The sequence below is a fragment of the Notechis scutatus genome, chromosome 1 (genome assembly GCF_049901735.1).
Source record: "Notechis scutatus isolate UNSWTSFEM ecotype Mainland chromosome 1, rNotScu1.2, whole genome shotgun sequence".
Classification (NCBI taxonomy): domain Eukaryota; kingdom Metazoa; phylum Chordata; class Lepidosauria; order Squamata; family Elapidae; genus Notechis; species Notechis scutatus.
The window spans coordinates 65,589,619-65,877,976 of NC_142009.1; the positions used below are offsets into that span (position 1 = coordinate 65,589,619).

A 288,358-nucleotide genomic window follows, 5' to 3' on the forward strand; every position below is an offset into this window, starting at 1 on the left:
CGTCCCTTGCTTCCCCACTCCTTTATATCAGCTTCTGCCTTCTTGATATATTAGTCCAGTTGATATATATAGGCAGCCCTAAACAACTTTTCAGGGTATTCCGCTTGAGGTATTTGCATCCCCTTTAAAAGGAATACATTGGAACTGCATTGAGGGGCCAGCCTCTATTGTTCGTTGAGACACGGTGGTGGTTCTAAAAATATAACTAAAAGCAGCAGCAGTAGTAACGCAATTCTGTGTATATCTGCCCCAAGGGCTCTGCTCTGTTTTTCTAACAGGATGTGTGATGTCCAAAATCAGCGACTGATAACTCAGTAGCATGTCTGAATGCGTAAAATTATGGGAAATGTCTTCAGTTGTGGGAGAAGGGCTCCAGCAGATTTATTTAATAAATTTATATGCCACCCATCATACTGTCCAGTGACTCTTGTTAATGTCAGTGGGAAAGTCCTCACACACACAAAATCTGAAGCAACTGAGTTATAATTATGCTTAAGGGAATGAAATGTGTTCACCTATTCTGGATTATTTTTTTCAAGCCTCTCAATAAGAGCCAGTTTGGTCTTGTGGTTAAGGCACCAGACTAGATAGCTAGAGACCATAAATTCCCATTTACCCATGAAAGCCAATTGGGTGACCTTGAGCCAGTTATTCTCTCAGCCCAACCCCCCTCACAGGGTTGTTGTGAGGTGAATAGAAGGAGAAAGGAGTATAGAATTTATAACAATAGTAAAAATGGGTTAAAAATAAACAATGGAATTGTAACATGTAATATTTGAAATGGATCATTAGTTCCAATTCCTGCTCAGTGAGAAATCATGCTACAATATCTGACAGATGAGTATCCAACCTCTGTTTAAGCACCAAAGAAGAAAAGTCCATCCCTTCCCTTCTTTTTCATTGTTGAACAGCTCTTACCATTAACTTTTTTTTAGAAGTCCAGCCAAAACATATTTTCTTGTTCTTTAAACTCATTACGTCTTGTCTTCTGGAACAATTCTGGAGGCTCAGCCAATGTCATTGTACACATGTTGTGCTCTGACAATATAAGGTAATAATAATAATAAATAATAATAAATAATAAATAAATAATAATAATAATAATAATAATAATAATAATAATAATAATAATAATAATAATAATAACTGAATAATTCTACCTCATCTCTGTGTGTCAGCCTTTTAGACTCATCAGAAGTGATCATGTCTTCCCAGACATCAGACTAAACATACCCCATTCAACCATTCCTGAATTTTTGTTTGTTTATTTCAGGACTCTTATCATATTGACTGCTCTGCTTTGGATATATTGTCATTTGTCAATGTCATTCCTAAACAGAACTGGACACAATATCCTGGGTAAAATCAAACATTTAATAGAGGGGAATTATAATTTCTGAACTTGATGTACTTTTGTTGATGCCATCAAAGATTTGAATTTGCATTGTCAGTAGCTGCACTACATTACTGGCTTATGATCTACTAAGGCACCAGATAGTTTTTACATGTACTGCTGCCCAATGTGATTCCTCTGACCCCAATCTTTTGGTTTTAATTTTCTTAACAAAATATAAATATTCTCCTGAACCTTGATAATGTTCTGTGTGGTTATTTGTTAGCATATTGTTCTATTTATCTGATCTGCAAAGTTGATAATATTTTCTAACCCTCATCCAAACAATTTATGAATGTTGAACAGCAGTCATAGAAAGAAGATTTATTTAATACTACTCTTCATCTTGACATGAAGCTGTATGTACACTCTTTGGGCACAATGCCCTTAATGGTAGCATAGTGCAGCCCACTTTTTATTGGTTTTTTTTTTTTTACTATGATCTCATGAGATACTTTGTTGAATATTTTGCTAAAAACAGGAAATGCTGTGTCACTCTACTGCATTCTGATGGTCAGTTAAATAGTTCATTCTGTTATAAGTGTTGGTTTGGCATAATTTATTCTCGATACTGGCTTTTGGCAGTATTACATTCTTTTTTTTAATGCTCAGAAATTGACTAATAATTTGCTTAACAGATGAGCAATATTAATATTAAGCTAACCAGCTTGAATTACCTGGATTTGGGGATTCTTTTCCTCCCATTTTTGAAAATAGACATATTTGCTTTTTTTCAGTCACCTGGCAATATATTTATGATTTCTCAGAGATTGCAGATGAAAGAAGTAACTTTGAAGAAAAAAATCATATTAGGCTGATTAAATTACATTTCTTATGATGTATTGTTATTTTCTATCTTGGATATATAATTTGAAATCAATTATAATGAGAAATGTAATCTGTCTGCTTGGCTGCTAGGTATTCATGAACCAGTTTACTAATATAGATAGCAGATCTACCCTTGGAAGCTGAGGGAAAATGGGGAGGGGGTCTTGTAGATGCTGAAAAGCAGCTACTGGTGATGAGAAATGAGGAAAACAGAACTGTCTATATGCACCATGGGGCCTGTTCTGTAATTCCAAACCTTGTCCATTGTTTTCAGTATTGAGCCTTATTCAAATGCCTTTCTGATCTGTTTCTGCAGTTGTATGTACATCTTGGGGGTTTTTTGGCCTCAGGCATGAAAATTTAGCCAGCCCTCAACAAGAGTTGATATTTGGAAAGGCTATAACATTCCATCTCCTGTCTTTGGAGACAGCATGAAAGAGCATGATTATTCCCTAATCCCACTTCCTCTCCATTACCAAAAGAATGTCTCACAAGGAAAAGCAATCAGACCATGTGGCCAGAGGAAACATTATTGTGGCAAGAACTATGGCACTGGAGATTAGAAACCACCTTAAAGCTCTATAGCTTGAGCCAAATGAAATCAGTTAATTTAAATCAGATGAACTCAGCATTGAATTGTGGCTTTTATCTATAGCAATTTTAACACACATAACAGAACTTTCTGATACAGAAGCATCTGCAGCATCCAATGTTTTCATCAAAGTGACAAAAGCAATGTTGGGCCATCATGACACAGGCTCCTGCTGTTTTGGTACATACATCATGGCTGTGGCCGAGTGTAGTCCAGATTCCAGGATGGAGGAAGTGCATTCCAGAGGGGCAAAAGACAGTGAAATTGTATGTGAGTCAAGACAGCTCCTCCGTAGAAGTTCTCGGAGTATATATTTAATGGTGTAAGTAATCTGTTTTACTTTGGCAAGATTTCTGTCTATAGGTGAGGGACAATAAATAAAAAAGTGTTTCTTGGTTTGTTTGTTTTTAAGAGCCTGGCGATGACATGCATAACAAAAAGAATGAAGATCGCATTGTGACCATGCAATGCAGCTTTGATCATTTGATCCCACCTCTCCAAATATCTCTGCTTCCAGAGTCTTACTTTCAGAAAAACATGAAAGAGCCTTAATGTCATCTCATCAGATGCCAGTCTCACAAAAATGGAGCTTGGAAGGATTTGACACTCTTCAGTCTAGCAGATGAATATAGGAGAAGATGATCTCTTAGATCAGGGGTCCCCAACCGCCCGGTCCGCGGACCGTACCGATCAGCGGAACAAGTCTTACCGGGAGCGCTGGTTGCTGGCGCTGCCATCTTTTTGATAAAAAGTGCTTTCGGTGAGCTTTTCGGGTAGAAAGCTCACGGGCTTCGTCAAAGATGGCGGCGCCAGATGACTGCGTGCCGGCGCGGCGCCCAGCTGATGCCGGTACCGGGCCGCGGCGTCAAAAAGGTTGGGGATCACTGTCTTAGATAACCAGATCCAGACCTATGCAGGACCTTAAAATTTAATCAGCATCTTGAATTATACATAGAAACCAACTGGCAACCAGTGCAGTCCTGAAGCAGCCAGATTATTCTGTTATCCTGGGATACTCCCATCGTTGTCAGGCCACTGAATTCTGTACCAGCTATAGCTTCCACATGTTCCTCAAGGCAGCAACATATAGTACAATAATCCAATTGGGAGTAATGTGTGAGTAATTGTTAGCCGTTACCAAAAGACATAACTGTGCAAAAGCCACCTCATCATTTTTATATTTACTCATCAAGCAGGAGCCCCTGAATTGTTAACCATTCATGCATGAGGGAATAGACCTCCATTCAGAATCCAAAATGGTATTTCTCTGGAGTTGTTTGGCCCACAGACACAAAGCTACTCTGTCTTGGAAGGTTTGTTTGAGTCTGTTCTTCCCCATCCAGACCTTGACGGTTTCCTGGCACTGGACCAGCACTTCTACCACATCACAAGTTTGGCCTGGGATCAATAGTAATGGTACTGAACCCTGTATTGATGAATGACGTTGCAGTTTCATGTATTTATTAAGAGAAGTGGAGATAAGATGGATATCTGAAGCATCTCACAAAGTAAAAATCTCCAGGTGGTTCCTCATTCCCATATCCAACTGAAGCTGACCCTTCAGGAAACAGGAGAACCTGCAAAACAATACCTATCCCCACCACCTAGATGCTTAGAACAGGGCTGTCAAACTCCTGGCACACGGGCTGGATGTGTCACACACTGGCCAATGCCACACCTGGTTTAGCGAAGGGGGAAAAAGTCGCGATACATCACGTGACACTGCCATGATAATGTGCGTTTGACACCCCTGCCTTAGAAGCAGACCATGGTTGATGATATTGCAAGCCACTGAAAAGCCAAGGAGAATAGGAAGAATTGCAATCTCCCAATCCCGGTCTCTCTATTGATCATATGCAAATGCAACTAATGCCATTTCTATGCTATACCCTGTCCTGAAACCTGACAGCCATGAGTTCAAATAATCTACTTCCTCCCTGGAGTTGGAGAACCACTGCCCTCTCTGCAACCTTTCTTAGAAAAGAAAGTTGGATACAGATTTAAAGGTATCCAAAAATCAAGGAAAGCTTCTTGAATGGGAAGCATGACGCCACCTTTTTTACAGGAGAGAAAAACACACTCTCATTCAAAAAGCATTCATTATTGATCAAGTCTAACCTACTCTCGCCTTACAGGACAGGCAGAGATCCAAATAGAACGTTGTGGAGCTGACACCTCAGCAGCTTCATTGATACCGTCTAGCTGGAATCAAAAACCTTTTGCATCTGATCATTTTATACACCACATTGCTGTGAAAATTCATTCCAACAGCTTTCAGATGGTCTCAGCAGTCATGTTTCTCTTGAACAGAAGACCTGCTGGGCAACATTCAGCAGATGAAATAACAGCATCAAACATCTCTTTTTTGCTACTTGAATTGCCCTATATAAGCTTGAACATGTCGTCTTACCAGTCTGCCCAAATTCTCCATTAGTTTTCCTCCAGCAATGCTTCTGCTGCTTCATCGCTATAGGTTCCTCGGTAAACAAAGGAGCTGCAATGGATCTGTGCAAGGGTAAGGCTGCTCTTGTGCAATCAAGTCAGTGCTCCAGAGTCCAGACACCCCCTTATTTCAGAGTCTCAGCCAAATTGCAGATCTAGATTATATTAAAAGGGCCAAGCAAACAGAATCATGCTCTTGAAAGCTAGTCTCCAGAGTGATTTCAATGGCACAGAGAGCCTCTACCATAAAGTCTGATTATGGAGCTTGTAATCCTCAGCTGGCCCTGTACTAGCAGCTGCCAACCTAAACCTTCCACAATCAGTCCAATACCTTTTTGGGAATCCCATCAGCTTTCATTGCTGGTAAATTCAGGTATCCCAGGCAAAGAAACTTCCAGAATGGTGACCATCAATCCACCCAAAACTAGAGACTGGCTGCTATGCCCCTCACTTTCTGCACTGCCACTGTTACATTCTCACTAGTAAATGGACCAATGCTCCATTCCAAATGCTGTCCAGGGATCCAGCCATTCTTCAGACTCTCCATCAGATCTTTGCACTTAATTAAAAAAAAAAAGCTCAAAATAACCAAGAATAAAGTAAAAATCAGCTAAATAATATGTCTAATTCGTTCATTTAAAAACCAAGAACAGAATTAACAGATGAGGTTAACATCATCATCATCATCAAATAAAAATAATGCAGACCATTATTTGATTATTCAAAAGACTACACTACAAATAATAACAAGTGAAATTCAATAACAAATTAAATACATTCAATATAACCATATCAAGTCTAAAGGACTGGAAAAAATAAAAAAGCTTCACTTGGCAGCAAAGAAAGAACAGAAAGATCTTATAACATACTGTGAAAGAGGATGTACCACCTGCAGAGGTCTATTTGTATGAGAATACTAGAAAATCCAATGCAGAAAATCTCTAAGAAAAAGCATTTGGTGACAATCCAATGAAATGATAGGCAAATTTGACAGAAAGCAACTTATAGTCATTAGTCCTACTCTGAACCATATTAGCTGAACATAAAAGTTAGGGAGAATTATAAAACCAGATGAACTTTAGATAATGTAGATAGATCTTCTGACAGAAGAGTTATTCAGATAGTTCACAGTGACTGGTTTTCATACAATATGGTAAACAATAAATCACAATGACAGAGCTTATCTGCATCGTCAGGCTCTTCTATTGCACAAGTAAGTCATTATTGTTATTATTGTTATACTTATAGAGTTTGGTCTGCTAGATGTGTACATTCAATACATATCTTCCTCCTATCTTGTGGTCTTTAAATATACTGTACTCAGATTTCTTGTTAGACCGGGCAAGTTTATTAGCTATTTACTGTACTTGACTATGGTGCAGTGGTTAGAATGCAGTACTGATCACCGGCTGCCAGCAGTTTGATAGTTCAGATCTCAAGGTTGACTCAGCCTTCCATCCTTCCGGGATGGGTAAAATGAAGATCCAGATTGTTGAGGGCAATATGCTGACTCTGTAAACCACTTAGAGAGGGCAGTAAAGCACTGTGAAACAGTATATGAGTCTAAGTGCTATTGCTATGAATCTAATGGGTTATATATGAGGAGATTTTGACTAGGAAAGCTGTCAAAGCTTGGAAGGTGTCACATCAAATCCTTCCCAACTTAAAGAATGGAAACTGATGTCAAGTAAATCCAAAGGAATATATAATAATCCAATAGTTTAATATAATAAAAATTGTGGCAGATAAAATTGCAAAGGAATAACAATAGTAAAAAAATTGTGACAGATAAAGGAGAAAGATGGGAATTAGAAGAGGAAATAAACTCTTGCAATGCTTAATCTCTTTGTAAAGAAACCCATCTGCTCTCATTCAAAAGGACACGTGTGCTTACTGTTTGCTTGGTTTATGCTTTGTTTGTGCACAGTACTTGTAAATAAAGCAAATATTACAGAGTAGCTAAAATTTCTTGTTTGAATACTAGTCAAGAGTAGCTATACAAGTTAATTAAGTGAAATTAGAGAAAATAAAGATCTATCACTGGTAAGACTATGGAATGAAGAGGTTTTGTAGGATCAAATTAGCCAGACTCCCCTCTCAATAACTGTTTCTAAGCAAACACATCATTAAAATTCTGTTGATATTTTAGATGAACCAGGAAAATGAATAAAACAAAACAATGATTACAGGGATCAAAAATCCATCAATCAATCATCAGTGAGTCACCTTGCAGCTCAGATAATCTTATAATCTTAGTTTCATTAAAAAAAAGAAATCAGTGATCAGGATGACTTCTGAAACATTTCATGATAAAAATGTCCAATAAATTTATCATAAAAAGCTGAGCCTCTGCCAAAAAATACAGTACTAGTGTTTGAAGATTTAGTTCTAAGGCAGTTTCATTGATCAATTAAAATGCAGCTTTTGTTCATGTTAAAAATAAAATTTCCAGAAGACACACAGATAAAATCCTCTAATGGGTTACCTGGTAATCTTGAAATAAGAACATTGCATCTTAGGGAGGAAATGATGACAATGAAGTGAAAAAGTCCACAATCCTGGGCTCAAACAAAGTTAAGTATTGACCTTTAAAAAAATCCATTCACCAGTATTTTTTTTAAAAAAATAATAGTACATAATTTATCCATGAAAGCAATATACTCTTGCCTTCCGTACAAAACTTCAAAAACAATTTAGGTGTGTGTGTGGGAAATAAAGTTCTATAGCTCGGTAATAAAATAGCAACAAATTTGACTAAGCTCCAAATGTCTCTTTTGATTCAGCTTTTCTCATTTCCCAAGGACCCAGTTTTCACAAAGGGCTGTCTTAGAAGAGTCTGTGACCTCTGTTGTGTTCCATCCCTCCCCCTCCCCATATTGAATATATGGCTCATTAGTCAATGATACCAGACAGCCAACCTTGAGATGCTCTCATTTAATACAGAGTCATCTCCCTATCAACAGGAGGAGGCCCTAGACGTCTTCCTGTCCTTCTTTAGTCTATCAAAAAGGACAAATAAAGATTGATTGATGTGTAAGTTGGCTGAATGTCAACAAAGCTGGCTTTTTGCCAGGGACAGTAATTTCTGACCTTCATTCCCATCTAGAGTTTTTGACAGAACATTTGCAGACGCACAACAATAGGGCAATTCTGACTAAGGCAGAGGAATTCACCGAGACCTGGATATGTGGACAAAATAAGTCAGTGTTCAGAAGACCCCTTTCACGCTGCCCAAGCACAATTTCAGCCCCAGTTACTAATGTCTTGTTTTGAGAGATAGAATGTGTGCTTGGTGTCATTGAGGCAGGGACAGAGGAAAGAGAAAAGGAAATTCTGGTCTTTGTTTCTGATCCTAATATAACAATAGAGCTAATTCAACAGCCATGCTTAATGTATTTGCATTGGCCTTTCTTTTCTAGTCTTACTGAGTCAATGTGGCTAAGACTTACTGTACTGCGCTTTTCTGAAAGTGATTAAAACGGATCAGCAAATTTGAATACATAAACATCTCTTTTTCCTACACTGAAGTGTATTCCTCTTTGTATCTTTCACTCATACTGCATGGCAGATTAAAAAAAAAACCTAACTAGGCAAGGCCTTAAATATTCTTGATAGCCAGATGCTCCTTCATTGTGCATGCAGAGAGCTTCCAAGTCATGTCAACTTGACAAATGAACTTAGTACTAAATGTGTCCTTCGCTTACTTTAACAACAGTTTGTTCCTGTACTCCAAATTGTATGCTCCTTTGATGCACTGAATCTAAGAGATCTGCTATCAAAAAAGATTGTACATTTATTCATTGAGTATATGCTATATTGTGGGGGTTTTTTCATTTTTTGTTTTGCTATCGGAAATTGTTAAAACAATAGCCATAAATCAAGACATAGCACTTGTAGCTTTTCTTTCTCTGCTGCTTGCACTCATAGTTTCAAGAACTGGTTTTAGATTACAAATTGATTCAAAGCTGGGAATATTGTTTAAAATCTCTTTTCAAGCTTCTCTTTCTCACACCTAGCAATTTATTACAAAATAGTTGCCAGCTTCATAGGTCCCAATTCTTTTTGAAGTAGCATGGCCAAAATTAGTGGAAGATCCAAAATTCAGTGTTCCAGATTTCATAGAATAGGCATTGTATCATCGCCTACAATAAGGAACAGATGGTATTTGCTGTGCTAGGACTAAGCAAGAAAATATGTGCAGCTGTATGTATGTAACTTGCAAGGCACATTTTTACAGAAATAATATAGGATCTTTCTCCAAATATGTGAAAGGGTGCACATGTTTATTAAAGTATAAGCTGTAATTTGTGATTGTTGGTTTTGATCCAGGCTTTGTGACACATAGACATGTAGTTTAGGGGAATGAGACAAAGGAAGAGTCATATATTAATGTATGAATCCAGACACTCTGTAATACTGTCTTCAAACAAATTAATCTCTTGTTTCACAATAAATAATAAAAAGAGGCAAAATATGTAACTGCACTCCTAAACATATTTAATAGGGAATATATTTACTGAATCCCACTTAATCAATTATGGCTGATTCCCAAAAGATAAGTAGAACCTGATCTGGTTAGAATTTAAATGAGAAATCACAAGGTTGTAGAATAGTTGAAGAATAAATCAGAAAAGCAATAGCAATCCAATTTTCTATTATTCCTCCCCCCACCCCAAAAAACCCAACTAAGACCAGCGTGTCCATATTGAGTTGAGCTAATCTCAGTGATACAATATTCTAGGCAAATTGCAAATATGAACAATGCACTATACAACACTGAATTTTCCTTACAGCAAACTGCATTTGCTTATAAAGACAAGTTAACAGATAACAGATCATCAGAGTTGGAAGGGACCTTGTAGGTCATCTAGTCCAACCTCCCGCCCAAGCGGGAAACCCCACACCATTTCTGACAAATGGCAGTCCAATCTCTTCTTGAAAGTCTCAAATGATGGCGCTCCCACAACTTCCAAGGGCAAGCTGTTCCATTGGTTGATTGTTCTCATTGTCAGAAAGTTTCTCTTTATTTCCAGGTTAAATCTCTCCTTGTTCAGTTTCCATCCATCTATTAAACCAGAATAGACAGTTTGAACCAATCCACACACCTTAAAGTTGCCAAAAAATGGATTAAACAATTTTTGTAGTTGAACAAGTAATTCATTGTTTTGTTTTAATTATATGTACTTATTAATGGACCCTGGGTTGCTTTCTTCTAACTGAATACACTTAATTTCCAATTGTTTGAATACTACAGAATGTGCATAGATTGCTAGCTAAGTGTATATGAACAATTGTTACTCATTCCTAAAATATAACTCAGACAATGCATGGCCTTTATATTATTTAGAAAATTCACTGTTAGGAAATATAATCAGAATATTATTTAAAACATTAAATAAATGATTTTGTTACAAGAAGATTTACTTTTTAAGGAAATGGTTAGGGAGAAATCCGATAGGACCAAATATGAATTACAGTATATCCCTGCCAAGGGACAAACTGGAAGGATGCCATTTTATCTCCAAGAAACAAGTTTCTTGACAGATAGTAAAAGTTATCTGCACAATCAATGTTGCTAACACAAATATATACTACTGTATTGCTTCATATTCCAGAGTCCATTTCTCTGTTACTCATCACTGTTAGATAAAGTCAGCAAAAGCAAAATGTTTTCTAAAAAAATCAGAGCAGAATATGTAAATGATTTTTGCAACTAGTGGAGGAAAAGGTTGTCAGTGAAAAATAATAACCACGCAATACGGTGTTTCCAATTTCAGAGGCCTATTCTGCCTTATCCTGCTTGTGGTCTTTGAACTGACCATAATTAGAACAGAATGTTATAATATATTGTATACACCTCTATCTTGATCCAGCAAACTCACAAGTGTTTTATGTTGGTGAATCTCCTTAAAATGGCTGTTTTCAAAACAGGAGTTTCAGAAAGCAGTTTTCATCTGAGGTGAGTTTCTTTTGGAGCAAAATCATTGATCTTCTCTGACACTTTCAGTTCTCCATCCTGATACTCTACCAGAAATGTCGGCCACAAAGGACAATCACTAATATTCACAGGGCGCCAGTGGGGAAGTCTGTTGTATTTTTAGACCTGCAGAGTTCTTTAAAGTCTTTTACAAAGGAATTTTCTTTGTAGAAAAGTAGGTAGGTCAGAAGGTGTGGGGGGAGAGAAGAAAGAGAACAGCTGCGTTGGATTACAAAAATTGATAACATATGAATCCATAAAACCAGGAAGATAAGATTCTTTCCATTTACATAAGATAAATGGATCTCTTCCTCTTTGCCAACCCCAAGCTTGATAAATTCCTTAACTTAGGAACATGGAATTTAACATCACATTTGCATCTTTAATTATTATATTTCTTTCCATAATTGTATTAACATATGCTATGTAAGATGAGCAACATGTTGGTCAATGATGGCAAAAAATTGGGAAGAATCTGATGGCACCTTTTTGGACCAATAAACTTTATTAAAATGCATAAGTTTTTGTGAGCTGCAGCTCATTTCTGACGATAGAAGCTACCATCATATTCCTTGTGATTAATGTATGCTGTAACTGAAACCAAGCTGACTTAAGGCTGGAAAAGACCAAATCACAGGAATTAAAAAGCCCTCTAATTTCTTACTATATCAACGCACACACAAATATCTCATATTTAACCGTTTTCATACATAAGAGACAAAACAATATTTTCTAACTCATTTATTTATCTGGTCTCTCGGTGTGCACTTTAGTCCCCAAACCTGTGTCTCTCATTCTTTCCATTCAAGGATGAACTGCTATAATTCCTCTAGTTCAGGGATGGCAAACTTTTTTGGCTAAGCGAATAAAAAATTCAGAAACGCCTAATTTGACTCTGCCAGTGTATCACCCAAACAAAAGAGAAATCTATCCTCAACGTTCATCTAGGCCACCCTGAACTGCAGCACTTGGGGCAGAATTGAGAGTGAGCCCTAGCATCAAGCTGCCACTTTAAAAGGAGATGTCCCCATGGCCAGCAACGGATTGCCCCTGTGCTCCCCAGGATCTGCTATTCACCACTTACCTTGAGGAAGTGTTCACTTTCTCTTGACAGGCCCCTGCGGCTTACCTGAGACTGGTCCAGGTCATACAGGGCCTTTGTTCTTGAAGTGGCTTTGGAGAATGCTCTCCTGCAACCTCTGCAACTTTTGACAATAAATGGGATGTGCTCTCGTGCTCTCCAAAAATCATGTGAGAACAGGGCAGGCTTTCAAGAATAGTTGTTGCTGCATGTTGATAAATGTTGGTGTGTTACCCAAAATGTTATGGTGTGTCACTATTGACATACATGTCATAGGTTCACCATCACTGATCTGGTTTATATCATTCATGCTACTTCTTTTGTGGCACAGAACAACTATCAGTAATAGAAAGCTTTTTCTTTCAGTTCCTAGTTCATCAGCAGTTAATCTAAAGTCAGAAAATGTGTTGAATATTATTAGCTATGGTTAGGATTTGAAAATTATTTGAACAGAAGTCCATCTCTATTTGCAGCTGAAATTAAAGTATAATTAAAAAGAGATTGGCTCTTTTGGATGTACTGGGAAAATGGCTTGACTCATGCAAAAAGGATCAAAGATTAATCCTTTGATACCTTCACAAATAGCCGATATAATTTCTATAACCATGGTGGAATTCTAAACATTTGTACCCTGCATGGACTTAAGAACAAAGAGAGAGTAGAATTAAACTAATTTTAAATAAAGCTGATGCTTTATTTGTTGTCAGCATACTTTGCAGCTATAATGAATCATATGTCCTTGACAAAACAAACTTTATGCTGGTAAGGCTTCATCTAAAAGTAATTATTGTTCAAAAAGCTCTTCCTGAAGAAGCTATTAGGAAGTTACTAAAATAGAGGTTACTCCTCTCTTTGGTTTTATGAGAGAAATGTCTAAACAATATAGGCTGTAGGATCCTATCGTTTTTATTTTCATATCATGAGCATGTACCCTCTAGCATGCTAGACATCCTTGGGAATATTTTTGCAGGGTGTGTGTGTGTGATATTTTCTTTGTCCTCCTTTCTCCAGGAAATTAGGACATCTTACATGGAGACCTTCAATTTATCTACACTTTCCCCATGTAATGAGGGATGAGCTGTCTAAAGGGACCTAATGCATTTCTTGATCGAATATGGATTTGAGGCTGGGTATTGCCTGTCCTTAAATCCTTTAAGTGTTTGTTGAGGTAATTCCCCATTAGGAGAATGAGCGCACACAGGGAGACGTAGTGAGAGTGGTGAGGAATAACACACAACCAGCACACAGATACACTGTATAGTAAAATGTAGGTTTTTACTTCCAGTAAACGGTTAAGCAAAGTCCAAACACAGTCCAAGTCATTCACAGTTAAAGCAGTCAGTTTTCAGTCCAGGGATAATTCCAATAACAAAGTCCAGTATCATAAACAGTTCAGTAACAGACTTACATCAAATCCAAGAATAACGATGATCATTAACAGTCAATAGGGAAAAATGGAGGAATACACTAATATACATAACAGAAGGAGAACAACCCGGGTTTCTGGCTCCATCTTATGGCCGTTTGAGGAACCACACCCAATTACAATTTTAGCATTCCCTTAAAGAGACAGTATTAAAATGTCTATCCTGGTTTATATATTTTCCAACCCAACTGTTAGGTGACTTACATTCCTAACAGTGTTTCACCAAACTGACTCTCTAGATACACCTGGAGATTAGCACTTATGCCGGCCTCCTGTGAAATCTATTTCCATCTTTATTATATCTATATTAGCTGTCTTCTTTTTTTCCCTCTTGATGTATTTTCTTTTCTTGTAATTTTTGTCTAAAAGCCACACAGACTTGTTATGGAGTCGGATGGCCTAAAATGGAAATAATATATATTATTAATATATAATATATATTAATATATATTATAGCGACCAAGGGAACTCCGTTGTAGATCAAGAGTTCAAGAAAGATTAAGTACCAGGACAGAATGGCTTTTAATTGGAACCAGTGCTGTTAAATTGTATCTTTGGAAGGTTTTCAGCATAGGGAAATCTGGAAGACTTTATATGAGAGGTGTGTGTGTCTGCTGAAGGGTCAAAACGAGTCTAGATGGCAGCTATGGTTACATGATTGGAACCACTTCCCTTTTTTATGTATGTTGTAAGAGAGCTTTGATTATGTAGTCATGCCTGCCATCTTTTTTTAAAAAAACATGTTCCCGAAATGGGAAAAAAATATTTGGGGCACACTGAAATAATAAAGTGTCATATTTAATCACCTTTATGGATATTTCTCTTATGCAGTTAATTTGTTGACTGGATTGATAGGGTGTCTTTTTCTTAACTTCTCACCTATGTTTCTTTCTCTAGAAAAATGTTTTATCCTATCTTCAATAACTGCTATTTGCACTTTTACCATTCCTTTCCCTGTTCAAGAACAACAAAGGAAAAAGTGAATATGTGGAAAAACTCTTGCACAATTCATCTTTGCTAAGATAAAAGGGCTAATTTCTTTCTGTTTGTCTTGGCGTCTCTCCCTTGGAGGTTTCTCTTCCCTTATAGCATCTCTCTGAATTCTTTCTAGCTTGCTTGCACATTTCTCTGAAGTAGCTGCTAATATACCATTTCTTTTCGTCCAGAGTGCCTTTGTCATTTGCTCTGACTGAGTTTCAGCACATATGACTAGAAAACATTGACGATTAGAGAGGGAAAAGAACCTTAATGCAAATATTAAAGAGGAACATGTTCAGTTTGTAATACATTGTAGATGCTGTGGGCTCTTTCAACAGTGGGCTGGCTGTTGGCTTTAGCATAATTTGGCACTTCGAGTGCTGGAGGAAATGGAAACGTGGCTTCGGGTAGATTTTCAAAGCCTGTCACTTTTTGTCACCATCAGGAGAAACAAAAAGGCAAGAATGGACTGGGATAGTACTGCTTCGTTTACAACTGTAGACTTGGTTTAAAATACATTACCTTGCTATCGCTGTCAGATTCCCTCTTCAAGCTTGGAAAATGATGGAAGGAACAATCCATCAGGGAGTTCCCCCGTGGCCTTTTATATTACATGATGGCAACTGTGAGAGCATTGCTGCCTCAGAGATGCTCCATGCATAGACAGAAAGCCACCACTTGAGGAAACAGGACACTCAAAACTAGAAAGTCTGTTAGTATTTTTTCCTCTGCTTCATTTCTTTGGTACAATTAAGAAAAAGAAAAGTAGAGTAGGCATGCTCTACTCTACTCCATGCCTGAAAATGTTTACATTGACTTCTTGCATATTTGGAGGACCTTTGGGAGATGACAGTCATCTGCTTTTAATAGTTTTTTTTTTTTCCTAAGCAGTGCTACATCTAGTTCAACCTTGTTTTTTGCTGTACTTTTTAAAAAAATCTGTTTTAAAAATTTGATCAATATGGTAAAGAATCCTGTAAAACGCTGGCTATTAGTGAAATGCTGAACTCAGAAATATCTCTTTATGATCTCCCATGTAACAAGTTCTTGAGTCAGTTCAGAATGTATACGGATTGGGCTCATTTATGTGCTAGTGTTCATTCAATTAATAGAATAGAATAGAATTCTTTATTGGCGAAGTGTAATTGGACACACAAGGAATATTGTGTGCCTTTGGTGCATAACATATGCTCTTAGTGTACATAAAAAGAAAAAAATACATCAAGAATCATAAGGTACAACACTTAAGCAGCAGGGTCTCCATTTTTAAAGCCCAATTTGACCTTATTTAAAATATTGTGGTGCAATTCACCAAGCAGCACTGATTCAGTTGTGAGTTTGTACAACAGAAGGCCTGAGCAAAGTAGTTTGTTAATTCTAGATCAAGATGTTTCAGACTCATTATAATCATATTCCAAGGGCATCTTGTTCTAGAATCTATGTTGTGGCTCTGCATTCAGATTTAGATTGTGTGTGTGTGTGTGTGTGTGTGTGAGAGAGAGAGAGAGGGGGGTCCATTTTGATATTTTGAAAGTATTATTTTGCAGAAATTAAATTCAACACACAACCCTTGCCAGCAATTGAAAGAGACCCCTCCCACCAACCTTCAAAACAAACTGTGCTCCCATGGGAAGTATTTATTAGCATGTCTATTTCAGTAAACTGACATCAGACAAGGCAATAAAGTGATTTACATAGAACAATCTATTACTACTGCTTTTAGACAAAATGAGTTTATGGTGATTAATGGCTTTGCTGTAAAGATGAAAGTTGCTTGAATATGGTTGGCAATTTAAAAAAATGTGATTTGCTTGCATTGTTTCCCTTTTTCCTTTTTAATTAACTGAAGGAATAAACAGGAAGAGGGTTTAAAAGAAAAACAACTTGGGAAGCTTCTTCTTTACTGATGAAATTCATTGGGTGACTTTGGACCAGACTCTGGTTCTTAGACTGATCATGTACAGTATCTCACGAAATTGATGTGAAATGAGAAGGAAATACGATGTGCTACTGGATCTGCTGAGAAGTTGAAAACAACTACAACCCCAAAACAATCTAATTAAAGAAGAAATGCTAAACTGAAGACGTATGGAAGAAGTATTTGTAATACAATGTGAATGCACTCTGCATTTCTCAAGTAGCAAGAATATTGTATGACAAACTTTTGAAATTGAGACATTCTTCGTGAGACTACTATATTGTATGCACAAAACTGGAAAGACTCCAATATACCCACAGCAGAGGAATGGTTGAAAATGATTGAACTAACAGAGATGGCAAGGTTAACTTGTTTGCATAGAGAAGGATGAATTATTATATTTATTAGTGACTAGGAAAAAAATTTATGGACTTTTTGGTGAAGAAAAAAGAAAAAATGAACTTGTGATTTATGAGTTTGAAAACTAGAAAGGGTAGCTTATGGGATTATGATGTAAACTTATAAAAGCATTTATAAGATCAGAAAAAGCTTCTTTATAATTTTTTTTAAAATTTTTCTTTCTGATATGGTCTAGACTTTGTCAAGTCTCTCAGAACACACATTTGGGAATATTAAAAGACAAATAGCGACAGAAAAATTGATTTTATTTGAAAAAAGTGTTTATATATCCCCCACACAACTCTTGCAAGAGGCAACAAGAAATCTCAGGTTTCTAGATGAACCTGGAAATAAAAAACAATATTCTAGAACACTGTTATGACAAAGTTCTACAGGTAATCTTTGACTTACGACCACAAGTGAGCCCAAAATTGGTGTTGTTAAGTGAGACCAATAAGTTTTGCCCAGTGGTGGGATTGGAATAACTTAACAACCGGTTCTCTGGTTGGGTAGGCATGGTCATGTGACTTTGTGGGTGACATCACTCATCATACCAAGCCCCACCTCACGGCCAGTCGTCTCAAAGAGGTAAGATTCAGCCGAATGGGGCTAATCCCAGCACTGGCTGGCCCCGCCCTTGCCTGTTTTTCAGCCTGGTTTTTTGGGCGCATTTTCAGGTCAGTTTTGGCCCGAAAAACGACCCAAACATGGCCCCAAAATGGCCAGAAAAACAGCCCCCCCCCAAACAGCTTGAAAATGGCTAAAAAACAAGCCGAAAAATGTGGGGGTGGGGCCAGCCAGTGCTGGGATTTGCTGGTTCACTGAACTGTGCAGAATTTTAATTACCGGTTCACCTGAACTGGTGTGAACTGGCAGCAGCCCACCTCTGGTTTTCCCCCATTTTACAACTGTTCTTGCCACATGGAATCACTGCAGTTGATAAGTTAGTGATCTGGTTGTTAAGTGAATCTGGCTTCCCCATTGATTTGTGACAAGGTCAGAAAAGGTGATCACATGACCTTGCGGCACAGTAACGGTCATAAATATGAACCTGGTGCCAAGCATATGAATTTTGATCACATGATCGTAGGAAGCTGCAAAGGTCATAACTGTGAAAAATAGTCGTAAGTCACATTTTTCACTGCCATCGTAACTTTGAATGGTCATGTTACAACAGTTAAATGAACTGTTGTAAGTCAAGGACTACCTGTACTGCATCGCCGCCAAAATACCTAGAACGATGAGTCTATCAGACATGACAAATTGGGCTTGAACAAGAGAAATTTTCTCCTGAGGTAGAGCAAATGTATCCTGTTGGTTTGAACGTCAATCCCCTAAAAAGCTCATAATTCATTAGGTTTGTGGATTAGTTTTAGAAGTATTTCCAGCAGCTTTCCTCAACCAGGCCAGCCACCCTCCTAATGTGTTGACGCCAAGCACTATTAGCCAGCATAAACAATCTCTTCATTCTGAACCAAACTGCAGGACTGAGTTAACCTTGAGTAACTGATGCTCTTCTCTCTGTATAAAACAATCCTTTATTTACTTCTAAAAGGAAGACTAACCTAATTCATGTCCCCTGGTTTTGGATTGTGATGTGCCGATCTCACACTGCTATGCAATAAGTACAGCAATATTGAATTTGTTAGATGTTGTAAACCAAGCCTTCTCTCAGCTAGCAGAGCAGTGAACTGGAATGATGGGAGGTACCCATATTGAGAAAGACTGTTTTAGACAAAGGATAATGATTGCAGAGATGGAGAACAAAAGAGCACTGCAGAACTATTTTAATTCCTGAAGATAAATAAGAAGAAAATTCAATTTATTTAGGTTTTGATGATTAAGAAGAAATCACAATATTTATGTCTTTGTCTGCTAACATAATATGACAATGATATGAAACCTTGGAAGATAAATCTAGTTAATATACTGTCTGTTAAAAGCATAAGCTATGAAGCAAAAGAATTTTCTCATTCAATCTATTGTTTTAAGATGTTCACGTTTTGTAAGGCAAAACTGCATCAAGGAGACTTGAAGAGGCAAATTTAAAATTTTTGCATTCATTTACACATTTAAAATATGTATAAAAGATTATACTCAAGATGTACTGTATAATCTGCTTTTGGATATGACTGTTAGTTGGTGTTCTTCATTAGCAAAAAAGGAAGTTTATAAATTCAATATGAGCCAGCTTAGTATAGGGATAAAAGCATCAGGCTAGAAACCAGGAGACTGTAAATTTTAATCCTGCCTTAGACACAAAACCAGCTAAATTACCTTTAACCAGTCAATCTCTCTCAGCCCTAAAAAGGAAGCAATGTCAAACCATTTCTGTAAAACCTTGCCAAGAAAACTGCAAGGACTTGTCCAGGCAGTCTCAAAAATTGGACATAATTGAATGAAATAATGAAAAAAAGTTCAATACATCCCTCTAAAACATTTTATTGTGAACATATTCTACTTAGATTATTCATTCCCAATCTGGTCCTCTGACGATGCCTAGGATGCCAGCTTCCATAAACTCCAGATATATAATAAGCAGTGTTCTAGAGGGCACCAAATACTGTGGAACTCTCCCCTAACTTACGGCTAAAATTTTACATCTCATTAGATGGATAATTGTGTTTTCCAGCAATCAACCCTGATTTCATAGAGCATAAAATACATGGAATATGATACAGAGGCATGTTAGTTAATGGCAATTAAACCGGCAATAGCTGTGCATTTTTAGAGCAAAGTGGTGCGTCAGAGTGGCATTCCAAATGCAAGGACAAAGTTAATAAATAAATATCAATATTATTTCATGCCTTTAATGGGAATGACATAGTCTCCTTCCAAGATATCTATGTCAAAATGACTTCATAAATCTTTAGTTTAATAAAACAGTTCACTTATCTTTCTAAGCAAAATTGCTAAAAAAGGTAATAGCAACAATTTGTCCCTCATAACAACACGTTTCACAAAGGGAGGGAGGAAGGAAAATTACAAGTTCAAATATAAGCAGAGAACCAAGAGAGTAAGCCGCAATTCTGAAAAAAATGTTTCTGAAGTTATGAGCTTGTTTCTCAGACAGAACACATCTTGCGGTGCAATGTAACTCCATCAGATATTATGAAGCTAAATGAATCCGTAAATCTACGAAGAGGAAAATTCATGGGAGGAAGGAAAGGGATAGCAAATGGAAACTTTGGGGCAAAAACAGTTCAAGGGATAACAGCCAGAAGTAGCAATTTGGAATAAAGCAAGATTGCTGTGTATAAGAATCAATTCATGATGTCAACCAGATCCTTTTCTCTATATTGAACACAATTGTTTTCTAGTAGGCATTTCCAGTATAACGGTATTCAATGACAGTGCGTTAAGAGAAGGGTTGGCACTGTGACATTTATGGGAGCTTCTCTTCACACTGCCAAGCTTCTATCCCACCTACAAAGCATCTTGCCAAAGTTTGCAGACCATTCTTTAAAAATAGAAACAACAGTTGCAGGCTTGTCCACCAACTCAGGAAAAAAGACAAAACTGTGGAGGTTGTAAGAAAGCATTCTAAACTTTCCTTCCTTCCTTCCCTCCCTCCTTCCCTTCCCTTCTTCTTTCTTCTCTATTTGCTAAAGATGCTTTTTAGCTAATTCCCTTCATTGTGTCCCTTTTGTAAACAGAGAGCCTTCCCATGAAAGCTCTTTTGTGAAAGTGCCCATGTAGTTTTAATCATTGAAATGTTTTACCAACCTAAAAAGATGGTCTATGAAAAGGAATTGTATAGTTGAGCAGCAATGTTTGCCCAGAGTTGAAGATGGCAGCAACACTTAAAATAACTCTGATGGATCAGGCCAAGGTTTGTCCAACTCAGCATTCTTTGTGGCTGAATGGCCAACTAGGGAAGCACAAATATTGGGCTTAGGCTCTGTAAGTGTATATTTGAATTTTTGAAACACATGCAACACTTGGTATTTAATTATCCTTAATGTAGCTTTTACTTTAAAGTTATTTCACTCACTTGGAGACGTGTTCTGGGATCATTTCATAATTTAATTTTCCCCCCACCCTGAATTATTTTGTGGCAATACAAACTGGGCCACTCCGGATTTCAGAATTATTATCAATCAATTAAAGCAAACCAGTCCCAACAGAAATCATTGGAGGATTCCATTTCATACATCAAATAATCCATCTATTACTAATTCTGAAGTTTGATCTTTTTTATGGTACATTATGTTTTCTATTTATAAAGCCATACTAGCAATGTTATGGCTCTTCAGCGGGCCTTATTTAGGAGAGGATAAAAAAAATTGCAAGTTCTGGATTATATCATAATTTCTTCTTTTGTATCAAGAGCCACAGATACAAGGACAAGCAATGATAATAGTGAAGTGGCTTTTCCACAGGTCAGCCATATTTATATAACTTTATAGTCAAAAGAAAGAATTTGTGTAAGATTTTCCACTGTATTAAATGCTGGTTGAGCCAAGAGAAGATCCAGTACAATTGCATCAGTGGTCTAAAAGTTAAATCATGCATTGAATAAATTCTTCCCTCATAGATCTTGTTTAAAAACATTTATGGCTGTTTGTTCTATATATTGTTTCAACCAATTTTTTTCTTCTTTTCCAGTTGGTGATATTTTGAATACGAGACGTGTTACAATCATACTACCAGAATAAAGGTAGGAAATGTTGCCCTATGCTCAAATAATGTTATGTGGCTAACATGACATTAGAACAAAATTCATTCTGAGTAAGGGCAAACACCAAAGTTTTGTTGAATAATTGACTTTTCAGGAAATATAAAAAGTTTCACTATCCCTTTACTGATGAAAAGAAGATGTTAGTAGCCAATACTAGGAATGAATGAATACATTGTTAAATATATTGTTGTACCATATCTATGTAGCATTTATGATGGTGTAAAACCAACTTTGTTGCTATTATTACATTTCCTTTGCTGCAATCACAGCTTAGCTTTAAAGCTTTGAAAAATATGTCCATCCTTGCCATAAGACACATCAAGAAGTGGTGCTTAATCTGAAATACATCTTATTTTGAGAATATAATAGGGATAATATTAAATGATAAATAAAATATTGCCAACAAATATTTGTAAACCTGTTTCTACTTCCAAATATAACTCTCCTTCTGTGTTTCCAAATGTTACACATACTGAATCTAGTAATCTATTAGCTTTGAACCATCTGATTACAGAAAAAAATCTCACTATATCCAAATTAATATTTGGAAAATAGATGAGAGGACAGCTCAATCATCTGACTCAGGGCAATATGTAAACCTCTCAAATGAAATATTTGAGAAAATATTTCTAAATATCCAACTAGTATTTTTTGCTTAATTCAAAATCCCGTTTTTAAAAAATACATTTTAATAGTGGGCAAGAAATCTTCAAAATTCTTCAATTGTGCAAAATATTTTGTCTGCTTGAGTAAAAATCACTGAGTTATTAATAAAAAATTTAAAAAGATTAATTCAGTAGTCCACATTTTGGCTGAGGTAAAACCATGTGCATTTATTTCAACTGCATTTTAGAATTAATTAAGCATAAAATTAAATATGTTGACTGTAATAAATTCAGTCATACAAATGCAAGTCTCCAACTATAATGTATTCATGGCAAGATTATTTAAAAAAGGTACCAGTAAAGCATAAGACGGAGCATGTCCATTTGATCTTTATTGAAGAATACAGAAGGTTCTCTTTAGAAATCAAATATGAGAATGGAGATATGGCCAAACGTAAAATCTATCAAATTCAGTGAAAACTGTCTGACTTTAAATAGTAGCTGTAAGAATGACCAATATATATTCTGTTACAACTGCCCTCACTCTACAAGTAAAAAAAAATAATAAACATTCAGTAAACATTCTTTCCTAAGGTAGCTTCCCTTATATAACAGTGATTTATCCATTCTTGTATACATAACTTTTAAACATACCAATCAGTGGTTCTCACAATTGGAAAATAAAAGCACAAAAAAGTTTACACTCTTGTACAGGTAAATAAAAGATCATCTTGAATTAAACTGTATATCCTGAAGGGCATATTAGAGTTTCAATTTCTTTACCTATTACATAATTAGCTTCTTAGATACAAATATTGACATATTTGGCTTGTGCTTCAAAGCCTTGCCTGTCTATTAAGTCCATGTCAACATAGCTCATAATTTGAAGTCACTTGGGAGGTCTTTACTGCTGCTTGGTTGGACTTGCTCGTGCAAGAGAGTGTCCTCAATACTAGTCATGGCACTGCATCTCTCGTCAGGGTCATCCACATCTGGGTCCAAGCCTTCAGGGCAGGGGAGTTTCTGAAGCTCTTCCCGCAGCTGAGCTGTGTGACGCTGTGCACAGAAACATAGATAGGAAAGGTTCCCTTTCACAGCAGTTTGAGTTTGAGACCCCATTAGAGTAAAAACCATTATACATTTTATATGGTGATAAGAGCCAAGGCTGGTTTGTTATTTGCTTGCTAAATTATGGACTAGCAGAAATTGTACAGAAATTAAAAGAAACCAGTCCCATTGAACTGGGTGGGATTTATATCTCAGGACTGTATTAACTGAGAATAATACAGAGAGTGATTTATCTCACAAACCAAGAGCAAGATTTTAAAGAAATTTACAGTAGCCACCTTCAGCTAGTGGGAGAAGCTCTTTCTAATGCTATTGGTAGATGTCATTTGATACCATACTTTAAAGATTGCTTGGATATAGATATGCCATCTTTTATAATACCTTTCTAATTTTCTTAACTTTTAGCCTTCCTAGGAATGGAACAGCAGATTCAAGTGCAGGATCAAGAGAGAAAATGGTTGACTTACCTGTAACCGAAGTTATTCAAGCATTTATCAGTGAATTCACATATATGGGTTACATGATTATACAAAACCAAGTGGAATTTTCTAGCGCTTATGGGAAACACATCCCATGCATTGTACACATGACTAGGCACAGTTTTCAAGAACACCCTTCAGTTTCTGAGACTTGAAATGGGAGAAGAATTACAGCAGCACTTAAGTAACCATTCTTCTCCATCATACTTTTGGTAAGAAGCTAGGTTTATTACTTGGAAGGGGATCGACTTCTCCTAACTGAAAAAAAGACTACATTTCTAAAAACTCATCTCTGTGGAGCAGAGGTCCAGACAAGTTTACATTGTTGGATAAAAGAACATAAAAAAGCTGGGGAGAAGGAGCTGCCCTGCATATGTCAAGAAAGAAATTCCACGCAGAAAGGCCCAACATATGGATTAAATTTTTATAAGATGAGCATGGATCTGAAGAGAGCAGTGCTGCTCAGCTAACGCATAACAATCTACTTGGAAAACACTGATTAAAAAAAAAGACCTAACTCCAGAATGGTCCTTGAAAAGCTGGAAATGGATGTGTAACACTGGAATGAAAGTAGAAAGCAGGTTTTTTTTTTTTTAAAAAATGACTTGTTGGAAATGGGATACAGAAACAAAAGTTCAAGAACAAAGGAATATTTGGGCGAAGAATTACTTCGTTCTTGAAAAGTGAAGGCAGGTTCTCTTGTCCAAAATTATTCCTACTAAAAACACTGTTTTCCATAAAAGGAAGTGATAGTTATTTTAAAATGCTTCAACATTAGTGTGGGGAGAATATTTTCCAAACCAAAAAGAAGGAAAAAGACAATAAAAACAATTCAATCTGGCAACAGGTTTAGTATGCATAAGGTCTAATTTTTAAGGAACTTCCTACCTTAATATATGCATTCATTCATTCATTCATTCATTCATTCACCCACTCACTCACTCTTTCTTGCTGAAGATAGCCATGAATGCATATGATTTTTAGCTTCTTACCTTTAGAGCTGCAGCGTGATGAGACATAGTTCTGCCTACCCGTTTATCGCTGCTGTACTGCTGTATATCTGCTATCCACTCCTCACACTGAGCCATAATCTCTATCCTCTTCAAGTAGAAGTGTTTATGTATAACCTATAACAAATAATAGGAACAGAAATAAGAATTAGCTATGAATTTACAGTTTTAAATTATCTAAGTGTTTAATATATATTCAGGTCTAAAATATCCACATGTCCATCCTATGTATTAAGAGCAAGTATAGCTTCACAATGCTTCTGATGTTTATGAACACGAAATGAACTGCTTCATTTCCTAAGTTCATGGGGCAAATACAGTGGGAAAAGATATGGCTACTTTAAAGCACTGCTGATAGACTTTATGTTTATGATGAGAAACAATCTTGAGAATTGAATTAAATAATTAAATTGGTTTAACTAAGAGTACAATTTTTAATGGGTACAATACTGATTTTTTTAAAAAATAATTTCATTATTCAAAAAATTCTCACATAAACTTTCTTCCCTCTTACTAAACAAAACATCTACAAAACAGCATCTCCTTGCAACATATTTATTTCACAGACCAAAGTGATTAGAACAAATACAACTGTTTTCAGTTATGAAAATAACATTCGTACAATATTTACATTTAAATTTGTTTTGTTTAACAATCTTCCAAAAGGTGTGTGTTTACCATACATGAACCTGAGTATCTCAGAAAATTTTCTATTTACCAATTTGCCCTGTATGACTTTTAATATCTGACTATCTGTGAGATCAATGGATGCTGGTGCAAATTTATTCTCACAAGGGATGGAAGGAGAGCAACCGCGTGGCTTGATCTTTTACTTTTTTTGGTCAACAAAAACCAGTTTGGCCTAGTGGTTAAGGCACCAGCCTACAAAGCAAGAGACAGTGAATTCAAGTCCTGCCTTACTCATAAAAGCGGGGGAGTCAAAAAGCCGGGGGGCAAGATTACCATCTTGGGCCGGTCACTATTAGTGTGACTCACTTCACAGGGTTGTTGCAGTGGGGAAAATGGGAGGAGGAAGGTGTGTTCGATATGGTTGCCAACTTGAGTTACTTGTAAAAATAATAAAAGATGGGATATAAATAAATAATAAAAACTCCATAATGAGTAGACTTACTTGTGTTTGAGCTCACATTCTTAGCTAAATTTTCTTTATTGTATTTTAATTTGATGTTAAAGTTTTATTATAGATTAAACAATTCTTAAATGGATTTTAATATGTTGAATCATGAGTTACTTCCCTGTTTTTTATTCAGTTTACCAGCCATTCAACTGAGAAGATTTTAAAGAACTGAAAGGAAAGGGGTTCTTTATTGAATTTCATGCAGCTTAATGCTTATCAAATTTAAAAAAAAATCACGTTTAACTAGGAGTGTGAAATAAGCCTTAGACACTTGTTCTACCTTTAATATATAAAGTCTTGATAACAAATTACATGAAGAACCTTTTATTTATAAACCTTATCTTATGCAAAAGAGAGATGTTTCTGTTTTGATTTATCATGATAGTTCCTGGTGCCTCAAAATTGAGATAGAAATGCAATGATTGATATGAAAGTATCTATTATTGTTCTATTGTTTTTATTTTTGTTAGTGTTTGTATTTGGTTTTAATTCTATGTTATTCACCCAAAGTCCCAATCTGATAGTTGGATGATTATATATAATAATTAAATAAAGAAGTAAATAAAGAAACCCAAATATAACTCCTACTAGCTTTAAGTACAGTTGAAGTCATCCATTGTTTAAAAACAACCTCTTTGAATATTATTTATGATTAAGATTACAAAAAAAATTGCTAAGAAAATGGGAAGGTTTAGGAACATATAGTTTTGTGGTACAATACTCAAGCCTTAAATACAATTGAAGGAATGCTGGCACTCTATGCACTGATCTATTTATGCTTCTATTAGGTTAATTTAATGCTACTATTGGCCAAATTTAATTCCAAGGGACCATTAGGATTTTGCACTAAAAATGCCAATAGATATTTTATCTATTAACTGCACACAATGCTTTAGAAAATTTTGCAAAAAATACTTGGCAACAATACCTACTATATATACTGTGTCAGAAACAAAAAATCACAAGGAGTTAACTAAGCAGTAATGTATTACAATGGTGGGGGTTATACGACTGATGGATGATGAGAGAGAGACACATATATAATCTTAAACAAGGCCAGGGCTATGCATGATTTATTTTGGCTCCAAATGGAAGTTTGCAAGGTCACTTCCAAATTTGGCAGTAAGTAAAGAAATGTACAGATAATTAGAGGAGAACAGGAGCCAACTATGTATTTCATTAGAGCTGTCTTTAACATGTCATGGCCTTAAAAAGTGGAAGCTAGTGGTCCGGCTTGTTTTCATTGTACTTTAAGTATCAAAGCCCTTTTCTGTGCAATGTTCAGGCTCACCATTGTTTTAATTATAAATCGGTAATTCAGTTTCTACTGCCAACTTCTACAATTGCAAATGCTTTAGGAATGCTACTTCCAACAAAGTAAGTATAGTGCAGAGGAAACTTCAAGGAAGTGAACAGGGTTTAAATATTACTTTGTTTAGCAAAAACAAGATATTCCTATTGCTTTCTTTGAATGTATTCTTTCTTTAGGATGTCCTCTAAACTTGTATGCATAATTAGATATGGGACACTGAACAATCAAATAAAATGAAAAAAAGAATGTTCTTAATTTAAAAGATGTTTTTCCATAAGATGCTTTTATAAAATAATGTTAAATTTGCAGGAAGAAATATTATGTCATTGGTTCAATTTTTCAAATGTACATGTTTCTCAATTGTACAAATAAGGTCGTTGCAGAAATGATATACATTGCTGGCAACGATACACTTTATTTATTTATACAATGCTCAAAAAAATAAAGGGAACACAAAAATAAGACATCCTAGATCTGAATGAATGAAATATTCTTATTAAATACTTTGTTCATTACATAGTTGAATGTGCTGACAACAAAATCACACAAAAATTATCAATGGAAATCAAATTTAGCAACTCACGGAGGTCTGGATTTGGAGTTACACTCAAAATTAAAGTGAAAAAAAACACTACAGGCTGATCCAACTTTGATGTAATGTCCTTAAAACAAGTCAAAATGAGGCTCAGTAGTGTGTGTGGCCTCCACGTGTCTGTATGACTTCCCTACAATGCCTGGGCATGCTCCTGATGAGGTGGCGGATGGTCTCCTGAGGGATCTCCTCCCACACCTGGACTAAAGCATCCCCCAACTCCTGGACAGTCTGTGGTGCAACGTGGCATTGGTGGATGGAGCGAGACTTGATGTCCCAGATGTGCTCAATTGGATTCAGGTCTGGGGAACGAGCGGGCCAGTCCATAACATCAATGCCTTCGTCTTGCAGGAACTGCTGACACACTCCAGCCACATGAGGTCTAGCATAGTCTTGCATTAGGAGGAACCCAGGGCCAACTGCACCAGCATAGGGTCTCACAAGGGATCTGAGGATCTCATCTCGGTACCTAATGACAGTCAGGCTATCTCTGGCGAGCGCATGGAGGGTTGTGCAGCCCCCTAAAGAAATGCCACCCCACACCATTACTGACCCACTGCCAAACCGGTCATGCTGGAGGATGTTGCAGGCAGTAGAACGTTCTCCACGGCATCTCCAGACCCTGTCACGTCTGTCACATGTGCTCAGTGTGAACCTGCTTTCATCTGTGAAGAGCACAGGGCGCCAGTGGCGAATTTGCCAATCTTGGTGTTCTCTGGCAAATGCCAAACGTCCTGCACGGTGTTGGGCTGTAAGCACAACCCCCACCTGTAGACGTCGGGCCCTCATACCACCCTCATGGAGTCTGTTTCTGACTGTTTGAGCAGCCACATGCACATTTGTGGCCCGCTGGAGGTCATTTTGCAGGGCTCTGGCAGTGCTCCTCCTGTTCCTCCTTGCACAAAGGCGGAGGTAGCGGTCCTGATGCTGGGTTGTTGCCCTCCTACGGCCTCCTCCACGTCTCCTGATGTACTGGCCTGTCTCCTGGTAGCGCCTCCATGCTCTGGACACTATGCTGACAGACACAGCAAACCTTCTTGCCACAGCTCGCACTGATGTGCCATCCTGGATGAGCTGCACTACCTGAGCCACTTGTGTGGGTTGTAGACTCCGTCTCATGCTACCACTAGAGTGAAAGCACCGCCAGCATTCAAAAGTGACCAGACCATCAGCCAGAAACCATAGGAACTGAGAAGTGGTCTGTGGTCACCACCTGCAGAACCACTCCTTTATTGGGGATGTCTTGCTAACTGCCTATGCTTTTTACCTGTTGTCTATTCCATTTGCACAACAGCATGTGAAACTGATTGTCAATCAGTGTTGCTACCTAAGTGGACAGTTTGATTTCACAGAAGTGTGATTGACTTGGAGTTACATTGTGTTGTTTAAGTGTTCCCTTTATTTTTTTGAGCAGTGTATTTAGACATTGCCTGGCTGCAAAATGACTCTGGGTAGCTCACAATATAAAAACAAGCAACAATATAAAAAATAAAAATATGTAATACATATAAGTAAACAAAACTGAATCTATTCAAAGAATAACACACACACACACAAACACACACACACAAAACCCTAACCCTAACCCATTCATCCAAAGAATACACTATATATACAAATATCTACAAGCCAAGAATTCTACATCTACCCATCCCCGAGCCCTGGGAGAATAGCTAGTTCTTTTAAACAGATAATTTACAAACAATTGGCATCTCCACAATTACTATATTAAAATGAGATTTCACTTTATATAATAAAAATTTGCAGAACTATTTTTACTACTTGTCTTTGTGAACAATTACTCTTGTAGGCAAAATGGAAGAGGTCTGTATTACTTTGAGAAATAGAGTTTTAGTAAATTCACATATCAATATACAGGTAATTCTCAATGTAAAGACCATTCAAAATTATGACGGTGCTGAGCAAACCTGCCTGAAACATCCTGGAGACACTGCAGCAGCCCCTCCCCCACCATCCTGCCCCAATGGGTCCTTGCAGGTTTTGGGTCTGCTTCTTGTCCTCTTAGGTTCCCACACTCCTTGGGCCTATTCCCTACCCTGTTGAGTGAATGAATACTATGTGAGGAACAACAAGAAAAGTATGCCTGGTAGGCTTAGCAAAGGCGTTCTAGTTGAGAAACAGAACGATGGCTGCTTAATCTATATGCCTTATCTCCATGAGAAACATGTACTTTAGGTCATATCCTTGGCTTGGTTACATTATGGTTCCATTGAAGACCATTAGATTTACAAAGTTAGATCATCTAGAGAACCACAATTACAAACCTCTTTAAAACATGGGGAAGGATTTCTGATTTGTTCAAGCATTGCCCATTTAACGGTTGCTTGCCGTATATTTCCATCATATTCTCTGGAACTCTGTGTGCCACTTGGAGTTCCTCTAGATCTTTCGTAGCCTGGTTCATTGAAATAAGGCTCTGCAACTAAAATGAGCGATTGCACAGAGACCAGTACCTGTAGAAAGAAAAAGAAATGTTTTATATTATAATTTAACATTAGAATGAATGAAAACATAAAAATAACGGAAGCTTTCCATTAACATTGCCCCTTTGCAGAGATCGATTCATGTTAACAAATTGATACTCTGCTCAGTTTAAGTGCTTATATGCTATCATAACACCTTAAACGTACTAGTGTGCCTTTAACAATGTTTTAAAAAGGCTTACAAAACAGTTGATTCTGTTCATGGGAGGAGCACTTTGTGTTTTTACCACTTTTTTCTTGTCAACATAGATCCATTTCCGTTTTGTTTCTTAACATAAAACAATCAAACGATTAAATATTTTGTGCTACAATTCGATAAACATTTTCTTGCTTATCCACAGGCTCTTCCATATGCTGTTTGATAACCTATTGAAACCATGGCTAAATATGTTTATAGTGGACATGAGTAATATGCATTTTGTAAAGAATACTTATATTTAACCATCTCAACGCAAACACTCTACTTAACAGCTTGCTTTCAAGGCATCTGGGGCTAGATGCAATGATGGAAAAATGAAAATATTCATGCAGTGATGTACTTGATTTCTGACATTAGATGCAAATGTTGTAGGATTTATATATTGCAACATCATGACTTATACACACTAATGAAGAAAAAGTTACATACTTGTAAAAAGCTCGATGTCTGGGGATTCCACTTCTCTTCTGGTCTTCCATGCCAGGTATTGAGTATACTTAAACAAACCTGAAAATAAAGATTTTGAACCATTTAGGACTCCAATCCTTTAGGCTTCATAAATGCTATTACATGCTTCTCTCCTGTCCAAAGCTGATGAGCGCTGTATAATTTAAGAAACGGTAAAGTGTCTTCCTCTGTCTTCAAGGGGTGACTGGTATATTATAAAACATATCATCATGATCTTCTACTGAAAATAAACTCTGATGTTATACACTGAATTCAGAAATACAGTTAATATACAGAGACTGGTTTCTACTTACTGGTAGATCTGAATATATATATGTTTTCTGAGGTTTCGCGGGTATTTGTATGTGGATCTTTGGTTAATCGGGTTTTCTCCCGCGTAAAATTGGAAGTAACTTGGTGACGTTTTGACAAAGTCTCATTCGTCATCTTCAGGCTTGTGTCTTCGGCTTTGTGCTTCTCAGAGTGATGTGAGCTTGCAGCTGCTTCTTCCTTTTAACTGGCTGGAGGTGTGTTCTGTTCAGGTGGGGGCTTGGTTGTGCTCAGGTTGGTCTAGTTACTGGGGGATTTGAGCTGGTGAGCTGTGATCTTGCTGTTTGGCTTCGAGTTCGTGGTCGTGACCAACCTGAGCACAACCAAGCTCCCACCTGAACAGAACACACCTCCAGCCAATCAGAACATGGCCAACCCCCCAACCAATGAGAACACAGCCAAACCCCCAACCAATGAGAACACACCCCACCCAATCAGAACACAGCCAAGCCCCCACCCAATCAAGTCACACCCCACTAGCAGTTAAAAGGAAGAAGCAGCTGCAAGCTCACATCACTCTGAGAAGCACAGAGCTGAAGACAGAAGCCTGAAGATGATGAATGAGACTTCATCGAAATGTTGCCTAGATACTTCCAATCTTACGCGGGAGAAAACCCGAATAACCAAAGATCCACATACAAATACCCCGAGAACCTCAGAAAACAAATTTTATATATATATATATATATATATATATATATATATATATATATATATATATATATATATATATATATAAAAAATATACACACACACACACACACACACAATCTTAATAGTATTTTATGGGGCCTTTCCAGGCAACAGTATTTTATTTTATACAAAGCAAATTATGATCTTATATTTTCATTCTACTAAATTAAAACTGTAGATGCCAACTTCACCAAGGATGACCAGAAGATTTGTTTTCATCACACTGGTCTGCAATGAATCTGACCAACCATTTACCTTGCCATCATTGTATAGGTTTGGATTGAATCTCACGCTGTGTCCTCCAGTTGTTTCCAGGTTGACAAGTGGAGGTGAATTAGGATAGTCTTGTGGAAAATACACATCAAATTCAAAACAGCCATTTGCATAAGGTGTGTCTGCTGGGCCAGTTATCAAAACCTTTTGAAAAAGTTAAATTCAGTTATTCTTAAGAATCAAAAGAAACCAGATCAGAATACAATTTGCCATAGAAATTACAACTGGTTAATTAGCTACCGTATATACTCGAGTATAAGCCGAGTTTTTCAGCCCATTTTTTGTGCTGAAAAAATCCCCCTCGGCTTATACTCGAGTCAGATTCCCTCTGAAAAAAAATGGTGTGGAGCTCTGGAGCTGGGCAGGTGCTTCCCTGCTTCCGTGTTTCCTTTGCAACTTTTAAGCATGGGGTAATCGGAAGCAGAAAAGTTCTTGCATGAGGATATATTTTTTTTTTTAACTTTTTAGGGGGGAAAGACCCACCGTCATGCGAGAATGCTCAGACACGAAATCTATCCGCCCGAAAATAAGTGTATGTGTGTGTGTGGGGGGAATTTTAACAGAGGGAAGATGTAGGGAGAAGGCAAAAGCGACGGAAGATCCTTCAGGGGAAACTGAGGGGGAGACTCACCCTTGGTCCAGATGAGCCCCTTCCCGCCCCTAAGGAAGCAGAGGCAGCCAGCAAGGGCAGGCAAGCCCCGCTTCACAGACTCCGTCCGTCCTCACTCCCACCCACCCAAAGCCACGAAGTCCCCCAATCGCGCAGCCCAGAATCGCCCTCCCTCAGGGGCAGCAACGACGCCCGGTTTTTCCCGAGACAAGAAGCTCCGGCGTGCAATGAAAGCGCCCTGGCTCTAGGCTCAGAAAACAACGCGAGCCAAGGTCGCCTGCCCGCTCGGCTTCTCCAACATCCGGCATCGCCCTGTTCTATGTGCCGGGCCCGGCAAGTCCAAGCAGCCAGCGCGTGGAGCAGGACGGCGCCGGACATCGTTGGCTGCCTCTTTCGCAGCACGGGAGGCCTCCCGGCTGGCCAGCTGCTCTCCTCCTTCTCTGCCTGTTTGTTATGTGTGACCCAGGAGGAGGAGACTGGCTGGCTGGTTGGGGAGGCTTTCTGCGCCAAGGAGGCGGCTGCTGGTGTCCGGCTTTGCTCCGTTTCTCCGATGGTCCGGCGCGGCCCTGTTCTTTACTTTGCCTTTCCCTTCCCGAGGCGACGCGGGACTGGCGGCAGCAACTCCCAACAGCCCCAGCCGGGAAGGGAAAGGCAAAAGCGCTTGCCTTTCCTTCCCGAGGCGGCGCAGGACTGGGGCCGCACCGGCGGCAGCAACTCCCAACAGCCCCAGCCGGGAAGGGAAAGGCAAAAAGCGCTTTTTTTGTGTAAAATTAGGTGCCTCGGCTTATATTCGGGTCGACTTATACTCGAGTATATACGGTAATTTACTTTTTCAAGCAATAGTCTTTGGCTAAATTTACCTTTACTCTTACTTCTGAATGGCTGTTTGGCTTCTTTCTCCTAAACAGATGGGCACAGCCTCTTTTATCTGCAGCTAATGATAGTCCCTAGAGTTTTCACTTCTCTCTGTTTTTTTTATTTCAATGACTTGTCTCTCCTGTTTCCTTTTTGCTCTTCTGTCATCTTTCTGTTCATAAAACTAAAACAAATTTAGGAGACGGGTTCTGGCAAACTTGTTTCCATAAGAACTTGAACACTAGACTTGAAAAGCGAACTAACTGAACTATCAAATTCTATCAGGTGGGAAAGAGATGTATAGAAGCAGAGGCCTAAATTGCCCCTTGAATCTTCCCAGGTCCAATAAGTATATTACTTAACTAGCATAGTGGATATAAGTTTGGCTTTTTACCTTCATGATATCTAGTCTCTCCTCATCACAGCGGACAAAAACACTGGATGATGAAGAAAGTGGCAGTGACGTAGAAAGCGTTACAGCTTCTTGGGCAAGACGTCGGGCTCTAGCAGCACTGTTTGCATCAGTGGCATTTTTCACCTGAGACATGTAGTGGTAATTTACTTTAAACACAAGTTTCCCATCATCATCTTCAGAAACCATCTCAAAAGTATCTAAAAATAAAAAGCATTACATTCTTACTTAGGAGAGGAAAAATGTAATTTTAACTGGATAAAATAATTAAATTTAATAAAAACAAATCAGTAGATAAAAATATTTTCACAAAACAGTTCTAAAAGATTAAAATGTCAGTCCAAATTCCGCCCCAGTTCATATCTACACTATCTCTACATACTGTGTAATTTAAAACTGTGAAGTTATTCTGCCTATGTATTCTTCCAGAATACAACAGTAATGATACAATAACAATAATTATAGGAGAAGGTGAGTTATTAAGAATTAAGAACAAGGATAGCTCTCCTGGTTTAGGGCAAGACATTCCTTAGTCCAGCACTTTTCTCATAGTGGCCAATCTGATGCCTGTTGGTGCTCACAAAAAGGAAGTAAAGATATACTCCTCTCTTGTAAGTGTTAACTGCAAAAAACATAAGAGAATTCTTTATAGATTTGCTAAAATAGCAATAGTCTTCCTCAAACTATGATACTGTTTCTGCTTCACTAACATTTATTCTTCGAAATGCCTTCCAAAATATATTTGCATAATGTTACCTTTCTTGCTTATTTCAAATTTATTTGTCAAAGTTGCATTTCCCTTGAAAGTTTTGCTAGTGCTCCTGGTTTTCTCTTTCTTACTCCATTACAAATACTAAACTTGTACTAAACTTCAGGTAATTATATCCAGAATTTTGACAAACATTTTTGGCAAATTTTAATTTATATGTAGCTTTGAGGGTAGGAATTGTGGGTGGTTGTATCTTCTTGTATTGTCTAAATCATTAAACACATTCTGAAAGGACTACAAGGAGTAATACAAATATCTCTTTTGTCAATCTTTCATATAGATATTCCATTAAAAATGTGTTTGAAAATTAAACCTCAAAGCAACAAAAGCAACAAAGATGCCTTTGAGTTGTTTAATGCTATAATATAGATTATTTACTTACCAAACTGGAGCTTTTTCATTACAGCTACATATTTCTCTTCAAGAGATCTTAAAACTGACAATGGCTTGGGTTTCATTGCAGCTTTTTTAGAGGATTCAGCCAATTTTCTCTCTATTGTAATGGTTACAACAAAACATATAACATTTAATACAGGACTGTTAAATTACTGCAAAATTCAGAAGTACCATTTTGCATAATCAAAAAACAGTCTCATCCTAATTGTAGAGACACTATGCTTAAAATCAAACATAATGGCATTTTTTGGAACCAACGTTGTGCATTATTTTTCCCCTTGTGGAGCTGGGGTGGGCGTGGCCTGCGTGTGACATATCCGGCCTGTGGGCCTCCACTTTGATACCCCTGGCCTAGAGTCTCTACATTGCCACAAATGGACACCAAACAGACCTTTCTTAATTCCAACCTTTCTTGAATTTCCCTTAACGCTCATCTAGCACCAAAATAATGCTAACAGTTAGTTGACTAGAATCCTGGGCACAGGCAATACATCAGTTTAACTGGAACTTCATGTGTGGCCTTGATCTTCCACACCTGAGACACGTATGCAAAAGAACTTGGGGTAATGTTTCATTTTTCTATGTCTCAGGAAGAATGATGAAGTTCTTGCCCAGGTATATTAGTTACATCAGATACATTTGATGTATTTTTTAATTTTTTAAAATGATTGCATGTTACTTTTTATCTACTTGTCCATACTTTGTTTTAAAGTTTTTCATTTTTGAACTCATTGTTATCTCAGTCTTGTTGAGAACTAAAAGATGGAATGCAAAAATTCATGCTCATTTACCTTGATTAGCTTGACGCAAACTTGTTGTCGCAGCGTAAACAATTTCAGCCGTCCTTTGGATATCGGGCACCAAAAGAGTCAGCCCCTCTGGTTCTTGATCTGAAGACTCTGACTTTACTCCAGGTTTTGACTTGTCTTTTTTTGATCTACAGAATAGGTCAAAATTGGACAAGATTTAAAAAAGAAAAACTTTGATAGAAGTGAAAATGTTTACGAAATATGCTTTAAATATAACGCATTGAAAGATTAACCCGGCATGTGCCTTTAAAATGTGGAAACCATATAATAAAAATAAAATTTAATATATAGAATTTGAACCACATTCTTCTCGAAACGGATAAACAGGACATCTCTAACAAAACAACACTGAAGCAATAAATCTTTTGCAAGGTTTATGAGACTACCTGAAAATGGCCTCTAGTTTTCCATATGTGCATACATTGCACACTTCTGCTAGAACTGTTAACAAAATGGTTTGACTACCTATGCACATGCTGAGACAACTGGGAACAGATTTCAAAGCAATTTTTTGCAAAGCACCTCTATCTAAAGTTTTGCATATCCCCAACAAATGCAGGTTTCTTGTGTATGTGTGTGTACACGTGTATATATAAATTTTTTCTTTCCTTTTTTCTCTATCCAAATTTTATTTATTTTTCTCTATCAAGACAATGCTGATAAATGCTTCTTTAAATTCTAGCAAAGTAAGTGTATAAAATCTATTTCAGAAACTAGAATAATTAGTATGCTGAATAAGCTAAGTTGCGAAACATGTGCATGGAATATTTGCGTAAATATCAGCATTTAAATTTTATTCTAAGTTCCTTGTGTCTGATTAATTTGACTACTTTTCTTCATTTATTTTTCTTAAGTTTAACTTAATTTGTCATCTAACTCTTATTAAAGCTAATAGGCTAATACTTCTTGTTTTACTGCTTTTATTTATCAGATTTTAATGTGCCTTTCATCTACAGTATAACAAATAATATTTTTGTTCAACATAAAACCTTCTCCTAGTAAAAGCTTTTTATTATCTGGAGTCAGGAGAAATACGAATTATAATTTGTTCTGATTTTCTTAATCCAACTTCTAGATTCTGGATATTTTTGTTGTATTTTCTTTATTCTGAATGCTTGCTTTAACATATAAATTTATTTTGTTGTTCTTGTTCTGAAATATTTTGTTTGCCCCCTTTTCTGGTTATTTTATAATTCATGGGACAGGCAAACATGTTCCCTTTTAATATTATTATTTTCTATTTTTATTGTCTGATTATCAATTGCTTTCTTTTATTTATATTATATTCTGTCTGCTTTTCTTTACTAAACTTTTTAAAGATATTCTTTCTCTTGACCCAGATTTTTGCACATTTTTCATTCTAAAACTTAATACAAGCTGACTTTCTATGATAGCTTTTATACCTATTCGTCCTCTTGTGGGCAATAATATTTTTCTCCATTATCATCATTATTTTCAAATTCCGTGGAATCAATGCAATAACTTTTCTGTTATTAATATATTCTACTCAAATTATTGCTATAATACTTTTTCATTATATTTTGCCAATGTTTTCTGCTTGTATTATGTACTATTCTGAGTGAGAAAGAAGTTGACTACTTTTTCATTTTTTTCTACTGTGTATTTTGGGAATTCATTTATTTCTTTAGTTCTCTTATTAAGGATACTTTTTCATTTTTTTCTTTAATATTGGGGTTCCTCAAGGACTTATTTAAGATGCTCTTCGGAAATGTTTGACTCATTAATGACCTGTTTATTTCTGAAGAACAATGGCAACATATCACAAGTATCCTATGTCTACCTGAGTTCCATTATGAAAGAAAAAGAGGCTAGGAATGTACCAATATGAATCTTGGTTTTGGGTCTTATTCTTTTTGCCCAAATTTAATAATTTAGTTATAATTTTCAGCTGTCAAACATTAAGTACATTTCAGTTGAAATTTCTATATTCTATTTCTGTATTCAATATTCAATACACATATATTGGCATGGTAAGAAATTGTTGGGGCACATAAGGACCAACAATTTCATTATTTTTTCAGTATATCCATAAATATTTGAAAAAATAAGTTCATAATGCTGAAAACTTTGAACATAATTCAAATCCAGCCATTGGAGAAATATACTGTTCAAAACCCACCACAGTATTCCTATTTACACCGGGTTTTAATTGTTCTACAATCAGCTTAGCTTTTTAAAAAATCTAGATGGAGGGGTCTTTTTTCTCCAATTCCTTTATGCTTTAAAACGAACTAAAAATTAGGTGTGGCTTGATAAATATTGTAATACAGTGAAGTACCAACTATGAAGATAATAATTAATATTCAACATGATCCCAGGACACGAGCTCTAAGATTAGAGTAAGATGGAGTTGCTTAAGAAGGTATAGACGGTTAGTTATCATCCCTATGAAGTGCTGCATAGTCCTATTCTTTAAAAAACATTAAATTTGGTTTCATAATTTTTGTCTTGTCTTCTATTAATACACTTGTTTTGGAATTCAGATCAATTCTGAATTTTGGTGTGATCGTCTCAATTTATTAAATATTAATGTTTTAATGTATCCAAAATTTCTAGCATCTGTTGGTTCCAAAAAAAGATTTCCTAGAGTTATGTAGGGTTTTTAGACAAAGAGTTTATAGTGGACTACAGAAGGAATAGATCAGACACCCAGCCCTTGCTTCTCAATGGAGACCGAGTGGAGCAAGTGGTCAGTTTTAAGTTTCTGGGTGTTATCATAAAAGAGGACCCGACCTAGGGGACTCACATTGCAGCACTGGTCAAAAGGGATCAGCAGAAATTATACTACCTGAGACTTCTCAGGAAGCAACAACTGAATGAAAAACTGCTGGTGACCTTCTACCGCTGCACCAGAGAGAGTATTTTAACTTACTGCACCTGTATATGGTTTGCCAATTGCACAGTGGCAGATAGGACAGCACTCCAGAGGTTAGCATCACTGCCCAGAGGATCATTGGTTGCCTTCTCCCCTCTTTGGAAGAGCTTTATAGATCCCGCTGCCTTAAAAAAGTTCAAAACATTCTTAAAGATCCATCACATCCTGGGCACCCTTTTTTTGAACTATTACCACCTGGCAGGCGGTACAGGATAATAAAAACAAGGACAAATAGGCTGAAAAAACAGTTTCTATCCCAGGGCAGTAACTATATTGAATTCTATTGTATAGTGAAATAGTAATGCAATATTGGGTTTTCAATTCAATTGTATAGAATGTGAAGGATGTGTGTTTGTGTTTTATTTTTATAGTTATAATGTACATTGAAGATGGCATTTAATTTCATTGTACGAGGTGCAATGACAATAAACTAAACTAAACTAAACTAGTTATATTATGCTATTTCTCAAAATCAATCAATCTCAAGAAATACCTCAATCGATTAGTGTAAGTATCCACACATGTCTTCATCTTAGCTAACAGAGTTCCAACCGAAGCTTGGGATTCTAACTGTTCTTCTTCCTCTTCTCCATTTTCTCCAGTCAAGGGAAGCAACAATGGTACCATAGATGTGCACGAAGCAATAGCTCGGAGAAGTTCCAAAAGAGCTCTATAAAGGGGGACATGCCTTGCCATATCCAAAACTAGTGAAGAAAAGAAAGAAATATAATAATAAAAAATTCCAGCTACTTACATTTAAGTTAGATTCTATTTAGTTAATAAAAATAACTATTTAAAAATGTTTGTTGAAAATAAGAGGCAAAATTAGAATGCTTTGGGTTGTTTTGTAATTGTAAAATCAGAACTTTATTCATAAGACAGTATAGAGATTGTCAGTATAAAATAAACCATCTAAAAGTGCAAATTCAATATAAAAAATATATATTCAAGAAGAAGAATAAAAAAGGTTTTCTTTATACAACACACAGTTATGTTTCCTTCATCAGATATCATAACAGCCATTAATTTTAACAGATGTAAAGAGGAATTGGCCAAATTTGTGGAAGGCTGGCTATAAATGGTTATTGAAAGTTGCTCACTTTCATGAAACTAGAAAGTATAAGACATGATATGATAATTTTATGAATTATGACACTAATTCATGGAATGAATACAACTTCAAAATATATCTTAACATGTATGTTTCCTAATTCTCTCCTCAGATTATATTATTTTGAGAACAGTTATTTAGTTTCAAATATTGAATGCTGATACATTTCTGACTTTATTTGTGTTTTTCAGAGTAAAGTTGATAAAAAAAAGGCAGTCTAGAAGTACAGTTCATATTTTGCTATTTTACTACCTATAAGTCATCTTTGAAGTTAATCTACAATTTCTTCACCTTCTGTTTCACTTTACTATGTCCAACTCACTTATTATAAATTATTCTTAGGTGGATCTGCACTGGTGATTCTGAAAATTCAGAAATTCTTCCATTATATTTCAAGTTCAAGCTGAAACAGCTGTGAAATAAAGCTACTAGTTTCCAATCATATTTTTCCCATTGGCAAATCTTCTTGATTGGTCCTATTTAATGCAAATCTCCCGTGGCAAAAACTACAAACCATATTTTTTGTCACTTGCAAAAACCTGAACTTCAATACTCAAAGAACTTTATGTAGTCTAGGAGCCTCCTTGCTGACGGACCGTAGATCGTGACCCTCTGCGGCATCGTGTCCGTGCTCTTTCATTGGAGAGCCCCGATTATTACGATTAGGGGCTGAACCTGCCTTGGAGGGGCGGCGGAGTAAGAGGAAGCCGCAAGCCAGGTTGAGGGGAGCCACATCTTCCCCCCTGGGCTTGGTCTTTTTCCCCCTGAAGACGACTGCAGCGGTGGTTTAAAATGGCCACCCCAAAGAGGAGGACTCAGATGGATTAAGATTTGTGCAGGAGGGAAGAAAGAGGTGGATAACATTGGAACCGGGACAACTGGGCAATACAACTAAACAAAAGTACCCCGGGATTAAGGTAACATGGAATTTTTAAGAAAAGAAAAGTGAGTGGAGAAATTACAAAGGGACAGGGGGAAAAAAGGAAAATATTTTTGACAGCTAAGCGGGGCTTCGAATCGGGAAAGGAAGAAGTTGGAACTAAAGATTTAACTAAATTGGACTAAAATATTTTGGGAATAAACAGGCATAAAATAAAGCTGGACTTAAGATTGTCAAAAAATAATAATAATAAAGTTTACAAATTGGAGACTGGACTGTGCTGGAATATTGAGGTTCAAAAAACCCTAAATAAAAAAATAGGGAGAAAAGGTGAAGACTTTGTATAATGGAGAGTGCCACCTTTTGACAAAAACTTGAGCTCAAGCAAAAGGGAAAGCATCCTGTTTCTGAATGAACTTGTGTGGATATAACATTAAAGAAATATTGAAACAAAGTAAGAATCTTAGAAAGTGAAAGCAGAACCAGAATAAAGAAAAAAGCAAGGAAAGACTGACTGTGGGATTGACTGATGTTTTTGGTATAGACCCTCGGCTGGAATAACTGAGAACTTTAGAAAATTGAAAGAAGAAAGAAGGAAAGTAAAAGTGTTTTTTTTTTTTTTTTTGTGGAGTTTAATGATCATAAAATATAAGAGTGTGTAATGATGATACCTCTTCGGGAATTAAAAATGGAACTTAAAAATATGAGAGAATTACTACAGGAAAGAGGTGAATCACTTTGCTCTGTGTTAGAAAAATGGAAATGGCGATTGAAGAACAAGAAGAAAGAGCTTCAGAGGAGGAGGAGTCGATTCAAGGAGAAGACATTTTAAATAGACAATTAACACAAAGAACACTACAAAGAAGTGGGGAAAGAAGGAAGGTTAAAAAGTTGAGATTTAAGAAGGCAATCAAAAGGGAGAATACCTGTGAAGTCAGGAAAGGCAGAAAGGCCCAGCAGAAAAGGGGAAAGGAAGATATTAAGAAAGAGAGGGATATAAACTGGAATGAGAAAAGATATGGGGAAAAGAGGGCGAGGAGAAGCAGTAAGAAACAGGTGCATGAAATAAAGAAATACGGAAATAGTAAAATGTTGAAAAGAAATTGTTTTTTCAGAGATAATGGTTGATGAATTAAAAAGGGGATTCTGCAGGGTGACAAGGGGTAATAAGAATATTTCTGCAATTAAAAATATTTAGAAAATAGGGTAATATAGATACTGATAACTCTTATTAAAAATCAAGGGGGGAAAATATGCTGCGGAATCCAAATGAAAAGATGTAATGATTATTATTGTAACCTTAAAAATAATGGTTCATTCGGAATCAAAATGAGACAATAAAGGTATATTTTAATCATTGAGATGTCACACTCAAAACAGGAAAAGGGGGGAAACCTATACTTGCTTTTTTTTAGTGTTATAATTTGTATTAATCTAGAATTTATAAAAAAAATGTGTAATGGAAAGGGAATATGACAGACTAAAGAACCAACTAAATTAATAAGTTAATATAGACTATTAAAAGCAAGGAGAGACATTGGTAACTTTTTATATTATATTATTATTATTATTATTATTATTATTATTATTATTATTATTATTAGGCAAGCACATATTGTTTATCTTTATTTTTAAAATAAATATTAAAGGATTATATTTGAAATAATTGAAATGAAACAAAAAGATGTTTCGATTGAGATTAATGAAAGAGGCTAGAATTAATGTGTTTGTTTCTCTCCTTACTGAAAATTTGGAATGGAAAAGGTAATAATAGAATTAAGTATGCATATATGAATGTATAACTGCTGTTTTTAATGTTTCAAAATTGTTTTTAATGTGAAAAACTGAATAAAATTTGTTAAAAAAAAAGAAATTTATGTAGTCTTTAAAATGATGTGTATTAAATTACTATAATCTTATTATTTATAACTCATGTTGCTACATTCTACATTTCCATCTAGGGGTTGCCTGAAGGAGAATGCAATGCAGTAGTCCAAGCTTGTGAAAAGCAGCATATGCGTCACTGACATACCAACGTCTGTCTTTCAAGAACAGGAACAATTTTTTAATTAGCCAAAGCAGATAAAAGCCTCATCTCTGGTACCTATCTAGCATCAATGCCAGATCAGAATGCAGAGGAGAGGGGGACGAAACAGGACTGTCCTTGTGTGTGTATGCCTTTTCTGCAGCATTCTGGAAAAAAATTACAACTATCCTTTAGGTTGGTTTGAAAGAACATGACTTGGTAAGGGTGATCCAGAAAATACTACCATTTTATTAAACATCTGAAAGTATATCTTCTGGATACAATCTTAGCATTCCAATCATTTTATTTGATTGCCTTACTGAATTAAACTTATAAAGCAAAAAAGGTAGTCCTCACTCCTAAATGAACCTTTTTCATAGGTATCATTTTCTAAGTTTCAATGTTCTGTCTATTGCACTATTAAAGGAAAACTAAGCTGGACTGAATAGTTTCCTTTTACTGCTGACCATTCCAAGCAAAACTGCCTTTTTTCAATCAGTTTGACTACAAGACAGTCAAAATAAGAAAGGTGGAATTTTGTGATTTTGCCTTCCACTGATATATCTGTTTTTATACGCTCCGGTAAAATCAATTTCTAGTAGCAATGACAATTCCCTCCCAAATAATTCTGTATTGGAATAACCAAATATTGAGCAGGAGTATAATACAAAATTATTTGGGCTGGAATACAGAATAGAGAATATCAGAGTTGGAAGGGCCTTGGAGGTCTTTTAATCCAACATCTTGCTCAAGCAGGAGTCCTTACCCCATTTCAGACAAATGGTTGCCCAAACTCCTCTTAAAAAATCTCCAGTGACAGAGCACCCATAACTTCTGAAGGTCAGCCGTACCACTGATTAATTGTTCTCAACGACAGGAAATTTGTCTTTCGTTCTAGGTTTGATCTTTCTTTAATGATCTTTTACTTGTTACTTCTTGTCCTTCCCTCAGGTGCTTTGGACAATAAGTTGACCCCCTCCTCTCTGTGACAGCCTATCGAATATTGGAAGGGCTGCTATCATGCCACCCATAAACCTTATCTTCACTGGACTACACATCTGTTTTAACAGTTCAAGATTTGGAATTGTGATATTCTCAACCATTAGCCATATTTGAAAATGTCACTAAGTATATTCAAACTCAATGTATTTCAAAAAGAATACAGGAGAAGAACTACAGTTCAATATTTTGCGACATATTATAAAAGTTTTCACAGTAAACTGTTTTGCTAATGCTGTACAGAATTAAGAACTGTATGAAATGCCCAGATTTATACAAAAACACAATTGTATCGTAATTAAAATTGGTTATGTGGTGTTCTCTAAATCTTTTTATTGGGGGAAGACAAGAAGAAATTTGAATACATTACTTAGTACTAAACAGTAACATTTGTCAATGGCTTTATTATCTGGGAAACTCATATTCGATTTTGGTATTTGTGCAAAGATTTTTTTCTCTCACATATGACCCTGAGAATCTGAACTGACACTATGTTTATGATATACAACTCCAATCCTAAAACAGTTCTCTCCATAGTATTTTTAAATCAAAAGTTAATGGCATATTTCATTCAACAAAAAAGTTGGCTTAAGCTATAGATTATCTAACGCCATTAGTCAAAATATTTATTTTCTCATCCACTGCAAAATTCCCAATATACTTTATATTTGATATTTGTATTAATTCTAGCCAAAGTTTATGGAGAAATGTCTCTTGAAAAATAAACTTTTGCCGTAAGCTATACATTAATTGGAAGCATCCGTATTCCTAAATTCCTTTTTACTGTTTCAAGATACTCCCCAACTAAGAATAACCAAGCCCAATGAACCATTAAATGGATAATATTGAGCAGCTCTAAATTGTTTTCCAAACCATTTAACATTCCAAGTATAGCTTAACCAAATACAAATGACATAAAAAAGTCCTTTTTATATTATTGAAATGTACTCTCAAAGAACACAATGAATCGAGCATATACAAGCATAATGGAAAATGGATTATTATGCAATATTTCCCATGTGCCTCAAAACAAGCTAAGCAAAAGAACCAACTGGAACCACACAAAATATGTACAACAATTTTATAAACATCATTTAATAACTTATTCAAAGGATATGTTTCTGTTTCTTCCATCTTCATCCATTATTTGAGTTCAACTCTGAATGTTACACTATTAAATATTTATGCAGATGAAGATAAAAAAAGGTACACATACAACCCATTCAACTTGTAACATGTGGCACTTCATTTTGGTATTCTGAGATTAGGATATTCTCCTGTGACAATGTAAATTGAGGCTTAGAATAAAAGGTGGTGTTTTTAACTGTCAAGGATATATTTGTGATCATATCTGGTTTCAAATAAACATCTTTTCTATGTTAAGAGCTCCTTCTTCTCATCTTTATTAGCTGACTACAATCAGTTCTGTATTATTCATATCTTAAGAAATCATAGAGGCCATAACATTTATTCAGACAGTGGTGATTATATCCTGTTTTTTTTGTCAGTTAAGCTTCTGATGCTGCAAACTCGCATTGAAGACTGAACCAAAGTCTCTTTTTCCCCCAAAAAAAATCTACCTGCAGCTTTCATATGTAAATTCAGTAATAATTTCAGTAATCATTGAAAATACCATCCAAAGGTTATGAAAAAGTACTACTAACAACACTGAATCCTGAGAGTGTCTTAGTTAACAGGATGTGCAGGAATCTAATTAACTATCCAAAGATTTACAACAGAGGATAGATACTCCAGCTATTCAATTAAAATAGCTAGAATCCATTTTCTTGCTTTATAATTAGTCAGTTTAGATCTTTAAAGCATAAAATTATTGCCACAGGTCACATTTTTGTTCTCAAAATGTCTAAGCAATTTAAAATTTTAAACTTCCCTTGTTTCTGCTTTTGTAGTACATTTTCTTAAACATATGATGCTAACAAAATAACTAAAAGACATGGTCTCAGTTACAATATTTCAAGTGTTACTATGAGGTTTGAATCTAATAAGAGGAGGAAACAAAAAGCCACAGACTAGACTTGACCATTATGTAAATATGGCACAGTGACCTCTGTATTTCAGGTTGGGAAAGAGAGACACCCCAGAACTGACAAATACAATTCTACAACTCACAGAGAAAGATAGATAACTATATTTTGTAATTTGTAATTGTGATTTTTTTACATAGGCATTTCTCCTAGGTGCAATCAAGTTTTAACGTAGCAATACCGAGTCCTTGAAGGCTTTACTATTGGATAGTTACTGTAGTATATATATGCATGTTTGTGTATCTGAAAAGTACAGAATTAAAACACGCCTGCAACAAGTTTGACAGCAAATTCCCTACTCCTACACTATGGAAAGACATCTCAGACTCCAACCCCAGGATTTAAACAATGGCTCTGATTTGTTTGCAGCTCTTCTGATGTTGGATTAGAGTTCCCCTCAGGGAACTCTATTTTTTTAACAACCGGTTCTGTGGGCGTGGCTTAGTTGGTGGGCGTGGCTTGGTGGTCATGTTATTGGCTGGGCATGGCCAACTCAATATCACTCACATCGAGGCACACATCGCCTCGCCTGGCCTCTCATGGCTGTGGGGATGCTACATGTAAGTGTGAAAAATGGTCATAAGTCACTTTTTTCAGTGCCATTGTAACTTTGAATGGTCACTCCACACAAGCAAAGTAGCAGCAAAGGAGGGGGAAAAACTCCAGAGAAGTTCCTGAGACAGGAAGTCTAATCCTGCCAAGAATGTAATAAGGGCTAACAGAGAGGCAGTTTCTGTAAGCAATACCAGAATGTTTCCTTCCTGCCTTCCTTACAGGATTAGGCCAGTAATTTCTTCTAACAACCAGTTCTGCTTAGAATGTTAACAACCGGTTCTAGTGAATAGGTGCGAACCTGTAGAATCCCACCCCTGGCTCCTCCCTCCATGCCATCACTCTGCTAAACAACTAATTCCCACAACACTATCAAACTACCTAGTAGGGCTGTATTACAATTCTTCTTCTTATCTTTTCTATTAACCATTTCCTTATCTTCTTATGACTATAACTTTGTTGCCTGTATCTTACAATTTATATTGTTTTATTTAGTATCCTAGTATGGTTTATACTGATTGCTTATTTAGTATTCTATGACTATCACTCAGTTCTTGTATCTTATGATTTATGATGAATGTATTTTACGATGATTATGATGATGATTTATCACTTGTTGCTAGAATATACACTGATAGCATATGCACCGGAGACAAATTCCTTGTGTGTCCAATCACACTTGCCCAATAAAGAATTCTATCCCCATTCCCATTCCATTCCATTCATGCTTTTTTCCATCAGAAAAAGTGGTGACCCTGACAGTTAAGCCACACAATGAATCAGGTAGGCAGAATTTAACAAAACAGACAACTCCAATGCCTCTTTCCAACCCAGGATCCAACAACTTTCTTATGCTAAGGACTTTACTACCTTTGCATTTTTCATACCAGATGAGTTTCCCACTGATAGAGTTCATATACCATTTGCAACTGATAGAATAACTAAGAAAACTGAAATATAGACAACACCCCTCTCATTAAAAAAAAAGTTTGGTCTTGGATAACTGTACTACAGAAGGACTATTAGATGAACTGTCAGGTGACCTATTTCAGCAGAGCATCCCAGACATTATTCCAACTCTGCCCTGATAGAAAACTCAAAAGAATTACAAGAGAGTAACACATTACTATTTACAAGTCGAACCCACAGAGCTAAATGCTAACAAAACTCCAGTTTTTCTCTAAAGAAAATGTGGTGACAAACACATGGAAAGGAATAATGCCTTCCAGTTTCCCATATCAAGAAATCAAGAGAGGGAGATGCTCCTGGCTGCTTCAGGCTCAAAGAGAAGGAGGAGGAGGAGGAGGAGGAGGAGGAGATGATATGGTGGTAGTATAAGGGCTAATGTGGATAAGATGAGAAGCACAGGACTCAACATCAGATTGCTATGTAAACATATTGTTTCCTCTTTTTTTGACTTGTTCTATTTCATAAAATAAATACCACCCCCCACTTCACAATAATCACACAATTGATCTCCCTATTGTAGTCTGGGGAAAAAACAATACAAAATTTATTGCCATGAAAGGAATGGCAAGAAAGGATTACACTTGAGATTAACACATGTTCCAGCACACATGCATATAACTGGATTCTGCCTTCTGTAATAGTTGATTTTCTGCATAGATGTTTCTTTTTCAATTCTACAATAAAGCTTCAATCTAATCACGCTGGGTCTTCGAAGATATTGCTGTTAGCTAGTTACTAAGCACAGGGGTGGGGGAGAGTGAGTGTGTGTATAAATGTCTGAAGACTCATGAATCAAGCTATGCCTGCATGAAGTCTGACATCTAATGACTTTTGCTTTATCTATTTAAACAATAACTGGAGGCAGCTCTCTTATAAAATGTCTAATTAACACTCAATATTCAATTGCTTTGCAAAGAATTGATTGCCTGGATAGCTCTGTACAAGAGAGGGAAACATTGTTTTTAATAATTTCAGTCAGTTTGGTCAAAATGACAAAATGCAGGTTCTGACCTTGGAATGCAAGCTCTGGTCCAGCAATATGCTTGTTCAATGTCATCCCCACCCCCCCCACGCCCCACTATCCATGATTTTAGATGCTTCTGTTTTTCACAGATTGCTTGTCACATGAATAGTAATATAGTATCAAAACATTGAGTATGCATTTGGTAAAATTGATGTATTTTTAAAATTACAGGAATGAAGGCAAAGTTACTATCACTTCAGAGCCTTAAAAGCTTTTCATCTCATAATAGAATAGGAATACAGAATACCAGAGTTGGAAGGGACCTTGGATGTCTTCTAGTCCAACTCCCTGCTCAAGCTGGATTCAGGAAACCCTATATCATTTCAGACAAATGGTTATTCAATCTCTTTAAAAATGTCCAGAAAGCCATTTGTCTGAAATGGTATAGGGTCTCTTGCAGCTTTTCCTAGCCACTGCTCAAACTGGATTCCAACTTACTTATTAGTCATCAAATGCTCACACTTTATGAATTCTAGCTACCAAGTACTAGATTTACACATCAAGCTTAGTTATGGATTATTGAATAAATCATAATTCATCAAGTTTAAACAGAATACTAAATCAAAACTACATAAACCATTGTATGTCTTAATGTGATAGATGAATCCTAACTATATTTATCAACTTTTGATTCCTGCAGTTGACATGCATTATTCTACATGATTCTACTAAACTTTGCAGAATCTCCCAACAAAAGGAATCAATTATATTCAAAATCTCCTTTTCATTCTCTTTTGGGCATCAGGGACTGGCTCCGTGGAGAAGAGTTTTTTCACAGAATGGAGGGGACGTGGTTTTGCCTGCATCCTGCGGACGGGGGCTTTGCTTATTTGCACAGACTGGTTGCTGGCATGCCACGGACCGGTGCCAGTCCATGGACCGGGGGTTAGGACCCCCTGGTCCACTACATTAAAGTTGGTGAGAATAATATGAAAACAGACTTTTAACCGTAGATTAAAAAAAAGATTAAATAAGTTGCTTCTACTTTATTTTAATTACCTAATGGGAGAAATGATTTAATTTCACCCTTTGGGGAAAAAAGTCAACTATCTTAAGACAAAATCAAGGATGTCTAAGATGTTAATTGCTCTTCTTAGTAGTTCAATGTAGTTCTAATAAAAATGCAAATATATTTGCTCATATTTGGTTATAACAGTGGTCCCCAACCTTTTTTGTACCAGGGACCGGTTTCAAGCAGAAATTTTTTTCAAGGACCGGGGGCGGGGGGAGAAGAAAGGAGGCTTCGCTCTCTCGCTGCTCCACCATCCAAGGAAGAAACTGCTTCAAAGAAGCGGGGGCTTTTCCTGTCGCCGCAGCTATTCCGAAGCGCCCGTTTCCCCCACTCCCACCCCGCCTGCCCGCGCGATCTTTCAATCCACAGTGTCCCGTTCTGCCTGCCTGCCTTAGTTTCTGGTTGTTTGGGAGCAGCTTCGGCTGAGAATAATAACTATTCGCCTCTTTTACTCAGCCGAAGCTGTTCGATTCAACCATTAACGAAGGCAGGCAGGCAGGCAGAACGGAGCACTGGGTTGAACCCAGCGCACGCGGGCGGGCGGGCGAGTGAGCGGGCGGACGGGGTGGGGGTGGGGAGAACGGGCGCTCGGCGACAGGAAAGCCCCCTGCTTCTTTGAAGCAGTTTCTTCCTGTGCTGGTGGAGGAGCGAGAGAGAGACTGAGAGAGCTGAGCCAGAGAGCAGGACAGGCTTCGGTTGCTTCCTCCCTCCCCTTCTTTCATTTGTGTCCTTGATCCCCGATCCCAGCAGCATTCACCGAAGGTGAAGAAAGCCGCCATTTTTAAAAAAATTCTTTGCGGCCCGGTAGAGAGTGCTCCACGGCCCGGTACCGTCCGCGGCCCGGTGGTTGAGGACCCCTGGGTTATAACACGTCATTATAAAAATTAACAAAAAGGAAAAAAATGAAACTAAATTCTTAGAATATGAAATTCTGTCAAGAATTGGGCTCTTATGAACTGTTATTTCCATTCATAGTTCTGTCTATAATCATTTCTTTATTGATTCCTTTTTACTACCACTTTTTATTTAATATCGCTCTTCAAATTCATCTAAATCACTCTTTCTGGAAAATGGCCAACTAATTCTAATCTTATTTAAATTAAATGATTTGTGGCCGCTGAGATTTAAAGTGAGGGAAAAAGTGTAAGAATAATTATGCTTCATTAAAACTTTCACAATTTGTAGTATTTTTTCAAAGGGATTTTAATAAAATAGATGATTTAAAAAAAAAACCTCTTATAGATAGTATTTTAAGAAGACTTATTGAACCGTACTACCTAAATTTTGCAACTACATTTTGTGAGGTTGGTGCTTCAATTAATACAATTTATTTAAATCCAAATTCTGTTTCCTCTTTTCTTTGAAATAGATCTGTACAGGTTTTGGAATACTATTACCAACATAATGCTGAATTCCAATAGATTATTTTACATAGCCAATTTTAACCCTTTAAATAAAGCATTTGGATTAAAATAAAATTCAAATGCTTGTGAATTATTTTTATTTTTCTATTATAAATGTAGAACAAATTAATTAATATCCCTATGTTAAAGCACCCCGTGAAAAGAAAAGCTGGTGAACGTAAAAATCAAAATAATTTAGGACCAATAACATGTGAAATTTCTTCAGATAATGCCTTAAATGCTCCGATTAAAATACCTCAAAACCATTGGAAGGCAATATGCTTTTCATACTATAAATTACACTCTAATGACAATGAATGTTTCTTGCTTGGTGATATATGTTCTGTAAAACCCAAAACCATAATAACCACTTGTAGGATTGCTCCTCTTGAAACCGTAAGGATTCCTTTTGTAATATGGAAAAGAAATTATTTATATTTGATATAAGTAACATAGTGGAACACTGAGTTGATTGCCCTCAAGTTATGTCTTTAATGCAGAAAAGTTAAGACCACAACCGACACTACTTTAGCTTTTATATTGTAGCATCAAGAACTTTGTATAGTTCATATACTAAAAGCACCTGCTGATTTTAATATTTCCTGCATATATAAAAAAATTACAATGTTTCAAAATGCAAAACATTCAAACAAGAATAAGTAAAATCATAAAAAGTGGTAAGAAAAAGAGGAGACAGACATTTATACATAGGAAGAATAATGGACTGAAAACAGAAGTATTCAGATCTATCGTAGATACTCTAAGTTGCTAATAAATATCTACTTCTATTACAGCATATAATTTTATTGGATTACTGTAAAATATTTTCAAATGAGTAGCAAAATATTATTTCTAAAAAACACACCACACATATAACCAGTTATTGATGTTGTATCTTGACAGACAAGAATCAGTAAGAGATCAACAAGACTCAGTCAGAAATCAACTTGTGGAGTCAGTAGCAGAACTCAATATAAAAAAACACAACTTTTGTTGAAAATAAGTTTTTAAAATAATATAAAGTCATATAAATAAATAAATGTATTTGTCAACACACTCCCCCAGATGTCTTCAGATTGGAAAATATTTTACGCTAAGCTATGTAATAATCAAAGCAATTTGTTAATCAAATAACTTTTCCATAAAACAGCCCTACAATTAGTATATATTAATTCCAAAATTATTTCAAAATTATTTCCATGCTGATAGAGACCATCTTGCATCAGGCTTTGTGCTGTAATATGCTTTGCTTTTATGCTAAACACATATCTGAGGTTTTTAAAGTTTAAAGAAATACCATAAAAATACCACAATTTACCTGAAACAAATTACATTCACAGAAAGAAATTCTAATTATGGATAAAGGATGCAAACACACAAGCAAAAACTGTTTTCATCCAAAATAATTGTCTACCAATTTCTTAATAATGAAATATATGTCAGTTAAGAAAGTATGCATTTTATTACCCACAACTTAATACACTAAATTGCATTAGCACAGATCTGTAATTCCTGCTCAGAATATCAGATTACTTCCTATGACAAAAGGCTGGGAACATTTATTTTGTACATGATGTTATTTTCACACTGACCTGTATTCTTCAAAGAGAGAACAGGAGGGGAATGAATAGATTTCAAAACGACAGTTCCATTTTGAATCAACAGTCTACCAAAAGCTGTTGAAATGAAAAAAAAAAAAAACTCAAAAGCAAAAGAACCCAAAATCCTGTTGCGGCTTAAATGCCTTAAGGTTGTTATTTGTAGCATAGTACTTTGTCAATTTGGCTTCCTTATACACAGCACACTTTCACAAGTGTTGCTGGATTAAAATGTGCCTAGCCTGACAATGAAACAGCAGAACCATCATGCATTGTTATGCAACTCATTGTCTGCAAGGGGGACTTGTAGCTGTTCTTTATTCAGCAAGTGCCAACTGCATGTTTAATCAATGTCACCACTCACTACCGTATGCAACTGAAGCCACTGACATTCCACTCCTCAGATCTGACTGGCTGCTAAGTTATGCAATGCTCTGAAGAATGCCTTGGGATTATTTGTCAGATGCTCTGAATGCAGGTGTGTAATACTCCCATCCTCGTCGCAAAACAACTAACTTTGTTCCTTCTGGATAAAAATACAAACAGGGCAATATTACTGCATCTACTACATTTGGATTTACAACTCAGCAACACGAAGGAAACGTCTCAGAGAATTCACAAGATCGACAGCACGTTACCAAATGCCTCTGGAATGTCTTGGGTTAACAGCTACATGTATTTGACAAAGAGTGGGAGATTAAATTTTATCTGGAAGCCTCAGCTGTGTATCCACTGTTGGTACAGAATGTACTTCATCTGATCGAAGATTCAAAAAATTGAAAAGGGGAACAAACATACAGCCTGGATAAGAAGAGCAGGGTTTTCCTTCCAAATATAACATTGTTTTCATGGATAACCGACATAAGGCCTGCATTTCTTGGAAGATATTCTAACATTATTGCATCTGCAGCCTAATTTATCGAGAAATTGTTCATGCATGCATACAATTTCTGCTCTGACTGAAAGAAACAGCCCTCCATGAAGATAAGGCTGTTTTTCCACTGCAGTGAGGAGTAAGCAGCATGTCTGATGAGATTTTATTCCTGATGCAATGTAGGGTAAGAGAGGCTTTTACAAATCTTTAAGCGTAAATTAGTTTATTAATTTTTGATTACTGCAATCTCTTTAATTTTAAATGTAATTAAAATATTCAAAAACATGTAATTTCAACAGGCATTCAGTTATATGCCTTTCTGAATATTGTGTGTAAACTGTCTGGCACTCCATTCAGATTAGACTGGCAATATTTTTTCCCCAACAGAGTAATATTTAAATACAACAAATTGTAAATCCCAGCATGAATACATCTTCATTTTTGACACCAAAATATTATAAGATGAACCATGTAACAAAAGTCAATATTAAATCTATATTAATCACCACAAAACAAAAAGGAAACAAAAGACAATAGCTGGTATCTATCATAAATTGTATAGCACTTCTTCAAAACCTTCTTAACATCATTGTGCTATCTGTTGCCACACTTCATGGCAACATTTATACAATTTTCTCTTTTTTCCTTTCCAGTCAACATGCAGATTTTTAGATATAAAACCCACTAAACCACTCTACCTTTTATATAAAAGGCTAACCTAATTTGGGCTATGTGATCAAACTTGCTTATTGACATATCAACATATACTGTATACTAATTTAACTACCTGTCTATTTCCTGTTTATCTGTTTTTCAGTAAGCCATATATGTTTACTATGTAAAGTACAGGTGCAGACTCTGGGAAAAAACTGTTCAGTTCAGAAATTAAAATTAGATTGGAATGAACTATAAATTTCTCTTTTTTTACTAGAAAAAAACAAAACAGACTACATGTGCACTAATATGTGGGTTATGTACATATTGGATTTGTGTGTGTATGCATATGTGTGAAGTGGAGGGAGGATCCACAAAGTAAGTAATTTTTTTCCTTCTTTCTAGCCAGCAGTCCAAACACTGGTGAAGGTCTTTGCAGAAAAAATGAGGAGCGCTGCCATTACAACGCTAGAAGATGTAAAAAGGCAAGAAGAAAGTGAGGAAAAAGAGGAATCTGTTTTAGCTCTGTTGGGAATAATTGGAACAGTGCTTAATCTATTTGTAATAATTTTTGTGTATATCTACACAACACTTTGATGGTTTTCTAGAAATCTGGAAAAGCACATAGTGCAAAGGCCAGCTATGACAAATAGGATCAGTGAACTCTATCCAACAGGAAACAAAGCCTCAAAAGAAAATATACATTCCAAACAGAACTGCCCAATTAAAGGCCCAGCACCACTGACTATAAAATGTATCTTTGAATCTAATTAAGCTTATTACATGTAAATGAAAACAGTATTCAACTTCTAACTGCTGAGTGTCAATGTTCAATCTCTAAAATGCATACAGTGTTTTTCTGCCAGTGAACATGGGAGACATTGATAATATAAGCAGGTTACAAATAAAGATAATGGTGCCATGAAACCTACTTGTTTTATTTACCTGATCCCCATTAAGCTTCTGGATTCATTTAAATAACATCTGGGTTGGAATCCAGTGCACTTTTTACCATTACTAAGTGCTAAAATTTATACAAATATATATGAAATGTAGAAAGAAACATTGTTAAGCACCATATTATGACTAAATAAAATCTTCATTGATTAGCTTCCATAATACTTTTATTTCTTATACTGCTGACAATTCTGTCAGGTACTGCAATATAATGCTTGTAGGTATTAATTTATATCCATGCTTATAAGCTACACTCTATACAACCTGTAATTGTAAAACAATGTTTGTATTGCAAATTGTTATTTCAAGGGCAATTTTCATTAAAAAAAGAAATCATGGTTTGAGGAAAACACAGTATTTGCTATAGAAGCTTGACTTTAACAGAATACTGGAAAGAAATACATTGAGAAATTGAAATTTGAATCATGTATGATTTAAAAACAGATGGTTTCAAAGTGTTATGGTATTATATTGGTTCCAAACAATATATTCTCCATGGCCAATAGCCTGGGGAAATCTTTCATGCATTTACTTAAAATTCCACTTAATTGATCTAAATAAACATTTTTACAGTTTTAAAGTGTCTCTTGGACTGTAATATTTATGGGGGAGGGGAACCATAATGAAACCAATGGGATTTATTTATAATTTTTCTAAAGGAAGGACTGTGCTGTTAAATGTACATAAACCACACTGTTTTCCTATTCCATGTGCCAACTAAACCAATAATTTAAAGAATTATGGTCCATGCCGTTACCTTTCCTATTTTGCCTGTATTTTTAAAAACATTTTAATTATAAGAAACATCATTAATATTTGAGTAAATAATCTTTGAAAAAAATGTAATGTCTTTGAATACTAAATGTGGCAATATAACAAGGCAGTTGTCCTTTATTACTGTTTAATATCTGATGTAACTCTAATTTCTAAAACAGGAAATAGGATATTAAACAGATGAAAAAAACTAAGTCCAATGAATAGGTAGGCTGAACCTAACTTCTAAGCTGAAGCTAAAGTTTTTATCCACAAGGACCCATTTTTAATTGAAAATATGTACTGTATATTGCTAGAACTAAATTAATGCTTGAGAGACTGGCCAAATGCGCAGACTTATGAAAGGATATTAAGAAGGCAAAAGACTTTTATTTCTCTGCAATGCAAGGAGACCCAGATTTGGACATTGGATGCAAACAAAGGGATATGGAATAAGGATACATATAGTAATTGGACATAAAGAACTGATAAAAGCTAACAGGACTGAAGTAAATGAAAAGAAAAACAGAAGAGTATAAGAGCAGAAGTGAACAATGAACACGTGGTTCTTGGGCAAAGAAAGATGCATATAGAGAAAGGAGAAAGGACAGTATAGGGCCCATACATTTTTTACGAATATTTTTGAAAGGAAGTCCAAGATAAATAATGAAAAACAGAAATCAGTAAAGTATAGATCGTAACAAGTTATTTGTCAATCCTTGTCAAACTATCAGGTACAATTAATCGTCTCTTCAGATTAGCATTTGAACTTGACAATAGTTATGATCAATTTAGAATGTTTACATTTTTTCCAGGCAGTCTCAATAAGTCTTAAAGTGACTTAAAGTGGCATACCTGCACACACATGGGCACACACACACACACACACACACACACACACAGAGTTCTAGTGAAATAACTTTGAATCAAGGGATTTTTAAAATATATGTGTTTACGCATAATATTTACACTCACTAGAGCAGCCAGTAAGGCTATGGAAAGATATTCAAATGTCATGATGTGTCTATACCTACAAAGATCAGAACTGTTTAATCAATGGCTCTTCTCTCTACGAAAGTAAAAGCTGGACTTTAAAAAACTAGGAAAAAAAGAGCATTGATACGTTTGAACTTTGGCATTGGAAAGGACTACAGAAAATACCATGGGTTGGTAAGAAATCAAACAAATGATCATAGAACAAATCAGTTAAAGTTCTCACTGAAACAAATAACCAGGCTTAGATTATATTATGGACACATGTGAAAACCAGCTCTCTTGAGAAGTTCATGATGCTTGGTTAGTTGGAGAGAAATTGTGACAAGAGTTTGCTGGATCAGAAGCACTTGTTTAATTAATTTGGCCCATTGATCTCTATAATAATCTGACCATTGAATATTAAGAATCAAGTTCTTAAAATGATGTCTCAGCAGGTAGTAGCTCTATGAATCTGGGCCCATAAATTAACTGCGGTTAATTGAGAATAGTACACAGTTGGCAGGATAAAAATAGCACTGTTGTTTTTGAACATTATTGTTGAAAAAGACTCCTGAGAATACCGTGAATATCTAAGAAAACAAAAGAATAATTGAACAAATCAACCCCACGTTCCCATTCAAGGCAGATATGATTAGGTTCAAATTAACTTATTTCAGGCACAAACCTAGCTCTCTGAAGAATGCTGGGAAGAGAAAAAAGATTGGATGATCAGCAACAAGATGTATGGACTCAGTTACAGTGCCAATAAGTGCACTGTTGGAAAACTTGGGAAATCAGATTAGAGACAGATCAACATAGAGAAAATCTATGTATGCAGTCGTTAAGAATTGAGAACACCTTGATGGCATATAATCAATCACAAGTTTAATATCACATCTTTTATTCAGCAATCCAGGAAAACCACTTAGATGAAAATTCTAATTATCTATTACAAGAAAATCAAATTTTCTAAAGGACTATGATCTGTCGACTATTTAGAATACTTTTGAAAGTTAGAGCCATGGGTGAACTGGAATTAGGGAGGAGGTGGAATTTGTCACAGTAGAAACGTCCTTGGGATGTAATGATTAATTATTCACTGTGTTCCTGAAAGAGCCCCCATATCACAGCATTTGGCATAAAACACTTGGAAAGAGATACACTTTTATATGGCCCTAAATTAGTTTGAACTTTAATACCAAAACTAGACAACATGTAACCCCTTGGACCATCCCTTCAGAGATATTTCCTACCAGATTCCTCAATGCCTTCAACAGTGATAGAGCTTTTAACGTATTGCCTTTACTGGAAAAGCTGGGATACATTCAGAACTGTATGTCTATGGCTGTGATGGTGAACCTGTGGCACGCAGAGCCATTTGTGCTGGCATGTGAGCCGCAGGCAAACTTACCGCACTGTGCATACCTGCAGCTCACAGATGATTTTCAGCTGGTTTGAGGCCTTTTTCGGCCTCCCAAAGGCTTGAAAAAAGCCTCTGCAGATTTTGCAGGCCGAATGATAGCCCTGTTTCGTCACTTCATGTAAACACCGGAAGTGATGAAAAGGACCTATTATTTGGCCTGCAAAGGCTTTTTTTAAGCCTCTGGGAGGCCGAAAAAGGCCCCAAACCAGCCAAAAATCAGCTGTGAGGCGCAGTGCAGGTAAGGGGAGACTGCGCGTGCATGGGCAGGGGAGGGGGTGCACATTGCTTTCTGGGTGCTGGCACACGAGTGCGCAAGCACAAGCTCAATTTTTGCCACAGGAGCCCAAAAAGGTTAGCCATCACTGGTCTATGGAGATTCTCAGTCACCCAGGTCATGGTTAGCAACCTTGAACTTATTTCATTTCTCATCCGAGAAGCTTCTTCAGTTCTGAAGTTTCTTGGATGAGAAGTAAAATGTCTTCAAGGAAAAAAACAAAGAAAGTCCAGTTGCTTTTTGAAAAGCACCTTTGGGACGTTCAGAGATATGTATATCTGCCTTGAAACTAACCCATGTTGTACCGTATAGCACAGTCAAATAGCAGCAGAGAAAATGTTTTATGAACATTTCTGTTTTATGTCATAAATGTTTTATAAAATTCACCAAATTTAAATCTTATGGCAGGTGGGGGTCCTGGGTTTTGGATGCATTCTGTAAATTAGCTTATTTGAAACTGTTCAGTTGCCAAGTCTTCATGACCCCATGGACCATAGCATGCCAGGCAACCCAGTCCTCCATTGTGTCTCCAGTCTCCCTAAATTCATGCTCATTGCATCAACATTAAAAAAAAACTAAGTTCATGGCATCTGGTCCCATCACTTCCGGGCAGATAGAAGAAGAAATGGAAGCAGTCCAAGGTCCAGAAGAGATTACCAAGCCAGATTCTGCACTGCTCTCCATTGTAGTTTTGGAATTTACCATCTTGCAGTTCCTAGTAATGGGTACTTTGTGAGGGGACATTCAAAACAAGCTAATGATACAGTTATGGACTGGAGAACACATATATGTTATTCATCAGCAGAAGTAAGTACTTACAACCGGGAACTATAGCAATACAAAATATGCAGACTGACCATTTATTAGCTTTACAGATTTAACAACTTAAAACCAAATTCTCTCCTACCAACAAAAAATGGAATGGTCAACCATAGGATGAAATTCCAGCTATTGTCCACTTTTATTGTAAAAATATGAATGACAGAAATCTTAATGTCTGTAATGTAGTGACAATACTCAGGCCATCAATTTTACATTCCTATACCAACTCACTCCCAAACTATTAATATTTTGTCTCACCCTTTATAATTTGAAACTCTAAAGGAAAACTTTAATCTTGCTTTTTTCCACAACCAGGGCTCTCTTTCCATTTTTATTACTGTTGATCAGTCTGTTCTCTTTGTATGTCTACCTGTCTCAGGATTGAATACTTTGTTAATATATACTAGTGCAACTTACTCTATTCTGCAATCCCTTTTCTTCTGCTTTCTGCCTCAGGAAAATCTGAACATGGAAGCACAGAGCTTCTTATTCCACTTCTGAACTAGAATAACTTAGATCTAACATTACTTTTTATATTTTAGTACACTTATTAGGGCTAGGGATTCATTAGGTAAACTGGATGCTAGTATTTACTGTATTTACAAATGGGGTCTTCGTCTCTCTGGATGTACCAGAATAATATTTGCTGGATATTTTCTTTGATATAGAGGGAGATATAGAGCAGGGGTCCCCAACCACCGGTCCACGGACCGGTACCGGTCCGTGGAACAAATCCTACCGGGCCGCTGGTTTGCTGGGCGCCGCCATCTTGTTTTGATGAAAAAGTGCTTCCGGTGAGCTTTTCCGGGTAAAAAGCTCACCGGAAGCACTTTTTCATCAAAACAAGATGGCGGCGCCCAGCTGATGTCGGTACCGGGCCGCGGCATAAAAAAAAGGTTGGGGACCACTGATATAGAGGGAGAAACCAGAGGTCACTGAAGTGGTCAACTGGAAGATCTCTTTGATATCAACTCTTCTCTGTGAGCAATTTCTCATGCAGTGAGTCTTATTTCACAATAACAAATATATCTTGAGACAAAACCTTTGATCCCTATTTTTTACATTCCAAAATGGGGCAGAATGGACAAACGAGGAAAAAATTATGTCACTTTGTTTGGGGTTAATCACTATGCAATTCCTTTTCCTCCCATTGTTCCAAATACTATCCCTGTACTAATACTGTAGTATTTATTACTATCCTTGCCAAACCACTCATTTTACTGTCATAAATCTTTGTTCTGTCTCCTTCATTGTATCCTTTTATAAACAGATTCTTGATTCGGATAGGTTGCAATTAATGTGAATTCAAATATTATGGTATTTGATTTAGTACAAATTATCAATTGATACCAGACTGTGTTTTAGGCAGCCCAAAATTCAGTTAATGTCAGGCTAGCACATGAGCGGTTGTGGCTCGGGTTTTAGACACTGCTAATTATGGATGCTGACCCTAACCTCAATTGGAGCATGCAAATTCGCTCTGATGTGGCTAGAGCACTCTGCATCTACCAGCATATTATAAAGATTATAAACAAAGAGACAACAGTTCAGTCTATGCTGCTAAAATATTTTGAAAGGCAATTAAGATATTTTTGTCAGGGTAAGTTTACCTTTAGGAATATTTATATATTTTTTGTTTTTTTAAAAAATTCTGTGACTTTCTTAACCATAACATTTATATTTTTATCCTTTACTATAATATTTCATTAATATAGATATAAAAGTTATGCTTAAATTTTTTTATTATCTATTTAGTTTAGTTTACTTTACTTTATTGTCATTGCACCTTGTACAATGAAATCAAACACCATCTTCAGTGCACATCATGACCATGACCATGAAAATAAACACAAACACACATCCTTCACATTGCACACATCGAACCGAAAACCCCCAACACCGCACCAACACTGTACTATACAGTAGAATTCAAAAGAGCTACTGCCCTGGGATAGAAACTGTTTTTCAGCCTATTTGTACTTGTTTTTATTATTCTGTACCGTCTGCCAGATGGTAATAGTTCAAAAAAAGGGTTTCTATTGAGTTGGAACCAATTGCCACATTTTCTATAGAAACATCACTTCAAATACTGTGAATTCAAATAATGTAACCATTTTGAAGGCTTAATTAGCCACAAAACCCACCTGAACCTGTTATTTTTTTACCTCTCATAAAACAAGAACACTTGGGCATGTTTACTCCAGGGATTTGGATATTTGCAACATTACTTTGATTAGGAGCCGCTCAGTTTATTGAAAGAGGGGCAGCTATATAAATGTAACAAATAAACAAACAAACCGTTCACAAAAAAACACTAACCCTTCCTGAAGAAGCAAAACTAATACAGTATGTGGATAACTTTCCAGTGGTAGCTCTTGAAAACCACATTGGAAGGCATTTTTGTCACATATGACACTGAAGGGTATAAAATATACAGCAAAAAACTGCATTTTTACTTCTCAGAAGCTTTTTATTTGGGACACCAAATTTGGGAATCTAATTTAAAACCCAGTCATATTACTTGTACAGTAACATGTTCCATACTCTACTAAAAAAGTCTGAGAATTTTTCTAGGGACCATTAACTTTTATTATCAACAGATCCCTAAGTGTTCCACTTTGACTAAGCCGCTTTATGCTTCAATCTTTGTTTCTGTTCTGGATAATTTACTTCTCTTAAGCAATTGCTTTCTATCATTTCTGCTTTGGAGACACATGATTTCAAAAACCTATTTAAATTATATAGTGATAAAAAGAGTGGACTTCTTGGTATAATTGGATGGATGCCATACAAAAACCTATTATTCTATGGAAGTTATCCTGTGGCAAATGTCTTTCACCCTGCTTGCATATTGTTGCAACTGCTGCTTTACTAAGTGATAAATCACAAAGCCTGATAAATCACAAAACCCTCCCATAATAGCTGTTTTTGCCATATTAAAAAACCCAAATAGATTTTTCTCCCCAAAGACTTTTTGTTATGAAGTAATCTTGTAAGCTGGCAAAAGTGTTATTTTAGTTCTCTGCCCATTCTCGAAGTGTCCTTTCCTTTTCCTAATCCAACAGAAGGCACCCTGCCCAAATTATCGCCTGAATGTCATTTCTAGCAGAATTCTTTGATGTTCTCCTGCCAAATCATGACCTGATGGCTTCTGTCTCAAATGTAAAAGATTTTTTTAATATTTATATAGCTCTTCATATTACAAACATGTGATTCTGGGTGGCAAACAACACAACAACCGTTAAAAGCCTCAAAACAGTCTAAAAACAAAACAAAGCAAACAAATAAATAAAATATATAACATAAACAAACCCCCCAAAGCTGGAGAACAAACATCATTTAATGTGATGCATCCAACTTGAAGAATCTCTCTGGGATCCCCAAGGTTGCTAGGAAAAAAAAGTGCACATGTTTTAAGAGCATTCCAGAAGGCTAATAGAGATTGGGCTATCCTCAACTTGGCAGGAATGATTATCTTGAGGATGTGGGCCATAGCAGAAAAAAACAGACCACCTGAGTCCTGCCACATGGTGCTAATTTGGGGACAGGACCCACAGTATTCCCCTCTTGCCTGGCATATTGGAATGGGTAGATGTAATTAGGAAGACAAAGACCCTCAAATAACCCGATCTATGCCATGTAGGGCTTTAAAGGTCAAAACCAGCTCCTTTAATTATACCTGGAAGCAAACTGGCAACCAATGGAGATCACAGAATACAGATGGAATGTGAATCTTTCTTGGGACTACGCTTCGTTGTCCATTCAGCTGCATTCTGAAGCAGCTGAAGCTACCAGGTGATCTTCAACCTACAACTGCCAACTGTTCTTCGACAAACAGTCATGAGTCTAGAAGACCCTCAAATTGCACACTGGGTCTAGGGGCACTGACATCCCATCCAATATCAAAGATGGAACCAGAAGGCCCCAAAGCTCAGAACTATTTATTCTTGCCAGGGTTCAGCTGAAGCCTGTTGTTCCCCATCCAAATAACTATAGCCTCTCCATGCATTCAGGCTAGATGTCAACCACATCAGGGGTGGGATTCAAATTTTTAACAACCTGTTCTGTGGGCGTGGCTTAGGTGGTGGGCGTGGCTTGGTGGTCATGTGACTGGGTGGACATGGCTTGGTGGTCATGTTATTGGCTGGGCGTGGCCAACTCAATATCACTCACATCGAGGTACACATCTCCTCGCCTGGCCTCTCAAGACTGTGGAGATGCTGCAACAGTCGTAAGTGTGAAAAATGGTCATAAGTCACTTTTTTCAGTGCCATTGCAACTTTGAATGGTCACTCCACACAAGTAAAGTACCAACAAAGGAAGGGGAAAAAACTCCAGAGATGTTCCTGAGACAGGAAGTCTAGTCCTGCCAAGAATGTAATAAGGATTAACGGAGAGGCAGTTTCTATAAGCAACACCAGAATGTTTCCTTCCTGCCTTCCTTACAGGATTAGGCCAGTAATTTCTTCTAACAACTGGTTCTCCGAACTGCTTAGAATGTTAACAACCGGTTCTAGTGAATAGGTGCGAACTGGTAGAACACCCCCCCCCATGAACCACATCACTTAGTTCACCAAGGAAAGAGATAAAAACTGAGTTTGTATCAGCAAACGGATAGTTCACCTCATGGTGACAGATGATCCCACCCAGAAGCTTCATGCAGATTTTAAATAGGAGTACACATAATACCAAACCCTGCAGAATCTCTCACTCCCAATTAACGCTACCTGATTCATTCTTTTAATTCTACTAAATTAAATGATACTTTATGTCTCAGTGATAAAGGAATCTCGGGAATGCATACCTCTTTATAACATAAAAATGACTTCATTATATACAAATTTTAAACAAGCAACTCAATTTCATATTCCTTTCATTTACACAATAATTTATTTTCTTGCAAACTACAATAGTGTAAAACCTCTTACCTTCTATCTAAAAGCAATCATTAAAGCCTTATCATTCAATCAGATTATAACTCTACTAAGAGCTATCTGAAAAAATAATAAAAATAATTTTTAATCTCTTCAAGTAATGTCTCACAAATTAATGTATTATCATCTTTCCATCTCCTCTCAGAAATGTCTTCTCAACTTTAACACTTCCCTTCAATTTTAATACTATAGCTTGTCATTTTCTGTAAAAATACAAGAAAACATCTTTTCTTCCCATATCTTATCTATAAATGAATGTTAAAAGCCTCATTATTCAGTCCTGTGTTTAAAAAAAACATTAAAAGCTTTTAGAAAAAATAATATACATTTTAACCTTGATCAAATAAGCCAACTTTATAAACCTTCCTTTTACTTTTAAAAGTCATGATTATTCCTCCATTGATAAGCAAGGGCTGGATGTCTGATCTGTTCCTTCTACAATCCACTATAAGCTCCTTGGTCTTATTGGTGTTGAGGATCAAGTTATTGTCTCCACACGACAAAAGCAACCAGTCCACCTCATCTCAGTAGACAAACTCATCCCCCTGGAGATGAGTCCCACCACTGTTGTATCATCCACAAATTTAGTAATAGTATTACTCGTGTGAGTGGGAATGCAGTCATGCACATAAAGAGTATAGAGTAAGGGACTCAACATGCAACCCTGTGGTGTACCAGTGTTAAGAATAAAGGCTGAAGAGGTATGATTACCTAATCTGACCCTCTGTGAGCAGCCAGACAGGAAATCCATAATCCAAAGGCAGATTGAATAAGAAAGTCCAACGTCCAGAAGTTTAGACATTAGTCTATGTGGAAGAATTTTGTTAAATGCAGAGCTAAAATCTACAAAAAGCATCCTCACATAGCCCCCTTCCCCCGCTGTTCTAGATGAGTCAGAGTAGTGTGAAGAGTGATGGCTATAGCGTCCTTGATAGATCTATTTCTTCTGTATGCAAACTGGTGTTTATCAAATGTATGCGGAAGACCAGAAATGATGTGCCGGCAGACCAATTTTTCAAAGCACTTCATGATGATAGGAGTGAGTGCCACTGGTCTGTAATTATTGAGGTTATTGATAGGGAACTTCTTTGGCAGCGGAACAATGGTGGAAGCCTTCAAACAAGATGGAATAGTGGACTGGGATAAAGACCGATTGAAGATCCTGATAAAGATTCCAGCCAACTGATCAGCACAGTCTTTAAGCACTCGGCCAGAGATACCGTCAGTCTTTCTAGGGTCCACAGCCCTCAGAATGCTCCTCACCTCCTGTTCCTCAATGAGGTGGGGGCTACAATTGGCTGATGGTTGTATTTTATCTGTCTCTGATGTCTCCACTTCAAAGCGAGCAAAGAAATGATTCAGTTCCTCTGCCAATGAAGTATCCCCTTCAGCAGGGATGACATTGGTTGGTTGATGGTTGGTAATTTGTTGAATCCCTTGCCATACCTGCCTCCTGTTATTGTTATAAAAATTATCCTCAGTCTTCTTCTTATAATCAGTTTTGGCCTTCCGAATACCTTTCTTCAGATTAGCTCTGGCAACACTGTATCTTGCCCCATCATCGGACCAAAAGGCCTTGGTCCTGTAACGCAAGAGGCGCTGGACTTCCTCGGTCATCCAGGGTTTCTGATTGGGATAGATCCTAATACGTTTATCCACAGTGATAATATCTGTGCAGTGTTTGATATAGCACAGAACAGTTGCAATGTGCTCCTCTAGGTCAGGGTGGTAAAAGATTTGTGCTCTCAAAACAATCCTGAAGTTGTTGGGAAGTATCTTCTGGCCAAGATTTCACTGTCTTTATTAAAGGCAGAGCCTGACTCCTAAGAGGGATGCATGCCGGTGCTAAATGCAGTGACATATGGTCTGATTGTCCCAAATGTGGTAATTGTATAACCTTATAGCCATGTTTGATGTTGGTATATACTTTGTCCAATATGATTGCTCCTCTAGTAGCATGCTTAACATGCTGATAGAATTTAGGGAGCACTGCTTTTAAATCAACTTGATTAAAGTCCCCCGCTATAATATGCACAGCATCAGGATACTTATTCTGTGGATTACTAACAGTGTTATACAAGAATCCCAAAGCTATGGTAGTATTGGCACCAGGTGGGATATAGACTGCAGTAATCAAAATCACACTGAATTCCTGTGGAAGATATATGGGTCTACATTTAAGAGTCATATACTCCAGATCCATGGAGCAGTGGCTGTCTACAGTCTTTGTATTGATATACCAGTTTTTCTTCACATAAAGGCTTAAATCTCCCCCTTTGCTCTTGCCAGAAGTTCTACTCCTGTCCTGCCGGTGAGCTATGTAGACTTCCAGCTCAATAGCTGCATCTGGAATGAGTGAATGAAGCCAAGTTTCTGTGATTAGCAAAACACAGCAGTTCTTGATGAATTTAGTCTTTGCAATCTGTAGCCTTAATTCATCCATTTTGTTACTCAGCCTAAAGAAAACCCCAGCACGGCATCCTCTCTTCCTTTTCCTGTTCCTCTTTCTTTGCCTCTTCCTCCTTCCTAGTGATAGTGATCCATGGCTCCCCCAGGGTCCTAGCTGCCTCCTTCGGTATGTTATGAGAATGTATAAAATCATCCGTAATAGCCTTTTCACATTTCAGCCCAAATTGTAGCAAGGCTTGCCAACTATAGATGACCCTTGCCTCAGAGGATTCAATCAAGGAAAGAATCCAAAACACACATAGAATCATACACACCACACACTGAAAGAAGGAGCAGCCAGCTGCAGCATCCTTATGTGCAGCCATCTTGAAAACCGTTTAGAACTGTGGTCACTGTCTCTAGTAGCCAAATTCAAGTGGTCTCTTATTCTGTTTTCTCTAAGGCACAACATTTTCCCAGGGAAAGATCTCTTACACTTATTGTTCACGTATTTTTAAACAAACCACAGGAAGCATTCTTATAATTATTTCAAAAATCTTATCCAGAGTCAATCTGGCTTCTTAATCTGTTTAAAACATTCCAAAGTAATCTTTCTAATCACCCTTTGGTGCTTATTTCCCAATAATTTTTTTCCCCGTGAACTTACATGAAATTTCCTTCGTTGAGGTTTCAAGGAAAATTACCCAATATAATAAAATGCATCCTTCTGAAGGGTTTTAGTATGCAACTTACAAACAACAGCTAGATAAAATGATTAAGAGAGAAAGTTGGTGAATCCACTGTTCTTTTAAAGACTCTGAATTGAGGGTTGAGCAAAACTGATTTTCCTGGCTCCCAGACCAATAAAGCCTACTGTTTTATGGTTTCATTGCAGGAATCATCTCTATGGAGAAATAAGGGTGATCCCAGGCCCTTCTCTTAATCAGGAGATTTTGGGGAGCCAATTAATTCACTGGACTCTCTTTCTGCTACAATCATTTGCTCCTTCTTGCACAGCTGTCCACTGTCTGTCATTGCTTCCCCAGAAGTCAATAAATATTGAGGCTTCCAACTCAGAATTCTAACTCAATTTTTTGAACAAACAATATTTAGAATTACAGTAAAAACAGTAAGGCACTTGGAATTCTAAACCACAACAAACATAACAAGCTGCTAATAAGATCAGTGAATGTGAATTGCAGGAATGCAAGCACGGCCATAAAGAATTAACAAGTAGGACTGGGAATTCAACATTTTTAGATAGGAGCTAACTTAAAACAATAACTTAGACCCAATTTTTAGACCTCTTTGTTTAATCCGAAGGATCCATTGCACAAGGGAGGTAATATTTCATCCTCTCCACCTCCATGCATACAAATTAACCTAATCAGAAAGATTAACTCTATTAACATTACCTGCTCTCACACGACTAACAAATATCTTAACTTTTACTGTAACATATCAAATAAAAAAAGATGTAAATCTAAAAAGATCTGTTCTTGTAACAAGAACATGCTTGTAGTTGTACTATGCCTCAAAACATAGCAGAACTCAAAACATTTCTAGGGAATGCATGCTATGCATTCTGAATATTAATACCAGGCAAATATCACACCTGCTCCCTAATGCCTAGGTACTTTACTTATACTTTATAAAAAGTTAACTGAACAAAACAAAGTTTCCATGAAGAATATAATTTAGTCCAATGTGGCAGGAATCAGGCCTTTAGGCACTAGAGAATCTTTTGACAAAGTCAAAAGAGCATTCAGTTTCTCAGGGCAGTCAGTTAAACAAAATTAAGCTGCCTAAGAAAGACTAAAAAAAAATCAGTATGGAAAAGGTTACATTGCCTATTAGAACCATTACTTAACATTTCACCAAATCATAAAATCTTTTACAACTGATTCTTGCAAGTTGACTTGATTGGACTATTGTTGTCCGTTGCTTCTTTTGATATCCTTTATGAACTCTTGGCTATAGCTTATCACTTTAACTCATTCTCAACTGACATCTAGATTTTGGGGAACTCGCAACTGAGTAATTTTTGCCATCCCTATGAATCATAATAATGTACAAGTAAGATTTAGAAAGACTTTGTAGGATTTGTAGGAAGAAAAGGCAGAATTCTACTTTACAATTGAATAAATAAATTTTAGCCTTTTGACAAACTGTACTGAATTGGATTCAACTTTGTGCAGTTTCAGCTAAAATGGAATTGACGTAATGAAAAAATAATTTTTATCCTGAAACACCTCTGAGCCAGACTGCTGTAGACAGCATCATACTTTATAGAATATTCATCTTTCACATTCACAAATGTATATTATACACAATTTACAGAAAACCAAAAAAGTACAGATATTTTTGTTATATAAGAACATGTGATAAAGAAATGAATATGTATACTCTATCAACCTGCAAAGCACAGAAGATAAATTATACATCTCATTGTTTGAAGTCTAATTATGTTAATCTTCAAGCTGCTAGTTTCTCATATATTTGACAGAAACTTCAATGCATTTTAATTTCATGATATACTTTGATGCAACTTTTATATATTAAAAAAAAACCCTAGCATTTCTACACTGGATTGAAAAACAAGCCATTTTGAAAAACAAAGAAGAATATGCTACCTGAATCATTGCGAAGGTAAGAAGACATTGCTGGAATAAGGCATGATTGACTAAGTAGCTCTAGCAAAACTGATGGAAGGGCACTGCTGTTTTGTCCTCTACTTTCATGGCTGGACTGGATATCTCCATTTGATGTGCTGCCTGCAGGATTTATGTAGCTAGCTAGAACCTGAAATTTAAGGGGGGAAAATTAAGAATTTCACTGAGATATACACATAAAGAATATCAACTACAAAGTAGTAGTGCTTACTATATACAATATGTAGGAAAACTATTTAAAAATCTCTTTTTCATAACTGCATAAAAATAATATATTTAAATAAAATTAAGAAGCATTTTTCATCAACTTCAAACACCCATTTAGTGAACAACGTAGGCACTCCCGATATAATAATCACTATAGAAATGATCAGATTTAATTAAATCTCATACTTCTCTGCTTAAAACAGATTCCAGGTGCCACATGTTAATGTCAGAAATTTTTCAATAATGGAAGAGATGGTATTCAATATCAATAAAAGGGTAATTCAGTGTAATTCCCAAATGAAAGATTTACTTTTTGGAAAACTGAATGTGTATGAATAGTGTATTGTTTTAATACCTGTAAAAGACATGTGACATGCTCTTCTTCCAGTCTTTGTTTAGTTAGAGCTTGTTCCACATCCCATCCTGAAGCAGTAGAACCAGTTCCAAATCCAGTGCCTTTAGCCCAGTAAAGTTGCTGTTCTTCTGTTGATGCACTATTGTGTGTGCTTGACATCTGCGGCTAGTTAAAAAAAAATTAAACTGCCATTTGGAACTGCATAGATTCATATTCTAGAGCAAAGTAATCAGCAAAATCCTACTGAATAAGCCCTTCTTATTTTGGTATCTGGCTTATGGATAAGAAGGGATAGTTGAAAGCTTACTCAGCAAAGATTCTAACAGGTCTTTACAATCAATGCTTATCCATTGTACGTGAACTGTTGAATAACATTTATCTACTTTGCTGAATGTAAATGTTTTACACACTTTTTATCAGTAAGACAGATCTGATTCTAGTGCTTAACAGTGACAAACACACAGTAAACAAAAGTTAGATTAAAAAAAGATCTGCTTCCCTATCTGCTTAACAAAAATGAGGGTGCAGGTTTCTATAGAAATATCAACCAGGTATAATGGCTTGTGTTTCTGAGAAAATATAATTTTTTCATCTGATGACTCAGAACCTATCTATCTATCTACCTACCCCTCCCATCCATCCATCCATCCATCCATCCATCCATAAATTCAGATAATTCATTGTGTTACATTAAATAATTACTTAAATCATTTGTGGTATTAATTGGAAAAATACAAATTCCCTGGAAGGTTGATCTGAATGACTATTAAGTTCATGAATATTCTTTATCAACAGCTTACAGTTTTGAGAATAAATTGATAATTGCAACTAATTGACTAAGTAGCAAACATTCTGTTCTACATTACAAAGGACTTAGTATGTACAAAGTTATATTATCTTGTGAATTTGAAGCGATTATATTATTTAAAAGCAAGACTGGACAGTTGCCATAATGTTTTTATATTGACATCAATATACTAAAAAGGTCTCCACCTCACAAATAGGGAAAAGTCACATCATGAAAGCCTATGTGAAGCTAGGAAATTTTATCAGTCAGTTTTTAGAGGGGGAAAAAACCTTATATGAACTGGCAGTTTTTTCTGGAACTCAGACAAAATTGACATCTTTCCACCAAGTTCCAGGCCACTGAACTTCCAAAAAATCACACAATGCTTATGCAAGCCTCAATTATAAAAACTGGACATAATAATGCCTTTTTAATAAACAAAGAACTGCTATTAGAAAGACTGAAGGAATTTGGGATAGATACTTCAGGACATGGCAGATAAAAACACTGTATTCACTAACAATGAATTAATTAAGACTTGTTCTCAAAGAACCTGCTGAGAAAGCTTCATGTTGACAGCTTCATTTTGTAAAATAATCTTGAAAAACAGTCCTCTAGCAAGCATACTAGTGTGGAAATTGATTACTGTACCATCCTTTCAATATCATGCTACTCTTCTGGACCATTAAGCAAAACAAGCATTATTTTAAATAACTAGCAATGCTCTGAAATCCATACGGATAGGCTTATATGTTTAAATAGGTAAGAAAATTGAGGTCCTTGTGTTCCAAAAGGAGCTGGATAATTAAACTTGGTAAAAGAGTGTTTTAGCTATACAAAATGAAGACAGAAACATTAACATTCCAATTTCCCTGTTTATGAAAATTTAGAATAATCATTATCTGGAAGCAATTATTTGAGCAGTCAACTATTCAGAGAATACCAGTGCCAAAATCCTCATAGATATCGATAATAGAGGACATAAAGTTGGATTATTAAAAAAAAAAAACCTCCAACATCTTTATAATTCTGAGATAATTATTCTGGAGTCAGCCTCACCTCTGTTTGGTTGGAACCAGAATTGGGAACTCTTGGAGCATGGTGGCTAAGAGCAGACAAACAAGCAAGAATAAGGTGAACTGCACCAATTTCCAGGGCCATTCTCCTAAGAAGTACTCCATCATCAGTAGTGAGAGGCGTAGTGCTGAACAAGCTGCGTAGCACGTGAAATGGAAGAGTTGGAAGAACATTAGCTGAAGGAGACTGGAGAATGTGACCTAAAGAAAAGAAATAAATAAAATATTTCAATCACAATGGCTTAGCATAATGCAAATACATACCAAATATTTTATTAGGTGTCCAAAATACTGCTTTTGTTTTTATTATATGTTTAAGCGTCACTGACTGCAGGAAAGTAATGGAAAACAGATGCATTGCCCTTCCATTATGAAGTGTATCTAGAATATAGTGTTAATATGCTTGAAAGTGCCCCAGCAGGAAAGGATAGTGTATTCATTGAACTATTTGCTGTATGGTAAGTAACAAAGCATGGCTCTTAAGTTATTTAACGTTTTTCACATATCAGGCCATCATGAGGATTATATACTTTGCATGTGACTATTGTCTAGAACAGGGGTGTCAAACTCGATTTCCTTGAGGGCCACATCAGGGTGACCTCAGAGTGCCAAGCATTCTGACAGCAAAACAGGCTCCGGATCTGTTTTTGGCTAGGACTGCCTCCTGCAACCCTCTGTCAGAGAAAAGGAAGATTGGGAGGGCCGTGTGGCCTCCCAAGGCCCTCCTGAACTCCGTTTTCGCTGGCAGAGCGTTGCAGTCCCAGCTGAAAACCAAGATCTGGGGCCTGTTTTTGCTGGCAGAGGCACCACAAGCCAGTCCTTCATTGTTTCCAGAACAGCCCTTTGGGCCAGGTCTAAGCACCCCTTCAGGCCACATCTGGCCCGTGGGCCTTGAGTTTGACACGCCTGGTCTACAATATAGGCCAAATTTTTAGAATGTTTTTATATGAGAATATTTCTTACAAGAGGATAAAATAGATCTTCTTCAAAACCATTCACGGCATTACATTCAATAAGTGTTGCCTTGTTCCTTTGGGAACATATATTTTATACATGCAATTAATCTATAAGATTTATTTCCTGTATAGGAGTAACTTTATGAAATCAGTGAATATATGTTAAAAGATTTATATCATTATTAACATTTTGGTTACATCAGACCATCAAATCTCTTCTTAACAAGCTCAAGCTGAAAAATGCAAAAGCTTCAAGCAGTACATTTACTTTCCCTTTGCAGAAATGAGAAAACAACAGAAGATGTTAACTAGAGCTTCCCATTAGATTGGAACTATAAAATATGGCTAATAGCTTCCATACAAGCCAGAATCAAAGTGCCAATTAAAAAACAACACCACAGTATTTTGTATGAGAAACTACTGATTGAGAATGTCTTTCCCATCAAAGGGAGGTGTTCGGGTCAGTTGTGGGCTTTCTGGGATCAAACAAAGTCAAGTGCAAAGCAACAGTGCCTGACATCAAAATAGCAGTACAATAATTTTATACTTGGCTACAATTATTTATGGGTTTGAGAGATGAATAGTCTTAATCATAGCATGATGCTAGATCTCATTTATCTTCCAGAAGTTCAGGGGAGGGGAAAGTTTACTTCTCCCAAAGAAAGCATCTATCAGCGGTTGGGGATTGATGATCATTTTCACTGGGGTTTATAGTATTAAGAGTGTGTTCCTTGCCATTAAGGCTGCCTTGAGCCCAGGTGCATGGCACATTCCTACTTCTTTCCAATATGGAGCCTTGTTCTAACTATGCAGCCAACAGTAGTGAAGCTGAACAGTATTCATCAGAATTCCTAGGCAATAGCAGTAATAAGGAATGTGGTTCACTATTGTGTGGGGTGGTGATGATGGAGGAGTAGGTTATAGTATTAGGAGAATTGAAGTGAAGTTCTGTTTGGGGGGAAATCTTGATTTCTTTCTTTTAATAATGTGTGTCGGTGGGGGTGGGGGTAATTAAGTGTGTGACCTGGGGCAGATCAACAGATGTTTTCTTGCTGCTGGATATCGGAGCAATCAGCTGTATAAACCAGCTAAGATGTTCAAAACATGTAATGTTTTGTTTGATAAAAGCACCCTATTACAGAGCAGAAGTATATTTTGTTAATTTTGGACAGTGGATAAAGACACCCATAACCTGATCCTCAGAGGGCAAAAAGAAGGAAAATGTCACTGAAGAACGATTTACTGCTGTGTTTTGTATCTACGACACGGTAGAAAAGGCAACCTGACAATTTTGCCTATCTACAAATAGCTAACCTTTCTTCCTAGATAAAATGATTGAATAGAAAAGGAGCAGAAAATGTGAAAGAAAAGCAAAATGACTTTGAAAAAGAAAATCTCAGAACTAAATGGAGGATACTCCCAACCTGATTGTTGCAGCAATGGAAAAGCAACTGAGGAAAAAATAAGAACTCTGTTCATATAAAATGGGGTAGGTTTCTGACCAAAATATCTTAGCTATATAAGATATTGTTGGTTTCTACATAGATGCAAAATCTATATAGCTGATATACAAAAGATTTTAATAAAAAATTCTCAGATAAAATTAAGATGCTTACTAGGCATGACAAATCAATATTTTTTGCTCTTTAAATGAATAGCTAAAATAATTGTTTATAAAATTCAACTGTTTCTCCTGTATTTTTTACACATGGACCTCTCAAAACTCAAATTTCTAAGTCATAGAAATATTGATCTTTGCAGCACATGAAGTACTGTACCATAAGCACAGTCATACATCAGGTCATTCAAGGAAGAATATTATTACCTAATAATAAGCAAACTGGAGAAATCTTATATTGTTTTGAATTCTATCGAACAATAATTTGTGAAAGAAAGACATTAATAACAAGCAGAATGACAGTGGTCAAGAAGTGGGAAATGGTTTGGCTATAATCAAGTATGCTTCTGCATACCAACAGAGAGAATATCCACACAGTAACTTTCTGATAACTTTGGCTCATGCTGTCTCCCACTGTGTGCATAACATAAGAAAGCTGCAACACAAACCTAGGGAAGGGGAAGCAAAGGCAGATCAAGGTGCCAGTTAAGAGTAATTTGACTTATTAACTATGTGAAAGACTGTCTGAACATGGATAAGTTCAGATAAGAAAAAATAACCCAGATAAAAAAAAAACTAGGCCAATGTGTAGATATTTAATGTCTGCAAGGCTATCAACGTCCTTATCACAAAATGATAGGACAAAGCCAATGATGCTGAGGCTGTCAGTTACTGCTATTATTCAAAAATCCACAAGAAGCCCTGGAAACAATAATAATTCATTGTTTTCAAAAAGAAATTAATTGTATTAGCTTAGAACAATTTTTACCCTGTGCAATGAAGGAAGAATGAAGATATATGTCTTTAAGGACAAGTTTTCAATATCACATGCTTTGCTTCCAAAGCCAGAAAAAATCCGAAATTCCATTGAAAAGCCAGTTTTATCAGTTTCAAATACTTGTCTAATTGCACATTCAGAATAATTGTTTAGCGGTAGTCCCCAAATATACTTAGTAGTTACAGTACATACTTCCTTCACCGTCATCTGTAACTCCCAGCACCAATCTAAGCAGACACTGGGCATGTTTCCTTTCTTTAAGTAGCACCTCAGCATAGCCTGGGAGGCGAAGAAATAATCCAAATGCAGCCAAAGAATGAGCAGGTATGGGAGACATAGTTTGAACTGTTGATTTGATTGGTGGCGGTTCTGCTGCAATTGTTTCTGGGGCTTCATAAACCAGTTCTCCTGATTGTTCAATGGTAACCCATTCAAACTGATCACTGTCCTTCTGCTTCTCCTGGGTGGTGGATGTGATCACTGGAGCACTCACCTTCAGAAAGAAAAGAAGATGCTTAATACTATCCCCTAAGATTGATAATTAAAAATATGTTTTAGGTGGAAACTGTATCGTTAAACAATTCCTTGATTTATTTACAACATTCTTGACAACTGAATAACAATAACTGAAAATTGACAGTCAAGATTTACCTAATATGTAAGTATTTTTGAAAATTTCTATGAAATTGTCTGCCACATATTTTAAACAGTAATCCATATATTCAAAAAAACCATTTATATTTTCTGTCATATAAGGGGAAGTAAATATATGAGTAGGAAGTTTCTATTATTACTTCCAGTGTTGGGATTTTGAAACAACTCAACATGGTATTTTCTAAATACTTCTTTTTTACCACATGATGGGGACAGACAATGCAATATCCATAAAAACCACCTTTGACACTTACCAGATTCTGCTTTTTGTTTAATGTACTTAATGTGTTTATTTTAGAAGCTTAAGAAAACTTAATGAGAAGCTGGCATGCTGCAATGCTTTTCACATCACTTTTATTTACAACAGGAATGCCTCTTGGCCTCAAGACATACTTAGTTCCATAGATATATTTAGAAAATGGAGAAAAAAATGGAGAGCCAATTTGATGTAGTGGTAAAGGTGTTGCCTTCAAAATCAGGAGACTGAATTCTTGTCCTGCCTTAGGCATAAAAGTACGGCTAGGTAACTTACGGCTAGGTAACTTACGGCTAGGTAACTTTGGGCTAGTCACTCTCTTCAGCCCAACCCATCTCACAAGTTTGCTGTTCTGGAGGAAGGAGCATTATGTAAATTTCCTGCCTTAAGTTATTTATATTAAATAATAATAAAAATGGGATTTAAACATGTAAAAAAAATTAAGAAATGATTGGAACCTTTACCTGTTTAGAAATATAGAAAAAGATAGCTGGGGTGGTAGAGATTATCTTGAAAAATATAAATATAATGTAATGAATCTCATCAGGTAAACTCATATTTTATGACTAGCAACATACACTATGATAATTTTATGAATTACAAAAGCATTTTTATGTCAACTATTCACATAAAATACTCCTATCATCACCTCAGACATCCAAATATGTCCACTGCCTTCATTAAATTGTCTGGTCTGTTTAATGCAAGGGGTAAACAACATTTTTGCCAGAGCTATATTTTATTTATGTATGTTTTAAAATTATCTTTGTGGGCAATATCTGACGTGCCTTATACAAGTAGTCTTTGACTTACAACCAATTGTTTAAGAATTGTTTGAAATTACAACAAACTTTAAAAAATGGTATCTATGACCGTTCCTTGACATTATGACTGCTGTCCCCGCCACCCCCTGGTCACATGGTCACATTTTGGGCACTTGGGTTTGCATTTAAAACTAGTTGTGGCATCCCAGTCACATGACTGTGATTTGTGGCTTTTATTGATGTATCAAAAATGCTAATTTGAAAGAATAGATTTGCTTAATAATTATGTGTTTGTTTTATGACTGTAGTGGCTCGCTTTATGACTATTGTAAAAACAGTTGTAAAATTGAGTCTGGACATGTGGTGCCTCAGCTTATGACTACAATTTTGGGCTCCATTATGATCATATGTTGAGGACTACCTGTGTTCCTTTTTCAAATGGAAAACTGGTCTTATTTCTGTTAAACCTGCACCTTCAGTAGCAAAGTATCACTAGTGGAAAGCAATTCCTTTTGTAAGTTGAAATGTACAAATGTTATCAACTTTATTCAAAATAAAAAATATACAAGGCGTCAAGATATTGTTTTACTGAGTATATGGGGATGAATTGTTTTAGACAATGTTTTTCAACCAAATACAAATTTGACTCACGATTCTGAGGATACAAGTTTACTTAAGTGCATGACATTTGAATTTTTAAACTTTCTTCAAAACTCTGTTATGAAATTTCATCTAGGGAAGTTGATTGGAATCTTCTCATTATTGTTTTTGAGTAAAACCAGTTACTTTTGAAAAACAAACCCAATGTATGTATGATAAGTTATGTTCCAGGGTGAAGTTTCATTTTTCTGATTTTTAAATATATAAGTGAGAAAACAGGAGAATAAATATATCACAGTGGTGGAAGAAGTTATTTGGAAATCCAGATAAAATTTAGTAAGAGGATGCAAGAGTCTGTGCCCTTCCCTACAAAAAATAGACATTAAGAGAAATGGAAAGTTTTCAATATTGAATTTCTTATTTTACACTAGTTAAGACATTACAAAAGTTAAGAGACATTTTCCAATATACCAGGGATAAATATGAGTTTGAAATCATGGAGCGTATCAATTGCAAAATTTCTCATTTATACAATATGAACATATAAAACTAAGACAAATTGCTTTAGAACATTCTCAGATTCTGTACCGGCAAGCCCTGAATAATTCCAGTACTTTTAATCATTATATTAATCCATCTCCATACAAGTAACATCCACTAGATTTTTTTAAGCAGGGCACATACAAGTTTACAGTTATATGTAATAATTCTTAACTGGAATATAGATTGCATTAAATGTTTATTAAATGCCAAGATAGAAACAACAATGCACACATTTGAGTACCTTAGCCACCATTAAGCCCATCTGTTCCATTCTTCTCATAAATTTTAAACTTTTAATTAGGTCAATTATACACATATTTTTTGACTTACTTGTTGAATCACATCTGGATAAAGCATAGGAAGTCTTTCTGCAATGAGGGCCAACCCACCCATTCCAGCAAAAACTTGCAATGGGGACTGGAGAGGGCATGCATCAAGAAAAGATTCATCCAGCACTGTATCCATGCATTCTTCAACTGGAGTGACTGCTTCATCTTCAGGGCAAGGTCCCAATAAATCTGCATGTTCTATTTGTGCATAACATAATACATAAAAATAACAAACTTATAAAAATAGTATTAAATAACATTTATTTGAAGAGATTATAGACTTACACAGCCTAGTACACTACTGTTTAGTATACATGATCTACATTAAGTAGGAGAAATATATTTGGACAAACAGAACACTTGCATACCTCTGCAGAATTAGGCAAAATTAGAAAGTAGTTTGTCAAAAACAGTGAAAAAGCAATGATAAGATTCTGAAATTCTATATTTCTGAGGCAAGAGAAAAATACTGAAAGTAATAGATTATTCTAATTCTGTATACAGAAGTATCATTATCACCATCATTATTATCGATCATTGTGCAGTCAGCTAGATGTTCAGATTGGGTTTGGCATTTTTGAGTCCTTACCAAGGACATGGGATAGGCAAATTTGGATGTCTGATGGTGTTATAGATATCGTCTCAGGATAGCCTTCTGCAATTGACTGATGGCAAATTTGTCAATGCCTATGGTGGTTCAAGTGGTGCTCCAATTGTTTTGGGATTGCACCCAAGGCACCTATTACTATTGGTACTATTCTTGCTTGCCTTTGCCATAGTCACTGTATATTTGCAACAGGTAAACTATTATTATTATTATTATTATTATTATTATTATTATTATTATTATTATTATTATTATTATTATTATTATTATTATTATTATTTATAATACACAAAAATGACAGTATACAGAGCAAACGAGATAACCATGCTGGGTTTTGTATCACAAATCACTAGTTGAACACTTCCCAACTGTTTAGGATTGTGTGATGTATCGGCAGCAATGTATCCAGCAATGGTTTCTTAAGAGGGCAGACCACAGCCTTCTTAAAGTGCTGGGGCACCGTCCCCTATGAATAATGCATTGAATGTGCACTGTCTTGAACTTGAAATGCCCCAATTTAAGTTCAAAGTCATTGTTCCACATATGAAGCCAGCTGTTTTTATCATTATGACAAGTGCAGAACAAATTATTTGAAATTCTTAAAATTTAAAAAAGCAGGACACAAGACACTCAAGTTATTAATTCACAGGAATTTTCCTCCCATAGTAAAACATATTTAAACTTATAATAACTTATCTCCCTGGCAAGCATATATACAGTTGCCAGAAATCTTTTGTCTGCATCTTCTTCAGCTCTGACCATGTACTTAGCAACTGTTCCTTTAGCCCTTGGATTTTACCTCCGCCCCATGCCCCCTCAATATTACCCCATCCAGTCTAAAGTAACAGTGGCACAAAAATTTCTAATCACAAGACATAAACCATATGCAACATCTGAAACTTGAAAGGGCCAATTTTATTCTGAGTTTAGTTTGCTTTGCAGCAGTAAACAACAATATGAAATTGTTTTAGATAACTATCTTGATGTCTGCATTATGATTTAACAGGTTATACAAACAGAACAAAAGTTTTGTTTGTGTTTTATTTTCTTAATTCTGGTGTTTTAAACAATCCACTTGGCAAATCTTTCTCCCTCTTTCTATTTTCAATAGAAAGTCAATTATTTTTCCACATTTCGTATAAATCCCTCTCCATATCTATATTTACACACATACACACACACAAAATAATAATGCAATTGATACACACACACACACACACACACACACACACATATATATATATATAACCTCAGAAAATATATATATATATATATATATATATATATATATATATATAACACACACACACACACACACACACACACACACTACATACATACAGTATACATATACATATACATATACATACATACATACATACACACACACATATATATACATACATATATATATATATATATATATATATTTCTTAAGTTTTGCAGGTATTTATATGTATGGTATTCAGCTTTGTTCGGGTATTTTCCCCGTCATTATAGTTGTGCTTTTAAAGTTGTAGCAACGTTTCGGCAGAATCTCATCTGCCATCATCAGGCTTCTGTAGGCAAACACTATACAGAAGCCTGATGATGGCAGATGAGGTTCTGCCGAATCGATGCTACAACTTTAAAAGCACAACTATAATGACATGGGAAAATACCCGAACAAAGCTGAATACCATACATACATACATACATACATACATATATACATACATACATATAATTTTCAATAAGTTTATGTATGTTTCCACATCTATGTACCATTCAAAGAACCAGAGCAAAAAAACATTGCCTATAAAGCCAATTATAAGTATACCTTTTTCAGTGTGTTGGCGCTTGAATGAATCTGTTTTTGAAAGGCTAGGGTCTGAGATGACTTTCGAGCCAAGCTTAACTGCCAAGTCTATAGATCGGTATCCTTGAGGAAGTTTGCGGTCATACAACAGAGTCAAAAGCTGGGCAAGGGTCATCTCAGGTGGCAGTGGCTGACCTAAATCACATGAAGTTACAAGAAGCTCTAAATTGGTATTGAACTGATAAATTCAAACCATGACTTAAATAAGCAGTTATCATTAACATAATGAATAAGCAGCTTCTGTCTTTTTCATTTTCTAGGCAATCAGTTCCTATAATTAGAGCACTTCTTAAGCACGGTCTTTTCTTAAATCTTCTAGTAATATTGAAAAAAATCTCTGTTACAGGTAGTCCTTGACTTATAATGACAATTGGGACTCAAATTTCCCATGCTAATCCATGTGGTCATTAAATGAGTCATGCCCAATTTTTTGACCTTTTTTGCCAAGGACATCAAGTGAACCCGGCTTCTCCTCCTGACTTTGTCAGAAGTCCCCTATGAATGTTGCAAATGAAAGTCACATGACCCTGGGACACTGCAAATACATGTTAGTTGCCAAGGATGGGTTTTTGATCTTGTGACCACAAGGATACTGTGACAGTTGTAAGTGAGAGGACCGGTTGTACGTCACTTTTTTCAGTGCCATCATAACTGAACAATTACTAAAAGAATGGCTATAAGTCAAGGAGTTCCTTTATCAAACTACACATGCAATATTAGTCTGGATAAATACTTAAATGTTATTACAGTACTTGTTTAACAAAATCTGATCAACACATTTACCTAAACAGATTACATTATCGTATATCATCTATTAAATCAAATAACTGATTCAACTGTAAGTTTATCCATGAACATTAGATATATTTATAATGCTAAGGTTACAGGCCTATAGATACAATGTTCCATAGGACTATTTCATATAATTAGAAAACTTCTGATTTCAAATCAAGGTTTCTTTATAGTGAATCTGAGAAAATGTACAGATCCTTGTTCAACCTCATTTTATGTATCTTAGCATTCTTGAAAAACATGGTCTAATTTTAAAAAAAGTAGAAAAGTACCTGGTAGCAATTTATGATATAGGTGAAAAACAGGAACACTAATAGTTTTGCTGGAAGAATCATTTCCTGTGGAGGAACTGCCTACTTTATCTGTCACCACTCTCCCTCGTCTTGAAGGTGGACGAGGTGGTGTGGACGATACAGCCCTTTTTGACTGAGATTTCAAACCTATAATGAAAATGAAGTGTTACATTTTATACAGTTTGCAATGCAACTCAACAGTATTTACACTGATGCTTAAAAGTTACTAAAGGCTTTTAAAATTTTCAATATTTCTGCATAAATAAAATCAAAACAGGATCTGTTCTCCATATAACTAATAACACTAGATAAAGAGAGCTCAATTCAACAAAGCACATTATACTTATTCCTTTATTTATTCAGGGAAATGATCCAGCTATATACTGTATTTATGTTTGGCAAAATTATATAAACCTCTGTTTCCTAGTATGATTTGATTGTTGATTGTACCCTATGACTATCGTTAAGTGTTGTATGTTATGATTCTTGATTCCTAACGAAAGTGCCTTTTCTTTATGTATACTGAGAGTATTTACACCAAGACAAAGTCCTTGTGTGTCCAATCACACAATCATAAGTGTTGTATGTTATGATTCTTGATTCTTAACGAAAGTGCCTTTTCTTTATGTATACTGAGAGTATTTACACCAAGACAAATTCCTTGTGTGTCCAATCACACTTGGCTAATAAAGTATTCTATTCTATTCTATTCTATTCTATTCTATTCTATTCTATTCTACTCTATTCTAAGATAGCAAGGAAAAATTCAATCAATGAATGATAATCAAGTGTGAGTGTGGGAGAGCCTGCCTTATTTAAAGAACAGAAGTCTGGGTGTTCACTATTAAAGCCAACCTGCACAACACAGGTATTTGGGAGTATGTCATGGCCTGAACAAAGGAGATATCTGAGGATCTCTGAAAAACAGTTGTTGATGGAAAAGGCTGGGAAAGGTTATAAAACATTTGCCAAATAGTTTGGACTCCACCAGTCCAATATCAGGCAGATTGTGTATAATTGGAGACAATTTACCATCATTATCACTCTCCCCAGGAGTGGTCTGCCAAACGAGATCACACCAAAAGCAAGGTGTGTAATAATCAGAGTAATCTCAAAGAAGCCCAGGGAACTAGAGGCCTCTCTTGCACTGCTGAATGTCAGTGTTCATCAGGAGAACACCGAGCAACAATGGTATGCATGGCTGGGCTACAAAAAGAAAGCCAACACTCACTCTCTCAAAAATAAATGAACAAATAAACAAACAAGCAAAACAAAAACAAAATCCAGTGCTGCTCATCTACAGTTTGTGAAAGACCACATGGATAAGCCAGAAGGCTATTGAAAGAATGTCTATGGAGATTCTCAGTCATCCAGGTGATGGTTGTCCCAAAGGTGCTTTTTCAGAAGGCAACTGGACTTTCTGGTCCAGTTACCTCTTGAAAAAGCACCTTTGGGACAACCATCACTTGGATGACTGAGAATCTCCATAGATATTTAGCTGTGCACTTTGGGATGAACGCCCTTCGAATCATGCGGGAGTATGAACGGATTTCCAGAACAATTGCAGACTATAGGAACAATTTGCGCTTCAGTTTGAGATGCAGACAGCACAGACTCATCCCCAACAGCCTGTGCCTGTGCTCAATAATGAAGGGACACAGGGCAAAAAGCATCCTGCAGAAAGCACAGCTCCAACTTTCAAAAAAAAAAAAAAAAAGTCCAGTTGCCTCTTGAAAAAGCATCTTTGGGACTATTGAAAGAATGCTCTGTGGACAGATGAGACCAAAATAGAAGTTTTAGGCTAACATGCAAAGAGTTATGTTTGGTAAACGGTGAACAATAAGTATAAGAACCATATTTCACCTGGGAAACATGATAATGCAATGTTGTTCTTAATTGAGCTCTCTTCAGTTTTAGGACATGTGGAAAATAGATCACATTTTAAGTCGTATTTGAGCAGAAATATTTAAAAATTCAAAAGGGTTCCCAAACATGTAAGTGCCACTGTTATTTGTAAGAGAGACAATATCCTACATAAGTACTTTTGAATAGATGGAGGCATCATGTTATATCCTCATAACACAGCAGATGTTATTGCATGGGAGAAGCAACTTCTGCTTTGCTGCAAAGCATCTTCTATCCCAAGATTTTACATACATTTTTGTAGAGTCATCTCTCTCAGCTTTTCCTTATGTCTAACCTCATTGAATTCAGCCTATATAAGTAAAGGACAAACTGTATTTTTCTTCCTTATCCAATTATTAATATCCCATGCTCCATCTTCATTTAGTTTTGTTATCCCTCTTCTCAGCCTATCTCCATTCAGATTTTTTGGTTTTTTTTTGTCTTTTCCGTTATTTCTTCTGGAAGGCAAGAGAGAGTTGTAGACTCTAGTGATGATGAAAAATGTTTGGGATTCCCTTTGTCTAATGTTACACCTAATGCCTCATTCACCTTTGCTTGAACACATGGCATAACTTTAATTCAGTAAGTTGTAAATTACCATGCTCCAATCTTATGGTCAATGAATGCAAAGCATCAAGATAGCTGACATTATTTTTAAAAGATGCTTTAAATTTAATATTAAAGTTAGCTTAGTACTCCTCATACTATCCCATTCAGGTATGATAACTTGATATAAAATTAGACATACCAGATGCAACAACAACACTGTAATTGTCCTGAAACCCACTGTCTGCTTTAACTTTCTCTTTTTCTTCGTAATTCTTTTTTTCCTTGTCTTCTTTTTGTTCACTAATTAATTTTGCTGTTATACTAGGAGTATCTGGAAACAAAATATTGTATTAAGTAGAAAACATTACTATTTTATTGTTTATGTATCTAAAGGTGTACACACACACACATACTAGGGTTGTAGAAAGTATTTGAAAGAGATGCTTTGCAAAAAAATGAAGTGGCTGTATGTGGACATGCATGCAGAGAAGGCCAAGAACAGTTTCCAACATAGTCATGTAAGTCTGTAAAAGAGATATTACAATCAAAGAGAGGTGGTGTGTTTTTGTGCTGTGTGCATTGTGAAGTACTTCTTTTGCATGTCTTGCACAGCTCTAATATGTACACATTACAAGATTCATTCAGTATTGATGTCAGTGATAAACAGGAAGAAAATAAGGTGGATTTGGTGCAACTTGAATATATTCATTACATTATTGTATATTTCTAAAGCCAGTCAAATTTGATCTGTGCAAACCTCACCTCTGTCCTTTAACTATGAATAATGGGTGTTGTAATTCAAACCAACAGGTCCCATGTTTCTACACTGCCTTCTAAATTAGTAGTAATATATTGGTGAAATATTTTTCTCGATTTATAGCATCTTTCTAAATATGATAGTTTTAGGCAGTATCTGGTTCTTAAATGTTAAGTCACTTTAATGAAACTGCTGTAAGACTGCTAAAATAAAGAGTATTATAGAATGATACAGACATACTCTTCAGCTCTAATATAAATACACCCTTTTATTATACATTCCACCATGGAAAATTCTGTACTGAGCAATAAATTTATACATGAAGTTAAAAAAAACCATTTGTTTTATGTATAAATCCATCAATGAAAGCCCCCCCCCCTCTCCCTCTCCCTCCCTCCCTCCCATACACACACACTTTCCAAAGACTAGAACAAAAAAATACCTATTTAATAAAAGCAACTTACCTGATACACGATCAAGAACCTCTGCCAGTGTTGTTGAGACTGGCAAGAGAAGAGTACGGAACTTATGTCCTGCCCCAAACATTGGATGTTGAATTATGTGGCTGGTAGCATTAATTCTACCTTTATACAGCTAAAAGTTAAGAAACATAAAGTTGTTTTAAGAATTTCGAAATAAAAAGGCTGTAAACATTTCATAGTGTGTGTTTGTGTAGTATCTGAGATTCCCCTTAGACTCACAACTCCTACTCAATGAAATGGTGGCTGTGAGGACCTTTGTACAGCTTCATGTTCTGTACCAATTCAGTCCATTCCTGCATTGGCAGGCTCTGCTTATAGTCACTCATGCACTAATCACACCCATACTGGATTATTGCAGCATGGTCTACGTGAAGCTGCCCTTGAAGAGTACCCAGAAGCTTTATCAGCTACAGATGCCCATTCTCTTCCCGTTTCTGCCTCCTCTCCCATACGTTATGCACACTTAGTTGAGCTGGTTCCTATCATCTCTTTTCCAAACCTGCCCAAGCATCCAGCATGCTGAACTGCCTCCCCATCTCCCTCTTTTTGCACTATCTCTTCTCCTCTCCTCTTAGGAGCAGCACACCAGCAATGAGTGAGCAGCAGCATGTCCCAAAGGAACACATCAAACTCCAGCAAACTGAACATTCCAATACTTGAGAACGGATGGGTAGGAGCTTTTCTGGATATCTTCATTTTCCAAAGCTTGGCCAAAAATAATGAGGAGGGGAAAAAAGAAAAAGAAAGCGAGCAGGGAGGCAGCCTATGAAATGCTTGTGCCCCAAGTCAAGTTTGGAAGAAGCTGCACTCAATACCCTGGTTCACTTCCTTTTTCTTTAAAGATCTTTTGCTTTGAGGACAGGGTAAGCTTTCAGGAAAGGTAGCATTAAAGTTTGTTTTGAGGAGTGGCTGGCTGGGGAGGAAGAAATTGGTTCTTTTGGTCAGAAAACTTTTTCTCGTTTGGGGAAGCCTGTGACTGGAGATATTTGTCAATAGCAACAAAAAGTGTATCCTGTCCAGGTACCCCAAAAACAAATGATCTTGTAATGGATGCTAGTTATAGAATGCAATTTGATTCAGGGGATTTCAACAGCTTACAAATGAGATGAGAAACATCTAAATTAGGACATTCTCATAATATCATTTTGTACAGTATAACTGAATTCCATTCCCAGATTTTATCTTGAGACAGTAACTAAACAAAGAGTCCAGGACTTGAACATCAACCATCGCTTCTATCATCACCCTGTTTGCCATATTACCTAATTAATAATTCTAAAAAGGACAGAATCTTTGTGCACAGTTTTTGTGACCTTGAGTTATTAAAAGTAATAGGGTATACTGTTTCTATTAAAGCATTACAAAAAAGAAAAGATCAGAAACAGATTAATTACAGTGATTTACAGTGAACATCTACCAAGATGAAATCGATGTTCTAAACTTCTTTACTTGAAAAGGAAAATGGAAGGAACAGCACACACTACACAACAAAGAACATGAACAATAGGGATGATCTCATTATTCAGGAGCAATGTATTGGCAAGTGGATTAAGTAATTAACATGGAAATGTATTACACTTGTAATTGAGGCATAATTAATATCAACAGATGGTAAAACATAGGATTTATCAAGATGTGAGAAGCATACACTCTTCCCCTTTTGCACCTTATGATTTCAAGGTTATTATCAAAATTTTACTATAAGGAATTATGTAGAACAGGATTATGCATATGGACAGTTTACAGAATTTATGATTATGAATAAAATTGTAATAACTATGTATATTGTAAAAGAACTGTGTAATATGTAGTTATTGGCTGGGCAAGGCTAATCTATATCACCATGGCTGGAAAATATATTTTAATATTTCCTTTTTAGTAGGAATGGATAGGATGAACTTTTATTTTTGTAGTTACTGTGAGTTTTACCTAGCAATGAGGGTAGGTAGCAGTGGTACTAGTGAATGTGGAGAGACAACTTACTGGGCAAGGTGACTGAAGAAACATTGTCACTTTTTCATCCTCCAGCATCAGCTGCAAAAAAAGCCTTCTAATAAACCCTGAAATATTTCCAGATGTTGGGAGATTGCTTCTTTGAGGAGAGGAATGGAAGAGTTCACAAAGAACCTATAAAAGGAATTGAAAGAAAAAATTCAGAGAGAGTTATAAATATTCATGAGCTACAATTATGAATATTTATTTTGTTGTATCTACAATAGGGCATACATTTGTTGATCTATCGGTTTCACTACTTTTTTCCCTTTATAACTCTTACATCAGAGTATACCTGCAGGAACTTCACTAAACTCACTTTCCACTGTTAGAAGGGCTATTCCAACCCTACCTAGTGTCTAGACCTTGAAACAGACCATTGTCGATCTCTAACACAGCTAGAACCCATTATGATCTGTAGTAAAATTTGCAATTGCTATGTATGTTCTTGAAGTTGCATCCCATGTTATACACTAGCATAAGAATCTCAGCAGTTCCAAGATCTTTATTCTGTAAAGTTACTGTGTTGTTCTGCACCACATTTACTAAATTCTGATCTCATCATTGATGCCAGAATAGAAGAGTTAGCCATACCACAAGGAAAGCTCAGAAAAAGAAGCTCTCAATCAGTCCTTCAAATACAGCTAAAGTGATATTTTTATGCTACATCGACTATTCAGATTAATTTTTATGTTACCTGAGCCATCAATCTTTGATTATTAGGATGGCAAGAAATACACTGCAAGAAAAATGCAACGGTAGCATTTTCAATTGCTGTTCTCTGCTGAGTAGTCAGTCCTGTTCCTGAAGCTGAAGTAAGCAAAGTAGGTCTAGCACTATTCTGTTGTGGCACTGCAGCATGTCCTCCAGAAGTAGCACCAGAATGGCAAAGTAGAAATAAAAGTGCCGTCCATAATGGATTGACTTCAGAGCCACCTAACCAGTCCTTCATAAGGTTGCTGTTTCCAACATCTGTCAAGAATCTGAGTACAGGAGCAACTAAATCGGCTGTGATGGGCATTTTATGAAAGTGCTGTGGAATGTGGTGTCTTCTGATCCTGTCTTGGGAATTGTCTGTTGATGGCGCACTGAAATCAGAGGCAGAAGTATGGTTAAAGCAAAAGCTTGCAAGGCTTCTTACAAGGAGGGAGGGCAACCCTGAGTCCAATAGCTGTTTAATAGCTTCAGGAGACTGTGATGAGGCAGCAAGAGTGGCCAAGTGCGATTCAGTTAGTGCAAGGGGTGCTTGTGCATTTTTAGAGTCATCTGTTAAAGACGAAGTAAGGTCCTGTTTTTTGCTGTCATCTGTCATAGACAGTCTGTGTTGCAACTGGATAGGGGGAGGAGTAATACCCATCCACCCCATGAGTAAGGAAAAATAACTTGGATGAATATGGCACATTGAACAAAGGAGACTGTCAACAGCTTTCTTCAAAACCACATTGCACGGAAGAGACATGGACCAATTAAACAGAGACCTAAGGAGAAAGAAAAAACTAATTAGAAAAACAAATATATTAATGACATATAAGCTAGCCCTGAATTCAATTGTTATTGTCTCCAATTTACATTACTTTGAAGCTCTATAAATTTGATGAAGTTTTCCTGTGGCTTAGCTACAGATCTAGAATATTGCAAATTCCTTGTTCATTATCTGAAGAAACTCAAGATGCAGGCCAAACCGCCCTATTTCTGTTCAGAACTTGGGGTTTATTTGAATGCACATCCTACTGAAAATATTTGTACAGTTAATTTTCTTATACCTTTTTATGCCACAAAATAAATTACTGCCTTAAGAGGGACTAGACCTGCCAATTAAGAAATGTAAATTTTTAAACTGAAATTCTTAAATTAACACTTACTAAGAAAAGCTAATTTGTAGATAAATAGACCTGTACTTGAATTGCAGTTATTGCCCTGCTGCCATTGCCCTGTACTAGTACAGAATCTGCATTTTGAAAATGCCCACATTTTAAGTGAAAACAGAAAAGATTCCTCTACAAGAGATACAGAGTATACATTGCCCAAGCAAACAGGAAAATCCTATTAGATTATGAAAGTTTATGGAAAACTAGGTCCATATTTCTGAATGATAATCATTGTAACTTAGCTTTGTGTATATTTTTTTAAAATTTACAGTGGGGGTCCTTGATTTATGACCACAACTGAGTGCCAAGTTTCTGTTGCTAAGCAAAAGTTAAGTGAGTTTTGCCCCATGTTATGACCTTTCTTGCCACGGTTATTAAGTTAGTAAAATGGTTGCTAAATGAATTTGGCTTCCTCATTGATATTTTTGTCAAAAGGTCGCAAAAGGTGACCACATGACCATGGGACACTGCAACGGTCATAAATACATATCACTTGTCAAGGTCCGAATTGATCATGTGATCATGGGGATACTGCAATGGCAACAAGTGTGAAAAACAGTCATAAGTCACTTTTTTCAGTACTGTTGTAACTTTGAATGGTCACTAAATGAATGGTTGTAAGTCGAGGACTACTTATACTAGCTTTTTGTCAAAAACGTATGGGAAAAAAAATCAGTAAAACCTACGTATAAAGAGCAAAGGATCGGTGGTCTCATTGGGAAAGCCATTTTTTTTGTGGATGCAGTTTTATTACATCAGCAATTTATGTTTAAGCCCTTGAGTGTTTGTGGCACTCAAGCATTGCAGAGATTTTAAAAAAAACACATGAAGCTCTAATCCAGATCTCTAAACTAATGCATAGGCTACTTACTCAAAGAGTTCTCTGTTCAACAATGCTGGCAAGTCATATTCTACAAGCAATTCATAGCTATGCCATAAAATTGCTGCTACACAATGCAAATGTGAAGGAGATGGCATGAGAAGACCGTATTCTCTTGTTGAACTGTTTGGACAGACATAGTTGACTCGACCACTTTTTTTCATGGCTGCAACTCTTGCAGAATCACTGACCCATTTCAACAAAGCTTGAATTCTAGAAGATGGAAATACATTATGAACACATTTGGTAGGAATATTTATTTATTTGTAAAGCTTATATGGCCACCTGTCTTATATATAATAATCCTAAGCAGCTCATCAGAAAATCAATTCAAACAGTAATGTCACTCCCGACCATAGTGGCCTAATATCCATCAGTTCCTCCCCATTCTAGCCTAATATCTGGGATAAACAAGTTTTCACAGCTTTCTGGAAGGCTATGAAGGTAGGAACCTTTTGAGGTATATTTGTTGAATGTATTTCTATGTTGCCACTATCAAAATGACTCTTGGTGGCACACATAGAAAAAAACAAAAACACAAAAAACCACAACAGCACTTCAATAATACATAGCAACAATACTGTGAAACAGTTTTCAGAAAATATGAATATGAGTGTAGGAGACAAAACAAATTTTAAACCAGCACACAAACTAAAAAATAATCTCAAACCGAAAATTATTTCAAAACAATTCAATAAAAATATCTGCCTATTGTAGGTTCTTGAGAAAGACTTCATAGGTGGATAAACATGTCAAATCCAGTCTAAATATCTGGCTGACTGTGTGACCAACCACCATTTATTAAACTTGTAAGGTGCCTGACTTTCAATGATTCTGGATATCTTACAACAATCAAACAATATTGCAAGAATTAATTTTTCTGGCTTTTATATCTTGTTTTTATGTCCAGTGGTACACACATACAAGCTGCTCACACACAGTTTATCCACTCCTAACCTTTGGAATTTTAGTATACTTTATCTTATTGACAAGAAACTCAAAGTCAAAAAGGAGGATGCTAGCTATACTGCCAAGTAAAAGCAAATTTTGTTCTAATTCCCAAATGTCAAATTTATTAGTTTCCCTTGGCTGAATTTCAAATAAGCTATATTATGTATGTATGTATGTATGTATGTATGTATTGGATCTTTGTTTGGGTATTTTCCCACATCATTATAATTGTGCTTTTAAAGTTGCAGCGACGTGTCAGCAGAATCTCCTCTGCCATCTTCAGGCTTGTGTATTGTGTTCAAGTCATTACTCTGATTGATATATGCATAGAGCAGAATATATGATATATGATATATGATATATGATATATGATATATATATATATATATATATATATATATATATATATATATATATATATATATATATATATATATATATATGTTTTCTGGTGTGTGTGTGTGTGTGTGATTTTCTTAAGTTTTCACGGGTTCTTACATGTATGGTATTCAGCTTTATTCAGACAAACACAATACAGAAGCCTGATGATGGCAGATGAGATTCTGCCGAAACGTTGCTACAACTTTAAAAGCACAACTACAATGGCGTGGGAAAATACCCGAGCATAAGCTGAATACCATATATGTACACACACACACACACATAATACATATATACATAATATATATATATATATATATATGTTGCAGTACTGCAACTATGCATACAAAATGGCTGCATCCAAATTAAATTACAGAGATATGTTTGTGAAGACGGGAGGAAGGATACAATCTATAGATCTCAAATTTGTATATCTATTTAAAAAGAAAATATTTACCTTTCTTTTGTTCCAGGGTCCTGAGTCGTCCCAAGCTGATAGAGAATGTCAATTGTGGAGTCAGAAGACAGGCCATTTAATCTTCCAAAAAGTAAAGGGCTATTCAAATCTTCTCATATAAACAAAAAAAAAAAATTGTTTACTAAGGGTAATACAACATATAATTCATTGGTCTGCCAAGATATTTTAATAGTTTTAATTAAGAAAGACAACATTTTTCCAAGTTTTTACTGGTGATAATTAGTTTGAAAACATAGCTACCAAATTGGAAAAATCAAGACACATTTTCAAATCTCACTATATGTAAATGCATGATAATCTACTAATATGACTTCATTTTTGTGAGCAGAGGCCTCACCAAGCTTAAAACTAGAAAGAGATCAAACTATTCTCTTACCTGTAGGGTCACTCCCAGAGGCAGAACAATTTCTTAAAAGAATGTCAATTAGCTTGAGGCCTATTTTAGTGGACTGAAGCCCGATTTTTACAAGTACAGCCTCAATATTTGGAGAGTGCATGCCACAGTATGGTGACATCAGGAGAGCAGCACATGTCTGCAACAGGTTGGCAGTAGGTGCTGCAGCACTAGCCATCATTCCTTCTAAATCACTTATGTGAGTGAGGCAATGATGCAGCAGCCTTAACCATCCAATGCTGAAAAAGACAGAAGCATAATTAAAACAGATTCCATCTTGACTTCAACACAAAACATAATTATTATGTAAGTTGAAGTGCAAAACCAAAAGTACTGTTCCCCCACCCCTGCAGGTTTATCCAATTTATTAAAAATATATGAAAATAATTAGTATTAGTTTTGAAAGAAAAGCCCTCTGTTGAAATATGTAGACTTGAAGTTCAGAAGTTAGGGTTAGGGTTAACCCTCTTCAAATCAAAATTACAGGCTAGGATTGTTTATGTTACAGGCCCCCTTGGTACAAGTTACAATGAGAATGGTGTGAAACTTCAAAATCCAAATTTGAAAAGTACAGAGGGTAAAAAAAAAAACCCTCCTCTGGACTTGCTTGTCAGAAATTTGATTCTTCATGCCTTCCAAATTGTCTCTGAGGCCTAAATTTATAATCCAACGCTTCACGAACAGAAAATAATTATTTACGGTTATTTCCCAAATCTAATTAGATTTCTTAAACCGGACAAAGGTATAAAAGGAGGGACAATAACCATTAAAGGCTTACATATTAATCCAACAAACTTCAAAAACATTCAAATGTTTGTTGAAGTCTAGTCGCCACAGGGGACTGTCAGTCTTACTAGGTAGACCATACAGGAGATGCTTAGATAAGCTCTTTCTACTTTATTATAAAACTACATTGACAGAATCTTGCAAGCTTGAAAATACACTTCTCTCACCATCTTCATTACTGCCTGAGAAATTAGGGTCTCTTCTCAGCATCTTGCCCCACCCACTTATCCAGTTGTGGGCTATGCAGTCTCTTATATGTTCATTCCCTAGGTGGAGTCTCTTTGCTCTGTCTCCCAATGTCTTTCTCAAGTGCCATTACATGAACAGATGCAATCTGTATTAAAACTGCAACTGGAAGTCTATTTCCAAGCCTGATTGTCATACTTGGAATGATATTTAGAGAAATGTGGGTCGGCATAAGTCCACACAACTCCCCCTCCCCTGCTAAGCCTGAGGTTTGCTGGAGGGACAGCATGAATAATAATATCCAGTAAGTCTTATAACATAGCAAAATTGTTTCACATAGGAAAAATGAATTAATCTGATATCTCTACTGATAAAACATACCTTGTTTTAGATACCTGGTCTTCAGAAGGAAGGAATGGATTATTGACTGTTGCAGACGAAGTGTTACCAAAGGCAGTGAGTCCAAGTAGTTTAATCTGAGATAGTCCTAAAGTGCTAGCATCACGTGGGCGATGAAGGCGAAGACACACAGCTGAGGCAACTTCAGCTTTCACAAGCTGTATTTTTATGTAGGTAAGACCACTTGTGATAACAGGTGTTGACAAAGGTAACATGTTCACCCCATCTGCACTTATTTCAACAGATACCGAAGAAGGGCATGCTATAGAGATAGGAGTGTTCACATATATTTATATAGAGAGCAAAATTTACAGGCATCAATTTCATTATTTTAAAACATGAAATAAATACAAACATTCACATATAGAATAGCAATAGCCTTCCATCTTTCCAAGGTCAGTAAAATAAAGATCCAGATTGTTGGGGGCAATATATAAGTAATGCTTATACTGTGACCTGCTCAGAGAATGCTGTAAAGGACTATAGGGTGGTATATAAGCCTGTATGCTGTTGCATAAGTAAAACCATGAAACCTTGTGACATATGTCTGCACACATTCATAGCACCTGGAACAGTTGGTTATGGAACTAACAAAGGGAAGAGGGAATTATAACCCTAAAATACTAAGCTTTGTAAAAAAAACAAGTATTGAGATTATCAGAAACAAATGGCTGCTATTAATGTCTGTAACTGACTAGATATAGGAATCTTCTCAAAATGAGGAAGTAGGTAAAACTATAATGACAGGGAGGACCAAATATCTTAAGATAGTTTTTAGGTTACTCAAAACCAACAGAGAAGTAGCTGGTATGTATAGGTCAAATTAAAAAAGGTACATCAATGTTATTATAAATTATTAAATGTATAGAGTTTCTTTCTCCAAGAAAATTAACACTAAAGAAAAAAATCATAATTCTACATTTAGAATGGTATTGTGTATAAACATAACAGAAGCATGGATGAATTGGAGGACAGAAAGGTATGGACAAATAGTGTATTGTGAATAGTTTTGATGTAAACTATTTATAGCTATGTTTCTTTTTATCATATGACTTTTAATTTCTTATTTGTTTCCTGCACTCTACATAATGTTGATAATGAGTATAAGAATCTTGAAAGTTGTCTGCTTTAGTTTCTAGAACTTTGTCAGATCTTTTAAGATACGTCCTTTCTTCCAAGTATGAATTTTACAACAGATTTAAAACTGCACATTATTTGGCATAGGCCCAGCAAGTTGATTTATTATTTCAGTTTTTTTAAGATGGAACCTAGAATCAGATTGTGTTAACAGCACTCTTATTTTCACACAGTAATATCATTTCAAAGGACTTTCTTTACTGTTCAACTACAAAGCAGGTATTGTGAAGATACCTACTTGCAAGAGAGGCAAGATGTGGTTGAATATGTATTTCTTTTAGCAACACTGCAGCAGGGAGATGAATTGTAAGGTCACACCAGGCTTCCTCAGGTAGAAAGATGTAAGACCAAGCGGCAGATCGAGCCCTTCGATGTGGTGGAGTTGCCTGCAGCAATACTTCAGCAGGCTGGGCTGTAGGACTACTTGACGTAATTGAGCCTTCAATAAATAATTGCCATTAATGTAAAAATATGCCAGATAACTTGCAAATTATCAAAAAGCCAAAGGAGAAGAGAAAAAAATAATATCTGTGTTTCCCACAGGCAAGCAGTTAAACTCCATTTGTGGCTACATATATTTTACTCACTGTTCTTTATATGCAACTAGAACAAATAAATATTACAGTATATGTGTGATGTCAAGTAGTGAGTATTTTACTTCCATTAAAAATGATAATGCTACACAGTTCACGTGAAGGTTCCTTCTGACTTGGTGTGAAAAAGGCATCATAAGGCTTAACTTTATTGCGTAGTTAGGCAGACATAATGTAATTTAGATCTTTATTTTAGGCTTTGTGCATTTACATCATATCCTTCCAAGTACTGACTGAGTTTGAGTGTATGCATAGTAGAGAGATACAGGTTAATCAAATCAGGCAGCAAGATTTGAGAATGGATAATTCTCCATACTCTATTCTCCAGAATGAACGAAATGGCAACTGATGAATGCTTAGAGAAAGAGTGGCCCACCTCTACTGTAAAGAAGGAGATTTTAAAATTTAATTTTGAAAGGTGATCTTTATCCTAAACTGATATACTATATAGAGAAAGCCTGTAATCAATGACACTCTTCAAGTAAGCTCTCCTGGCACCTTTCACCAAAGTCTCTTAAGAAAAAGCCTCCCCATTACTTTATAAAGGAGGGCCGTCATAAGACCATCTATCAGATATCAGAAATTTAATTGTCTTTGGGCAAAATATATAAGCCCACAAAGTGTCTAACAACTTAAATTCATTTCTGCTGGAAGTAATTGTCTGTGGAACTGACTGCCTGAACAAATAAGAAAGTGTAAACTTGATTTTCTGGCCATTCTGGAGAAGGGAAGATATTATAGAGGATGGCTATTTAAAAAAAATGCTGTCTTGGATGAAAGGTAAGGAAAAGTTGGAGTTCCTTGGCATCAAGCCTAGGACAAAAATATATGTCACATGATCTTTGCCCTTACTAGTTGACAGAAATTACCGCAATAGTAAATGCATTCCTCACAACAACAGACAATTTCTATATATTTCCCACTGAGAGTAAGAAATGACAGAAACTTAATGCAAATGTTTATAAATTGCGATTACCCTAAATAGAAGTTCTTAATTTTCAATCATGCTTCATACTGTCAGAGAAATACTTGTGATCTCAGGGGAACACAGAGCACCTAATTACATGGTCTGCTCCCATCTTTAAAAATACCATTAAACAATCAAAAACACTACATATAAATTTGAAGCACAAGTCTCTGGAAATGTTTTTTTTCAGTGGTGTTGGAGAAACACTAAACAGCTTTTAAAAATATGTTACATTCCTAAAGTCTTTGCAAAGATAGATTTTTGCTAATGATTATCACATAAAGCAAATACACAAAAAATGAGAACGTTTCTGAACCAAAAAGCATAATGGGAATCTTGGTCACTGTGAGAACAGAATTTTTTTAAAAATGCTAATGTGTTTAAATATTTTTAGCTACAATGAAACGAGGAACATCGAGTGATTTTAATTCCAAAAAGCTATGCTTAAATGCGATGACTTTAAATCATGTTCTTATCTGAGCTGCCATACAACTGATGCTCTAAACACTTACTAGAACCTGACTAAAACATATGTAAATCAAATTTAATGGTGAAGCAGTTACAATGTAATCTCTCCATGTTTTTCTCTGTGTAAGAGATTGATATGGTATAGGGTTTCCTGCTTGAGCAAAGGGTTGGACTAGAAGATCTCCAAGGACCCTGCCAAATCTGTTTTTCTGTTATATCAAATCTTAGCCAAAGACTAGATAATTCTGTATAGTTCTTCCAAATTTTTGAATATATAATTTTGTATTGAAAATCCTGGTTCAGAATTTCAGACAACCTATTTCATGATACCTGAAATATTTAATATTATTTTAGAAAATCTGAGTTTTCCTCAAAACCTGGCAACATATTCTATTCTACGAAACCTGTATGTGTTTCAAAATCATACCAAGCTATAGGGGTACATAACTTACCCAATGGTGCAAAATTGTGGATTCCTTCTGCATTATCAGGCTCAGAAGCTAGTACTCTTGCTTTCAAAGTACCATCTGTTCCCTTGCTAGGGCCAGAGTCTAAGAACTTCATAATAGTTGAAACCATGCTTCTTGCTGTATTTACAATGGCTCTGGTACTGGTCACCATGTTATTGCAAATGAGCTGAACACCTCCTAAGAAAGAAAGTCAATAAATCCCGAGAATAACAATATGATCGGTTACAATTTAAACAGTTTTGACAAAAAGCTGAGTACAGTTTATTAAAAATCTGGAAAAATTATGCCTACACAAAAAGAGGATATTCAAAATTCTTTGGTCAGGATTTAAACCATATTTGAGACCAGCCTCTTTGCAACTATTTCCCCTCACATGTTCCCTTCCTTTCTCCTGTTCTCTTAATAGTCAAAAACTGTTAGAGCAAAAGTGCAGTCTGAAGTACACAAATTGGGAAGGCTGCATAGGGACAGAAGGAGCCATTTAGTTCATACGCAAATCTGTTTTGATTGTAATTTTGATTGCTTTGATTGTAATTTCAATATATTTATAGAATATGGAAAATAAGATCCTTACCCATATCATGAAAAACTTTCAGTGCCTCATTGGTATCCAGCACTCTTAAAATGAACCATAGCAAAGGTTCAGACAATTGGCAAGTGGCAAGAGAACCCTAGTGGAAATACAAAAAAAACAACAACACACACACATTTACCTAGATGTACATAATCAATTGATAAGTTAGCTAAATATGTTGGCGTCATATTACAGAGGAAAATGATCTATTCTTATGGCTATTTCTATGGCTGTTTAAACAATTAAAATAAATGAAAGAACACAATTCTCCCAATATCTGAACTGTTTTTTCCCCCTGAAACTAAAATTCAGTTTGAAGTTAACTGAAAAGCAGTGAAACAAATCTGTCAATGCCCATTATTTCTATTGCAAAGAATAATGTCTACAGTTTATATTAGTAAAGTGTCAGTTAATATTTTCATCTCAGTGTCATTTAAAGGACTCCTCCATGTTTAATAAAAAAGAACTCACTGGAAAGAACTAAAAGAGCAATGAAGTTACCTCAGCAGATTTAGATTAAGCATTCATTGCTTCTTTTCTTTCTCCCTATTTAATTCAGTTCAAGTTTATAACACAGAAAAGACTGTAATCAGCAGTCCAAACAACTTCCCCAAGCTTTCAGCAGAGACAGAAGATCAGAAATTAATTACAAGATAATACTTTGAACACTTACTTGTCTCCCCATATACCCACAGGCCATGTAGGTAAGAATTGGCTGAAGCATCACTTGCACCGTTGTAGCTTTTTTACTGAGTGTTGTTAATATAGTAAATAATCCATCTCCAACTGATATGGCATCCAATCCTCCATGAAAATTCTCATGTTTTGTAAGATGTAAACCACTGGCCCCTAGCATATAAGAAATTGCATAAATCTGAAGACACTGGGAAACAGTGAAATATTTAAGATAACATTATCCATTTAATTTAAGATAACCTTTCTACCTTTCCAAAAAAATAATAATATAAAATTATCAACTCATGTTTTTTTGTTGAAGGACAAAGAGCACACAGGACAGTAAGTTTAGCATACTCCTATTTCACTATCATGCGCGTTAATGACAAAACAAAAAGGCAAAAGTGGATTTATAATAACATTTCCAGTGCAGTTTTGTAGGTTTCAATGGGCAGAAAATAGCAATAAGTATATTATATTATTTTTCACATTGTTGTATAAGAGTGGGACCTTTCCCTCTCAAAATCTATTTTCTTGAACTTCTTTCTGAACATGCACAAGCTGACTAAGAGACCACTGAGACAAATATATCCATTCACATATTAAGACATCATATTCTGAGTCAATTACGTAGTAAGTACTTTGACTCAGTATGGGTGGAAACCGAATTCATTCTCCCTCTGCCTCTGCCTCTGCCTCTCTCTCTGATGTATTCTATGTATTTCATAGAAGTCAATAACATTTTATGTAGTAAAACAACTCTAGAATGTTTACAAGACCGTTTGACTGCTACAAACTCTGCACTCTTTCCAGTGCCAGATTAAGAGACAGTATGGTATTGTTATTAAACTGGTGGATTAGGAATAGGGAAAGACATTCAGATGGACCAGGAACCATGGAGGTTCCCTTGGTGACTTTGGGCTGGTCAGCTCAAGCCACTTCACAGGTAGCTGCAAAGTTGTTACTGAGGATATAAATTGAAGGATGAAATACTACATATGCCATTTTGAATTTCTGGAAGAAAAGTGGAATGTGTATCTAATGAATACATGTTTGCTAAAGCATTTTAAAAGAAATGTATTCAGTTTCTCTTTCTATTTCGTTTGGTTTTATTTTGCTTAATTGGCTATTGCATTTTATTCTATTATTTGTATTATATTTCTATATTTGATATGGATATTTTTCTAATTATTGCACATCATCCTTCATTTTTTAAAAATAAATTTTAAAGGAAAACTTGAGATTGATTGGTATGTGGGGAAGAACAGGGTTTAACACAGATTTTTATTTGTGTTGTTTTCAATTCTAACTGAGCTATTCCAGCTTGTCTGTCTGCGTAGTTGTTAGGAGTAAAAAATGTCTTGATCGCACATGATCAATCATTCATTCATTTAGGTTACATAAAAATATTTGAAATACAGAATATTCTTACAAACAAAAACTCTAGAGCCAACTTATTTAAATATGGGTGTAGCTGGGATGACAGCAGGCAGCATTATGCATTACCTAAGAATTGCACGCAAGCTGCTCTGCTCTTTTGAGATGGTTAAGCAGGATACAGAAATGATATACACGCATAATTAAAATACCTACCAATGATCATTGCCATAGCACTGCTGTTACATTGGCCCAGAGCAGACAGAATTTGGCTCATAATTTGTTGGTTTGCTAAGACTAGATCAGCTACATAGACAGTGGAGCCTTGAGTACTCCCACTGTTTCCACTGCTATCTTTTCCACCAGAAACCTTTTCTTCGTCGGAGACGCTGTCCATGGTGCTGCTGGCCACCTGAGCCCGAGCACTATATTCTCTGTTGCTTGAAAGAGGCAGCTGAACCAGGATATTGACCAACTTGAGCAAATCAAACATGAGCTGATCCCTTGTCATCTCTCCACAGACTGCTTTGGCATCTCCTGGCCGGATGATATTAGCAAAGAGGCCTCCAAAACATGCTCGGGCACCCACTGAACTGTCAGAACCACTACGAGACATTACTTTGTCGGTACATGTAATGTAATGGTGCACTAGAAATGTGATGGATTCAACGACAGCGGAAATGGTGCTCACTGAAACAACTTCAAAATTCTGCTCAAGGGTAAATTCCAAAAGCTTCACTTGTGCATCCAGAGGACCCTGGCCAGTCTGGAAAGCACCCCTGGAAATAAAGGGAAATGAAAATTAGAGTTATTTTGGCTGATGAAAATCAAAATACATGCCTGTATACATACTGCATATTTATATTTTATTATATAAGCTTAGCCAAAAACCTGCACAGAAATAAAAATACCAGAAGACACACACACAAAAACGCATGTGCATGCGCACACACACACAAAATAAGGAATGAAACATAAGAGAAAATTGTAAAAACAGTTTTCATTAGCACATTTCCCCCTTCTTTTCCATTTTTTTCAACCACTAACCATTACTTAAATATTTATGATTAAACATTAAACATTGGAGGTTGTTGCTTATATTTTAAGTCATTTCATCAATCATTTTTAATTGATCTTTAATTTTTTTCCCCTAGAAAACATATTCCAAGTGCATAATTTTGTCTTGCTGTGTAGCTTGTTATGTATAAATAAGCCATTCCTGCTGACATTCAGTTAAACTTTTTATGAATAATATATTTTCAGTTTTCTCATTGTTGCATATTCCCAATTTTGGTCTCCCAATCTTGTATCATCAGCCAAATTTCATTTTACCAACCTTTTGCCAATTTTAATACTGTGTTGTTACTACTTGAGTACATCATGATGCTTTTTATTTATATTTTAAAAATTGTTAATAAAAATACTTATGGTTTTAATTGAAAATTATTGTTTAAAATTCTGAATATTTCTAATACTTCTGAGGGCTTTTTTTTTTGGCATGACCATGACGTGATATAATGTTCCTTTTTGACTGTGGCATTTCTAGCACTTACTATATAATTTGTCCACCTAGGTAATCAATGATGGATACCTTCTATAATACATTTTATACAGTGTTGGGATTCTACCAGTTCGAACATGCTACTGTTCGGCCGAAGTAAAAAAACAGCTACCAGTTCGTCCGAACCAGTATTTTTTTTTCCTCCTGACGATCAGCTGTGTCAGAATCCCCCTCGCTGTCTTACTGCTTCGCCCAGGAGGCTTTCATGAGGCCCAGGAGGCAAAAAGGGGCATGGCTGCAAAGCGCCCCCCCCCCCCCATGCTCTGTGTTTTGCCTTCCTGGGCCTCAGGGAAGCCTCCTAGTAGCAAAACGCCCCCAGGAGGCTTCCCTGAGGCCCAGGAGGCAAAAATACCAGAGTGTGGGGTGGGTAGGTGCTGCACAAAAAAAGCCATGCCCACTGTCACATGGCCACCTCCCACCTAGCCACACCCACAGAAATGGTAGTAAAAAAATTTGGATCCCACCCCAGATTTTATACCGATTTCCCCCTAAATTATATAAGTTGGAATGAATTTTATTATTTTTTCCCATTTTGCTGCTGTAATTGCGTCTTTAACATTTTGCATTCACTTCAACGAGCAATGTTTAGTTTATTCTGTCTCTGTGTCATATTTCAATAACTATTTATAAATACATTCCAATAGTTTCTCTTGATTCTAAGTGTTTCAAATCCTGTAATCTTTCTCAGAGTCACGTCCTTCTTAAGATCACTTTGTACTATTCCATCAATTTGAAAATACATTAACTGTGGTAAATTCCTATCTTCCTTAACAAATTCATGCTGTGTCTTTAGTCTAATTCCTTAGTCTGAATGTGCTACATTAGCAAATGCAATTAAATCTTTCTTGTTGTAATTATCCTCAATCTAAAATATAAAATCATGCTGGTGATGGCTAGTGGTAAAAGCCTTGGATTTATCCTTATTCTCAGAAGACTCCAAATTTGTAAACACTTTGTCTTATAATATGCTCCTTCAAATTATTTTCTTCTTTTCTTTCTTTATACCATAAATACTTTTGAAGGCCTTTAGTTAAATTAGCTCCTTATGGGAGCTGGGAAGAGTTCTGTGGCAGCTTAATAGAACTCACTAAGCCCAAAATGTTGGCCATCATAACACTTGATGAAAAGCTTAACCCCTCCCCCCACCCCCCAAGTACTATTGCAACTAGGAATTGTTAGGGCAGTGGTGGCTAACCTTTTGGGCTCCTGTGCCAAAATTGCGCGCACTTGCATGCTCGCGTGCCAGCACCCAGAAGGCAATGCGCACCCCCCATGTCCCTACGCGTGTGCATGCAATCCCCCTCCCGCCCCCTTACCTGCACTGCGTCTCACAGCTGATTTTCGGCTGGTTTGAGGCCTTTTTCGGCCTCCCAAATGCTTGAGGAAGGCTTCTGCAGGCTTCTACAAGCTTTGTAGGCCGAAATCTAGCCCCGTTTCATCACTTCCTGCTTTTCTGAAAACTTTTCAGTGAAACGGAAGTGACGAAACGGGGTTAGATTTTGACCTACAAAGTTTGTAGAAGTCTGCAGAAGCCTTCCTCAAGCCTTTGGGAGGCTGAAAATCAGCTGTGAGGTGCACACATGCGCAGTGAGGTAAGTTTGCCTGCAGCTCGCGTGCTCACACAAATGGTTCTGCATGCCACCTGTGGCACACGTGCCATAGGTTCGCCATCACGGGGTTAGTGAAACAAGCCCGCCAAACTAAAGGGTGCCTGATCCAATATGGTTTGTAAAGTAGCCCTTCCTTTTGTATGCATACACCTAGTTTCTGATTTATTTCCTGAACCATTGCTGATTTTTATTGTAAACTTCCAAAGAACAATAATGCATCACTAAATAACTTCCATGATCTTAGATATTGTCTTTATTGTTTATATGTATTGCTCCTGTTGGATTTTTTTAAAAAAATGTAATCATTCTCTTAGCTTGCCAAAAGAATTTCATGCTGGTGGTTTTCAGTTTTACTTTGCAGGGTCCAAAATAATTATGATTAGGGTTTATTTTTTAATTATGAATTCAGATAAAAATGTTTTTTCCTCTTCAATTCTTGTTCCAAGGAATAGTTTTAATATGTTTAACAAGTCAGAAACATGGTAATTTAATATCCGTTTGCTGAAAATTGAAAAATTCTAAAAATAAACACATGCAATGTTTCTATAGTCCAAAACTATAAATTTTGGTATTTATAATAAACATTACCTCTCAATTGAAAGAATATGTATCAACTTTAATAAAAATTCACTGAACATCTGAGGGCATGCTGAAGAAAGATGCACTTGTAAACGAGTAAGGAATTCTTGCATAGCTTGGGTGGCTGTTGGGCCAACCTGAAAGAGATTTAAAGAAGTATTTGTATAATACTCTGAATAACTACATAGTCTGAAATAATTTATGACTAAATTAATGTGATTACAATTGCATTTCATTCTGATTTCAAGGGAACTGAGATCTACATATTCACATTTAAAATGGCAATGTTAATTGGTAGGTTTGAATACTCATATTATTTCTCTTAAAAGATTTAACATTTATCTATACATGCTTCAAACTGGCCATCTGAATAATACAAAAATAAGGATAATATATAAATCAAATCTGCAAAAAAATTAATATGAATGAAAAATATTACCTGTGGACTATGTTGATTTGTTCCATGGGGATTTGTTCCAGAAAGAAACTTCACTAAAATATGAATAAGATTAGGATCTGATACCAATAGCTGGGCAGTACTTTCCTGAGATGTAATGGCACTACTAGAACCAGCTGTAAGACAAATAAAAGGTTGGTTCTTCTTCAGCCTAAATTATAGTACCTATGACTCTGAAATGTTCATTCTATATATAGTATACAGTATTCTGAAATTCTGAATTTTAAAATACATTCCTTTCCAACTATCAAATAAGTACTAAGACATTCCTAAATGCCAGGAGGGTTAATAAAGTCAGGATTCCATTCTGTTACTTAAAAGAGACCCTGGCCTCTTGTTGCCACCCTGAATGTCTTAAATACTTAGCTATAAGGTACCAGATCTCTTTCATAGCTCCATCTGTCACTTTCAAAACAAAAGAAGGGCCACCAGTTTCAAGCAGCCAAGCTGTGTGGGAGAAATACATATAGGAGGAGCAACAGCTATGTTTATCAAGATTATTAATCAACATTATAAAAACTGGGAATAAACAATGCATCTTTGGAGCTAACAGAATTTGGAAACCACATTATGGATGCTTACAGATATTTTTGCAAAATGGCTACTATGAGAAAGTCTTTAACAAAGTATTGGGTTGGACATAGCCACAAAACACACATATACCAGAAGACACAGTAGCACCTAAGGATGTACTGGTATATTACTATTCCACTTTAACACTGTGTTCCTTTTCTATGTAGTAGCCATACTGCACAAGCAGAAATCTATATCCATCCAGTTTTTATTTGCTAAGAATGCTTATGCACCCTATGCTAATAAATGTAGGTGATCTGTAAAATGTATCAAATTAAAAATGTTTTGAATTCTCAGAAATACTTTGTTTCAATCCATAATCTGTATTTTGGGCTGGAAATAGCTGTTCTGATTCACTGGAAGTGCACCAACCCTTTCTTAAAGTGTTTGGACTCAATCTGAATTCAAAACAGAATTATTGCAAAGTCAATACATTTCAGACTAGAATCGTATGGGAACATTTTTTTGCTTAGGGCAGAACATTTTAAACTCAAAACAACTGTTTTGAATCCCAAACAGTCATACAGTCCTAATAAATGTTTCTTTCAGGTATGTCAATTTTTCAATTTGCTTTTTAAGAACAGATTTTTTAAAAATTAAAATTAGGTGCTGGATGCATGAAAGATATTTTCAGGCATACTGCTGCCAATGGAAAGATTACCCACCCAGTCATTGCTATCCACTATTCAGTATAAACTTATGGAGCTGATATGGTCTACACAAAGCATATTTAATGTAATGATCTAGCAAGTTGTGAACTGAAATCTAGATTCATTTGATCAGTAATTCTTATGTTCCATACACAGAATTAATATAAGAGGTTCTTATTTTATGCTATTTTAACAAATACACCGATTAAAAGGAGGCATCAACTTTTGGTGTCTACTACTTTTAGTCAAAACGATTTTTAAAAATTACTATTTTATAAAATGATAATTACATTTCTAGCTTAACTTGAACTTACAATTGAACTGCATGTTTGTCATGAGAGTTAGGCTGTGAAGTACAAGGCACCATGTTCGCAGCAAGGTATTAGGATACCATGCTAAGACAGTCAGGAAGCTAGTTACTGATGCTGAAAAAACAACAAAGAAATAAAAAATAGCATATCATACCCATAAGTCACAGTTTTTGGTATTATTATTGAATTATTTGAAAAGGGAACTGATCATTTTTTTTAGATACGGGGAAAAAAAAGCATTATGCCAGAGCCTTTAGTATTTGGATCTCCCAAGCGAGTAAATGAACTACATAAGTCACTTAGCAATAACATGCACGAAACTGGAAGAGCGGGGCAGGAAAAACTTATAATTTCATCATCATTCAAGATAAAAAATAATAATTATAAGACTCTGGTTTTGCTTTGGCTTGTTTCCCCTCTGTTGAAATGAAGACCAAGACTTTTACTTATTTATTGGTAATGGACTTATTCCTGTATCCACAGCAATTAACTGAGTTGCTATCATAGACAGCTATCATACAGTCACACTCCATGGGATCATTTCACATGTTGTCAGTGTGGTCAGAATATGTCAAGATCTGCATGCAGAAACCAAGCAATTTCCAACATAAAAACAAATTCAATGTGGGACATCTGTGTAAATATTTGATAATATATGAAGCAACATTTGTTGTCTTATTTAGGTAATCAGCATATGGCATATTAATGACCAAATTGGCCAACTGACACTAGGATAAGTATTATTGCTCTTTTTCTTTACAGACTAATAAAAAAAGGATAGTAATATAGCTTAACCCTCAAGCTTACGTACCAGTACATTGTGCAGCCCCCAGAGATAGAAAAAAGGAAGAAAGTAGGCACCAAATCTTTGGGGGAGATGAGCAGTTTAGATACGTGATAGATGTGTGTGTGCATACACATAAATACAAACACAGGTAGTCCTCAACTTACGACCACAATTGAGCCCAAAATTATGTTGCTAAGTGAGACAATTATTGACTTTTGCCCCATTTTATGACCTTTTTTTACTACATTTGTTAAGTGAATCACTCAAGCTGTTAAGTTAGTAACACAACTGTTAAGTGAATCTGGCTTTCCCATTGACTTTGCTTGTCAGAAGGTCGTAAAAGGGGGCCTCATGACCCCAGGACACTGAAACCATCATAGATATGAACCAGTTGCCAACCATGCAAATGATGATTATGTCACCATGTTGATGCTGCAATGGTCATAAGTATGAAAAATGGCCATGTCACTTTTTTCAATGCTGCTGTAACTTTGAACTGTCACTAAATGAATGGTTGTTAGTCAAGGACTACCTGTACATACCAACAGAGAGATTAAGAATGCTGAAATTTATTTTGAAGTCAAATTGATTGGAGATGCTACAGAGTGGTAAATACAAAATTTCTTTCAAATAAAAGAAATCCAGGAATTAATTTATTTATTAAATTGCTATACCGCCCACCTCACCTAAGTGACTCTGAATGGTTTGCAACAGCAGGCAACTCATACCACAGAATAAGAAGACATTCACTTATGCTAACTATTCTAAGGTATGAATGAGGGAAAGAAACCTAACTGATTCTGTAATCTGTACATTTTGTCATTTTAAATACTCCTGAATTGCTTAAGTGTATTAAGAATTAACCTAAAGGCCACTTATCTATCTATCGATTTTATGTATTGCCCATTTTACTGTCAGAGTGACTTTTGGCTGTCTACCTAATATGGAGATCACCTAAAACAGTGTTAGAATTAACTCCAGTTGAAAGCTTAATTTGTTTTTAACATACTTTAATGTGGGAAAAATGTATTCCAGAAAGTTTTCTGGTAGAAAGAAAAAGTGAATTCAGGAATTGGTTTTCAAATATAAAGGAGCTTGATGTATAAAGGACTCAAAGTGTCGATCTCCTATCTTTTTCTTTTTGATAGTTAATTTGAACTGGAGATAGTTCTTCAATTTACCATATAATGTAACAAAAAATCCAATCTGAATATATAGTCTATGACCACAATTGAACCCAAAATTTCTGTTCATAAGTGAGACATTAGTTAAATTAATTTTGCCCCATTTGTTAAGTGAATCACTGCAGCTAATAAGTCAAGTTGTTAAGTGAATCTCACTTGCCCATTGGCTTTGCTTATCAGAAGGTGGCAAAAGGTGATCTCATGACCCCGGGACACTGCAACCATCATAACTGTAAGTCAGTTGTCATATATCTGAATTTTGATCATATGACCATGGGGATGTTGCAGCGTTTGTGTGAAAAATGATCATAAGTCACTTTTTTCCAGTGCCACTGTAACTTCAAAAGGTCACCAAATGAACTGTTGTAAGTTAAGGGCTACCTGTAGTACAATATACTGAATACAGCAGAAGTCCAATATTTTTAAAACTACTGATTTAGGTCAATGTAGCAGTGCATAGTGATGCAGCTCACCTTGATTTAAAGGAATGACAGGTGTCCGGTTGGCATTGTATAAGAAAATGTCAGTACAGTTGTCTTTAGTTCCAGAAGTTCCAGAATTCAGGCTTAATGTGAGCCATAACTGTAGTAGGGACTCAAGCTAGAGAACAATTATTAGCAAATGTTATTTAAAAGGCATACTTAAAACATGATAACATGTAACTGATAACTTGAAATTAAGATTTCAAACATCAATTTTTTACTTTGGTTAACAAACTACTGTTGCAGACTGCATGCATTATGTTTGTCATATTGTAATTTGCATGGTTACTAAAAGCAGATTATAATCAGTTTGTCAAAGCATCATCGTAACATTCTGTTTGTTGTTGTTGTTGTTGTTGTTTTAAATATTTGTGTTTGTTTTATTGTAGCATTATAATTTGTTTTCCTCCCCCAAGGTTCCACTGCTTACTTGAATTTAGGAATATACTTACTTTAACAATGTAATTGTATAAACTAATGAAAACAATCTCAGAATCCAGAAGATGATATTATAAAAATGTAATACTGTAAATTCCAGTTTAAATATATTGTAACTGGATGTTAGATAAATGTTATGAGAAACTACAGTTTAAAGCACTAGTGCACCAGTGTATATCCTACATCAAAAATGTATTGTATTATGTTTTAGTATAACATGTGAGTCTTAATCCCCACATGCATACCTATATTTTTAAATGGTGATAAACTTTTTAATTAAAATTGTTATTAATATTTTGTTGTTAACAAGTGCTTTCCTATAAGGATTAGCATTAGAATATACTATTTAATTTGTAAAAGTACATCATTAATGATTATCTGTATGTCTGTCTATTCTAGAAATACAGACATCAATTTATTTTCAATTACATTTACATTACATTTATTAAAGTAATGTGGCACACTGTCAAGTACTTTTATTAGGAACATCAACCTGAAAACACAAACAACAGCAGGCTAGGCATCAACTCAATAAAATATAGTGCTGAGCAACTGTACATTTCTTGATTCTAAATGCCTACATAATATATGAATTTTCTACAAATTACAATAGGAACAATCATGTACCTGAACATGATGGACTTGTAGCATGGAAAATAGTTTATTGAAGCATGCACTTAACACTGGAATGGAGGACAACTGGATAATAAACTGATTGTTTTGATTTGAAGTGTGCAACCCACGCAGCAAAGAATCATCTGTTCCACCAGGAGACTGAGTTACTAGCAAAAAAAAAAAAAAAGCCAAGACATTTTTAATTACAAAAGAGAATCACACAGTGTTTATCACTGAATGTGTTATTCTTCCAAAATATCATGATGTTTCCTAGAATTCAAACTGAATTAAATAACTTGAAAAAACAGATTGATGATACAATAACTTAAGTTCAAACTGTAATTAATCTGGCAAACATATTGCTAGGAAATTGAATTAAATTCTTTGCATATCCTAAGTTCTAGAAATCACCTATATTAATCAATGCTTCATTGTTTATGTCTACATGCTTATTGATGTATACTGTAAATAACCACCAAGTTGATAAATATTAGCTAGACAAATTGACACTTGTTGAAATAACATCTTAAGAACATCCTAAAAAGAGAAATAGGTTTCCTTAATAGGGAGCTACAATACACTGCAAAAAGCCTTCTCATATATATTTATCATGAACTAAGAAATTAATAGGGTATGTAAAACTAAGTATACACTGGGAAGTTGATATGTTGCTGTTAGGTATAATTGACATAATACAACCACTATTCAGCTACAAGTTCCAGACTATCTACAATAGCAAGAGAAAGATTACCATAACATTCAGAGATGCTGAGGTTTAACTGTGCAAAATTACATGTAGGAGATGTATTGGTCAGGGCCTGCAAAATGGAATCTGCTTCCAGAGTAGACATCATTTTCAGCATCAGTTCTGCTTGATGTTCCAATCCAACCTCTAAACGTGCATCTAAAGCTTTGGAAAGAATCATAAAATGCATTTGTAAATTACATCAAACAGGTAAAATTCTACATATTTTAATAGTAAATATTGTATTAAGCCTTAGTACATTATTAAATATTTGTTTACTCTTATATAAATCAGTTTTGACTGATTCATACATTTGGAAATACTTTTAAAATGAATTAATATAGGAGCTAATTATAAATATGTGCAAACGTGAGCAAAGAGTTAAATACATCAAGCCAGAAAGATCTTTGCTCTAAGTAGCAAGACATGGTTCCAAGACAGAAAAATATCCAGTTCTTAACTTTAATAGACTTTTAAAAATGCAACATTGTTTTTATAATCTGTCTATGCTCACATGTACACCTCTTGTCTAACAGGATACTGGATCAGTACCTTAATTACTATCTGTATAATAGACTTTTAAGCATAGTTTGCATAACTGAAATATGCCAACAGAGAACATGTATTTTTTTTTACCACAAATGCAGAATTTTCTCAAATTGGATTGCAAAGTAAACTAGCAGATATGCTTACCTTGAGAGACTGATACACTCACAATCTGTGATCCATTCTTCTCAGTTGTAACTGGGGGTTTTGCCACAGAAATTCCAACACCCCCAATATAAGGATTGTAATTGTATGTTCCATAATCAGCACCCCAATAATCATACCAGGTGCTGCTTATAGGCTTTATAAAACAAAAAAAAGCATTCATTGGTCTGAAATTCCTGAAAATAAAAACTTTTTTTCCGCGACTGTCAACTAGATTGTCTTTTATTTTTACCATATAAACTGCCAACTATACTGGCAGCTTTCAGATCAATACGTTCTTTGACTGAACTATAATTTTGACAGAATAAAGGGAATTGCCCAGCTAATATTTACAGCATTTTTCCCCAGCTCATTATTTTGGACTATTATTTTGGACTATCACTCCAATCACATGTTAAATGGCCACATTGAAAGGAGCTGAAATCCAAATTATCTTCGAAGAAGATTGCTTTACATGATCCAGAATGGAAACAAATGAATTATAGAGTATCAAATAATTCAAATTCAAAAATTACAATGGTGTATAATAGATCTATTACTATTATGCTCAAAATCAAATCTAGCACAGACATGTTTCCTATTATGATCATTAAGCCCTCTGAAGGTCCCTCCTTCCAGTTTATTTTAATCATATGCTGTGACACATTAATGAAAAGAATCTAAAGAATCTATACTCACATATCCAACTGTAATTAAATGCTTAAGTGGCCTCTGTAGTGTGACATTTCTAGAATCGGATCTGTGGTTCAGATTTACAATCTCAGATCACTAATATGTACCTACTTTCTGGTTATGAATTGTTATAATACTGATCAGTATTATAATATTACTTCATGTGTTCAAGTTATAATGATGTGTTTAAAACACCTGATTTTTGTTATAAGTAATACAATATGTTTTTCTTCCTCCATCATTTTTTAATTTTTTTATATTTGTAGGTATTTCCCCTCTTCCATTTCTTCACATACAAAAATAATAAAAATGGTTAAAATGATGCATTTTAAAATTAGGACTTTACAGAATGTCTAGAAATACCACTTACACTTTAACTATGTTCTTCATATTCGTTACTTTTATGAATATTTGTTAGAATGAAAATATAACCTATATATACAAAATAATCACAAAATAAACCTAAGAGGTTTATATTGAAAATGGTATTGATACCTGTGTATTGTACAGGACTCTATCATGATAATATCAGAAACACACAATTGGAAAAGAGCTAAGGTGGTGTCACAGGTGTTTTGCAGCTATTTTAAAAATGCATTATGTTCCATACCTTGAAGACTTTTGCTGCCAGAGGATCTTTCTCCAAATCAATATCTAGTGGATCAATGTCAACTTCCATCAGGTCTTGTAATAACTCAAGATCAATGTCTTTGTCTTTTTCCAAAGATGACAAAGGTGGAGTACCTTTGGGTGATTAAAATAGTTTATTAATTTACTGAATTTACAGACCATGCCATTGTCAGGGTTCTGAGCAGCTTACAACAATAAAGACAGAAGCTTACAAACAAAATACAGGCAGTCCTTGTCTTCCACCCATAATTGAGCCCGGAATGATGTCAGCTGTGCCTGTTATTAAGAGGGCCATCATGTGACGACCCAATCTTACATTTTTTCCAGAAGCCATTAAGTGAATCCATGGTCAGTAAGCAAATGCTGAGGTCATTAACTGAATTCATTGTTTGCAATTGGCATTTTTGTTTGACGGAAACCAAACGCAAATGCAGATTTCCGGCAAAAACATTGTAAATCATGGTTATATGAATGTGGGATTCTGCAGAGAGAGGATCCAGGCCTCCTGGGCTTCGGTTTGGGGAGGGGGGGGAGTGAAATGGCATTTGCTAGTATATTTGCCAGATTTGACATCTATTTCTCTAGTGCAGGGGTCTCCAACCTTGGCAACTTTAAGCCTGGAGGACTTCAACTCCCAGAATTCCCCAGCCAGCAAAGCTGGCTGGGGAATTCTGGGAGTTGAAGTCCTCCAGGCTTAAAGTTGCCAAGGTTGGAGACCCCTGCTCTAGTGTGGAGAGGGATTGCTCTCCCCAGTGGGGATGGAGTGAGGGTCTAGGCCTCTCAGGTACAGTCAAGGAGCCTGGCCCTCTCTTTTCCATAACAGGCTCAGGAAGCCTGGACCATTTTCCTGGTGCTCCACTTAACAAGTGCAACTGGGAGAACTAGGATCATGAAACGTTGCTCAGCTACCAAAAATCTTGGGCCCGTTTGTGGTTATATTACCTAGTTTGGAACATTACCTAGGTTTGCAACAGTTTGCAACAGAAAATAGAAATTCTTTGTCTATCTACTCTTTTAAGTCTTGGAATGTGAGCTCTGAATTTCTATTACGCACAAAAATGTGGGGGAGAAAAGCAAAATGAGGCTACATTATACTCTAAAGCATGCTTGTCCAGCCTTTTTTGGCTTGCCTGGGCGGCACTGAATGAAGGGGAATTGTCTTGGACTGCACATAAAATATATAACATAGTTAATATCTACAAATAACAAGCTTTAGTTTTTTTAAAAAAATGTTATTATCTTGTGGGATTGCCCCCACCGCCGTAGCCGGTGGCTGTTTTTCCTCCCCCCCCCCCCCCCCCCCGACCAAACTCCTATTTTTTTATTTTTTTTTTTTATTGCTTAGCTAGACAGGGCAACATACAGCCTATGGATTGCAAGTTGGACACACCTTATCTAGAGACTTGCATCTGCTATGGACTGCATCAAGTTTTCATGAATGAAGGCAAATATCAATAAAGGAGAATATTTGTAGCTCAGGGTTGCAACGAGAAGCCCTTGGTGCTCTCTGAGCTTGCTTGTTTTCTTGCAAACATTCCATTACCTAACTAGGTAACTTCATCTGTGCTAGAAGGGACTGAAGTTTGCTGTCAGTTTATATTCTGGTGTCTTGCCTATCTCTGTGGGTGGGGATGGTCTTAAGAGATTATTTGGCTGGGCTGTTTACTGATGGCTCCTTGGCAGTTTCCTGATTGAAGTACTGCTTACTTGATGTTGGTCTGAAGATAACTTTGACACAGTTAATCTATGCTGATCTGAGTGATGATTACTGGTGGAGAGGTGCTGACGTTTTCTCTTTTGGGCTAGTTGATTATCTCTTTTGCATAGTCTATAGATGAAAACAAGAAGCTCGGAAGGCAAATATACATGTCCCAGAATAATGTTGCAGGACCTTATTTTTCCGAGCTTTCAGACTTGAGATGGAGCCCATCCTCAGGGAACTTCTCTCTAGCAGAATGTGTGCTTTGGCCTATTTTGTGTGTGGCTTTTTAGTTGTTGAGTACTAAAGTTGCTTAATATTACTTGACACCAGCAGAGCTGTATACTTTTCAACAATTACTGAAATCCAAGAATGTTTAGCAGAATTGCCAAAGCAAAAAAAGAACAGTTTTAACAATTCAAAGCCATTATGCAAGTTATATTGATTTACCTGTAATGTCATGCGCTAAAGGCTCATCAATAGTTTCCACTAACTGAGCTGCAGACTGCTGAAGAGCGTCATCTGAATCTACAGTTGAAGTTCCTGCCTCCTCTCCTACTGCAGCCTCCTCCATGGCTTCAGCAGCTATTGGAGCTAACAGTTCTCCTAAATGGTATAGGGAAGAGTTACTGGAACAGTCAAAGATGGCTATCAATTTTAAAAGAAGCTTGGTGGAGGCTGAGACATGTACCAAAAGATTATATAATCTAAATATAATTAGCCAGGTACCTTGCCTCCCCCCCTGAAAATATTTAGAGCAAAAAATAGTCCCAATGCTGAGGTATGGTGTGGAATTGTGGGGCCATACAAAAGCTTCCTCACTGGAATGAGTTCAGTTCCATTTTTTAAAGTAGCATAGTGGGAATTGACAAGAACATGTTAACTTCAGCAGTCGAGCAGAAGCAAGTTTTCACTCCATAAGTTTTCACTCAATAATTAGAGTTTTTAACCTATTGGCAGAGGATAGGCCCTGATAGACTACCCAAAATATGTTTAGTGGAACATATGGCTTAGCCTATCCCCTGCATAAGCTGAATTACCAAACTTGTTTCATAATATGGGTTTTCCACTCTCAACTGCCTCCCAGGCAAAGGAAATTTTCAGAGTCCCAGATATCAGTACCCAAGGAAACATGGAAATATTGGGAAAAAATACATCTTTAATTTGACTGGCTAAGAACAAAACCATTTTCCAATATAAAAAGTACCTGCCAATGAATTTGATGCAATTCTTATGAAGGGCCTATTATGAAGAGCAGCATTTGACATACTAGATTCCAAGACCAAACATGGGTGCTTCCATCACATATTATAAAATGATGTATAGAGAAGGCAGTTCAGCTAAGAACTTGTTATATACTAAACAAATTGGGATATCATAAACAGGTGAAATATTTTTCTATATTTACCACATGCATATTTTTGTTTCATGTTTTTATTTATTTTATCCTGGAATTAATTCCTGTATTTAACCTTTATTTTATTGTCTCTGATGTGGTTCAAGGCTAATTACTTCACTGTTCCCCACTGCAGGTAACCAAAGCATTTTCCATAGATAAAAAATAATTTTTAACAAACCTGCTAGAATATCTTGCAGCATACATGTCAGAGAATATTGAGCCCATGCTCCTCCCCAAGAGATATCACCTCTGTTAAAGTCTGTCCCAACCAGGAGCAGTAGTAGCCTTTCTAACTGAGCTTCATTCACAATCTCACATAAATGAATTGTAGGCCTTGTTGCATTTGCAATTCTAGCAAGAACCTGAAATAAAAACAGGTAGACAAAATTCTCTTTGCTGCAACTTGTTTCATATCTATGGAGAACACAACACTTCTACAAAATTTAGATTTGAATATTTAGTAATTGTAATTTACACATGTATTTATAACTAATGGTAAAGGAATTTAGAATAATATCAGAAGTATTGATATTGATCAAAAGAAGAAATAAGATAATCTTTCTGGTTTGAGAGTATATGTAACTTTAGTTTGATGCCTTCCATCTGCAACTTGGGGAAGGTCTTCTCATATAAAGAGTGCCCCTCCCCATTTCTAATGTCTTTATTTTTAATTTCATCTTGGAAATTGAAAGTTATTGTGCTTCAACCAACAGTGTTTCTATCTAACCGAACACCACTTTCAAAAATTCCCAACAAAATGTTGGTTTATTTCCCACCACTCCCTCTGCTATCATGGTTCAGATTTTGGCCAGTTATCAGGCACATTGGCAATATTTTTCACAGGCTACATCTTTAGTCAAGAGGGGAAAAGAAGCAAAATTTAGGTGCTCTGGTTAGCATAAATTAAAGGTTTGTGTAAAGCAAAACTGTTATTTGATACAATACATAGCTTTTGTTTCAGCACACATACATTGAGAAAAAATATAGATGATTTTATATAAACAACAGCTAGGAAAAGGTACATCGTATTGATGGAATTATATTTAAAGTTCAACAACTAGTTTTCTTCTCTTGTTGAAACATTTTTATTGAAATGTTATCCTACCAGAACGAAACTCCTTGGGATCAGAACAACAGTGGATCTTTTAAAATTATCATCTCAAATAATTTTATTTTATTATTTTCCCTCAAGGGGTTGAAGTCATCATAATTTTGGATGACAAATAATTATTGGGAAAAATTTTTGGGAGAACTACTGATCCAACCTAGTGTACTGAAATGCAAGTTTTCAAGTTTTGATCAGATTTATTTCTATTAACTGCATTGCATAATCCATACCTTGCATACAAATAACAGCAAATCTGCATGACAAGTAAAATCCATTGACAATAGGAAGAGGGCCAGTTTCTGCACTACTGAGATACAGCGCTCATGTGCCAATGTAAATGGAAGGGGCTCAATTTCTGGAGTTTCTTTTGCAGTTGATACTTCAGTGTCTAATGTAGAACGGGGCCACTCTGCAGTCCGTCGTAAGCGTATCAAATCCTTAAAATGCTACAGAAATCATAAACACAAACACATTTGCCATTATTCAACTATTCACTGAATCATAGTAGTAGATAATTTCACAAAGAAAGAAAGAAAAAACAACCACATAAATCACTAGTATCAATAACACAGTATTTCAATCAAAAAGAAATGAGAAAACATTGAGTTCTCTTATCTTATGTAAGCCTTAGATTACAATATTACACAATAAATCCAAATAAATAAATGTCTATTTAACATACATACATAAGATTCTTTCCTAAATCACAGCACGAATAACATTGTTTTCAAATTTATAATTCTTGTAAGAAACAAATTAACTGATTACATAAACTATTACTCAACTATTATCACACTGAACCCTTTGGATAAGACACTAGATAAACCTGATGTCTTAACATACAATGGTTTCTAGGTTAGATGATATGAAAATTGAATCATACGAATGATTATTGGTCTTCAAGTGAAGATTTCTCAATACTTTGTACAACTTGCCTCTAACTGTGAGATGGGTGTCATATAAATTTAATAAATAAACAAATATTCTTAAAAGAAATAACTGAAACTGATAGCCAAGACTATTTCAGACAATTCTGTGGACCAAAAAGTGCTTAATTAAAACACCCTTTTACTTGAAGAGCAACCTACATCACATAATAAGAGAATGGATAGTGAAAGGGGAGTTGTTTTAAAAAGACAAATCCAACTTCCTTTGGCCTTAGTTAATTAGTAGCATAATTATTTGGATATTGTCCATGCACCTTTTATGATGACTCAAAAAAGGGCACAGTTGGAGAATTGTTGAAATATTCTAATGTAATCTTAATTTTTATAACAAGGAACTATCTTGATGTGAATAACCCACAGCATTACTCAGAAAACAACTTACATAAAATATATGTACATATGAACAGGTACCTATGTTAGAATTGACTAGTTCTAAAACTAGAGATATAGCAGGTAACTGAATCAACAGGTTAGGCCTTAAGAGGCACAATGAAATCATTTGTGGAAACAATGAACCCAAAACATATTTGAATTTGCAGAAAAATATTTTTCTGCACAAGACAATAAATATAATTGCAGAACATCATACCTTTGACGTGGCCTGCTTTAGTTTTGCCTGTTCTACTAAAAGTTTATAGGATGATCCTTTGTTGCTTTGTATTTTTTCTTTTTCCATCTGTTCCACCAAAGCCTTCTGTTTTGCTTTTAATAAGTTAAGTTGCTAAAAGAAAATATTAACAGTGTATAAAAATGTATATAATAAGATGCAAAATAGATATGCATTTTCATAGGATGGTCAAGTTAAAGTTTTTTAAATTTTAGTTTTTATATTTATAAAACTTTAACAGGCTGCCAACAGACTTGAATTACAAAGCCAGTTTCAGTAACAGATTTAAGGTTGCAGAAACTGGTGAGGCTTCAAACACTATATATAGGAGCAGATATTTGCCAAGTGTTTGTCCTCACTGTCAAGTTTTTCAAATGTTGTATAATGAGCAAGTTAAATAGAACAGTGGTTTCTCACATTACTTCAAAGTTTCAAACTTATGTGAACTCTTCTTCTACCAAGATGGTGAAAATCTTTTATTCCACCCTGCAGGGCACGCATAGGATTTCCTTAGATCCCTTGTCTGCAATTATTATATTGTCAGTATCAGTCACACTTTCAGTTAGGTTCATGGTTGCTGTGGGAAAGTCAGGCAACTGGAATTTCCTTTAACTTGTTTCAGTGCATCCCAGCTATATGCTACCTAACTTATAAAATGTTGCTCTGAATATAAAACATGAATTGTATCTCAAAAGCATAAATCCTCCTGTAATTTAGAAAAAGAAAGAAAATCATTAATATGAGATAGAAGTTACCTGTTTGTGATGAACAAGCTGTTTCCTGATCTTTCTGGAATATAACCTATCTAAGCTACTGTTGCCTTTTGAAGATCTATTGAGGCTCTGTGTATGTAAATTATTGTTAATGAAACTCCACTGATTGCCTGAAAAGCAAAACAAAATGATATTTCAAATTTGGTAGTTAATGTTTTACACACAGACCACATATACACACAAAAATCAGTACACGTATTTTGGAAAAAAGAAAAAAAAAGTATTTTGTTAGTTTGTTAAAGGATATAAACATTGATTGAATTATTGTTATGGATGCTAGGAAAATAATTGATTTAGCTTTATTGAAAGGACCAGAGACGGTATTTAGAAACAGTTAGCTTGCATCCTTTAAAACAGGGCTTTTTTTTGAAATGAAATGTTAATTGAATGATCAAACAAACAAATAAGTATATTTTAAAAGGAAGGCAGAAAAGACATTAAATGCTGCACAAGAAAATCAGATGAGAAAGGAAGTCCTATGCAATAAATGTGTGTATATCAACCAGGGATGAGCTTTCAGGCTGAATGGCCTTGGCCTCATCTTATATTATCCTGACATTTCACCAGTATTTTCAGAGCCAGTGTGAACTGTTTTGTTGCGTACAGGTAGTCCTCAACTTCAATTAGTGAGCGTTCAAAGTGACGACGACTTTGAAAAAAGTGACTTATGACCTTTTTCGCACTTATGACCTCTGCAACATGTCCATGGTTATATGATTAAAACTCAAATGCTTGGCAACTAGTGCATATTTATGACTGTTGCAATGTCCCGGGATCAAGTGATCACCTTCTTGTGACCTTCTGACAAGCAAAGTCAATGGGAAAGCCAGATTCACTTAACAACTGTGGTGCTAAATTAACAACTGCAGTGATTCACTTAACAACTGTGGCAAGAAAGGTCGTAAAATGGGGGAAAATTCACTTAACAACAGATTCACTTAGCAACAGAAATGTTGGGCTCAATTCTGGTTGTTAAGTCGAGGACAACCTGTACTTCACGGCATCTCACAGACAACTGAACAGAACGGCTTGATTGGCACTGGCTGTAAAACCTTCAATCAGCCTGAAACTGAGTGGACCGTAGAACATTTTCTTTGTAACAATTAAGATCCCAATTTTTTTTTAACAAAGAAACTATTCAATTACTGTATATTTTGAAATTAAGTTGAACTAAAAGGTTGTATCTCTTAATCAAACCATTGGAAAACTATCCCGATATCTGAGGACTATAGATCTATTACTACAAAGCAGAAGATACAATTCCAGAATTTTTTGAAACGTGTATGGGAGAGGGAGAAAACAGTAGCTAGCATTTATGTCAACTAAAAGCCTACTAACCCAGACTTCAACTTAAACCTGGGCTGCTGTGTTATTTAATGTGTGGCTCACGCTGTTTTATGGTTGTTGCTTTTGTAACTCTGCATGATTACCACCAATTTTATCACACTCCACTCTTGAATTCATTTTAATGAAAAGCAGGCTAACAATTCCAATAGGTAGATAAATGTCATCAATTGTTTTCTATAATACAAAATTATAAGCAAACACAAGTGAGCAAAAAGCCCTTATGATGATACTTAATTATTCAAGTGGGAGGGATTTCTATCCTGAATAATGAAGTATTTTCCCATCAACTTTAGGCTAATCATCAGTGTAATGTGTTTAAGCAGTATTTTTAGGGATGTGAATTACTTCAGATCTGAAGCAAATAAATAAACAAACAAACAAATAAATAAATAAGAATAAAAGAAAAGGACTGGTCATGGGTATAATACATGGGTACTGGTAGATCCTTAACTCAAATGTGTATTTTACTTGGATTGCATAGTTACTGTTTTACCCCAGGAAAAGAAATACTGGTACTTTTCTTTAAACAAACATGTGTATACACTTATTGCTATTTTGTTATCACTTTTTCAGTTCTGGACATCAAGTACTGCCCATCCCTATGTTTTTCCTAATGGCTTAATCCAAAAATCCATCATCTTTATTATTATGCCATTGGGCATTAATATGCCTACAGATATGTCCCTTGGCACACAGATTTCCTGACATGTCTGAATTTTTAAAGCAACTTTTAAACAGATGAACAGTTGCTAAATTGATAGATGGACAGAAATGAAGCTGGACTATAATATTCTTATAGGCATAATTCAAAATATGACACAGATCTATAGATAATCTGAGAAAATGAAAGTAGGTGGTTGTTGCTCAGGGCTTTCTTTGTAAATGGGGAGATACTAGAAATGAGGTCAAGGAAAAAAATAGTAAAGATAAGCCACAATGGTAAAGAGCAACCTGTGTAGATAGCAGCTGGTGAAAATAATCCTCAGGCTGTGTTACAGTAACTCAGTGCTTTTTGACTGGCCATGTATCTTGTCAGTTATTCTGTGAACAGACAAGTCCCACCAAACTTTATGCCTACTTCTGTCTAGCTGTTAACACTGGGAATATTATGAAACAAGTTAACTTTATTTGCAAATACCAAAGAATTGATTAGAAGGGTGTGACTAAAAACTATTCTTTACAATGTTTACACTTGCAAGTGTTTGACATTCTGATTTTCACTTTGTAGCCTATTTAGAAACACCAGTCATGCTGCACCAGTTATGCTCATTCCTGGATTGATAGGCTTTTGTCACAGTCAAGCCTTGGTTACTTTGTGGTTGGAATATGATAATGCTTTCTACATGGGCTGTCCTTGAAAAGAAAAAAGATAGATTCAGAATGTGGCAGCCCAAGCAGTGACAGGCAAGCCTCACTATGTCCACATGAAGCCCTTGCTGTGTTAGCTGAACTGGTTACCAATTGGTTTCTGAGGGCAATGCAGTGTTGGTTATTATAGGTATTCATTTAATTGACATTTGTTCAACAATTGTTTAAAGTTACCATGGCGCTGAACAAATGGCACCCTGGAAAGCTGTTAAATAAATAAATAATTTTCCAACACAATGACAGTGCTCCTAAACTGGGGAGCGAGGATGCCCAGACCACATAAATCCCCCTATTTTTGGCAAGTACTGAACTAATAGACAGCTAATCAGTAGAAATGCTTAATTCAGTGTCTGAGATTGTGATACTGGTTCTCTCAAAATGTAAAATTAAGATTATTTTATTTTGGAATAAGAGTGCAGGATCTTCAATTCCAGTAATATTCTAAGCTTTCAATTAATGGTTAGTTTAGCAATTACAATGATTGGGTGGAGTAAGAACATTGTAAAAGGAGTGGCAGAACCTGGGGGTGCGGTGTAAAAAGAGGGATCAGCCTAAAATCCCTACATAGTTACAAGCAAAGTAAGTCCAACCCCCCTCCCTTGAATTCCATTATGTAACCCCAAGCAGGTGCTAATCGTTAGATGAGAAGATTCCTGTGCAAAGGCATGATTAACGATAAATCAGTTTAATTGGACCTTCACATGTGGGCCTGATCTTTCACACCTGACAAAGATGCACTCAAAAATTCATAGCTATTTACAATAAGATTGATCCAAAATTGCAGTGTACTATTCTATGCAAACAGGACTGCCCTTTTCAGAGACTGTATGCTCATTAATAGGTTTTATCATCTTAAGTAGTATATACTAACCTGTCAAGAATCTTTCTCTCTCTTTTCCACTCAAAGGCTTCTTAGATGTAGCTGCTTCATCTTCTACTGTTGCCACATAGTCTAAGAGTCTAGATACCAACATTACAACCCAGCTAATCATAGGAATGTCCAGAACGCCTTCAAAATAAGAGAATTTATTTAGGTAATTGTTAAGACAAAATATACTAACAGATTTTTTCCAGAATCTCAAAATATTTTACATATCTGTTTCTCTTCTCCTTACACAGAAAAACAGAAAAAAAGAGTGCTCAAATTTTGATAACCATGGGAAGAAATTATTTGTTCAACTACTTAGGAATAAATCTGAATACCTAAAATGAATGCTTTGAAATTAGATTCAGTCAAATTAATGTTCCATATGTATAACCAATAGATGGTAGCCAAGAGTTAAGGTTTTCTGTTAATTGTCTGTTTCCAGTTAATTGTGATTTGAATTGTAATTTACAATCCTGCAAAAAGCAGTTACACTAACAGTGTTGGGCTGACCTTTTATAAAAATCTAATATTATTTTAGAAATGTTTGGTACCTTCTGAGCATCTGTGGATCGGTATTTGAGGCTGAAGAGGAGACAAGAGATTATCCAAGAGATTCAACAAACTTTCTAAGACACCAGTGTTGCTGAGTGATCTTTGACCAATGCAAGAAAGCAACATGAAGACCCTAAATATAAAAAGTAAGTCATTTGAAAATATTCCTGGCTAATTAAATGAGTAGCAATACTTCACAAGAGAGAGGGAAAAAAAGCTGATCCTAGGAAATAAAACATTTATTTCCCTTTTGTTCTTTGGGCATAAAGAACTAAATCATACTGATAGCATTAAATATACAGATGAGAGATTTTTTTGCAGGTACATGACCGACTATGTACAGTATATCAATATGCAGATCCCTATTATAAAATGAATACATTTCAACAACTTACAGACAGACGTAATTATGATTGTCTTCATTTATTACAACTGCAAATTGTTACAATTATTATAAGGCTTTCCCCCTCTTGCTTATCTTTCTATATTTTAATAATAAATAGACTGGATGCTGCTTGATGATATATTAAAAGTAATGTGAAAAGTACCTGTCTTGTGGAAAAATAAGAAGCTGCTCTGAATTATACAATTCTTGCAGGACATTTGAGAGAAATTGTCCCCACCATCTTTCACCTCCACATAGCTGAACCAGTAAAAGACCTGTGTGCAAACGTATTTTGGGAGTCCCACTAATACACAAGTGCTTGAATAATTCTTCACAGGCTTGAGCATTAAATGTACTTTGTAAAACCACAGGAACAGAGTGCCCTTAGAAAAAGAAATGAAGTATATTAGATTGCAAACAAAAAAAAAAATTCTATGCTTAGTTGATCGTGATTCTAGAAGTGAATACAGATTACACAAGTTTGTTTAAGATGTTATCTCAACAGTGACTATATTGCTAGTAGTCTCACAGGTTCCTATTGAATTAATTAATTAATTGAATTTCTATGCTGCCCATCTCATAATACAGCAACTTTGAGTGATTTACAATATAATAAAAAATTTAAAATGCCATCAGTCATTTAATTTAGAAGATTTAGAAACCTTTCATCTTCTATTTGTATGAAAAGGAGAATCACTAAAAAAACAGAACACATGGATACTTCTCTAAAAAATACAGAAGCTGGTTTTACACATCAAGATATACGGTAAAGCTCCCCCTCATCACACACACAGACACACACACACAGCCTTTCTTATCCCTGTAGACTAGACCTCCCTCAACTCATTAAGACTCACTACCAGAGATAGTATTCAACCTGTTTGCACCAGTTCAGGCGAACTGGTAGCAGTGATTTGGTGTGGGTCGCCTGGCTGGCCATGCCCCTGACCCGGTCACCCAGTCGCTCACTTGCCCTGGTCACTTTCCTAGCTTTCCCTGCCATGCGGAGGCCACGGCGCAGTTTGGGCAGATGTCCCACAGCTGCTGCACATGCACACTGCTTGAGCAGCCGCTACACATGCAGTATGCATGTGCAGCAGCCCCAGGACATTCGCCCGCCTGCCCACCCTCCCAGAGCACTTTCTTCCTTTTCCTGGAGGACCCGCCTCTTCCAGTCCGGCCCGGCCCAGTTAGCCAGCAGGTGGGTGGGCAGATGTCCTGGGGCTTCTCACTCCCCTTATTGCAAGATGCCTGCTGCTGTTGCTGCGTGCTTTTTTTGGTGTGGCTGGAGTCCAGCCCCGGGGAGGCTTCTTGTGCCGGGCCCGGCAAGTCTGAGCAGCTGGCACATAGAACAGGGCAGCACTGGACCATTGGAGAAGCGGAGCGAAGCCGGAGATCAATAATTTTCGCTGCAAGACGCCTGCAACTGCTACGTGTTCTCCAGCCCCACTGAAAAAAGCACATGTGCCTGCCCATTGGAGAAGCGGAGCGGCAGCTAGAGGGTTCTCACGCCGAAAAAGGGGCAGCTGGAAGAGACTTCTTGCACTGAAAAAGGGGCGGTTGGAGGCTACTCTTTTTCAGTCTCCAGCCACCTCTTTCGTAGAGCAAGAAGTCTCCCCCAACTGGCCGGCTGCTTTCCTCCTCCTCGGCCATACAGAACAAACAGGCAGAGAAGGAGAACATCTGGCTGGTTGAGGGAGGCTTCTTGGGCCGAAAGAGGTGGCAGGAGACCGAAAAGGAGTCGCCTCCAGCTGCCTCTTTCGCAGCGCAAGAAGCTTTCCCCAACTGGCCGGCTGCTCTCCTCCTCCTCGGCCATACAGAAGAAACAGGCAGAGAAGGAGACTTGGCAGGCAATTGCGCTGTTTAGTTGGGCTTTTTTTTTTTTGTCAGCCCAAGGGCGGGGGGGAAGGTACGTAGGAAATCACCCTGTCTCTACAGCATCAGTCATGTGATTGAGTGGGCATGGACAACTCAACGTTACTCGCAGCAAAGTGCTGTGCCACCTTGCCAAGTTGGCCATGCCCACCCAGTCACATGACCACCAAGCCATGGCCACCAAACAAGCCACGCCCACAGAACCGGTAGTAAAAAATTTTGAATCCCACCACTGCTCACTACAGATTTCTTCACAGTTCCTAAATAAAGGCAGTTTAGGTATCACCAGAAAATATTTGGGCTGACGTGTGTTGGTAGAAATGAAACTGAATGACACATTCACATGAAATGAAATATGCTTATTGTTTTTTATTTTTATGTGGTCCTTTAAACTTAAATTTTATATTTTAATTAATTCTGCACTACTGCAAATTATCTGGAAGTCTCTTGACTGACATATCAAGAGAAAACAAGAACCCTGACTGTGAATATAATTTAGGACATTTCCCAGTTAAAAATGCTACACCATCAAATCCCACATATTTATATATCATAATCTGGAAGGTATTCTAAATATCAAGATGTTATTAAAAATGATGGCAGCTTGAAATAATTTCTTGCAATAGATAAGTTCTTAATACATATATTATTTTTGTTTCGAGTACTTTACAAACCTATCCTCTATGAAATGACCATTATCATAAATTTTCATGGCCTAACTTGACAGGTAGCCCTTGATTGACAACCATTTGTTCAGTGACTGAAATTGAAGGCACTGAAAAAAAGGACTTATGATCTTTTTTCAAATGACCAAGATTTGGAAATTGGCAACTGACATATATTTATGACAGCTGCAGTGTTCTAAGGTCATGGATCACTCTTTGCGACCTTCTCAAGCAAAGTTAATGGAGAAGCCATTTAACAACCGTAGGTATTAACTTAACAACTGCAGTGATTCACTTAGCAACTGTGACAAGAAAGATTGTAAAATGGGACAAAAAATTCACTTGACTGTCTTGCTTTGCAATGAGACTTTTGGTTTCAATTGCGGTCATAAGTCAAAGATTACCTGTATAAAGAATTACAGCTGTGGAATATTTGTTAACATATACAGTGTATGTTAGTTGCGAAGAAAGAAGTGACCCAACATTATCCTATCTTTGTAATCACTAGCTAAGCCTTACTGCAACCCAAAGAATGAATAATAATACTTAGTTATCTCCCTTGGATCTCTTCCATTTATTTCATTCTCATTTTAGTACAACTGTCTGTGATACCTATTTTATTTCTATATTTTGTGGTAGATCAAGGATTTAGGCAGGGAGGAGGGATCAAAACACTAAGAATAACTAGGCTGACCAGAGCAAGGGTACTCTTGAGATGTACATTTTGTGGATATTCAAGATAGTGGACAGGAAATCTGAATTCCTCAGGTAAAACAATTCTTCAGCTACTGTAAATTTATAAAATTAAGAGACACAGTTGCTGAAGTTTTCAGATTAACCTTAATTTGACACTTTTTATAGTCTTACTCTCTTAACCTTTGTCTCATTCATTTAATCTGAAACATTCTACAAGGCTTCAAAATCTCCACTGACACTAACACATATATTTTCAGTATTGATAATAAAATAGCAAGCTTGCTATTTTATTAATAAAAATAATTGAGTTACCAACCATTGGAAGAATGGAGTAAACTAAGTAAAGTATCCAACAGATATCGGATAATTGTGCGCAACTGTTCCGTGGAGGACATCTGAATTAGTTCTTTAGGATCACTCTGTTCTTTCAGAATCTTCCTGCTTGCTCCTAGAGCTACTCTGAGCCTTTGTACAGCATGATGAGCCAAATTCAATTGAAGCTGTAGCTGAATGCAATCCTGATAAGCAGAAAATACTCGGCTGTCTTCCTCCACTGCCTTATCTGGCTTGCGTAAAAAATACTGAGCATTGTTAGCACTGTTCAGTGGTGGGAGGTCAATGCTTTGTAAAAGTGTTTCAAGTCTATGGCAAGCTAAATTATACCTGTAAGTGGAATAAGGAAAAAATGTCTTAATTATACATAAATTATTGAAAAAGATCCCAGGACATAAGAATATTTATACTTATACAGTTAAATAACAGTATTTTAAACAGGGCTAACATTTTGCTAACATTCAACAACTTGCATTATCTCACTAACACATCAACATCAACAAAACAACACAACAGAAACAACAATGCATTTTACCTGCACTGTATATCTTCCTGCAGTGCAATCATCATAGCTAAATGTTGATCAATTTCTGGCTGGTTTGCAGATTCAACTTCACCTCGCAAAGGATCGTGCATAATCTTCAGCTCGCTCTCTAAAGGCAAGATGTAAGTATGTCCATAGTAAAATCCTAAAGGAATTTTGGCTCTAGCATTTGTACTTCCGTAGCGACCAATGACCGTAATCTGAAACAGAAGACATGCAGCCTTTCCATGTCACTTGATTCTTTGAAAATAGGAAATATATTGTAAAACTGAGCATTACCTATTATGAATAACATTTACCATATTGAAATATATATTCATTAGAATATCTTATTTTTATTGAAAGAATTTTTACCTTCATGAATCGGCAAACTGGTGGTGGTATTAAATCATGCAGAATAAGAGAATGGGTGCTAATATCTGTAGCAACAACTAGCCTTCTTCCATCAACTTCTTCACCGAGTGTCCAAATATCAATTGATAAGGAAGCCAAATCCCCACAAGTTGGAATCAACACATCTGTCAATAAGATGGGTCTGCCAAAGTCTAATGTCACAAATCTCCTTGCACCTTTGAACAGAAATAGTTTTGATGAAATGCCAATACAATGAACTCAGTCTGCCTTTGCTAGAAGGGCAGCCATAGCCCACAACTTAACAAACAGAACCCATGTTGTCAAAAATATTTAATTTTAACAAGGAAATATTTACAGTTTAGTTACTGCTGGCACAGTACAGATTATTCTGGAATTTATGGCTGAGACATCAATAGTTTTTTTCTACCCACATGCCTGTGTCTTTTGGTTTAGTTCAAACTGTAGCCAGAGAGATGTCAAAGTCATCTCTATGAACCTGAATCATGAATTATGTTTTTAAATGTAAGGTAAACATTAACTACACTCCCAATCCCTCTTCCTCTTATTTGAAGAATTACTAAGTTATTTAACAATTATTTCAAAATGGTGGGGGTTCACACAATACTCTTTTCACATTTTAACATAACATCTACATTTAATGTGCAAATCTTTTCAGCTAAAACAAAACAAAAAAATACTGACTTGCACCTATGGAAACATAGAGTTTCTGTATAATTCTAACCCATAGAGTTGTATAATAAATCATAGAAACATATGATTTATTATACAACTCTATGGATTTTTCAGCAGCTTCTAGGCTACATAGCAAGCTTCTGAAATTGAGGGAAATAGAAAAATCAATTCATTATAAAACACCAACTATAAGAATATCAAAATAATCTTTTGGGCTTTGGTCATACCTATACAGTGGTACCTCAGTACCTGTCCTTAATTGGTTCCGGGAGGATGAGTACTAAACAAACCATGTGACTTACCACATGACTCTTTGTTTTGGCTGAGAAGGACTTCCTATCTGTCCCTTGTCAGTGACCTTCCCAGCATGGCTGACTTCCTGTCAGCCCTCTACAGCTATCCCCACCCTTCCTTTTGCACCACATCCAGTACCAAACAAATGATGAGTATCAGGGATAAAGTTTTCATGTCAAAATGCGTCAGTTTTGGAGCAGTCGAGTACCAAGATACCACTGTACCGGCTTTGGAATCTAGTTATTATATTAGCTATTCAAAGCAAATTAACTTAGAAAGAATTAACCTACAAACTACTATTTTACCTGAATGCATTCGCTCTATAATGATAGATTGATGAGGAGGTGGCTGAAGAAAATGTGAAGCATGAGATATTGCAAGAGCAAGGCCAGTTCCAAGTGGATTCTGAAAGGAAAAAGAAAACCTGATCAATATATAAATACACTGTATTTGGCATAAGTCACTTGCTACTGCACATGCAAAAGTAAAAAAGAGCAGACTGAAAACTCAAGGTTGAAAAACTGATCACTCATATTGTATACGGATTAGTTTTTAAGCATACCAATGGAAAAGTCCAAAGCATTAACAAGCTATTTGCACTAGCTTCCTTATATGGAATGTAGGTTTAATAAATTTGGGACTATTGTATAAGAGGTTTTAACAAAACTCCCTGTCAAAATATACTCTCAACACTTAGATAAAAGGCAAACTACCAAGCAGTCAAAATAGTTCCTGTCATTAATGATCTTTAGATTGGAATTTTATGAAAGCTTTTTTTCTTTTTTCTTTTTCTTTAGTTACCGTTTTGGACTTGTGTGCATTTTTGTTGTGTACAGAAAGGTTAACTGGAGGAGGATCAATGACTGAACCCGGAAAAAGCTGTGCAAGCTCTGCATTGATAACAGCAGAAACTGCCTCATTAGGTGGTGTAAGAGGCGGAGTCATGAACAGGGGGGTTGTTTTAGGAGTGGGTGGGATGACATCCGACGGATGAATGAAGAACCCTGGGGCTGCTACTGAGTTGGAAGGCACAGAGTTGTGAACAGGACCAACTGCTGATGCTGCTGCAGCAGCTGCTGCTGTTGTCTGATGTAGTTTGGCTTCCAGCTTTGCTTTCTGCAGGGGAAATAAAAGCAGCATATGTACTGTCGGCTGGTGCTGCCCATGAAGGCAGTAGCAATTAAAAGCATTAGCAATAAGCAGCATGAACAAAACAAACAAAAAAGCAAATAGCTTCAGCTTTCATTTCACACACCAAAGGTTTTTTACCAAAGGAATGCAAAAAGGAGCACAAAAAAGTGAATAACAGTGCAAGAAATGAAAGTAGAACACTTCAAAACTCACCGAATTTTTTTTTCACTGAACTCGTCTCTTAGAGAGATAACCTGTTGCATAAACCATGCAAGCTAAAGTTGTCCAGTGCAGCCCAATTGACTTAAATATATTTGGTATTTAATAGAATATTATATCTAAGAATGCATGAGACTGAAAACTTAAATCTAAATTTAATCAAAGTCCTTAGTTCACACATTTGTAAACATCTAGGAACCCATTATGTTCAATGGGACAACAGATGTATATCCTTCCACTATGAATACAACCTGAAATTCTTATATTATGTGCCCCTGATTGTGATGGTTCTTTCATATTAAAAAAGGTTTTTAATTTTTTTTGCATATTCAGGGAAGTTCCATTTTAATGGACTACTCGGTGTAGGAATGTGCATTACTCATAAAAATCTGTTATATACAAAAGCATGTCATTGCACCATATGATCTAAGTCAAGACAGATATCATAAAATTAATGTAAATTTAAATGCTTCATCCAGGTTGCTTCAGATGCAAAGGATTTTCTAAAGATGTTAAGACTGAAATTTGCTAACGGAAGATCTCTTGAGTTTTGAGCTTGACAAGCACAGATTAGAATGGTTAAGATGGACTGCAGCTAATCACACACTTTAGAAGGAATAAAATGTAACTCTGTATCTTTTCCTGAGTGCAATGAAAAGAAGTTTCTGTTTTTAAGGCTCTTAATCAAACAGCAACATATTTATTTCTGTTGAAAGAAATCCAACTACATTTTCCGTATTTTCACATTTTTTTCATAATCCAAAATAAGTGTTGTTTTTTTTTAAATGGAACCATAACATATATAAGAAAGGTTTTTCTGCACCAATAAAAAACCCATGTGCATTTTCAAGATCAGAATGTTTGTTACATTCTAACCTATTTCTAAAGATGTACTTTTGATAGTTATGCCTGATTTCTTTTTCCCTTTCTCTCTCTCTCACAAATAAGAGAGATTTTCTGCAATTAAGGGAACCATTCTCTCAGCTTTTGAAGTTTAGAGACATCATGAAAGAGATGGCCTCCAACCTGTTGCTGAAGCTTCAAAAGCTGCTGCTGTTTCTCTTGAAGCACCTGGAGCTGCTGCTCGGCTGAGGCCATTGCATGAGAGAGAGACTGCAAAGCTACCTGGGCTGCTGAACTCAGGGCTGTCGAGGCTTCCCCTACTGTCCCAGATGAGAGGCCTCCAACTGCTGGGGTAACCCCAAAGGTACTCACTGGCATGAAACAAAGGAACAAAAGAAAAAGACACGTATGAAGAAAGGCAAGACACAAAGTGAACTTGAAAACAGTACAGTTTGGGCAATAAACAAGAAACCAATCTCAAAAGAAAGAAAAAAGTCACAAAACAACCTAATTTTTAATAGAACTTTGATTCAACATTCATGGTGCAAATAGGGAAATCAAAATATCGGTTTCCAAGGCAGGCAGATTTTTCTCATCGTTAAATTAAACCCTGAAATATGTGATTAATTACAATGTGTTAATACCCTTTGTTCAGAGGTGATATTCAGCAGGTTCTGACCAGTTCTGGAGAACTGATAGCAGAAATTTTGAGTAGTTCAGAGAACCGGCAAATACCACCTCTGATTGGCCCTGCCCCCATCTATTCTCTGCCTCCCGAGTCCCAGTTGATCTGCCGGGTCTTCTTTAGTTGCCCTGCACAGGAGAACGGAGCTGGAGAGCCGGTTACTAGGGTGGGGACGGAATGGGATTTTGCAGTAACCTTCCCCCTGGAGGGAGGTAGGAATGGAGATTTTGCAGTATCCTTCCCCTGCCACACCCACCAAGCCACACCCACCAAGCCATACCACGCCCACAGAACCAATAGTAAAAAAATTTTTTGAATCCCACCACTGCCTTTATTTAACAATTAATAGCTCAAATTCATTGTAAGTTTCTTATTGGAAAGATTATTTCAGACTACTAATACAGTTTGATTTACATAGAAAAAAGTAATAAAATATATATACCAGTAAACGTACTTGCATCGTCCCTTTCTATTCTTGTTCCATCACTAGTTGAAACACAAGTAAAGTGTAGAGGTTCAACTTCTAAAAGTCCAGTGAGGGAAGTAAAACTACCTTCGGCTGCTGTACAATTACTGATTTTTCCATTCCCTGAATTGGGAAAAAATAATATAATTCAGTTTACTCATATGGTAACTAGAAATAACTTGTGATTTTTATTGCTATCATGCATGTAAAATGAGGAGAGAAGAAAAGATAAATAACTAAGTACCCAATCCAAACCAAGAAACCCTATGTATGTAATTAACACATATAAGAGAAATATATAACTTGTAAATCTCAATCCTTGCTTCTTCCATATCTCAGTACAACTCATATGACATGAAAACACAAAGAAACCACAGGAGAAAGAAATGCCATAGAAAAATCAGCAACTCCTACTCTCCTTTTAAGTTAAAATGACTTCCACGCACAATTGGATCCTTTATTCAAAATTCTAAAACAATTTAATATATCCATTTGCATGATTGGTCAAAACCAAACCAAATCAGGGATTTTTTTTTTTGAAGAATGAACTGGGATTCAGCTCAAACTTCCTCTGAAAATGGAGGGGAAAGAATCGTCTCCAATTTTCCTATAGTCCTAACTTCTTTTATTCTGTTTCTAAGAATGCGGCAACCAGGGGTTTGCACAAAACAAGGAATAGATTTTGCTTCAAGATAACTCAACATTCTGTCAGAATGTTCCATTGGAATTAAACTCAAAGCAACTGGAATCTTTTGCTCTGATATAAAAAACAAAATTTGTTTTTCTTGGGAAATTCCAAATACCAATTTTAAAATTGTTTCCTCTGATCAGAATATTCAGAACAATGCCACTAAAACCAGTCCAACTATTTGTTCTGATCTCAGAATATTCAAAATTGTCATACTGATAAAAAAAATATATACATATTCCTAGAGACCTCAAGACGAATTCCTAAAGAAACTCAAAATTGCCCTGCCTTGGTTCTCTTGGGTATAAGATGAGAGACAAAGGAACTCTGCCAAGTTTTTAAGATTTGGTTATTATATTCTGCGCTAGCAGAGTTCCAGATGTCTATAGATTCTGTATTCCACCCTGATCTATCTCAAAGGCTAATATAATATGAAGAAATAACCATTTCCTTCTGGCAATGCAACTCTGCTGAAAACAAAATAAGTTCAGCCTATTTTGAGGTTGATTTTCTTCAATGACAAATCACAACATGAAGATTATATAACCATGTTGTTGCCAAAAGCAAACAATATTGACTATAAAAAAACCTTTCAACTCACAGTTACAAGTGGATACATAGGCTTACCTGAGAGAACATCAGATAAATCAATTTCATCTGACTGAACGCCAATGCTGCTATTATATATATTCTTACAAGAAGAACCACTCATTTCCAAATCAAAGAGCACCGGATCAAAAGGTGAACTATATAATCCATACCTGAAAAAACAATGTAATGCAAGATACTAGGCAATGTGAAGAATTTGGTTAATGAGATAAAATCAATCAAATATATAGTTTTAAGGATATGAATGAATAATTACTATTAAAACTATTAAATATTTTTCTCAAAGCTTTAGCATTTTAAGAAACAAGAAACTGATAATAATAATAATAATAATAATAATAATAATAATAATAAATAAATAAATAAATAAAAAAACAACTTTATTTGCAGTCACAGACCAAAACACAAGTACAACAAAAGAAGAACATGGGAAAATTAGTCATGAACAATTGGTCACCAAAAACTTGACTAAGGGGAATTACAGCGTTCTCCTCTGATGGTTACAGATCTTAAAAAAAATTGGAAACCTGAGAAGTGATGTATGAGGAGCCATCCCCTAGACAATATAAGAACAAATTACTAACAGTGGGTCTAGAAGGGTCTGTTTCAAGGAGAGACAGTAACTTGAATCTGCCTGCGTTATACATAGGGCAGTATAAAAGGACATGCTCCACAGTTTCAACCTCAGCTCTGTCACAGAGTAGGAAACTGATATTACCATCAAGTATATTCAGCAAATTGTTATTTAAAAACAATGCAAACATAAAACAACATGCCTAATATTACTTATTTCAAATACAAAGAATAAATGCTAAAAATATGAGTTTAAAAAGTTCACCACAAGGGGTTCAAAAGGAAGCAGTTATGGGTGTTGCTTGGTACATGTAATACATGTAATGCTTCATGTTAATACCTCTTCTTTGCAAGCTACAGTTCATTAGTTACCAGTGGGCTTTGGGGTATAAGCAAAGATGCTGGTTGTCATTAACAAAGCCTGTGGTACAAGATCTGAGTATTTGCAGGATTGTCTCTTCCAATTATCTCTGCCTGTCCTGTAAGGGACCTGACAGTGCACACATACTTCAGCTACTGTATATTAAACCATGTCATACTCATGACATAGGCCTTCCATGTCATTGCACTGCCTTTTGAAGCAGCAATTCCTCCCAAGAAAGCCTTAAATAGCTGGCTTGTAACATAGGCATTGAGCTAGGATATTATTATTTTTATTTTTATTTATCAAATTTAGAGACTGCCCAACTCTAATTATATGATGCCACTTCTGACAATTCTGCTTAATTGCTGTGTCTCTCCCCCTCCACCATAGCTGTTTTATTATTGTTCTTAACTAACTGATATTTCATTTTAATCCTTTATAAGCACCCATGGTTGATGTGTGGGTAACCTTAGTAATTGAATGAATAAAAAGTGATGCAGTTTTCCCCTTGTTACCTTGTTTGAAGGAGTGCTTCCATGGGTGTTAATCGGTCCTGTAATTGTCTAGAGACTGCAGTTAACAGGGAAGCACAAGTAGTACTGCAGCCAGCTAAATCTTCATCCTTTACGTAATTCAGCAAAACAAAATACCAATACACAGAACCTAAAAGGAACACATATAGATAGATGTTCAGCCTTAAGAAGATAGAAAAGCAATCTTTAACTATATGTTTACAGACACCTACAAAATCCATTCAATAAAATTCTATGGAGATTCTTAGTCATCCAGGTCATGGTTGTCTAAAAGGTGCGTTTTCAGGAGGCAATTGGACTTTCTTTTCTTTTTTCTTTTTTTCTTTGAAGACGTTTCGCTTTTCATCCAATAAGCTTTTTCAGCTCTGATTGGATGGTGGGGAATGGAAAGATTTATATTCCTTGCAGAAAACTGGTCATTTGCATTCTTTTAGAGAAACGTTTTCAAAGAAAAAAGAAAGAAAGAAAGTCGAGTTGTCTCCTGAAAAAAACACCTTTGGGAAAACCATGACCTGGATGACTGAGAATCTCCATAGACTTTTAGCTATGCACTTTGGGATGAAATGCTGTGGGAGAATGAACGGATTTCCAGAACAATTGCAGACTACAGGAACCTTTTGCACTTCAGTCTGAGATGCAGACAACACAGACTCGTCCCCAACAGCCTGCTCCTGTGTTCAACAGTGAAGGGATACAGGGCAGAAAACATCCTGCAGCCAAGAAGGCTCCACACCCATTTGCACTACTCAGGTGACCCAGAGGGCACAGATAAACCTTCAAGTGGCCTCAATTACTCTTTAAAAGAATGCAAATAACCAGCTGTCTTGCATGGAATATAAATCCTTCCATTCCCCACCCATCCAGTCAGAGCTGAAGAAGCTTCTTGGATGAGAAGCAAAACTTATTCAAAGAAAAAAAAAGGAAGAAAGTCCAGTTGCCTCCTGAGAAAAAGCACCTTTGGGACATTCAATAAAATATTCCTTTAATCAATGTTAACTGATTGTGGTAAGTTTGCACTGATACCTGCTCAGGCAGTATTCCTAGGTTATATTACTCTGGATGTATGTTTATAACATTAACATACATACAGCGTGGAATTGACTAATAAGTGAAATACAAGATTAGTATTAAGACAGAAAAGAACATCAAACAAAGAAAAACAGATAGAAAGTATCAGAAGAAATCAATTTTGATTCCAAAAACAAAAACCTTAATCTTACCTCCAGTCGCAGCTGCAGGTAAATAAGATATATTGCCAAGCAAAGCCTTCAGAAGGACCGAGCTAAATCCTTGATGACTTGGTTCAAATTTCCCATTACTACAAAAATATAATAATCAATTTTATTTTAATATTTTATTTTGTTTATCGGCAAATATTATTCAGAATTTTTTTTACATCCATAGGTCTCAGCAGATAAAGGGCTTAATCAATGTGCAATCCAATTTCCATCTATCTAGAAATACTAAATTTGATGGAAATGGCTCCCATAGACACAGGATTGAGCTACAAAATGTTAATTTTCTCTATAAAAGATCACCTATGTTAACATTTTACATCATGTTAGCTAGAATATTCAAGTAAAAGAAAACTTTAAGCTGAAAAAAACACCAAGTAACATAATTACCTTATGCAAAGAGCTAGAAATCGTGCACATTTATGTGCTATGCTTCGTCCGGCTTCAAAAAAGCATACTCGAATTATGTGGAAAAGACATGTCCTTGTTTTAGACAACAAGCTCTCATTGGTTTCTCTTGAACTGAAACATTAAAAACAAAAGCAGACTTTACAACCCAATCATTACTTTTGAGTACATTTCTAACAAAGGTAAGAAATTTGTTAAGGAGCTCCTTTATTTATTTATTTATTTACCTCCCTGGTCCATTGGATTGAACTCCTGCTAGCCAACACAGGATATCTAATACAAGACTTTGAGCATGTTCTGTCACAACTCCATCTTCTGCTTTTTTGCAAAGGCTGTTAAGAAGTCTTTCGTGAAATTCCGAAAACTGTAACATGGCACACCTTTGAACTCTAGAAAAGAAATAATATTCAATAAGAAAGAAAGAAGTAAATCAGTGAACTGGGGGTAAACTACTACTTCTTTTTTTATAGCAGTGCTAAGGTTTTTGAAGAAGGAAGAAAAGAAGCTTAGGGTTTCTCTCTAATGTGGTTTTAAAAAGTCCTGAAACTGTTTTTTACCTCTTAGATTTGAAATTCAAAACTTGTCTTATTATAGAAATCCATGTTATTTAAACAACCCGCTAAAACAACTCTTAATTACATAGGGGTAATGCTCAACTTACAACCATTTGTTCAGCAATCGTAATTATGATGGTGCTGGAAAAATGGACTTACGATCCACGCCCAAAGTTACAGCTTTTGCAACGTCCCTGGGTGTCACAGTATCAAAATTGGTAGCCCACCCGCATTTATGACTGCATGGGGACAGCAAATCTGCCCTGGATGGCTGCAAATCTGCCTTACGTGGGTGGGGGGAGTTGCTACAGTCCTGCAATCATAAACACTGCTAGGCTGGATGGGGAAGCTGAGGCTTCTAGGGGCACCTGTGGTTTTGCATCAAATTGCAGCACCCCAACTCACTACACCGAGCCTTCCCCACTTCCATGGTATCTCCGCACTTCCTCCACTTACCAACCCATGATTCTTGGGTGATGGTAGCCAGGAGCGCTGGGACTGCTAAGTAAAGTGAGTACACTGCTTAGTAACTGAAATTCTGATCCCGATTGTGACCATAAGTTGAAGACTACTTGTAACTTGAAGATGACTATGACCATTAAGTTTGTGTTCTAATTCAATGGGGAAAAGAAGCTAGGGTAGAAAATCTTAAGTGTGTTTTTCTGTTACTATTTTACAAACGCTTACTTTTCTAAAGGTTTTGTTTTCACCAAAACATTATATTACACAGCTAGTCCTCAACTTACAACCTTTCCTTTTGTAACTCTTTGAAATCATAATGGCATTGAAAAAAATGACTTATGACTTATAGTTTTTACACTTACAACCATTGCAGCATCCCCATGGTCATGTGATAAAAATTCAGGCTCTTGACAACTGGCATGTATTTAATGACAGCTGCCATGTCTCAGGGTCATATGTAATTTGTAACCTTTCCAGCTGGCTTCCAACAAGCAAAGGCAATGTGAGGGGAGCCAAATTCATTTAACAACTGCATGATTCAATTAACAACTGCAGTGATTTGCATAACTGGCACAAAGGTCCTAAAACAGGGCACAATTCACTAAACTGTCTTGCTTAGCAATGGAAATTTAGGCTCCATTTTGGTCATAAGTCAAAGACCACTATAGAATGAGCCAGTTTAGTAATTAAGGTGCTGGATTAGGAGCAGGACATTCTGATTTTTAGTCCTGTTTTAAGCATAAAAGCCAGCTGAGTCACTTTGAGTCAGTCACTCTGTCTCAGCTGCAGAAAAAAGATACCAGCAAACAACTATTAAAAATGTTGTCTATAAAACTGCATGGACTTGTAAGTATAGTTGTCAAATCTGACTTGAGGGGAAAAAAGTTTAAGATGTGCCATGTAATTTTTAATTATTTTAATTAAATCTAAATTAAACAGTTAAACATTAAAGCTTTATTTTTATATTCAATAACTATAGTTATAGTTCAATATAGTTAGCTATCTTATATATTATTGTTTTATATATTATTGTTTTAGATACAATGTAGCTCAATATAATAATATCAGTAATACATTAACCTACATTCTTTTTGAGTGCATGTTTAAAAATGTATTTATGAAATATACACACTGATAACCAACTAACCTTTCCTTTGAAATAGATGTTTTTTTAAATCTTCTAATTGTTACGGAGACTTCTTGTAGCAAATCACATCCTCGTAGGTTGTCAGATTTCCGTGAGGAAGTACTGGTTTCTGCTTTATTAGAAGACTTGTCCTGTTATTAAAAAACAACTCATGTATTTGAAAAGTCATACTCTGCATACATACAAGTATGTTTCACTTTGCCAGATTATGAAATTTACTTACATTATTATCCTCTAATACCAAAACAGATTTTCTCAGAATTTAAAAATCTTGCATTATACAGAAATTTGAAACATCAATATACATGTTTTACTATGTTTCTCAATATGTAAGCATATTATATATTACAATGTTCTTAATAATGCAAGCATGAAGATAGAACTATCAAAAATTAAAGAAAAGAGTGAGAGAGAGAAATTAGTATGTTGCTTATTTTATCAACTATATATGAGAAAATGACTAGAAAACAATAGTGATATTATCAAAAAAAATGTCCCAAATTCTACATGTTAGGTCTGCATATCATTTTAAACTAGGTTCAGCAGTTAAGCATATTGTAAGGAATATCAGATTCTGAAAAGTATAATCATAATATTTGTATGTCATGCTAAGCATGTCCGTGTATTGTGAACTGATTGCAATAGGCTCCTGCATTTGTCTCCTAACAAGATGGCTTTAGATGACTGATTAAAGGAAAATAATTTTGACCATTCTTTGTCTATATATCATTTAAATACCTTGCCTGCTGCAACTTTTGCTAAAAGTGATGCAAGTGAATGTCCCTTGTTATTTTGAGGTTTCAGAGATGGTATCCTTAAAACAGGCCAGATTCCTCCATTGCAGACTTCCTCTGTTACTCTGTCATTTACAGCCTTCACATGGATTAAAAATGAACGGTATTTGCCACCTGCCATGCCTAGAATAAAACAGACAGTCATAAGAAAAATAAATTAATTCTTGAAAACTTGTTATGCATGCTTACATTAGAAACAGTTATCAGCCAACTTTTTACCACAAAAACATTCACATTTTAAATGTCAGGAATCAATTCTAAATATCAGGCCTGTATTTGATCATTTAAAAAAAACCAAACAAACACATTTTAGATTTCGTCCCCCCAAATATTCTGTCAAGAGTATTACCTTTAACAAGCTTTGGACTTGTGAGTGTCAACATTCCAGCATGTCCGGATAAATCAAGTCCAGTAGCCAACCATATAGGTCCACACAAAATATCTTCTTTATGATCCTCTAAAAAGGGACATAGCCGAAAGCCTTTAAAAAATATAAAAAAGGAAAATTACACTGATCATAGCAAACGTTATACATATATACATATACATATGCATATATGCATACATACATACATATGTTGAGGTAATTCCCCGTTAGGCGAATGAGCGCATACAGGGAGACGTATTGAGAGAAGTGTTTGAATAATACACACACAGCACACAGATACACTATACGGTAAGTGTAGGTTTTTACTTCCAGAAACGTTTAAGCACAGTTCAAAATAAGCAGTCCAAAGTCATTCACAGGTTAAATCAGTCAGTTTTCAGTCCAGGGATAATCCAATAACAAAGTCCAGTGTCAAAAACAGTTCAGTATCAGACTTACATCAAATCCAAGAATATCAGTCAATTAGGAGGAACGGCAATACTCTCCAACAGAAGGATACAGAGACTCACTGAGACACACTCTCTTCTGAGACTAAGACAAAGACTAAACAACCCCGGTTTCTGGCTCCATCTTATGGCCGTTTGAGAAACCACACCCAATTACAATTTTTGCATTTTCTTAAAGATACAGTATTAAAATGTTTATCCTGGTTTATATATTTCCAACCCAAATAGCTGTTAGGTGACTTACATTCCTAACAACATACATACATACATACATACATACATACATACATACATACATACATCAAATAATTCTTTTAAAATAATAACATTGAAAGTAGGATATATTCTTGAAAAGACAACTCTTGTCTCATTTTGCTTTTCTATTTAATGAGATTTTTTAAAATCTATCAATTTAAAAGAAAAGCATTCATTTCTATTTTTCTTTTCATAATTCATTATAAACAGAACTGTCTTCAGTACTTCCAACATTGTAGTATAGAATGTTATGCTCTGTCAAATGTCTCTTTTAAATGTATCATTTATGAGTCTAATGATTTTAGAAAGTTACTTCTGTTACACTGACTACAAAATTAACACATTTGTTGTCGCCAATGTTAGCATACCAAGTGGCCTTTTATTCAAATTTTAATGCCTGCATGATTATTTTTAAAGATCTAGACATTCAGTTTTTTCAATGTTCATTAATTTAATGTAAAATTATATTAAACTAAGATCTCCCTGGAACATTAGCATTTAAAAGAAGTGGATGATTTCATCTATTCCCTCCTCTAACTACACATCCAAATTGCAATTATTAAAGTACTAATAAAAGAAATTATTCATGCATCAGTATAATAAAGAAATATAAAGCTAAAGGACAATATGTGCAAAAGTTTATTTCTAGAATTTCATTGTTGTTGCGCTGGTTTCTTGTGATTATGTAGCAATTCATCAGGACTTGCATTCTTTTCAATGGGGGGGACACAAAGAATTATAATAATATAAAAGGACAAGTCTGTCAGAGGAAATCATACTTCAAAGTTACCAACTTATCAAGCAAAAATAGGAAGTAAAACTTGGTGGCACTTGCAATCTGACTATTGAGATTCCTTCCTGGATTGTTTTCAAGGAACCAATAAGACCTTTCCATTCTTTTGATTTTCTGAGTTACAATAATTTCTGATGGTTCTTTCAGGAAAATAGCGGCACCTGAATGAATTGTTTATGGAAGGATTACTGAAACTCCAGTATTTGATTACCAACTCTAATTACCAGAATGAATGTACAGTATTAAGTTCATTCTAATAAATTCATTCATATTTGAATGAATGAGGTAAAGCAGATTTTAGTCAGTAAAACCAGTAGTAAGCAGGATCCCAGGATAAGAGAAACTGTTTATTTAGTTAGTTCATTATGATTTATATAATATATACAGCCACTGTTCTCACAATTGTAATTCTAAATGATAAATACAGGGTTAAAACCAGAACAATATAATACAATAAATAAATTAACTAAATGAATATCTTAGCAAAAAACATCTTAAATAATAATGGAACATACTTCCATTGTATGGGCCTAAAATCATTCCTTTTCAATCAGTAATGACAAGCACTAGGGGAAACTACTAATGAAACACAGAAGCAAAAGTTCACTAGACTTCCTTCTAAAACTTATCTAGCAAACTTCTATGTGGCAAATCTGTTTAAAAGAATATTATACTTCAGCAAAACTCACACTGTGACTCTTCTACATCCATGTTTTGCATTTCTTCATTCAAATCATCCAGCCCTGTTTTTCCATTTCTTTCCATTTCATGATGAGTTGGTGACAGAGGAAAAGTTATCTGTCTATCTACAGCTGCTTCTGGGGAACAAGCACATAGGAAAAAAACACTTTTACATTTTTTGAACAGCACAATCTCTTTTGGAACATAGTTTTATTATATAATATGTTGTGGATGTGTTATACAACTGTGTTTAAATATTTTAAAACTATCATGAACTTTGAAACAATTGGTGCTTGAAATTTCTTGGCTTTTGAGTGGTACATCAAACCTATGCTGTAAGAATGAAGAATAAAATAGATTTTATTACTATTAATATTATCACCAATGCTATTATGATATTGATAAGAGTGTGGGCGTGTGGGGCAATTATTACATTGTTAAATCTGAGAAATGGGAATTGCTACATTATCCTCAAATTTTCCTGCAACACAAAGAAAAAGTATCAAAATCAAAATTAACATTTATAGCATTTCCTCATTCTTAAAACAAGCAAAAGTATTTATTGAAGAAGATGCTATCTCATTTTGACATGTCGTGATACCTACTGTTCACCATGGAACACTGTTCAACCATTATATTTCATTTCATTTGACATTGCTTTAAACATGTTCAAGTTACTAATGATTTAATAATGCCATTTTGAAATATATAAATATTACTGAAAACAAATTGTTCAGTTATTTTCTTACCATTGACTTTTCCTAAGCCTGGAGCTTTATTTTTCAATAAAGTCACTTGAATCTGTGGAATGTTTGTGATACTTGAATTCAAAACAAATTTGAAATCCACATGTCCAACCATACAAGCCTTTGGCAAAACCAGTTCAAAAACATGTTCATCCCAGCTGTTACTACAAAGAAAATAGATGGAGGAAGAAAATGATGTTCAATGAGATAAAGAGCTCCAATTTATTTTTATCTATACAATAAGAAAATATGAATGTTTACAACTTTTCCATTTTTCTATTTTAGTATGATCCTAATTTGTAGATGTAAGATGCATTAACATTTTCAAGTTGAAATAACTTTAGGAATGTATAGAACATTTTGAATTTGCACTGATTTTGAATTAAAATGCCCCATTTCAAGTATTTTACACAGCATGCTTAACTGTAAAATGGTCTGATCATTTTGCAAATGTTAAAAAAGTATCTTAAACTCAGAACACTTTTAAAATGAAAAGCAATATGCTGGCATACATGACAGGACATTTTGTGTTGAGATGATTCAAATTTGAAATGTTTCTACACCTCTAGGACATTGTTCTTCTATATAGATGTAGACTACCTGAAATTTCTGGATTTAAAACCAATTTATAGAATGCATCAACTTCCAATCTTTACATGTAATATAATACAAATGAGAACCAGTTTATTCTATTGGCTAAGGCACCAGGCTAGAAACCAGGAAACTGTGAGTTCTAGTCCCACCTTAGGTATGAAATCTGGCTGGTGACTTTGGCCTACCCTAAGTCCAACTCATCTCACAGGATTGTTGTTGTGGGGAAAACTGAAGGAGGAAGCAGTATTAGATATATTTGCAAGTGTGAGTTACTTATAAAAATAATAAAGGAGGGATTAAAAAAATAATAAATATAAAAGGCTCCTACTAGGGAATTCTATTTATAACTCAAGATATCAGGAGATTCAATGTTTAAATAAAGTAGGGAGGTAAATGTTTTATCAAAAATTATTTACCTATCAGTTTGCAATTTCCAAGTCCGGGTATGTTGAGCTGCATCTCCATGATGCTGCTGGTGCAAGTGTTGTGGATGTCGCCTTTGTTGCTGTTCTTGTTGCACTTCAACCCAGCATGGTGGAACTGTAGCTGAGAATCGTGGCGTCAACGTTTCAAAACGAGTAAGCTCTACTAAAGACGTCAAAGTTTCAAGCGAGAATGGCTGGTCCACCAGAAGATCAACTCCTGTTTTTTAATTATAAAGTAAAAAGATTTTTAAAAATATTTAATCACAAAAAAATCAGTAGTTCCCACAAGAAGCTACAGCACTTTTTAAAATATTTAATTTGTCCTTTAGTTCAGCTACACTAAAACTAAATATACACACACATATTTCATGGCATCACGTTTCCATGCATGTTATGTTACAGAGCCTCTAGCTGGCATTTAGAAATAGAACTGATTAGCCATCTGTTGCTGGGGAAAAACAATATATGAACATTCTGGTTCAAGTTTCAATATTTACTTGAGTTTGGAAAGCATATTTCTGCAAAAGTAACAAACATAAAACGGATGAGAATTCTTGCAGCAGGCAGGCAAAATATAACCAAAAAAATTAAGCATACTGCTTATTTATGACTTTATAATGGTACTGTATTGTGTTTCTTCAATTCAATAGTATACCTTCTGAAAATATGAATGTAAGATTGAAGACTTACCTGTAATGCCTGGACTTGAAGGATTAGATAAAGGCTTGGTACCTTCCGTTAATTGCTCCGTCACTTTAGACAGAGATGCATCCACAAGAATATCAGCTTCATCAACATCATCACAAGTTCCTCCAATCTGGAGAAAATGAAGTTCTCCACCTAAAAGAAAGAGTTGAGAATTTAAATGGAAGTCCACAACAGTCCAAATTAAGCATATGCATGAACCAACTCATTTTGACAAAATGCTTCAATGGGGGGTATTTTCTTGAGTGAGACAAGTTTACTTCAAATCAGGTTTTGAGAATGTTGTATAGGGATGATCTTTCTTAAGAAAATGGAGGAATTGTGATTCTTCTGACTCCCCTGGGTCAAGTTTTGATGAGCTGTTCTTGGAATACCACTGGCAGCAATTCCATTGTCACTTGGATTGTCAGTTCTCATGGTGCTCAAGAACTTTTGTTCATTTCCTTGGACATTCATTCCTTCAGGTTACCAGATGATTGTTTTCCTCCTAATCTACTTAATATCTATATAAAACACTACGAGAGTTATGCAGAGGTACATTCTGAGATATCAACAAAAGATGATGCCTAGCTCCACCTCTATTTTCTAATAATTTCAGATGAGCCCCTGGGTATCCAGAAGAAACACATTAAAACAATGGTCTAAAAGATGAAAATAATACTTAATCCATATAGTGGAGGATTACTTGGCTGTCCAACTAAGTGGAATTCAACACAATCTTAAAAAGCCTCTTACTTAAGCGTGCTTTTAGATTCCTTGTTGCTAGGATGGTTTGTTCTAACTTTTGCTAGCTCTTAACAGTCCTTATATCCAGAGCTGACTTGGTAAAGGAACTAGAAACTTAAAACCAGTTCAAAATAGAACAGCATGATTGATAGCAAGAATATATAATCTATACTGATTATAATCTATATTTTATAATTTACTGTCTACTTCCGGTCCCAAATCAGCGTGTTGATAAAGTATCAAAAATATAATAAAAATCACAAACAATTTAGGAATAGGTTAATTGAGGAATCTTTCTGAATAGAGCATGCTCAGATTTTAAAATCATCTTCAGAAAACCTTTGCTAGGTTTTCATTCTAAATAAGGAAAGATGACAAATATGAGAAGAACAGTTTTTTCAGGATTGTTCATTTCCTGTCATTCACTTTCTTTTATTTTTTACAGTACAGTACTATCATTCTCTAAGTTGCTCTAGTTTCTATTTTAGTCTGTCTTCTTTTCTATATTTATTTTTAATCTATATATCAGGTAATTTTTCTTTTTATTAGAAATGTGGTGGCGCAGTGGTTAGATTGCAGTACTGCAGGCTACTACTGTTGCAGCCAGCTGCTTGCAATTTGGCAGATCGAACCTCACCAGGCTCAAGGTTGACTCAGCCTTCCATTCTTCCGAGTGGGTAAAATGAGGACCCAAATTGTTGGGGGCAATATGCTGACTCTGCAAACCGCTTAGAGATGGCTGTAAAGCACTATAAAGCAGTATATAAGTCTAAGTGCTATTGCTATTAGAAATCATCCTATAGAAGCATTAGTTTTTCTTTAATAGTTTAAAAAAATTTAAGCTTTCAACCACTATTAGCTAAATGGACACTAAACCACCGTTACGTGTGTGTGAGAGAGTGAGCAGGACAGCACAAAAACCCTATGATGGTGTATGAATAATGAGCTTGATATTGGAAAAATTCAAAATATATTACTGACATTAGATTGGATCTAGCTGATATACTGGATTGGAACAAAATAATTAATTTGAGATTTAAAGGTATCAGGAAAGGGAAAAATCAGAATATACTAATTTAATTGGAGATCTTATCTCAAACTTGAACAACAAACTACCAGATTTACAGCTTTCAAATAAATGAAGAAAGCGTCCTTATAGTCATCTGAGTCCAATGAAATGCAAAAAACTAAGAAATATACAGTAACAAAATTTGTAAACAGTAGATAAAAGAAAAAATATGCAAAAAGCCTATGAACTAAAAAAGATATATTGGGGTGCAGATAAAATGTTACTTTTTCATATTAAACTTGCCATGTTACAAAGAAGGTCTTCAAATCTCTAAGAGATTTATTAAAAAGACAAAAAAATTAATTGATGTTTTCTTTCAAGTTAACTGTATTTCAATCACAAGGAAAAGAGATTATTTCTCTGATCCCAGAGATACAGTATGCAATAAATCTAGATAATGCTTCATGAAGAATTAAGAAAGAACAAACTTTAAGGTTTGAAAAATTCATATAAGTAGAGTTATGAGCTGAAGACTTGACAATGGGATCCTTTAGCTTGGCAGACTCATATGTCTAACTACTTCCCTGTTGTAAAACTTGGAATTTGTGGAACAAACATTTCTTCCCTTAAATAAAGAGGTTGAGCTAACCTGTGGTGTATTCCAAGCATTTTTTTTCATAACAGATAACAATAGTAGACATTAATTACTATTACCATTTAAAACTAAAATAACATCAAAAGGCAGCAAAACAGTTTTACTAAAATTGAATTAGTTTAATTGGACAGAATATTTCTTAAAACAAGTAAAATAAATGTATTGGAAATACAGAGAAAAATCTGGAAAATCATTGCCTTCTCAAATGATATATTTACAATGAAGTAAAATGATAATTAATAAAAAATTTCTTGGGAACAATGCATGTACCAATTATAATGAAATTAATTTTCATTTTTTTGGACATAGCACGCAAGCAGACAATTTTTAAAAAATATCTTAAATTTTCCAATAATTTCAGGTGCGCACTTAGAGGAATTGGCCACACCCTTAATTTTTTAGGAAATCTAAGATATTATCCATAAAATGACGTTTGGAAAAGCTAAATCAAACCTCAGGGTGGTGAAGAGAGGATTAAAACTAATTGAATAATAATAATAAACAATAAATAATAACAGCAAACTACAACTAAAGTTTCTGAAACTCAAATGTTATACTGTAACCATAGACTTGTCAGAGAAAAACCACAAAAACAAGATTACCCAACTACTACAATATGGAATTTATAAAAGTTGTCCTTTATTACATTAAAATTTCAATGTGGTGTTGGAACCCTTGGAACGGCTTACAAAACAAACTTGTGAAATTAATGGAATATGCTAGCTGAATTTGAAGGGAAACTATTGTTATATGCAAATAACATTCAGGTTTTTTCAATGATCATCATTCCTCTCTATCTAAATTTGTAGAAGTTGCAAGATTTCATAAAATAAAATAAATTGGAAGTCAAATGTAGCTAATGGTTAAACTATTATTATTTGTTTATTGTCCAGTTATTTATTTCCCAGAGATTATTATTTCCAGGAAAATATACAGTTTAGATTGTAAGATTATTTTAAAAATGTAAAAATACCCAGATTAAAACAGATACTAAGACAAGAATGCCCTCTAAGTCTGTGGGGAAGAATTTGTGCCATAAAAATAAACACATTTTTATTTTAAACACATTGCTAAATTAATAGTTAATATTTTATGAATGAATTAAATAGCCAGAATTTTGTTACTCTTATAACAATAGTAGTTTTTATCTTCCTCATTTTAATCAATATCATAGAGTTTATCTGTTAATCTCTATTATGTATTGGAATGGATATACTGAATATGTGAGCATAGTTTGAATATGATTTTGTGTTCTTGCAATTTTGGCAAGTTCTGGGCACTAATTAAAATAGGAATTTGGTTATATTTCCAGCACTGAAAGCAGTTGTTAGACATATCTGGGCCAAACTGGGTGGAAAATTTAAATTTGATTTTGCTTATGAGAAACTGACTGAAAATGACTGGTAATGGATTTGTCAAAAAAAAATACACTCATAACAAAATCATTACCTTCAAACAGCAATTTAGTTTTAAAACTGTTGGAAATGGTACATGCAAACTAAAATAACAATGTATTATTAGTAAACATCGTAAAAAGATTTCAAAAATATTTTTTTACAAACTTGGTTAATTCAGGAAAAAAAATTATCTTCAATCTCACACACGTGTGTGTGTGTGTGTGTGGACATTTAGAAAAGCAGTTACATTAGATACTTGTATGTTTTGCATGATAATTTTGTTCTATAATATTAAGTGGAAACTTATTTTCACCATTTTTTTCATTGAAATTTTACCCATAAAATAAGTTAGGTTTTTATTCTGAAATAGATAATAGTACAAAATAATATTTTAAATTTAAATAAAAACATACAAAAAAGAATTAAGTAGGCGTCTATTAGTAGGCTCTTAAAGATCAGGACAACAGCTGTGACTGAGAGACTGAAGCCCTTCCGCTCATATATGTGTGGAAGTCATGGAGGAGAAACTAACAAGAAGGCAGAGTTTTGATAAGATGGTCACAGCTATCATTTTGACTTTTCTTTCCCCAGCTGACACCACAGGGTATAAACAGAGAAACCTGGAAAAATGAAGCATTTTTTAAAAAACAAACAAAAATCTTACCTCTAGTGCACGCACAGAGTCTATCGGTGCCTGAGCAGTATATTACTGAGACAAATTTGTCTGGTTCTTCAGTACCTTCCTTTTTAGGTGGCTCCACTTTGGCCAGGATTTCAAAGTTTGAAAGATCTAATATTTTAACATAGCCTCCCTGAGTGGTTATTACTAGATGCCCAAGAGTAGAGATTTCCGATCTTTTTTCTCTCTCGCTGCCATTCTTAGAAGTTAATTGTATTTCCTCTGTAGGTTCCTCACAGTCATCTTCTCTATTATCCAATATGTCTGGTGGGAGCAAAATCAATGAGGTAATGGTATCCTGGGGGTCTTTGATATGCTGAATTTTTATAGGTTCCTCTTCTAGAGTCACAATCCTAGTGGCATAGTTCATTTTATAAAGCACTAGATAACCACCACTAGCGCTTCGTTGTTCTGGCTGGATTATTAAGGGCATCTGTACGTCTGCTGGTGAGTCATGCTGGATCATACTGATATTTGCACCATTCACTACAGTAAGATTAGATTCTATTTCTCCTTTCCTTCTATTACATAGTGCCGAGTTTAATTTATTTAAATTATTCAAGGCCTCTACTTGATTTATTGCACTCAGGGATTCAACAGGACATGTCCGCAGCCCTATTAATAAATGAACTCCATCTGCACAAGGAGTGATTGAATCTACACAAAAATTCTCCTCCTCTGCAAACTTTGGCAGTCTTAGGCACTGAACCAAAGTTCCAGGTTTGGGAACCATTGAGTTCCACTTCTCAGAGTCCGGAGAAGTTAGGCTGGCTGTTGCGTCTGCAAACTGCTGAATGTATGTCACAGGAGGATCTTGCAACAGCAATTGCTCCTGGCTATCCAACTCCATCTCTATGATTTGTGGGACTGTAAAACCATCATCATGTAAACTTTTACTCATGATATTGTTCATCTGTGAAAAGATTTTTCCTGCTTTTTCATCAGATTCCTTAATGCTGTAAAGCAGTAATATAGGTGAAGTCCTCCTTACCAGAGGAGAATTCAGTTCTGAATTAGTACAGGATTCGTTGTCAGTTGATCCCAGGTCTGATATACTACCAGCTTGAGTCCTGCTTAAATCATCCAGTGATCTCTGAGAATTACTACTAACAGGAGAGGTAGCAGGCGATTTGTATGTTAATAAACCTCCAGCTAACAAACAAGGAAAGGGAATGTTGTGGTGTTCCACATGCTTTTCCTTCATCTTTTCACTTTTACAGTTAGTTAGGCAAGGGTTTGCCCCAAGTTCTTCTAAATCTTTCACTGTGTCTTCAAGTACGTTTGCAACTATTTCCCACTGAAGTTTCTCAGGCTGCTGAAGAATGCTGAGAGCAGTTACATCAAGGCTGACCTCCATGGTTTCCTTTTGTGATGTGTGTCCTTAAAAATAAAACATACAATGTAAAAAAAAACAGAATTTATACATAGTACAATTATGTTTTTGTAAACTTTTATATTTCATTTATTTTATTTACACACACACACACACATACGCAAACCAACATCTAATGATATCTTCAAATATTTCTATTTTATCCAAACCAGGTAATTGTAGCTTGCCTAAGCTTGAGGATGGGGAAAACATGCTTTGTCATGTGAACGTCTGACACCTAAAAATTTTACAGAATAAAAGTAAATTACATGGTAGAGAAATGCATTTAAAATATGGTATAAAACATTTGCATAATGTGTTAATATGAAATCATCACACAAACAGGTATAATTTCTATACTGGTAAAGTGAAATATAAAATATCCAATGCCTAAAACAGAAATAAGAGGAAACCTACGCATATTTTCAGCATCAGTGGTAGAGATCCTAACCTTGAAGGAAAATAAGGGCCGGTCAGAATGATCTATCTCACACCTTCAAAAAGATTTAAGGGTTTCAAATACATTTTCCTCAGAGAATAGCATGAAGACATTATTCTCAATCAGCCAGCCCTTAAAAAAAAACTTCATTTGGGGGCTGCCCTTTCTGTTGAAAAGATTGCAGGTAGGAACAGAAGAAAAAGGATCATGAGACACACTTTCCCTGAACTATTCTCCCTGCCGTTTCTTATGTTGAAAAAAAGTTTTCTTTATTTCTTAATTCTAAATCAAAATATTAAGACTAATAGCAAGATATGCAATTCTTATTCTTTATTGACAAAAGCATTGCAAATAATTGCAAGTAATGTTATTTCTATTTCATAATAAAATATTATGTGCCTACCAGTCACTGATTCTGATCTGGAATGCTCCTCACTGTCTGAATCTTCTAGCAAATCATCACTAAAGTCAAGAAAATAAGAGAAAATAAGTCAAGAAAACAATTTAATACAATATACCTACTTCTAAACATAAATTTTAGCATTAAAATCTGTTAATATACCAACATATTATAAAATTATTCAATTAAATTAGTTAGGCAAGCTACTGATGAGTCCAATTATGATTATACTTCTATTTTAAATCCATTCTGTGATTTAACCTATAGATACGATCTTCTAATTCAGATGCAAATAGCCTGTATTTTTGCTTTAGAAGGTATATGGGAAAGAATTTGTTGAGGACGTCAAGTTAACCATAAGGAGAGTCAATTGACCTTATACTCTCATACTAGTGAGATCATCAGGACATATATTCTGTTTTTTTATAAATCAAGGTAAATACATTTCTTGCTGAAAATAATAAAAGTATGAGTGCAAAAATGTCTTTTTAGAGCAACTATTTTGTGTAAAAAGAAACCCTTCATATTGGAGCAAATGTAAATTAATTACATTAAATTAAATTAATATTTTGGTCCACATTCCCAAAATTATTGTATTGTGAAAACAAAGCTATCTTCTCTTGGAAGGAACTGAATATTGATAGTTTACCTCAGTACACTATGACAATATCTTCTTCCAAAGAAATAAGCACACTCACATTCAATCAAATATTTACCTGTCTCCTTCTAATTTTGGTATATCTGAACAGCTAGACGAATCTTCTATCCATGTTATTGTTGGTCTTCTTGAATCAACCCCTGAGCTCTGTTCCCCAGACAATACAAGTTGCTGTACAATTACTGGATCATAAGCATTGATTTCAAACTTCAAGTGCACCTATGCAAATTTAAAAACATAATTAAACTTAGATGCAAATTCATATTCACATAATTAGCATTATAGCTCAAGACAACAAGATACCTTCATAAGTTTTGAAATATCCCATATACAGATCTTTCCTCGTTTTGTTGCAGCAGCTAAAAAATGAGGGCAGCTTCCAGATCCAAAGCAGACTATTCTGTCTGTGCCATCTGTACAAGGAAACTGCGCTGGACTTGTTGCCAGCGTGACCGAGAGGGGCACATTCTGCGTGTGTTCACCTTTCACAAATGGGCAGTTAGGGGAATGTCTTTCATGTTCAGACCTTAATGAATTAGAAAGATAAGTGTTAAAATGTAACAGCACTACTTTTGTCTCATTAGTAATTTTGCTGCGTATAAGCTAAGGTGTTTGGCTAATTAGCCTATAAGATAAAAGCACTAATCTAGCTAAGTTAAAGAGATAAAGTATAGATTCCAAAGTTCCTGTGAGCAAACCCCTATTCATAGCCATTTTTGCAGAAAAGGAGCAAAGGTGATTTTTGGTCATTACTCTTCTACTGCAACTCTCTGTACCTCCAACAATCTTATCTGGAGAGCTGAGATTACCCTCTAGGATTTTATAGTCGGTGACATATGTAGCTGTAGTTCCTCCATCTTATCTTTCACAGTATGGATCCAGAAAGCATTAAGGAACTCATTCACTTTTAATTTTTACCTGAATGCATGTGAAATTTGTGATTTTGAAGAAAAAGGTTTAAAGGTTCACATAACATGTATTCATACCGCAATGGATTTACTGTACATGTTAAAGTTCATAATTCAGCATCTTGAGATGTAATTCACAATTCAAAAATGCATAAAAGTGATTATTTTAAGGAAAGGAGAAAGAAACCAATATATTAGGAGAATCAGTTGTAAACATGCATGCTTCAGAAAGTGTACGAAGATGAGTGATTAGAAAAATAGATACTTTTTTTCAACATTTTTCTCTCAGATTTGTGAATTGGTATGTAAATAACTTAAAATCAATTGACAATTTGGAAAATAAGAAAGAGAATATTGAGAGTTATCCCTAAGTTCCAGAATAATAATGGGAAGTCATTGTTTCTGAAATTATTATGATTTGCTTGCAAGTATTATTTAAGAATGATGATTAGAAATAATGGTTGGTTCTTCATTCCATTCTCTAAAGACATCATTATTCAATCTAATTATTAAAATACTCTTTTTAAACAAGACAAAAACTCCTCAAATGGAAATTATGTCTATTACTGAACATTCAAAAATATTTTATTTAATATTTAAATATTAAATTCTAAAAGAATTCTATCAGAAAATCATATGCTACATTTTGACATTTTAATTACTTAAATGCTGTAATCAGACTTGAACCTAAGTATGTCACAAAAAGATCTAAATTTATAGATCTAACTCAGTTTCTAAGGTAAGCCTTAAATAAAGAATAGAAAGCAATGCAGATATGTCTCAAATATTACATTCTCACCAAGGTTCATCTGTTGGCTCCCAGCATACCAAACATACACTACACGTAAAACACATGGCTCTGTCATCTCCTGATGATGCAGGCTACAGGAGAAGTAAGAGCAACAAATGAAAGTTTAAATGTGACATACAGTATCCCATATATACAAACCCACACATAGCAGAGAACTTATTATTGCTACTATCTTAGCATACACATACAAAAAGAAGGAAAGAAAAAATGTCTTCTGGATAAATGCAAGTTCCTGAAGGGATAAGCTTCTTGCAAAATATATGTGTGTAACAATATTTGTCTCATGCTGTTACAAAATGAGAAAATCACACATTGAGGCAGGAATATCCAGAATGAATAAAACATATTTGGCCATAAGTAACTTTCAGAAAAGCTTTGCGGTAGTAATGGATAAGTATCTTGGTGGAATACTCATCTGCAATTATTTCTCTTTTGGAAATCACTGAACTGTCTTTAGAAAAAGGCTTAACAAGCAGCTACTATAGCTGGATGCTTTACTAGCCTTTCTTACTCTCCCAGGACATTTTATAGCAGATTTCAAAACAACTGTTTTGAAAAATGAGACTTTAACTCCACTATTGGGGAGTGATTGTTTTACTTGCAAATATCAAAAGGTTACAGACGATCTCAGAAATTTTCAACAAATCTAAGAAGTTTATAACATATTGCAATTGGTAATTGATAAAATTTGGAAATTTGCCTGACATAATTGATTTCTTCACTCACCTCATCCCGATTTAAATCCTACATCAGTCTACAGCAATGCCTTAGATCATGAGTAGCCAACTCTTTGGCCTGCTTGGGCCACACTGAGTGAAGACAATTTGTCTTGGGCCACATATGAAATATATAATATAGTTAATAGCAATAGCACTTAGGCTTATATACTGTTTCATAGTGCTTTCCAGTCCTTTCTAAGCAATTTACAGAGTCAGCATATTGAACCCAACAATCTGCATTCTCGTTTGACCAATCTCAGGATGGAAGGTTGAATCAACCTTGAGCCGGTGAGACTTGAATTCCTGGCAATGAGCAGTGAATTACCCTGCATTATTTTTTTATATTTTATATGATCTTCTGAGGCCACATTACTAGCTGAAGTGAGTTTCAGTTCACAAAAGCTTATGCATTTTAATAAAAACTGTTGGTTAGAAAAAATTCTACCAGATTCCTGACTTCTTTTGCCACACCTCTCCTCCTATAATCTTTCAAAATCAGTAATTAAGAATAGTATATAGTCCTACAACAAAGAATGACCTGATTTGAAACAAAGATAATTTACAAAAATGTTTGCTCTTTTTAATAATAAAATAATATAGCAAGATATCCTGCCCCTAATAATTTGTAAATGCCATTTGTATAATTTAAATAAAGTATTTATTATTTCTCTATTTAGAAATATTAGCATAATAAAATAAAAATATGGGAAAGATTGCATATTTCAACAATTATCTAACAAAGAAAAGTCACTTGCCCCTCTTTTAAAAATATTTTTAAGTAACAAAAAACCCAAGAAACGATTAGGATAACATATTAAGAACTGCTGACCTCAGGGCTCTTTTTACTTCTAGAAAGCTCTTATATATTAAGCCTCAAAGATTTTTGTGAATATAGTGAATAGATAGGAGGCTGCAGGATCATAAGTTGTTTTGAAACAAATCCAGTTACGCAGAAAATACACAAAAGTATCCTCATGAACATGTAAAGCTCATATGAGGAAAAAAAATTATTTGCTAAAAGTGATGGCAAAAAGCTATAATGGGAGAGTTGATTAGGGATAAGGGATGCTTTCCTCACCCATGTTTGTATGTATAGGTGGGTTTTTTTTAAAAAAAAAGTAGTATGATAAAACAGTCTTCAAAGAGTTTTCTTGCCACTGCCATCTTCTAGGATGTTTTCTGCTTTGCAGTCTAGTATTCTATAGTTCTGGGTATTCCTTGAAGTCCTTCCAATCAAGTATTGGTCAGGCCCATTCCTACTTAATTACTGAGGTTATACAGAGGATGCCATGTACTGAGACTAAACACATCATTAATATGCTGGTTGTGGCTTATTTCTAAGTAGTTGAGTTGTGCTTCAGGGTCGAATATGGCATACAGCATTTCAAATTCAAGGTCCACCTCATGCAAAGAAAATTATGTAGTTGTTCCCCATCTTATATCCTTCAAGTTGCCTTGCAAATGGATTTAAATATCTTTTATAAACATTTGACCAGAATTGTAGCATTTTTAAAATTTAACATTTGTAAATTTTATTTTGCCCCCCCAAGGCAAACTTTATTTTTGAAAAACTGAACATTTACAGCACTAAGAATAATACGTTTGTACGATTTCAGTTAGAAATCTATTTATTTACCTGATGGTAGAACCCAGCTTGAGCCATGGGATCTGGCTGTGCCCACCTATAACCTACATGAGGCCATGAGGTGAAGGTTTCCCGTCTGTTAGCCTCACTATACATTAAAGACCTTGGAAGAAGAAAAAAGGAATTACAAATTTCGAATAGTTCAAAGGTTCCCTAGTTTTCTTAATTCTCCAATCTTAAGTAGATCACTGCCCCTTCCAAAAGATACGAAATTATTTACTGTTTGCACCCTGCTCATAAAATCACAACTTAAATAATCACCTGTATTTCTCTTCCTCCATCTGCTGAATTTCTTACTCCTTCTATCACCCATAGTATAATTCTCCCTTATAGAATTTGTATTCCACCATAGATACATGCTCACAGTTAAGGGTTATCTCCCAGAACGGTGATTGCCTCACATAAAAAATTAACACGTGAATTTATAGGTATATTACAAGACACTGTTATAATGCAACATCCAGTTTGCAAAAGTTAAAAAATGCGGTAGCAACTTTTTTCTTTCTCCACATGCTTAAGAGGGAGAATTTGGGCTTTTCCCTTCAGGAATTATTATTCAGGAATTATTTCAAAAAACAGGAATGGATAAACCATAAGTCATGTGGTTCCCTACAATCTTTTTCCCCCCAGATAATACATTGCCAAAACTAGCAGCACACAGAAGTGTACCTATTCACTGAGCTCAACAAGAACACTCCCACCCCAATATCAATCTTCACATTGGTTTTATATATCTAAAGACATATTTAAAGTACCTGCAAACACTACTAATTATATTCCCTTGTATGGATGTAATTGCTTTCCACAAACTAAACAAACAAACAAAACAACATAGTACCTGATCTTTACAAGTTTTTCTGCATAAAGAAACCTGAGTATCTAAGGTGTGCTATGATTAGCTATACAAGATGACTCTGAAATAAGTCTGAAACCATTCTAACTTTACTCCTGAAAGTAAATCAGGAAGATTATCAATCATCAGATAAATTGCCAACTCTCAAATGTTAGACATGTTGGAAATTTTGAATACTGTATCCAGGATGCAAAATGGCTCGACAAGGAAGCATAACCATTTACAATATATCAATATTCTAAGAAGAATGTTCCCTACTACCCAAATTACTTCACCATTTTTCTTCCTGCACAGCTGGATGCTGTACATGCAGCATTCTACATGTTTATTTTCAAAGAAACCTGTGGAGTCCAAGTGAATTGAGGTACTTATAGAAATAAATATTATTCTATAGGTTAGGGCTTTACTAACAGGTATCAAGGAACATATATCCACAAGGATAATATCACAATTGACACCACAATATATGAACTATATATTGCCATATATAGGCTACTATAGTGACTCCTTTATAGAAACCATGTGATGCTGAGTATACATAGGAAACTTACAATTCCAAAAAGCAACCTACCATTTCTCTGACTTCTTCCTCAAGCAAGCGTTCTCTGAATTCATCTAGAGGAACTGTCACACATAGCATTGAAAACAGCCAATCTGTCACCCCAATAACTTTGTGCTATTGCTTCTGATCAGACTAAAAATACACATGCAAATGAAACAAACCGTAAAACAGCTTTTTAAAAATGTGAATTAACTTCTCCATACCTATCCACTGATCGGCCAGGCCCCACACCAAGTTCCGGTCGTGCACTGGGCAAGAGGTAAGATAATCTATCCATAACAGATGAAGCTACAGGTAAGGCAGCAATGTTTTGATTTATTTTCTTGAGTTCACTTACAATGGCACTGGCAACAGACTTCAATACATGATGAGGGAGATGGAACATAACAGTTGCCCACTACAAAAAATAATAATAAATTGAATTTCAGTTATTGAGTACAAGACCTCAGCTTCCAAAACACAATATGAATGTATTTTTTAGGATACAAACGCAATAAAACGACAAAAAGGCTAATGAGTATAAAAAGTCTTTAAAAATAAGAATGCTACACCAGCATCTTTGAGATATTTTGCTTTGAAACAAAGCAAACATAGTACAACTCTGGCCCTCCAGATGTTGGTGACTGTCAGCAGCCCTGCCCAACATAGCTACTGTAAGGAGATGCAGATACTCAAACCTACAAATATAAACATAAAAAACTAGATTTATGTTTGTTCTGAAAACACTTTATTCAAAAAGAATAACTGTATAAAATTTTTCGAAGACTTCCCTTTCATTCTTTTGCTTACCGTAAAGGAACTAATGTCTAACATTAAGACAGAAACAACAATGGCTAAAAAATGGACCCTCTCTGTATTATAAACACATGATGATAATTAAACAGAAAGTGTCCAACTTTCCTTTCCCAATCCTTATATGGCACAATCATGTTCAAGCTTGACTAACAGTTTCATTCCAAGGGAAAACAACTATTAAAAATAAAATATAGAATAGCAAGAGCAAAGAAGATAACCATGTGGCATTAAAAAGAGTGATAAGATTTCTTACCTTTGCAACTTTGTGGTTTGCTGCTGTTTCATGTGAGGTATTTTTTAATCCATCTTTCAATTGTGCAAGAAACAAATCATAACCTTCTGTGCTTGACACATCTATCTTCTCTATGCAAGCAGACAACAGTTGTTGAGCCTGAGATACAAAAAGCGAATTTTTCACTTCTGACTAGCACTGGAAATACCCATAGAAGTTGGTTAAAAAAGGGAAGAAACTGATTCATGTTCAGATCATAATAAACAATTGGATCCCTTATTTAAACTTACAACTTTCATAATAAAAATGATTATATATTCTTGGAAAGATGCATGTGTGGCACATTCTGAAGACTGATTTAAAGAACTCTTCCAGGTCTTCTTATTGGCAAGGAGGTAAGACAGCACAATTCTAAAGGTTTTTTTTTTCCCTTCTGCCTTTTTTTTTTAATTGTTAGTGTTTCATATTCTGTTAAATATAAAACTTTTCAGAGTGGAATTAAATCATCAAGTCTTGTTTTCAAGTGGTATCATTTGCACTATATATTAATAATTAATAAAAATATAATTTAAAATGAGATGCATGTATCATAATATATAATATAGTAAACACAACAATAATAGTAAGTAGCAAGGTCATCAGATTTGTATTTACCCATGCTTTTAAAATGTTGTTTCATAGTGAACCATTACATTTACTGTATTTTGTACCAATATGCATTCCAAAGTAACTTATCTGTGGTGCATTGAAAGCTTGAAAAACGTAAAACAAGGTTGCATGATCAACAACAAAAGAGTTCCTATTTGACTCTTTCATCCAATTCTTATCATCCAAGCACAACTGGCAAAATGCAAGTGTGCACATATAATAGTATTTTCTAGTTAAGTACTCTTATTCTAGTTAAATAGATCTCCATGATTGATTTTCTCAAAATTTACCAATAGCTAAAATTCAATTAAAGTACATACAAACAGGAAAAAGGGATATTAATTAGTGGTATATAGGTCTATGAATATATTCTCTAATCTCTCTATAGCTGATTTTAAATAGGGAAAAAATATGCCTCTTCTGTTCCATAAATCTTATCAAGGAAGGTAAACCAGGAAGATGCATTTCAAACTGTTAAAAGGCAATTATCATCAACTTGAAACCAGTCTGAAAACAAACTGGGAGCCAATGGATTATTTAGGTTACATGTTTCTGAAATTTACCACCAATCAGCATAATTATCAATTCTTTGACCAGATGAAAATCCCAGGCTACTTCATGAGTATGATTACTGAGAGGTCCTGTATATGATGAAAGTCAGATTCTGCATATGATACCATGAAAATGAGGAAGAGGCAAAGTCTTTTTTTGCCTAGCATAGTAACAGTATTATAATAAAAATACATATTCATTAGGAAAAAGTTAAAAGGCAATTAGATCTGGTATGTGAGGTACCTGCAGAAGTCTACTAATCACTTACCTCTGTCACTGGCAATTCAAGCTGAACTATATCATCTTGTTTAGAAACTGGAGTCTGCAGAGCTGTGTCCAACAACAAGATGCCATTCAGATCTTTCCTACATCCAACTGCATAATCATCCACAAAGATGACTTTATCCACTGCAGAAATGTACTGACATTTCACCCGTCCACCTGGCTTAGCTGTAAAATATAAAAAGCAAAACAATAAAATAAAGATATTTCAAGAAAACAGATTCATGGAATCCTGCTGAAATACAGTATATTGCAATCTCCTCTCACTGATCATAGAAGGGAAAGCCTATTATGGAAAGACACTATGCACGGCTTCTGAGAAGATTTTAACAAAGTTGCGGCATCTTTTACACTAACATCTGAAGATCAATGAATGGTATTCTAACTTCTAATACTGTAGCCACTTCTCCTAGTATAGAGGTACTTGTTTTCCTTATTTTCATACACTAAGTTGAGAAATATCTGAAACGAAGCTGAAAAACGCTTGGATTTTTTAAAAAACAATATTATTTTAATTTTTTATAGAAGAAATGTTTGTAGGTATAGACAAGTATGTTTCAAAATCCAAAATCTATTCAGTATAACTTTGATTAAAATATCTTCCAAACATCCATCTAATTCATAACTTACTAAATAAATGTATCAAATTGTTCAATCTTTGATGAAAAATAATCTGAACAAAAGATAGATTTTTTATGCATTCTGAAAAGGAAAAGCACACACACATGTATGCACATGTGACAAATAATGAACATTATCAAGAGTAATAAAAGAAAATACATTCTTGATATACAAGTCTAAAAACCAAAAGACTGTAAGTTCTAGTTCTGCCTTTGTTCAACAACCCTTTTAAGTGATACAGGAATTGAACAAGATTTATGTCCAATCCCCAAAATTATAGCCGTTGCAGCACCCCTGTGGTCATGTGATCAGAATTTGAGTGCTTGACAGCCTGCCCAAACTTGAGATTGCCCAGGCAACGCAAGTCCCCTATCTACCTCTTCCATGTATGCCTTTGCTCCTACACTCCCCAGCCCCTGCCATCGTAGCAATAGCAATAGCACTTAGACTTATATACCGCTTCACAGTGCTTTACAGCCCTCTCTAAGCGGTTTACAGATTCAGCATATTGTCCCAACTATCGTATACGTTATTGTAGCTGACTTTTGTTGTCCTCTTGCTCTCACTGGTGACCAAGTATGCCCAGTTTGACATGGGGAAGATGGCCTCATATGGTTCCTTGTGAAGGCCCAGGGCTGCTACATCACAGCAGAAGGAAGATGGTGAAAATCAGCTGAGGTTGCAGTATGCAGAGTACAGAGCAATGAAGGCGGCTGGGCTGGGCTTTCTAAGATAGAAGCTTCATGCTGCAGTGCTAGGTGGCAGCTTTGCTGGTTGGTGGTTTTATACTGTGTCTCTGGGACTTCATGTTGCAGTGCTAGGTGGCAGCTTTGCTGGTTGGTGGTTTTATACTGTGTCTCTGGGACTTCATGCTGCGATGCTAGGTGGCAGCTTTGCTGGTTGGTGGTTTTATACTGTGTCTCTGGGACTTCATGTTGCAGTGCTAGGTGGCAGCTTTGCTGGTTGGTGGTTTTATACTGTGTCTCTGGGACTTCATGCTGCGATGCTAGGTGGCAGCTTTGCTGGTTGGTGGTTTTATACTGTGTCTCTGGGACTTCATGTTGCGGTGCCAGGTGGCAGCTTTACGCAGCACCACTGGGGCTTCTAGAGGAGGTGACTATGCATTGTGGTGTTGGGCAGAGGCTTTGCATTGAATTGCTGAGGCTTCATGGAGCAGCTGCTTTGTGCTGTGTTTCTGGGCTAGATTGGACTGTTATCACACTACAAAAGATTTGCTGCTGCACTGTGGTCCAGGGCTTCTTGTAGCTCCAGAACTTCAGCGCACCCAGAAGCCAGTGATCAATGGCGCGGCAACCAGCCTCAGAGGCATGAGGTTCTGGGACTACTTATCACCTGCAAGACAGTGTGCAGGGTGTCCAAAAGGGCAGAGATGTGGTGGGAGATAGATAGGTTGGGTGAGTTAAAGAAAAGACAATAGCTTAGCTTACTAAGGGAAGGGAAGGAGGGACCAAGTAAGGGTTGGATTAGGGTGGGTACTCACTTAATGATCTGTGATTCTTCATTAACGATGGCAATGGGGATTGCCAGGATTACATAACGCTGTCATGTAAAGTTGTGCTTTATGACTGCATTACTTAATAATGGAAATTCCAGTCCCAATTGTGGTTCTAAGTCAAGCACTACCTATGGCAAACTTTAATTTCTATACTGTTCCTATATTTATGAAATTTATGGTTGTCGCAGACTCTACAACAGTAGAAAATTCCACCTTCTCCCTAAGTAACAGTAAGAGACTCAATTAAGTATGCTTGCCTATTGAGCTCTTTTCAAATGGTGGAGTATCCCGTTTGGAACTACTGGAAGGGGACGTATTGGCAAAGTTTTCTTGGTTGGCTGCTATGAAATGAGATAGTTACTTGATGGCTATCACCCTGTTGATTCACAATTTCTGCATCTTGTTGATGTTTAAGACACAAGCACTTTTAATAGACATGATCTGGCAGAGTCCTGGAGCCCCATAGTAAAAATACTGTACAATCCCTGATCCCTTCTTTTTTGCTTTTTTTCTGATGACACGGAAACCTTGGCTGATCTGATTTGTATGGCTTCTCCTCTGTTGGATTCCGAGGAGGCTATTGGAAGAGGGTGATATGGGGAAAAACAGACTGTAGATTCCCCTTACTATTTCTTCTCTTCCAGTCAATGTCTATTACTACACAATGCTGATGTAGCTCTTCCAGGATATCCTTATTCACTTCTGACACCGCTTCAGCTCCCAGATCTTCCATCTTGTATGGGATCACCAAAGCATCAAGTTTACACATGAGGTCCTGGTCCTGTCCAATATCAGATGGTTCCCTCAATGAATGAGCTGCTGCTTCCTTCAGCAAACTTAATCCAAAATTCATTTTGGTGTGATCAGCGGGAAAACTCCACTGGTCTGCCTGCCATAAACATATCAGATTGAGCAGTGAACATAGAATTGATCCTGGTTTTGGCAAGCTCCTATGGGAATGCAGAAGCATTGCCTGAGCTGCAATTTGTTGTGCTGCCATGACTTGAGGCAAATTCTGCTTCAGCTGTTGCATTAATTATATCATAGCATTCTACAAAGTGGTCATTTGCACATCTGCTAGCTTCTGGGGTTCCAACAATGCTGCTGCCAGATACTTGGTGGATAGCAGTTTCTTGACTGTCAGAGGACATTCCTGAAATTCCTCTCCTTGGAAGACAGTAGAAGACTTGCAAGATTGATGTCAGTCTTATCAGGTAGACCAGACGGGAGACACAACCAGATGAGCTAACTTTACTTTATCGTGAAGCTACAGTAACAGAATGTCAGGCCCAGCTCAAGAACGACATAGAGCAATCCAGTCAAAGTTCAGTTCCTTATTTGCTTGTACTCAACAGACAGAATTTTTCCCAGGCTTAACCTTTATTACTCTCACGCTAATAGGTATACCTGAGATGTTCTAGGAATTGGCTAGAGTAACTCTTTTCTCTGACTCCTATTCAGGCTGTATTCCCTCTTTATCTTGCCCCGCTTTCTTCTAACACATAAATATAGTCAGGGACAATTTCTTAATAAAGCTTTTTAAAGATTTATTACCATTCCCTCTTAGCGTTCTCTTTCTTTGATATCTGTCCTATAAATTCTAAATTAAGGGTCAAAGCACAGAATAGTACCAAAGCAGGTATAACCTGCTCTTATTTTCACCATTTCTGCCTGGAATAATCATGTCTTCGTCGTATTTAGAATGTTTCGTTCCATATTGCATAAACTACAGGTAGACCTGGACCATTCATTTAATAACTGTTGAAAGTTACAACAGCCCTTAAAAATGTGATTTATGACCATTTTTCACACAATTGTTACAGAATCCCAAGGCTTGTGGAATCAAAATTTAGACTCTTTTTCAGTGCAGTTCCACTATAACTTCAAATGGCCACTAAATGAATGGACTTTGTTTTTTTCCCCCTTGAAAACATTTTGCTTCTCATTAGAGAAGCTTCTTCAGTTCTGACAACTGAGAACCATTCATTCTTAATTTTATGGTTGTAAGTGTTTATAAGTCAAGGAGTACCTGTAACAGTACATAGAAATCATACTCCCTGCTGGATAGTTCTTTAAGATTGGATAACTGAATGTCTTTCCAGAGTCCTTATATAGGGAGCAATATAGTAGCATATGACTTAGAATTGCTATTGAGCCATCACTAAATGGATATAACCAGAAGGACATAGGAGTGTCCTTCAAATATCCAAAATAGACTGCTAGTCTCCAGCCTAGCTAAAGTGAAAATCTTACAAAATTCCAAAATTATAATAGATGATAAGAGGGAAGAGTGAACTTTTACAGGAGAATATGATAAAAAAGATGTGGTGTGACTCCTTTGCTTAAGTTTCTTTGGAGATCCATATCCCAAATTTATTGTTTGAATTTAGATCTAGAATCATAGACTGCAAGAGGTCAATTATTCTTTGATTATTTAAGTTGCAGATATGAGTCCTAGACAAGAATTTATTTCTCTATAGTTCTTTCTCTGCCTGATCTACTCCTCTCAATTCTTGTATTACTAATTGATTTATGACAAAGACAGTAAAATCACTGGAAATGTGCTAATTGAGAACTTGTGCAAGACAACATAGAATAAAAGGGGGAGGGGAAGGTACAAGAAGCAACAGTGAAAATAGAACTACCACACAGGAAAATAGAAGGCCTGAAGAAAAACTGTCAGATTAATATCCCAAGAGAATGAGTGAATGGATTTAACAAAAGAGGGTGTGGAAGATGTTAGAACAAAATAAGATATATGGAGATGTTAATGAGAAATGTGGAATAGGATTTCTGGTGGAATGATGAAGTGAAAGAGACTATGAATGCATAAAATGATTGGTGCAAATATTAATTAATGTATGTATATTAAATAACATACTGTCTATTGTATGTAGTAAAAACAGCATGGAATGGTTACAATTTAAAATCAATGAGAATACTGTTATTTTGATGGAAATTAAACAAAAATGTTCTTGAAGTAGTTGAAGATAGCTAAACAAGGAGGCTCCAGCAGAATAAACAGAATGCTATTGCTTTTCTTGATTTTGGATGAAACTAAATCCAGAAAACTCTCAGAATATTAGGTGGTGATAAGACACATATGATGTGTGTTACACATAATCCAGGGTTTCTCAATTTAGCAGTTCCCAATAAGCTACTTTTATGGGCCTGCCTGCTTCTATATCTCCCCAACCTCTTTTCTTCCCTCCCTCAGCCTCAACTGTCACCAATATCCTGCACTATTGATGGTCTCAGCAGTAATGAAAAATCTGCAAGCATTGCATCGCCCACTGGCCCAACCACTTCCTTCTGGTGACTTTGTTCAGTCATTACAACCAATACCCATACATTGTGTCACTAAGGAAATCCCTCAAGCCTCTTATTTTTTTTCTCCTATTTTCCCCAAACCATTTCTGCCTGGAATAATCATGTCTTGGTCATATTTAGAATCTGTTTCGTTCCATATATGAATCAACATAAACACATATTTTAGTTTAGACTTGGACTAATCAAAACTAATTGTTCTGTGTATGAAACAATGCATGCAACATTTTGCACAACTCTATTAGAAATATTTTTAATAAAATTATGAAAAACTATCATAAATGTCATAAGAATCTTCTTTCCTTATAAACCCTTCTTTCTTCTACCGCATGCATTCCCTGCTTCATATATTATATTCATGAACATTAAAATAGAAACTATTGAGAGTCACTTCTCCTGAGATGGGTGGTTATATATATTTGATAAAGAAATAAATAACTTCACTACAATTTCAGTACAGTAGATGTAAAAATAAAGTAACAACAGTAATCACAACATACACCAACAGTACTAGGTATAAACAGCTTTGCTTCCAATCCCCAAATATGAAACATTACAGAAGCTTCCCATAATGGTACTTTATGTATGTTATGGCAGGGGTCCCCAACCCCCGGGCTGCTACCAGGCTTTGAGCCATTCAGAATCAGGCCGCAGAAGCGGCAGGTGAGCGTGCACGTGCATCGCCACGTGCACAAGCAGCAGGCAAGTACCTGAGTGGAGTTGCGTGCAGACCCTTGCCCACCGCTTGTTCAAATGGAGCTGCACAACACAGGCTTGCCCACTACTCACGCAGAACTCTCCCCACCTCCAGCCAGTCCACAAAGCTGGAAAGGTTGGGGTACTCTGCCTTATGGTACTGCTGAAGGAAGAAAAAGTACTCTTATGCCTACGTTTAGTACCGCTAAAGAAATTATTCAGATGAAAGCTATTGGTTTAGGAGCCATAGTGGCAATGTTGTCTCCATGGGCACCAATAAGGCCACAGGCATTTCCCAATATCTAGCAGGGTCTAAAAGGCATTGAAAAAGAAGCTTTCCATCCAAAATTGTTTTCTGCATGTTCTATATGTATCACATAGCTCAGATTGGTCATATGTGCTTGAAAAGAGTCTCTGAGTCTCTAGTATTAATCCCATTGCCACGTTATTTCGTTCAACCATCAAATACTTTGCTAAAACTATACATACATTTTAAAAAGATGCACTTCAATTATTTCCATCTTTATCATGCATTCTAATCAAAGTGAAGGAGTACAGTGAACAAATAGAACTTTTCCATTGTTTTGCAGCCCTACCCTATGGACACCCTCCTCCATGAGAGCCAACAGGTCTTTACTTTTTTAACCTTCTTTTTAAAAGCTGGCTTTCCCCACACTTTGAGATAGGATGAAGATGAAATGTGAAAAATGAAGATGAAGTGTGAGAATGTTGCAGGCTGCATCAGGGAAGTTTGCTGTGATGCCAACACAACATCTTGGTTTTATTGTTCTCTTTTTTATTATTTGCATGTATCCTTTTATTCTTTGGTTGTGAGTTGTCCAGAGTTTGGTTTTAGGTTGAGTGGCTATACAAATGTTTTAAATAAATAAATGAAACCTCAAATAGCAACTTCATATGAGGGAGATGGGCAGCTTTTGAATATGATATGGTACATAATAAATAAATCAGACCTCATACATAACACTCCAATAAAGACTTATATATTTGATAAAAAAAAATGCAAAATCATGAAGGTGCATTTTTAGCCAAATTTCATTAATAAATAGGGAAAAAAGTATTAGAAAATACAGATACATCCAAATGCCATAAAAATACCTCAACCAACCTACCTACTAAGCATGTGTAGCCTAGCAAACCCTGAGCATCCCTATATGAGATCTGAGAATTAGGCTATGGTTAGATGGCAATTAACATGTTCTTTGCTTAGATCAGAGGCAGGAAACATACTTACACATATGTTTAGGTAAGCACAGAGGATGCTGAGAGAAGACATAAGATGCATTCCAGGAAAAAGGCGGTTTGGCATGAGTGACCTAACCGTTCACCTCAGCTTGACCTAGCAGATCCCCTTGCAACCAAAAAGTCTGATTGGCCTGATGCCTCTTTATGCTTAGAGCTTCTCTATGACAAGAATCAGTCTATGCAGGCCATGGCAACAGGAAAGAAGAAGAGCTGGGAGGTAGTGTTGTCTGAGGAAGAAAAGGTGCAGTGGTCAAGGAGGAAGACTGGATATGGCTATTCTGCCATATGGCTCTCTCTGTTAGACAAGGAGTAGGAAGGACTGTAAGCAATTGAACAAGGAATCTCTCTCTGCTAGGCAGAAAGAAGGAAGGACAGCCTCTGGTAAGCAAGAAGAGATTAGAGAAACTGAAAGTAAACAAGAAAAAAAAATGAAACATATTTCTCTCAGAAAGAAAGAAAAGGAAAAAGAAAGTAAGAATGGGCCTGCTCACATTGGAATGTATTTCCTAGATTATATTATAAAGCAAAAATATTGGAATTATATTAATGAAAAATTTTCTGTTCTAAATGGCCAAAGTGAAGTAGCTGTTTCACAGTAGATTTTTTTAAATAAACTTTTATAACATATTTTACATCAATGCATGTAAACACTTTGTGTTGCAGTCATTGCTCTTTTCAGCAAAATCCACCTCAATCAACTTTTCAGTTAGGAAAATGGAAAACCAACTCAGTTGATAAACTATATCAGATCTTCTGCTTCTACTCAAACACTGATAGCATTCAAATAATTGTTCAATGTATTCTAGATGCTCTCGTAAACCCGCACTTTGAAGGAAGTGATTTGCAGAGATTCTGGCCCCTCCTGTCAAGCCATATCCTGATGCAAGAGTCTTCAGCTCTGTACCTAAGTCACTAACCTATGCTGTTCCACAGGATTCCATCTTTTCCTGTATGCTGTTCATGTTTACATGAAACTACAAAGTGTAGGTCATTCACATTTGGTCTGAAATATTATTAGTATTCTGATAATATATGGCTCCAAAATTTTCCATTTCATTCCAAAGAAGCAATCATTATACTTGACCATTGCTTATATTGATAATGAGCTAAATTGAAAAAACAAACAAAATGAAATTCACTAAATTTAAAAGAGATTTCTTGATAAGGTAATGATGATGATGAACCACTAATCTAACTCAAATAATAAGCATAAAATATATATTTTTTTATTCTCAGCTTTTACCATTTTTCTTGATTGTGGCTGCAGCAAGAATCACATTTTTAAAATTATATCAATTGGACCAATTGATGCAATCTGACCATTTATTTTGTTATATCCCAGTTTGATTATAGGTAGTCCTCGACTTACAACCACAATTGTGCCCAAACTTTCTGTTAAGTGAGACATTTGTTAAGTGAGTTCTGCCCCATTTATGACCCTAGCCACAGTTAAGAGAATCACTGCAATTGTTAAGTTAGTAACAAGGTTAAATTAATCTGGCTTCCTCCATTGAATATGCTTGTCAAAGGGTGGCAAAAGACAATCACATGATCCCGGGTCACTGCAACCACCATAAATATGAGTCAGTTGTCAAGCTTCTGAATCACCTAACTATGGGGATGATTCAATGGTCATAAGTGTGAAAAACAATCATAAGTCACTTTTTTCAGTGATGGTATAAGTTTGAATAGTCACTAAATGAACTGTTGTAAGTCGAAGACTACTGTAATTGCAATACACTCCACTCTTCGAAAACTATTTGGAAATTGCAATTAAAACTATAATAGACTATTAACTGGTACAAAATTACAAAATAACATGATAGGAATAGTTGCAGGTTGACAGTGGGCAGCATATAAATAGTGGGCACAACTGGATAATCAAAACCCTGCCCCTTTTAACATGCAACATATGCACATAAACAAGGGAAAACTCTCATTATTTTGATGCTATTGATGACCTGCAGAATGCAGATGTTCCATAACTTGATAATATTGAAAAATCTGCATTGGTTCTCAAATAATTTTCAATTATAACTAAAGACATTAGTGCTAATTACCAACGTCCAAAAAAAGATCATGAGCTGACTAACAGATCTTCCTCTCAGATCTATGGGAGATGATAGCCTTGCTTTCAGAGGCCTACCTAGAGTAGAGAGCTTCTTTTGTCGCTTCACTGTCTTTGCCTTTAGAACACTCTCTTTACCAAGGCCTTTAACATTATTTTTGATTTAATTCTTATTTTTCTTTTGTACGTTTTATGCTGTTTTAACTTGTAAAGTTTCAATTACTTATTTTGAACAGAAAAGTAGCACTTAAAACAAGTATGTAAATAAAGCATAATTCATACCATCATAACACTTAGTGGTCTATAATCATCTTCTACCTTTTAAATTATTTTTACACAAAACCTTCCTTATCCCAGGTATTTTTGGTTCTCACTATAAATATCTTTAACGTTACCAATTATTCTTAAAAAAAACAAAAACACCCTACCACAACCTTCACAAAATACAATGCGTACTAAGAAATGATAAACTAGGATTACATTTCCTTGTCTTAAACATGTTTTTCAAATGTTGAAATATATTGCATTAAAAAAAATTGACCAATATAACAAAATTCTACAGAGGGTAATAACATACAACTACTTCAAAATGTTGCTATATTCCACTTTGAAGTAGCATTATAGGAAAAGCAGAAATCTGCTTAGTTGTAACATTTAATATACAAAAACACATTACCTAAATTAATAAAATCATTGAATCAATGGTTGTCAAATCTAGTTAAGGGGTATCTGAATTTTTAATATAGTAATAATTTCTGTGTTATTATCAATAGATAGATAGATAGATAGATAGATAGATAGATAGATAGATAGATAGATAGATAGATACACACACACAGAGAGAGATATACAAAATATATAACTATATATAGATACAGATACATATTATACATACTGTAGTCACACTTTGGTAAACTACAGCATATCGACACACATAATGCTTGTAATCACCAGGTACCACATGGATATACCCATTTCTAATAAAGAATTCCTTAGAAACTTGTTTTGGTCAACCTTCCCCCCCTATTCTCTCTTAACAATTGGTAAAATCATAGTTTTATAAAGGGGGGGGGGGAAATGAGTCAGAATTTGAAATAGTTTTCCAGAACTGGGATTCTGTCACTCTTGGACAACGTTGCCCTTCCTTTCAGCGCTGCCATGTGGAATGACAGCGGTGGGACCTGAGGACTTGCATTTCCGGAGTACATCGGGCTGAGGAACCTTGCTTAAAAATAAACCATTTGCGAAGTGGAAAAAGAAAGTAGTTCAAGGAAAGGGGGCCGGTACGGAAAGGCAACTTTGGACTTCCACTTCTGTCCTCGTCCTCCTCCTCAAAGCGAGCAACTCGGCCGGCCTTTCTTTATTTGGCTTCGGCTCTACGTCCTCCCGAGTCACAATTCGAAAGAATAAAAGCGACGGGTGCTCAAGAGAAAGAAAGAAACCGGCTCGCCTTCGCGCTCTTGTCAGCAAAGCAAACGGACTTCCAGGCCCCGAAGCCCAACCGTCACATTCACACACACACACACACACACACACGGGACAGATCGAAAAGCCACCGGCGAGCGGGAGAGAAGAGACGAGAGGACACGGCGGGCTTTTCTTCCCAAAACGCCGCCCGTTCTCTCCCTACACAAACCCCGCGGCGCCCGCTTGCCACTCTTTCCCCCACCCTCCCGCCACCCACGGGGGTCCCGTTTTGGACCGGCCTCTGACCCGACTCTTCCCCCCTCACCGTTAAGCGCCGACGCCTGCAGCGTAGCTCCTGAGGTGCCGTCGATGACTTTGATGGCGCCGCGGGCGGTCACGGCCAGGATGGCGTTGAGCGCCGGGTGGTAACACAGGCTGCAAAGCCCGTCGGCGTCGCAACGCAGGCAGCCGTCCCGCAGCAGCAACCACTCGCAGGGGCCTGGACCCGGCCCCGGCCCCGGACCAGGTCCTGGACCCGGCCCCGGCCCGGTCGACACCGGCCCCGAGGAACAAGACGCTCCCCCGGCCTCCTCCGCCGCCATCGCGCAGGACAAGAGGCCCGGCGGAGCCGCTCAGTGACAGTCCCGAGAGGAGCCGCCGCCACCAGTCAGCATCCGGGTCCGGAGAAAGGGGGAGGGAAAAAAGGGAGAGGGGAAGAGAGAGAGAGAGAGAGAGAGAGAGAAAAGGAGAGGGAGCTGAGCGTCGGCGTCCGCAGGAAGTGACGTAACTGCGCCGGAAACAGAGTGCCGCTAAGAAACCGCTTCTCAAGTGTTCAGTGCACGCTCGAAGTGAAAGGGCGGAAGGAGAATTGACATGCGCCTTTCCGCCTCCTGAGGCGGTTCCTAGGAAGAGCTCGCTTTAAGTCACCTGACCAGCAGGTGTTGCCTATTCCTGCCTCAGTAGTCAGATATGTCTCCGCCCTCCAGCCTGCTTTTAATGGCCGTTGAAGTGGTGGGTGTATTTATTTTCTGAACTGACGAAATAGAACTACTGGAAAGACAGAAAAACAAAACCCAGGTTCCCTTTCGGATTTGTAGAGAAAAGCGATTTGCAATTTTTGGCAGTCTTCAAAATTTGGAGACTCCGTCCGAATGTATTATTAAAACAATGTCTCGATTACTGGAGGTGACGAGGAAGGTACTTTTAGAGACCGGTCGGTCGAAGAAGGCTGACTGCAGTCCGTTTCTTGATTCCCATTGGTTTTGGGCCTCTGAAAAGCTTAATATCAATTTGTTATAGATCCGGCCAAACGGGTGAAGAATGTATAGCCTTTATTTTCACAGCCACAGCCTGACTGCCTATTAGGATAGTAAGATAATACCACTGCATTTCCACGTATTGGAAGTTAGTAGTAAATCCCACTTTGGTACGTTTAAAAAGACACTTGGACTTCTGTTTAAGTTCTGGAACGTCTCCATTCGAGTTGCTCTTCTATTTCCCCTACTTTTACTATTTCCAAGGAAATCATGAGGTCTTGAGCTGTTTGAGCCCTTTGATAGCAATATTTTGGACTGACACAAGAAATTAATTGCATTCTGTCTGTAATAATCGCATACCACAAGATGTCATTTTGCTACTATCTAGTGGTAACCTGAATTTTTGCAACCAAGATACGTTAGCCTTAACAATTGACTGTGAAAGCTAGACCATTTGGAGGGTTGAAGAAAAACTGATGCCTTTGAATTGTGCTGAAGAAAATAGCTGAACATACTACCAATTACAAAAAGAACAAATCATTTAATATTGGAGGAAATAAAAATCACATTGTTCATTGGAAGCACTAATAATGAAGCTATGGTTTTTGGATACATAACGCAAAAGCAATAAGTCAATGGGGAAAATGTTGATGCTTTCTAAAATCGAATTCAATTGAAAGAGGCCAACAGAAGACAAGATCCAAGACCCCATTGCTAATGATATAAGCAGAAGCTTACATGAAATCAGAAGCAGTAACCAAGAGACAGTCATAGTGGAATGATGTCCATCAGGCCACAGAATGCAGAAATGACTGAATGCAGAACTTTCATTATCTGAAATGATACAATCAGAGTATTGTACAGTAGTTGTCATAGTGGTGAACAGCACTAATTACCACTTCCAAGCCTAGTCTGGCCAGAAAGTTCAAAAACTCTGAAATGGAGTGTCTATAGTTCATCAGACAGCCTGAAAGATACTATGGTCTGTGTTAGCAAAAGCCATTGAGACACTGAAAAGAATCAACAGCAGGGCTGTCAAATTGTCATGGCGGCGCCACATGACGTATTGGGACTTTGTTCCCTTTCGCTAAACCAGGGGTGGGTGTGGCCAGCGCGTAACACATCCAGCCTGTGGGCAGGGAGTTTGACAGCCCTGATCAACAGACTTTCAACAGTCCTGTATTTCAGCTTTAAAAAGCCTAGCCTTTATGTATCAACATATTTTCAAGGTATGAGAATATTCAAATACATTTTTATTTGTGTATTGATACAAGCTCAGAAGCATTCAGTTTAATGCTGAGGAAAGAAGCTTATTTAAAAATAAAGAAACATTACTAGTTTCTTTCTTACGGGAACCATTATGTCTATTTAATGATAGGTTTACCATGCAAATGTCCCTCAATATTCAAGAGTTCTAGAGGGTTTCAGCTAAAATACAGAAAGCTTGAAAAACTGAAACAGGTATTAAAGTAGATAAAAACAATGGCCTACATCTATGCCATTGATATCCAAGACTTGAATTCAGTAAGCAGGGCAGATAAATTTATTTGCAGAACTTATAGGGCCTACTGTCTCACAAAGCGATCCAACTAATAACAGGACTAAAAGCAGACCAATCTTTCCCATCAGGTGCCAGATGAACCAAACTGCTAACTTCCTGACTCAACACTCTCAGCTTGGCCAGCACTTGGTCTTCACATCATTCTAGAAGGCTAAAAGGATGGGTCCCCACAAATCTCAGTTGGAAGGCTATTCCAAAAGGCTGGGATGGTTACAGAGAAGGTACATTTCTAAGGCCCCATCAGATGACAGCTTTAAGGGAAAGGACCTGGAGTGCACCTACCATACCTGACTTAGAAGAAGCAGAGATCCTTAGGTGCAGGTAGTCCCACAAATAACATGGCCCTGTGTAGGTGATAACAAGCCCCTCAAAATAGCACCCAGAAAGGAAATGGGAGCAATCCAGCTCAAACAGTGGTGTAAATCAAGCAAACTACAGGCACCAAGACCTATGCCTGTTATTGCATTTTGGACCAGCTGCAGTTTTTGGATGGTCTTCAAGGGCAGCCCCATTACAGCATTGTAATAATCCAAATGAAAAGTGACTACAGCACAAATGATAAAAAGTAAGCAAATTTGCAAAATAAGACAACAGAAAAGTGCCAACATATGCACTAGGAGTCAGGCAGCATTGTTCTTTTAAACACAGTACAAGTCCATTGTGTAATGCTACTTTCAAAATAGGTACTTTGGAGGGCGGGGGCAAAAGTAAGCTGCAGAAGGAAACTTTTTCTTTAAAATGAAATTGAAAGAAAAGTAGAATTAACCTCAAAATTTTAAAAAGAAACTTATGATTCCACTTAAAATAGTTATGAATGCCTACTGCAGAGAAAAGTATGTGTATAGCAGAATTAGTTTTCGCAGGTTACAACATTCAGTAGATGAAACATGACTGTAAATAGGCTGTGTGAAACTCACACATGGATATCCATGACTTTAGCTGATGGAAAGTTATAAAATGAAAACCTTGTAATTATTTTCACGTTTTCAGATGACAAAAGCTTGTATTTCAGTAATCCTAAAAATTTATTTACATTCTTATAAACACATCTTAAACATATGAAATATGGGTATTTATCTCTTGGATTAGATATTATACAGAAGATTTATATGTATTGTGCAAACAATTCCATTTGTATAAAATACATGTATTTACATATATGTTAGGCTAAAAGTAGGAGTTGATGCACTACTATAAATAAATAGTTTATCCAACTGGGAAACTGTTGACAAAGCTTCTTTTATACAGCATATTTAAATGATATTGAATTTTAGAAACATAATGGGTTCTGCTCAAGTTTACAGAAAACATTGTTACATCCTAATACATACTTTTAAATCCAAACCAGTTTCTAATCAAGAGAACTATTTTAATGACTTAGCATTTATACCAAACAACATTTTTCTATTTAAGTATGCTTCTGATGATTGGCTGATTATACTAGCCGATTTTGAGATCATGCTGGACAGAGTGGATAGAAGCTTCAGCCGAGCATATGTTCAGGGCATTGGGTATGGGAAGTCTGAGATTGCCCAGATTGCCATATAACTGGCTCTAGGCAGAGCTATCTGCTTTAAAGCTGAATTTGATTATTAAGATTTAAAAAGGGTAGATGAAACTAAAATATTATGTTTATATTTTAAGCAGAAATATTGTATCGTTTCATACCCAATATATTTTTATGCCATTTTAGTGTTTTTTTTTCTTGTAAATCAAAGTCTGCCATAGAATTGGACATTCTAGAGACCACTTAATAATACATAGTTCTGAAAATGATAATTAATGATTATTGAGCCAAAGTGGCGCAGTGGTTAGAATGCAATACTGTAGACTATTGCTGACTGCCAGCTAATTGCAATTTGGCAGTTCGAATCTCACCAGGCTCAAGGTTGACTCAGTCTTCCATCTTTCTGAGGTCGGTAAAATGAGGACCCAGATTATTGGGGGCAATATGCTGACTCTTGTAAACTGCTTAGGGCTGTAAAGCACTGTGAAGCAGTATATAAGTCTAAGTGCTACTTGGCACTTATTACACAGAAAAATGCAGGCTGTATTTAAGCAGAAAGTAGCACTTTCAGAGCTTTTATAAGTAGAGGCATCCCTTCATATGAAAAGTAGATATAACTTGTTATTCTTCAATTTTTATAATTCTGTAGAGGGGGAACTAATAGAAGGCACATTTTAAAGCCTTTTTGTTTTATTCCTGGCTTTGATTTCCAAGAATATATTCATTAAAAAATTGATCCAATGACATGAGGAGGGTGTAGAAGGAAAGACTGATGAAAGCAGCATTACAGCACAAGCCTCATCCCATTTCATGACACTCCTTACATCATGTATTGCACACATGCCCCAAAGTATTGGGGCTTGCAGTGTGATATTCCTTTTATCATTCTGAGAAAAGTAGCCAGATCCTGTGGATGCACTGGTTAATAAATTCTAACATTGGGAATGGATTTAAGTTATTTTCCTAAATGCTGGTAATTTGAAATTAAATTCCATCAAAATAAGAGAATGTTTAGGTCTAAACTTGATCTGCTTAATGATAAAAATCTGCTGCTCAATTTACAGAATTGGCAGAAATTGAGCATTTAATTTGTCAGTAAAATCAACAGGTAGCCACAGTAGTTCGTCACTACTTATTCTTCTATTAAATAATGCATAATTGTTTAACTTATTCAAATACAATCAAATTTAATCCATAAGAAAATGTTTATAATTGCTAAAAACAATATGGTAATATATTAACAATTTTGCAAAGTATATAGTTCCTTTTTTCCAAGTCTCCTGGCTGTATGTTATTTAAGTGCAGTGAGATGTCAATGCACATCCAAAAATTCAAATTCAAAAAATGCAAAAGTAATTGTTTCTCTATTTGGATGAGCAACTCAATGCAATTTATGCCTTTGACAAAAATATTTGTATGTCTATATCTGCTTATCTGAATAAGCAGACTAGATTAAATATGTGCCTTGCAAATGATAAAGCTATGAAAATCCTTACAATGCAGAATGTCTTTTTCATTTGTAATATACAATTATATTAAAGAACCATTTCAATAATGTCAATTCATATTAAACTTGATAATCAAATTGCAAATTCAACTTTGTGACTAACAATTTTACTAACCCCAAAACCAGTTTACATAAATAGCAAAACAAGGTGTTATAAAACAAGTTCAATTTTGAAGAAAACAATGTTTATTCTATTGAAGAAGTTTTTCAGAATCATACTATTTATTTAAACTTTTTTCCACTTACCACTTTCATAAAGCTGCAAATAAAAACTTTTTTCTGAAAGATTTCAAAATCAACTTTGTAAAGCAATATTTTGCTACGACATATTTACAGTGTGAATTTTTTTTAAAAAAAGGATTTCTTCAAATACTACTAAATATTACTTCAAATATTTCATGTGATGGTAATGACAACCATAAATTCCCTTTATGATGGAATTTCCTAAACCAATCTTTGATCAACATAAAACTTTAAATCAGAACTGATAACTCAATAGCCAAGTCAAGATTGGACAAGATTATACATTGAAATATAGGATGATGAGGATTGGCTGATGAATACATTTATGGGAACTATAGTTTCAAATAATCACTCATTTTTTTCAAGTTTCATGACAGTTTACCTATCATATGGACCGCGTGCTTTTGGCAAAAATAATAAGTTTCTTCAAATAACATATTTAAAAATGTTACCATCCGTATTCATTAAAAATCTAACAAACCTAAAACTCTGGTTTAAATCTGTAATATAATTAAAAATGCTTAATAATACACAGATGTACTTAAAGGATACTACTGAAACTTCTTCATCTGCCTGATAGGATACAGTCACTTGCCTTTTCTATCCACCAACAGTTCAGTCTTCATGGTGATCAAAATGTCCTTGTTCAAATCTAGCAATTTGGGTCACACCCCAGTATATAAAGACAGAAAATAAATGTACAATAAAAAGATGGGATAAATCAGAAGAGGCTTCTTGGTTTTAAATTCTTCACCAACTAATAAGGAAGCAGCACTGTATGCAGCCCAAAACACTCCAAAAAGCTGGCAGAAAGAAAAAAAGAAATGTTATCCAGGCAAGGAAAGTCCCAAACTGCACAGCAGAATTTTTTTTTTATAAAGAAACAAGAGAATAAACTCTGTTTATGCACAGTAATCCAACATTATTGCTGTGTGGACAATCTGGTACTATGTAGCAGGAAGCTGATCTCCAATTAATACCAAATCAGTACTATAATACCAAATGAATGTATTTACAAAACGAGAAAGTCCTAACAAGATGGTTTGGTTTTGTTTTCCTCCCCTTTTTAAAGTAGTCAATTTATTATTATTTGGAGAAAAAAGTAATTTTATCCAACTGTTTTTGAAAGCTTCCTTAACAAGCTGGTTTCCTTTTTCTTTTATATCTTTTTAATGTGAAAAATGTACAATATGTTGATGTTTTTCAGCATCAGTCAAAGTACTTATTTATAGGAATATAGCCATTAAAAGATGGAATAGTGTAAGTCAGGCTTTATTATATATCTCATACTGCATATATTGTATCATATTTTATATCCCAGCTGAGTTGGTCTGAGAGAGACTGGCCCAAGGTGACCCAGCTGATGTTCATGGCTAAGGACTTGAATTCATGGTTTCTTGTTTTCTAGCCATAATCACTATTAAGCAGGGGTATAAAACTCCTGTTGTCATAACAGCGTCACGTGACATATCAAGACTTTTTTTCCCCCTTTACTAAACTGGCCATGGGTGTGGCCAGCATGTGACGCATCTGGTCCGCAGGGTGAGAGTTTAACAGTTCTGCACTAGAGTAAATTGGCTCTCAATTTACAGGCATAAATTAGAAGCAAAGTAGAACATGAGTACTAGCTGCATAATACACTACTGCAGTGGTGGCAAACCTTTTTAATACCAAGTGCTGAAACAGGAGCGCACACGTGTGCGTGCACATCAGAAATCAGAAGAGCAGCTCCTGGCACACAGCACGGGAGTGCCAGAAACCTGAAGCTCTTAGCTTCCTGGCACGCAAGTGCGCGCCGATCACCTGGTCTTCCGGTTTCTAACGTGCATGTGCGTGTGAAGACCAGCTGGCTGGCACGCATGTACGCACCAGGGAGCCACTCTTCCAGTTTCCGGCACTCCCATGCACATGAAAACCAGGTGGTCGGTGCACATGTGCGTGTCAGAATCCAGAAAAGCAACGGGCGACGGCTGGCGTGCCTGGAGAGATGGCTCTGCCTGCCACTTCCAGGTACGCATGCCTTGGTTCGCCATCATAGTACTATGGATAAAATTAATTGATAAATTGTTGATATTTTGGTCTTCTGGTCATGAATTATATTGAACTTACTTTTATTAGAGTAGAAACAATTTCAAATGATCCAACTATCAGGAGTACAGGTGCTATTACAATAAGAGGAAGTAAAGAATATCCAATCACTCCAAGAACTTGACCATATGCAACCTGTAAATTTAAAATACTTCAGTCATTGTTTCCAGTAACTCAGTCTACTAACAAATTGTTCAAGCTTGAGTACATAAGTCGTATATGTTCTTACAAGCCTAATTCCCAAATCCTCTTGTTCATGTCATTTTCTAAATCAGGGGTCGCCAACCTTTTGGACCTCAGGGACCACCAAACTCATAATTTTAGCTCCCAGGGACCACTAACCGGTTCTGTGGGCGTGGCCTGATTTGTGGGCGTGGCTTGGTGGTCATGTGATTGGCTGGGCATGGCTTGTATGTAAATATTATAAATATTTATATAAATATTGAATTTTTTATAAAAAAGAGCAATTTTTACCCAAAATCAGGCAAAGCAGGCAGGCAGATTGACTTGTTCACAGAATGACAGATTCATTCAGAGATCTATCTATCTGCCATTGGCTAGTTCAGTCTGTCACATAAAATTTGCTAGCAAACTCACAAAATTAACTCACAATACACCATGCATGTAAATATTGAATTTTTTATTTTAAAAAAAAAAGAGCAACTTTTACTCAAAATCAGGCAAAGCAGGCAGATTGAGTTTCTCACAGAATCATTCAGTGATCTATCAGTCTGCCATCGGCTAGCTCAGTCTCTCAAATTTGCTTGCCTTGAGTCTGCACTGAATTTGCTTGCAAGCAAACCTGCAGTCCTAAGGGAGGTTCAGCTGTGCTGAGCCGAAGATCTAAAGACCAACTAGAAAGCAAGAAATCCAACCATTTCCTGCTAAATCTCCCAGCACAGCAGAACAGATGATGATCGGAAAAAGGAAAAATAGCAATTTAGCAGGCAAGTTTACCAGGTAAGGAGTGAGTGGGCGGGGAGGGTTCCCGTGGGCCATGTGGGCTGAGCAGCCTTGTGTTTCTGCGTAGCCTGGATTAATTGCTTTGTGGGGGTGCTCTGGGGGTGAGATTTCTCTGCAGCCCACCAAAATTTTCTCACGGCCAACCGGCTAGTGACCACTGTTCTAAATGATCAAAATTTTGGAGAATGGCAGATGTAAACTATAAGAAGGCAGGCTCTGGTTTCATGTTAGAAAAATATTCCTAATAAGATCAGTTCAAGAAAGGATGTTGAAAAGGGTATGCTAAAAGACAAGGGTTGATTTGAAAAGGATGTTGAAAAGAAAAACTATATTGAAAGGGATGTATTTGAATAGAGGTTGGATACTCATTTGTTTTGAATACTTTAATTTAGATTTTAGTGTTTAACAGCAGAATTATCTCAGTGGTATAAATAGACTTTTTCAATGTTTTCTTTTTCTATACTTCCCAGCTTACTTGTTAATAATGGGCAACTAGTATTCATCCAAGTTGTTCATAGATAGGACCATAAAATGGGCAATTAAGGAATGACAATTCATATAACTAATCCCAATTTAAAAAATAATTTAAGTTGAACTTTCAAATACCAAGTCCACTTTCACAAAATTCTTACCTCTCCTCCAAGAACCCTGGCCAACAGGAAGATTGTTAAGGATCCAAATATCCAAATAGTTATAATCCAGGATACCACCTTAAGAAATTGTTAAATATTTTAATCAATATGGTTACTTATGAACTGAAAACTTAATTAATTTTGACAAACCAAAACTCTTCCTTAAATTGAAAAATAATACATTCAATCACCCCATTCACTCTTGTTCATGCAATTGTGCAAGCCTTATTCTGGAAAAAATCCTCCCAAGTTTTCATAACATGGTTGCATTATATTATGAAAATTTGTGATTATCATAATTAAACTAAATGACAGAAAATCCCAGAAAAGTGCTAGGCTTCAGGGTGGGCTTGAATATGTACATTACACTTATCAACAGATCCTTAATTCAAATATGTATTTTCTTATACAGCCACTTTGCAAAGTCATGCTGATTTTTAAAGGAGATGCTGATAGATGCAACATGTGCTCTTAGACTTGCTCCAAAATGTCTTTTCAACCTCAAATCCAAAGTACAGCCCTAGTAAATCCTGAGTACATAACAAATAAAAAAAATTAAATGCAGTACTCTGTTCATTAATGCACTACTGAATTCCATGATACTTGAAATAACTTCTCTAAATTTGATAACATAATAAATGATAAACTTTAAAAGTGATTAATTATGGATCACATTAATCAGTGGTTCCTGATCAACTATAACAGTAACAGCAGTAATAGTTTTAGTTATTTTGCATAAATAGAATTTTCAGATTCAAACAGTTGTTCCTATGAGCTGCTATTATCTTCAAGCCCTGTGTATGAAATTCAGCTTGATCCAGTAGGCCTCTGCAAAATTACAGTTCAAAAAGGAGTCAACCACTGTAATGTATTATCAATGGATTAGGGCCAAAAGAGTTCAGTCTGCAGAACACATTCCACTTTCACTTGGAAATAGTAGGTTAAAAATAAACATAAAGCAGAATAACATAAGCACAGGCAATCTATTGAAGGAGAAATAAAATTTAAGAGAAAAAACATCACTAGATAAAAGAACCATATTCCAGTTATTTTTAAGAATATATTCAAGCTTCTATATGAAGATGCAGGCAAGTTTAATATTTGATTGATAACAGTTTAGCTGTTTAGCTATTTAGTTGATGACAGCTTAAAATAATGAAGGTGCTTTTTAAAAAAAAATTCACCCACCTTGAATTGTCCATATAATGAGATCATTGAGAAGAATAAGACAACAGCCAAAGGGCCCCAGAAGTCAGGATTATCTCTTACTACTTGTCTGTTGAATCCGAGAGAAGGCATTGGCATCAAGACGCACCGAATTTTGTAGTATATATCCTTCAGATCAATGTCTAATTCTTCTCTGTTACAAAAAAGTAGAACTTCCATAATATGTCCTGAAATTATGGCTTAGCGTTATTTGAGAAGGCAGACTTTATGAATTGTGTAAGAAACACAGCACTGAAAGATTTCCCCCAAAAATATATTTACCTATTATTGAACAAGTGGAAGTACGGACACTTTTTAATACTAGCAAACAGTAAACAATAAGCTAAGCCATTCCTTGTCTGACAGCTATATTATTCCATGTTAAATATTGCAAGAGAATAATGATTATATTCTTACTCCCTAGGAAAGAAAATTATAGTAGGAAATGAAAAAGAAGGTGCAACTCAAAAATAATCCATAATTATACTATTATTAGAAATTGATGCCCTTTTATTCATGGAATACAGATGCAAATATACACACCTTAAGCAATTGTTTATCATAGCTTTGAGCTTCTGATTAAAGTTTTTAATAATTTTACATTAATTCTACTGAAAAAAATATTTTAATTTATGATGTTTTCTAAACAGTACAATATGACATGTTGCCAAAATGGAATCTTCTATAGTGTACAAAAATATTGAAATGATAGATGTATTTAAATGTCAATAAATACAGAATTATTTAATTGTCAACTTTTCTTTTCATTTAACTCCTTGATCACAAATCACAGCCCTTGGTCTAAAACAAGAAATTCGTTTCAAGGTCAGAGCTAAGCTAAGAATCTCAAAGCAATGTTACTTACAAGAGTGGTTTGTTATCTTCAGGGTCATCATCTTCCACCTCTAAAAGCCAGCCATAACCTCTTTGTCTCAGGAAGGTAGTTGCTGTAGATTCTTTCATAAATTCCACATTTCCACCTCCAAGGTTGAGTTTCACATCTGTAGATGCTATTGAGCCACTTAAATCTTAAGTCAAAAAAATGTAAGAGAAGTCAAGAATATATATTTTTGCTCTACTGGAATGTGTATTGATATAAAAAAGGGAAGGTCGCTAGGCCTAATTCTCATATCATGCTATGTTGTTGCATTGTTGATTTGTTTTTGGGTTGACCTGATATACAACTCATTCTACAAAAGAAAACACAGTTTATAAATTAAAGTGGATGAGTTTGCATATTACCCTAAGCTAAAAGAACTGTAAGAGAATGAAAGAAGCTAAATTATCCATAAGCACATATAAGAAAATAGCTTACAAAGAAATACATTGGTTGCATAAAGAATTCAAAAGAAGTGCATTGCAAAAATATGTTAACATAACATAACTTCCTTTGGAAGGCTTGTGACTGCTTCAGAGGTTGTTGGATGCATGCATAGATGACACTAGATTTGGGGCCACCAGCAAAGTAGCATGCACACACATGGGCAGATACCTGGACACAGTTTTTACAGCAACAATACCAGTTTTCCAAAGGACCTGGCTTTTTCAAAACTTCAGGAAGGGGTGCCATGCTCATCTGATATGTTTCACAAAGCCAGAACAAATACCAATATATTATCTATTATGGAGAACTGAAATGTTCACTTTAGCATGAAGTTTCAGCTGATTCTTCCCTATAGTTCAGTTGAAATGCTCTCCTCCCCGATTAGCCAACAGGAAACTAAAGCAATATAGGATTTGCTGTCCATATATGTTTTTGTTTGCTGCTAGAGCAGGGGTGGGCAAACTACGGCCCGCGGGCCACATCCGGCCCGTTGGTCTGTCCAATGCGGCCCGCCCCTGAAAAAAATCGCTGCCATTGGTCTGTCCAATGCGGCCCACCCTGAAAAAAAATCACTGCCATTGGTCTGTCCAATGCGGCCCGCCCCTGAAAAAAATCGCTGGGCGTGGCGTAATTGCCCTGTGCTGCGTGGCCCCCAAAACTGCAAAACAGTGCGGAGCGATCTAGGGGTAAGAAAGAAAAGAAATTTGCAAAGGCCTCGGCTGGGAGTTGAAATCATCTTCGAGTGCGACCTCTCTGAAGGTGAGTCCCCGCCGATCCCCCTTTTTTTTCCGGGCTTCCAGGCTTAAACTTTGCAAAGGCAAAGCTTGCAGGCTGGAGCGTCTTCCCGCCGAGGAGCGGGAAGGGTTCCCACCGCGGGCGGGCGGGCTGCTTGAGCCACCTAAAGCTAGGCCGCTGCTGGTGGAGCTTTGCCCTGCCTTGGTGCCCGTTTCCCGGCTCGGCGGTCCTGCTCGGGCGGCACTTTAAAAGCCTGCTCCCAGCACCCGAGCAACTTCCCAGCAACTTTCGGCTTCCTTTTAACTCGCGGGCGCTGCGCCTGGCCCCGAGCCGCGCGGCAGAGGGAAGCCCGGTGGGCGGGCAGGCTGCTTGGAGGAGGCGACCGGCGGTGCTCCGGCAGCAGCAAGAGGCAGTTTCGCCCGGGCTCCGCTCAGGTGTCCGGCTGGGGCTGTCAGGAGTTGCTACCGCCGGCGCAGCTCCGTGCGGCTCCAGTCCCGCGTTGCCTTGGGAAGGAAAAGGCAAAACCAGGAGCCGCTGAGCCTGAGCCTCCGGTGCCGCTGCTCCCGTTGCAAACCACTGCTGCGGCTCTTCCTTTTTGCCTTTCCCTTCCCGAGGCAATGCGGGACTGGAGCCGCGGAGCCGCGCCGGCGGTAGCAACTGCTGACTCAGAGGGCCTCCGAGGGGGAGGAGCCTCCGAGGGGAGGGGAAGGAGGAGAAGAGGGGGAGGGGGGCGATTCCCAAAAAATCTTGTGCTGACCCGGCCCGTCTGTCAAATTTTAAAAGTCAATGCGGCCCCGAGCCAAAAAATTTGCCCACCCCGTGCTAGAGGATGGTGTTGTTATTTCCTGTAGGAAAGACAATACTTTCCCATCTTCTCATCAGCTGACAGGAAAACCATTCCCTAATCACAGAGACAAGCCTTGATCTGTAGATTTAGATCTTGACACCTTTCAGTTTCCACTTCTCTCAGCCTGTAAATCAGCTGCCCAAGCAAGGAGAAATAAGAGGCAGAGAAGATCTCTTTACTCTCCAGGTCTTTAAACTAATGAGTGACTCAAAGATTTGGACTAGATAATTCAAACAGCAGACTGGCACAGGAGTCTGTAGTAACCTTTACTCTGCTGTTTTAGTATTGTCTGCCCACCTCCCAGCTGTTATTCAGGCTGAACTTGAATACAGGCTTAGTATTATTTCAAAACAACATTACATGAAAAAAAAAAGCCAAACAACAACTGACAGATGAAATGCTAGGGTGGGGACAGGATGTTATAAAATGTGTTCGTTCTCCTGTATCATCACATAGTCCACATTCATGTAGGTGGCATGGCAGAAAAATAGTTTTTTTAAAAAAATTTGTCAGTGATGTAGTTAGGCAGAAGGGAAAGACTCTTAAACTGCATAATACTTACAATTACTTACTGACAACAATTTCTCTAAAATCTTATAAGTTAAAAGACTTGGGCAAAGCAATTTTATACGACAAATCTAAAAACAATAAAGAATTGGAGAAAATACCTGTGTTTTAATTTATTATATATAAGATACTTTTTCACAATCTAGAATATGCAGCCAAACTCTGTCCCAATTATACAAAATAGATGACTGTTTGATCAGTGAGCAGGGTAGATTAAAAACTTGGCCTGTTATTTCTGTAACAATAACACTCAGATACTGCTGAAGCAATGCATCTATTCTTTCTAAAATCCATAGAGCTGCTGTTATGCTCTTCTGTTCACTGCACAAAAATGCTTTGATTGAAGAGCATGAAGGAGGTTTAACTTAAAAAAAGAACAGTTTAACCATCAGTAGAACTCATAAGATGTTCAGTTTTGACGTGCAGAGCTAAATACAGTATACACAACTAGTTAAGCTTTGAAGTTTTCCATTAAAAACCTGGGAAATATCAATACATTTAATACAGTAGTCCTCTATTTATGACCACGATTGGCACCAAAACATCTGTCCCTAAGCAATGTGGTTGTTACACTAGTCACACCCAATTTTATCCTATTTAACAGAATAGAATTGGAAGGGGCCTTAGAGGTCTTCTAGTCCAACTCACTGTTCAGGCAGGAGACCCTATATCAGGGGTTTCAAACTTGCAGCCCACAGGCCAGGTGCGTCACTTGCAGGCCCAGCCCCCACCCAGTTTAGCAAAGGGAAAAAGTCCTGATATGTCACGTGACGCCACCGTGACAACCCGAGTTTGTACTCCTGTCCTATACCATTCCAGACAAACACCCACAACCTCTGAAGGTAATCCGTTCCACTGTTTAATCGTTCTCAGTTAGGAAATTTGTCCTTAATTTAGATTGCTTCTCTCCTTGATTTATTTATTAAATTTGTGTGCCACCCATCCCGCTATCCAGAGTGACTGCATATGCCATGGTCATTAAGCAAATCACCAAGATAATTAAGCAAACCTTGCAATCATTAAGCAAATCCAGCTTCTCCCTTTGATAGTAGGAGATTCCCTGGGAAGGTTGTAAATGGAGATCACATGATCGCAGAATGCTGCAACCATCATAAATACATGCTGGTTGCCAAGCACCTGAATACTGATCAAGTGACCATGGGGATGCTGTGATGGTTAGAAGTATGAAGACCAGTTGTAAGTCACTTTTTTTCAATGTCATTATAACTCTGAATGGTGGTTAAATGAATCATCACAAGTGGAGGGCTACCTGCATTATTTAAGGACATAATGGCATCCATACTAACTCAGCTCAAAGGCATGTCTAGTTCAGCATTTTGTCTGAAGCAGCTCATCACATGGTTGTTAATAAACTGCAGTTTCAATTGCAAATTCGTTTCTATGTCCTTCAGCAACTGGTTATCAAAAGTTTTAGTGTTTCTGGTATCAAATGTAAACCATAGTTGCCATGATCAATAGAGATTGTAAACCTTATTCTTAAAACACTATACTCTCACTTTTTCCATCCTTCTCCCAAAATACTTCCAAGCCCATGAATCATACTAATTGGATGTGATCAATTTAAGTTTTCAACTTCATTATCATTTTGATTAACTAATTCACCCCCAAGTGGTTACCCTCGGGGGTAACTTGACTACAACTCCCAGCAAGCTGCTCAAAAGTGCCCTACAGAGATCTATGCACAACAGCAATCTGTGCTGATGCCCTATCAGAGTGAGTAACCAAGATGCCACATCCACAGCCTTGTGCGCTGGTGTGTGTAAAATATATGGAAGAGAGCCCACAAACAATGGAAGAAAACCACCAGAACGCAGTTTTAGTCTGCACTCCCTTATTTAGCGGCTCTGCGTAACTCAGTAAAGCTTCCTCCTCCGCCAACACCATTACTCGGTCCTTCCTTATTTATCGGACCTGTTAGTCCAACCCTCCTCTCTTCCCGCAGGTGCCTCTGCCACGCAGACCAGGCTGCGCCAGAGGGCTCCGGATTTCTTGGCATCTGTTCGGTTCCCTCCTCCATTACCTTCGGCATCGGCCGAGGAGACGAAGGTGAAATCGCCGTTATTGGGAGCGTAGAGAGGCTGCAGCGGAGGCGAAGCTTTGGGGGCACCCGGGTGCTGCATCGCTCCGCCCGCCGCGATAGCTCGGTCGGAGAGCCGAGAGAGGGCCGAAGGGAACCCGCCGGCCAGCCCGGTCAACAGCAACCCGCGGAGGCGGAGATCATCCCCCTCCTCCTGCCTCCTCTTCCTCCTCCTCCTCCTACTCCAGCTGACTGAGCATCAAGCAGCAAACCTGAGATCGACTTTCCGATTGGGCTCCCGTAAAGCCCTCTTTGATTGGCTGCTAAGATCTTCTTCCCGATTGCCTCGGAACTGGATTTCATTGGTCTGGAGAGCCCTGGTGCTTGGTCATTGGTTGGATCAGGACCAGACGGGAGACGGAAGAAAGAAAAAAAATGGGAGCGAGGTGGGGTGACAGTTCTTCTGGAAAGGAAAGTGGGGGGGGCGGGGTACATCTTGTATCGTCTTGCTTGAAACTTCCACGCCTGTGACGATGACGACGACGACGACGATGATGATGCCGCCACGAAAGAAGTTTCTGTTATAACACTCTGATTGGCTACTTCCTTGCATTGTGCCTTTATTTTGTTTCGTAGAAAATAGGGTTTTTGCTTAGCAAGCGCCTGTTCTGCTGATCTATTAATGCTCAGTCAGTATTGTAATGCTGAGGAGGCAGAATGTATCTATTGAATCTATTGTTAGATCTCTTGAGTTATTTGCAGTAGATCAGCACGGAGTTCCAGCGGTCAGTTATATAACAGTTGGAGCAACTTACGCTACAATGATAATAGTTTTCAGATAAACCAAAGCTCAAACACCCTCCAGATACGCTTTTTCAAAAACGTTTTCTGGTGTTAGAAGCATTTCTGATGCTTTTACATGTCTTCTTATATGCCTTGAATACAATTGAAGTTGTGGCCAATTACTTTTACTCCTCTGCCTTTCCTTCACTTTTGCATCAGTTTTGAACCTTAGAGGCAGAAACAGGAATTGATTGCAGTCTAACATAAACTTCCTGGCAGAAACGCATCAGTCAAGACTATTAATGCGCCAAAGATATCAGGGGCCGCAGTATGAAAAATCCTTTCAATTACTTTTAGCAGCAGAGGATAGAAAGAATTCCGCCAGTAAAAATGTAGATTCAAGCAATTTGATTCTTTTTTCAAATCTAGAAAATAGTACAGTATTATCTAAAAAGACTTCAACATGCATCTGGGGGCTGTTTATAAAAACAACATAAAAAGGTTGATATTTGTTAGATTTATATCCCACACTTTCTCCAGAAGCTCAAGGTTTACATACATGAGGGAGTTAGTCATTTTATACTCAAACTGAAGGAAGACAAGTGGCCCAAAGTCATCCAATGAGTTTCTATAATTCAACGTGGACTAGAATATGGATTTCCCCAATCCTAGTCAATACTTCATTGATTACACCAGAATCTGAGCCCTTGATAGGACAATGTAGTATGTTAATTAAAAATAATCAATTTGTGATTGAACATGTAGTGAACCAAGCCAATGTCTATGTTCCTATCCTGCTAACCAAGAAAATATTCTATTATTTTGGTTTAGTGTGTTATCAGAGATTATAGTAATAAATTACTGTACCATAAATTGCTGGCTTCCTCCTTTTTTATATTGTTATGCTTTTCTATATTGCTATGCTTTTTACTTTTTACTTTAATACTTTCATATTATTGTATGCATTATACTTTTAAAATTTTGTTTGTAATTTTATAATTAAAAAAAAACAATTGATTCACTGTCAGCTATCCATGGTTGCTAATGAGCAATCCTGTCTTCTGTTGTCTCACATATATGTGTTGTCTTAGATATGTAAAAGCATTGGTGCTTTTCATAGCTATTTCAGGGGAAGAAACAAGGGCAAAATGGATTTTCTGAAAATTGACATAGATTATAAATTACTTGAGCTCAATGTTCCAGGATTGGCTATCTGGACTTGCCATATTAAATATAAAAAATGAGCGAGCTAAAAAATGTAACCAGTTTCATCTTTTACCTTGAGCAAGAATAATTAATGGGTTTGTTTCTAATTATAAAAATTTAATTTGTATATAATATACATTTTTAATGCTTCATATGAAATGGTGTTTATTTGTTGAGAGGGGGGTGAATTCTAGAACTCATTTGCCCCTCCCTTCACTTTTGAAACAGTCCCTGAATTTTGGCTTCTAGGTGCTCACTAAGAAAGGATTTTTCAAAATGACCATCAGAACATTAGTATTTCATATATTATTATTAACACGCTCTGATGCTAAGGAGTTCTACTCCCCCTAACCACCTGAAAAGAAATCTCTTCCAAATGCAAAACACAGGCAGAGGAGAGGAGTTTCAGTTTTAGTTTCACAGCAGCAACCAGCTTTAGTACAGGACACTGAGCTAAGCCACGCACAGGATCCTTGCTGTTTCCTTGCTCACACAGAAAATACTGTTTCAGTTTGCAAATAGCCCTCAGCTCTCACACACTTGACAGTCTCTCACACTCTCACACGCTAGTCAGATGAATACCGATGGATGCTGGTAGGCAGAGGCAGATTCCCTCCCCCCTTATTTTCCTTCCTAAAAACTAAGCTTGATCACATAGTTTCGTAGTGAAGCACAGGTGTCCAGCTAGTGTTGGTATAAGAGTCCAGTACTTTTTTTTATACCAAATACAATCTGAGGAAATTAATTCATGAAACAACAGAATGCAAATAAATGTTCTATCAGCCACAGTCCCAGGACATGTGGGAGCAACTGTTATCTAGATATATTTCAGAATACAGCTCCACAGACACCCTGCTGTGAAACCCTCTGGTTGAAGTTAGACTCTATGGAGCCCTTCAACTATTATTACTATAGTGACTTCCCTTCTGCACAGAAGCATTCCTGCCTAGATTTTGTCACCTTGTTGACAGTAGACTGCCAAGGCTAGTTCTTGGTAACTTCAAACTGCATTGGTGATGTAGAATCTGGAGCAGCTCAAGAATTCATGGCAACCATTGACTTGAGCATTGGTGATTGCATGTTGGTTTGGGTTTTATATTGGGGTAGTGTGATAGAATGTGCACCTGGAGAAGAAGCCATGGATGGAGTCTTGGCAACAACAGAGCTTTCTCATGGTAGAAACAGTTGTACATTCCAAAGAGAAGCCCAAATTAAGAGTCCCGCAGTACTGAACCAGATGCGGAAGGCAGAGGTGTATTAACCATTAAGCAGACTAAGTACGTGCTTAGGGCACCAGGCCCAAAGGGGGCACCACAAAAACTTTTAGGTAGCCTAAGCTTGGCTTCATTTGTACAGTTTGTACAAAGGAGGGGGCACCAAGATTTGTCAGTGCTTAGGGCACCAGTGAGCCTTAATCTGCCACTGGGGGAAAGGGAGAAAGATGTTCAGCCACATCCTAGGATCTCTCAGGATATATATATATTAGAGTGGATGGATATAGCTTTAGTTTGGCAAGATTCTGTCCATCACCTGTAAACAAATAAAAGAGTGGATTTCATTGAATTTCATTGTGTCATCTTTGAGCTTGAGCCTGACAAGTACTTGCACTGTGAGCTAGTAATGAAAGATAAACTGCTAGTCTCTTGCTATAGTTGGGTCACTCTATGACTGCTTTCTCTTTGCTGGTTAGGGTTTCAGAAGGATGAGTTCCAGAAATTACTTAGGCTTTTTCTTGAGTTTTCAGTGGATAATTCAACTGAACCCTTTGTTGCACTTTAAAATAGGCATGTGAGGGGGAACTTAGATTGGATGATTCCTATGTAGCCTCTCACTGTAATAAATCCTGAAGTGGGTTTTTTGGGGGGGTTTCTGAAAAACTCCAGCAGATGAAACAGCAGTAGAGATGCCTAGAATGATACTGGAGAAAGATAAGACCTACAAGTTTAGTACAGGTAAGAACCAATCTTACATTGTGGCAAAAAGAGTAACAAAATGTGAATATTTTTCCTGTTGTTATAATGTCCACAAATAGCTGTCCAGCAGCCTTTTATGAAGTGTCCCCTTCATTGCTGCAGAGAACAGGCTACAAGAACATTTGAAGAGCTTCTGGGAAGAATAATTTAGGCATCTAGAATAAAGTTACTCAGATCCATTTGGAATTAAACTCCAACTGGGCAAGTCCAATCAAGGCAATGGAAGCACAATCTTGCACGCTTAGCTGGTTAGTCTTGTCCATGAGACACTTTTACCCTTTTAGTCCTTTATCCAACAAACATTACTATTGAAATGTTGTTTATTGGTAGGCTATCTGGACAAATTAAAGAAGAAAGACCTGGTGGGATGTATGAACAAGATGGTGCTACTGACCTTATAACCTACTCTACTGGATGCTTCCTATAGGTGTTTGGCTAATCACGGTGGGAACAGAATGGTGGAGTGATTCACCAAATATTTTAGAATTATAGTTTCCACCACCTCTTCCCATTGGCTATTGATGTTCAAATATGGCAATGGGATGTGTGGCAATTGATGTCTAATTTTTACAGGATCACCATTTCTCCTACTTTCTAAATCTTTGATATGATCCAGCTGGCTCTTATTACAGCCTAATACATAGCAGATGACAAACCTAATACTTTCCAGAGGTATGACATTCCTTTAGGTTTTCCAAACAAAGGGGAGGTTGTGGTCAATTGTGTAAGAAGATCTTATTGTTCTTATTAGGAGTCTTGCCCAGGGACATGCATCAGTTGTTGATTTTTTTTAGTTTTCGTCTTACTTTTATTATTCTTGGCCCATGTAGGTGTTTCCATTCCATCTTTAATATCCTGATCACAGATGTTTAATTTCTGAGTCCAGAATATTTAGTCAGCTAGTTAATTTATATTTAGCAAAAAGTTCTACACTCCTTGGCCTGTATCAGTACATTCCAGCAACTAAAATGTAGCTCTATAAAAATGTATTCTCTTAACCTGCTTTAATTAGGCCTTTGTGTTTCGTAATTATGGCTTCATGTGCCGATCTAGAGAAATTTTAATTTTATTTTAAAACATTTTTCTCTGGCGCACAGGAAGATGCTGTAATGTTGTCACAGAGAAGTCACAACTTTAATTCACTTTAAAAGAGAGCTTTGAAATTTTCTGGGCAAAGAATTGAGTATATTCCACCTGCTCAGGTTTATACTTCAGCTGAAATCATACCTGGAGCAAGCACCTAGGCCTTACCTAAGTTACACATACACTTGCTTCCTTGCCAGATCATTTGTAATGAATGTTGTGGAGAGCTGTCTTTGAATGACAGTATTCCCTTCTGTAAGCACTACCCTTTCTTGCAACACCTCTCTTCTGGAAACCGGAAGTATTGTTAGTGTTCTGTGAGCTAAGTGAAACAAGTGTCAAAAGTTCGACAACTGGGTGTGAGAAGGAACTTAAAACTGCTACCGATTGGTAACATTTTCCCTAACAGCTTCTCAAAACAGGTATGTTTCTTTTTGCTTGACATACTTTGAACATTTCAGACATTGTTTTAGATTTGTATTATAGAACAACCGTAACAGGAGATGGGTATTCTCTGAAGATTATTTCTACTTACATTTGTGAAAGGAAGGAAGGGGGGGGAGGAAGGGGCGTGGGAAACACGGACAGAGAACATTTCTTTACTAGAAGCAGCTCCAGATCGGTCTGTTAATCCTCTCCTCAAGATCCAGCCCCTGCAGCTCCATTTCAGGATCCCTGGGGCTCCTTCAAAGTACTATATTTTTCCCATAATCAAAATGCTTTTCCTTTTTCCTTTTTCTTTTTGGAGGGCAGTGGGGAGGGGGGGGAGAACATGGTTACTGCTCCAGAGTCTTAATATATTTGTTGAAACCAAACTCTACAAACGAACTTTGGAGGTGAAAGACAGCAATGAGCAGCTCCCTGACAAAGTTATGGATATTTTCTGCTTTCCTTGGTGCTAGCTCTGTGTCATGCTTTTATTCCTGTCCAGATCTCTTGACTGCCTATGAGTTGAGCCAACTGCAAGTGTAGAATTCAGAGATGGCTCAAAATATTTTGATGAAGGACACTGAAAATCTATATGTTGTCTTGATGCCTAAAAAAACTACAATATATATATTTGTTGTTGTTGGTTGCGAAGTCGTGTCTGACCCATTGCAACCCTATGGACAACATTCCTCCAGGCCTTCCTGTCCTCTACCATCCTCCGGAGTCCATTTAAGCTCATGCCTATCGTTTCCGTGACTCCATCCAGCCACTTCATTCTCTATCATCCCCTTCTTCTATTGCCCTCAATCTTTCTCAGCACTAGGCTCTTCTCCAATGAGTCTCCAGTATATTTGATAGTTTTCTGCTAATTAATTGAACTGCACATTTGCTGCTTTAAACATATATCTTCTTGTCAAAAGGGCCAGGTTGATTGTTAAGATTTTGTTATGTCCCTTGAAGAAATGTATTTCTTTAAAATGTTCATCACTGTAAGAGAGTTTAAGGAATTAGCCTTTCTTAATGACAGTCACATCACAAAATGAACCACTTTGGAACATCTTGTACTACTGTTAGGAGATGGTTTTGGTGGATTCAATGATTTGACAGTTTGCTGTGGATTTCCTCATTCCAGGAAGGGAAATAAATATGGTAGATATGGATATATTAATTCACCATTCACATTTCCCATCCCATATAGAAAATATTATATTATTTTTTATGATTTTTTTAAAAAATCAAGTTTTATAATTAGCATCATAGCATGGTTCTATGATTCAGTCTGTGTGCATTTGTGAAGTTTATATTTTATTATTAAAATATCTGCATTTCCTCTAGGATTACCAACCATTTCTGCTGCTGTATTTGAACCTTCAGAATAAGAGTTATGACCTGGAGTCAAACCAAGTTAGCATTCATTATTCAGAGAAGGAATAGAATTGATTAGATTCAGATTAGAAGAACCATCTGCTCTCACCAATGGATTTTTTAGAGAATAACCGTGAACAGCTTATTCAAAGAATGGAGATGGCAACCGTCAAGAAAATTGTAGATTGTCTTTTTGCAAGATCTGTTTTGTCACATGAAGAAAAAGATAGCATCCTTTGCCAAAAAGTAAGGCAGGATGCGTCAAGAAAATTGATATGCTCCATTTTGGAAAAAGGTGACAAAGCCTGTGGTATTTTGGTGAGATCACTGGAGAAAATAGATTTTTTCCTTTTTAAGAAATTACAGGGAAGCCGTAAGTAGATATCTAATTTATTTTTTATTAATTATTATTATATTCTTATAGCATCTTTATTAAGATTACCATTTTTTTCAAATTTAATTGCTTTATTAAGTACAAATTAACCTTTATTATTTTGTCTAAGATAGAGGTAGTGTCAGGAGAAAGTCATCCGCTCAGACTTTTATGAACCATTAAAACTATAGAAATCAGTAGTTTTCAAGAATATTGTACCACACCAGAGAAAGCTTTTGAAAGTTAGAACTAGCTCCTGAAATGGGCTCCAAAAAGATTTGAGCTTCAAAACTCCAGATAATTACTAAATAGTAGCAAAATATTAAAGGGTTTTCTACTTATCAAGATTTGTACAGCTCAGATTGGACAACAGCTCTAATTAAAATCTAGTATAAAATGTAGGTTGTCTCTATCTGATCTCATTTAATTTGTATTGTCGTAATATATCAGTTAAATCATACTCTTTAGTAAGATTTCATTCAGATCTTTCTGTTTTGTTTTAGATACTGATGGGCAAGTTAGACAACAAGATGTTGATTACTTAGCTCAAGATTTAACTAACTTATATAGGCATAAGTCCTTTGAACGTTTTCATCCACTGGGCGAAGAAATTGATATCATCTTTGATTTGAAGAATACCTATACTGATATCTTGCTTTGGAAGAAAGATATCCATAATTCCCGTTTGGCAGAAATGACTTTAAATGACCTTTTAGATGAACTTGAAAGTCCCTGTATCATAGAGGGAGAAGCTGGGAAAGGAAAAACGACTCTCCTCAAAAAGATTGCTTTACTCTGGGCTAATGAAGATCATCCTTCTTTGATGAGGTTCAAGCTTGTCTTCTTCATCAGCCTGAGTGGGGTAGAGGCAGGATTATATGAGACCATATGTGAGCAGCTTCTTAGGAAGAACTATAGAATATGTAAAGAAGACTTTATGGAGATATTAGAATTGCTAGAGGAAAAAGTCCTTTTCCTTTTAGATGGGTATGATGAATTCAAATCCCAGAGCTGCCCAGAAATAGAAGCACTGATAAAAGAAAGTCATAGATTCAAGAATACAGTTATTGTTACTACAAGGACCGAGTCAATTCGAAGTCTGAGGCTGTTTGGGTCGCTGATTGCTGAGACAGGTGATCTAACCGTGGAAAGTGCAAAAACACTAGTTAAAAATATCTTGGAAGAAGCCACAATAGCAGAGGGCCTGCTGTCTCAATTGGAGAGTTTAGATTCCACTTTTCAGAATTCAGGGACTCAGCTGGAGAACCTTATGAGGACCCCTTTATTTGTGATTATTGCTTGTGCCATCCAAATGGGAGAATCCACTTTCACTCCACATACACAAACCACTCTGTTCTCCACCCTATACAATTTGTTGGTAGGGAAAAACAAGCACAAGACCAGAGAGACAAGTGACAGACATTTTCGGCTCAGCCTAATTCACTGTGGAAATTTGGCTTTGGATGGAATCTTTGAGCAAAAATTTGTTTTTCATTCTGAGGATGTTCCCAGTAAAGAAAAAGAAAACGTGCTGTTATCTATCGGCCTTATGCACAAGTACACAGCTCAGAGACTAAAAGTAGCATATACATTTTTTCATAAATCTTTCCAAGAATATATTGCAGGTAGAAGACTTTCCAGACTATTGAGATCCCATAGTGATGAGGAAGTAACCAGAGGACTCAGTTATCTAAAAAGGATTAAGAGTTTCTCAGCTATAATTACTACTCACCACAGTTTACTTTTGTATACCTGTGGATCGTCTTCCGAAGCCACCAAAAAAGTTATCAGCTATTTATCAACCATTCATCAGGGGGGTAGTCTTTTTGGATTGCCTTCTGTTTGTGATTTAGTTCCAGAAGAACTCAAGAAACATGAGCAAATTGCTGCTGCTGAGGAAGAAGAAGGCTTAGTAGCAACTCGGGAAAATTCATTTGTGGAGTGTGCTATTAGATTCCTCTATGAAAGCATCTCTGAAACAACTGTAAAGGAGGAGTTTGAAGAATTTTTCCATGATAAAAAGTTGTACATCAATACCCAGAGCATTCCTACCTATGTCTCTGGGTTTTTTGACTACTTTTCTAATTGTGTAAGTATGTTAGAAGTCATCAAATTAGATTTTTTTGGCACTTCATCAGCTACAAGGACAGCATGGAAAAGTGTCATCCCCGAAAAGGCAGTGTCCTTATTCTTCAACTGGAATCGAAAGCTCAGAGGTTTAGAAATTACCTTAAAAGATTTCAATCAATTAGAAAAGGGTGATGTTAAGTATCTGGAAAAAATATGTTGTTCTGCCGCAAGTCTGAGACTGATTATCAACAAATGTCCTGGCCTCACAGGAAAGTTGAGGGAAGTCCTCAATAGCTGTACTAATCTGCAGGATCTTATTGTGGAGTCCACACCTCTTAGCATCGAAGATGAGCAACAGATAACCCAAATGATGGTACTGAAAACTATAAAAGTAAAAGACCTGCAGAGTGAAAACCAGCATGGTATGTGAACAATAATGTCGACAAATAACATGTTTACTGTGATTCATTTGTGGAATGTGCTATTAGATTCCTCTATGTATATTGTTCAGGGCGTTTCCAGACCCCCATGCAAAATGCCTCTTTATACACTCTTGTATTTCTGTTCCATAGGCTAGTGTGGAGTATACCTCACTATATCAATAAAATCTCTGTTAAGGTCATCTTCTCTAATCTCTATTCTGGATTATAGTGCTACCTAACTTTACTTGAATTGGCAGAAAATTATATCGACATGAAATTCGCTATTCCTATCATCTATTTCCTATCCTTCACCTTCATAATGCATTGTTCCTCAGTCATCTTAAAACATAGAACAATTAGAACATAGAATAATAGAGGTGGAAGGGACCTCAGAGGTCTTCTAGTCCAACTCCCTGCTTGGGCAGGAGATCCTAACCTTTTCGGCACCAAGTGCTGAAATGGGAGCGTGTGCGCATGTGGGAGCACTGGAAACTGGAAGAGCAGCTCCTCAGTGCGCATGTGCATACTGGGAAGCTGAGTTTCTGGTTTCTGTTGCAAATGCATGCGCGAAGACCACCCGGGCAGTGCACATGTGCGCACCAGAAACCAGAAGCTCAGCTTCCTGGCATGCACATATGTGCCGGGGAGCTGCTCTTCTGGTTTCCAGTGCTCCTGCACACACAAAGACCAGCTGGCCAGCGTGTATGTGCGCACCAGAAACCCGAAGGGCAACAGGCAACAGCTGGCGTGCCCGGAGAGATGGCTCTGCATGCCACTTCTGACACACGTGCCATAGGTTTGCCATCACGGTCCTATACCATTTCAGACAAATGGTTGTCCAGTCTCTTTTTGAAAGCCTCCACCGATGGCACATTTACAACTTCTGAAGGCAAGCTATTCCATTGGTTGATTGCTTCCACTATTAGGAAAATTCTCCTTAGTTCTAAGTTGCTTCTCTCCTTGGTTAATTTCCATCCATTGTTTCTTGTCTTGCCTTTTGATGCTTTGGAAAATAGTTTGACCCTCTCGGTAAAGCATGATAAAGCCTAAATTACCCTGAGATTGAGCAACGTTTAAGGAAGAAAAAAAACATGTCTGCTTACTCAAAATCTCCTTTTATTTTCTCCTGCATATATTACTTTCAGGTTTGTTGAAGGTATGTATGTGAAGGATAGAGAAGTATTTGGATGTAGTATGAAGAATGGAGAAGTATATGAAGATGGGATGGAAGAAAGTCTCTTTTTTGTCTTGGATGAATAATATTATTGGTGTCTGTTTCTCTGTCTGCAAGTTCATCCATCCAATTCCATCCGTCCTTATATTATTATGAGTCTTTTAAACCAAATGTTCTTTTCTTAGGGGGACTTCTGGATGCAATATCTATCCTTGCTAATGTGGAAAAGATTACATTTGATAATGTCAAGATGAATGAGAACACTGCTGACAAATTAGGTAACTTTAGTGAATGCACCCATATAGTATCCTATAGACTTCTGTTGAAATTTATTTAATGTATGTTTAATAACATTTAGATATTCTACCCTTCCCTTTGTTTTTTCTTCCTTCATTTTATCCTGTTGTTAGATTGCATGTTTTAATTCTAAATATTAAATTTAGTATAAATAAGAAGCTGAATATTTACCATGCATGTAACCAGTCAAGTAATTTTAATCTACCCTGAAAAAAAAATAGATTGAAGCATCTCAAGTGATTGTCAATACATTGCATGTTCCTCCTGCTTAGCAGGATATGGGGAATATATACTGGATTGGTTTGCAAGTCAGTCCTTAAATTAGTCATCCTATTTGCTTAGAAATGCATGAGTAGTTCAGTGGCCTAGATGTAGAGTTCTCATCTCACAATCAGGAGGCTGTGAGTTCAGCTATTTCTCCGGACACAATGAGCTGCGAACTCTGCATTGGTGACAGAAACGGTATCCGGACAGTAAACACTCAGCTCCATTCAATTGCTTCGACTCTACCCTGATGCAAGGGATTACAGGGTTATTAAAAGACAAAAGAAAAAGAAAGAAAAGAAATTTGCTTAGAAATGCATGCTTGAGATAAAATTGGATATTAGTTGCCTTTGAATTATGTTCACCATATTGAACAATACTATTTAATAATGAAAATGGCACAAGCATAGTGTTTTTACAACATGTTTTTCATTTCTTTTGCTTTTCTTGCACTTTACAGAATGTTGCTTATTTCAAAAGGGAGTACTGTAGTGTTATGGATGTGAAAGTTGTAAGAGAATAAAACGCTAACTAGGTTTCCCCCCCCCCCCTCAATTTGTTTACAGCTGAAGGCTTAAAGAATTTGAAAAAATTGAATTCATTGCAATTGAAAGAGCTTACAAATGTTGGAGATGGAATGATAAGTATAGTAAAATCAATATCATATCTTCAAGAACTAGAAGAAATTTATTTGGTTAATTGCTGCATTTCTGCGACTGCTGTAAAAATTCTAGGTAATGTCAATATTTTGGTTATTTTAATCCACTTATTCTATTTATAAGTTATCCAGTAATAATATCATTCTTGGGGCTATATCAAACTTCTAAAACAGATGACATTCTGAATAGTATTGCTTACAATTCTAGAACAGATTCTCCCCATCCCAAACTGTTAGTCTCCAGATATTAACAGTCTTGTTGGTTGTGAATTTTGAGAAAGGATAGTAAGTTGAGGTAATCTATACCGTAGAACAAAAACGGTACTTTCAAAACAGAATAACCTTATAACCATTATGCAGTTCAGACTGTTTATCCAACTCTAGGACACTGGTGGCAGCTGTTAGGGGTGTCCGACACCAGTGTCATATTAGTTGCTATTGGATCCTGTATGGTGGAAATGCCCCCTGAGCTTGCTGCTCTTCTGCATGCAAAAAAACGTTATTCATCCTTTGAACTCTGATTTTATCCAGCCTTCTTCAACCTGGCACCCTCAGTATGTGATGAAATTACCGCTCTCAGGCTTTTTAACCAAGGTGACCAATTGAAAATGCTTCCTTTTTCTGGGGTCCTACAGATGCTACTAAACTGTAACTTTCAGGATCCTTTTAACAATAGCTTTATTGGTCAGGGTTTCTGGAAATTAAAATTTCAGCCACATCTGGAAAGCCAAAAATCCCATTCTTCTTTTAGACATAGAAGAATCTTTTAGACATAGTTTCTCAAAAGGGTGATTCTAACCTTGTTATGTCATTCAGAGATTTATCTCTGTTTTCATCTTCAGACTTTCTTCCTATGGATCTTCCAGAACTGGACCTTTTTCTTTATCCCTTTGTATTTAATTTAATTTAACCTCATTAAACTCTGACCAAATAATAAAATTCAGAAAACAATTAAACACATATAATTAGACTGCTGATATTGCTTCTGTCATTATTAGTAGCAATTTATCACAGTGGTCTTTTTACAAAGCACAGATTAATTATCTTAATTCATACTCTTTCCCAATGCCGATGAGTTAATTCACTGTGTACTTCTTATTTTATAGTTCAAAATATTTGCAGCTTACCCAAACTTTCTGCACTTGATTTATCCAACAATTTTTTGGGAAATGGAGGAAAAGAAGCTCTTTGTCGATTAGGTAAGAAAGATAATTTTCTCTCAGGAAAAAGGTTGCAATCATAGATCATATTTTGGTGTTTTGCTCAATAGAGGAGCTATGCCGATGCAGTGGTTAGAATGCAATATTGCAGGTTAACTGTGCCCACAGCCAGGAGTTTGATCCTGACCAGCTCAAGGTTGACTCAGCCTTCCATCCTTCCAAAGTCAGTATAATGAGGACCCAGATTGTTGGGGGCAATATGCTGACATTGTAAACCGCTCAAAGAGTGTTATAAAGCAGCGGTTTCCAACCTTGGCAATTTTAAGACTTTAAGACTTGTGGACTTCAACTTCAACTTTAAGACTTGTGGACTTCAACTCCTAGAATTCAGCACAGCTGGCTGAGGAATTCTGGGAGTTGAAGTCCACAAGTCTTAAAGATGCCAAGGTTGGAGACCCCTGTTATAAAGCACTATGGAACAGTGTATAAGTCTATGTGCTATTGCTACTGCTATGTTCTAAGAAATCTCAGTCTTAATTTGGGCCTTGGATTGAAAAGAAAAATATTCAAGAATGGAAAATATATGTAGTTCAAGGCAAAATTGTTGGATTCTTGGTGTTCTCTGAGCTCATTTTTCTTCTGTGGACATTTCATTACCAGCTAGGTAAAATAATTAGCATATGGATGAGTGAAGTTTGCTGTCTGCTTTTATATATGATAGCTTGTCCTTCCTAACAATACAAACCTAAAATAAGAATTCTATAATATTGAATAAAATTTTATAAAATAAATTTATATTTATTTTATTGTTATGTTATGTTGTTACGTTATGTAATGTATGTTATATATATTATATTAATTATAATTTTATAATATAACACAATTATAATATTATTTATCATATATTATTATATAAACTAAATTTCTATAATATTGAACAAATAAATCCTAAAAACTAATATCCTATTTTAAAGGCGTCTTTTAAAATGCCACTAGCAGGTCATTTTCTATAAAGTAATTCAACAGAATGCAATTCAGAGATGGGCTAATGATAGGGAAGGCTTGATCGAGAGTTGCAGACAAACAAGCTTAGAACGAGTTTTGTGAGCTAAATGGCCTGGTGAAAAATCATATAATAGGAATGTGGGAACCCTTTGCAGCAAAAAATGGGAATAAAATAATGATTCGTATGTTGAACTGCATATTATCTATCTGCATTGCTTATGTCTCTTTAATACTTATTTGCAGACTATGTTTTAATTAATGCCATAGTAAATGGCAGCTTCTATGTTGTTGAATTTGCTGATGCCTGTAAAGTTAAACTAGGTCTGATTTGGTTAATCACCAAACTGGTTACAGGCTACACTGGGAGATTGAAAAGCATCCTGAAAAAAGACAGAGGGAAAACAAAACAGTAATCAGAAGTAAAGGTGATTTTATCTTTTCTTTAGTTGAAAGTTTAAATGTCCTACCAAAGATGAAAATTTTGATGTTCCCTTGGGTGGATGAAGTGAGTGTTTGCCTTGTTAAGTTAGAAGAGTTAAAGAAAATGCCACAGTTGACCAAACTTGGGCTAAAGAAATGGAGATCTACCAACTCTGAGGCCAGAATTCTCAGTAAGTATATTTTGCAGTCTTAAATGAGATTCATGAAAACAAGAGGGAAGGATTCACATGTATACTGACTCAAAGCAATAGCTCTGATCCAAAAGGCTATTGTAAGGGTTATTTGTTCATTTATATAATAAATATACCCATCTTACCTCTGTGACTCGGTGGCTTATAAAGTTAAAAATCCAAAAATAATTAAAGCACAACCAAAAAATAATGGCAAAATCATTTTTAAAAATTCTCTTAAAATAATGAAAATATTAAAACAATCTGTGGAAGAGCGCCATTTGTTTTCTTGAAAGCACAACCATTTATCAGACTCTCCACATCACCAGATCCCAGGCCAGATGACAAAGCCATGTTTTCAGACTCCTCTAGAAGGCCAACAGGAACAGGGCTAATCTCACCTCAGAAGGGACAATGTTCTCAAGGATGGTTGCTACGGCAGAACAGGTCTCTTCCTGCCTCCTGTCAGATGACATTTCTTTGTACACAGAATTACAACATGTCGTTTCTGCCAAATCTGATTGACAGATAGATTTGATTGAGACAGTCCCTCCAATACCTCAGCTGACTTTTGCAGATGTTCTGCATGTTTATGTATATAGAAATATGACCTAAAACAAAAATTAGATAAATATTCATACTTGGTACTGGAAAAAAACAGAACTATGTTTCGGTATTTAGCAATACAATAATAGGCCTCCTTGGGACACAACCTAAACCAGGGGTCCCCAATTTCCAGGCTGTGGCCCACTACTGGACCTTGAGCTGTTTGGAACTAGGCAGTGGAAGTGGCGGGCGAGCGCATGTGCATCTCCACTTGCGCGAGCACACTACATTTGCATGAGCGGCAAGCATGCATAGCCACCACTCTCACAAATGGAGCTGTACACACATACATGCTTGTCCACCATTCATGCGTAGCCATCCGCTCTCCCCCTCCCCACAGCTGATCCGCAAAGCCGGAAAGGTTGGGGAACTCTGGTCTAAATTACCACAACACTATCTAAATTGGTACATGATTCATGATTCTAAGAAACTTCTGTGGAAGGATCTTGGAAGAAAACAATCTGTTGCTTTTACACTTTAAGTTTTCTAAAAGCCTGGGTATGTTAGAAGTCCCTATATATATTGGGACTAATGTTTAGCACCACATAGCCTTCTGATCAGGCAGGCAGTTGGATATTGATGGAGAGTTAAGTGTTTACATTGTGTCCCTTCTTTATCTGTCATTGCTTTTTGCCTCAGAAATTTCAGACAGGTTTCTTCCTTCTGTTTTCTTCTGCAGGCATATGCGGAAACATGTTTTTTGACTCTATTTTAATTTATATAGCCACCAGTTTTTCTGTAGCAACCCTAGGGTCTAACAGCATATTAGAAAAAATACCAAAAAAACCCACCAATAAAACAGCAACATATATGTCCGACAGTTGAGATTAAAAAAACATTCTACAGTAAATCGTAAATTTTGCCTATCCCTAAATAGTTCCAATAAATAAATCTCCCCTCTCTTATGGCTATATAACCTGCTTGTCAAATCCTTGATGAGGTCAGATTCCTGCTCTTGAGAATACTGACATAGGATCCTTCAACCTTAAATACTAATTGATTTGATTTTGAGATGTAAAGCATTATCTTTGTATTCTCCTCGATATTAAGATTCGGTATAGGCCATTTTTGAACATTCATTTATATTATATATATGATTAAGCCTACACTCAATTACATTTTCTGTATAATCTGAGAAACAAGAAGTGACTGAATGTAATTCAAACATATTTCCCTAGGTTCTGTTCTTGCAAAAGCACCTTTGGCAGACCTCCAACATCTGGACATGGCAGAGACTTCCTTGACAAGTGAGGGATGGCTCACTATCTTGAAGGCATTAACTCATCTCAAGAAGCTGACATTTCTAGACTTCAGCCAAGAACAAGGCTTCACGCCTTCCGCCCTCTTAGTCTTGGCACTGGCTCGCCTAATAAACCAGTTGGTTTCTTTACAAGAGATTGATCTGACTGGCTGGCAGTTTGATACCCATGAGCTGCAAGAAATTAACAAAGCAAAGGAAAGTCATAGAAATGAGTTGCACGTAATAGTTTCTTCAATCAAGCCACTTCTGGATACAACAATTTGATCATTCCCAGAACCCCAATGAAATATACTTCTAAGTATCTTAATATGAAGAACTTACAGGTGGAAAAGACTTATAGATGGGGGGGGGGAACCCTCTAGAATCTAACCTTGAAATCAGAAAAAAAATATGAAATGTGTATTTTAAAAAAGCACAAACAGACTTTTTAAAATGTGGAAGGAAAGCTGGTGTTATACAAGTTCTCTTTATCTGAATTTTAATATACAGCATTATAATATATAAACAATTACAATATTCTTTGTTTTTTTAATAATAGTAGTGAATCTATTTTGAAAGACAAATCTAATATTGTCAGTATAAACAAGATTATGTCTGCACATTTTCCTTTGGTGTTTTGATGCTTTAATTTCCCCCTCTTGTATTTGATGCAAAAAACAAGAAAGATTATTATAAAGGTTATTTTGCAATGAAAGTCATCTGAACATTTTATTCCCTTTTATGACTATTGTATCTCTTAAAAGAAACATAACTTCACAATACAAGCAGGTAACCAAAGCCTATGATCTCATCCCTTAGCAGGATCTTTTAGCAAATTTTGAACTGGTGTGTAATCACCCATGTATGAGTAAAAATAAGAGACTTGATAAAGAAAGAAAGCTCATTTTTCTTTCCCTAGTCTCCTCCACCTGCATCATTTCATTATCATCAGTGGGTTTTTTTTGTGTTTGAATAAGCATGCAGCTGAGACAGCTTTTGACCTCCATTCAACCACCATATTTATCTGAAGAATGCTTTTACTGAGCTGAAGATTAGATAATGTTAAATTAGGAAATACGTGTACTAGAAATCAAGAAATACACTTTAGAGAGGGCAACTTGCAAATCATCACTTCCAGATGCTGCTTCATCATTCCTAGACAACTTTGGTGCATAAGCGCACCAAAACGTGCCTACTGTCCCTGTCCTATTGTTTCTTTTTTTCTCATTCATATCCATTTTATGTATTTATAACCATGTTTATACTTATACCTGTTATCTAATAATTGTTTGACAAAATAAACAAACAAACAAATAAATAAATAAACTTAAACAACTATACAACTTGCCTCGTGGTGTGACCAGAACAATCTGGAACTGAACACACTCAAAACCGTAGAAATGGTGGTAGACTTTAAAAGAAACCCATACTACCACCTCTTACAATATTAGACAACACAGTATCATCAGCAGAGACCTTCAAATTTCTAGGTTCTACTATATCACATGACCTAAACTGGACACCTAGCATCAAAAACAGTATCAAAAAAGCACAACAAAGAATGTTCTTTTTGCGCCAACTCAGAAAGCTCAAACTGCCCAAGGAGCTGCTGATACAGTTCTACAGAGGAATTATTGAGTCTATCATCTGCACCTCTATAACTGTCTGGTTTGGTTCTGCAACCCAACAGGACAGACATAGACTTCAGAGGATAATTAGGACTGCAGAAAAAAACAATTACTACCCACCTGCCTTCAATCGAGGACCTGTATACTACACGAGTCAAAAAGAGGGCTGTGAAAATATTTACAGACCCCTCACATCCCGGACATAAACTGTTTCAACTCCTTCCCTCAAAACTACGCTATAGAGCACTGCACACCAGAACAACTAGACACAAGAACAGTTTTTTTTCCTGAAAGCCATCACTCTGCTAAACAAATAATTCCCTCAACACTGTTCAACAATTTACAAAGTGTGCACTACTATTTCTGTTAATCTTCTCATCACTCCTTATCGCCTATCTCCTCCCACTTGTAATTGAAGGACTGTAACATTGTCGCTTGTATCCTTACGATTTATATTGACTGTTTCCTAGTAAGATTTGATTGTTGATTGTACCCTATGACTATCATTAAGTGTTGTACGTTATGATTCTTGATTCTTAACGAATGTATCTTTTCATTATGTATACTGAGAGTACTTACACCAAGACAAATTCCTTGTGTGTCCAACCACACTTGGCCAATAAAGTATTCTATTCTATTCTATTCTATTCTATTCTATTCTATTCTATTCTATTCTATTCTATTCTATTCTATTCTATTCTAAGATGAGTGGCTTTATAGAGCAGCTTACCACTTTACTGGCAACTCTATGGTGTCCCTCTGAGACTTTTTGGTACATTTTATTTTGTGATGGCTGTGGTCGTTACCTATACAGGCAACCAGCTGGGCACATGGGGTTAATCTAAATATTCCTGCAGAGTGCATAAGGCAGGCAGACAATGACTGGATAGCCAGAGAGTCAGATGGGTCAATGTTGACACCCAAAGTGTTATGTTGGAGGAAGCCAGTGGTAGGATTCAGATTTGTTTACCACTGGTTCGGTGGGCATGGCTTGGTGGGCCTGTTTTGTGTGCACACAGAGGCTTTCCTACTGACCTCCTGCACTTCTGCACTCTCCCTGTCTCTTCAATAGCTGACGCGCACCAATCTGTTGTTCCACGCGATGTAGCTGAGTGTCAAAAGCAGGAAATAAAGGTCAGTATGGAGCCCAGATGGGTGGGTGGCCCCAGCAGCTGATCATTGGAGCAAACTGGTTTTCTCCCAGATGATTTTTGGAGCTACCGGTTCAGCCAAACCAGGCCGAACTGGTAGAATCCCACCCTTGGAGGAAGCTACAGAGTAGATGGCACTGATGGAGGAAGAGTGGATTCTTCTCTGATCTCAAGTGGAAGCTTTCCTAAGTCAATCAGACACTGGATATTCTTAGACTGAATGGGAGTTTTTCTTCTGTTGCTTAATTGTAGCAGACCTGGAGGAAGCTTTCACAGGATTTAAGGTTATGTGGAACTTCCCTGTTGAAGATCATCTCTCCAGTGAAAATCACCTTCCTTTCTCTTAGGTTCAAATAAAAATACAATACATTCAGATTTGGTAGCAAGCTATGTAATCTGAATGTACAACTGAACCATACATGCAACCTTCTACAATACTGTTACAAATCTGGGACTGGAACAACTAGTAACCAACAATACTAGACTAAACAACTGCCTCGATCTCATCTTCTGCAATAGTTTGAATTTAATTTACAGAATACAAACTAAAGAACCCTTTTCCAACAGTGACCACAATATGATTGACTTTTGTCTCAACATACGCCCACACAAAAATCATCACAATGACGTAATCCTCAATTATAACTTCAAAAAAGGCAACTATGATCTTATAGACAATGTTCTCTCATCCCTTGATTGGCAATCTCTATTCACTGGATGCAATACTGTTGAAGACCATTATAACATATTTTTACTTGAAGTCAAAAGAGTCATCAAACTATATGTACCAACAACTCCCCCCCCCAAAAAAAAACAGATTACCCATAACAATAAGGAAACTTCAATCCAAAAAGAGATCACTCTGGCGGAAAAACAAATCAAGTCACGTTGCCAATTTCAAAAGCCGATACAAAAATTTATGCCACCAGATAAAGACTGAATGCACCAATTATCACATTAAACAAGAAAACCTTCTACGCACCAATTCCACCCACACTTTTTACAATTTTGTAAACAACAAACTAAAAGACTCAAGGTCCATCCCACCCCTGATAGGACCTAATGGTAAAGACTGCAACGATGACACCATTAAAGCCAATATCTTTAACACATTCTTTGGCTCAGTATTTGTAAACAGCAATGGATCATGCCCAGTATTTCCTAGGCGAACCACAGAAAATTACAATGATCTAATACATATCGATTTTACAGAAGACAATGTTAAAAAAGCACTACGCAATCTAAAACCATCTCTATCTATTGGACTGGATGGAATATGTGCCTACTTCTTAAAAAAGCTATCCACTGCCATCGCCAAACATCTAAGCATAATCTTTGAAAAATCTTTCAGGACCAGCTCCTTGCCTAACCTATGGTCACAAGCCACAGTCATCCCCATCTTCAAAAAGGGAGACCCTAGCCTAGTTGAAAATTACAGACCAATCTCCTTATGCTGCATCACCTGTAAAGTCATGGAATCAATTATTAACCAATCCATTATCCTCCACTTAGAGACAAACAACCTACTCTCCAATAAACAATTTGGTTTCAGAAAAAAACTATCCTGTAATCTGCAACTCTTACACTGCAAAAACATATGGACTACACAACTCGATCAGGGCAGAACAATAGACGCAATCTACATAGACTTCTGTAAAGCCTTTGATTCAGTGGTACACGACAAACTACTCCTAAAACTAAAATCTTATGGTATCTCTGGACAACTGCATAACTGGATAGAAGCATTCCTGCCAAACAGACAACAAATGGTCAAATTGGGAGTGTCCTATCAAATTCTGTACCTGTCAATAGTGGTGTCCCCCAAGGCAGTGTTCTAGGACCAACTCTTTTCATACTCTACATAAATGACCTCTGTGATCATATTAAGAGCAACTGTGTTCTCTTCGCTGATGATGTAAAGCTATCCAACACCATAGACAATACTACTACCCTCCAAAAAGACGTTGAGTATGTATCAGAAGGGTTAATGAAATGGCAACTTCAAATCTCAACAAATAAATGCTCTGTCTTACATATTGGCAGAAAAAATCAGAAAATAAAATACAAGCTGAATAGTCAAGTCCTTGTTGATTTTCCAAGCTCTGTAAAGGACCTTGGAATACTCATCTCTAATGATCTAAATGCTAGAGCCCACTGTAACTACATAGCCAAAAAGGCATTAAGAGTTGTTAACCTAATCCTATGTAGCTTTTTCTCTGGTAATATCACACTACTAACTAGAGCATACAAAACATTTGCTAGTCCAATACTTGAATACAGCTCATCAGTCTGGAACTCACATTACATATCTGATATTAGCACAGTTGAGAAAGTCCAGAAATATTTCACAAGAAGAGTTCTCCACTCCTCTACTCGTTGTAGAATACCTTATGCCACCAGACCTAGAAATTCTAGACCTAGAAAACCTTGAATTACGCCGTCTTCGGTCTGATCTAAGTATGGTATATAAAATCATATATTGCAATGACTTACCTGTCAATGAATACTTCATAACAACACAAGAGCACACAATAGATACAAACCATAACAACACAAGAGCACACAATAGATACAAACTCAAGGTTAACCACACCAAACTTGATTGCAGGAAATACGACTTCAGCAACAGAGTGGTCAGTGTCTGGAATACATTACCTGACTCTGTGGTTTCTTTCCCAAACCCCAAAAACTTTAACCTTAGACTGTCTACTATTGACCTCACCCCTTTCCTAAGAGGTCTGTAGGGGGCATGCATAAGCACACCAATGTGCCTACCGTCCCTGTCCTATTGTTTCTTTTATTTTTCTTGTATGTACCCATTTCATGTATTCATAACTATGTATATACTTATACCTATTATCTTGTAAGCAATTGTCAAATCAAATAAAAAAATAAATAATAAATAATCATTAGCTCACCTTTAGGAGGGATCACTTTGAAGCACCTTCATTGATATGGAAAGAAATCAAAATAGAAATTGCAAGACAAATGTTTAAAGATATGTGGAACTTCCCTGTTGAAGATAATCTCTCCAGTGAAAATCACTTTCCTTTCTCTTAAATTCAAATAAAAACACTGTACATTCAATTTGGCAGTAAGCTATGTGATCATTAGTATCAGCTCGCCTGAGCCTTAGGGAGGATCACTTTGAAATACCTTCATTGATATGGAAAGAAATCAAAATAGAGGTTGCAAGACAAGTCCTTAAAGAGTTAGAAAGCAAGCAAGAGCTGTTGGGTTTCTATAATAATAACATGTGCCAATGTCCATTATTATCAGCCCTTCAAGCCAGACCAGACTAGGAAACCAATGGAATACAATGTCAATAATACTTTTATTGTAAAGCTGTAGTAGCAGAATCTTGCAAGACTGAATGTGCTTCCCCCTCCTTCTCTTTATCTAGGTGTGAATCAGCGAGGGGCTTGTCTATGAAGTTTACTCACATTACTTTCCTGACCTTGGGCTCACATCCCTTTTATCTCATGATTGCCTTGGTAGTGATTCTTCTTGTTGTCTTTCAAGGGCATTCCCTTGTCCCTCTATAGTTATATAGGGAGTACATTTACTCAGATCAGTTAGAAGGGAAATCAAACAGACCATAGAAATTAACAATGGGTTGTATCAATTCTAGGTACACCTGCTGACATCAGGAACAAAGCTTTTTGCAGCCACTTCAAGACAAACAATATTACACAAAACCAAGTTCTTCAGAGATTATATGATTTCAGAAATAATTTCCGATAATGGTGAATTTCAAAAACCCCTCCCCATTGTTTTGTTTTTCATAGTTAGATCTGTTAAAAACTCCCGATTGTGCTTGGAGGTATGCAACCTTGGGGTCATTTTAGTTGGACTCGTTCCCACAAGTGCAATAAAAATGTCCTTAATGCTACTTAGGAGCTTGTTAATCAGATTAGAAGAAGGGTTGCAGTAGTTATATTAAACGATTATCCGATCAATGTCTAATCTCTCTTTTTTTTTTTAAGAGAAAAAGGTATGTTGGAAAAGCTACTTTGAAATATAAGTCCCAAACAGTAGCAATTGTTAACCGTCAGGTATTGATGTATATGGCTGGATTGTTAGCTAATTAAAATTCTTCTACAGAAAAATCATTTCACCCTTGCCTTGACCTACCTCATATGACTGCAGAAGCTGCATAGGATTAGTGTAGCTGTATGGAATGTATGAAGTGTATGTATGAAGTGTTTATTTATCACCTCTTCTCACTTAGCTTGAGTGAGCAAGTGGTACAAGAGGAGCTGTTAGAGGCTTAACATTTCAAACTTGTAGTCTTCAATTATAATGACCACCAGGAAAAAAGGCCCCCTTAAAAAGGCACAGCGTAATTCTCAACTCAATGCTCAAATTTGGGTTGCCATTTCCTGCTCACATGTAATGGAAGGCATTAGCAGCATTGTTCAACAGTCACTGGAAGCTTTTAAGAAGAGACTGGACTGCCATCTGTCAAAAATGGTGTAGGGTCTGCTTGGATGAGGGGGCTGGACTAGATGACCTACAAAGTCTCTTCCAATTCTGTTAATCTGTATCTGTATCAGTCACAGAAAGAAGTTGAGAAAGGGCCCGGCTTTTCAAATCAAGCAGTTAAAAGTAGTGGCGGGAAGTTTTGCACTTCCAGATTTGCAAGATTTTGTTAATGTAGGTTTATTTTAAAGTAGACCTAGCTGATACATTTCTTTTCTGGGTTACCTGGGAGAGCTGACCTTACCTTATCGCAATTTACTTTCAGTTAATAATAGCCCCTCAGGGGTCAACTTTATTGATGGATCACCTTTTGTTTCATGGAAAAGAGCTGCTTTAAATGACTTGAGGAAGCAAGTAAAGAGAAAACCATCTTGTCATATCTTACGATCTTTCCCCACTAGCACCTAGCCAGATCAGAGCTCTTACTGAAAGCATGTTACAGTGCCACATCCTGCAACACTGCATTTTTCTTATTCTCAATCATAGGCGAGACAGACTGAAGTTGCTCCTTATGTTCTGTTCTAGGCCTCACCAAAAAGCACTCAGTCAATTCTGAGTCCCGGCCAAAAACCTCTCTATTTATAATAATGTGAATTATTTCATTCACAGTGAGCCAACAGCTTGGCAAACAGTCTCGCGAAGGTAGACTAATTATCTCAGACCTTTATCAATCCTGGAACACTACCTAGTAAATAGTTCCACACTCACTATTGGCAGGGAAGGCTGGGTTTACAGACAAATCTTCACAAGGCTGGAACAAACAAACAATCAAATGAGCGAGTTGTTTCCTGCAAAAGCCCCCTCCCCTTTTGCTCCTCTTTTAATCCTGATGGGAGGGGCCATTCACCTGTGGCCTTGCGCCCACCTCAACCCTGAGTTCTTAATTGCTCCTTTCTTTTAGCAGCTCTGCGTATGCCCAGGCTGGGAACCAGTTCCAACTGCTCCCCAGCCTCACTGGTATCTGAGCCCGGAGGCAGCTGATGACTGCCAGCCTGCCCTGGCCCCATCTCTGTCTCTGATGCAGATCCCTCGTCCGAGCCTTCCTCAGCCTCCAAGACTGGCCCAGGTTCCTCCCCAACCTCCTCACTGCTGTCCGACTCTGCTGCCAGCTCCATCAGCCGCCGGTGGGCCAAAACACCTTAGCTCTACTGCTTGACTTTGTACTCGGAAGGTAACAGCTGGGTCTTTAGGGTGCTTTAAAAATGTCAAGATTGTGGTTACAACCATGCAATCAACAACTGGACCTTTTTTGTGCACATCACCATGCATGTAGAAAAGGATGCCAATCACAAAGTTCTGGCCACCATCTACACTTTTTTTAAAATAAAGTTTTATTTGGGTTTTTACACATACAAAATACAAGTAAAACATCTTTTTTGAAAATAGCATGGTCCCGGGTTGAACTTCTTTATACAGACACAAAATTCAATTTCATGCTCCTTTTTGTGTTCTATTCCATATCTTATACTGTTCTACATTTTCTATATAGTTTTTCCCCTCCTTTAATTTTCTCAATTTTATTTTAATTATCTCATCTCAATTCAAATCATTATATTTATACTTTTGTCTGTTCTGTTTCAATTTCATATTATCTTTTCTCATTAAACAAATTTTCTCCTGCAGTTACTAATTGGAGTATGACACCTTTATATCTTTTAATTACATCAATTCAACTCTTATTTAAACTTCAATATATACCTTAAGGTTATGACCTTCAATATAATACATAATACATAACTTCCAATCGAATTCTGCTTGGTACATTCTTATAGTACACACTATATTCTTTTTTTAAAAAAAGATTATAAATATATGTAATTATAAACCCTCATTCCATTCCAATTCAGTTCTATCATTAATAATCATTAAAATCTTAACATCTTTAACATTTCTTTTCAATTAAATTTCATACTTCCTTAAAGACACGTATAATCTCCATAATTAATTTTTCCCTTATTTCTCTTCACATACGTTTTGTAAATCATTAAATATTCATTTTGTTACATTTATTTATTGACAAGCATTCCACTGAATTACGATAGCTATTTTATCAAACATTTTAATCAGGCATTGTTTCATATTTTCTAAAATTATTTCTATTTCTAATATAACCATACTATCTTATGTACCTTTGCAGAATCCCTTTTTCCATTAAATTTTCACCCATTATCTCTAAATAGGCCTTGTTTCTCTATATTTTGCTTCTGTCCTTTATAACTTCTTTTCCTTTCTTTCTTCCCTCTCATCTTCTCCCTCCCCTTTTTACCCCCTTGTCTCTCTAGTTCTAATTCTCTCTTCTGCATTTCCCTCTTCTGTTGCTTTCTGATTTTATACTTATTTTTCACTCTATTTTTTTTGGAGTTGTTTTTCCCAATCTTAAACTTTCCATTCTCTTTTTTCCCCCCTTTCCTTTTTCCCCCCATCTAAGATTACTTGTTCATTAAAGATGGTTTCTTCTTTGTCGCAATCTTCTTATTCTGCAGGCATTTCTTGTTGTTTCTCATAATTCCAAATCTCCATTTCTAAAAACTGAAATATGAAGCCAAAAGAACCTCTCCCTTCTTGTGCATCTTCTTTGTACTTTTTAAGTTCCATTTTCAGTTCTTCTAAAAGTGGAGCCATTTTAAACAGTTTTAAACAATCACCCAATTGATTTTAGTCATTCAAATACAATAACCAAAAATCCAGAGATCATCAAGTAATCCAAGTAGTCCCAAGCTGTTTCTTCTTATTTCTTTTTCCACTTTCTCTTTCTGGGGTTTTTGTTGCGATGTTTCAGTTAAAATGTATCTTTTGGAAGTCTTGTTGAGATTTTGCTGTAAATTCTTTTTAATTCCAGGCAGTCTCCTCTCTTCCAGATCCTGCCCTTTTCTTCTTTTTCTCTCCTTTCCTGTTTTCAAAAGCTTTTGATTATCCAGAAATCTTTATTATCCCTTTGACTTTTTATTTTCAACATTAAATGCCTATTAATGTCAAAGTGGATTTTTTTCCAATTTCTTGCTTAAGTCTCTTAGCTGTCAGTATAGGAAAAGGAGAAAAGAAAACCAAATCTTTTCCCTTTTCTCTCTCCTTTGCAGCTTAAAAATCTTCTTAGGGAACAATGTTATTTTTTTTAATAGTTTCAATTCCAGGGTACCTTATTTGTTGCTTTTGCTGTTTGACCCAGTCAACCAAAACTTTCTCTTCTTATCTTCCTCCTGTACATTCTTTTCTGGTCAAGTTCTTCTTTGTGGTGGCCATTTCTGACCACCGCTACAACCGCCTTTGGGAAAGGGAGTAATGGTCAGCTGGGGAGGAGAGATGCGGCTCTCCTCAACCCTGCAGGCAGTCTCCCTCTTCTTCACCACCTCTACGGGGTGGCTTAGCCCCGAAACCAGCTGGCTCAGGGCACTCCAGCGGCGAGCACGGATTGAAACCTCGCAGAGATGAGGCTTCGGTCTGTCACCAAAGAAGCTCAAACCGGAAGACCATCTACACTTTTTTTACTCCCCTGTAAAAATTGCTAAGACAGGAGTGTCAAACTTGCATTGTCATGTCGTCGTCACGTGATGTATCATGACTTTTCCCCCCTTTGCTAAATCAGGGGTGGGCGTGGCCAGTGCATGATGCATCCAGTGTGCACGCTGCAAGTTTGACACCCCTGCTCTAAGGAAGGGTGTCAGGAAAGGTGAAGGAAGGATGGAAATTAGGAATCGGGAAAGATATTTTAAGCCAGTATAGTTTTCTGATATTTCCAGGGTAGATTTTTTTTAAATGTTGTAATTTTTAAAAATAATAATCTTAAAATTAGGATAGGATAAACAAATACCAAAGAGTAGCAATAAATAATTTTTAAAAATCTAGTGAGCAGTACTGCATAAGTCAATCTTTACAAAGTTTAATTTCAATGTGCATTTCACACATTAGATGGCGCTATTTATCAATTTCTGCTAAACCAGGAAAAAAGAAGGAATGGGCAGAAATGCTAGAATCAGCACACATTGCCAAGCTTAATTATTTTCAGGAAATCACTTTTGCAAGATGATGTAATTTATTTTTCCCCAATATTTTAATAACATGAACACTCTATAGCAAAACCAGCTGTCAAAATTTTGAAGTGGAAATAAAAGTATAAATCAAAAAGAGATGTCTAATTATCTTTCCTACAAATCCAGAAAGTTATTGGTCAAGTCAACAGCTCAGATGGCTTTAAGGGAGAACAGAGACAAATTCATGGAGCAGAAAACATATTTTAAAAAGCCGTAGTCATAATTATTAGTTCTTCTTATATTCTTAAATACTTTTTATATTATGTTAACTACAAGAAAATATGGCCACCCAAACATGAAAAATGAAGGGCTGTTATTTAATAGCACTTAAAAGGCATACATAAATACTTTCTTTTTTTGTGCAGTTCAATACAGTAAAAATATTATTGAAATGATCCCTAATATTAAGAAAGCAGAAGCTTGTGTGAATTTTAGCCTACTTTTTCAGGTGCGGGAAACATTATCTTGAAAGAACAATCCATGCATAGCTGTAACTTTTTTGAAATAGGGATATACACATGTGAGTACCATATGTAAGTGTGAATAGCAAATAGAAGAGTCATCTGAAAACGAAATGCAGGAAACAGGAACAGCGATCATTACTTATATAGTAGCCATTAATCAGACAACTGTGGAAGTAACACAGATACTGGCAAACAAATTAACACATATAGTGCAATTAAAAGATATGCTTAATCAAGGGGAAATAGTGCTAAGTCATCTGAAGCATCCAATGGAACAACTTGCCTTCAGAAATTGTGGGTGTTCTGTCACTGAAGGTTTTTAAGAAAAGACTGGACTGAAATGGTATAGGGACTCCTGCCTGAGCACAGGATTGGACTAGAAGACCTCCAAGGTCCCTTCCAGCTCTATTCTGATTGATTGAAATAAGTTTTTGAATTATTTTTTTTCATTGGGATAACTGTTTCATTTCATTTCATTATCTGCTAGAATAAAGCTACCTGATCTGAACATCTTCACATGATCACTAGATGGCAGCAAAGAGTTTGAGATTTCTGAGTCTCTTTGCTTCCATCTAATATATTTCTGCAGCATAGATCTGCTATATTGGGATTATTGGGCAAGCAGGAGAGGGGAAGAAGCAATGATTTGTTATTGTTAGCATTTTGGATCTTGATTAATTAATAGCAATAGCACTTAAACTTATATACCACTTCACAGTGCTTTACAGTTCTCTCTAAGCAGTTCACAAAGTCAGCATATTGCCCCCAACAATTTGGGTCCTCATTTTACCCACCCTGGAAGTAAGGAAGGCTGAGTCGACCTTGAGCCTGGTGAAATTTGAACTGCCAAATTGCAGTCAGCTGGCAGTCAACAGAAGTGCCCTGCAGTACTGCACTCTAACCACTGTGCCACCATCGCAATCACATTAAATCACATATTTTTTAAAATATTATTTCTTGTTTGATCGTAAAAGGTAAAACAGAAAACAGAAAAACAAACAAAATGAAACAAAGCAAAAATATACATTCAACACTAACAATAACAAAAAGAAAAAAATAGTGTACAAAAAAAGAGAGGAAAAATTGATCAAATAAATGTAACATTTAACAGGTAGGATCCACCCCTGGCTGCGTGCTGGAAAAAAACAAAAAGCAGTAAATTCTCCTCCCTTTTGACAGATATATATTTATTTATATATATAAAGGAAGAAGAAAAAGCAGTCAACAAGTTAAAATAAACATTACACTTTGTTTCCAGGAATATTTTAAATTAATATAATTGTCAGAGTATTTAGGTAGTTTTCGGTTCAGAGATGACCAGGAGCACAGTAGAAGAATAATAGCCCAATATTTCTAGACAGCCACAGATGGCTGTGGTAGAGAGAGGGTGAGTATGGGGCAAAAGAATGTTCTGCAGTAAATCCAAGAGAAAAAATATTTGGAGTGTTGTTGCCAATAGATGCCTTTGCTCTTAAGGAAATGCTTGAAAATTTACATATGCATACACATAAGCTCTGATCTGGGTGACTGTTTTTCAGTTAATTTCCATGCCCCAAAATTTTAACATAGTCTTGGGTTATAAATTATGGGTTATGGAAATACCTGATATCTGAATAGTATTGTTGGCAGAACTGTTAACTAAGATGAGTGGGGTAAAACTGAATTTACCACCAAAGCAAAGATCTCAGGACCTGCGATTAAGTGGAACATTTTTTTTTTCAGTATAACATTTTGAACCATTTGTGAATTAACTTCAGACAGTGGTTCCTGTGCTCAGTTTAATGAGTTTATACTATGAAATGTGGCTTCTAAGAGCCTGATATATGCAGTGCTTGATCCAGAAAGAAAAAAATAATCAGATTGTGAATGGACATTAAAACGAGAAGGAAAGTGATTAAATTACAAATAATGCTCTATGCAAGCAGGGGATTGGTGCTCTTCTGGAACAATTTGGCTCGATGACAATCTATTGTCCCATTTTTATTTTTATTTTTTGCTATTGTATCCCTGGATTGAACAGGAGATGTCAGCAGGACAAATGTGTTGGAAAAGAAATGTGTTTTTCATCCAGCCATCCAAAACTGCACAGAAAAAACGGTCAGGCCTTATCTGTCTTCAGTGAATTGTGGAAACACACAGCTTAGATGGAGTCTCAGCATGAATCTTGGCGGTGGATGCTGCAAAGTTTGGGAAGCATGAATAAAGGTATTTATTCCTGGGGAAAAAAAATAACATGAGACCAATTATTTTCTATGGAAACTGGAAAATAAACACCCAAACTGGCAGCCAAACATCTCCTTTCTGTTTAAGAAAAAGTCCAAGTGAAACGTTACTTTGTAATCTTCACTGCTAAAGTGTTTATTCTGTTAAATTCCACATTAGCTTTTCTTAGACAAACACAGAGAGCTTGATAGAACTTGCTGCGCAGTCAATGCAAAGAGTCTCTTTGACTTCCGTGGAAGCAAGGTCATGCCCACAGGGACACTTTTCATTGGAGGGTCCGGGTAGCCCCAATCCACAATTCAGTGAAAGCCAAATATTTGGCTTCGTTCTGACATGGCGCCATCCAAGTCAACAGCATTGAAATTTGTTTAAATCTGAAACATTTGCAAGTGGCTGTGTGAAACCCAAAGTTGCTAGTGGATTTTAAAGACTGCTGTGGCTCTTCTTTTCCTGTAGTTGAATTTCCAGATTAACTGATGACTGGTAGGGAAATTCCTGAAGAAATGTTGGCCCCTAACTTCTCATTACTGGAACATCAACATTTTACTGACATCCAAAGGTGCTTTGGAAATTGGAAATTGGACTTTCTTGGGTTTTTCCCCTCCTTGAAAATATTTTGCTTCTCATCTAAAAACCTTCATCAGCTTCTTGGATGAGAAGTGAAACATTTTCAAGGAAAAAAAGTCAAAACATCCAGTTGCCTTTTGAAGAGCACCTTTGGGACCATCACGACCTGGATGATTGAGAATCTCCATAGACAGTTTACTGATGCATGTTAGCTTGGAAGAAATATTGGTCCTAAATGTTGGTCCTAAATATATAAACATAAAACATGTGGAATGACCATTTAAAAGTGACGTGACATTTCATGGTTTGGTTGAAATTTAAAAGGCCTGTTGGATTCAGAAGAAAGAAGAGCTCTTAAATTGAGGAGGCCAGACACCCAGATAAAAACAAAACAAAACAAAACATACAGGCCCTGAAAGTCCTGTGCTTTATTCTTGCTTGCTCCCACACTGTGCTTTGTCCATAAAGATTTTGAGGAATGATGACAAGTCACCTTTATTTTCATAAATATGAATAATTAGATGTGTTCAAGTTAGATCTTTGATGTAGAAGAAGTTAATTATTTCAGTGAAAGATGGGCTGTGGGGCTCTTCACACTCCCTTCTCCTGGGACAAAGGCTTACTTCATTCTTAGTAAATATAATTTGGTTATGACTGCAAAATATGTACATTTTTGTTTGGATTGTGTCCCTTGGTGAAGAATTAGGAGCATATACTCTTTATTTACTTGAACTAGTTTTAGCCCAGATGCTCTCAAGGGAGCTCATAAGGTCACACAATGTAAATAATGAGTAACAATAGAAGAGAACCAGTTTGGTGCAGTGATTAAAAGTTCCAGACTAAAAACTGAAAACCAGTAAGTCCTAATTCTTGCTTTAGGAGGTAGGGTTGTGGGAATTTGTTTTAATTTATAACAGGGGTGTCCAACCTTGGCAACTTTAAGATTTGGCTGGTTGAAGAATTCTATGAGTTGAAGTCCACAGGTCTTAAAGTTGCCAAGTTTGGAGACTCCCGATTTATAACATTGAAAAAAGTTAAAACTCACACCCCAGATTAACGCTTGTCAGGAACTCCTCCCACCAAATCTCTTGGTGCCCATACTGCACCTGCAGAGGTCAACGGTGAAATCCTGGTCCCACATGTGCCAAAGCATCTTTTTGTTTTCAGATTCTAACTACAGGTACTGTGGGACTTAACAGAAATGCTCTCCAGCTTCACCCCAGGTAAGGTTTATTCCATGCTTTCTTCTATCAGATCAACCATTTTGTATACTGGGTGGCGAAAGCCAGAAAGCCCTTTGCAAGCTTTGACACTGACTTCATTGTAGGTTTGCAATGATTTGTACAGTCTTCTCCTCTTTCTGGCCGATTTAACCTACATGGGTTGGGTTTTCTATCCAGCGCTTTGACCCATTGAGCTTCTTTCTTCACAGCAATTAGAAAATGCACACCGAAATCTGCAATTTCCCTAGGTTCACCAAGAAGCAAGTGTTACAGGTGAAGTAATCTGTTTGCATAGGCCAGCCTGCTGCATCCGTCAAGTGGGCTCTGTCCTAGTTGCCAGCAGATTAGAAGCCCCCCCACCCCCACCGATCTGTCTACTGCATTCAGCCGCTGCCAAAAGGTTGCTGCTAGAGTAGCTGGATTCTCTCCCAAGGCAGACTTTTCACAGCAAAGCAACAAGCCATTCAACTTCATCTATGGCTGCTAGTCTTCCTGGCTTTTTAAACATCTGCCACAAACTGTACTGTGGTGGGTCTGTAGAAAATCATGCAAATGCTTCATTCATGGGGGCACAAAAGGATTCACAAACATGGTCGGCTGTCTTCAGGCCAGTCAGTCACAATGTGTGTTTGAAGTGCTGGTGATCAATACTTATTTCAGGAGCACTATAACAAATTGAAAAGGGAAATTTGCTGCTGTTTAAAAAAGAAAAGAGATTTAGGCAGGAGTGTGTGGTCCCAGCCTGGACACAGTCCACTTCTATAGCCACCCGGTGCTAGTTCAGGCTCTCAGAGGACATTAATTTATTCATTAATAAGATCTATGGCTATACAATCCACAGGATTTGAAAGTTGAGTGTGCACGGCAAAAGTGGGAGGACCGGAAAAAGAAATGGCACATTCAGTTTGCACTCATTTGCATGAGACATTCTAAAGAAGGGTGTCAATAAACCAATTAAGACACTTTTTGCACACACACGTTTTGCACACTAGTTTGAAAAGATATCATTAAATCAGAGAAATGATAAAGTTATAGGGTTGGAAGGGACCTTGGAGGTGCTCTAGTCTTGCCCAAGGCAGGAGTCCTTAATTCCATCCCAGACAAATGGCTGTCCAATCTTTTTTTGAAAACCTCCAGAGGTGGAACACCCAGAACTCTGGGAGGCAAGATGTTCCATTGATTAATTGTTCTCATTGTCAGAACATTCCTCCTTAATTCTAGGTTGCTTCTCTCCTTGATTAGTTTCCGTCCATTGCTTCTTGTCCTGCCCTCAGATTCTTTGGAGATCAATCTCACAACAGAGACCCCTTTGGAGGATTTGATTCAGGAGTTATGCAGCGTATTAAATATTATTAAATATTTAATTTACAATAGTTAAATATTTATTTATGTTTAACAACAGTTTGTTTATATTTAGCAACAATTGTTAAATATTTATTTATAATAGCTGATTTGTTGGATTGAGGGTTTTTATTTGGATGCTTATTCAGTCTTTTTACTGGGGATTGAGTATGACATGGAAACATATGAATTAAATGCAACTCTCTCAGAGTAAGGAGACAGGAAAGAAATGGGGTGTAATTTAACTGCAGTTTAGTAGCAGAATATTTTCTTTCCAGAGGCAAAGGAGACATTTTTCATTGCTAGCAGAAATCTAGTTTTACAGCAAAAAAACCTTGACTGTACAAGGCAGAGGATAGGATGGAAGCCACTTTTAACCTTTGTTGATGGTTCAAGGGCTGCTTTTTTCCTTGTTTGGGTTTTTCTTCTTCTCTCATTTCTGGGAGTTGCACTGATATTGGAAATCATTACTTTGGAAACACTCTTGCTTTTGATAGGCAATTACCAAGAAAGTGAGGAGGCTGTAGTTATTTGGAATGACCATTTAAAAGTGACGTGACATTTCATGGTTTGGTTGAAATTTAAAAGGCCTGTTGGATTCAGAAGAAAGAAGAGCTCTTAAATTGAGGAGGCCAGACACCCAGATAAAAACAAAACAAAACATACAGGCCCTGAAAGTCCTGTGCTTTATTCTTGCTTGCTCCCACACTGTGCTTTGTCCATAAAGATTTTGAGGAATGATGACAAGTCACCTTTATTTTCATAAATATGAATAATTAGATGTGTTCAAGTTAGATCTTTGATGTAGAAGAAGTTAATTATTTCAGTGAAAGATGGGCTGTGGGGCTCTTCACACTCCCTTCTCCAGGGACAAAGGCTTACTTCATTCTTAGTAAATATAATTTGGTTATGACTGCAAAATATGTACATTTTTGTTTGGATTGTGTCCCTTGGTGAAGAATTAGGAGCATATACTCTTTATTTACTTGAACTAGTTTTAGCCCAGATGCTCTCAAGGGAGCTCATAAGGTCACACAATGTAAATAATTAGAACGAGTAACAATAGAAGAGAACCAGTTTGGTGCAGTGATTAAAAGTTCCAGACTAAAAACTGAAAACCAGTAAGTCCTAATTCTTGCTTTAGGAGGTAGGGTTGTGGGAATTTGTTTTAATTTATAACAGGGGTGTCCAACCTTGGCAACTTTAAGATTTGGCTGGTTGAAGAATTCTATGAGTTGAAGTCCACAGGTCTTAAAGTTGCCAAGTTTGGAGACTCCCGATTTATAACATTGAAAAAAGTTAAAACTCACACCCCAGATTAACGCTTGTCAGGAACTCCTCCCACCAAATCTCTTGGTGCCCATACTGCACCTGCAGAGGTCAACGGTGAAATCCTGGTCCCACATGTGCCAAAGCATCTTTTGTTTTCAGATTCTAACTACAGGTACTGTGGGACTTAACAGAAATGCTCTCCAGCTTCACCCCAGGTAAGGTTTATTCCATGCTTTCTTCTATCAGATCAACCATTTTGTATACTGGGTGGCGAAAGCCAGAAAGCCCTTTGCAAGCTTTGACACTGACTTCATTGTAGGTTTGCAATGATTTGTACAGTCTTCTCCTCTTTCTGGCCGATTTAACCTACATGGGTTGGGTTTTCTATCCAGCGCTTTGACCCATTGAGCTTCTTTCTTCACAGCAATTAGAAAATGCACACCGAAATCTGCAATTTCCCTAGGTTCACCAAGAAGCAAGTGTTACAGGTGAAGTAATCTGTTTGCATAGGCCAGCCTGCTGCATCCGTCAAGTGGGCTCTGTCCTAGTTGCCAGCAGATTAGAAGCCCCCCACCCCCACCGATCTGTCTACTGCATTCAGCCGCTGCCAAAAGGTTGCTGCTAGAGTAGCTGGATTCTCTCCCAAGGCAGACTTTTCACAGCAAAGCAACAAGCCATTCAACTTCATCTATGGCTGCTAGTCTTCCTGGCTTTTTAAACATCTGCCACAAACTGTACTGTGGTGGGTCTGTAGAAAATCATGCAAATGCTTCATTCATGGGGGCACAAAGGATTCACAAACATGGTCGGCTGTCTTCAGGCCAGTCAGTCACAATGTGTGTTTGAAGTGCTGGTGATCAATACTTATTTCAGGAGCACTATAACAAATTGAAAAGGAAAATTTGCTGCTGTTTAAAAAAGAAAAGAGATTTAGGCAGGAGTGTGTGGTTCCAGCCTGGACACAGTCCACTTCTATAGCCACCCAGTGCTAGTTCAGGCTCTCAGAGGACATTAATTTATTCATTAATAAGATCTATGGCTATACAATCCACAGGATTTGAAAGTTGAGTGTGCACGGCAAAAGTGGGAGGACCGGAAAAAGAAATGGCACATTCAGTTTGCACTCATTTGCATGAGACATTCTAAAGAAGGGTGTCAATAAACCAATTAAGACACTTTTTGCACACACACGTTTTGCACACTAGTTTGAAAAGATATCATTAAATCAGAGAAATGATAAAGTTATAGGGTTGGAAGGGACCTTGGAGGTGCTCTAGTCTTGCCCAAGGCAGGAGTCCTTAATTCCATCCCAGACAAATGGCTGTCCAATCTTTTTTGAAAACCTCCAGAGGTGGAACACCCAGAACTCTGGGAGGCAAGATGTTCCATTGATTAATTGTTCTCATTGTCAGAACATTCCTCCTTAATTCTAGGTTGCTTCTCTCCTTGATTAGTTTCCGTCCATTGCTTCTTGTCCTGCCCTCAGATTCTTTGGAGATCAATCTCACAACAGAGACCCCTTTGGAGGATTTGATTCAGGAGTTATGCAGCGTATTAAATATTATTAAATATTTAATTTACAATAGTTAAATATTTATTTATGTTTAACAACAGTTTGTTTATATTTAGCAACAATTGTTAAATATTTATTTACAATAGCTGATTTGTTGGATTGAGGGCTTTTATTTGGATGCTTATTCAGTCTTTTTACTGGGGATTGAGTATGACATGGAAACATATGAATTAAATGCAACTCTCTCAGAGTAAGGAGACAGGAAAGAAATGGGGTGTAATTTAACTGCAGTTTAGTAGCAGAATATTTTCTTTCCAGAGGCAAAGGAGACATTTTTCATTGCTAGCAGAAATCTAGTTTTACAGCAAAAAAAACCTTGACTGTACAAGGCAGAGGATAGGATGGAAGCCACTTTTAACCTTTGTTGATGGTTCAAGGGCTGCTTTTTTCCTTGTTTGGGTTTTTTTCTTCTTCTCATTTCTGGGAGTTGCACTGATATTGGAAATCATTACTTCTGGAAACACTCTTGCTTTTGATAAGGCAATTACCAAGAAAGTGAGGAGGCTGTAGTTATTTATGTCTTGCATCTGTTTTCTCTCCATTTTGATTTAAAAAAAATAGTGGAAAACAAAGAAATAATGCTACTTAACTATGAAAAGGGGGGATTAAAAATTAATTATGTTGCAGGGACATAAATCAGCACTGGGGCAATTATTACATTGCTAACATTGCAGTGATAATACTGTAGTTGGTAAGCAATAAACAATCAGAAAAGGCAAATAGCAAAAAGGCAAAACTTTATTAAAAGTATAGACACTGTGAGAAATCTCACTAGTATCTTATCAGTCAACACTGGACATACTGCTGTTGTTGCACAAAACCCCACAAGTTTGAAAAAAAAGAGGGATAAGAATATAGAATTCATTGATTTATAGCATTGATTTATAGTTACAAGTAATGTAAAGCACGTCTATTCCTACTCCTAACTTGTAAATGCAATTTTTAAAATACAGTCTGGACTTTCTCTCTGGTAAGCCCATAGAAGATGGTAGCTAATCTTTTCTGCATCACAAAAGCAATATCACTGTGAAAAGGAACCGAAAGTTGGCATCTTATGATAGTATAATAATAACATATTATTATTATTAAACACAAAAATGACAGTGTACACAGCAAATGAGATAACTATGATGGATATCGTATCACAAATCACTAATCGAACACTTCCCAAGTGTTTAGGACTGCATGATGTATTGGCAGATTATGCGAGCAGATCCCAGTAAGGTGGCCTTCTGCAGGTGACCAATGGTGATTTTGTCAGCACCAATTGTTTTTAAGTGCTTGCCTAGGTCTTTAGGCACAGCACCCAGTGTGCTGAGTACCATTGGAACCACCTGCACTGGTTTATGCCAGAGTCTCTGCAATTTGATTTTCAAGTCCTGATATCTGGTGATTTTTTCAAGTTGTTTCTCATTGATTCTGCTATCACCAAGTATGGCAATGTCGACGATCCACGCTTCTTTCTTCTCCACTATCGTGATATCCGGGGTATTGCATTCCAAAACTTTGTCAGTCTATATTCGGAAGTCCCACAGTAGTTTTGCGTGCTCATTTTCGACCACTTTTTCAGGCTTATGATCCCACCAGTTCTTTGCTACAGGCAGATGGTAGTTGTAACCCAAGTTCCAGTGGATCATCTGAGCGACTGTGTTGTGACGTTGTTTGTAGTCAGTCTGAGCGATTGTCTTGCAACAGCTCAGTATGTGATCAATGGTTTCATCCGCTTCTTTGCAGAGTCTGCATTTGGGGTCATCAGCAGATTTTTCTATTCTGGCTTTGATTGCATTTGCTGTGATGGCTTGTTCTTGGGCTGCAAGAATCAGGCCTTCTGTCTCTTTCTTCAGTGTTCCGTTGGTCAGCCATAACCAGGGCTTTTCCTTATCTATTTTTCCTTGGATCTTTTCAAGGAACTGTCCATGCAGTGCTTTATTACACCAGCTGTCAGCCCGAGTTTGCATCGCCGTTTTCCTGTATTGATTCTTGGTTTGCTGCACTTTGAGCAGCTTCCTATTGTTGACCTCCATCAAAGCTGGTTCAACACTGTCTTTCACGTAATCTGCCAGAGCATGCTTCTCTTCTTCAACTGTCCGCTACACTTGCAAAAATCCTCTGCCGCTTGCTTTTATTTATTATTATTTATTTATTTATTTATTATTATTATTATGGGTATCAACTATTGTTTACCCGTGCATAAGCCTTACTAAAGAATAAAGATGGCAATCATTAGAGTGGTTTGTTCAGTTGGGGAACATCCAGAGCTATGTTTTAACATCATTTGTTTGATCAACTTTAACTCATGGTGAGATTATGCTGAAAGCATTGCCAAGGAAGGATCCCATCCTATTGGGAAGTCCTTAGATGGGGAGTCCTCAGACTTGAATAAACTATGGGAAGTACCATTACCCATGAAAAAGTCCCAGGTGGGAGAGACTTGAAGAAGATGAGGGTGCAAGCAGGCTCATATTCTATTATCTGGCAGCACCATGAATCAAACCTGTCCCTCTTGACCAATTTGGTTCTGGATGATCAATTTGTTTCTGGATGACCAATTTGTTTCTGGATAAGCAACAGGAAAGAGAAAGTTAGAGAAACAGGTCTTTGTTTCCTGGACCACTAAGTAAAGACTTTTCTCCTGTTACTGGTTGTGTCCCAAGAGTCCTCTGTGAATCAGAGGCAGTGTATCTCTAATTATGACTTCTAAAGAGAGAGGAAGCACCTTCAACAGTAATCATCACAATACAAATTACTTATACATTGCACTTTAGTAATTTTAATTTAAAAATGTTCTGTTTATAATGTGTTGTTTCTTGCCTTGGGAAAGCTTGGTTATGAAAAAAAAAATACTTTTTTTGTAAAGTAAAATCTGGACAAACTACTAACAATATTTAGTAAATGCATTAAGTAAATGCATTTTTTTGTAAAGTTAAATCTGGACAAACTACTAACAATATTTAGTAAATGCGTTAAGTAAACAGACTTTAAACGTTCTTCACTTTTTAAGTCTATTTACTTACTAAGTAAAAAGCGTACAAGTCTTTTATCATATTTTGCAGAAAGTTGCTCCCCCCGGCTGGATGTAGCTTGTAAAACTGCCCGTTTGGCTATATTTGTATTTTAAGTGGTTTGCTTTTCTGCTTACTTCAGTATCCTGTACTATTTCATATTGCAATATTTTTCATTGTTGCAAGCAAACCAGATCAATAAATCAATATTTGGGTGTAAAACTTTCTGTGGAAATCAAATGTGTAATAGCAAATTTTAAAATAAGGTCACCTTGTCCCCAGAATCTAAAAGGCTGGGGGAAAAAAAAAAAACAAGTTAAGTCCTGAATGTTGTTCAGCCTATGGTTGATGAAGATCAGAGTTCCAGGTATCTTCTGCTGGAATGGTGGAGCAGCTGGTGGTACATTTTGCCCTAATTCCATCTCAGACTGTGCTCCTCAAGATGATGGAGAACCTATAGAGAGATGGTAGTGTTTGCAGTAGAGATGTTAGTCTAGGTGAGCTGTTCTCTACTTAGTTGATGAGTGGTGATCGTCTATGGTGGCTCAGCAGAAAGAGCAACAAGAGGGTGCCACTTCCAGTTTTGCCCTCCATCTTATGTCTGGTGCATGGGACCAAGCATTAGCTGGCTATATTAGGCTAGCATGACCTCATTGCATTGGATATCATGAAGATTGGAGCCCTTGCTGGAATGGGTTGGGAGTAGAGTTCTGATGGTTCTGAAACTATCTTCTCTAGCCCAGAGTTTGAATGGTTCAGGAGTTCTTGGCCACCATGGACCTGATGCAGCTTATTAATGGCCCAACTCATACTAGTAATCACACATTACACCTGATTTTTGTCCCACAGCAGTGACAACATGGTGTAGGATTGGGGGATGTTAATATCAATACCTTGCTGCAGAGACATCATTCCTTTTTTGAACCTGAGATTCTCTTTGTTGGAGGGAGGAAGGATGTTTTTCATGTCCCCCACACCAGGATTTTAATGGACCCACCGGGATTTTAGAGGCAACTTGGGGTTATTTCTGAAGCTCTGGTGTATAGTTTGATTGAGACTCTGGTCCCAGCTTGAAATGAGCATGTGGCTAGGCACTGGATCAGATCATGCTGTGCAGAATCTCTATTTCACAGATCATGTAGAACTCTCTGACTTACAGTAACACTGAGAGAGATGAAATGACTCAAGAGATACCTAGAGCACCACTGGAAAAGGACAAAGAGCTACTCTGATGGCACACTGATGAAAATCTTTATTAGGACTGCTCTTTTTGTCCTTACTTCTCTGTAGGCAAATGTTGACTGATATTAACAGTGTGCACCCACCCATGCTCAGTTGAAACCAATTGCGACCATGCTGACTGGCAATTTTGGAAGCTGTGGTTGTGAATTATCTGAAGAGCACTAGCTTGGAAAAAGTGACTGTACCTTAAGAACAATTGCTGGTTTCTAGGCCATTGGGATCTGATACTTATTGTACCCACAGTTAGTTCTCTTGTGGCCTTGTGTTAAACTAGATCCATGATGGCGAACCTATGGCACGGGTGGCACAGGTGGCACACAGAGCCATTTGTGCGGGCACATGAGCCGCAGCTAAACTTACTTGCACTGCGCATGCACACACCTCCCAGCTGATTTTTGGCCCGTTTGAGGCCATTTTTGCCCTCCCGGAGACTTGAGGGAAGCCTCTGCAGCCTCAGGAGGCTGAAAAATGGGCCTTTCAGAAATACCGGAAGTGCCAAAACAGGCCTGTTTTCAGCCTCCTGAGGCTCCAGAGGCTTCCCGTGAGCCTCCAGGAGGGCAAAAACGGCCTCAAATGGGCTGAAAATCAGCTGGGATGTGCGTGCATGCACAGTGCAGGTAAGAGGGCGGGGCGGGGTGTTGTACATGCACACGCAGGGGGTGGGTGGGGCATATTGCATTGTGGGTGCCGGCACATGTGCACTTTCGGCACACCACAACAAAAAGGTTCACCATCGCTGAACTAGATCTCTCTGGGTAAAGAGAGATTGAGACAACCCCTGGAAGATTATTCTAGGCAATTATCAGATAAACTCATTTAGGGTTGCTTTACATTGGAGTCCGGCTGGGTTAACTGGTCCAGTACGCAGAGGCACATGCAGTTTCGGGCACTCCGCTTTTTTCAATGTACTTGCTCCCAGTTAGTTTTGAGGTGCAAGTCAAAGTGCTGGCTACCACCTTTAAAGCCATGTATGACATGAGGCTAGGTTATTTGAGGAACCTAACCTCATGTCATACATGCTGTTCCTGAGAACATTTACCTCTCCCAAAGATTAGATAGAATGAACTTGCTGGATGTCCTCTACATTAAAATGTTGTTTTGATGGGATCTAGGAATGATTCTTTTCTATAGCTGCACCACATCTACGGAAGACATAGCCTTTCATATGAGATATAGAGGATTTGCCTTCCACAAGCTGTTAAAACCTGGCTCTTTCCTGCAGCATTGGGCCATAATGGGTGGGTGACTCCAGCATTTTTTTTTTGAGACAGGGTTATGGGGCTGGTGGTATGTTAATCTTGTGTTTTTATTATTTGTGTGTTTGCTGCCACCCAGGCTTGTTCTATATAATACGGGTGGCCATATATATTTTTCTAATAAGAATAAATAAATACTATGTCATATTCTTTGACTTTATTCCAGAATTTTCTATAAAGGAGAGGTTGAAGGTGTTCATGGCTGGTTTAACAGTAGTAAAGAAGGAAATAGCAAACTATTCCACCAGTATAAAATTATTACCATCTGGATTTATTATCCAGACATTCTCCATTTGATTGTGCTGAATAATGTACATTTGGTAAACATTGCACATGGACAGTGTTATTCATATTGCAAACTTGGTAAGAAAGTGAGGTCATAAGTATAAGATTAGACTAGCAGAAGAGAGGGCAGAATTCCAGAAGATAAGATGAAGAACTTGCAGGGCTGAAGGCTTTGAAGGTCAGCTCCCACATGGGCAAAAGTTAATGCTGTCACTTGATGGAGTCTCTCCAGCAATTTACAAAAGTCACTCTCTTACATTTTGGCTTTCACCCAACAACTGAACAGCACAACTACAGACAGGATATTCCTATTTTTGGCTGAGGAATGGTTTGCCTTTCTAGCTGAACCTTGCTTGCAGTTGCAATATACCCATGCAAAGTAATCTGCAAACTTGCTTCCATTTGCAATCTAGGCAAATGTTGACTGATATTAACAGTGTGCACCCACCCATGCTCAGTTGAAACCAATTGCGACCATGCTGACTGGCAATTTTGGAAGCTGTGGTTGTGAATTATCTGAAGAGCACTAGCTTGGAAAAAGTGACTGTACCTTAAGAACAATTGCTGGTTTCTAGGCCATTGGGATCTGATACTTATGTCCCTCATTTGTTAGAAGACCCTGGTAAGGTTGACTAAAACATTTTCAGTTTTGGAGTGCTTTGAGATTGAAATATACATGGTAGTTGTTTCTGGCTCTAGGGGGCAGTGCTCATCTCCGTTAAAAGCCGAAGAGCCAACGCTGTCCAAAGACATCTCCATGGTCATGTGGCCAGCATGACTAAACACTGAAGGTGCACGGAACACTGTTACCTTCCCACCAAAGTGGTCCCTATTTTTCTACTTGCATTTTTACATGCTTTCAAACTGCTAAGTTGGCAGAAGCTAGGACAAGTAATGGGAGCTCACTCCATTACGTGGTGATAGGGATTTGAACTGCCGAACTGCTGACCTTTCTGATCGACAAGCTCAGCATCTTAGCCACTGAGCCACCATGCTAAAAAGTTTCTTTTTTAAGCGGGGGGTGTAGGAGAAATAATTTTCACATTTTGGGATTGTTTGAGTACAGGCTCCATACCTGAAGAGAGAATGCAGACAAGAAAAGGTTCTTTTTAAAAATAGCACAAGGAAATACTCATGAAATGCTGTAACCTCTACACTTCCATTGGAATAGCGATGGCTTAGAGGCATAATAAACAAATATTGTTTTTGTAATGAAGTAAAGGTGAATAAACACATGCTTTTATCCACTCTCCCAAAATAAATTGACATCATTCATTTGTTTATTGACTAAATTTCAGATCATAAATCACAACTTTCCGGTCTTACTGTTGCTCCAGGAGATTTCAGAATCTTCTTCCACCAATTCCTTGCCACTGTCACCTTCGTTGCTTTGCCACTGAAAATAATGAAAATAAAAATATTAAAGTGTCAAACTACTTCTAGATTAGTCCTTGAATCACCAGAAGTCAAGCTGAACTTGAAGAAAGTTTTATCTTTCTTTTATAAAATTGTATTTTGATTTTTGGGAAAAAAATACGACTATTAAATAGGCTAGATGGAAGAAAGGTTGAAGTTCTTGCATAAAATAGTGGAATCAGAATGAAAGATTCAGGAAAATAGCTTAGGCCTGGCAAGCAGAATGGTCCCACCCCTACCCAAACCAACCCGCCCCCCCCCCCCCCCCCCCCCAAAAAAAAACAACCCCCCAAAAAAAAAAAAAAAAGAACAGTAAATACCACAACCGCACCAAAAAAAAAAAAAAAAAAAAAAACCCCAAAACACCCCCACACCACCCCCCCCCCCCCCCCCCCCCCCACCACCCCCCCACCCACCCCCCCCCCCCCCCCCCCCCCCCCCCACACCCCCCCCCCCAACAAACCCAACACAACAAAAAAAACCCACAAAAAAAAAAAAAAAAAAAAAAAACCCCCAAAAACCCCAAACAAAAAAAAAAAAACAACCCACAAAAAAACCACAAAAAAACAACCCCCCCCCCACCCCCCCCAAAAACAAAACAAAAAAAAAAAAAAAAAAAAAAAAAAAAAAACAAAACGAATCCCCCCCCCCCCCCCCCCCCCCCCCCCCCCCCCCCCCCCCCCCCCCCCCCCCCCCCCCCCCCCCCCCCCCCCCCCCCCCCCCCCCCCCCCCCCCCCCCCCCCCCCCCCCCCCCCCCCCCCCCCCCCCCCCCCCCCCCCCCCCCCCCCCCCCCCCCCCCCCCCCCCCCCCCCCCCCCCCCCCCCCCCCCCCCCCCCCCCCCCCCCCCCCCCCCCCCCCCCCCCCCCCCCCCCCCCCCCCCCCCCCCCCTCTGGTATAAATAAATAGTATTGAACTCTGTGGAGATATTCTGTGTTCTTTCTGTGTTTGCATGTGCCTTGGGAATGTGACCAGGGGTGAGCCTTGGGGCATGACTAGTCATATATTAGTTGGCCCAATAGAGTTGGTCAAAAAATCGGAGACACCTCTATTCTTAGTACCATATGATTGTGTTGGGGGGGGGGCGGCATGGGAACTCTAACACAGAGAGATAGAATTGGGAAAAATGAAAACGGTAAGAAAACTTGAGTATGACATGACATGTCCACTCTGTTGTGCTAGTTGGTTAAAAAGAAATGATCCAACCAAAGTGATATCCTGCCTTGTAGGATCAGATTAAGGGTGGTGATATCCTGCCTTGTAGGATCAGATTAAGGGTGGCAAAAAGTACACCCCCCCTTTTTTTCATTTACACTGATGTTTGCCTTGCTACACCACTAAGAAAATGCTAACATCTTAGAGACCCCAAAATGAGAATCCAGTCCAGTTTTTAAAACTATGCTGCTTTCCAAACATTCATATCCTGAGAAGTCAAATCCTGTAGCTGATCTCTCCTTCTGGGCTATCACTTTTTAAATGTCAGGAAGACTGGCATTATCCCGATTATTTGCAAAGTTTCATAAAACAGCAATATTTTAGGAATGGCTATAACTGAGCAACTAATGAATTATGCTGTATTGCTACAATATTTAGGCATTAGAACAAGGTTTACTCTTGAAGTTTGTACAAATTAGTTAGTAAGTACTTCTGGTTGAATTTTTATTTTAAATAAAAGCATCTAAAATGTAAAATGTCAGTAATGCCTGGTCATAAAATGGATAGTGATGAATTAAGAAACCCAAGAGGACTGATAATATTCAAGTTGTGGTGGACAGTTTTACAATATGAATTTATTCCTGGAATCAGATCTGAATTTGGATAAGCATTAAAGGTAGTCCTTGACTTACTATCACAATTGAGCTCAGAATGTATGTTGCTAAGCAACATAGTTAAGTGATTTTGCTACATTTTACGTCCTTTCTTGCCACAGTTGTTAAGTGAATCACTGCAGTTGTTAAGTTAGTAACATGGTTGCTAAGTGAATCTGGTTTCCCCATTGATTTTGCTTGTCAGAAGGTCACAAAAGATGATCACATGACCCTGGGACACTGCAATCGTCATAAATATGAGTCAGTTGCCAAGCAGTTTCATTGTAACCATGGAGATGCTACAATGTTCATGTGAAAAACGGTCATAAGTCACTTTCTTCAGTACTGTTGTAACTTTGAACAGTTACTAAATGAACTGTTGTAAGTCGAGGACTACTTGTATGTTGCAAGTGGACAGTAGTGTGTTTTGAACAGCTACAACAGAATGGCACCAGTTACGCCCATTTTGGGAGGTGTCAGAACTGAGCCTGTTGACATATGCGCTATTTGCATCCTCCATTGTGGTTTACAGAAGGTTCTTTTAGAGCAGCTTATGGAGAATATATGGCTTTCTTTCTCTAGGAGCTACCAGTCTGTTCCTGATCATCACAAGTTCAGGTCCTGGTTATGACCCCAAAACGTCTTTTCCAGCTTCCCCAGATCTTGATAGAGAAACTTCTCTCCCTCTTGCCACTAACACAGACATGTTTGGTGGAGATATGAAAGGGGGCCTTCCAAAGTGTTGCAGCTCCTGGCAGAGGGAGGCTGGCTAACTCAGTTTTCTTGGCTGAACTGCAAGCAAAATTATTTTTATCCAGGCAAGTTGGCTGCCTTTCTGCACAACCATTGTTTGTTTATTAAGGTGCTTTTTGTAATGCTTTAATGTCTATGTGGTTTCCCCCACTACACCCCCCCACTTCTTATTTGCAGCTAGGAGCATGATTTGTTGATGAGAAGACAGGATAAAACCAATGAAACAAAATACTGTATAAGTTTTAATTATTTATTCATTCAATATATTCCACCGAGTATCCAGGCATTTTATTTCTGGTGCAGGGTGGAATTTTTTTTCTTTCAATTTTACCCTGTGTTACCGCTTAGACACAAAGCTTTCATTCTTGGGCCTTTTCCCTTTTTGTTCCTAAAGACGTTTTCTATCTCTTAAAATGAGTCCCGGAGAAAAGATGTGAACCAAGGGATGGCTGGAGCAGTACCGCTCTTTTTGTTCTAGGTACCTACTACCCTTGTTTCCCTGAACATAAGGCCAGGTCCTTATATTAATTTTTGCTCCAAAAGACGCATTAGGGCTTATTTTCCAGTTGAGTCTTATTTTCGAGGAAACAGGGTAGATGTCATTTCAATGTCATTTGAAATATGCATGTGCTAAAACTGCGATATGTTTTGACCTAAAAAAAAAGGTACACACACAAACACACACACACACACACACACATTAAACAAAGACAAAGTGTTCTTTAAGACATTTTCTAAATTGATTTCTTTGAACCCAGTTAAGCTTTTGGTGATAAGCTAGGTAAGGACTGTTGATTTCATGTTTGGTCGATTTTGAAAATACTCCATATGGTTTATGCTTAATAATCTTGATTGTGCCTTGACATTTCCAAAAGTAGACCGAGGAACATTATCTTCCTCTCACTGAGAAAGCAAAGCTATCTTGTGAAACCTTTCAAATGTGCATGTATTTTTTTGCTCCAAAAAGTAACTTAGATTTTTTTTTTTTTAAAAAAAAAAGATTAGATTTGCAGACTTGTTAATCAATCAAAGCAAAGAAGAGAGGTGGGCAAGCTTCACTTGGCAGATTGAGTGTGCCCACAACTCTACATTTTATGGCTGCTACAACTCCCATAATATTGTTATCAATAGTCACCAGCAAGCATCCACACAATAGAGACATTTGTACCAATTTGTAGAAAACCAAAGAAAGATGACTTCTGAAACACAACAAAAAGTCTAACCTCCTCACTCCAGCTTTTGATTTCTAAAAAGAAAAAGTCTAGCCCCTGTTTGTAGAAAAACAGTCCTACCCCAGCAAAAAATTTGCTAGAAAAGAAGGGATAAAAGCTGTGGCCCAGTTACCCCCCCCCAAAAAAGTGCTTTCAAGGGCAAAGATATTCTTTTCTCAGCAGCATTAGAGAAATAGCTTATCATTGCCTTATTCCAGAACATACTTTGGCTTCCCCTGTCTTGCTTATAGACTTGGGAATCTCAGGCAGTTCATATCTACATCTTAATTAGGATTAACCCTGATTAGCTTCTGAGTAAACCAGCATCATCTGGGTGCTTCTGCTAGTCAAGTCAGTCCTCTATACACGTACTTGAGCTGTGATGTGTAAAATCAGACACTTGGAAGAGCAGGATCTGGACAACAAACTAGTGAAGGAGTCAGAGGATGATACAGGACACACAACACTCTCTACTTATTATACCTTTGAGGTGTGCCAAGTCTTCGAACCGACAACATAAGGAATACTGGAACTTTATTGCAATAGACTTAATATACTGTGCTTTTACAGCACTCTCTAAGCAGTTTACAGAGTCAGCCTATTGCCCCCAACAATCTGGATCCCCATTTTACCTGCCTCGGAAAGAAGGAAGGCTGAGTCAACCTCGAGCCTGGTGAGATTCAATCTGCCAAATTGCAGGCAGCCGGCAGTCAGCAAAAGTAGCCTGCAATACTATACTCTAACCACTGCGCCACTGCAGCTCTTAAGATATAAGCCTACCAGAATTTTCCTCTTATGCTAAAAGAATCAAGGTGGGGTTACTTTGAGTAAAGCATTTTTGTTTCCTAGGACTAAGTAGATACGCTATCTAACTGTGAGAAATGAAGACAAGCCTATGGAAAAACCAAGTGAGGCTATTTGTCTGAAAAGACTGAGACCAAGCTGACTTGAAGTCCTAAAGCAAATTCCTGAGTACATGAACTCAAAAGCACATGTCCTGTAATTAATCATGCATATTTTTCATGGTTCTAATAATTATTTCTGAGAAGTCTGGAGTACACTGTAGATCTCTGAAGACTCTGAGGCACTGTACTGTATGCTTATCTTTCAGCCTATTGCAAAGGAAAATCAGGATATTTGTACAACACTAACTTTGCATAGTCTGCATCTCATTATTTCTTTCCTTTTAGACATATTGGACAATTCTTTTCTAATTCTTTTCTAATTTGTTAGCAGCTTGCCTTACCCGTAATCTTCCATTAGAATGTTTTATTTACTAAATTATTTACAGGTGTTTTTTTAAAAGAAAAGCTTATTTAAGGAGGTAGACTTATGGGCCTCAGGAGGGTATGCTAGGGAATATAAGGTATGTTGAACATTGGATTTTCCCCCACCTCCCTGCTTTCTTTTAGCCTTGCTCTTTTGAAGTCGGGAATTCTTGACCTCAAAAGTCAAAAAGGAGACCTGGGGTGGGTCACCGATCCACAGGATCCAAACTTCCTGGGCGCTCTGTTAAAATTTAGATGGGAACTCTAGGAAGGTCCCCCCTATCAGCTTAAGAAATGAAAACAAACAAGGACAAACAAGGAACACTACCCTTCTTATTTTTCCATTGTTTTGCATTGCTGGCTAAGTGTTTGGAATCTTTAGCATAATTCACAGCTGAGCCATTCTGATCAGAATGGACACTCATCTGGTTGGGTTTACTACAAAGGCAGTTGCAGCTGAAACCTATGCAATATCCTCTAAGTGAACATGGGAATACAAGGACATAATCCAGAACCAGTAATTTATACTTTGTTTCATCTACAAGTGTTTGCACACATCTATATTAAATTAAAAGACTTATCAGGACTTGGCAAAGTGTGGATATGTGTTGTGCAATACAAGAGAATCTGATGAACCTATAGTTAATCATATACATCTGAATAATTCAAGTGTTGGTAAGAGTGAAAATAGTTCAAATGCCAAAGTCATCAGACTCAGAAGTGATATTCAGCAGGTTCTGACCAGTTCAGGAGAACCGGTAGCGGAAATTTTGAGTGGTTCGGAGAACCGGCAAATACCACCTCTGACTGGAGATTTTACAGTATCCTTTCCCTGCCATGCCCACCAAGCCACGCCCACAGAACCGGTAGTAAAAAAATTTAAATGCCACCACTGATCAGACTGCTAGAAATGCAGATGTGCCCTTTTGTGTCTCTCCTCACACAATATCCAATTGGTGCACACAATTCTGATTCCAGATTCATACCCCTAGCCCTCCTTTTAGCCCTCCTGACTTTCAGTCTATTGCAGTTTTTCTCAACCGTGCAAACTTTAACCAATGCATGGATTTCAACTCCCAGAAGTCCCCAGCCAGCCTACTATTGAAACTTCAGAATCAAGCTTTATTCTACAAACATGCAGGAAAAGTGGCTATACAACATTGTTCTCTAGTTTAGTGGACTTCTGATATCTTGGACTACACATTCCATAATTCTGGGCCAGGCACAACCTATGGAAATTCAAGGACTTTAGTCCAATACATTATAGTGGCACCAGATTTAAGAAATCTGGAATAAGATTTATAAAGGCATGGGTACAGGTTACTGAAGGGACCATCTCATCCAGTTGGGATTGGCCTGCTCTACTCATGCTGGCAGAAGAGGCATTGGCCAGGGAATTCTGGCTGGCAGGGTCCAGGAGAAAGCCTTTTCTCTGCTGTTGCACCTGCCCTCTGGAGTCTGGACTATCTGTCTCTCTCTCCCCTCCCTCCTCTCAGAGTGATGCCTGCTCCAACCTCCCGGACTTTCCATAAGAATCTAAAGGCCTGGCTCCAAAGGACAGGCTCCACCTCCCACAAAGCTCATCCTATTCCCCCCCACATCTTTTAGCTATTGTGATTTGTAGTTTTGTAGTATTCTATTTATATCGTTTTATGTTTACTGTTGTAAGTCTCCCATAGCTACATTTTGGTAAGATGGGAAGCCAACAAATTTGGTAAATAATAAGTAAGTAAGTAAATAAGTAAGTAAGTAAAAATAACCCAAAATGTAATTGCTGTACACATTGTTTAATTAAACTAACAATATCTCTCTCTCTCTCTCTCTCTCTCTCCCCCTCTCTCTCACTCTCACTCTCACTCTCTCTCCCTCCCTCTCTCTCTCCATGATTTGTGCTGCACTTTGATTTAATCACAGCAAACCAATCAGAGGTGGTATTCAGCAGGTTCTGACCAGTTCTGGAGAACCGGTAGCGGAAATTTTGAGTAGTTCAGAAAACTGGTAAATACTACCTCTGACTGGGACACTTTAACAGTATCCTTCCCCTGCCATGCCCACCAGGCTACGCCCACAGAACTGGTAGTAAAAATTTTGAATCCCACCACTGAAACCAATGCATCTCAAATTAACAGATTAGCATTGCTGATTTTATTATCTTGTTCCAAGAGAGATGTTGGATAATCCTGAGCTGAGATCCAGCAGCTTGGGGACTAAAAAGCTAATGCTTATATCAAACGGGACAAAGCTATAGCTTAATACACTGATTGTATATGACCCATTAAAGTAGACTTACTTGACCAACCAGACTTTGAAAAGCTAAAAAAAATGCTAGAGGAAGGAAATACTTCAAGATCATATTCTGCAGAAGCCATTACTGTAACCTGTATCTGTAGTTTCTTAGCAACAGCTAAGATACAGCAATTCCATGCAAGCCATCCCATGGGGCCAAGACCACTTATCATAAATGACATTGTTGGGCATGCAAGGCATGTCTGATGGTTTGCAGACCAAACATTAAACATACACACACTCAGTATGAAATGATGCTCTTACAATGCAATCAGAAACTTCATTGAAACCCACGGCTCTTGGGGGGAAAAACCCCCCAGAAATAATATATAATCTTGGAAAAATATTTTTAGTAGATGCATAATGAGAGGGAGAATTTTTTAAAGGTTTCCATTAAGGCAGATTTAAAGGTTGTTTTAAAAAAGCTCTAAAATTGGATTTAAGCTTGAAAATAAATTGCCCGATAGGCAAAAGGTGCATGCTCTTGCATGCCCAACAATGCCATTCAAGATATTCTTTTTCCAAAGGGAATTTCATCAAATTATATTTAGTTACATTCATTTCATTCACATTGCAATTATTTATAAAAACTATAAAAACAATATCCTAGGAAGAGGACTTTCAGGTGATTTTCTATGGCAAGAGTTCAAAAAAAATAGGGTAGACAGAGAGATGAGTAAAAAAAAGTTCCTCCTTTTATACCCAATCTTAATGCTAAATAGGTTTTCCCTCCAATGGGATTTTCCCATGTATTTTACCAGGAAATATAGATAGGACAGGCTTAAATAATGAGCACCTTCCTAACCATACATATGCAATATCAAGGTACAAGTACAGATTAGGCAAAACCTGGCTCAAAAACAGTAATGTCTGGTAAAATACATGGGAAAATCTCATAAGGGGGAAGAGTAACTTAGGGTTAGGGTTAGGTTGCCATAAAATTGGAGAACAAAATGGATGTCACCAATGGATTCATAATGGAGTGGTAGGGCACTGACTTTTCGAATACATCCTAATCACATTTACTGATAAAAGAGTTAGGAAAATCCCTTAGGAGGAGAAACCCTCTTAGGGTTCAGATTAGGTTGCCGTGAACTTGAAGAGCAAAATAGATGTTGCCAACCAATTCATAGTGCATCATCATTATTAGGAGGGTGTTGACTTTTCGAGCCTGCCCTTTCTTTTGGATAGTTGCAATGTGTGCAATAAAAGCTTTCTGTCAGAAAAAGCACTGAAGAACCTCTGGTTCTACAGGTTGTTGTTTTTTTAAAAAAAAAAATCTATAATTATCACATCCCTTGCTTTGACCATTGTAGTTGGAGTTCCAGCTGAAGAATCTCTGGAAAGCCTGGGTTTTTACTATTTGCTTTAAAGCAGGGATCTCCAACCTTGGCAACTTTAAGCCTGGTGGGCTTCAACTCCCAGAATTCCCCAGCCAGCAAAGCTTTAGGTTACTTTATACAGTTGGATATTATAGAGGTTACTTTATACAGTTGGATATCTGCGGCTCACAAATAAACTATTGGATCCTGAGTGAAAATAGTGCCTTGTCAGCCCGAGGTACTCAAAAGAATTTCCCCAGAGACTCTTAAAACGCATTGGCTAATAGGAAATTAATTTTTTAGCACTAGAAGTTGCCATTTCCAGTCACCTCAGAACAGGCTGTTTTGGCCTATACACATTTAAAAGGGAAATAATATTTATGAAGATAAAAAAAAACACAGGGCAATAGTAGTTTGGCTTTCCAATGAGCCAGTCAAATAGCATATTATTGACCTCAGCGCAATAATATTGCTGATCACCCCAGGACAATTACATCAGAAGGTGCCAGTATTGGAAACTCCAGTTAATTGTTGCTTTGGGTCAGTAACGTTAAGAGCTGAAATTCCAAACCAGATTTACAATCACCTCTTCTTTCCCCAAATATTTTGCTTTCAGAGGGATTCTTAACAACTGCATTTTGAACTGAATATAATATACCTCATAACTTCATAAACCACTTGAAATGATTTTTTCCACTTTAGAAAAACCATGTAGCACTGTCAGGAGAGCCTATGAAACTCTAACCAAGAGCCTTAGTATGCCATTAAATTATCTTTCCTGGGATTCTTTACAGAAAGCTATAGTACTTATAAATTATTATAAAATTGGTGGAAGTTTAAAGTGCAGATACGTGCTTAAGGATATTCAACCATTTTCTTCTTTTCTCAGGATAATTGGCCACTATTATCTGAGGTCAGGGATGTCAGCAGGAAAGCACTGAACAAGTCAAAAAGAGTGCCCACAACCACGCAATTGAAGTCTTGCCCACTTTTTATGTGCCCACACACACGATACATAAAGGGTAGCTTCAATTGCCATCTCAACAGTTTTAATCTCCTTCCTTCATAAATGTTCCTGATAGAAGTACTCTCTGCCTATCTTTGAGTTAATAAAAAACTAACCTGGTTTGAAACTGAATTGCCAAACCTGAATAGGTCTCTATTCCTTCTGTATACTGCAGTCTCCTTAACCACTATCAAAGGTAATAGTTGATAAAGCCCAACAGATTCAGTTCTGTTCAGTTCTTGAAGCTCTCTTTCTTCTCTTTTCTTCTTGGTCAGGCATCTATGCAACTGAGTCAGCTTCAACTTTGCTGCCCAGAGTAATTTTGATGCTCTGGGCTCCCAATTGCAATTAACAGTTTTGAAAGCACTTCTTGGGAAGGCCTGGATACATCTGGCTCAAAGCACTTCTTGGGAAGGCCTGGAGACAAAACTGTGTAGTAATTTAAGCAAGGGAATCATCCATCGATCAATCGATCGATCAAGGCACTTTTAGGACCAAAGCATTATTGAGTATTACACTATTTAAAATGTGTTGTTTTAACAATGCTACTTCCATTTAAAGAAAAGGCCTCCTTCACGGTTGCTATTGCTATGGAATCCAGAAGAGGGTTGCATTGCAAACTCTCTTCTGGAACAGTAGGAATATAACTGAGGAAAGCACTTTTCCTGTCCAGCAAGACTATTTCTGATATACTGTCTTTGTGGAATTAACCTCTTCCAGGCTCTGGACAGGATGGGGGCATTTATCTAAATGAAGCAACATAAAGAATTAGTGTTGGAGCCAGCTGTTGCCTCATTTTGATAACAGCCTGGTCAGAATCAGGGGTCAGTGGGGGAAATATTCCTTTCACAGTTAAGTCAATCTACAGACTGTCTAGCCACCTCATGGAGAAACTTGACCTTCCAATTAAGTTCGAGGTTATGTTCCCATGCATTTTTCTTATCAATACAGATGACAAGCAGATTGGTCCTGCTCTTAATTAGCCTTCAATGTGTGCAAAAAATCCTTAGTTCAGATCCAAATGTCTCTTGATAGCCTCTTTTCAACATAAGATCTTGAACTCTTGATCCCTTCCATACTTTGGCATATAACTCTTGAGAAAAGCAAGAATTTGCTGGAAAGGATCTCACCACATAAAACAGTTATGAACCATTGTCATACTAGCAATTTGCCTGTTGTGTTTCTCGGGCAAGCTTTCAGGAATGCTTCTTGTCCCTGGACAGGCAAGCAAGTAACCAGGATATTATGTAATGTTGGCTTGCTCCCCAGGGAACCTGGGTTTCTAGAAGGCAAGATCATTTCGATTCATTGGCAATAAGATATACTCTAAGTCATCTCATATTCTCAAAATTGCTTTTTCTGATGAAGTGTGAGAAAAATAGCTATGTCTGAAGTATGTAAGGATGTGGCCAGTGGAAAACATCCAACTTTTCCATATAATACCTGTCCACTTAACTGAACATGGAGGGAGATTCCCAGACAGGTTTATAACTATCAACTTCTGAATTCCCAGATCTGCAGAGCCAATACTAATTCCATCAATTCCACATACGCTTGGCAGGTACAACTAGTAGTATACAGGCATAGATTGAAGCTCCAGTCATCTGAATGGAAGATTGGGAACTGCCATATTGCATATATTTAGTTTTCTTTCCAGCAGAATTGGATGGTTATTTTGGAGTGTACTCAAGTGCAAGAGTATTGTCTGAATAGTTCCCCCCCCCCAACCTAATAAACATGTGTGATGCTGTGGCATCAGCTAGATGCCAGGGAAAACAGCTTTGTAACTGTCTTGCTTTCATCATTCTACTGCTTCTTAGAACATCTTCCTGGTCCTGGACATGAATGGATTCCTTACCCTTGACAGGACACAGGGGGGAAAAAGTCATAATGTTAGAGCTGTACAACTCTTGGGAAATAATTTAGAAAACGTGTTTCAAAGATGACGCACTTGTCTGCAGGTCTTTAAAGCAATCATGGCTTTTCCCAGATTCACACACCTGCTCTTTGCAATTTCTGTGTAATTCCAGGTGTTGTGATGTTTACTCTCTTGTATGTTCTGAAGCACCTTTTCAGAACTGAATTTAAATTAGGGCACAGCCTTACTAAACAGGCATCTCAGATCTGAAGTCCTCACTTTCTTGTGTTCTTCAGGGTGATTTTGAAAGATCTGAAGACTGGACCAGTCTAAATGTACTGTAAGGCCTCTGATTCTGAGGAATCTAGTAAAATTGCTAATACCAAATTATATTCCTTAAAGAGCTTAGTGTACCAACCACTTACAGTGATCCACTGAAAACAAAAACAGTAAATTGAAAGTTGACGTGAGTCATTTCCATTGCCCTTTGTTTAATTTTCTGAAGAACTTGAACTGATGACTTGCTATCCATAGAAGGATAAAAAATGTGCTTCAATAGCTAGTTGGATTTCAGTTAACTGGTTCTTGGCATCTCTCATCACTGATTAATGATGCAAAGTACAAAGTAATTGAAGGAGCCAAGAGTCATGCAACTGCAAGCAAGTGAAGAAGACCAGAAAATGTTTCTGATTCCTAACAGCTCCCATTTCATCCTTTTCTTAATTAGAATAATGTCAGCTATTAATATGAGATGCACACTTGTTTGTGCCCAGACAAGTAAACTAACATGATAAATCTGATCCAGAAAACATGGTAGAATCACAGCTTAGTTCCTACAATATTCTCATTTCTTTTTGGCTAAGTCATTGCTTATTTGTTTTCTATATCCTTCCGTTTTCCTTTTTGTATGTGATGAAGTAATAAGGTATATCATTCAAGGACTAGTGATTAATGGTCTCTCATTTTGGGAGAGGGGTTGGGGATATTTTATTGATTGATTGATTTGATTTGACTTGTCAAACACTTAAAATACAATATAAATAAGAATAAACATAAGTATAAATACATGAAATAGGTATGAATAATTGGGAACAATAGGACAGGGATGGTAGGCATGATTGTACGTTTATGCATGCCCCTTAGAGACCTCTTAGGAATGGGGTGAGGTCAATAGAGGTTAGTTTGAGGGTAAAGGAATGGGGGTTTGAGCGTGTGACAACAGAGTCAGGTAGTGAGTTCCAGACATTGACCACTCTGTTGCTGAAGTGGTACTTCCTGCAATCAAGTTTGGAGTGGTTTACACTGAGTTTATATCTGTTGTGTGCTCTTGCATTGTTATGGTTAAAGCTGAAATATCTTTATCTTTAAATGCCAAAATGAGAACTTTATTGCTTTCCCTTACCCTAATAAATTCTTCATTACAGTTTTGTGCTAGACCTGAGAGAAACATTTTCAGTGTATTTGCTATATGAGGCCTGTAAGCTTTCCTTCCAGGCTACATAAACATAACTCCACGTTATACGAGAATACCTAACTCATCCTTTTCTTATTGCTTGATTTTGGCAATATATATATATTTTTCTTCCTTCGTCTTTTATAGAGTTGGCTAAACGCAGTTCTGTTTTTGTTTTTAATGTATGTCTAATGCCTACATATTCATCCTGGGAAAAATACCATGTTTTGTTCAATATTTCTGTTTTTCTAGCCTTCATTTCAAGTTATTTCTTTCTGGTAAAAAAACAGCAATGGCATTGTGAGGTGCATATATTGTAGTAAAATAGCTGAGTCTAGGTCAGCCTGACAAGGTAGATCTGACAAAGAGATCAATGCCATGTAGGTCAGGACAATTTTTTTTTGTAACTGAGTAAGAGTGTCTTGCAAGTCTGCATGTGTTACCCCTTCCATCGCTTTATGGATTTGTCTGAGATGTTTCTCAGGTTACTTCTTGGCCTGGGCTCAGGCCCCATTTATCCAACTGCTGCTTTAATAGTGGCTCTTCCTTCTGTTCTTCAAGGTCATTCCTTCTACCCTCTATACCAGGTCTCCAACCTTGGCAACTTTATGACTTGTGGACTTCCAGCAAAGCTGGCTGAGGAATTCTGGGACTTGAAGTCCACAAGTCATAAAGTTGCCAAGGTTGGAGACCCCTGCTCTATAGTCTACTGGCTGGAAGACTGTTCCATTACAGGTAATCCTTGACTTACAACCATTCTTTTAGCAACCATTTGAAGTTACAATGGCACTGAAGAAAAGTGACCTAAGATTAGTTCTCGCACTTATGACTGTTGTCGCATCTACAGAGTCATGTGATCAAACTTTGGGTGCTCAGCCAATGGCATGTATTTACAATAGGTGCAGCCTCCAAGGTCACAGGTTTGCCATTGGGTGACTTTCCTAGCTAGCTTCCGATAAGTAAGGTCAATATGGGAAACCAGATTTGCTTCATGATTGCATGCTTCACTCCAATGATTCACTTAACAGCTGTGACAAAAAAAGGACCCCAAAATTGGGTGCAACTCACTTAACAACTGTCTTGCTTAGCAACCAAAATTATGGTCCCAATTGTGGTTTGTAAGTCAGGGACTACCTGTACTTGGCCAAAAGAATGGAAATAATGAATACATTGCCTTTTTAATCCATGCCCAACTCATATAACTGTATTTCTGCAAAGCAACATTTCTTCTCACCCTCTTGCATACTTTATGTCACTTGACATAAATATGGATGAAGGTTAAGGTAGTTAATTCAGATCGCTAAATTCCTTCTTGCTTTTGTCATAAGCATGTCTGAAATGGGGAATAGGGATCTAAATCCACCTATTTCAGCAGAAGTGACCAGCAAACTTTACTCTAACTTATTGTCTGTGTAATACCATTCTCCCAGAAAAATCAAACTTTAAAAAAAAAAGAAAGTGTTTTTAACCTCCATTGTGTTAGTGTATTATTTGCTTTGGTGTCTGTCCAAATCCCATTATGGACATTTTAATGTGTTCATTTATTTTTAATTTCTCCCGGTAGTGCTTGACTACAAAATGGAACTATAACAACTGTTTATCTTCACTGTACATCATATAAATAAAATAAATATTCCCTGGCATTTCAATGGGTTTGTGAATTTATGAACTGAATGCAGACATATTCAGTCATAGCTGCTCCTAAAATGTTACCAGGAACAATAACCCTCCCACATTCCCTACCAATGTCTTTGTTCTGTCATCAGTATAGCCTATTGTTATAATATTAAACAAGGTTATTAAGATCTGGCACATGCCATAGGCTCTCCTGTCATAGGCCACAGACTCTCCTCTTTCTCCCTCTGTACTATAATATAATCTAAATCTATGTAGGCGTTTTAGGCCATCATATGAAATATATGACACCACAGATTGTGTGTGCTACCAAATTCAGTTTCATATGAATTGTTTCATCATCTGGCTGCATGAAGACCTAAAAGAGCAGATCCTGCCCACCCACCCACAAATGAATTTATGCTCCTGATTTGAGTGTTATAAAAGAATAGGACTCTGTTCAGGGAGAGATAATATAATTTATTTTTCTGTTCATTTGAAACATTTTAAACACCTTCTATTTAAGAACTCTGGAACTTAAGTTTATCTTTTCTATAACAAAAAGGAAGAAAGCTGGAAACGTAAGAGTTTTCTGAAAGCATTGTGAAACTGACCATAAAGTATGAAATTGACTGGATTGCATTATTTCATGTAATATGTAATTCGATTAATTGTTTATCTTTATTATTCTCCTTCCATCCAGGAAATCATAATAGTCTACACATACTTTTCCTCCTCCAACTTGATCACTTTGACAATACCGTAGCTCTATGTTCATTTTCCACTAGCATCTTTTAGCATCTTCTAAAACATTTTTACAGGATCAATCTTAGCACCTTTAAGATGTGTGCATTTCAACAGCCAGTATTCCCCAGCTTAAAATTGTGAAGATTGAGAAGCATTATTCTAGAATCATCCAACAATTGTTGTGCCAAAAATGACAGCAATGGAGATAGGAATTATACCATTTGGTGATGGCTGGATTGGGTGACAATGTAGTCTAAGATGCTTATCTCCCATGCTGCTCCTGGATGCTTAAATCAAGCTTTGAAATCCCAGTCTATGTTGCAGTGGATTGCCAAGGAGTCCTCATTACAGATTCCAGCCGTTGCTAAACCTGAGGCGGAGGAACGGCGGTCAGTAATGGCCGCCACGAAGAAAGCTGCAGCCGGATAAGCAGGTGCAGGAGGGAGAAAGCTGGAAGAACAGTGAAAGTTGCTTCTAACCGGGACAAGACAAGAGAAAGTGACCTGGAAATTTGAAGGCTGCTAAGTATGTATTGTCCCTAGTGAGAGTTACAAGCTGCGGAGAAAAAAAAACTTTTTTGGCTGTGAGTGGGAAGGGAGAGGGGAAAAAACTGGAGCAAAATTTGAAAATAAGGAGAAGATTGCCTAGAATTGCAAAGAGTTGTTAAACATTAAAAACTTCCAAAAATATATATTTGAAAAGGAACTTTGTGATTACTTTAACCCCAGAAAGAGAAAGTGAAGAAGAAGAAGGTATCTAAAAGAAATAGTCTGTTTGGATTGTTTGTTGATTTTGGAACCTTTGAGAATTACTTCTGATTAAAACATCTGGGTGGTTGTTTGGAAAAACTTTTTCTCTACACAATGGCATCATTTGTGGATGGATTGAAACTTATATATCAAAAATATGAAAGAGAAAAACAAGGAGGGAAAGATGGTCTTGGCACTATTTTTCAATACTTAGAAATGGCGGTTTATACTTATGTGAAGCAGAATGAACAACAGGATGATGGGGACAAAGAAGAAGAAGAAGCCATCTTAGATGACCAAAGGCCTTTTTTGGAGAAGGGGAAAAGCAAGAGAAAAAGGAAAAGAGGTCTTTAAGATCTGGAAAAACAGCCCAAAAAGAGAAGAATAAGGTGAAAAGGGGACATTATGTTAAGAAACAACAGAAAGGGGGAAAGCAGAATAAAAGGGAGGTGGAGAGACAAGGGGTAAAGAGGACAAGGAGAAGAAGAAGCAAGGGAGAAAGGAAGGGATGAGAAGTTCTAATGGTGGGGAGCAAGATGTTAAGAAGCAAATGTTTTTCAGAGATAATGGATAAATCTTATTGTTAAAGGGATTCTAGAAAGGTACATAAGACTGCATTTTTATACTTGTATTTAGAAGTAATCATAGAAAATTAGAAATAATATGTAACTTAAAATGTGATAAAATATTTAACATAAACTAGTGAAATTTTTGTTAAGAAAAAGGGAGTACTGTAATGAAATATGATTCAAGATTGTGATGTGGGGGGGGGGGTAATAATTTTTGGAAAGTATAAGTGTTCCCACAAAGGCATGATATTTAATTAAAAGGGATAAAATGTTTAAGATATAAATGATTGTTAATATTAATAATTAGAATATGGTATATTAGCGAATTTTTTTTTTAAATTAGAGATTTGAAGTAGAAGAAGGAGGAACATTTTAATGAAATATTGAGCTATAATATGTGATGTGGGGGGGAATGATTATGGAAAATAGGGCTCCCATAAAAGTATGTGATTTAATTGAAAAGCAATGAGTTAAATGTTTAAGATATGAATGAATATCAACACTAATGAATTGATTTGTATTATTCTTGATAACATAGTATAATTTTAGAATGTACCAGACAGAATCCCAATGTATGTCATGTGTTTTGTATTAAGTATTACAAATATAGGGGAAAGAGATAAAGGCATCATACTCCATATAGTGTACAGGAGACGTCTTTCTTCTTTTTTTAAAGAAGAAAAATAAATGGTTGGCTGGAATAGAACAGACAAAGAATAATAAATATTATGATACGAATTGAGAGGAGATAAATAAAATAAAATAAAATTGAGAAAATTTAAAGGAGAGGAGAAGTCATATAGAAAATTGAAAATGTTAATAAGATATGAAATGGTATTTAAAAGGAATATGAATTTGAATTTGTGTCTGTACCAAGAGTTATAACCCGGGACTAAGCAACTTTCAGAAAAGAGATTTTTTATGCTTTTATGTTTTGTGTTTATGTGTATTTATGTATTGTCTGTCTTGAAAATAAAATTTGTTTTAAAAAAAAAACCCTACTCGGAATTGGCTGTACTTTTAGACCCTACCTTAATAATTCTTAGGTCCTTGGTTAGGACTTGAATTATTAAATTTCTATCAAATATGAAACTAATTTTAGATTACTGAACATAATACAAATAATATTATTGCATCTATATTTTGTACTACTTAAGGTGGCATACATAATCCTCGTAATTTTCCCCGTGGCAACTTTGTCAGATGGTTGATGATTGTCCTAAAGTCATCCAACCAGCTTTCAAGCATACAGTAAAACCTCTGGTCATTGTTAGGGATATACACCCTAGCAGGACGTGCAACGGCAGTCTAGCAGACAGGCAGATATGTGAGACAAAACGTTGTAGTAGCTTACACTCAGTAAGACAGATACACTGTGCAAGTTAAATAGTTTTTATTCCAGCAAGAGTTATAGCATAGTCAAACGGTCCATATGTCATACACTAAGTTCAGTCAGTCCGGGGGTTATTCAGTTTGCAAAGTCCAGTGTCGAAAAAGAGTTCATTAAACTTACAATCAATCAGTCCAGTGATATATCTCTTTTGCAGTCAGAGATATGAAGAAAAATCAAACCCCTTTTTTTCTTTCAGCAAACACGCAGTTATCACCATCAATCCATTATTGTCAACATTCCAGTATAAGCCAGGGACAAACAGTGAGCTCTCTTGCTCCCTCTTATGGTGATTTTACAACCGCACCCAAAATACTTGGTTTACAGTTTAAAGTGATACATACACTTAAACTAACTAACATAGTTTATATATTATTTTACCCAAACTAAGTTAGGTAACCAATGTTATCCCTAACATTCTCCCCTTTTGGGTAATATAATAATATATATATCTATTTACAATTTCAACCCATAGTTTTCACAATTTTCCTTGTGCTTTACTGCACCTTGGGCTCTTGTAAATCCATCTGCAATGTTTTCTTCAGTCATGCAATAGACCAATCTTATCAGACCATTTTTCACAGATTGTCTAACATTCAAATATCTAAGGTCAGTGTGCTTAGATCTAGTCTTTACAGCAATATTTGTAGCCAACCTTATGGCTGCTTGATTGTCCTCATAAACTACAATGGCATCTTTAACAGTTACTCCCATATCTAACAACAACTGTTTATACAGAATTAAATCAGTACATAATAATGATAAACATGAAAATTCTGCTTCCATTGTGGACATACTTATGTGTTGCTGTCTAATTGACCTCCAACCAATCAGTGTTTTACCTAATAGTATAGCCATACCAGAAGTTGATTTCTAGTTTTTATATCTGTTGCAAAACTTGCATCAGCATATGCACTTAAAATCAAATCATCTTTTGGCTCCAAATACAATGCATAGTGCATTGTTCTTTTAAGATACCTTAATATACGCTTTAGCGCTTGCCAGTGACGTTCATTGGGTTCAGTGTTGAATTTCGCCAATTGATTAATGCCATATGTAACATCTGGCCTTGACCAATTACTTATATATGATAAACTACCTATTAATGACTGATAAATAGTCTTATCAAATTTTGAACTTTGAGCATCAGTACGACAAAATTCCTGACTCATTGGAGTTTTTGCCGGTTTACAAAGTTCCATTTTATACATTTTTAGCAATTGGTATATTTTATCTTCTTGTGATATTTTAAATCCACTATTGGTTTTGTTTATTGTCAATCCTAAATACTGTCTTATTTCTCCTAAATGCTTTAATTTTATTCTCTTACTTAATAATGATATTATCTCAGTAGCTTCATTATTAGTCTTCGTTATTAAAGCAATATCATCTGTAAACAACAACAATAATGATACTATTCCATTTGTCTCTCTCTTGAATAAACATGGATCAGCTAAACCTGCTTTAAATCCTATATTGTTTAACTCATTTACAATATATTGGTTCCATTCATAACCAGATTTTTTCAATCCATAGAGACTCTTTTTCAGTTTCCAACAGTCATTATTATTTTTATCATCCTTAATACCTACTGGTTTTCATATATAGTGTGCTGTAATGGTGCATGCAGATAGGCAGTTTCTACATCTAAATGATTTATAATATAATTTTTCTTAGCTGCCCACACTAAAGCTGCTCTCAAGGTTGTTGCCTTTAAATTTGGTGCAAATACTTCATCATAATCACATGCAGTTTGATTAAATCCTTGAGCTACCAATCTAGCCTTATGGGTAACAGTCCCATTTTTACCAGTTTTTAACTTAAATATCCATTTGCAACCAATGGACTTTTCACCTGGAGGTAATTTGGCATTTTCATAAACTTTCATTTCCTTTAATGAATTTAGTTCCTTTTCCATTGCCATGCCAATTCTCCTGATCCTTTGCAGGATACATCCTAAGTTCTTCAACACTAGTTGGAACTTTACTAACTGGGCAAACTACACTTGCTTGATACCTGTCAGGTTGTCTGGTTACACGTGTAGAACGTCTAGGTATTACAGGGCTTACAGGTGGACTTTCATGTTCTACCTGTTCCTGATTATCTATTTCTTCCTGTTCTGGTATTTCTTCCTGTTCTGGTCCTATATGCTCTTCATATACTTCCTCTTTAATTGTACTCTTCTTATTACTGATTTTTTCTGGTCTTTTGTAGGGTTCTATAATTACTTCCTTACTTGAATCTTGTTCCAGTTTTTCCCATCCTACATGTTCTAGGAATTGTGCACTAGCGCTACAGTAAACTCTAGATGTACCTTTTTCCCAGAATCTGTATGATTTGTGATTAGATTCATAACCTACAAAAAATAACCTTTTAGCCCTATGTTGCCCTTTCTTTCTCAGTTGTGTAGGGATATGCACCCATGCTGGTGCTCCGAATGTGTGCACGTAGCTTAGGTCAGGTTTTCTGCCATGCCACCGTGTGAATGGTAATTCACCTGTTGTTGAATTAACAACATTATTCAATATATGATTACCACACATTATTGCTTCTCCCCACAACGTTTCAGGTAATCCTGAATCTGACAACATAGTACGAGCCATTGCTTGTAATGTTTGGCCTCGTCTCTCAATAAAGGCATTATGTTGTGGCCTATATGGTGCAGACTTTTTATGTTCAACACCTGCCATCTTCAGTTTATTTTGGAATTTATTGTTTATAAATTCCGCACCATTATCAGTGATAAGAGTTACTAATTTCCTTTTAGTTTTTCTTTCTGCGAATTTAAGCCAATTAAAGAAATTTTGATATGTTTCCGTTTTGCTTTTCATTAGATAACAGAAACCATATCTGGAATAATGGTCCATTATACTTAGTATGTAACGAGCACCTCCCACGCTTGGTTTTTTAGGACCTATAATATCAGCAAATACTACCTCTAGAGGCTCCTTTGTTTTAAATCCATTAACTCTATTTGCTGGTATCACCTTGCTTTTCTCTTGACTACAAGAATTGCAGTGCAAATACTTACTGCAAGGTTTCAGTTTTATACCCTTAGATAGTTCTACTGTTTGTTTAAGCATTTTAAAATTTATATGCCCTAAACGTCTGTGTAACAGATGTATGCACTCATCATGAGGTTTAACATTATTATAAACTGTGTTAGCCACCTCTAAATTATCATTTAACACATACAATTCACCTTTTAAAGTTGCAGTTATTTTTTTACCTTCTTTTTCAATTATGCAATTGTCTCCCCTAAAGGTAATTACATAACCTAGTTTAATCAAAACTCTAACCGAAAGCAAATTAAACTTAAGCTATGGTACATATAACATTTTTACATTTTCTTTTATGCAAGAACAATATGCTATACCTTCACCTTTAGCCCTAAGTTTCCATCCATTAGCTAACGATATCAGCTGTCAACTCGTGGACATCTTAACAAATCTTTTCTTATCTTTCGTTATGCAGTGCGATGCTCCACTATCTAACACCCATAAATTACTATTCACAGTTTCGTTGCTATACATGGCTAACTCTATGCATTCTTTATCCCTTTGATGCATTTTAGCATTCTGGCTGGCTTTTTGGCTTTTTGCTTTCTTGCAGAATCTAGCCAAATGTCCTTTTCTTCCACAATTAAAACATTTTCTAATTGTATACGCTGACGAAGATATTTTTTCTTCTTCACATTGTGGTTGTTCCCTTCTGAGTTGATCCCTTTCAAGCCTTCTCCTGGCTTCTTCAATTAATCTGCCAGTAATGTCAGTTAATGTAAGGTTATCTTTTGGCAGAACTTCAAGTGAAGTTACGTAGTCATCGTAGCTGTCATCTAACGAAGACAAAATTATATAAACTTGATGTAGTTCTGTGAAGATAAGTTCTTTTTCATGCAGTTCTTGAAAAATTCTCTTCATAGAGTTTATATGACTCAGCATGTCTCCATTCTTTTGAAGATGTGTTCTAAACAGCTTCCGTGTAAGATTTATATGTGCTCCTACACTGTCCCGAACATAAATCTTCTTTAAATTCTCCCAACATTTCGCAGCTGTTTCTTCTCCACGTATGTGTACAAGCTGTTGGTCAGAGAGAGTCAGTCCTATTATACAGAGAGCTTGCTCATTCTTCACTTTATATTCTTGTATTTTCTGGGCATCATCCTCATCCTCCGGATCCCATGCATCTACTTCTGGTGGGTTTTGAATTATACTCCACAAACCTTCTCTTCTTAGAAGTAGGCTGCATTTCATAGACCATGAAACATAGTTTGTTCCATCCAGTTTGGATATTAGAGACAAACTTTGTAAATTGACTTGTGCCATCTTTCTGGATATTAAACTATAATTAATAAAACACAGCTGTCTGTTTACAGTATTGTGTTGCTACACAAACTCTCACTTTAATATAAGCCTGTTATATCCTGGTTAGTCTGACTGTGCACCTGGGCCCATAACCAGTGTTAGGGATATACACCCTAGCAGAACGTGCAACGGCAGTCTAGCAGACAGGCAGATATGTGAGACAAAACGTTGTAGTAGCTTACACTCAGTAAGACAGATACACTGTGCAAGTTAAATAGTTTTTATTCCAGCAAGAGTTATAGCATAGTCAAACGGTCCATATGTCATACACTAAGTTCAGTCAGTCCGGGGGTTATTCAGTTTGCAAAGTCCAGTGTCGAAAAAGAGTTCATTAAACTTACAATCAATCAGTCCAGTGATATATCTCTTTTGCAGTCAGAGATATTAAGAAAAATCAACCCCTTTTTCTTCTTTCAGCAAACACACAGTTATCACCACCAATCCATTATTGTCAGCATTCCAGTATAAGCCAGGGACAAACAGTGAGCTCTCTTGCTCCCTCTTATGGTGATTTTACAACCGCACCCAAAATACTTGGTTTACAGTTTAAAGTGATACATACACTTAAACTAACTAACATAGTTTATATATCATTTTACCCAAACTAAGTTAGGTAACCAATGTTATCCCTAACAGTCATGACCGTAATTCGTTCCATAACTTCGGTTGCAACTCAATTTGGTTGTGACCAGAAGCAAGACTGACTGGGCATGCACTTACAAAAAAAATAAAAATGGCGTGGAAGGGGAAATTGGCCACAATCGTGTTTGATCACCAACTGATTTCTGAATTGTGACCAGATTCAAAAATGTGAATTTTTTGGTTGGAACCATTTTGTCATGGTCAGAAGTGTTCATGACCAGAGGTTCTACTATAGTAGACAATTGGAACTCAGTAGAAAACTAGTTTCTAGTCCACCACCTTAACTATTCCACAAAGCTGGCTCTTAGTTAAGTAATCTAGTAAGATAATAAAAATACAAAGAATCTGTGGGTTATATTTTAAATTTGGTTTATTTTTAAGATGATTTTCAATTTTGAATCATTAATTTACTTCTTGTACAAAATGCATATATTTTAACATTTTGCAACTAACTTATTTAAGTGTTTTATTGCCTCCGAATGAGCAAAAATAATATCTTTTCTCTGGAGTTTCAGATAAAACCATGTAAGTACTGGTTTACAAGAATATAATGTGACTCAGCCAGCCGAGCACAATTAACTGTGGTAGATTTGATCAGAGATACTACTGAGTAAGATGTATAAAATCGTATTAAAAGAATTCTTTTGCCTGTGGGGGTTATCTTGCATCAGAGAAGAGTTTTAATCCTAATTGCTGAATATATTGCGTGATTGTTTCTGAGGCCATTTACTATTCGTAAATAAAGAGGAACTGTCATAATACATGGTTTTATAGTTGGGTTCTGATTTGAAATAATGTTGATGAATGTGCTTTAGTAGACAAGCAGAAAATGACATGGATTCTTTTTCCTGGCCAAAGGAAAAAAACAACCTTCTGCCTTAATAAATGGAGGGCACAACATCTCCATATGTATCATTATGTGACTCTCTGAGTGAGCCTCCTCTCATGGATTTATAGCTTAAGGTGAATAAGTTTGTTTCAACTGGGAATATTTTTGTTACATTATTTGAAAGAGAATGTAAGTAAATTCCGGCTTGACACAATCAATGTTCTGTATATTCATCAAAGCTGACTCCTGACTAACTCTTGATTAACTATATAGTGGAAATAGTTCATGACTGTTAATAAGTAAAAGGTTTTTGAAATCCTTCATGAAAAGAAAAGAATGAGAATTCCTAACAGATGTCATTTATTATTTATTTCAAGACCTTTCAAGTCTTCCTCATGACAATAGAAAGCTTTAAATCTATAATACAGAAATATGTTTACTGTAATGATATTAGCTCTTAAACGGTGAATAAATTCCTATCCCACAACAACTTTTTATTACTAGGTATAAATTGCATGTACTGTAACATAAAGTTCCTTTATATCCTGATGCTACAGGTGAATAACATTGTGTTGCTTAAGAGACTAAATAAATCTAAACTGGAGTAATTAATACTCCTGAGTTTTTATACATATGTAATAGTTTCTGCCCAATTTTGTTTTATGAGCTTGCTCACAATTAATGGGAAAACGAATATTACAAAAATTTGTATGTATGTATATATAGCTGTGTAACTACCCTTGATAGTTTGCCAATCATTTCAGCTATGAAAACTGTACAGATAGATGATAGAATGCATATGTTGTGATATCTATGTACCACATTCATGTTAATAGTAAAAAAAATGGAAGATTGTATGGCAAGATGAAGAATATAATTTACCTGATGGTGTAGAAAAGCATTAATGTTGGTGTGGTTTTACATTGGTACATCTTTATATCTGTTTTCCACCTCCCTGACTATAAACAAATATCTTATTTTGGGTATTGGATCACCTAACTGACAGAACAAAATGATATATCAATCTGCATGCAATAATCAAAAATAATATGCAAGGATTTTTTTAAAAAAAATCTAGATTTTTTGTTTCTTTTTTCATCAAGAAGGCTCTATTTGACAGGAAAATCAACTATAATGAGATTTTGCTAATAGTTTTGACAGACATGTCCATACTATGGAAATAGTTGTGTTGATTAATCGCCTCACAGCTTTTATGAAGAAAAATGCCGGCATTGTCTGTGTTATCAACAAAGCTTTGCAACTCTGTCCATGCATAAACAAAATAGCACCACTGATCTGTTCATTCCTAGTGGTCCATAGTTACAGAGATGTTGTGGTTAAGGCTAGAAACTGGGAGATTGTGTATTCTAGGCCCACTTTAGGCATGAAGCCAAGAGGATTACCCATGGACCAATCTCTCTCTCAGCCCTAGAAAGCAAGCAAGGGCAAACCACTTCTGAAAATCTTGCCAGTAAATCTTCAGGCAGCTGACAGGAGCCAACACTGATTTGAAGGCATGAACAGGCAGACAGGTACAGAGTTGTAGAACATCTTTCCTCAAAAATGTAGCAAAATGCTCTTGCATAAGAGACTGCATAAATGGCCTATTCTGATAGAGTACATAGGATGAGATTGCCTCAGATATTTTAATTATTAGTATCTCACTGCAGAATATCTTTGGGAAATAAGGAGAAATGGTTGGGACACATAGATAAATGTTTGTATTTATCCCATCATACCTACTACAGCTGGAAAAGACATGGCAGAATTATTTGAAATAAAACCCTTAGCAAGCAAATTATGTGACTGTCAAGCTGTAGTTCTTTAAGCATCAAATTACAAAAACTAAAACAACAAAGCTCCATCTGGAATGCAGCCCCTGAAGTTTTATTTTGATTAATATTTTTCCTGGCTATTTGTAAAATGATCTGCATTTTTCTCCTACTATTGTTGCAGAACGTGGAAAATGGGGGGGGGGGTTGTTATTCAAATAAAGTATATTAATATCTTCACCAAAATTACAGGAAAAAAGATTTCAAAGTGATTAACAAACGCATATGTCTGGAAAATGTTTTCAGAAAATAAATTCTTTGTTTAGAAAAAAGAAATTATGGGGTTCTTCAATTCCAAGAATATCTTTACAGAAAATGCAATTATCAATTACCAATTGATGGGGTTATAGAGTTATATTGTCATGCTTACCTATTGTGAAGTACTAAATATTGGAAGCCAACAATTGGCATTCATTTCCCAATTTGGAACAATTTGGTATATGTATACAAAGTACTTTTGATTGAATGGATAGTATTAGTGTCTAAATACACTACAACTGTTAATTGCTACTAGGATATACTTAATTTCTTTTCTTTTTTTTTCTATTGTACTGTTTCATTTTTAAGCATAGTTTTGTATGGATTTGCATTATAATTATCTGTGTTTTTTAAAAAATAAATTTAAAAAATGGTGAACAAACTGAGGCAAAATGAAAATGGTACCAAAAACAATAAGCATGTATGTATGTATGTATGTATGTATGTATGTATGTATGTATGTGTGTATATCTATATCTATATCTATATCTATATCTATATCTATATCTATATCTATATCTATATCATCTATATCTATATCTATATCTATATCTATCTATCTATCTATCTATCTATCTATCTATCTATCTATCTATCCATCCATCCATCCATCCATCCATCCATCCATCCATCCATCCATCCATACCCACCCACCCACCCACCCACCCACCCACCCATCCATCCATCCATCCATCCATCCATCCATCCATCCATCCATCCATCCATCCATCCATCCATCTATCTATCTATCTATCTATCTATCTATCTATCTATCTATCTATCTATCTATACTGTTTCTCCAACAATACGGTCTCCCCCAATAGGAAGTCCCAGCATGTTTTATAGGCATGAAATGAAATTAAGCCCCTCCTCCCAAATTAAGGCCTATATTAAAAGATGCAAAATGGGGGGGGGGAATGGCAGGGGGGCTTGCCATTAGGAAGTACTTTTGTTGCACACCCAGATATCGTGCTGCCTGCATTGACCCCAATACAAAGTGCCCCACCAACACCGAGGTCAACATCCAAGCTGTCGCCGCCCACCCACCCGAAGATGCAAGCAGGGGGAATTAAGTCACCCCCGAAAAGACGGCCTAGCCATTTTTTCGGGGCTCAAAAAAAAAAAAAAAAAAGACCCGGCCTTATTATATGAGAAACACGGTATCTATCTATCTATCTATTCCAGTGGTTAGAACAATGAGGCAGGGCAAGTGCTTTTTTAGGATTCATTAAGGAGAGGACAAGCATTGATAATATTGGCAATGTCACATGATTTGTTAACTCAACCACAGTCAGATGAAACTGTAAACCATGGACAACAGTGGTTAGGTTCATACATTGTACTAAGCCATGCTAAATTGATTGTTTGGCTTTGACAAAGCATAGTTCATGAGCCCACTAACTGCCTTCTGCAATTTTGTGCTGAATAACAATGGTAAACCTAATCAGTAATTAACTGATAATTAATTAATTGAAAATAATATTGTTCTGTGAAAGACAGTGCAATAATAATTTTACAGAGGAAATATTAAAGCTTAAGAATCAATATTAATATCAGGAAGCAAATACTTAATGCATAGTTTATGAATTTGCTAAAGAGAAAAGATTTTTCTTAGCAACAGGATAAACTTAGATATTAAAAAACGCATACCTATTCCTTTAGTCCAAAACAAACAGATTTTAAATTTAAACAAAAGCAATGCCGTTCTGACAGCCACTGTTAAATACCACAGGGTTAAATGATCCTGAAGTTAAAGTTCACCTGGAAGCAATATGAACAGCCATGTCCCTTGCCAAATTCAATTTTGCTCTCCAGAAATCTACTAGCAAGCCAACTGCACATTTCTGAACAACACTCACACAGCACCAAAGGGATACATTTCAAATAACAAGTCAAATATTTTTGGCATTCCATGGAGAACTTGCATTGGGCAGCCAAAGCTCCATCCACAAGGCAGCAAGATTAAAAAGAAATCGTGAGGCACCTGAGAAAAACTGTTCAAGGCCACAGCTTGGCTATAGCCCAACAAATAAAACCTGCATTTATATTTACTAAAAATATATGTTAAATAAAATATTTATCTTACAAAGCAGCAACTCCCCCACCTACTTTAAATTTAATTTATTGGTAATCAGAGTATGCAGTTATCATATGATTACATGACAATTACATGTGATTACATGGCCATTATGACTTGAATTTATGGATACAAAAACATCAGACTAATTCTTATGGGTGCCAGTCCATATGTGAAAAGTGTCTTAGCTACAACTGTTGCTCCATCTGTTCACATCTATGATGGATAGACCTGGTGCATTACACTTTGTAGAATTATCTTGCCTATAGGGTGCCTTTCAGATGTGTTGAATTAGAATCCCATAATTCCTAGTCAGCATAATACCTCTAGTTTGGTTTTTAGCTTGAAGTTAATCTCTGTTCTCAGAAGTCCTCCTCCCTCCTTTTAAGAGTTTGCAAATATGGAAAAATTATACTGTACCTGTATGTAATTATACAACTCTTTAAGTTAAGGGTGTTGTGAATAAATTCCCAAAAACTAAGTTCTTTTTTTATCCTTCCTTATCTCCTCTCTCTTTGTAGTATCCATTTTTGGGAAGGAAAGGCTATTTTCCAGCAGACCTAAAGTAGCAACAGTGATCTTTGAAAGTATTCAAGCACCGACATTTCCTATTGCAATTAAAAGAGGAATATATAGCACTGGGAAGAAGGCAAGTATCTTGTTAGATCGTGGGAATGAGACTCAAGGAGCCAGCGTAGTAATCAATCATCTTTATTTCTATCTAGAACTGCTCACCGAAGAAACCGTGGCAGCCCTTTTACAGTCAGGCTGCTCGCAGATGTGGCCAGTGATGGCTCGCTGAATTTCCTGCCACCACGGACCAACCAATCACAGGTAAGTATGCTAATAAAAGAGCAGTTATCAAGTTTTATCTGGGGGTTAAGTATCTTTAGATATTTATCAAGAGTGTACTTTCTGCTTTTTTGCTGAGATTTTTAATTTATTATATTTAGAATAGAATAGAATAGAATAGAATAGAATAGAATAGAATGGAATGGAATGGAATGGAATGGAATGGAATAGAATAGAATAGAATAGAATAGAATAGAATAGAATAGAATAGAATAGAATAGAATAGAATAGAATAGAATAGAATAGAATACTTTATTGGCCAAGTGTGATTGGACACACAAGGAATTTGTCTTGGTGTAAATACTCTCAGGATACATAAAGAAAAGGTACATTCGTTAAGAATCAAGAATCATAACGTACAACACTTAATGATAGTCATAGGGTACAATCAACAATCAAATCATACTAGGAAACAGTCAAGTGGGAGGGGATGGGTGATAAGGAGTGGTAAGAAGATTAACAATAATAGTAGTGTACACTTTGTAAATAGTTGAACAGTGTTGAGGGAATTATTTGTTTAGCAGAGTGATGGCTTTCGGGAAAAAACTGTTCTTGTGTCTAGTTGTTCTGGTGTGCAGTGCTCTATAGCGTCGTTTTGAGGGAAGGAGTTGAAACAGTTTATGTCCTGGATGTGAGGGGTCTGTAAATATTTTCACAGCCTTCTTTTTGACTCGTGCAGTATACAGGTCCTCAATTGAAGGCAAGTGGGTAGTAATTGTTTTTTCTGCAGTCCTAATTATCCTCTGAAGTCTGTGTCTGTCCTGTTGGGTTGCAGAACCAAACCAGACAGTTATAGAGGTGCAGATGATAGACTCAATAATTCCTCTGTAGAACTGTATCAGCAGCTCCTTGGGCAGTTTGAGCTTTCTGAGTTGGCACAGAAAGAACATTCTTTGTTGTGCTTTTTTGATGACATTTTTGATGTTAGGTGTCCATTTTAGGTCATGTGATATAGTAGAACCTAGAAATTTGAAGGTCTCTACTGTTGATACTGTGTTGTCTAGTATTGTAAGATGTGCTAGTATAGGAGGGTTTCTTCTAAAGTCTACCACCATTTCTATGGTTTTGAGTGTGTTCAGTTCCAGATTGTTCCGGTTACACCACAAGGCAAGTTGTATAACCTCCTGTCTGTATGCAGATTCATCATTGTCTCAAATGAGACCAATCACTGTTGTGTCATCAGCAAACTTCAGTATTTTAACAGATGGATCGTTTGAGATGCAGTCATTGGTATATAGGGAGAAGAGAAGTGGAGAAGCCTTGGAGGGCCCCTGTGCTGATTGTATCGGATGTGATTCCACCTAGCTTCACCTGCTGCTTCCTGTCTGTTAGGAAGCTTATGATCCACTTTTACAAGTGTGTTCAGGTACAGTTGGTTTAATTTACTTAGAAGAGTGTCTGGAATGATGGTATTGAATGCTGAACTGAAGTCTACAAAGAGGACCCTTGCGTAGGTATTTGGAGATTCAAGGTGTTGTAGGATGTAACACAGAGCCATGTTAACAGCATCATCTGTCGATCTATTTGCTCGCTATGCAAACTGCATGGGATCTAACAGTGGATCCATGATGGTTTTCAGGTGGGAAAATGCAAGTAGAAAAATAGGGACCGCTTTGGTGGGAAGGTAACAGCGTTCCATGTGCCTTCAGCATTTAGTCATGCCAGCCACATGACCACAGAGATGTCTTCGGACAGTGCTGGCTCTTTGGTTTTGTAACAGAGATGGGCACCGTCCCCTAGAGCCAGAAATAACTAGCACATATGTGTGAGGGGAACCTTTACTTTTACCTTATACATACATAGTACTCTTTCCTCCTTCTATTTTCCCTCTATGAAGAACCCTGTGAGGTGGCTCTGGCTGAGAGATATTCATTTGGATCTAGATGTTGTTCCCGGTGACATTCTGCTCACAATGGAGGAACAAAGAAAGAAAACACATTTTGTGATTTCCTTCTTTCCTTTGTAAGCTCTCTTCCACTGATGTGCGTAGAAACATTTTCTGGAGATTTGGGGTCCCTGCAGAATGGTACAGGAGTGGCAGAGGTAACAAAAGTGGAAGGAAAAATGTGTGAAAATGGAAATCTTATCAAACATAGTTATTCTAGTTGTAGAATTTACCTATTGTTATTAGGTAAACAGCCTAGAAGACTTTCAGAAAATAGTTACAATATTAATTTTTTCCTGTAAATAAATCCAGTGACTCCAAGTATAGTGAGTCAGTGGTTAAGATGGTGGGCTTGTCAGCTGGCAGCTTAGGTTCGAGACCCAAGAGCCACATGATGGGGTGAGCTGCTGTCCTCACCCTAGGTCTTACCAACCTAGCAGTTCTAAAGCACACAAATGTGAGTAAATAAATAGGTGCCACTTCAGTAGGAAGGTAACAACATTCTGTGACATCACAGTGGCTATGTGAATGCAGAAATATCTTTAGACAGAGCTGGGTCAATGGCCTCGAAAAGGAGATGAGCACCCCACCCCTCATAGTTGGCAAAGATTAGCAGAGTAAAACTCACAGGGATTCCTTTTCCTTTTACTTGGTAAGCAATTATTTTTCTGGGACCTCAAATCTTCGGTGACAAAAAACATTCTGTAGTAAATTAATTGCTTGGAAAATGACACTTATCTCCACTGAAATTGCTTGAAGAAAGGCCAGGTATGTGATAACAGAGATTTATATGTATTTAAAACAGGAGACTTGTGTGTTGATCATTTTTATAGCTGAAAACACTTTGAAATTTCAAAAATCCTCCTTACTTCAATAAAAACTATTTCACATCCTTACCAAAGAAGGGAATCATCTGTAGAGTATAAAGTATCTTTGGCAAGACTGAGATCTTGATGAAACATGCCCTTCCAAGGCACAAGAAGGGGATTGTTTAATTGCTTGAAAACTTCTCACTTGTTTTAAAGTTTTATATCAGTAATATTATTTTAATACCTTCAGTAATGAAATACCGTGTTTGACTTGAAAATACAATATTGTGATGTATTCAATCTAACTCAGACTGTAACTTTGTTGCTTGCATCCTTATGATTTATATTGACTGTTTCCTAGTATGATTTGATTGCTTATTGTACCCTATGACTATCACTAAGTGTTGTACCTTATGATTCTTGACTCTTGACGAATGTATCTTTTCTTTTATGTATACAGAGAGCATTTGCACCAAGACAAATTTCTTGTGTGTCCAATCATACTTGGCCAATAAAGAATTCTATTCTATTCTATTCTATTCTATTCTATTCTATTCTATTCTATTCTATTCTATTCTATTCTATTCTATTGTTCAGTCTAATACTATGGAGAAATTACATTAAAAGGTTTTGATTCAAGAAACATAATTATAACTATGATTTTCTTAAACTAAAACTAAAGACAAATTACTTTGTTAAGAAGTTTTTGTATGTGGCCCAATCAGTGTTAAATGTATGTCAGTTTATCTAAATGTCAAAATGAAAATTAGTGCCTTCATCTTCATTATTAAGAATTCTTAACATATATTTTGCATTCAGCTGCAACAGTATGGCAATTCTCATTCCCCACTTAATACAACTTCTAGCACATGTCATCATGGTTCTGATAAAATTCCATAAACAGATTTTTTTGGGTGGGATGTGTGTACATTTGAAACACAGTTGGGTCATATTAGTTTCCCTTTGAATTATCTCATTTGTAACAGAAAGACTTGATAGAAATGTGCTGAAGGAATCCCCATCCAATATGGATTATAATTAATTTGCCTTCTGCAAATAAATTAGACATTCCATCCAGAAAGGCAACATTGTGTCCTTTTGAAATCTACTTATTTTGTAACCTTGAAGGACACAAAGCCAACACTGCATTTGAGCAGTTTCTCTAAGCAAGATCCTTTCTAGTGTATTGAAGATTGACAATAGTGGCTGAATCCTATAAATCCTGAAAACAAATTCTACTATGTTGCTATTCTTGTGTCTTTTCTATTGATCGAACAAAGATGCAAGAGTTAGGAGTCAGCTTTTCTGCTGCTTGCTTTCCTAGAACTTTGGAAGAACGCCAGAGAGTCTGCAAGAATTGTAATTGTATTAGGCATCCCAAAATAATCAAATAACAATACTAGATCAAAATATTATTGATGGTAACAGTAATCCAATGTACTACAACTTCTCTTTAATCTTAGAATTAACAGGGTCAGTTTGCTTTTCAAAAAAGCTCTGGGGGGTGTCATTCAGATCTTCATAAAAGGAAAGCACCTTTCAAAGATTTACAGAGCTCTACATTCTGTTAGCAATGTTCTTTAATGTTATATTCTTATAAAAACTCATCCTGAATTTAACAGATTTTCCCATGCTTGATCAGGAGAATGACTTAATAATGCTTTGGATAAGGTTGAATCTTTGTCAACTGAGAATTTCAGCTCATCAGTTTTAATCTTGCTTCCATTCTGTAAATATTCAAAAACTAATCTATACTCTGTATCATTTAATCTCATTTGAAGTTTGGGAAAGTTTGAGGGCTTGATTGTCATGAACTATGTATTCCAGAAATAAAGAGATCAGTTTTACTGCTTGTAATGTTCTGTATTTTGTACCTCTGAATTTATGCTTAAAAAAAGCCTTGAAACCAATGGAGTACTGGTTTGTATGAAAATGAAACCTAGGATTGTTACTATTGATCTTTTTGTCCATTCTGAAGATGCTAATGGATATTTGTGCCTTTCTGAGCTGAAAATTGATTTCTCTGATATTTTCATGGGATGCATAGGAACCTAGAGCTATTAGCATGGTGTATTCAGGGGGGATTTAATCAATATAAAGTCTATGAGTGGAGGGGGAAAAATTATCTAGAGAACACCACAGTGCAAAACTGAGTGGTAGCCTATAAAAGCAGTGAGAAATTCTTTTCAATTTTAAAATGGAGATGTCTGTTTGCATGAACTACTGATAACCATCAAACTGTAAGAAACCAGGGAGATATTCTCTGTACAGTTGCTAAGATACAGGCAAGTTTATTATGCTTAATGTTTCCATTTATTTTCCTCTCTAGATTTAAAAGCAATAAGCTTTGCTTTTTTATTTATTTCATATGCTGTTATTAAGGTCCCTGCAGAAAACTGCATTGTAAAATACAGAAAAGTAAAGAAGAAAAATCATGCTTGAAGTACAGACTGAACTTTTGGCCTCTTGAGTACTTGGCCTGTTAGAGGAGCTAACTATGCACCGAGCATTTTAGAACTCATGCCTAGCGTACACACACATACCCCAATTGGCATGAGGAATGCTCTGGGTACTGCTGTTTTATGGTATGTTCTCATTACGTCTTCAAAGTATCCTCACTCCACAGCTGAGGGAGCTTTATGTTTTCTTTAGCTCTTTCGGTGCTAAGGTAGTGTTTTCCCTCTTCTTCTAATCCCATGAACATGATTTAGCACAACAACATGGTTGATGATGTAGCCAGAGACGGAGATCTGCCTAACTCCTACTGGCTACTCCAGGCTGATGCAGCCAGGGCCCCTCTTGTAAGTGTATATGGGAAAAACCTGGGCAAGGAGATGAGACAGAATACATGAACACTGAACAGGAGTATACATCCCAAAATCAGGGTACCATATATTGGCTGCAAATCCACAGATAACCACAGGATGGCAGCAAAAAGATACGGATCGTTCTAGTATGTTGCGGCCATCTAACGATGGTTTAGATTTTTACAACTCAGATCTGGAAGCCCTACTAAAATAGCTCTCCCAAACTGTTTCAAAATTTAGTCCCACCGACGTGTATGAGATTGTCCTGTCCACTCTGTGATCTTAAGCTCCCCCAAATGTTACATGGTTTGGCCATCAAACAGCTGCTCCACCCTTGCCTTAAACAAGGAGAAGATTGTATCTTCTAATCTAAGCAACTGAATAGAATATTGCTTGTATACTTTTTCTTCTATCTTTGGAAGGAAAAGCTAGAGATAATCTAAACAATGGGTAATAAGAATTTTGGGTAGATGGAAGATAGAAGCCTCCACATTCTGATCACCTTAAACATGCAGCTGAGTGCTAAAAGGCCTACTAGTTTAGGGGTGTCAAATTCATGTCATCACAGCGGTGTCCCGTAATGTATCAGGACTCCCCCCCCTTTGCTAAACAGCTTGGGCATGACCAGCGTGTAACTCATCCAGCCCATGAGTCAGGAGTTTGACAGCCCTGTATTAGTTCCTAAGAAGGCTAATTTCTATTTATCCAGCAATGATTTATTTCTCTTCTCTTCTCTTCTCTTCTCTTCTCTTCTCTTCTCTTCTCTTCTCTTCTCTTCTCTTCTCTTCCCCTTCCCTTCCTTCTCTTCTCTTCTCTTCTCTTCTCTTCTCTTCTCTTCCCTTCCCTTCCCTTCCCTTCTCTTCTCTTCTTCTCCTGTCCCTCTCCCTCTCCCCTTCCTCTCTCCTCTCCCCTCCCCTCCTTCTTTGAATCAGTATTGACTTTTGGTGACTGCCTGGACAGGACCCTGCAGTTTCCTTGGCAAGATTTCAGAATCTTGTCTTTTATCTCCGGCTGAGAGATAGTGACTGGCCCAAGGTCATCCAGCTGGCTTGGAGCTGAAAGCAGGCTAGGTTTCTAGCCTGATGCCTTAACTACGACATGAAACTGATTTTCAAACGTCTCATTGCATTGTATGATTAAGAATGAAAAAAACGTCAATGACACGGAGCAAAAAGCTCGTTTGATCCTATGTGATTGCTCACCACAGGGATGTCAAAGTGGATTTCTTCCAGGGTTGGGTCAGTGTTGTAGTTCTCCTCTGCAGGCCGGCCATGCGGGTGGGAAAGAGATAGTATGGATGCCTCCTGCAGCACCCTGCTGGCCAAAATGGGGCACGGGGGGGCATGCACACACCCCACACCCTGTTTTTGGCCTGGACAGCCTCCTGGAGGACTCTGATGGCCAAAATGGGGCACCGGGGCCCCACACAGCCACCTGCATGCCCTGCTTTGGCTGCCAGAGGCACCGCAGGCTGGTCCTTTGCGTTCTCTAGCCAGCCCTGCGGTGATTTAAGCACCCTGCAAGCCAAATCTGGCCTGCAGGCCTTGAGTTTGATACTCCTGGCTTACTACAATGAACAAACGGCTCACTACTAAATTGAATAATTTGAAGTGATTTTCCAAAGGCAGCATCAGTGTATGCATTAGCCTTAGGATGCCAAATATTTCATACGGTCATACGTTATGAAGCCAAAGTTTTAAAGCTAGTAAAGAGAGAAGACGGCAAGGAAGTAACAGCCAACAGAGAGAAAGCAGAACTGCTCAACTCATTCTTTGCATCGGTCTTCACGCAAAAAGAAACTATAGCTCAACCCACCAAAAACATAACTGTAAAAGACAGACCAGAAATAAAAGTTAAAATAAGCAAAAAAAATAGTAAGAGAACACCCGTCTGATCTTGATGAAAACAAATCTCCGGAGCCTAATGGATTACATCCCAGAGTTTTAAAGGAGCTGGCAGAGGTCATCTCAGAACCACTGCACCATATCTTTCAAAAATCCTGGAGCACCGGGGAACTACCAGAGGACTAGAAAAGAGCTGATGTGGTTCCCATCTTCAAAAAAGGAAAAGAACAGACCCAGCAAACTATAGACCAATCAGCCTAACATCAATACCCGGGAAGATACTGGAAAAGATAATAAAAAAACAGATCTGCCAACATCTAGAAACAAGTAAAGTAATAACTAGCAGTCAGCACGGGCTTGTTAAGAACAGATCATGCCAAACCAATCTTATTTCATTCTTCAACACAGTGACTAAATTAGTAGACCAGCAAAATACTGTAGACATAATATATTTAGATTTCAGCAAGGCATTCGACAAAGTAGACCACAAACTACTTCTTAGTAAGCTAGAAAAATGTGGAATAGATAGCACCACCACTAGATGGATTTGCAACTGGCTGGCAAACCATACTCAACGAGTGGTCCTTAATGGGTCTAAGTCTACATGGAGGGAAGTAACCAGTGGGGTGCCACAAGGTTCCGTCTTAGGCCCAGTACTCTTCAATATCTTCATTAACGACTTAGATGAGGAAATAGAAGGGGAACTTACCAAATTTGCAGATTATACTAAGCTGGCAGGAATAGCTAGCATCCAAGAAGATAGGCTCAAGATCCAGATGGATCTTGACAGACTAGAACACTGGGCCATATCTAATAAAATGAAGTTCAATGTAGAGAAAAGTAAAGTCCTACACTTAGGCAAGAAAAACCAAAAGTACACATATAGACTGGGTGAAACCAGGCTCAATAGCAGTAACTGTGAGAGGGATCTTGGAGTCTTAGTGGACAACCAGCTAAATATGAGCCAGCAGTGTGCAGCAGCAGCCAAAAAAGCTAATGCAATCCTAAGTTGTATTAACAGAGGGATACAATCAAGATCAAAGGAAGTACTAATACCACTCTATAAAGCCTTAGTAAGACCACACCTAGAGTACTGCATCCAGTTTTGTTCACCACATTATAAAAAAGATGTTGAGACTCTAGAAAAAGTACAGAGAAGGATGATTAGGAGACTGGAGGCTAAAACATACAACGAACAGTTGCAGGAACTGGGCTTGGCTAGTCTAGTAAAGAGAAGGACCAGGGGAGACATGATAGCAGTCTTCCAATATTTAAGGAGCTGCCACAGGGAGGAAGGAGTCAAGCTATTTTCTAAAGCGCCTGTAGGCCAGACAAGGAATAATGGATGGAAACTGAACAAGGAGAGATTTAACCTGGAAATAAGGAGAAACTTTATGACAGTGAGAACAATCAACCAATGGAACTGCTTGCCCTCGGAAGTTGTGGGAGCACTATCACTTGAGACTTTTAAGAAGAGATTGGACTGCCATTTGTCAGAAATGGGGTAGGGTCTCCCGCTTGGGCGGGGGTTGGACTAGATGACCTACAAGGTCCCTTCCAACTCTGATTATCTATCTGTTTGATCTGTCTTCTGTTTGATGTAAATGTTGAGAAATCAAAGTGAGGGTGCCTTGTTAATCAGAATAATCACATTTTCCACCGTACTCTGCAGATAAGCATTTTCTAATGAAAATACACTCCACAGAGTTTTGTTTGATACAGATCATAAATATAGGAATGCTGTTCTTTAAAAACTTTATAGAAAAAATGTTAAAAAATAACAGTGCTTGTGTTCAACAGAAAAAAATTGTTTTGTGATTGCATAAGATACTATACTATTAGGAACCTTCAAAATATTGTTAAATTTTGGGGATGATGGGGAAGACTGCATCTTTGTTCAGTTGGATTTCTTTTAACAACTTAGAATATATACTGAGTTTCAAAAATCATAGACACTAAATAAAATATTAAGGTAGTCGAAGTTTGGTATTTCTCTGCAGATATCATTGGAGGGGCAAAAAGATGGTAATACTGATTGTATATTATTAAAATTCTCAAAAGGATCTTGAAGAAATCCCCCTTTTCACCTTGTTAATGTCCAGAGACCTGACTGATCTGTAATGGCAATTGTACTTTTCTTTTCTCAAAGAGAAACAAAATCCAATAAGCAAATGTCTTGCTGGACTATTCTACCATCCTGATTCTATACCTTGGGGATAACAGTTTCTTACCAATTTATTTTCCTATGTTTTATCTTTTCCCAATGTTCTTTACCAGATTTCTCTTGTTGTTCTGCCTAGAGCAGGGGTGGGCAAACCACGGCCCGCGGCCACATCCGGCCCGTTGGTCTGTCCAATCCGGCCCGCCCCTAAAAAAATTTGCTGGGTGTGGCATTGCCCTGCGCCACGTGGCCCCCAAAGCTGCAAAACAGTGCGGAGCACTCTCGGGTAGGAAAGAAAAGAAGAACTTTGCAAAGGCCTCGGCTGGGAGTTCGAAATCACCTTCGAGTGCAACCTCTCCGAAGGTGAGTCCCGCCGATCCCCTTTTTTTCCGGGGCTTCCAGGCTTAAACTTTGCAAAGGCAAAGTTTGCAGGTGGGAGCGTCTTCCGGCTGAGGAGTGGGAAGGTTCCGCCCGGCGGGCGGCGGGCTGCTTGGAGCAGGCTGCTTGAGCCACCTAAAGCTAGGCTGCTGCTGGTGCAGCCTTGCCCTGCCTTGGTGCCCGTTTCCCGGCTCGGCGGTCCTGCTCGGCGGCACTTTAAAAGCCTGCTCCCAGCACCTGAACAACTTCCCAGCAACTTGCGGCTTCCTTTTTCCTCGTGGGTGCTTGCGCCTGGCCCCAAGCCGCGTGGCGGGGGAAACCCGGCGGGCGGGCGGGCTGCTTGGAGGAGGCGACCCGGCGGTGCTCCGGCAGCAGCAACAGGCAGTTCTGCCCGGGCTCCGCTCAGGTATCCTGCTGGGGCTGTCAGGAGTTGCTACCGCCAGTGCAGCTCGCGGCTCCAGTCCCGTGTTGCCTTGGGAAGGAAAAGGCAAAACCAGGAGCCGCTGAGCCTGAGCCTCCGGTGCCGCTGCTGCCGTTGCAAAGCACCGCGGCTCTTCCTTTTTGCCTTTCCCTTCCCGAGGCAACGCGGGACTGGAGCCGTGCGGAGCCGCGCTGGTGGTAGCAACTCCTGACTCAGGGGGCCTCCGAGGGAGGGGAAGGAGGAGAAGAGGGGGAAAGGGTGGGGGGCGATTCCAAAAATCTTGTGCTGACCCGGCTCTGCCTGTCAAATTTTAAAAGTCAATGCGGCCCCCGAGCCAAAAAGTTTGCCCACCCCTGGCCTAGAGGAATAAAATCGGCTGGCTGGTCTCCACACTATCTGGAATTTACAGTAAGGAGCCAAGTTCTCCAACTTCAATATCAATGTAGTAGTTAGAAAGAAGAATATTCTTCAATATTGACAGCCCATCATTGAACACTTTGCAGAACTCCTTCCTCTTGTCTTTATGTTTTGACAATGAAGCCTCAGCCTTAGCTAGCTAATTCTTGGGTGCAGTAGAGGCAACCCACTAGTTATTTCTCTCTGGGGAAGAGCAGAACTCTGCCTACAACTAGTTCTCTTTTCTACTCAACTTTCCTGGCCTACTGCTGTCAGATATGATGCAAAATGCCACTCATCACCAATTTGGAACAAGATTTAGAGGCCATGTAGTCAATCGCTCAACACGGTGTAGAGACAATGAGCACCAGGCTCTGCTTTGCCTTGGCCAATTACAAGGCTCAGGAAATTATGTGAAGCTCATACTTTTAAGACAATCTGCACTCTGCTTTCTTCAACAGTGGTCCAATAGAGAGATAGAACACAAGAGTTTGATAAAAACATAAATTTGAAAATAGAACCAAAGAATAATTCCAAACGACAAAGGGGTTTTGCAACGATCTCTTGGATTTCCTCCTACAAATGAGAGAAAGAAGAGGCAGTGAGATGAATGAAAGGAAATGGCTTATGACAAATAGATGACACTTCCAAACAACTGCCAGCCTCTAATCCTTGGCAGCAGTTTTATACTATCACTAATGTATTGCCCAGGACACTCTCCAGTTGACCAATAAGAGAGCATAAAAAATAGCAGTCAGCAAAAGTCTGCCTTCCACTTTTTTTTCCTACTTTTGCTTTTTACAATCAGGGGGAGAAAAGGAAGTCTTGTCATTTTAATTCAATGTTCCAGGCTGCCTCTGTTGAATTTTCTAAGAAATAGAAACATAATTTTTGCTTAAGCTCTTCTAAAATAATTTGATTTTAAGAATTAGTGGGTTTAAAATGGATAGCTCTTTGAATGACATCTCATTCAATTGAGAAAAAGAAATAAAACAGAGATTCTCTTTCAGCTGCTTGAGATGTAAAACTTGGATTTTTTTAAAAAAAATATGCATTTTCCTTTAACATACATAATGATTAGTAAACAGTGTATTGTCTGGGTCAATTTAGTTATACATAATAATAGTAATAATAATAATATTTATTTGTGTAAAGTGATATTCTTCCAACTTCTAATTTATAGCTCATTATCTAACCATTGGTAAAACAAATTCCATATTAAAAATATTCTGTATCTTCTTTATCCTTTATCTTTAATGTTAACCTATCCATTTCTGCACAATATAATATTTTTAATTATATTTTCATCTGTAGGAGTTTCCTAATTTTTCCAGTATTGTGCAAATACAATTCTTGCTGCTGTCAAAACATGTAATATTAAATATATGTTCCCTTTATCATATTTTTCTGGTACTGTGCCAAACAAAAATATTTCTGGCTTTAAATCTATATGTTGCTTTATCATTTTATCTAACCATGTATGTATTTTCATCCAATTTTTTTTTGCCTTTGGGCATGTCGACCACATATGATAGTATGAACCTGGTATTTGATTGCATTTCCTACCTTTGGTGGACATATCTTTAAACATCTTTGCTAGCCTTGCTGGCGGCAAATGCCACCTGTAAAACATTTTATACAAGTTTTCCTTGTAGGTAGTTGCCATTGTCAATTTATAATTCCCATCCCAGAGTTTTTCCCATTTATCTAATTCTATAGTTTTTCCAAAGTTTTTTTGCCCATGCACCTGTTCATCTTCCATTTTAAGACTTAATAAATAGCTGGATATTTCCTTTATTAATTTTTCATCTGTTGCTAGTACTATCCGATGAAGTGTTATTGACTCTTTATAGAAACTATATGTCTTTGCATCTTTCTCATATCTTGATTGCATTTGCAAGGGTGGACACCATGCTAATTCCACCCCTTGATTTTGTAATTCCTGATTAGTTCCCCTTTCTTATTCAAAATATCATTATATGTTACAATTTTTTCCAAGGTAAAACTTGGATTTTTATTTCCTTGTCTCTTTACAGTGAAGAAACTAGCTGGTAAAGATTTTCTTAGCAAGAAAATTAAGTAAACAAGATTTCTATAATTTTCTGTAGGTTTGGACAGCTGGTAGACCTCCTTACCTATATTTCTAATTCCAATGTACAATAGTATTTCTCTTTATGGGAGCTTAGCCAACAGTGCTGGAGGTTTCTTTCCCCATCCAGACACGCTCAGTTGTACCTAAATTGCTGAAAACTGGGAGGCCCGGTTTTGGAAAATGTTCACTCATTCATTTTTATTGACAGTTCTCAAAGCAGGCAAAGCTTATTTTTACCAGTAGCATAATACAGACAAGCTTATTGGACTAAGGCAAATTGTGATAATTGATTGCCTGCTGTGATTTTTCCCCCTCAAGGCATGGGCCCGAGGAAACTGATGCTGCTTTTATTTTTAAATGTAGCCAGTCATTTATTTTAAGTCTCTGTAAGATGGGAGTCTGCCATTCCTTAGAATTTCTATAGGAAAATCGAAAATGGATAACGTTGATCATTATTGAAGCCGAGATCTGGCAAAATTGGTGCAATTTGAGGAAATGACTGAATGGTTAATTGCCTATAATGAAAGTCAATCATTATATATGAAGCCTTAGAAATAATATCATACAGTGTAGGATATTTCGGTGTCAAAGATAATGTACTTCTCACTGATATGTAAGCTCGGTAGAGTTGTTTTTATAGCTGCTTTTAGAGCTGTTATGCTTCAGACTTCTATATTGGAAATGTGAGGACATATGAGCTTACCCTGCACATGACAGCTCTAATTTCATGTGATATGGCTCTATCACAAGTCACTTGCACAGCACTGGAACTCAAGTCGTTCACAACTGAAAGGCCTTCAGCTCACATTACCACAAAGCTAGAGTTTTGCCAGTAAAACTGTCAGAAAGGTTAGGCAGCATTTGCTAGATAAATTTTAACTTAATCATGAATCCCATCTAGTTCATAAAACTACAATTGTTTGCCTTTTTGGGGGGCAAAGCTTGCCTATCTATAGTTCAATGTCAGCCAAATCCAAAACATGTGCCATTAAATGCTGCTCTGACTAGCCACATAGCATGCTGAGCTACAATGTGGTTTTAGCACAGTGTGTGTATGAATGACCTGATTTATTCAATAAGCCATCCTGCTGAAATCATTAGATCTTCATGAACTAGCAGACAGCTAAGCTAGGTGAGCCAAAATCTCAATGTTTGCGATATGGGATGTGTGTAATTCTTAGGAAACCAGTGTTTGGGCTGAGCTTCCAGATTTAGTTTCCTGTATGACAACTCATACAACATGTGGAATCCACTACAAATTAGCTTGACACAAAGCATATACCCAGGTTGAGCATTTACAGGCTGCATCAGAACTAATATTGTGTGCCTGTAGCAGTTCCTGAAAACTGGCAAAAATCACAGCAGTTAAATTATTATGTAGCCATTCTTTCCCCATGTGTTAACTTTTACAGCATCACAAGGCAGAAAGTTCCAACTTTGAAGGCTGGGAGGGGTCATATATCCCACCGGTAATTTCCCCTGAAATTGGACACAGCGGGGACTGAAGCAGAAACTTGCATGGCAATTGGGTGCATTGTTTTCTAAAGCAAACTGTTCCAGTTCCCCTGAGCAGGTGACTGGTAAAATCATACATTGCAATGTCCTACCTGTCAATGAATACTTCAGCTTCAACCATAACAACACAAGAGCACACAATAGATACAAACTCAAAGTTAACCTCACCAAACTTGATTGCAGGAAATACGACTTCAGCAATAGAGTGGTCAATGTCTGGAATACTCTACCCAACTCTGTAGTTTCTTCCCCAAACCCCAAAAACTTTAACCTTAGACTGTCTACTATTGACCTCACCCCTTTCCTAAGAGGTCTGTAGGGGGCGTGCATAAGCGCACCAACGTGCCTACCGTCCCTGTCCTATTGTTTCTCTTATTCTTCTTTTATTTTTCTTATATGTACCCATTTCATGTATTCACAACTATGTATACACTTATACTTATTATCTTGTAAACAATTGGCAAATCAAATAAATAAATAAATAAATAAAATAAATAAATAAAGCACAGGCATCGTATGAAGTTTTATTTTCTAGGTAGCCATTCTGATAGAATAAAAAAAATGTTCACCTACTTTAATTTATTTGTTCAGAAAAACTGAAATCTAAAGTTGTACTTTGATCTTGATTTCTGGAATATCTTGACCTGATGAATCAGAATTTGTGGTAGGCAGGCAGGCAGGCAGGCAGGCAGGCAGGCAGGAAGGAAGGAAGGAAGGAAGGAAGGAAAGTAAAAAAAAGAAGAAAGAGAAAGAAAGAAGAAACAAAGAAACAAAGAAGGAAGGAAGGAAGGAAAGAAGGAAGGAAGGAAGGAAGGAAGAGGAAGCAAAGAAGAAAAGAAAGAATGAGAAAGAAAGAAAAAGAAGGGAAGATAGAAAGAAAGAAAAAAGGAAGGAAGGAGGAAGAAGAAAAGAAGAAAGAAATAGAAAGAAAGAAGAAACAAAAAAGGAAGGGAGGGAGGAAGAAAAGAAAAAGAAGGAAGGAAGGAAGAGGAAGGAAGAAAGGAAGGAAGGAAGGAAGGAAGAAAGAAAGAAAGAAAGAAAGAAAGAAAGAAAGAAAGAAAGAAAGAAAGAAAGAAAGAAAGAAAGAAAGAAAGAAAGAAATGATTAAAGCTGACCAACAGGAGAAAGAGTCTGGTGAACCCATAAGAGCAGGGAGGATAAGAAAAGGCAAGATGACAGTCATGATCAAAGCCATAACTCTTTTTTAAATTTGCATTGCATGTTTTGATCAGGCAGTTATAATCACCATCTTGACTTTTCTGACACACACATCCCCATGGAGGCACTGGAATTAATAGATTAGTAGTCAGTACATCATCTAGGATTTTACCAATAAACCAGAATTCCAACATTTATGGTTTACAGTTCCATGAAGATGCTGCCAATGTGTCTGCTATTTCAGTTAGACGCAACAAATCACTTCTTGAAATGTGATTAAAACATGTGATTAAAAAAAAATTCAGAGTAACAGTGGGATATTGAACCAAAATACAGGTAGGCCATGCAATATTTTATGGGTAATTGAAGGCCATAGTTAGTGGAATGATGAGTGATGAAATGAAGTGGGCAGAGCCATATATACATGGGCAGAATTGGGATTTTCTAGTGTTTGGGGTAATGATTTTTTTAAAACACACACACACACAGGCACACACACACACACACACACACACACATCCTTTCATGTATCTATTTTAGGGTTTGCACTATCTATTTTTTTTTTCGAGTGGGAAAGCAAACTTGGTTGACATGTAACACCAGAAAATTGGAAGGATTATCAGCTTCTCCCTTTTATTATTGTATCTGGCAGTCATCTGATGGTTAGTTCTGATGGTTTTGTAATAGGTTGCACTAAGATGCAACTCTTGTTAGCAACTCTGAGAACTTCCATTGTTATCATTCATCGAAGATGCCTTCTGGAAATAGTCACCTGCATAGACCTTTGAAGTGCCAGCTGCTTTCTATGCTTGGCTGGAACGCACAGGGGTGAAATTTCTTTCCTACCCGCTGCCTGCCAGCAAGGTTTGGTTAAGGGTATTTTCATATGCCAAAGAGTCAGAAAAAGGAAAAAAAAGTACAGAAGAAATGCTTTGGTATACAAAGTGCACATGGAAAGTTAGAAGAGCCGTTTGTGGTCAGCAGGGTGCATTTCATCTTGTAGTTTTCCCGATTCCTGCATCTGGTAGTCAGGGGTGGGATTCAAATTTTTTAACAACCGGTTCTGTGGGTGTGGCTTGGTGGGCATGGCTTGGTGATCATGTGACTGGGTGGGCGTGGCCAACTCCACCTCACTCACATTGAGGGGTGCTTCTCCTTGTCTGGCCTCTCGTGACTGTGGGAATGCTGCAACGGTTGTAAGTGTGAAAAACAGCCATAAGTCACTTTTTTTCAGTGCCATTTTAACTTCAAATGGTCACTAAATGAACTGTTGCAAGTCAAGGATTACCTTTACAAAAATACAAAAAGCTTCTTTGCTTGCAAAAAGCTGCCCTAAATACCAATCAGTGGATTAAAAAGATCTGCAAGCTGGAGTTACAAGTCAGGCAGGGTGCCAGAGCACCTTGAGGAATTAAAATAGTTAAAATGCAATGATAACCATTGCTCATAAAGTGAAACCCTTTAGCAGAGGGGTCATTTAGTCCTTAATGCTATTAATGCCTTTGTAAATTGGTGCAGGTATTAACACATTAACTAGTTGGTGCAAATATTTGGTCTGCATATTGGGTTAATAACTGAGAGCAACAGCATAGCCATAGATGAGCACTTTCCAGAACCCTGCCATACACAGGTAGTCCTCAACTTGCAACCACAATTGAGCCCAAAATTGCTAAGTGAGATACAGTAGTTATTAAGTGAGTTTTGCCCAGTTTTATGACCTTTCTAGCTGCAGGTCTTAAGTGAAGCACTGCAGTTGTTAAATTAGTAACATAGTTGTTAAGTCAATGTGGCTTCCCCATTGACTTTGCTTGTCAGGAGGTTGCAAAAGGTGCTCACATGACCCCACTACAACGGTCATAAATATGAACCAGTTGCCAAGCATCTAAATTTTGATCATGTGACTACAGGGATGCTGCAATGGTTGTAAGTGTGAAAAATGGCCATAAGTCACTTTTTTTCAATGCAGTTACAACTTTGAACAGTCACAAATTGTAAGTTGACGACTCTCTGTACAGTACTGGCCTGCTACTCAGACAATTTAGCTTCGAAGCTAAACAACAGCTCTGAAATCAATCAATGCAGAGGTGGAATTCAGCAGGTTCTGACCAGTTCTGGAGAATTGGTAGCAGACATTTTGAGTAGTTTGGAAAACCAGCAAATATCATCTATGACTGGAGATTTTACATTATCCTTCCCCTGCCACGCACACTAAGCCATGCCCACAGAACCAACAGTAAAAAAAATTGAATCCTACCACTGAATCAATTAACTTCTTTTCTAATAATATATCAACTGTGGCATTTTTGGACTGTTGTAGAGTAATTACTCTTGGCAGATGTAAATAATACTTTAAAAGTGGTTCTGTTCTAACTATGCCAGTCATGTCTATTGTCTTTTCAGGATTTTATACAGTACCATAAAATTTAGAGGCAAGGTTGCAAATTGAAGGAAGAAGTGGTGGAAGATGGATAGCCAAGCCAATAAATTGCCAATGGTAAAGAAGAATAGGAGGTAATCCTTCCAAAAACATCTAGCTATAGATATGACCACTTTGGCCTCCAATGGTTGATGGGACTAGCCATCATTGTTGTTGATTATTAGTTAAAATTGTATGTTTTAAAAATTATGTCCATATAATAAATGTTTGGAGACCAATGAACCATCTGAAACTGCATGAAGGAGTAGATGAGTTGAACAGTTTGGAACTCCTGATTTAGAGTTGATATCCATCATTCATTCATTCATTCATTCATTCGTTTGTTCGTTCGTTCATTCATTTTGTTACATTACTGACCAGAAAAGTCTCTTGACAGTTTACAATTAAATATTTAATAAACGCATCCTGATTTCAAAAGCATTTAGAGTGAAATATTTTCTCTTTATACCAATCCTATGATTTGGTTAAGAAATAATTACCTATACAGAGCCTGAGGATGAATATGACTGGGTCCATGGATGGATGATTCAGAAGAATGAGCAACCTTTCTTAAGTCATTTCCTCCTTTGTTTTCACTGATTCTTGAAAAATTGGCGAACTCTAGTAATCACATTTAAGCCAATGGATAAACCTGGCTTCTTTATGTTCTGATCCCACATCCTGATCAGAAGAAAGTGAAGAACAAAGACACACAAACCAAAGGATGCTGCCTCCTGCCAAATCAAACCACACTTCCTTCTAAATTAGCAAGATTGAAACCAACTGGATGTGGCTTTTCAAATGTTAGGCTTGAGGGTTGTTTTTTAAAATTTACTTGGACATGCCAAGAACTGAACCTGCAACCTTCTGCATGTGCTATCCCAACCAGCTTCCTGCATATCCTATCCCAACCTTCGGCATGTGCTATCCCAACCCTTCCTGATATGGACAATAATCAACCAGAAAAACAGCCTGCAACTTTTTCTAAAATTGAAATACCAATGATATTACCATTGCATACTGTGGGGTGAGATAAGTAAGTTATTTTACCTACAAGGACCTTAGGATCATTCCCCTAAGGTCCTTCATTGCAAGAGGCAACCAGTATCCTCAAAAGAAAGGGCTTTTCCTGTTGGGGTGCCCCTCTATGGAACAAGTGACTAAGAGAGAGAGATCTGGCACCTCTATGATGAGCTATGGGGCGCTAGATGAAACTACAAACTCATTTTCCCAGTTCCATTTTAAGAACTGGATTTTTTATTTATAGCTTCTATTGTCACGCTATTATTATTGTTGTTCCTTTATGCTTTACTTATAACTGCTGGTCTGACTTTTATCTTGGAGGAGGTTTTTATACTATTTATATATTGCATTATTTTATACAGTTTTATAGTTTGTCATGTATACTCTGGAAGATTTTTTATTGGATTTTGTAAAGGAACAATAAATAAAACAGAGATACAGTTTTGCCCTTCCTACAATGTTTATTTCTTAATTAAGAAGATTGCCATTGCTGTTTGTTTAACAAAACTGACTTGTTCTTGTGCCTACCATATTCTTTAATATTTTTCCCACTAGCTGCTAAGCTCACAATTAGCAGGGACAACTAGAGGTTCATTTGATATCCTTCCACCATGAATACCCACAGAAATCTGTGCAACAGCAGGTGTCTCTGGATTTCTAGTCACATAGAACAGTGGTCGCCAACCAGTGGGCCAGGGACCACTGGTGGTCCGCAAGAAAATTTTGGTGGTCCACAGAGAAATGTCACCCCAAAGCACCCCCCAAAGCAGTTAATCTGGGCTGCATGGGAACACAAGGCTGAGCCTCCCACATGGCCTGTGGGAACACAAGGCTTGCATCGCTTGCACTGTGAACAACATGAGGTAGTGAGGGGAGGGGGGAAAGGGCAGAGGGGGAGAACTTGCTCCACTCGCCCCATGCACCTCGCCTGGCCACTTCTTTCCGCTTCTTTCTTCTGCTTTTGGCTGCACACAAGGAAAGCAGCAAAAGTCTTTCTCTCTCTCCCCCAAACTCCACCAGAAATGAGTCTTTGGGACCCTGCAAGGCTCCAAGAGGCTGTGCTGGTGCAACAAGTCTCACAATGACTCATTTCTGGTGGAGTCTGGGGGAGAGAAAGAAAGATTTCTGCTGCTTCTGCTGCTTTCCTTGCATGAAGCCAAAAGTCTCTCTCTCTCTCTCTCCCCCTGAGAATGGAGCTGGAGATGATATCCTGCGATCCCAAATAAAGAATGATCAATTGGTAGGAAAACGGGGTGGGGAATTTTCCTGCAGACTTTTTGGGGGGATTTTCCCAGGGTCTCTGGTCCGTGGGATTTAAAATTATGCGTTTGGTGGTCCCTGAGGAAAAGGTTAGTGACCCCTGACATAGAAAATTGGTCTAAAGAGCCCCATGTTTAGGAATGCTGCTTTCTGTTGTCACTTGTCTTACTTCAAACTTTGCATTTTCGTTCCCATTTGAGAAGCACAACTAGTATATGGAAAAGATTCCAGGAACCTCTCCATAACCATTCTTTGCCAATTCAAGATCTGTGGCAGACTTTACACAATGCCAGCTGTGTTCAACTGCTGAGCTGATTTCCTTCCAACTTTGCAGCAGTCTAGTTGAAATTGAAGCAAACAAGTGAATTTCAGAGAATAATTGGCAATGGTTTGTCAGTGGTGTGGTGTCCCCATTGGGAAGAACTCTTCTCGCATCCTATTTATTGACTTCTGAACTTACGCTATGTTCTCCAACCCACCAAAATATCTCTCATGGGACTTTCCATTTCCATTTTTCAAACACATAGACATTCATATGCCTCTACATACACAATAACTAAGCACAACATCCTAACCTTTGTAGCCAGCTGGTTCCCTGCTAAAGAACAAAGGCAAACAGACAGAACTCATGTCAATTTCATTCCCATTTCTTTTCCCTGCATTATTGTGCTCAGGGATCTGCAAACTGTTACAACAGTCCTGGTCAATCCTGATTTTTTTTCTCCATTCCTGATGCTACAGCAAGACGTCATCATGGCTAATGTCAATGTGAAAAGGGACTAGTTTCAAAAATGCCAACTTGCTAAGCTATTGGCTTTGTCATTTGCAGTGGCTTTTTGAGAGAAAAGGAATGGTGTCTCTGTTGCCAGTTAATTCTTCTCATAGCTCAAGGTGCTTTGCTAGACAGATGCATACCATGTACTGGAAGTGTGTGTGTGTGTGTGTGTGAGTGTGTGCACTGATGTATAGATGAGACTAGCAAATTGTTTTCTATGTACTTCATGTGAAGTAAGGGTAGGCACAATTTGGTTATTCCAAAACTGTTTACAATTCAGTGAGGAGGGCATTAACCAAATAGTGTTTTTGCACTTTTCTGTTGTTCATCTGGAAGGAACATTGATCAGCCCTTGGTGTTCTCAGCTGTTCTCAGTATTCCAAGATCGACTAAATTTAAGATAATGGCATAATTTGGCATAATTTGCATGTCAAAAATTGATAACAAAATTAGAGACGGATGTACCCTTCACCAACCCAGACTTTTGGAAAGCTGAAGAATGGATGTTTAAGGATTCTCCGGTGTCAGACCGAGCCCAAGAATGATGTTGAACAATCCCATCAAAGTTCAGTTCTTTATTTTCTTACATCTTTAAGGCCACGGGTTCAAACTCGCAGTGTCACATTGCTGTCACAGGATATTTTGTGATGTTTTCCCCATTTGTAGAGCTGGGATGGGTATGGTCTGCACGTGATTCTTCTGGCCCACAGGCCACCAGTTTGACACCCCTGATGTAGACAGACAAAACCTGTACTACTTCAACCCTAAAAGATATATCCTGGGGAGCTATCCTAAATATCTTTCTCTGATACAGCTCTGGATTGTATCATTGCTTTTCTCCCCTCTCCTCATTGGAATGTGGTCTCTTCCTGGGAAACAGCCACTACGCTGCAGTCCATCACATCCAGTCATGTTGCAGGGTGTCAGTTGCAGTAACTTTCTCTCTTGTCTGACAAACCAAAGAATGGAAACATAGCTGCTAACTGTTGAGAAGTTAGAGTACTAGACCCCTCCATTCCCGTATAATCTCAGCTCAGGTAAAGAGTATAAAGATAGCCTTGAGGAATTAAATGACTGTTATGAAAACATCTACTAATCCCAGATAGACAGGATGGGGGAAAGAAACTCAAGATTGCCCATCTTCAATTCTCTTTAGAATGAAATTATGTTATTTATACCCAGTGATGGGATTCAATTTTTTTTTTACTACTGGTTCTATGGGCGTGGCTTGGTGGGCATGGCAGGGGAAGGAAACTGTAAAACCTCCAGTCAGAGGTGGGATTTGCCGGTTCTCCGAACTACTCAAAATTTCCGCTACTGGTTCTCCAGAACTGGTCAGAACCTGCTGAATACCACCTCTGGGTATATCTCATAACAATAAACTAGATCTCCGTAGTTAACATGGTAGCTTTTTCCTTACTTAGTCTACCTCAAAGGGTTGTCACCAGCACCTCTGAAGGTATGTGTTTAAGCTAGCCTCAGAGTAATTCATACTCTTTCTTTCCTAGCTAAAGCTCATGTTAAGTGAGAGCCAAAATAAAATATCCTGTGAAAATTCATGAGATTAAAGATTCATTCCAAAACAACATAACTTCCTCTTCCTCCAAGAAAGGTTCAAAGAGCGTGAAACTGAGGTTTCCTAAAATGTTAAATTCTCTAATCTCCATGGTGGTTGGAGACCTCTGGATTCTACCTTAACCAGGCAATACATTTCATGGTGGTCTGGAGGCACCTGTTCACACTTAATTGATTTGCCCTAAATTTGACCTTCCCCTGACATCTGTTTTTGTGTAACAGCCAAGTTAAGTATGACAGTGCTTCAAATAGACCAGTGCCAGGCACCTGTTATTTTATTATTTATCACAGAGATTGCATCAGTGGTTACTTCCTTGTGCTCACTACTGTCCAAACATGGACAGATGATCTGCTCTTTTCCATTCCTCCATCTCCAGCAACAGATTATCTGAGAAAAGAAACAAAGAAAGGAATATGCATACTTTGGAAGACTCACGAGTGCTTAGCCATAGTTTAAGAAAATAGTCACTTTCTCCAAGTTCAATATGCTCACCTTGTCTGATGGGATTTAAAAGCAAAATTAGCCCCTCCCCCCCAAAAAAAGGTTATTGTGGAGATGCTGGCCATGATCCAAAACATCCTTATCCTATGAAAAAAAAAGAAAGAAGGGTATGTGCATCCTTTCAAATTCAGCAGCCTCCTCATTTCCTGACTTCCAAAAGGGGTTTACATTCAGGAGGATTTATAAGATAAAAAAAGAGAAGAAATGAGGGGAGAAAAGAGCTTATTGCCTGGAGCTGTTTGATCTATAGTGTGACTGCAGTCACGTGGAGGGATGGGGAGGGAAAACTGTACAAAAGTAGGATGGTTGTGTTAAAACGAATCAAATCAATTAAAACAAGTTGCTGTACATGAAAATCAAATCACAAAATGAAATACATAAACAATGTTATTGGGGCTTGTGGCAGCCTAAAATATGTTAACTTGCAAGGGTGTCCAGGGAGATCAAAGAAGTCAAGAAGGCAACTCTGACTTCACAATCAAAATTCTTCCTCTTTTTTTATTATGTGTCATGTATAATGACACGTGCATCTGCCAGCTTGACTTTTGTGATTGTATTAGTCATGCACATTGCTGGAATCTTCTGATTTTTACCCATGTACAAAGCATTGGGTTCACTGACTTTGCATTCCAATGCAGGATCTATAAAGTTGATGAAAAGCCATCCTTAAAAGGGATGCAAAGCAGGGGTGGGATTCAATTTTTTTAACAACTGGTTCTGTGGGCATGGCTTAGTTGGTGTGTGTGGCTTGGTGGTCATGTGACTGGGTGGACATGGCTTGGTGGTCATGTTACTGGCTGGGCGTGGCCAACTCAACATCAGTCACATCGAGGCACACATCTCCTTGCCTGGCCTCTCGTGACTGTGGGGATGCTGCAACAGTCGTAAGTGTGAAAAATGGTCATAAGTCACTTTTTTCAATGGTCACTCCACACAAGCAAAGTACCAGCAAAGGAGGGGGAAAAAACTCCAAAGATGTTCCTGAGACAGGAAATCTAGTCCTGCCAAGAATGTAATAAGGGTTAACAGAGAGGCAGTTTCTGTAAGCAACACCAGAATGTTTCTTTCCTGCCTTCCTTACAGGATTAGGCCAGTAATTTCTTCTAACAACTGGTTCTCCAAACTGCTTAGAACGTTAACAACCAGTTCTAGTGAATAGGTGAGAACTGGTAGAATCCCACCCCTGGTGCAAAGGCTTCTATATGTTGGATGATGAGTACTGGACTGGGATTTACTTTTTCCCTTTTGTAAGTCATGGAGACAGAGGGGAAAGGGCTTTTTTTGGTTATTATTTATTTTCTACAGTAAATTAGAGGACCAATCATTTAAGGTTCCCCCACCCCCAATGAAATGGTATAGCTGGGATTGGAGAGAGGTTCTTCAGTAAAGAAGCTACATGAATGTCCATGGACATATAAATGTAGTTCTGTGAGGTATACATACAGAAGTAGATGAAACAGTTGTATGTTACATTTTCAGAGTTCTAGGTACCTCCTCAGCTGTGTAACCTCTGTGTACATAACTCTGAGATTTATCACAGCTTGTGAATTGTCTGGTTGCTTTGGAGGGCCCCAGGCTGTTTAGATAAGTAAGGATACACTGCACACATATTTGATTCATGAACGAGAAAAGCACTATTAATTTCACCAAAGCTTTGCAGCTAGTTTTAAACAACTGTCTCCCTGGAACCCATGCTGGCAGTTCTTTCCAGTGTTCACAGCTGTGGACCATTTTATAAATGTTTGGGTTTGATCTGCATTTGTGGTGTTGTCTGTTGACAGCCCCAGTGGCACCCCTGCAACAAAGAGCAATTCTCTTCAAAATTGGTAGTGGATGAGCAATTACGCGAGAATTACCTTTGACATTAAGGCAAATTACCCTACTGAAATAACATATGTATTGATTTATTTAGATCATTTTTAAAAAAATCCTGCTCTTCAGCCCCAGATCTTTCAGAATAACCAATGAAGATCTTTGATAAAACAATCCTGGCACTGAGGCCTCCAGCTGAAAAAATTGGACCCTACCCATGTGGCTGTTTTGGTCTTTCTAGATCAAGATACTTGATTGTGGGAGGAAGAGGAGTTTATTGAAATAAACCATATTCTGCTCTGTGCACATTTGTTTGGGAGTAAATCTCAATTTACATCTTTGTTCTTCCAAATAAATATCCTGGAAATGTCCACTTCTGCTCTTAAGCTTTCCTGAAGTGCAGCCCAGAGAATGAGGCCTAGAAGATTTTGGAACAAGGATAGATTTGAATACCTTGGTAGTATGTTTGCACTATTCAGTCTGCTTGGTTATAATTTAAACCAAGCATTTTCAATCTTGCACCCTTCAGATGTTTTAGACTACAGATATGAAAAGGCTGGAGTTAAAGGGAATTTTAGACCCAGAGATCTGGGGTGCACCAGGCAGGGAAGAACAGCTTATTTTTTTTTTCTTAATGAATTCCTGCCTTGTAATTCCTACTCTTCCTTAAGAAGAGATAAGTTTGCAGTCCAAAGTCACCATTCATCATCTTGTCTCAGGGGATTTTCTGCAGAGCCTTTGGCCATAAAATGATGGAAAGTGGTGTCATGAATATTGTCCAATTAATTGTCTAATGAAAACCATGCCCCATTCCCTACTTTTGTGGGTCAACAAAACTAAAGACAGTGTATGGATGCAGCATAATTATCTTAGTTATTCTTCTGGTGGGATTGCTTATGCAATGAACCAAAGGATTGCTTCCTATCTGAGTAATTTTCACCTTTATAAGGTCATTTGATTATTACTAAATATTCACTGAAATGCATAAATTGTTTTGCACAGCCAGATCAAGTGGGAAGCAATGTAAGAGTTCACTGTGATAAATCATATGATCCTTAAGTAAATTTTTAAAATTTATTTGTATCCACTTTTATTTTTACAGATAATTCAAGACGGTCATCATATCCAACACACAGAGGTGAGCCCAGTTCAGGTGAACCGGTTGTTAAGATTCTGTGCAGTTCCGCAAACCAGCAAACCCGACCATTTGGCCTGTACACAGGTGAACAGAGCTGGAAGACAGGGAATGGGAGGATTTTGCATTATCATTGGTCTGGAATGGGGTGGAAGCAGAGGTGGGCTGCACTTACATTAATAACTGGTTCACTGGTTGTGAGCACATGCTCAAGTTTGACTCAGCCTTTCATCCTTCCAAGGTCAGTAAAATGAGGACCCAGATTGTTGGGGGAAATATGCTGATTCTTAGAGAGGGATTTAAAGCACTGTGAAGTGGTATATAAATCTAAGGGCTATTGCTATTGATCTCATGATATCCCGCTTTCTAGCCTGGTGCCTTAACCATTAGATCAAAATGGCTATTAATATCTGAATAGTATATTTTTATTCATGTATAATTTCTATGTTATATATTTATAGATGAATAGAATTATTATTATACATTACGCCATGTGAGTAAATGCATATTTTTAAATCAGTTTACCAAAGTCAAATATAAAATGGTTATATAAAGTAATGGGCTTTTAGCTGGTGCATAAAATACATTATGGTTTTGATTAAGATTATTTCACATTTTGACATGGAATACTTATATTTCAACCTTCAGTTCTGTTATATCAGGGATCCTGAAGTGTGTGGGCGGGTGTTGTTGTTTTTTGGAGCGGGAGAGGGTGGGTGAAGCAGAGATAGCCAATATTAAATTATCCATTAAATGTAAAAAAGAAGTAAATGGCACTGAAAAGAGAAAGTAATGAATAGCATGAAAAGATTGTTTGCTTTTAAGCACTAGCTCTTTATCTACTTCTCTTTAACCACAATTTTAGCTGAGTTTACTCAGGCGTCTCCTTCTTAGCAGAGTTCTGTTCTGAAGGAACTAAGAAAGAGCTTTGGGTTTTAGAAAAAGTGAACTTCTCTTTCTCTAACATTCACATAAATATTTTTCTCATGATTAGTTAATACTATCCAACAGCAGGGGTGGGATTCAACATTTTTAATAACTGGTTCTGTGGGCGTGGCTTAGGTGGTGGGTGTAGCTTGGTAGTCATGTTATTGGCTGGGCGTGGCCAACTCAATATCACTCACATCGAGGCACACATCTGCTCGCCTGGCCTCTCATGTCTGTGGGGATGCTGCAACAGTCGTAAGTATGAAAAATGGTCATAAGTCACTTTTTTCAGTGCCATTGTAACTTTGAATGGTCACTCCATTCACAAGCAAAGTACCAGCAAAGGAGGGGGAAAAAACTCCAAAGATGTTCCTGAGACAGGAAGTCTAGTCCTGCCAAGAATGTAATAACAGTTAACGGAGAGGCAGTTTCTGTAAGCAACACCAGAATGTTTCCTTCCTGCCTTCCTTACAGGATTAGGCCAGTAATTTGTTCTAACAACCGGTTCTAGCAAATAGGTGCGAACTGGTGGAATCCCACCCCTGTCCAACAGGTTTTAAGCCCAGCAGAAAACTACTAGCATAAAATATGCTGTTTCCACTAGTCATCTCTATTTGTCGCATATGCAACGACATTACAATACAAGCCCTTAACAATGAACAAGACCCATTAAGAACAAGAATGGGTGGATTCCCCCAGCTTTGTTTCTCTGCCTTCCCACCAAACAGGCAGCTGGAAAATATCCACTGGTCGCTCTTCTACATGCGAGATGCAACTGGGTTTGGAGAAGGAGATGAGTTTTGACAATGACTAGACCAGCTGTTTTAATAAGCTTTCAAAACTTGTTCTGGTTTTGCGGTATTTTTGTGTTGATGCACTCAAAAGAAGCTCCATTATTAGATAACTGGGCTCCTTTTAAATATAAGCTTAACGTGTGCCAGAAAAGTATCAAAATCATGTTCAAAAGCAGCTGACAGGCACAGGTGGGGTTCATTAAGGAGCAAGGAAAGACTCTCTACTCTTTCTGTTTCTGCTGCCACTGCTGCTCAGTTGTTTAAGCTAATCTAGGCTTCCAACCTGGGAGTGAGGAATTAAAGAGAGAGACCCCATTTTGAAATAATGATGCCCAGAGTCTGCTTAGAAAAGATGTGTGTGTGTGTGTGTGTGTGTGTGTGTTTTCTTAAGTTTTCGCGGGTATTTATATGTATGGTATTCAGCTTTGTTCGGGTATTTTCCCACGTCATTATAGTTGTGCTTTTAAAGTTGTAGCGACGTTTTGGCAGAATCTCATCTGCCATCATCAGGCTTGTGTATTGTGTTCGTCTGTGAGTCAGGCTTTCACAGCCGTTTCTGTTTTAAATTTGGTTGCTAGCCTACTTTGCCAACATAAGCTTTCCTTGGATATATGTAAATGCACTCTATATATATCCCTATACCAATCTAAAATGGCTGATGGAAGCCATGCTGAACTCATACCAAGGGTAACTGAGGAATGTCTGATAGAGTGCATTTACATGTATCTAAGGAAAGCTTATGTTGGC

At 37.0% G+C, this 288,358-nt stretch overlaps 3 protein-coding genes and 2 long non-coding RNA genes across 14 annotated transcripts; 2 read left to right on the forward strand and 3 right to left on the reverse strand.

Annotated features, from left to right (window-relative positions):
• Window positions 1–22,695: 22,695 nt before the first annotated feature.
• On the reverse strand, window positions 22,696–171,545 carry BIRC6 (baculoviral IAP repeat containing 6). Of its 10 annotated transcripts, none has more exons than XM_087966334.1 (74): window positions 171,021–171,545; window positions 159,784–159,965; window positions 158,337–158,474; window positions 157,492–157,685; window positions 155,865–155,976; window positions 153,498–153,580; window positions 152,094–152,316; window positions 151,849–152,009; window positions 151,136–151,194; window positions 148,907–150,301; window positions 144,441–144,590; window positions 143,742–143,967; window positions 142,735–142,895; window positions 141,994–142,122; window positions 139,772–139,903; window positions 139,367–139,545; window positions 138,629–138,759; window positions 136,693–136,854; window positions 136,448–136,579; window positions 136,043–136,140; window positions 134,805–134,952; window positions 133,371–133,504; window positions 132,032–132,178; window positions 131,187–131,275; window positions 129,513–129,827; window positions 129,017–129,116; window positions 127,725–127,939; window positions 127,362–127,570; window positions 126,810–127,156; window positions 123,421–123,640; window positions 122,872–123,005; window positions 122,324–122,461; window positions 118,720–118,847; window positions 117,947–118,078; window positions 116,641–116,856; window positions 115,481–115,664; window positions 114,354–114,509; window positions 112,185–112,318; window positions 110,885–111,038; window positions 110,198–110,356; window positions 109,459–109,613; window positions 108,385–108,511; window positions 105,944–106,054; window positions 104,389–104,522; window positions 103,959–104,086; window positions 100,416–100,978; window positions 98,821–98,996; window positions 98,148–98,244; window positions 97,556–97,750; window positions 95,314–95,514; window positions 93,921–94,200; window positions 92,550–92,806; window positions 92,153–92,261; window positions 90,355–90,576; window positions 88,313–89,093; window positions 87,607–87,750; window positions 85,606–85,735; window positions 84,584–84,715; window positions 81,910–82,077; window positions 80,807–80,980; window positions 78,382–78,578; window positions 75,427–75,727; window positions 71,866–72,083; window positions 70,020–70,184; window positions 69,419–69,587; window positions 39,606–39,816; window positions 36,199–36,344; window positions 35,394–35,504; window positions 34,225–34,442; window positions 32,348–32,509; window positions 31,052–31,129; window positions 30,205–30,393; window positions 24,860–24,994; window positions 22,696–23,376 (listed from the first exon to the last, which is right to left on the reverse strand). In XM_087966334.1, the coding sequence occupies exons 1-74, from the start codon at window positions 171,295–171,297 to the stop codon at window positions 23,197–23,199; spliced, it is 14,547 nt and encodes a 4,848-aa protein (XP_087822460.1). In that variant the 5' UTR covers window positions 171,298–171,545; the 3' UTR covers window positions 22,696–23,196. The 10 variants fall into 10 exon arrangements, with proteins under 10 accessions (XP_087822460.1, XP_087822461.1, XP_087822457.1 ...); XM_087966335.1 differs by having other exon boundaries at window positions 132,044–132,178; window positions 171,021–171,484; XM_087966331.1 differs by having other exon boundaries at window positions 110,240–110,356; window positions 131,088–131,275; window positions 132,044–132,178; window positions 171,021–171,484.
• LOC148132833 (uncharacterized) lies at window positions 53,511–55,796 on the forward strand. Its single transcript, XR_015749779.1, has 2 exons — window positions 53,511–53,789; window positions 54,665–55,796. It is a non-coding gene; the product is annotated as an uncharacterized LOC148132833 (long non-coding RNA).
• Window positions 171,546–176,085: 4,540 nt separating the features above from the next.
• Window positions 176,086–187,385, reverse strand: YIPF4 (Yip1 domain family member 4). The gene is made up of 6 exons (XM_026680769.2): window positions 187,173–187,385; window positions 182,524–182,686; window positions 181,641–181,812; window positions 180,453–180,530; window positions 178,879–178,992; window positions 176,086–177,572 (listed from the first exon to the last, which is right to left on the reverse strand). The coding sequence occupies exons 1-6, from the start codon at window positions 187,270–187,272 to the stop codon at window positions 177,435–177,437; spliced, it is 765 nt and encodes a 254-aa protein (XP_026536554.1). The 5' UTR covers window positions 187,273–187,385; the 3' UTR covers window positions 176,086–177,434.
• Window positions 187,386–192,518: 5,133 nt separating this feature from the next.
• Window positions 192,519–204,186, forward strand: NLRC4 (NLR family CARD domain containing 4). The gene is made up of 8 exons (XM_026680748.2): window positions 192,519–192,636; window positions 193,979–194,381; window positions 194,885–196,873; window positions 198,233–198,325; window positions 199,175–199,342; window positions 200,373–200,465; window positions 201,878–202,042; window positions 203,827–204,186. Exons 2-8 carry the CDS (start codon window positions 194,120–194,122, stop codon window positions 204,171–204,173), a joined length of 3,117 nt encoding a protein of 1,038 aa, XP_026536533.2. The 5' UTR covers window positions 192,519–192,636; window positions 193,979–194,119; the 3' UTR covers window positions 204,174–204,186.
• A 78,507-nt stretch (window positions 204,187–282,693) lies between these two features.
• On the reverse strand, window positions 282,694–283,029 carry LOC148132834 (uncharacterized). The gene is made up of 2 exons (XR_015746931.1): window positions 282,935–283,029; window positions 282,694–282,829 (listed from the first exon to the last, which is right to left on the reverse strand). It is a non-coding gene; the product is annotated as an uncharacterized LOC148132834 (long non-coding RNA).
• Window positions 283,030–288,358: the final 5,329 nt, after the last annotated feature.

Coding starts and splice junctions, on each gene's coding strand:
- YIPF4 (XM_026680769.2), bottom strand. CDS start 187,272: ATGCAGCACCCGGGTGCCCCCAAAGCTTCGCCTCCGCTGCAGCCTCTC. Junction 182,687..187,172: donor CTCCTCGGCCGATGCCGAAG/GTAATGGAGGAG, acceptor TTTTGACTTAAG/ATTTAAGTGGCTCAATAGCA. Junction 178,993..180,452: donor CCAGGGTTCTTGGAGGAGAG/GTAAGAATTTTG, acceptor TTAAATTTACAG/GTTGCATATGGTCAAGTTCT.
- BIRC6 (XM_087966314.1), bottom strand. CDS start 171,297: ATGGCGGCGGAGGAGGCCGGGGGAGCGTCTTGTTCCTCGGGGCCGGTG. Junction 111,039..112,184: donor TGGCAGCAAAAGTCTTCAAG/GTATGGAACATA, acceptor TGTTTTATAAAG/CCTATAAGCAGCACCTGGTA. Junction 69,588..70,019: donor ATGTCACATGTCTTTTACAG/GTATTAAAACAA, acceptor CTTAAATTTCAG/GTTCTAGCTAGCTACATAAA.
- NLRC4 (XM_026680748.2), top strand. CDS start 194,120: ATGGATTTTTTAGAGAATAACCGTGAACAGCTTATTCAAAGAATGGAG. Junction 196,874..198,232: donor GCAGAGTGAAAACCAGCATG/GTATGTGAACAA, acceptor TTCTTTTCTTAG/GGGGACTTCTGGATGCAATA. Junction 202,043..203,826: donor CTCTGAGGCCAGAATTCTCA/GTAAGTATATTT, acceptor ATATTTCCCTAG/GTTCTGTTCTTGCAAAAGCA.